This window comes from Oncorhynchus mykiss, chromosome 23 (assembly GCF_013265735.2).
Source record: "Oncorhynchus mykiss isolate Arlee chromosome 23, USDA_OmykA_1.1, whole genome shotgun sequence".
NCBI classification, from domain to species: Eukaryota; Metazoa; Chordata; class Actinopteri; order Salmoniformes; family Salmonidae; genus Oncorhynchus; species Oncorhynchus mykiss.
Window position 1 is genome coordinate 13,649,622 of NC_048587.1, and position 240,900 is coordinate 13,890,521.

General features: G+C 42.8%; 5 protein-coding genes and 1 long non-coding RNA gene across 16 annotated transcripts; 3 read left to right on the forward strand and 3 right to left on the reverse strand.

Annotated features, from left to right (window-relative positions):
• The first annotated feature begins 13,870 nt into the window (after positions 1-13,870).
• On the forward strand, positions 13,871-22,280 carry LOC110502300 (opsin-3). Its single transcript, XM_021580228.2, has 4 exons — positions 13,871-14,478; positions 18,022-18,341; positions 19,898-20,149; positions 21,378-22,280. The coding sequence occupies exons 1-4, from the start codon at positions 14,133-14,135 to the stop codon at positions 21,645-21,647; spliced, it is 1,188 nt and encodes a 395-aa protein (XP_021435903.1). The 5' UTR covers positions 13,871-14,132; the 3' UTR covers positions 21,648-22,280.
• Positions 22,281-24,841: 2,561 nt separating this feature from the next.
• On the reverse strand, positions 24,842-60,428 carry LOC110502303 (kynurenine 3-monooxygenase). 2 transcript variants are annotated; one of them, XM_021580232.2, is made up of 16 exons: positions 60,195-60,428; positions 59,551-59,620; positions 58,383-58,480; positions 55,620-55,709; positions 52,513-52,561; positions 49,465-49,552; positions 48,770-48,935; positions 48,079-48,150; positions 39,324-39,445; positions 38,578-38,725; positions 35,922-35,979; positions 35,602-35,684; positions 33,232-33,333; positions 33,015-33,074; positions 25,421-25,557; positions 24,842-25,386 (listed from the first exon to the last, which is right to left on the reverse strand). In XM_021580232.2, exons 1-16 carry the CDS (start codon positions 60,264-60,266, stop codon positions 25,374-25,376), a joined length of 1,428 nt encoding a protein of 475 aa, XP_021435907.2. In that variant the 5' UTR covers positions 60,267-60,428; the 3' UTR covers positions 24,842-25,373. The 2 variants fall into 2 exon arrangements, with proteins under 2 accessions (XP_021435907.2, XP_021435908.2); XM_021580233.2 differs by having other exon boundaries at positions 24,842-25,557; positions 60,195-60,372.
• On the reverse strand, positions 52,922-54,138 carry LOC118943841. The gene is made up of 2 exons (XR_005039136.1): positions 53,708-54,138; positions 52,922-53,571 (listed from the first exon to the last, which is right to left on the reverse strand). It is a non-coding gene; the product is annotated as an uncharacterized LOC118943841 (long non-coding RNA).
• A 37-nt stretch (positions 60,429-60,465) lies between the features above and the next one.
• On the forward strand, positions 60,466-107,577 carry LOC110502301 (insulin-degrading enzyme). Of its 4 annotated transcripts, XM_036959922.1 has the most exons (26): positions 60,466-60,606; positions 60,816-60,910; positions 68,422-68,606; positions 69,061-69,268; positions 70,434-70,603; positions 72,690-72,812; positions 80,654-80,766; positions 82,358-82,520; positions 82,707-82,799; positions 82,953-83,044; positions 84,652-84,732; positions 85,114-85,217; positions 86,941-87,043; positions 90,949-91,071; positions 91,563-91,645; positions 91,922-92,066; positions 96,311-96,421; positions 96,761-96,881; positions 97,574-97,665; positions 98,291-98,402; positions 99,421-99,588; positions 101,714-101,986; positions 102,734-102,795; positions 106,208-106,280; positions 106,410-106,477; positions 106,565-107,577. In XM_036959922.1, exons 2-26 carry the CDS (start codon positions 60,882-60,884, stop codon positions 106,664-106,666), a joined length of 2,997 nt encoding a protein of 998 aa, XP_036815817.1. In that variant the 5' UTR covers positions 60,466-60,606; positions 60,816-60,881; the 3' UTR covers positions 106,667-107,577. The 4 variants fall into 4 exon arrangements, with proteins under 4 accessions (XP_036815817.1, XP_021435904.2, XP_021435905.2 ...); XM_021580229.2 differs by lacking the exons at positions 60,466-60,606; positions 60,816-60,910 and adding an exon at positions 65,669-65,825; XM_021580230.2 differs by lacking the exons at positions 60,466-60,606; positions 60,816-60,910; positions 91,922-92,066 and adding exons at positions 65,669-65,825; positions 92,578-92,722.
• Positions 107,578-110,031: 2,454 nt separating this feature from the next.
• LOC110502305 (E3 ubiquitin-protein ligase MARCHF5) lies at positions 110,032-174,570 on the reverse strand. Of its 2 annotated transcripts, none has more exons than XM_021580240.2 (6): positions 174,142-174,570; positions 144,825-145,027; positions 122,105-122,235; positions 114,369-114,570; positions 113,598-113,764; positions 110,032-111,638 (listed from the first exon to the last, which is right to left on the reverse strand). In XM_021580240.2, the coding sequence occupies exons 1-6, from the start codon at positions 174,183-174,185 to the stop codon at positions 111,522-111,524; spliced, it is 864 nt and encodes a 287-aa protein (XP_021435915.1). In that variant the 5' UTR covers positions 174,186-174,570; the 3' UTR covers positions 110,032-111,521. The 2 variants fall into 2 exon arrangements, with proteins under 2 accessions (XP_021435915.1, XP_021435916.1); XM_021580241.2 differs by having other exon boundaries at positions 114,387-114,570; positions 174,142-174,559.
• Positions 174,571-174,621: 51 nt separating this feature from the next.
• Positions 174,622-239,783, forward strand: cpeb3 (cytoplasmic polyadenylation element binding protein 3). Of its 6 annotated transcripts, none has more exons than XM_036959923.1 (11): positions 174,622-174,732; positions 177,099-177,955; positions 201,394-201,547; positions 212,784-212,840; positions 215,802-215,825; positions 217,220-217,387; positions 218,307-218,396; positions 231,068-231,186; positions 231,417-231,531; positions 231,967-232,148; positions 234,247-239,783. In XM_036959923.1, the coding sequence occupies exons 1-11, from the start codon at positions 174,693-174,695 to the stop codon at positions 234,472-234,474; spliced, it is 2,034 nt and encodes a 677-aa protein (XP_036815818.1). In that variant the 5' UTR covers positions 174,622-174,692; the 3' UTR covers positions 234,475-239,783. The 6 variants fall into 6 exon arrangements, with proteins under 6 accessions (XP_036815818.1, XP_021435909.2, XP_036815819.1 ...); XM_021580234.2 differs by having other exon boundaries at positions 201,394-201,478; XM_036959925.1 differs by lacking the exon at positions 174,622-174,732 and adding an exon at positions 175,232-175,356.
• Positions 239,784-240,900: the final 1,117 nt, after the last annotated feature.

Below are 240,900 nucleotides of genomic sequence, written 5' to 3' on the forward strand. Positions count from 1 at the left end.
AGAGAGGTTGAATGGGCTAGTAATAGGGGTTGCAACAATTTTGGCAGATCATTTTAGAAAGAGGGTCCAGATTGTCTAGCCCAGCTGATTTGTAGGGATCCAGATTTAGCAGCTCTTTCAGAACATCAGCTATCTGGATTTGGGTTTAGGAGAAGCGTGGGGGGGGGGGGGGGGGGTGCAAGTTGCTGCAGGGGGTGCTGAGATGTTGGTCGAGGTAGGGGTAGCCAGGAGGAAAGCATGGCCAGCCGTAGACAAATGCTTATTGAAATGATTGATTATCATAGATTTATCGGTGGTGACAGTGTTTCCTATCCTCAGTGCAATGGGCAGCTGGGAGGAGGTGCTCTTATTCTCCATGGACTTTACATTGTCCAAAAACTTTTTGGAATTAGTGCTACAGGAAGCAAATTTCTGTTCAAGGTCAGTCAAGTCTGGGGTGATATATCTATATCTGTTCTTAGTTCTACTTATTTAAGATGGAGAGGAAAGCACTTTTGAAGAGCAACCAACCATCCTCTACTGACGGGATGAGGTCAATATCCTTCCAGGATACCCGGGCCAGGTCGATTAGAAGGGCCTGCCGGCTGAAGTGTTATTGGGGGCGTTTAAGAGAGATGAAGGATGGTCGTTTGACCGCGGACCAATTACGCACGCAGGCAATGAGGCAGTGATCGCTGAGATCCTGGTTGAAGACATTAGAGGTATATTTAGAGGGCAAGTTGGTGAGGATGATCTCTAAGAGGGTGCCCATGGTTACGGATTTAAAGTTGTACCTGGTAGGTTCCTTGATAATTTGTGTGAGATTGAGGGCATCTAGCTTACATTGTAGGACAGCCGGGGTGTTAAGCATGTCCAAGTTTAGGTTACCTAGAGGTACGAACTCTGAAGATAGATGGGGGGCGATCAATTCACAAATGATGTTCAGGGCACAGCTGGGGGCTGACGGGGTCTATAGCAAGCGGCAACTGTGAGAGACTTGTTTCTGGAAAGGTGGATTTTTAAAAGTAGAAGCTCGAATTGTTTGGGCACAGACCTGGATTGTATGACAGAACTCTGCAGGCTATCTATGCTGTAGATTGCAACTCCGCCCCCTTTGGCAGTTATATCTTGTCGGAAAGTGTTCTAGTTAGGTTTGGAAATTTCAGGATTTTTGGTGGCCTTCCTAAGCCAGGATTCAGACAAGGCTAAGACATCCGGGTTGGCGGAGTGAATAAAGCAGTGAATAAAACAAACTTAGGGAGGAGGCTTCTAATGTTAACATGCATGAAACCAATGCTTTTACGGTTACAGAAGTCAACAAATGAGAGCGCCTGGGGAATGTTCCAGAGGACAGAGGAGGAGTAGGATAAGAGTACGGCTAAAGGCTAAAAGAACTGGACGTCTAGTGCGTTCGGAACAGAGAGTAAAAGGAGCAGATTTCTGGGTGCGGAAGAATAGATTGAAGGCATAATGTACAGACAAGGGCATAGAGTGACGATGAGAGAGGTTTTGTCTCTATAGGCACCATTTAAGCCAGGTGAGGTCCCCACATGTGTGGGGGGTGGAACAAAAGGGCTAGCTAAGGCATATTGAGCAGGCCTGGAGGCTCTACAGGGAAATAGACAAAAATCACTAACCAAAACAGCAATAGACAAGGCATACTGACATTAGGGAGAGGCATGTGTAGCCGAGTGATCATAGGTTCCAGTGGGTAGCTAGGCGAGCTGGAGGCATGGCGATTCAGACAGCTAGCAGGCAAGGGCTAGCAGGCTAGCTGATGGGCCTCAGGGAGATGTCGCAACGGGAGAGCCTGTTGAAACCCCCTCGGACGGTTAGAGGTATTGAAGCCCAGGAATTGTCTGATGGATCTCTTCGGCTAGCCGGGAGATGGGCCTAGCTTGTGGCTAGCTCCATGCTAACTGGTGCTTGCTTCGGGACAGAAACCCCATCAGACGGTTACGTCGGCAGACCAGTCGTGATGGATCGGTGGGGCTCCATGTCGGCAGCAAAGGGTGCAGGGCAATTGGCAAAAGAGGTAATTGAGCCCAGGAATTGTGTGATGGATCTCTTCGGCTACCCGGGAGATGGACCTAGCTCGAGGTTAGCTCCAGGCTAACTGGTGCTTGCTTCGGGACAGAGATGTTAGCCAGGAATAGCCATTCGGATATCAGCTAGCTAGCTGTGATGATCCAGAGTAAGGTTCAGAGCTTGCGGTAGGAATCCAGAGATGTGGTAGATAAAAAGCAGTCCAACATGCTCTGGCTTGATATCGCACTGTGCAGACTGGCAGGAATTGATCTGGCTGAGGCTGGCAGATGTCTGAGTTAATGGTGATGACCGCTAGCAGTGGCTAACTGACTACTAGCTAGTAGCTAGTTAGCTGGCTAGCTTCTGAATGTGGTTCTGGTTCTACAGTATAAAAAATAGAAGATCCACACCACATTGGGTGAGGCGGGTTGCAGGAGAGTATGTTCAGTCCGTAGATGGAAATTGAGATTAAAAATATAAAAAATATATACAAAATGTGTACAAAGAAAAACGATATATACATGAGTGTACTGATACACCATCCAAAGTTTAATTTAAACTTCACCATGCACAAAGAGATATCGTTTTTTTGACCATACTGTCACGCCCTGGCCATAGAGAGGCTTTTATTCTCTATTTTGGTTAGGCCAGGGTGTGACTAGGGTGGGCATTCTAGTTTCTTTATTTCTATGTTTTCTATTTCTGTGTGTTTGGCCGGGTGTGGTTCTCAATCAGAGGCAGCTGTCTATCGTTGTCTCTGATTGAGAATCATACTTAGGCAGCTTTGTCCCACCTGTGTTTTGTGGGTAGTTGTTTTCTGTTTTGTGTTTGCACCAGACAGAACTGTTTTGTTCCACATTGTTATTTTGTTTCAGTGTTCAGTTTGAATAAATAATCATAAACATGTACCACGCTGCGCTTTGGTCCTCTTCTTCAGACAAGCGTTACACATACCAATAAGGTGCCCTTCTTTGTGAGGCATTGGAAAACCTCCCTGGTCTTTATTGTTGAATCTGTGTTAGTAATTCACTACGCGACTGAAAGACCATGCAGGTAATTGTATGTGTGACTAGGTTATCATTCAAATCATGTTAAACACTATTATTGCCCACAGAGTATGTCCATGCAGCTTATTATGTGACGTTTGGGACATTTTTACTCCAGAAATTATTTAGGCTTGCCATAACAAAGCAGCCGAATACCTACTGACTCAAGACATTTCAGCTTTTCATTTTTTATCAAAAAATATTATACTATATCATGTAAATTGGTGGAAAGGAGGGCTTGAGAGGAGGAGATGTGCAATTCTGCATCCTTCTTCTAACACTATGTAATGTATTCCATTGAAACCTTTCATAGGCATTCAAATGCCTGGCCTTCACTTCAGTCTCTTGAGAGGCCAGCATTGTTCACGCTTCTTTGGCCATGTGATTGCAAGTGAATTACAAATTACAGCAGGCCCCACAAACCCATTCAACACGGCGGTGACGGCGCTGTCCTGACATCCTGTGATGAAAAGTTGACACAGGCACATTCGTGTCTGAAAAGAATATGCTAGTACCTTTATCTCGCAACACACTTACACTCAGCAGGCCATGGTCTGTAATCAGCATCCCATACTTAGTGCCTTCAGAAAGTATTCACACCACTTTACTTTTTCCACATTTTGTTGTGTTACAGCCTGAATTTAAAATTGATTAAATTGAGATTTTGTGTCACTGGCCTACACACAAAACCCAATAATATCAGTGGAATTGTGTTTTTAGACATTTAGACAAATTAACCCTTCAGACCCCAATGGAATTTGAGAATGCTGCAATAGATTACTGATCATTTTCAAGATAAGCTAATTTTCTCACACATTTCAAACAGACATAGCTCAAAAACAAAGAACAACTGACAATGACAAGTTAACTTGGATTTAAAGAGCACAACCTCTTCTTTAACATGACGCCACATTCATGTCAATAGGAATAACACTTATTGTGTCTTCCATTGTCACGGATAGCCCGGTACTGATGCTCATTCTGTTCACCAGTTCCGGAGGTCTACGTCACAGGCTTTCTAGGCTTCACTGAACGGGATTCATTATCATCAACCCCGGACTGTCTTGTCTGAATACACACACCTGGTTCCCATTTCCTCTGATTAGTTTGTTATATTTGTGCCCTCTGTTCCGCCTGTCTGTCGGTTATGGTTCCCATGTCCGTTGGTCGTGTGAGTACCTACGCCTTGGCACAGCTGTTATGCTGCGTGCTATATATATATATTGTGTATTACGGGTATTGTCCCGTGTCGTTCAATGAGGTTAACCCTCACTCTTTTGTTTGGGTACAGCCCAGTGTTTTTGTATACGTGTTTGTTTTGGGCGTATTAAAAACCCCTATTGTGTATTCCTGCGCCTGTCTCCAAAATCCTTTGTACCAGCGTGATATCCATTGTGTAAAGATACTCACTATCAAAAAACAATTAACACTCATTAAAACTAGAGTATTTAGAATGTAGTAAATTTGACCAAATTACTCACTATATTATACTTAAATATTTAAACAATCATCCAAAATGCACGTAAGGATGGTGACAGGTGTGCGTAATAATGAGCAGCCTGGTGACCTCGAGCGTCGGAGAGGGAGTATACGTGACAGCATCCTGTTACCATCCTTGAGATGTTTCTACAACTTGATTGGAATCCACCTGCGGTAAATTGAATTGATTGGACATGATTTAGAAAGGCACACATCTGTTTAAATAAGGTCCCACAGTTGACAGTGCATGTCAGAACAAAAACCAAGCCATGACATTGAAGGAATTGTCCGTAGAGCTCTGAGACAGGATTGTGTCGAGGCACAGATCTGGGGAAGGGTACCAACATTTTTATGGTAGAATGGCCAGACAGAAGCCATTTCTCAGTAAGAGGCACATGACAGCCCACTTGGAGTTTGCCAAAAGGTACCTAAAAACTCTCAGACCACGAGAAACAAGATTCTCTGGTCTGATGAAACCAAGATTGAACTCTTTGGCCTGAATGGCAAGCATCTGGAGGAAACCTGGCACCATCCCTATGGTGAAACATGATGATTGCAGCCACATGCTCTGGGGATGTTTTTCAGCAGCAGGAACTGGGAGACTAGTCAGGATTGAGGCAGAGATGAACGGAGCAAAGTACAGAGAGATCCTTGATGAAAACCTGCTCCAGAGCGCTCAGAACTTTAACTCTACCTACATGTACATATTGCCTCAATTACCTCGACTAACCGGTGCCCTCACACTTTCACTCTGTAACGGTACCCCCGTATATAGCTTCACTGTTGTTATTTTACCGGTGCTCTTTAATTATTATAATTTTTATTTTTTTTACTTCACACTTCTTTTTCTTAAAACAGACTAAATTTGCTTTTCTTTCAAAAACAAGGACATTTCTAAGTGATCACAAACTTTTGAACTGTGGTGTATTTGGAAAGCTGACAGCTTGAGAGGATCTGCAGAGGAGAATGGGAGAAACACCCCAAACACAGGTGTGCCAAGCTTTTAGCGTCAAACCCAGGAAGAACTCGATGCTGTAATTGCTGCCAAAGGTGCGTCAACAAAGTACTGAGGGTCAGAATACTTATGTAAATGTATTATTTCAGTTCTTTATTTTTTATAAATTAGCAAAAATGTCTAAAACCTGTTTTTGCTTTGTCATTATGGGGTATTGTGTGTAGATTGATGAGGGGATTTATTTTTAAATCCATTTTAGAATAAGGCTGTAAACTAACAAAATGTGGAAAAAGTCAAGGGGTCTCAATACTTTCCAAAGGCACTGTATATCTATTGGCTGGTGGTTATGTTTAAATAACTCTTGTGGTAAACACGGAAAACACACTCAGTCTTTCAATAGATGAAATCCAAGAGCCCTGAATCCACCATGGACCACTGATTCTGTCCTTACATGAGGAGACTTCGACCTCCACAAAACATCCCCCCTTTATCCTCAAATCACTGGCTTGTGCATACACTGGCTGTGCCTGATATGGCAAAACAAGGGAATAACTGGGTTAAATCTAATGGTATAAACAATACCCAATGACAGAAATAAATTGTCTGGTATTTTACTCTTTGGTTATCAGTCATTGACCTTCATTGGAAATCTTAATATTAGATTTTGAGTACTAGGCTGTATCACAATAAATTGGAATGCATAAAGGAGTAGGAAGGAAAAATGTTATGCATCTATCAAGGCTCAAGGCGAGACCCAAATGCAGACACAGGAGGCTGATGATTGGAGTCTTACAATGTGTATTAATCCAAAGCAGTAGGCAAGAGAATGGTCGTGGATAGGCAATAAGGTCAAAACCAGATCAGAGTCCAGGAGGTACAGAGTGGCAGACAGGCTTGTGTTCAAGGCAGGCAGAATGGTCAGGCAGGCGGCTATAAAGTCCAGAAACGAGTTAATTTACAAAATGTATATGTTCCAAATTCTTGCTAGGTGGCTAGTGTCAGAACAGAAAGTCTTGTAATTTCTGTTCTATGTTCTAATACTGTTATTGCATCAAATGGATGTTTTATGCAACAATAGTTTTTTTTTAGAACACTCATCTGTGTGTGGACTGAAAGTGGACCTCTGGGAGATTTAACACTGACAGTGGATTTACGATGGAATGGTTATAATACAACATTCAATTCCATGATTAGTGTCTGTGTGTCTGTCTGTCGTTAACCGGGAGAACCAATCTCCAGTTTCTTTAAAGAAAGGATTTAGTATTCTAGGTTGCATTAGTATTTTTGTACAAACAAGCAGTAAACGAACTAGAGACAGATATATGGCGCCATTTATATCTTGAGATCTGTTGCATGAGAGCAAAATGTGTCTTTGTATAAATTCTCTCATCTGTGATTTGTCATGAATATTCAGGATGGATTTTGCTATAAAATGCTGTGGCTTAGTCCTGCTGGTTGGGAAGCTCCATTACTGCAGTAATTAAATAATAAAGTTTACTTATTTTGAAGAAATGTAAAAGTCTCTCCTTTTGATTACAATATTTCCAAGACACTAGGTGGCTGTTTGCTAGCTGGCTAACGTTAGCTAGCCTAGGGGTTAGGGGTTAAGGTTAGGGCAAATGTTAGCTAAAAGGGTTAAGGTTAGGCTTAGGGGAAGTGTTATCTAACATGCTAAATAGTTGCAAAGTAGCTCAAATGTAGTAAGTAGTTGAAAAGTTGCTAAAATGCTAAAGTTATCCGTGACGAGATTCGAACTCGCAATCTTTTAGGTTGCTAGACGTTCACGTTATACGTGAAGAGTGCACGACAAAACCTTTTCCCCCTCAGGAGACTGAAAAGATTTGGCATGGGGCCCCAGATCCTCAAACGGTTCTACAGCTACACCATTGAGAGCAACCTGACCGGTTGCATCACCGCCTGGTATGGCAACTGCTCGGCATCTGACCGTAAGGCGCTACAGAGGGTAGTGCAAACGGCCCAGTACATCAATGGGGCCAAGCTTCCTGCCATCCAGGACCTATATAATAGGCGGTGTCAGAGGAAAGCCCATAAAATTGTCAGACTCCAGTCACCCAAGTTATAGAGTGTTTTCTCTGCTATCGCACGGCAAGCTTTACCGGAGCGCCAAGTCTAGGACCAAAAGGCTCCTCAACAGCTTCTACCCCCAAGCCATTAGACTGCTGAACAATTCATAATATTGCAACCGGACAATTTACCCCCCCTTACATTTACTATGTTATGTCTAGTCTATGAGAACAGGCTGAGCAATCATCACCCATAAAAACATTCAAAGGTGTATAATTTTTTTATATGAATCTACAAGAACAAATAGGAATAGCTGATAGGCCTAGTGCATCATTGCATATGAAAGAACAGTGAAGACATTTTTTATTTTTACCTTTATTTAATTAGGCAAGTTAAGAACAAATTCATATTTACAAAGACAGCCTACCACGGCCAAACTCGGACGACGCTGTGTCAATTGTGCACCGCCCTATGGGACTCCCAATCACGGCTTGTTGTGATACAGCCTGGAATCAAACCAGGGTCTGTGCCTTAGACCACTGCGCCACTCGGGAGCCCCACAGCTAAAAAATCTTGTTTATGGACAATACAATTATCCTGCCTAGACTAGCCCACAACACCACAATGCAATGAATAATTGCATTAGAGTACAACATCATAGCCTATTCTAGACTGCATTGAAAATGACATTTGAATAATGGCGCAAAAGCCCTGTGATTTGAATGTTTCAATTGATTTGGATCAGTTGTGGGTCTACTCAACAGTATATAAGGTCTTGCTTCAGCATCATACTCTCATGCGTTGCACACACATGCGCCTGCTACGGAGGAGAGCGAGAGCAGCAAAGGAGCCTTGGCCTAGGCCACTGTTTATTGTGAAGATGTGGGCCTTTTCCATTGCAGTAAAACATACGTTAGAGGAACAAGAGTATGCCTATAGTGAAAAGCCTACAAGGGGAATTTAATATAAATTGTAATATTGTAGTGGACTAAGATGAGAAGAATGCAGGCTACTGTGCAACTCCCTATTTAAGCAGGATGACATTTTGGAACTAAAATATATTTATAATAATTTGTTTTATCAATAGTATTATCATTGTGTGTCTGTCATGCACGTGATTGAGGACCCAAAAGCGGTTTAACAAAAACAGAGTTCTTTAATGTCGAAACACAGGTAAGACATAGATCCTCTTCAAATGGATATGATGGCAAAATAAACAACCCGCAGAGAGGGTGACAAATGAAACAAAGTCCTTCTGAATATCACAGAAGAGTTCCCCTTCTAGCAGCAGAGGAGAATAGCTGGGTTAGAGTCCTCTTCTAGCAGCAGAGGGGATTAGCTGGGTTGTAGAGGACAGAGGTACCTGATCACACGTAGCCTCAGATGAACAGGCAGATTCCGACAGGACAGGACAAGGTTGAAGCAAACAAGACGATAGTTTGGTTCTGGCATGAGAAACTCAAACGAGAATCTGACAAAGACAGAAGCAGGAACAGAGAGAGAAATAGAGACCCAATCAGAGGGAAAAAGGGAACAGGTGGGAAAAGGGTGAACGAGGTAGTTAGAGAAGACAAGGAACAGCTGGGGGAAGGAGGGGAAGAGAAGGCAACCCAATACGACCAGCAGAGGGAGACAGGGTGAAGAGAAAGAACAGGAACAAGACACAACATGACAATACATGACAGTGTCATTGTTATTATTGTAATCAGGCATATTGTACATCTTACTGTAGAAATTATTGTTGAAAAAAAGTATAGGTTGGAACTGTTGTTAAAATACAATAAATCATTTTTATTCTGAACTGGAATAAACTGATTGATCACATCACACAGATGTAGACCAGAAAACACACACACACACACACAGTCCTAATGAGAGGTGTGTGACTGGTTGAAGTTTTCAACAAGCAGGGTTATTCTGGGCTCAGTTTGTGAAAGTGCAACCCTGAGGTCATGCTCAGCATTGAGTCTGTTTCTTTACTTGTTTCTTAAGAATGCTTTCGGAAAGTACTCAGACCCCTTGACTTTTTCCACATTTTGTTACGAAACAGACTCATTCTAAAATGAAATAAATAAATACAAATCCTCAGCAATCTACACACAATACCGCCCAATGACAAATCGGAAAAATATGTTTTTTAAGTTTTTGCCAATTTATAAAAAATAAAAAATAAAACTTATTTTCAATAAGTATTCAAACCCTTTGCTATGAGACTCAAAATTGAGCTCAGATGCATCCTGTTTCCATTGATCATCCTTCAGATAATTCTACAACTTAAATGGACTCTACCTGTGGTAAATTCAACTGATTGGACATGATTTGGAAAGGCCGTGGGAATTGTCCGTAGAGCTCAGAGACAGGATTGTGTCGAGGCACAAGGTACCAAAAGATGTCTGCAGCATTGAAGGTCCCCAAGAACATAATGGCCTCCATCATTCTTAAATGGAAGAAGTTTGGAACGACCAAGACTCTTCCTAGAGCTGGCCGCCTGGCCAAACGGGAGAGAAGGGCCTTGGTCAGGGAGGTAACCAAGAACCTTATGTTAATGCATGCTCTTCAACCGATCGCTGCCCGCACCTGCCCGCCCGTCAAGCATCGCTACTCTGGACGGTTCTGACTTAGAATATGTGGACAACTACAAATACCTAGGTGTCTGGTTAGACTGTAAATTCTCCTTCCAGACTCACATCAAACATCTCCAATCCAAAATTAAATCTAGAATTGGCTTCCTATTTTGCAACAAAGCATCCTTAACTCATGCTGCCAAACATACCCTCGTAAAACTGACCATCCTACCAATCCTCTACTTCGGCGATGTCATCTATAAAATAGCCTCCAACACTCTACTCAACAAATTGGATGCAGTCTATCACAGCGCCATCCGTTTTGTCACCAACGCCCCCTATACTGCCCACCACTGCGACCTGTACGCTCTCGTTGGTTGGCCCTCGCTTCATACTCGTCGCCAAACCCACTGGCTCTAGGTCATCTACAAGACGCTGCAAGGTAAAGGTCTGCCTTATCTCAGCTCGCTGGTCACCATAGCAGCACCCACCCGTAGCGCGTGCTCCAGCAGGTATATCTGGTCACCCCCAAAGCCAATTTCTCATTTGGCCGCCTCTCCTTCCAGTTCTCTGCTGCCAATGACTGGAATAAACTACAAAAATCACTGAAACTGGAGACACTTACCTCCCCCACTAGCTTTAAGCACCAGCTGTCAGAGCAGCTCACAGATCACTGCAGCTGTACAAAGCCCATCTGTAAATAGCCCAAACAACTGCCTCATCCCCTACTGTATTTATTTATTTATCTTGCTCCTTTGCACCCCAGTATTTCTAATTTGCTGGGGGACTGGGGGAAAAGCTAGCCTTCCAACAGGTCAACGACCCTAAGCACACAGCCAAGACAACACCAGAGTGGCTTTGGGACAAGTCTCTGAATGCCCTTGAGTGGCCAAGCCAGAACCCGATGTAACATCTTTGGAGATACCTGAAAATTGCTGTGCAGCAACACTCCCCATCCAACCTGACAGAGTTTGAGAGGATTTGCAAAGAAGAATGGTAGTACTCAGTAAGACTCCGAGGCTGTAATCACTGCCAAAGCTGCTTCAACAAAGTGCTGAGTAAAGGGTCTGAATACTTATGTAAATGTGATATTTATGTTTATATTTTTATAAATTAGCAACAAATTCTGAACCTGTTTTTTGCTTTGACATTATTGGTTATTGTGTGTAGATTGATGGGGGGAAAAGGCTGTAACCTATTTCATTTGTCAGTTTTGAGAGACTCATTACTAAGCAATTCCCTGCACAAAACACATTGCTGGCGCTCCTCGTTATTTCTCAACGTGTGTATTAAACCAAGACAGAAAAACTCGTCGCTGTATTTGCGTTTCATGACAATTGAGCTCAGTCAGAACTTGTTGCTAGTTTGAGTCCATTCGATGACAGCGGTGAGTGATGACGAATGGGAATGACAAACCAGTGGCTGACAGCGCATAATAGGTTGATGAACAACAGCACTGCAGCGTGTGGGTCGCGGAGTGATCTTAAAGAAAACTGCCGGAAAAAGATCCGATAATCTTCCACCCACTCGCGCAGCTGCCAAATTGAGCAGTCACCGACCAACCATTAAAATATACGCGCGACCCATACTTTGAAAGGCTGATATAGACTACTGCTCATTACGCACCAAAAAAAAAACATAACAGCCCATAGATGTAGCTATGTTAAAAAAATATTACGTGACCTCCGAAAGCGAGATGGAGATCTGTACTTTAGAAGTGCATTCAGTCCTTATATTACGGTAGCATATGCTGCAGCAAAAGTAGGGACCACAATGGAATTAACACCCCGATTTTATTGTGCAATCCCGGTCACTTTTACAATTATTTGTGTATACAAACTCAGCAAAAAAAAGAAACATCCCTTTCTTTCAAAGATAATTCGTAAAAATCCAAATAACTTAACAGATCTTCACTGTAAAGGGTTTAAACACTGTTTCCCATGCTTGTTCAATAAACCATGAACAATTAATGAACATGCACCTGTGGAACGGTGATTAAGACACTAACAGCTTACAGATGGTAGGCAATTAAGGTCACTGTTATGAAAACTTAAGACACTAAAGAGGCCTTTCTACTGACTGAAAAACATTAAAAGAAATATGCCCAGGGTCCCTGCTCACCTGGGTGAACGTGCCTTAGGCATGCTGCAAGGAGGCATGAGGACTACAGATGTGGCCAGGGCAATAAATTGCAATGTCTGTACTGTGAGACGTCTAAGACAGCGAGACAGGGAGACAGGATGGACAGCTGATCGTCCACGCAGTGGCAGACCATGGGTAACAACACCTGCACAGGATCGGTACATCCAAACATCACACCTGCGGGACAGGTACAGGATGGCAACAACAACTGCCTGAGTTACACCAGGAATGCACAATCCCTCCATCAGTGCTCAGACTGTCCGCAATAGGCTGAGAGAGGCTGGACTGAGGGTTTGTAGGCTTACGGCAGGTCCTCACCAGACATAACTTGCAACAACGTCGCCTATGGGTTTTGTGTCACCAGGGGTGATGGTCGGATTCACGTTTATCGTCGAAGGAATGAGCGTTACACTGGGGTCTGTACTCTAGAGCGGGATCGATTTGGAGGTGAAGGGTCCGTCATGGTCTGGGGCGATGTGTCACAGCATCATTGGACTGAGCTTGTTGTCATTGCAGGCAATCTCAATGATGTGCGTTACAGGGAAGACATCCTCTTCCCTCATGTGGTACCCTTTCTGCAGGCTCATCCTGACATGACGCTCCAGCATGACAATTCCACCAGCCATACTGCTCGTTCTGTGTGTGATTTCCTGCAAGACAGGAATGTCACTGTTCTGCCATGGCCAGCGAAGAGCCCGGATCTCCCATTGAGCACGTCTGGGTCCTATTGGATCGGAGGGTAAAGGCTAGGGCCATTCCCCCCAGAAATGTCCAGGAACTTGCAGGTGCCTTGGTGGAAGAGTGGGGTAACATCTCACAGCCAGAACTGGCAAATCTGGTGCAGTCCATGAGGAGGAGATGCACTGCAGTACTTAATGCAGCTGGTGGCCACAGCTGGTGACTGTTACTTTTGATTTTTAACAGATTTTCAATTGTTGTATTACTCTTTGTTGACTCTCATTCGGGGGATTTTAATTATGAAAAGCAGCTCTGTTGTTTGAAAAGGCTTTGTCTGGTATGATTATCAAATTCCATGGTTTTACACACTTTGTTCAGGGACACATTATTCCATTTCTGTTAGTCACTTCTTTGGAACTTGTTCAGTTTATGTCTCAGTTGTTGAATTTGCTGAAAATAAACGCAGTTGACAGTTAGAGGTGTTTTTTTTTCCTGAGCGTCTTTTTTTTACTGACAAATCAAATCTATCAATCAATCCAAACTGTGCAGGCAATTTGATGAATGGAAAGAGACATCTGTTACAAAACACCAAAAACATTTATTGACATTCAGAGATTGTCAAACAAAGCTTTCGATTTGGGGACGCTTACAAGGTAGGGAGGGGTGTGTTTTCTGTTTGTCGAGATTGACATAGTCTATTTATTGCAGAGTTAAAAACGCAAATCATGTCGGTCTGTTTTGTTTATTGGTTGTGTGGTGCATTGGCACAGAAACCTGTTGGTGGAAAATTGTATTTTCCCCTAGCTGATCATTGCCTGCTACCGGCTCTAATGATGAAGTAATTAAACAGGCAGGGACAGTGAGCTCCTCTGTGGTGGTCTGCGAATCCCGAATTTATTTTTTCTTCAGTTAATTCTACTGAAGGGGAGGGAGTTCAATTTATTTTAAAATACAAGGGGAGGGTCGTGTGAAAATGTAGATATGTCCCGAACACAACTTTACCCGTTTGGAGGTACAGTACAGTGGATGCCAACTAATTATAGTGACGGATGGAGACTGCTGGGGATGTAACTCCTCGAGAAATACTCTACATTTGATCCTTCCATCATCAGGAAAATTGCCCTGTTTTCTCAAAAGAGCTTTCGCACGTTTAACTGGTTTAGAGCAGCTTTAATAATCAAACTGCAGCGCAGAAGATCTTCCCTCCTAGCCACGCTAGACAGGTCATCGCGCACAATGTTTGGGAGCGAAGTTATTCAAGCAATAAATCCTGCGAATTTAGCTAGCACTGAAAAAAATACAGAAGAATATATATTTGCGGTTGGTACTTACAAACTCCTTGCTTTTGCCATCGGAACAATCGGAGTCTTCGGATTTTGCAACAATATTATTGTCATCGTGCTGTACTACAGATTCAAGAGACTCCGGACGCCCACAAATTTGTTAATAGTAAACATTAGTATAAGTGACGTGTTGGTGTCTGTCATTGGAATTAACTTTACGTTTGTTTCGTGCATCAAAGGCGGATGGGTCTGGAACTCGGCAACATGCATTTGGGACGGATTCAGCAACAGTTTATTTGGTTAGTAGTACTTCAGTCCTTTCTGGGTGTCGCGCCGAGATTCACACATATTAAAAGCGCAATCTGAAGATCAAACAATAACAAAGCTGATGATATATTCTACAATAATTAATGAGTAGCCTATATATAATTTAAATAAATTGATGTAGAAATTCTGCTGTTGGGACAGCTTTCTGAAAGCCCTAACAGTTTGTGGGCACCATAATAGTGCAATTAATGTATTGTTTAGTGTCGTGTTGTGTAGTGGCTTTGCTGGCATAGCACAACACAATGCCACAGATCTCTCCAGTTTTGAGGGAGTGTGCAGTTGGCATCCTGACTGCAGGAATGTCCACCAGAGCTGTTGCCAAATAATGTAATGTTAATTTCTCCACCGTAAGCCCCCTCTAATGTTGTTTTAGAGAATTTGACAGTGCGTCCAACCGGACTCAACTACAGGTCACCCGACAGCTGATGAAACTGGAGAGTATTTCTGTCTGTAATAAAGCCCTTTTGTGGGGAAAAACTCATTCTGATTGACTGGGCCTGGCTCTACAGTGGCTGGGGGTGCAGACACGGGTGTGCCTGGGAGGGCATAGGCCCACCCACTTGGGAGCTGGATCCACCCATGGCCAGTGTGGAAATCCATAGATTTGGTCCAACAACAACAACTTTAGCATATTAGCAACTTTGCAACTACTTACTACATTTTAGCTACTTTGCAACTACTTAGCATGTTAGCCAACTTTAACCCTAACCCCTAGCCTAGCTAACGTTATTCAGATACCTAACATTAGTTTTTGCCACCTAGCTAACGTTAGCAACAATAAATTGGATTTCATAACCTATCATGGGTTTTTCAAGTTTGTAACCTATTGTGATTTTGCAAATTCGTAACATATTGTACAAATTGCAATTCATAGCATATCATGTGAAATGGATGATGGACATCCACAAATTAATACATATCATACGAAACGTAACATATCATACTAAATTGAGTGTCCTGTATTGTTTTTTCTAAATTGCTTGTATTCTTTGTTGCCTTAAAGCGCTTTGAGATTTTTTTATGCAATGAATAGTGCTATACTAGTTGAATCAATTAATATTATTATTATTATTATTATTATTATTATTATTACTACTATGATCCAAATTTGCTTTTGAACAGATCAGTAAAATGTGAAGGATTTTTTTTTAAATGCACAAGAGTAGCCAAAACAGCCCAGAATATCATTCAATACCAGTGTGCCCTACAGAAGAACAGCCTGCACCAATGCAGAGACACTGATAAAGATGCTGTTTACAATTAATTATTATATATAACATATATATATATATATAAAACAATTCATTATAATTAGCCTACAGGCACTCTAAATCCCCTCAGAAAAATAGTTGAATGCTAGAGATTATTGATACCATATTCATTTACTACAGCATGTGAAACCACTCACACATTATTCAACTCTAAATTTAGATGACTATCTAAGGACATCCTGCATCGGTTACACCTATTGCACTCATGCAGCGTGGTCCTGTCAGTTTGACCTGTACTGACACCTTATGAATTAGTTGTGTTATAGTGTCCAGTAACACTGTGCTCAAACAGCTCCCTCTATAATGCAACGCAGCTGTGCTGCAACACTTCAAATCAAATCAAATGTATTTGTCACGTACACATAGTTTGCAGGTGTTAATGCGAGTGTAGTGAAATGCTTGTGCTTCTAGTTCCGACCATGCAGTAATATCTAACAAGTAATCTAACCTAACAATTCCACAACAACTCCCTTATACACACATGTGTAAAGGAATTAATATGAATATGTACATAAAAATATAGAAATGAGTGATGGCCGAACGGCATAGGCAAGATGCAGTAGATGGTAAGAGTACAGTATATACATATGAGATTAGTAATGTAGGGCATTATACATTATATAAAGTGGCATTGGTTAAAGTGGCTAGTGATACATTTAATTACATCAAGATGGCAAGATGCAGTAGATGGTATAGCGTACGGTATATACATATGGGATGAGTAATGTAGGGTATATAAAGTGACTAGTGATAAATTGATTACATACATTTTTCCATTATTAAAGTGGCTGGAGTTGAGTTAGTATGTTGGCAGTGATGTTAGTGATGGCTGTTTAACAGTCTGATAGCCTTGAGATAGAAGCTGTTTTTCAGTCTCTCGGTCCCCGCTTGATGCACCTGTACTGACCTCGCCTTCTGGATGATAGCGGGGTGAACAGGCAGTGGCTCGGGTGTTTGTTGTCCTTGATGATCTTTTTGGCCTTCCTGTGACATCCGGTGGTGTAGGATGTCCTGAAGGGCAGGTAGTTGATTGTTGATTGGACCAAATGTCTGGCAAAAGTAATTGCTGTACAGTGGAGAAACTGAATGTAATTAAAGGGGATACACAAGAAAAATAAGGTGTTCCTTTTTTTCTTCCAGACCTTATGGATGGACTTCTGATGATATTTAAGCATTGACATGGACTCCGACCATCCAGACCAGCGTTGTTTCTCTATGAATAATTGTAATATTAAGAGTAGAACACAGAATTAAAAAAATCCCAAAACAGGACAAATAAAACAGAGAAAACAGAATTCAGGAAAATACCAAATATTATTTTACGGGTCCCCGTTAGAGTTGTTTATTAACCATTAGCTGGGTATATTGACAGAAAACACATCTCTTGTACACCAAGGACCTGGGGAGGTGTTTTGGGGGTGGAGGAGAGAAGAAAGTACCTACTTTAATGGCTATCAAAAAAATTGTAGCTTGTGACAAGTTACATTTTCTATGCTAGAAAAGGTTGGAGACCCCTGCAATAGGATATATATGATATTGAATATCAAGTATATTGAGAAAATATTTGATTGAGGACTGAGTAATAACTGTAATAAAATCATCATCAGGTGGGTGCTTACATTGGTCCTACATCACACATAATCATGTGAATTGGAAATTAGTTTTTTGCATATCCAAATCTCCCTGAGACACCCTCTGAGGTTTCACTGTGACCCTGGAGCAATTCATGTTAAGTGTCATGCTCAAGGACACATCGGCAGATTTTTAGACAGCTTTTAGCCGACCTTTCGGTTACTGGCCCAACGCTCTTAACTGCTAAGCTACCTGCCGCCCCCCAAGATAAGGTATACTTTATTAGTCCAGACAGAAATGTATCTTCTTCTTTTACCCAACCCCTCCAATACACACACATACACATACACACAATCGGTTAGAGAGGCTAGAGCAGTGGGCAGCCGCAGTGCAGCGCCCAATGAGCAGTTTAGGGGGTTAAGTTAAGTTCAGATATTGATGCCAGCAACCCTCCCTGTTCCCGGCTCACTCCTGCCAGATTTCTTTCCTCTGTCGGCACTGGGATTCAAACAGGAAACCTTCCAGTTGCTGGCCCGCTTCTCTAACTTCGGGGCTACCGTGTAGAGAACAACAGTGTAATAACCAATAGACAGTAACAATCAGGGCCTACCTATATTATACTAGATTCGCTAGTCATTACTCAGCATCACCACCCATCTCCCTCCTTTCTAGGCATCGTGTCCATCATGAGTCTCTCTGCCCTGGCCTATGAGCGCTACATCCGGGTGGTCCATGCTAAGGTGGTGGACTTCCCCTGGGCCTGGAGGTGCATCACTTACATCTGGCTCTACTCCCTGGTCTGGACAGGGGCTCCTCTCCTGGGGTGGAACCGCTACACTCTGGAGATCCACCAGTTAGGCTGCTCTCTGGACTGGACTTCCAAGGACCCTAACGATTCCTCCTTCGTCCTCTTCTTTCTCCTGGCCTGCTTCTTCGTACCAGTGGGCATTATGATCTACTGCTACGGGAACATTCTTTACACAGTGCAAATGGTAAGAACAAGGACAAGGCAGTCTTGCTGTCACTTTCTCCCATTTTCTTCTATTGCTTCATGTTTTAATATGGTGACCCTTCGCTAAGCCAGTCCCCGCCCCCCTTGGTTACTGTTGCAACCTAGGACAACAATTTCCCGGGAAGCTTAGTTCTCCATTCAACCACTGGCAAAATCCCCTCACAATGATCTCACACTGTCTTTCTAATACACAATTAAATTAAACACGAACTACCCATTGCTAATCAGGAAACTTTTGGGTGTGATGTGGTGGACTGTCATTGTAGCATAATAGCTGAATATACAAAACAGATGACCTGGGACATGGACTTATCTCAGCAGAGGACCACTTTTCAGGGCTAAAAACATCTGTCAAACTTTGATTTTGGAATGTAATATCCCTTCAACATACTGCACTGATGAACTAAAACAGTCAAATAAACTCTCTGTAAACGTTCACAATAATGTAATTTTGTCACTTGTAGCACTTAATAAATAAAAGGCATACATCAAAGGTAGGCTAGTACTTACATTCATCAAGGATGCAAGACAAACAATGTGAACTCGACCAAACAATGTCAAAATGAGGTAGTAGCCTACAAATGAAATTCTAGTGCATGCGCTTGGGGATCTGAGGCCGATGCCAACATTAAGCACCACTGAATGGACAACGCCTCAGGTGTGGCTCCGCTACGCTGACAGGTATATCAGTAAATCCACTATCTCATGCAAACGGATACGTAGACTACATAATGATGTCATGGGACAATGTCATGGTCCTCTGTGGCCTCATCTTTTTAAGCAATAAGAAAGACTTATTTAAGCAATAAGAAAGACGGAGACTATCTTCTCTCCTACATTAACAACCACAGGATCAAGCATATCATCTTTCATTAAAGATCCTCTCTTTATCTTCTGTAAAGGTCCGACAGAAGTTAGCTGACATTCACATGCAGAGACAATCTTATTTTTTTGTAGGGAGTGCATAATGACATATAACCCACCCCTCAATTCCTCAGGGCATGGACACTACAAGGTGTTGAATGTTCCACAGTTATTGCTGGCCCATGTTGACACCGGTGCTTCCCACAGTTGTGTGAAATTGTCTGGATGTCCTTCGGGTGGTGGACCATTCTGATACACATGGGAAACTGTTGAGCGTGGATAAAACCAGCAGCATTACAGTTCTTGACACAAACCCATGTGCCTGGCACCTACTACCATACCCCGTTCAAAGGGACTTAAATATTTTGTCTTGCCTATTCACCCTCTGAGTGGCATACAAACACAATCCGTTGGCATACAAACACAATCCATTGTCTCAAGGCTTAAAAATCCTTCTTTTACCTGTCTCCTTCCCTTCATCTACACTGATTGAATCAATCAGGGATCATACTGTAGCTTTCACCTGGTCAGTCTATGTCATGGAAAGAGCAGGTGTTCTTAATGTTTTGTATACTCAGTGTATAACTGGAATGTTTTTTGTTGTTTTTTACATATTCTAATTAGACCATTTTAGTGAATGATGAGATTCTTTCCTATTGTCATTCCCAACAGCTCCACTCCATCCAGGACCTTCAGACAGTGCAGATTATTAAGATCCTGCGCTACGAGAAAAAGGTGGCCGTCATGTTCCTCTTGATGATCTCCTGTTTCCTGGTGTGCTGGACGCCCTACGCCGTGGTGTCCATGATGGAAGCCTTTGGCAGGAAGAGCATGGTCACCCCTGCCGTCGCCATCATCCCCTCCTTCTTCGCCAAGTCCAGCACGGCCTATAACCCTCTCATCTACATCTCCATGAGCAGAAAGGTGATGGGACCTCTCACCTGACACACTAATGCTGATAGCAGAAAGGCTTTGAAACAAGCCTTTTCCCAAATTTAAAGGGAAACACACTTCAAAATCAAAGTTTTCTGATGTTTTCAGACCTCAATGTAGCATAATAGCTGAATATATAAAACAGATGACATGGACTTATCTCAGCAAAATACCACTTTTGAGGGCTAAAAACATCTGACAAACTTTGGAGTGTAATGTCCCTTCAACATACTACACTGATTAACTTCAACAATAAAATAACATCTCTGTAAACGTTCACGATAATGTTGTCACTTAGTTTTGCAGTATGGCTTGAATATTAAATCAAATCCAATTTTATTGGTCGCATACACATATTTAGCAGGTGTTATTGCGGGTGTAGTGAGATGCTTGTGTTCCTAGCTCCAGCAGTACAGTAATATCTAACAATTCACAACAATACACACAGATCTAAAAGTAAAATAATGTAATTAAGAAATATATAAATATTAGGACGAGCAATGTCGGAGTCCGGAGTATAACTATATATACAGTACCAGTGAAAGGTTTGAACACACCTACTAATTTGTACTATTTTCTACATTGTAGAGTAATAGTGAAGACATCAACTATGAAATAACACATATGGAGTCATGCAGTAACCAAAAAAGTGTTAAACAAATCAATAAATATTTTATATTTGAGAATCTTCAAAGTAGCCACCCTTTGCCTTGATGACAGCTTTGCACACTCTTGGCATTCTCTCAACCAGCTTCATGAGGTAGTCACCTGGAATGCATTTCAATTAACAGGTGTGCCTTGTTAAAACTTCATTTGTGGAATTTCTTTCCTTCTTAATACGTTTGAGCCAATCAGTTTTGTTGTGACAAGGTAGGGGTGGGATACAGAAGATACTCTCAATGACAGAATGCTCTCAATGGTTCATCTGTAAAAGTTTGTGATCTTGTAGGATCTTAATTTGAGCCAGTTTGCTACAGCAGGAAAGTAATCCTACAGCAACAGGAAATTCACAGTAAACGCTGCATATGCCGTCTCAATCTGAAGCTACCTTAAAATGTCAATCGCCCAACAACGCTTTGAACGAATTGACTCGAACACTTAATGTTAAAGCATTACCATGGTGTCTCTTATTTTTGGAAAAGTGAACAAATACTTCCATTTGAGTAACACCACTCTTCCCTCTCTCTTTTTTCTCCTCTTCCTCCTGTTCCTCTGGCAGTTCCGGCGCTGCTTGCTGCAGCTGTTGTGCTCCCGGCTCTCGTGGATTCAGCACAGCGTCAAGGACCGCCCCCTGGCCCGGAGCATCGAGCGGCCCATCCGCCCAATCTTCATGTCCCACCGAGGGGATGGGGAACGACCAAAGAAGAGGGTGACCTTCAGCTCCTCCTCCATCATCTTCATCATCGCCAACAACGACATTCACCACCTGGACACCACCTCCAAGAGCGGCCGTATGTTGTCAGAGGTCATCCAGGTGCGGCCGCTGTGACAGAGCATTATTGGTACTGCAGTACGTCATGCTACACCCAGGCCACCATGGGAACTGACTAATCACCTCCATCTAACACTCTGTATACCTCAGGACTTCCTCTCATGATGCAGTAAACCTGGAGGTGTTTCCTCTCAAAAGCCAAAACACCTTTTTGACCCAAGACTACTGGAAGTGTTTAATGTCCTGTTCTCAGACTGTCTCGCCAGGAAACACTTTTTCTACCAACAGTTGTGGTAAACAAATTATGTAGCTGTGAATTTGTGACGCATCTCTCTCAACTTGTACCCTGTTATTTTCAACAGCGCCTATGTAATCGTGTCAGCCAGCCTTCGACATAGTCTCATCCTGAGTTTAGTTTTTTTGAACAGGACCTCCTGTGTGATGGCGGAGGCTAGCAGTGTTAATGGATCAGTGATTGGCTGAGGTTGTGATGTTGATAGTGATGTTGATAATTATTATTTCCCTGGTTGGCAGCAGTGCAGTGCAGCAGTGCTGAATGACTGATGGGAAAAGCCTTGCAAAATTGCAGCAGCACATTCTGCACAATACTCTCTCCGCCTTTATTGTATCTGGATGTGAGAAAGAGATCCTATTTTAAGAAAGCCACAGATGAGATGTATTTAAAAAAAATTAAAAACAAAAAAAATCTTCAGAATTTAATTGTCACCACACTCGCTAGCGTGATAAGTGCAATCACTGTGAAATGACATTTTGTGGAATTATTTACGTAGAATAATATGAATGTAATTAAAGAGGGAGGAGATTGTGGTCAAGATCAGACTGCTTCCACAGGCGGCAGTGATAAGAAACTCCAGCGGCTCCAGGTTGCAGACGGAGCTCCCTTCATAAGCCTCCCGAGTCATCCCCTATGAGTAGAGTTGATGAGGAGATGATCTTATTCAGCTCTATATAGGCACCATGTCATGTGGTGACCTGAGACTGTCGTAAGAGCAAGCCAATCATCAGCCTAGCTAGTAGCTACCACTTTGAGCTTGACATTTACAGTAGAATTATAGGCCTGGTTTATCCCACAGAAAACGTTTTTCATAAAAATGTGTGCGCCTTAGATGTTTGTCCTTTTTCACTCAAAACATGTTATGCTGTGTGAAGGACTCATTGATTAAGAAGTGAGCAAGTGTGAAAGAGCTCAAATTAATGAATTAATCAAACAGGTTTTGCAAGCCATAACTCTGCCACAAGCAACTGCAAATTCATTAATTCAATAACACTCACATCAAGGCAAATTGTATTAACAATGTTTATAACTTTAATGATAAATAATTATTTGTCAACACGGGTCATGCAGGCATGCCTACTACAGTTGTATTGTTGGGCAGTAACATTGTGATCATGGCACAGCATTAAGATGAGTGGCAGGGTAGCCTAGTGGTTCGAGCGTTGGTTGAGTAACCGGAAGGTTGCAAGTTCAAACCCCTGAGCTGACAAGGTCCAAATCTGTCGTTCTGCCCCTGAACAGGCAGTTAACCCACTGTTCCTAGGCCGTCATTGAAAATAAGAATTTGTTCTTAACTGACTTGCCTAGTTAAATAAAAAAGACCAGAGTAACTTATTTTTGCTCATATCCTTGATAACAAAAAAATACTGTGGTTTTAATGTACTGGCCTCGAACATTATTTACTGTATTTATGTTTGATTCAACACACCCACAAAAAAAGCCACTTACAGTGCCTTGCGAAAGTATTCGGCCCCCTTGAACTTTGCGACCTTTTGCCACATTTCAGGCTTCAAACATAAAGATATAAAACTGTATTTTTTGTGAAGAATCAACAACAAGTGGGACACAATCATGAAGTGGAACGACATTTATTGGATATTTCAAACTTTTTTAACAAATCAAAAACTGAAAAATTGGGCGTGCAAAATTATTCAGCCCCTTTACTTTCAGTGCAGCAAACTCTCTCCAGAAGTTCAGTGAGGATCTCTGAATGATCCAATGTTGACCTAAATGACTAATGATGATAAATACAATCCACCTGTGTGTAATCAAGTCTCCGTATAAATGCACCTGCACTGTGATAGTCCCAGAGGTCCGTTAAAAGCGCAGAGAGCATCATGAAGAACAAGGAACACACCAGGCAGGTCCGAGATACTGTTGTGAAGAAGTTTAAAGCCGGATTTGGATACAAAAAGATTTCCCAGGCTTTAAACATCCCAAGGAGCACTGTGCAAGCGATAATATTGAAATGGAAGGAGTATCAGACCACTGCAAATCTACCAAGACCTGGCCGTCCCTCTAAACTTTCAGCTCATACAAGGAGAAGACTGATCAGAGATGCAGCCAAGAGGCCCATGATCACTCTGGATGAACTGCAGAGATCTACAGCTGAGGTGGGAGACTCTGTCCATAGGACAACAATCATTCGTATATTGCACAAATCTGGCCTTTATGGAAGAGTGGCAAGAAGAAAGTGTCGTTTAAAGTTTGCCGCAAGCCACCTGGGAGACACACCAAACATGTGGAAGAAGGTGCTCTGGTCAGATTAAACCAAAATTGAACTTTTTGGCAACAATGCAAAACGTTATGTTTGGCGTAAAAGCAACACAGCTCATCACCCTGAACACACCATCCCCACTGTCAAACATGGTGGTGGCAGCATCATGGTTTGGGCCTGCTTTTCTTCAGCAGGGACAGGGAAGATGGTTAAAATTGATGGGAAGATGGATGGAGCCAAATACAGGACCATTCTGGAAGAAAACCCGATGGAGTCTGCAAAAGACCTGAGACTGGGACGGAGATTTGTCTTCCAACAAGACAATGATCCAAAACATAAAGCAAAATCTACAATGGAATGGTTCAAAAATAAACATATCCAGGTGTTAGAATGGTCAAAAAGTCCAGACCTGAATCCAATCGAGAATCTGTGGAAAGAACTGAAAACTGCTGTTCACAAATGCTCTCCATCCAACCTCACTGAGCTCGAGCTGTTTTGCAAGGAGGAATGGGAAAAAATGTCAGTCTCTCGATGTGCAAAACTGATAGAGACATACCCCAAGCGACTTACAGCTGTAATCGCAGCAAAAGGTGGCGCTACAAAGTATTAACTTAAGGGGGCTGAATAATTTTGCACGCCCAATTTTTCAGTTTTTGATTTGTTAAAAAAGTTTGAAATATCCAATAAATGTCGTTCCACTTCATGATTGTGTTCCACTTGTTGTTGATTCTTCACAAAAAAATACAGTTTTATATCTTTATGTTTGAAGCCTGAAATGTGGCAAAAGGTCGCAAAGTTCAAGGGGGCAGAATACTTTCGCAAGGCACTGTAAGTTATTTTCTGGCATGTTGACCTCACATGGACCTGGGACAATAATATGCCACAAATTATTTGGAATGTTTAATTACTGCAACATGACTGACACGAGTTGGATGTTGGTTAATAATGGTTAATAACACTTGAGTAAATGAGGGACACAAAGTATTTTTAAAGTAGGTGCTTCCACACAGGTGTGGTTACTGAGTTAATTAAGAAATTAACAGCCTATTAGGGTTATGTATAAAAATGCCCAGTTGCCCATTATTTTGGTTACCATGGCTAGAAGAAGAATTATCATTAACTTTGAAAGAGGGGTATCATTTTGGCAGTTACCTGTACATTAACACAAAATGTGCCACACAGGCCTTCAATTACAGTCAATAAAATGTACATTATGAAGAAATTACATCACAGAACACTGTATTTTTCCATCTTGTTTGTAGCTCCGTTTTCACCCCTTTATCTGGGACGAAGAGGTATTAGCCCACAAAACCTCAGAAGGGACTCTTGAGGGCCTGCAGCCTGGTCCACAGCTGCTCGATGGAGATGTTTGGCATGTTAGGGGGGTATCTGACAAGAAGGTAGGAGCCCCCCACAACAGATGCAGCCACACATAACAGGCCTTGGTTGATCACCTGAGGGGAACAAAATAATTCAGTTTCTTAAAAATTGGAAATCAAATGATCTTCCATCGTTAAGACTATTTAAATATTGAAAATGTGGGCTACAGAAAAACCAAATAGCACAATTTGAGTTTTAAAAGCACTAGAAATGAGCACAAGGTGAAAGGAAATTAAAAGTGAAAGGAAATGTTATGAGAATAAAACAAGAAAAGTGTTGAAGTAACAACAAAAAAAATCAGATGACTGAAACTTTAGTCTCAGATCGATTGTCTATAAGCCAAGTTAACCTCCCCTTTCATGTAAGAAAGTAATGACAATCATGCTTTTTTGGAAAGAGCATAATTTGGTACATATATTAAACTGTGAGATTGACCAATTCCAGTCCCCTTGCGTAGAAGGACTGAGAAACTCAATTTTGGTGACTTTTTAAGAAGACATTCTATTACAAAATGTATGAAAATCTAACTATACTGACACCATCTAAAATATAATTTCCACCTCCAAAAATGGGCCAAATAACATATTGGACCATGTACAGTTGAAGTCGGAAGTTTACATACACCTTAGCCAAATACATTTAAACTCAGTTTTTCACAATTCCTGACATTTAATCCTAGTAAAAAAATTACCTGTCTTAGGTCAGTTAGGATGACCACTTTATGATTAATTTCAGCTTTTATTTCTTTCATCACATTCCCAGTAGGTCAGACGTTTACATAGACTCAATTAGTATTTGGTAGCATTGCCTTTAAATTGTTTAACTTGGGACAAACGTTTCGGGTAGCCTTCCACAAGCATCCCACAATAAGTTGAGTGAATTTTGGCCCATTCCTCTTGACAGAGCTGGAGTAACTGAGTCAGGTTTGTAGGCCTCCTTGCTCGCACACGCTTTCTCAGTTCTGCCCACACATTTTCTATAGGATTGAGGTCAGGGCTTTGTGATGGCCACTCAAATACCTTGACTTTGTTGTCCTTAAGCCATTTTGCCACAACTTTGGAAGTATGCTTGGGGTCATTGTCCATTTGGAAGACCCATTTGTGACCAAGCTTTAACTTCCTGACTGATGTCTTGAGATGTTGCTTCAATATATCCATATAATTTTCCTACCTCATGATGCCATCTATTTTGTGAAGTGCACCAGCCCCTACTGCAGCAAAACACCCCCACAACATGTTGCTGCCACCCCTGTGCTTCATGGTTGGGATGGTGTCTTCAGCTTGCAAGCATCCCCCTTTTTCCTCCAAACGTAACGATGGTCATTATGGCCAAACAGTTATATTTTTGTTTCATCAGACCAGAGGACATTTCTCCAAAAAGTACGATCTTTGTCCCCATGTGCAGTTGCAAACTGTAGTCTCACTTTTTTATGGCGGTTTTGGAGTGGCTTCTTCCTTGCTGAGCAGCCTTTCGGGTTATGTGTATATAAGACTCGTTTTACTGTGGATATAGATACTTTGTACCTGTTTCCTCCAGCATCTTCACAAGGTCCTTTGCTGTTGTTCTGGGATTGATTTGCACTTTTCGCACCAAAGTACGTTCATCTCTAGGAGACAGAACACGTCTCCTTCCTGAGCAGTGTGACGGCTGCGTGGTCCCATGGCTCCCAAGGATGAACCAAACTTGTGGAGGTCTCCAATTATCAGAGGTCTTGGCTGATTTCTTTTGATTTTCCCATGATGTCAAGCAAAGAGGCACTGAGTTTAAGGTTGGCGTTGAAATACATCCACAGGTACACCTCCAATTGACTCAAATGATGTCAATTAGCCTATCAGAAGCTTCTAAAGCCATGACATAATTTTCTGGAATTTTCCAAGCTGTTTAAAGGCACAGTCAACTTAGCGTATGTAAACTTCTGAACCACTGGAATTGTGATACAGTGAAACAATCTGTGTAAACAATTGTTGGAAAAATTACTTGTGTCATGCACAAAGTAGATGTCCTAACCGACAAGAAATTTGTGGAGTGGTTGAAAACGAGTTTTAATGACTCCAACCTAAGTGTATGTAAACTTCGGACTTCAACTGTATATAGCCTATGCATGGTCTATATTATCAGATGTGCTATTAGCAATAAGCATTATCACCTGTTGCCCAACTGAGGCAGCATAGTGGTTATAAAATTTACAGGCTGAATCATGGGGTTTGTCCATCTGCATTTACCCTATTGGACACAACATCCTGGTTGTTATTATTAATAATCATTCTTTTCAATATGAATATATAAATTATTATGAATTATTATTCACTGGTGGGAAAAATGGGTTTCTATTACAAAGTAGGCTGTCATTGCCCTTTTAAGACGCCATTGCCCCTTTAAGAGCTCTGTTGCACAGCTGCAGGTTCATGCTTGAACTGCATTTGAAAAACAATGCCAGGCACGCAATTAAAAGGAGTAGAGAAATACATGTGGTAGCAATGGAAAACTGGGATCTGCCTCTCTTTTTAACTAAAGGTCAAAACTGCTTTCAAAATAAATGTTCCAAAACTGCTTTTGCATGAACTGTTTGGGCTGCAATCCTGTTAACGGGATGATATGACAACAGCCAGTGAAAGTGCAGGGCGCCAAATTCAAAACAGAAATCTCATAATTAAAATTTCTCAAACATACATCTTATACCGTTTTAAGGGTAGTCTTGTTAACCTCACCACAGTGTCCGATTTTAAATATGCTTTTCAGCGAAAGCACCACAAACGATTATGTTAGGTCACCACCAAACCACAATAAAAACAGCCATTTTCCCAGCCAAAGAGAGAAGTCACAAAAAGCACAAATAGAGATAAAATGAATCACTAACCTTTGATGATCTTCATCAGATGACACTCATAGGACTTCATGTTACACAATACATGTATGTTTTGTTTGATAAAGTTCATATTTATATAAGAAAATCAGAGTTTATATTGGCGTGTTACATTTACTAGTTCCAAAAACATACAGTGATTTTGCATAGCCACATCGATTCAGCAGAAATATGCATCATAAATGTAGATGATAATACAAGTTATACACATGGAATTATAGATATACCTGTCCTTAATGCAACCGCTGTGTCAGATTTCAAAAAAACTTTACGGAAAAAGCAAACCATGCAATAATCTGAGACGGCGCTGAGAACAATAGTCAAATTAGCCGCCATGTTGTAGTCAACATAAACCATAAATTACATGCTAAATATTCCCTTACCTTTGATGATCTTCATCAGAATGCACTCTCAGGAATCCCAGGTCCACAATAAATGCTTGATTTGTTCAATAATGTCCGTTATTTATGTCCAATTAGCTACTTTTGTTAGCGCGTTTGGTACACCTATCCAAACGCTGGTGCTGGTTGACCATTTTTGCGGTTATATTACAGGTCGAAGAAACATTTCAAACTAAGTACAGCATCAATCATTAAGATGTTTTTAACATATATCTTCAATAAAGTTCCAACCTGAGAATTCCTTTGTGTCTTTGGGAGGAACGGAACGCAGGCAGATAACATGTGCTATGCGCGTGACCTGGAACTGGATCTCTGCCAGTAGTCTGATGCATTCTGTTCTTATTCCGTCCCACAACACAGTAGAAGCCTCATTCACATTTCAATAGATGGTTGACATCTAGTGGAAGCTCTAGGAAGTGAATCTTCATTCATATCTAACAGGGATTTCAATAGGCAATGGTTTGAAAATATATCAACCTCAGATTTCTCACTTCCTGCTTGGATTTCTTCTCAGGTTCTTGCCTGCCATATGAGTTCTGTTATACTCACAGACATCATTCAAACAGTTTCAGAAACGTCAGAGTGTTTTCTATCCAATACTAATAATAGTATGCATATATTAGCAACTGAGACTGAGGAGCAGGCTGTTTACTCTGGGCACCTTTCATCCAAGCTACTCAATAGTGCCCCTGCAGCCATAAGAAGTTTTAAGAGTGTTTTCCTGCTATTGCATTAAGAATTGTTGTGCATTGACTGCTTGTCAGAATCAATGATTTATGTATACACTAGATGACTAGTAAGGGGCGCTGAGTCGAATCTACCTTGCCTCCATCTTGGCACTCCCCCACTGTTGTAAAATATATTTGGGAAGCTATAGAAATGTATTTATTAATGTCTACATTCATTTTTACAACATGTATTATATTGGACACACCTGAATGCATATGTTTCAATTATATTATGTGAGCTAAACATAAAAAATAAAAATAAAAAATACATATATATATATATATATATATACACAGTGCCTTGCGAAAGTATTCGGCCCCCTTGAACTTTGCGACCTTTTGCCACATTTCAGGCTTCAAACATAAAGATATAAAACTGTATTTTTTTGTGAAGAATCAACAACAAGTGGGACACAATCATGAAGTGGAATGACATTTATTGGATATTTCAAACTTTTTTAACAAATTAAAAACTGAAAAATTGGGCGTGCAAAATTATTCAGCCCCCTTAAGTTAATACTTTGTAGCGCCACCTTTTGCTGCGATTACAGCTGTAAGTCGCTTGGGGTATGTCTCTATCAGTTTTGCACATCGAGAGACTGAATTTTTTTCCCATTCCTCCTTGCAAAACAGCTCAAGCTCAGTGAGGTTGGATGGAGAGCATTTGTGAACAGCAGTTTTCAGTTCTTTCCACAGATTCTCGATTGGATTCAGGTCTGGACTTTGACTTGGCCATTCTAACACCTGGATATGTTTATTTTTGAACCATTCCATTGTAGATTTTGCTTTATGTTTTGGATCATTGTCTTGTTGGAAGACAAATCTCCATCCCAGTCTCAGGTCTTTTGCAGATTCCATCAGGTTTTCTTCCAGAATGGTCCTGTATTTGGCTCCATCCATCTTCCCATCAATTTTAACCATCTTCCCTGTCCCTGCTGAAGAAAAGCAGGCCCAAACCATGATACTGCCACCACCATGTTTGACAGTGGGGATGGTGTGTTCAGCTGTGTTGCTTTTACGCCAAACATAACGTTTTGCATTGTTGCCAAAAAGTTCAATTTTGGTTTCATCTGACCAGAGCACCTTCTTCCACATGTTTGGTGTGTCTCCCAGGTGGCTTGTGACAAACTTTAAACGACACTTTTTATGGATATCTTTCAGAAATGGCTTTCTTCTTGCCACTCTTCCATAAAGGCCAGATTTGTGCAATATACGACTGATTGTTGTCCTATGGACAGAGTCTCCCACCTCAGCTGTAGATCTCTGCAGTTCATCCAGAGTGATCATGGGCCTCTTGGCTGTCAGTCTTCTCCTTGTATGAGCTGAAAGTTTAGAGGGACGGCCAGGTCTTGGTAGATTTGCAGTGGTCTGATACTCCTTCCATTTCAATATTATCGCTTGCACAGTGCTCCTTGGGATGTTTAAAGCTTGGGAAATCTTTTTGTATCCAAATCCGCCTTTAAACTTCTTCACAACAGTATCTCGGACCTGCCTGGTGTGTTCCTTGTTCTTCATGATGCTCTCTGCGCTTTTAACGGACCTCTGAGACTATCACAGTGCAGGTGCATTTATACGGAGACTTGATTACACACAGGTGGATTGTATTTATCATCATTAGTCATTTAGGTCAACATTGGATCATTCAGAGATCCTAACTGAGCTTCTGGAGAGAGTTTGCTGCACTGAAAGTAAAGGGGCTGAATAATTTTGCACGCCCAATTTTTCAGTTTTTGATTTGTTAAAAAAGTTTGAAATATCCAATAAATGTCGTTCCACTTCATGATTGTGTCCCACTTGTTTTTGATTCTTCACAAAAAATACAGTTTTATATCTTTATGTTTGAAGCCTGAAATGTGGCAAAAGGTCGCAAAGTTCAAGGGGGCCGAATACTTTCGCAAGGCACTGCATATATTTTATATATATATATTTTTTTAAAATCCTTAAAGTATAATGAGATTACTAATGATACTGTCCCCACTACAAAAAAATATATAATACTTCAAACGTAATTTTGTCCTTTTAATTGAAATACTGTAGAAAGCTTCTCAATGGCCAATACATAGCATCAACAATCCATGGTTTATATACATTGAGTATGGCAAACATGAGGAACAACTTCCTAATAATGAGTTGTACCCCCGCTCTTTTGCCCTCAGAACAGCCTCAATTAGTCGGGGTATGGACTCTAAACGTGTCAAAAGTATTCCACAGGGATGCTGGCCCATGTTGAGTCTAATGCTTCTCAAGGTTGTGTCGATATCCTTTGGGTGGTGGACAATTCTTGATACACACAGGAAAGTGTTGAGCGTGAAAAACCCAGCAGCGTTGCAGTTCTTGACACAAACCGGTGCAATGTTCAAAGGCATACATCGTTTGTCTTGCCTATTCACCTTCTGAATGGCACAAATACACAATCCATGTCTCAATTGCTCAATTGACTCGAGGCTTAAAATTGATTCTTTAACCTGTCTATGCTTTATCTACACTGAATTGACGGGGATTTAACATTTGATAGGATCATAGCTTCACCTGGATTCACATGCTCAGTCTATGTCATGGAAAGAGAACGTGTTCTTAATGTTTTGTATGCTCAGTGTACGTCATTGGTCAGAATACATGCTTCCCTCAAATGGCCCTCCCAACTTCCTTGAGAAGCTACAGTAGGCTACACACCGCTGTTTGAGTTGAGCACTGTGGTGGTGCACATTATAGACTACTTCATTCCCTTCATCTGAACATCGGAGTGTCAGCAACAATCACGCATGTCAGTTCAGTGCACACAGCATAACAGACTAAATCAAATATTAGAGGATACATTTATTTGGGAATATATTTCGCAGAACATACATGCTTCTGTCTATATTAGGCTATGTCATTTCCAAACCATCTCCAAACCTTTTGTCTATGGCTATTGTCTAAAAGCCAACATGAAATAAAATCAAACAAAAAAAATCATTTCGATTTTCAAATAGATTTCAGTATTCATTGCAAAATCCCTCCATCCTTTTGCAAGTTACATTGATGTGCTGTGCATGATGTTCTCAAAGCCAACAATTTTCTCTTTCTTTGCATCTCTCCCTTCACTGACACATGCCTTTCAGTCTGTACTTCAGTAATGTTTTAACGAACCCCCCCCCCCCCCCCCCCCACATCCATTTGTTATTCTCTTTATTAAATAGATGACACGTCCTCAAAGACGCCAGGTCAGACAATTTGAGGCAGTGCCAGGGCCAACAGGCTCGACGAGTAACCTCAACCCCTGCAAATCATCATGGCCAACCACCATACCAACATCTCTTTGTCAGACAGGGAACTACATCTTCTTTTTGGTTGCAACTAGAAAAGTGCTGTGTCCCTCTGGTTAGAATCAATTCCCTTTTTCTGACCTTGCTTTTGAAAAGATTTTTGTAAAAGCAGTAGTACTGTAGGTTAATGGATTGCGCAGTTTCAAAATGTCAGAAAGGGCACACAAAGAACATTCCAAATGCATGCACTCAAAGACCCTTGTACAATGAAGAATGTACAATGTCATTTCTTACTTTGTCTTGCCAGTGCCAGCGTTTTACTGCCTCATGGTACCTTGTCCTAGTAAATGTAACCTGGGAACAGGGAATGGTGAAACACCGAGAGACATTAAGAGAAACAAATATAGAAACACACAGAAATAGACTTTTAGAATCCTTCACAGTAATGAAAACTTAAAATCGTATTAAATGTACTATCAATTGGAGTGAAATGTATTACGAAAAAACTTGCCATGGTATATAAGGGGATTACTGTCCTTGGCATAATCATGTGGAGGAAATTGTCTACGTATTTTCGGAACAGGAACCATTTGGAATTGACATGTGACCGCATCTAAAAAAAGATACAAAATACATCTGTCAGAAAATCGAGCCACCTGTGCTCTGGATGAATCCGATTCATTACATGTACCCATCATACTGAAAACCCCATTATTTCTCCTGTAATACATGTCATTTTCAAAATGACCATATACCCACCACTTTGACATGCATTACCTGCCCTTTTTAACATTTCACCTCCACAAACACCATGAACAAACAAGCTCATTAAAAAGGGCATTGGGTGCCAATTTTCTCAATTATATCTATAGAGTGAAGGCTACATTTAGCTCTGTAATCAGGTGTTGTTATGGTTCTAATGGAGTCTTGCCAAGGTGCTGCGGCTGTGTGTGTCACGTGCGATCTCGGGGAAGAATGGCTACACAGCTAATGTGGCAGTATACAAGGGGAGGGTAACACTTAAGACCAATTACCGTCTTTGTGCACAGAGGGATGAATTAAAGGATGGACATTTAGTGAGAGCCTGCTTCCTGTCAGCATGTGATGTCGCATTGGCAGCTCGCCTGCTGTCAATTACTCCGGACTCAATCAACTCAATCTCCCCAACCTCTGCCCAAGCAGAGGGAAATGTTTGTACACCCCTCTGCTGTGCCTGTGGACAGTCTCTCTGAACATCTTGGAAGACAGTAATCCTTGATGCTAATTAGATGGCAATAATTGTCATAACCAAGGCTGCAAATCACATGGGATTCAGAGAACCTTTGGTTTTGGTCTTAGTGTTATCTTGTCTTCTTGGTGCCACTAATTCATTCAGTGTGGCATCACTAAATGTTGGAGATTATACAGATTAATCCATCTATTAAATCACACACTGTATAAGCCGTCTTTGAGAAATGATGTTGAATCGATGAGAATGGCCGTTAAAGCTATTGATTGATGCAGACAGAGGCCAAGCTAAGTAGATAACCTATTACAGATATGATGTTCAGCTCACATTATCTCTTTCATTGATTAAAATGGTTGACGCCATGGCTACATTATCTAAACAGAGCTTTTTCATCATAGAGTTCTCCAGATCCAGTGTCGCTGAAATCAGGCGTGCGTGCTCAGAGGTGCGTGCTTAGTCCCCTCCTGTACTCCCTGTTCACCCACGACTGCTTGGCCAAGCACAACTCCAACACCATCATTAAGTTTGCTGACGAAACAACGGTGGTAGTCCTGATCACCGACAACGATGAGACAGCCTATAGGGAGGAAGTCAGAGAACTGGCAGTGTTGTGCCAGGAAATCAACCCCTCCCTCAACGTGAGCAAGACAAAGGAGATGATCGTGGACTACGAGAAAAGGAGGGCCGAACAAGCCCCCATTTACATCGACAGGGCTGTAGTGGAGCGTGTTGAGAGTTTTGGTGTCTACAACACCAACAAACTATCATGGTCCAAACACACCAAGAAAGTCGTGAACAGGTCGCGACAATGCCTTTTCCCCCTCAGGAGACTGAAAAGATTTGACATGGGTCCACAGATCCTCAATAAGTTCTACAGCTGCACCATCGAGAGCATCCTGACAGGTTGCATCACCACCTTGTATGCTACAGAGGGTAGTGCGTACGGTCCAATACATCACAGGGGCAAGTTTCCTGCCATCCAGGACCTATATACTAGGCGGTGTCAGAGGAAAACCCATCAAAATAGTCAAAGACTCCAGTCACCCAAGTCATAGACTGTTATCTCTGCTACCGCACAGCAAGCGGTACCAGAGCACCAAGTCTAGGTTCAAAAGGCTCTTTAACAGCTTCTACCCCAAGCCATAAGACTGCTGAACAATTCATCAAATGGCCACCCGGACTATTTGCATTGACAACCCCCCCTTTGTTTATACACTGATGCTACTCGCTGTTTACTATCTATGCATAGTCACTTTACTCTGACCTACATGTACAAATGACCTCGACTAACCTGCACCCCAACACATTGGCTCAGTACTGGTACCCCCTGTATATAGCCTCATTAAAACATCATTGTTGGTTAAGGGCTTGTAAGTAAGCATTTCACGGTAAGGTTGTATTTGGCGCATGTGGCAAATAACTTTTGATTTGTATAGTTTGATCACTGTAGTTGTACTGTGCCTGGCAAAACTGGGTTGTATTCATTAGGCACCAAACCGTTGAAAACATACTGAAACAGGGAGTAGCTACTTGGACTTGCCCAATAAGAAATGGTAATTTCCGTTTCTGTTGCAAAATGTTTGAAAACGTCTGCCCTGATGAATAAGACCCTGGTAATGGATCTTGTACTAAGCTAAATGGGTACTCAATTACTTCGACGTAGTTGTACATGGCCAGGTCTGCGATGGCATGGTCGTCTGGGACTCGGACTCGAGTGTACTCAGGCAGAACAGCACCTGAAAGAACCAGAATGAATATAATAAAGTATATTATATCTTTTCCCAACATCCACAGACACACACAGGTACATGAAATGAAACATGTATATTCAGCTCCACCAACAAAACAAACCCCTTTAGCTGGTTGTTGTAGAAGTACTTTGACGTCAGGGGAAATGAATTTGAATGCTATGGTCCTCTGGCTGCCAAAGTACATTTGCTGTGCCATCTGTAATGTGCAGTGTGTTCACTCACTGAAATCTTCGTTGAGCTGGTCCATGATTTCGTTGAAAACAAGGCAGTCTTCAAAGCCCTGGAAATAAGCTTAGTTAACTATTTGTTTCAAATGACGTTGAATCAACAATATTTTGGAAATGACATTAAATCAAGGTGTCATATTTTATAATAAGAATAATAATGTGTGTCCTGTCCAGGGGGTGTACTCGGGACAAAAAGTATCCATGACTTTTTCCACATTTCATTCGGTTACAGCCTGAATTCAAAATCGACTATTTTTCTCACCGATCTACACACAATACCCCATAATAACAAATAGAAAACATGTTTTTAGAAATTTTTGCAAAAGTATTGAAAATGTAAAAAAAAAAATCCTTTACATACAGTGCCTTGCGAAAGTATTCGGCCCCCTTGAACTTTGCGACCTTTTGCCACATTTCAGGCTTCAAACATAAAGATATAAAACTGTATTTTTTTGTGAAGAATCAACAACAATCATGAAGTGGAACGGCATTTATTGGATATTTCAAACTTTTTTAACAAATCAAAAACTGAAAAATTGGGCGTGCAAAATTATTCAGCCCCTTTACTTTCAGTGCAGCAAACTCTCTCCAGAAGTTCAGTGAGGATCTCTGAATGATCCAATGTTGACCTAAATGACTAATGATGATAAATACAATCCACCTGTGTGTAATCAAGTCTCCGTATAAATGCACCTGCACTGTGATAGTCTCAGAGGTCCGTTAAAAGCGCAGAGAGCATCATGAAGAACAAGGAACACACCAGGCAGGTCCGAGATACTGTTGTGAAGAAGTTTAAAGCCGGATTTGGATACAAAAAGATTTCCCAAGCTTTAAACATCCCAAGGAGCACTGTGCAAGCGATAATATTGAAATGGAAGAATTATCAGACCACTGCAAATCTACCAAGACCTGGCCGTCCCTCTAAACTTTCAGCTCATACAAGGAGAAGACTGATCAGAGATGCAGCCAAGAGGCCCATGATCACTCTGGATGAACTGCAGAGATCTACAGCTGAGGTGGGAGACTCTGTCCATAGGACAACAATCAGTCGTATATTGCACAAATCTGGCCTTTATGGAAGAGTGGCAAGAAGAAAGCCATTTCTGAAAGATATCCATAAAAAGTGTTGTTTAAAGTTTGCCAAAAGCCACCTGGGAGACACACCAAACATGTGGAAGAAGGTGCTCTGGTCAGATGAAACCAAAATTGAACTTTTTGGCAACAATGCAAAACGTTATGTTTGGCGTAAAAGCAACATAGCTGAACACACCATCCCCACTGTCAAACATGGTGGTGGCAGCATCATGGTTTGGGCCTGCTTTTCTTCAGCAGGGACAGGGAAGATGGTTAAAATTTATGGGAAGATGGATGGAGCCATATACAGGACCATTCTGGAAGAAAACCTGATGGAGTCTTCAAAAGACCTGAGACTGGGACGGAGATTTGTCTTCCAACAAGACAATGATCCAAAACATAAAGCAAAATCTACAATGAAATGGTTCAAAAATAAACATATCCAGGTGTTAGAATGGCCAAGTCAAAGTCCAGACCTGAATCCAATCGAGAATCTGTGGAAAGAACTGAAAACTGCTGTTCACAAATGCTCTCCATCCAACCTCACTGAGCTCGAGCTGTTTTGCAAGGAGGAATGGGAAAAAATTTCAGTCTCTCGATGTGCAAAACTGATAGAGACATACCCCAAGCAACTTACAGCTGTAATCGCAGCAAAAGGTGGCGCTACAAAGTATTAACTTAAGGGGGCTGAATAATTTTGCACGCCCAATTTTTCAGTTTTTGATTTGTTAAAAAAGTTTGAAATATCCAATAAATGTCGTTCCACTTCATGATTGTGTCCCACTTGTTGTTGATTCTTCACAAAAAAATACAGTTTTATATCTTTATGTTTGAAGCCTGAAATGTGGCAAAAGGTCGCAAAGTTCAAGGGGGCCGAATACTTTCGCAAGGCACTGTATATATCCCTGAGTGGTTTCCTTCCTCTCCGGCAACTGAGCTAGGAAGGACGCCTGTATCTTTATAGTGACTGGGTGTGACTAGGTTCCCTTCTTTGCAATTTATTGGAAAACCTTCCTAGTCTTTGTGGCTGAATATTGGTTTGAAATTCACTGCTCGGCTGAGGGACCTTACAGATAATTGCATGTGTGGGGTACAGAGATGAGGTAGTTATTAAAAAGTCATGTTAAACAATATTATTGCACACAGTGCAACTTATTATGTGACTTGTTAAGCAGATTTTTACTCCTGAACTTATAACAAAGGAGTTGAATACTTATTGACTCAAGACATTTCAGCTTTTAATTTTTTATAAATAAATAAAAACATACTTCCACTTTGACATTATGGGGTATTGTGTGTAAGCCAGTGACAAAAAATAAAGAATTGAATTCATTTTGAATTTAGGCTGTAACACAAACATTTTGAAAAAAGCAAAGGGGTGTGAACACTTTCTGTTTTTACTTCTTTAAGGCACTGTATGTGCTAAGAGACACAGTGAAACCATGACCTTGGCCCTATGACCTTGCTAGCGCCATGCTCGTAACTGAGCCACACAGGACCGCGCAGGTCTCATATCTTCCATCCTCCTCCCCCTCATGCTGTTCCCCTCTGTATATACTGCATATACTTCGACTTACTGCGTTCATCCCCTGTCCATAGAATGGCACCACAGCGTGGGCTGCATCCCCCATAAGGACACACTTATCACTAAGGTGATATGGAGAGCACTTCACGGACACCATGGCCTGGGCTGGTAGATGGAAATAATCCCTCTTAAGAGCATCCCTGTGAAAGAGGGTAGCAGAGAGACACACAATGACCGCTATGAAATTGATATGCATAGTGTATGGTACATGCTGATTTCTTATACAGCTACACTGCAGGACCTTATCCATGCGCTCTTTTCAACCATTGTATCTAATGAGAGAAGAATATGTTCATACTCTCCGGCCTTGCATTGGCAGAGGAGGGCAGCTAGGATTAAAAAACAAACACATCAGCTAGTTGTGTTATATTGTAGGTGTAACATTCTTTATTTCAAAAGAAATTACATAATTTAACTGTGGATTTAAACAGCGGGTGGGGGGGATCTAAAACCAAACAGCATTTAAGCTGTTTCTCCTGCTGCCTTTCAAGTCAAGTCAACCCTGAAAAGACCTATACAGAGTTACACACCTCAGCTGCAACATTCTGTTCAGCACAATAAAAAACTCAGCTCTCCAGGCTATGTAATGGTGGGTCAGTAACTTCACCCTCGAGATGATGGATGTGGTTTGACCTGCCCTGATGCAATAAAAAAATGTAAGTGGGCCGGAGGGATAAAGGGATAGAAAGGAGGATAGATGGAGGGATGGAGGGACACGGGGAGGGGAAAGTCACTTACGCTCCTATTAGTGGGATGGCGTCGGGAAAGTATTTCTGGAAGAACTCAATGACCTGGTCGCCCGTGGTGACATTTTCAAACTCGTCAAACGGCATGAAGAGTGTGCAGGTGAAAGTCTTGTCCTGAGAACAAACAGAATGGAGATTAATGCAGTAAGCCTAACAAATGGATGCTTCACACGAACTGATGGATGTGGCGCAGCGAGATGGTAATGGTGGGTGTGTTAGCAGGCCAGCCTATCCTAGAAGTCCTAGGAGTGTCGCTACCTTGGCGGCAATGCAATGCATTTTTGCAATGCAATGCATTTTTCACCATCCTCCCAATGCACCCTTGAGCTGTACTGAGTGACAGTGCGAATGTACCCTTGAGCTGTACTGAGTGACAGTGCTAATGTACCCTTGAATTAGGTGCATTAACCTGGCTACACTCAAACAGAACAGCTGTTCCTCTTTCGCTGAATAGGCCAGAACTTTAATAATGGTATTAATAGTAGCAGCGGTGGAGGCTGAGAGGTGGGATTACTGCCTATCTGCTATAAATGCTTTGCTGACATTTTGTGGGAGCGTTCACCTCTGTTAAAAAGTAGGGCTCGACCTGTGGGACCCAGAGTAATTGAGAAGTGAAGATGTTGGTGAAAAAGTTTAGTGGATAAAAGTTTATTTGAGATAAAGTGAATGTATAGATCTGGACCAGGAGAATGATTTTTTATTTATTTTTATTTCACCTTTATTTAACCAGGTAGGCTAGTTGAGAACAAGTTCTCATTTGCAACTGCGACCTGGCCAAGATAAAGCGTAGCAATTCGACACATACAACAACAGAGTTACACATGGAATAAACAAAACATACAGTCAATAATACAGTAGAACAAAAGAAAAGAAAAAGTTTGTATACAGTGAGTGCAAATGAGGTAAGTTAAGGAAATAAATAGGCCATGGTGGCAAATTTTTTTTATTTTACTAGGCAAGTCAGTTAAGAACAAATTCTTATTTTCAACGACGGCCTAGGAACAGTGGGTTAACTGCCTGTTCAGGGGCAGAACGACAGATTTTGTACCTTTTCAGTTCGGGGATTTGAACTTGCAACCTTTCGGTTACTAGTCCAATGCTCTAACCACTAGGCTACCCTGCCGCCCCTCTTAAGTAATTGCAATATAGCAATTAAACACTGGAATGGTAGATCGGCAGAAGATGAATGTGCAGGTAGAGATACTGGGGTACAAAGGAGCTAAATAAATAAATAAATACCAGTATGGGGATCAGGTAGGTAGATGGATGGGCTGTTTACAGATAGGCTAAGTACAGGTGCAGTGATCTGTAAATGGCTCTGACAGCTGGTGCTTAAAGCTAGTGAGGGAGATGTGAGTCTCCAGCTTCAGAGATTTTTGCAATTCGTTCCAGTCATGGGCAGCAGAGAACTGGAAGGAAAGACGACCAAAGGAGGCTTTGGCTTTGGGGTTTGGGGGTGACCAGTGAGATATACCTGCTGGAGCGCGTGGTACGAGTGGGTGCTGCTATGGTGACCAGTGAGCTGAGATAAGGCGTGGCTTTACCTAGCAGAGACTTGTAGATAACCTGTAGCCAGTGGGTTTGGCGACGAGTATGAAGCGAGGGCCAACCAACGAGAGCGTACAGGTTGCAATGGTGGGTAGTGTATGGGGCTTTGGTGACAAAACGGATGGCACTGTGATAGACTGCATCCAGTTTGTTGAGTAGAGTGTTGGAGGCTATTTTATAGATGACATCACCGAAGTCGAGGATCGGTAGGTTGGTCAGTTTTACGAGGGTATGTTTGGCAGCATGAGTGAAGGATGCTTTGTTGCGATATAGGAAGCCGATTCTAGATTTAATTTTGGATTGGAGATACTTAATGTGAGTCTGGAAGGAGAGTTTACAGTCTAACCAGACACCCAGGTATTTGTAGTTGTCCACATATTCTAAGTCAGAGCCGTCCAGAGTAGTGATGCTGGACGGGCGAGCAGGTACGGGCAGCGATCGATTGAAAAGCATGCATTTAGTTTTACTTGCGTTTAAGAGTAGTTGGAGGCCACGGAAGGAGAGTTGTATGGCATTGAAGCTCGTCTGGAGGTTAGTTAACACAGTGTCCAAGGATGGGCCAGAAGTATACAAAATGGTGTCGTCTGCGTAGAGGTGGATCAGAGAATCACCAGCAGCAAGAGCAACATCATTGATGTATACAGAAAAGAGAGTCGGCCCAAGAATTGAACCCTGTGGCACACCCATAGAGACTGTCAGAGGTCCAGACAACAGGCCCTCCGATTTGACACACTGAACTCTATCAGAGAAGTAGTTTGAGAAACCAAGGCTGTCGAGTCTGCCAATAAGAATGTTGTGATTGGCAGAGTCGAAAGCATTGGCCAGGTCGATGAAGACGGCTGCACAGTAATGTCTCTTATCGATGGCGGTTATGATGTCGTTTAGAACCTTGAACATGGCTGAGGTACACCCATGAACAGCTCTGAAACCAGATTGCATAGCGGAGAAGGTATGCTGGGATTCGAAATGGTCAGTAATCTGTTTGTTAACTTGTTTTTCGAAGACCTTAGAAAGACAGGGTAGGATAGATATTCGTCTGTAGCAGTTTGGGTCTAGAGTGTCACCCCCTTTGAAGAGGGGGATGACCGTGGCAGCTTTCCAATCTTTGGGAATCTCAGACGATACGAAAGAGAGTTTGAACAGGCTAGTAATAGGGGTTGCAACAATTTCGGTAGATAATTTTAGAAAGAGAAGGTCCAGATTGTCTAACCTGGCTGATTTGTAGGGGTCCAGATTTTGCAGCTTTTCAGAACATCGGCTATCTGGATTTTGGTAAAGGAGAAATGGTGGGGGCTTTGGCGGGTTGCTGTGGAGGGTGCCGGGCAGTTGACCGGGGTAGGGGTAGCCATGTGGAAAGCATGGCAGGCCGTAGAGAAATGCTTATTGAAATTCTCAATTATAGTGGATTTATCAGTGGTGACAATGTTTCCTAGCCTCAGAGCAGTGGGCAGCTGGGAGGAGGTGCTCTTATCCTCCTGGACTTTACAGTGTCCCAGAACTTTTTTGAGTTAGTATTACAGGATGCAAAATTCTGTTTGAAAAAGCTTGCCTTAGCTTTTCTAACTGCCTGTGTATATTTGTTCCTAACTTCCCTGAAAAGTTGCATATCACGGGGGCTATTCGATGCTAATGCAGAATGCCACAGGATGTTTTTGTGCTGGTCAAGGGCAGACAGGTCTGGTGTGAACCAAGGACTTTATCTATTCCTAGTTCTACATTTTTTGAGAGGGGCATGCTTATTTAAGATGGTGAGGAAGGCACTTTTAAAGAACAGCCAGGCATCATCTACTGACAGGATGAGGTCAATGTCATTCCAGGATACCCCAGCCAGGTCGATTAGAAAGGCCTGCTCGCAGAAGTGTTTCAGGGAGCGTTTGACAGTGATGAGGGGTGGTCGTTTGGTCGCAGACCCATTACGGATGCAGGCAATGAGGCAGTGATCGCTGAGATCTTGACTGAAAACAGCAGAGGTGTATTTGGAGGGCGAATTAGTTAGGATGACATCTATGAGGGTGCCCGTGTTTACTGATTTGTGGTTGTACCTGGTAGGTTCATTGATCATTTGTGTGAGATTGAGGGCATCAAGCTTAGTTTGTAGGATGGCCGGGGTGTTAAGCATGTCCCAGTTTAGGTCACCTAGTAGCACGAGCTCAGAAAATACATGGGGGGCAATCAGTTCACATATAGTATCGAGGGCACAGCTGGGGGCAGAGGGAGGTCTATAGCAAGCGGCAACAGTGAGAGACTTGTTTCTGGAAAGGTGAATTTTTAGAAGTAGAAGCTCAAATTGTTTGGGTACAGACTTAGAAAGTAATACAGAACTCGGCAGGCTATCTTTGCAGTAGATTGCAACACCGCCCCCTTTGGCAGTTCTATCTTGGCGGAAAACATTATAGTTAGCAATGGAGATTTCAGGGTTTTTGGTGGTTTTCCTAAGCCAGGATTCAGACACGGCTAAGACATCTGGGTTGGCAGAGTGTGCTAAAGCAGTGAGTAAAACAAACTTAGGGAGTACGCTTCTAATGTTAACATGGGCATGAAACCAAGGCTTTTACGTTTACAGAAGTCAACAAATGAGAGCACCTGGGGGGTGGGAGTGGAGCTAGGCACTGCAGGACCTGGATTAACCTCCACATCACCAGAGGAACAGAGGAGAAGTAGGATAAAGGTACGACTAAAGACTATACGAACTGGCCGTCTAGCATGTTCAGAACAGAGAGTAAAAGGAGCAGGTTTCTGGGCACGATAGCATAGATACAAGGCATAGTGTACAGACAAAGGTAAGGTAGGATGTGAGTACATTGGAGGTAAACCTAGGCATTGAGTAATGAAGAGAGAGATATAGTCTCTAGAGATGTTTAAACCAGGTGATGTCATCGCATATGTAGGAGGTGGAACAACATGGTTGGTTAAGGCATATTGAGCAGGGCTAGAGGCTCTACAGTGAAGTGAGACAGTAATCACTAACCGGGACAGTAATGGACAAGGCATATTGATATTAGAGAGAGGCATGCGTAGCCATGTGAACATATGGGTCCAGTGAGTGGTTGGGCTAGCTGGGGACACGGCGATTTCAGACAGTTAGCAGGCTAACAAGCTAACAGTTAGTAGGCCGGAGCTAAACAAGCCAGCAGCTAGTAGACCAGGGCAAGCTAGCAGTTAGCAGACCGGGTTAGCAAGCAAGCAGTTAGCAAGGGCTAGCAGTTAGCAGACCGGGCAGGCAAGCTAGCAGTTAGCAGACCGGGTTAGCAAGCAAGCAGTTAGCAAGGGCTAGCAGTTAGCAGACCGGGCAGGCAAGCTAGCAGTTAGCAGACCAGGGCCCGGCAGTTTAGCAGTTAGCAGACCGGGTTAGCAAGCAGATAGCAGGGGCTAGAAAGTTAGTCTTTGGGGGGGTGACGTCGCGATGGGGGTAAGTCTGTTTTTGCCTCTTCGTGCGGTGATGTCGATAGACCAGTCGTGGAATTAGTAGGGTTCCAAGTTGCTCTAGGTAGCTAGCAGGCCGATATTGTAGCCCAGGAGTATGCTTCGGTGGTAGCACAGGAGCCCTGGCCGGGCTAGCTTCAAGCTAAATTGGTGCTTGCTCTGGGATGGAAACGCTAGCCAGGAGTAGTCATCCGGGATTGCGGTTAGCTAGTTGTGAAGATCCAGATGAAAATGTTCAGTTTGCGGTAGGAATCCGGGGATAAAAATAACAGGTCCGTTATGCTCTGGTTAGAGTCACGTTGTTCGAACTGGCGAGAGCTTTCCGAGCTGAAGGTTAGCTGATGACCGCTGGCAATGGTTTGCTGACTGATATCTGGTAGTTAGCTGGCTAGCTTCAGTTGAGGGATTCCAGATCCGAAGTAAATCTAAATACTTTAGGAAAAAAAAGCAGATCCACGCCACATTGGGTGAGGCGGGTTGCAGGAGAGTATTTAGATGAGGTTTAACAAAATATTTTAAAGGATATGCGACGAAAAATATGTAAAACGATATATACAAGGGACACGACAGGACAAAGACGTCTGACTGCTACGCCATCTTGGATTAATGATTAATGATGTTCAGAGGTCAAGGGTCAAATATCCCTGTTTACACTGTGACCTCCTGCAGGTGATTAGCCAGTTTTGCAATGTGACATATACATTTGGTAAATAGTTTTGGTAAATGGAGCCACAATGCTAAGGCGTCATTGGCACCACTACACTCTTAAACTCTTGATGGTTGCTAGGCAGCGCCAGTTAACCATCCTCCTGCCAGTTCTAAACTTTGCGAGGCATGTCACTTCTCCCATCTCTTTGCATAGCCCACCACTAAGTATGCACTGTTTTCTTAACCACAACTGGATTGTAACGTTTGTCGTCGGAAGGAGACCAAGGTGCAGCGTGGTAGGCGTACATTCTTTTATTTAAATGTGCCACCAAGAAAAACAATACAACGACTGAAACCGCTTCACCGTGCAAACTACATGCACTCACACAGAGACAAGCTCCCACACTGAAGGAGGGGAAAAAGGGCTGCCTAAGTATGATCCCCAATCAGAGACAATGAAAGACAGCTGCCTCTGATTTGGAACCACACTCGGCCAAACACAAAGAAATAGAGAACATAGAATGCCCACCCAAATCACACCCTGACCTAACCAAACATAGAGAATAACAAGGATCTCTAAGGTCAGGGCGTGACAATGATTCAAATATTGGAATAGAGTAGGCTAATGCAATTGAAGGCTCAAATCAAATTGTAGCTTACTGAAACTGCCAAAGTCATTTGAAGCAATATCCTAACCGTATGTGGTCAATTAGATGAACATTTCAGCACTGTTTTGATTGGGACAGCACCATCGTGCTGCTTTGAAACAAGCGTGGGGACTTGTCTTGATAAATCAATGAAGGTCCGATTTCACTGAATCCCCATTTGGACATTGTTTAGGCTATGCTGGTTTGATTTGAATTAGGCTGTGGAAATGTTAGCTAAGTTGAGATGAGTGCTGCTCATGATCATCTTGTCAAGTTTTGCTCTTCACAACGCATCGTAGCCTAGGCCTACTCCTGTCCACACACAAAAAAAAGCCTGTGACTTCACTGACTTGTCTCAATCAATGTGATTTTGATTCACTGAACCTCAGTCTGCATAGGCTATTTGGTTAACTGGTTTCCCGCTGGTCAAATAAGTGGAGGTGGTATAGCTCATCTATTCATTTGCTCATCTATCACTTATCAGAAACATGTAGCATTCCATAATGTAGCCCAAAACAAGTGTAGGCCTCTTATTTTGCTTGATTGCATATAGGCAACTCCAAAAGCCTGCGGAGGTTGTGAAAAATGAACAAAAGTTCCACATGCTTTTGAAAATAGGATTGCTATTATTTTCTTTTGGAATCATGATGAAGACACTCTCAATGTAAGACCCTATGCCTGCTCCCTAACAAACAGGAGTGGGTTAGAAAGAGATGAGGCTTGGACTCGGCTCCACACATTTCCATGACACAGCGGTTCCACACATTTCCATAACACAAGTGGGGAAAAATATTATTTGTATTTTATTCTGATATATTTCATTATATTCTTACAACAAAATATATGTGTGTTGACTACGATTGGGTAGGTGTGTCTTGTCTGTTTAATGAACAAAATAGTGTTACATCCATTAATTTGGACGTAACATAATTAAACTAACAATATACAATTCTATTGTTCTGAAAATAAATGTTATTAGTCTTGTAATGTTTATTAGTACCTGCCAAAAAGCCGGGTGTACACAATGATTTTGGCCTCAATTTTGCTGTCCCAGACAAGCTTTTGAGATGGTAGAAAAAAATCCCTGTGTCGTTGCCTACTCGGGGTACCCGGCCGTCACCAACGTTCATTTAATGTGAGCGAGTCAGAGATGCAATCTGAGGGCTAGTGAGCTAATCTTTGAGCAGTCGCAGACATCCCGATATTTTCAAACATGTCTTCAATGCTCAAAATCTGCACAAAATCTGCAATGCTCTTGTAGTGTGAGATGTGCAACAACAAGTTTTGAGAATGGTTATCCAGCAATAGCCAATGAGAGCTTGCCAGGAAGAAGCCAGTGAGATGACGTTGTTTCACATCCCCCAGAATGTGTAGAATCTCGAGCAGGAGCCATACTTGCCTTTAACCAAAGCCAAAGACAACGTGTTCACAAGCAATGTTATTCAATTCAAAATGTTGGCTATATTTTAACTCTTGTACGGCAAGCGTGAATGTCTGACTGAAAACGTCTAAGAGGCTGCTTTGAGCCACAGCTCATTGTAGCTACGTTAAATCTAATCACATCATTACATCACTGTTTCCTCGAGACAGCGTGGTATTGAGAATCCTTATGTCCAAGTGAAGAATCTTGTAGTGTGTGACGCACTGTCTGTGCCACATTGTTAAGTGCGCGCACCACTACAATGGCAAGTAAAAAAAATATATAAAAAAATACAGGAAAGACGGTTGTTTAATGTGAGAGGCTCAGTGATGTTAGGACTTTGAAAGTCGTGTAACATACACCCGGCTTAAATTAAATAATGGATTTATATTCAATGTATTTATTAAAATATACGCTCACCCACATCTGCACACCAGTGTTACCATTTGTCTCCGGTATGCTGGCATGCTCACGGTATAATGCGCACGGCACATGCAGGCAAGAATGTTGTTAAAATGGGCCTGTTTGTAAGGGGGTTAAAGAAAAAGCAGTATGAGGCCTCCCGAGTGGCGCAGGGGTCTAAGGCAATGCATCACAGTGCTTGAGGCGTCGCTACAGATCCGGGTTCGATCCCGGTCTGTGTCGCAGCTGGCCACGACCGGGAGACCCATGAGGCGAAGTACAATTAGCCCAGCGTCGTCCGGGTTAGGGGAGAGTTTGGCCGGGGTGTCCTTGTCCCATCGCACTCTAGCGGCTGGATTCTGGGTTAAGCGAGCAGTGTGTCAAGAAGCAGGGTCGTGTTTTGGAAGACACATTGCTCTCGACCTTTGCCTCTCCCGAGTCCGTAGGGGAGTTGCAGCGATGGGGCAAGACTAATAAAAAGCACTATATCTCTTTAGTGACATTTTCTTATACTGTATTCACTTCACAAAAGCACCTCTCCAACATGTTTAAACTTACCTACCTTCTATTATCAAGTAGAGCACATGATAATGAAGCTGAGAGGATAGATAGAGTATGTCGAAGAGGGTAAACAAACACAGTGTTCTATTTATACTCACCAAGTTGGGCAGAGCAATCATCATGAATGTGTTGCGTGGCCATATGTGAAGATAATTAGGCTTCATGGCAAACTGGGAGCAAAGTAAAAGAAATTATGGCATTATAACAGCATAAAGAAGATAAACACATTATACACAACAGACACAGTAGCATTGCATTAACCAAAAGTTGATCAACAAACGAGATGACACCTGATACCCTATGAAATACTATGTTGATACAATGAACATTCTCTGATTAAGGTTGACTGACAGAAAGATAAGTTATTAAAATAAATGTGCATCTGACTGGTAGTGTGCAGAGACTTTTTCCTGTTGATACAATGAACTATAAAAACATATCCGTTCAGATTTAGGTTCAAATAGTATTTCATTTCAAATACTGGTGGGGCGGTTGGGTAGGGAATACACTTTTGGGACTATAGCATTGGTTCCATTGCACCACTAAAGCTCATTGAAGCGTAGCTTAAATATTTGAAAGAACATTTAAAACTATTTGAAACATGGGCTGTATTAAAAAAATTACTTAGAGTAGGAGTGCTGATCTAGGATCAGGTCACCTCTGTCCATATAATTTTATTCATTATTATCTAAAAGGCAAAACTGATCCTAGCACTGCTACTCCGAAACTGTTTTTGAATATGGCCCCTGATCTGATCCTGTGCCATGTTCTGAGCATCAGAGGGCCAACCTCTCCATTGATGGGGGGCATGGTGAGCTCCAGGTACCCATGGGGGATGTAGGTCTGACTGAAGTTGAAACGGCTCTGACGGAGGAACTGTTTCCGAATGGCAGAGAATGCTCCATCACACCCCACAATCAAGTCTGCCTGGATCTCCTCCTTTGCACCAGCAGCCCTAAGACACACCATACAGTACCACCAACATCATTGAATTAAATGTGATCATTTAAAAAATTCAATGTCAATAAAGTTGTCAGTTTATAATTCATTTTAAATAGGTAGAATGTTAGTGAATAAGCCCTAAATTAATAATTCACTGTGCGGCAGTGCTAATTCTCACAGCGGTAGGGAGGTTTTACTGCTTATTTGGTTGTAAATTGTATGACACAATTACCTCAAGGCTACCCAATTTCAGACCAATAAAAAAAGTTATGCATAGAGGCTTAAAAGCAACACGTATATTATGACCCTATGACACATATGGTGTTGGACACACACTAGGCACCATGCAATTAAATGCAGGAACAAAGTCCAACCAAAAACAATAAAACCAGAGCAAGGCAACTTTAGAGAGCACTTTAGAAAGAGAGGGAGATATATATATATATAGAGAGAATGTGTGTGTGTGTGTGTGTGTGTGTGTGTGTGTGTGTGTGTGTGTGTGTGCATGCGTGCGTGCGTGCGTGTGATTACTAACTATTTACCTGAGAAAGGTCATCGCTCCTGTTTCAGTGCTCCAGTTGAGTAGTTTGTGGGCGAAGTTCAGCTTTGTGGTTGAATACGTTTCTGCCGCTGCAGTTACAGATCAACACATTACAAAAACAGACTTACATGACACAGCAAACATTGGGCAAAACCTTACAAAAAAAGGGGGGGCAAGAATTGACTACATTTAAGCAATAAGGCACGAGGGGATGTGGTGTATGGCCAATATACTATGGCTAAGGGCTGTTCTTAGGGGGGTTGGGGGACCATTTTTTGTTAATTCCGTGCAATTCTACACATTTTGCAATGGGGCGGAGAGAAGATTTCACAATTTTATAGCAGATTTCATGCAATTTTACACATTTTGCAATAGTGTGGAGAGAAATGTTTGCAGTTTTTAATATGATATTTGAGTGAGACTGATCAAAAAAATCTACTGGGGCCGCCATCGACTACGATAACAAGTTTATATTGCTAAATTAGTTTAGTGACCAGCTATCTAAAACATGTAAGCCGACATGGGCTAATCGACTGACTATCAGTGACTGACATAACAAGAGAAAAACTGCTGATTCACAACCATATTTCTAAATTGCACTTTGTGTATTCTACTATTCTAACTGGCAACAAGTTCAGACCCAGACTGATCAGAGGGCCTTCAAAAGGAGGGACGCTGCCAGTTGCCCATCCCTGATATGGACTATTAGAAAACCCATAAGAGAAACCGCTATGTGTCTCATTAGTCAGACGAATCATGCTCTCACTAACCTATTATCTCTACCCCAAGGCTGTGGAGCTTCATTTAACATATTTTTAGGCCTCAAAAAATACCTTACATTTCAAGTTTATTTGTTGTACAGGATAAACATGGTATACACCGTCTAACACTGTGGATTGATCGCAGCATTCGCGCAAAACTGAAAGCGCGAACCACTGCTTCTAATCAGGGCAAGGTGACCGGAAACATGACCGAATGCAAACAGTGTAGCTATTCCCTCCACAAGGTAATCAAACAAGCTAAGCGTCAGTATAGAGACAAAGTAGAATCGCAATTCAATGGCTCAGACACGAGAGGTATGTGGCAGGATTTACAGTCAATCACGGACTACAAAAGGAAAACCAGCCCCGTCGCGGACCACGATGTCTTGCTCCCAGACAAACTAAACAACTTCTTTGCTCGCTTTGAGGACAACACAGTGCCACTGACACGGCCCGCTACCAAAACCTGCGGGCTCTCCTTCACTGCAGCCAATGTGAGTAAAACATTTAAACGTGTTAACCCTCGAAAGGCTGCCGGCCTAGATGACATCCCCAGCCGCGTCCTCAGAGCATGCACAGACCAGCTGGCTGGTGTGTTTATGGACACATTCAATCAATCCTTATCCCAGTCTGCTGTTCCCACATGCTTCAAGAGGGCCACCATTGTTCCTGTTTTCAAGAAAGTGAAGGTAACTGAGCTAAATGACTATCGCCCCGTAGCACTCACTTCCGTCATCATGAAGTGCTTTGAGAGACTAGTCAAGGCCCATATCACCTCCACCCAACCTGAAACCTTAGACCCACTCCAATTTGCTTTCCACCCCAATAGGTCCACAGACGACGCAATCGCAATCACACTGCCCTAACCCATCTGGACAAGAGGAATACCTATGTAAGAATGCTGTTCATCGACTACAGCTCAGCATTTAACACCATAGTACCCTCCAAACTCGTCATTAAGCTCGAGACACTGGGTCTCAACCCCACCCTGTGCAACTGGGTCGTGGACTTCCTGACGGGCCGCCCCCAGGTGGTGAGGGTAGGTAACAACATCTCCACCCCACTGATCCTTAACACTAGGGACCCACAAGGGTGCGTTCTCAGCCCTCTCCTGTACTCCCTGTTCACCCATGACTGCACGGCCATGCACGCCTCCAACTACATCATCAAGTTTGCAGACGACACTACAGTGGTAGGCTTGATTACCAACAACGACAAGACAGCCTAAAGGGATGAGGTGAGGGCCCTTGGAGTGTGATGTGAGGAAAAAATAAACTCACACTCAATGTCAACAAAACAAAGGAGATGATCGTGGACTTTAGGAAACAGCAGAGGGAGCAGCCCCCTATCCACATCGACGGGACAGTAGTGGAGAAGGTGGAAAGTTTTAAGTCCACTTCACGGACAAGCTGAAATGGTCCACCCACACAGACAGAGTGGTGAAGAAGGTGCAGTAGCGCCTCTTCAACCTCAGGAGGCTGAAGAAATTTGGCTATCACTCACAAACCTATACAGATGCACAATCGAGAGCATCCTGTCGGGCTATCATTCAGAAGGCGAGGTCAGTACAGGTGCATCAAAGCGGGGACCGAGAGACTGAAAACTATGGCAACGAATCCTTCAGCACTAACATGCTCCCGGGCAGGCTAACTTAGACCAATGAAATCAGATTCCTCCGTCTCGCAAAGATTGCGTCATCATCCCCTTCATTTGACGACGACGACTGATAAAATATTTTATTAATCAAATGTGTTGTTGTGTGTCAAAAAATGACAATGTTACATAATGCATTTGAAACTTCATGCACATAAAACTTGTAAATAACTTAATATCATTATTTTATCTATAGGAGTGGGAAAAAAGGTGCTTGTGCATTCATAAGCACACCAAAGACGGCGTTAACAATAAGTAATACAATAAAGACGCACTTCAACAAGCCTATTTAACACCATAGCCTGCTGAATTTGCAAGCTAACTTTTCTTTCATTTTGATTTCGGCACAAATTACAAATGTGGCACTGACTCGCCCATAGATAGATGTTTCAGCATTGCCTCAATGAAGAGTCTGGCGTTCGACTAGGTATGTGCGACATCCAGGCGCAGTTCCAAGCCTACTAGAGTTAGCGGCAGGCGGACAAGCAATAGCCACTGTTGTAGTATGGATGAAGCCTAAACTGGAATGTGAATCTAACTGAAGCTGGCAAGCTTTAGAAAACCCAGAGTAGATTTTTCTTCAATCGAAGTACACCCCTCAGGCATTATGGGAATAAGGATTTTCATTCTCCTACCTGACAACAGTTCTTTGTTGAGGTTGGCTCTGTCGACAGACAGGATGTACTGAAAAGAGAACAGGCATTACCTCTCAACTACACAGAATAATGTGACGCTGTAACACTGACACTACCACTTTTTTATACAAAAAAATACTTATGAAAATGTCAACAATGAATACATTTGAAATACATTTAGAAGCAATGCTCGGGAGTCTTAAAACATTCAGTGACTGAAATGTGAGTGGGATTCGGGGAGTCTGTCTATTGTCTAGTAAGAATTACTGAGTTGATAGCTAGAGTAAGCTTTGGTTCAAATCATCTTTTGAAGTGTTGAGTGGATGGGATAATTGATTTAGCGGAACATCCATTGGAAGTGCCCTTTTTTTATCTTGTCCTTTCTACTTGAACAATTTGGTAGAATAAAATCCCTCTCTTTCCCACGGAAGAAATAAATACTTCTCGATATTAGCTACCATGTCTTCTCCCTCCACCCCTCTATCCATCACCACTCTCTGCCTAGCCGACCTCACCTAATTATTTTCCAGAACTTTTTTACAGTATATGTCTGATCGTGTCTTCTCATTTGTTATTCACTTTTTCCTCATCTACATTTTTTCCCTAACATCCTGTCTTCCCACTTCTCTTAATGAAGGATTACTGAGTTTAGTGGGCTACTATGAAGATATTTGCCTAAATAAAGTTCCTCTTTAAAGACAGAATAGAACAGAGGTTAACCCCTTTCTAAAACACGACTCCCAACAGCTCTGTGTACACAATAGGGCTCCCCTCCATCATCATATTGCAGGGTACCTGTCCTGAGCTGAGCATCACCTTTAATATGGGGTGGAATTACAGCTCATGTCATCTATCATAGGTAGAACCAAACGGAAACATGTGACAATGTTGGGAAGTTTACACCACACAGGACAAGACATGTGTTCAAATATTATCATTTCAAAATTTTAGCTGTGCTTGATTTAGCTTGCTTGTTGAAATGGTACCAATAAAAAATTCAGAAATGCAAACATCACGCACCTGGCACTCCAGGCAGTCTGAGGCAAACGCTTAAAGCATCTGAAAAAGTGCAAATACTATTTGAAAAAATGTCTGCAATGGTCACGGTGGGCTGGTGTACATTTTACAGTATTGTCTGAAGTCAAAAGCTTTGTAATAGATGAAAGAGTTTCCTCTCAAACTAAATAACACTTACCTGTGGGGTGACAGGTACAATGTGCTTTGTTTCAGGTCTGTATTATGACCCTCCTTGACCTCAGCAGCCAACCAGTGCAGACATGAGTTCAAATACTAGTTGTACTCTTTCAAATACTTTTAAGCATTTGCTTTAGTCTGCATGGAGTGCCAAGTAGGCAGGGTTTGTACTTTGGCAATTTTTCTATTGGTTCCATTTCACAAAGCAAGCTCAATCAAGTAAAGCTAAAGTATTTAAAATTATAGTATTTGACCACAGGTCTGGTTCATCTCAAATGGTCTAGTCTAGTAAAGTCTAGTAAAGTCTAGTAAAGGCATAAATGTAGCTGATACTAGCCTCCTTCTGGCTTCAAAAGAAAAACAGGCCTTATTCCTAAAATAAAATCCCAATTTCAACTTCAATTTTTTTGTAAGTTATTGAATATGCAATTTAAAAGAGAGGCCGTCATCAATTAAAATTCCAAGATATTTATATGAGGTTACAACCTCAATCCCCTTGTCCTGACAGGTAGTAATAGGTGAAAGGTTCAGAGGTCTATTTCTTGCATAAGAAAACACCATTAGTTTAGTTTTGTCAGTATTGAAGATAAGCTTCAATTGACACAAGGTATGTTGAACAGTATAAAAAGCAGTTTGCAAGTTCTGGAAAGCTTTTGTAAGAGACGAGGCACAACAGTAAATTACAGTATCATCAGCATAACAATGAAGTTGTGCATTTTGGTGCTCAAACACATTAAGAAGGAAAGAAATTCCACAAATGAACTTTTAATAAGGCACACATGTTAATTGAAATGCATTCCAGGTGACTACCTCATGAAGCTGGTTGAGAGAATTCCAAGCGTGTGCAAAACTGTCATCAAGGCAAAGGGTGGCTACTTTGAAGAATCTCAAATATAAAATATATTTTGATTTGTTTAACACTTTTTAGGTTACTACATGATTCCATATGTGTTATTTCATAGTTGATGTCTTCACTATTATTCTACAATGTAGAAGTGTGTCAAAACTTTTGACTGGTACTGTAAAATAGGTGTTAATTTGAAATGAAATTAAATCAAGGATTCTGGGATTTAAATAAAAGCCTGCTTTGTTTAGGGGATTTTTGAGATGATGAATCACACAAACCTCTTTGCCTTTGCTCCTTGTTGCAAAGAAGTGTAATGATTAACAGAGTCCCTTTGGGGTGGAAGAGGTCCTGTTGATTCAGTAAATCTGAGGCCATTGACCATTGTTTGTGTCTCAATGCACTTTCTATGATGAAAGTCTACTAAAGTGGTGAAGTGACATTTGCATCTCTTGCCTTTGCAACCATGATTTTTATGGTTGCAAAGGCAAGGGATGCAAATGCCACTCCGATTCAAGAATGAAGGAGCGCAAGCTTCTTTCTTTTGCACGAGTGAAGTGAGTTCGGAAAAACTGAAAGTATGCATCTTAGAATTAGTTTTCACATACATACTTTATATGTCCGAACTCAGAATCAAATAGTTTTCACAAAAATAACATGGTCGCTGTGTTAGAACGTGTGTTTTGATTGCTGATTTTCTACATTTATCAAAGTCCCATCGGGTAATCTGATTACAGATGTGTCCATGTAAACAGGATTATTAGGGGAATCGTTCTTCTTGCAAAGCATGTAAACGTTTTAAATCAAACTATAGTTTGATTTAAAACGTTTACATGCTTTGCAAGAAGAACGATCTGACTATTCATAATAATCGTATCATTTTGTGCATGTAACTGTACTCAATGATGTATTTAAGAAACTGTAATTATACATAAATAATACAAAAGGCTGACAGACTACTGTGCTACAAGGTAATGGTCATACTTTGTCTTGCGTGCAGAATTAATTCTTAATCTATCGAATGGGAGTTACAGTGTGGTGTGTCTAGGCGTTGCCGAAGCAGAGTTACCTGTCCTTTCTTGCCATAAGGAATGGGGGACTGTGTCCCATTCAAGGAGTGGATCATTCTGGAATGCATGGGGATTCCTTTGGAGACAATCTAGAGAAGAAATCAAACTGGTCAGATCTGCTCATGGAATTACATTGTCAGTGTATAACATGTGTAATAACATGATGACATGATGAAGACAAGCATATTGAAAAAGGAATCCAGCACTAAATCAAATCAAACTTTGTCACATGCGCCAAAACCATCCCTTAACCAACAATGCAGTTCAAGAAAGAGTTAAGAAAATAATACTAAATAAACTAAAGTAAAAAATCATAAAAATAAACAATAAAATAACATTAACGAGGCTATATACACAGGGGGTACCGGTACCGAGTCAATTTGCATGGATACAGGTTAGTTGAAGTAATTTGTAGTTAGGGATAAAGTGACAGCATATTGTAGATAATAAACAGCGAGTGTGTGTGGGGGGGGTCAATGTAAATTGTCCAGGAGGCCATTTGATTAATTGTTCAGCAGTCTTATGGCTTGGGGGTAGAAGCTGTTAAGGAGCCTGTTGGTCCTAAACTTGGCGCTCTGTACCTCTTGCCATACGGTAGCAGAGGGAACTGTCTATGGGTGACTGGAGTCTTTGACAATTTTTGGGGGACTTTCCATTGACATAACCTAGTATTTAGGTCCTGGATGGCAGGAAGCTTGCCCCCAGTGTGGAGTGCGATTGAGACTGCGGATTTGTTGGGGCGGTATGCGAATTGGAGTGGGTCTAGGATATGCGGGATGATGCTGTTGATGTGAGCCATGACCAACCTTTCCTACCAACATGAGTGCTACAGGGTGGTAATAATTTAGGCAGGTTACCTTCGCTTCCTTGGGCACAGGGACTATGGTGGTCTGCTTGAAACATGTAGGTGTTACAGACTCGGTCAGGGAGAGGTTGAATAGGTCAGTGAAGACACTTGCCAGTTGGTTATCTCACAGTCGTCCGGAACAGCTGGTGCTCTCATGTATGCTTCAGTGTTGCTTGCCTCGAAGCGAGCATAAAAGGCATTTAGCTTGTCTGATAAGCTCACGTCACTAGGCAGCTCACGTCTGGGTTTCCCTTTGTAGTCCTTAATAGTTTTCAAGCCCTGCCACATCCGATGAGCGTCAGTGCCGGTGTAGTAGGATTCAGTCTTAATCCTGCATTGACGCTTTGCTTGTTTGATGATTCATCTGAGGGCATGGAGGGATTACTTATAAGCGTCCGGATTAGTGTCCCGCTCCTTGAATGCGTCAGCTCTAACCGTTAGCTCGATGCCGGTGTTGCCTGTAATCCATGGCTTCTGGTTGGGATATGCACATACGGTCACTGTGGGGACGACATCGTCGATGCACTTATTGATGAAGCCGATGACTGAGGTGGTATACTCCTCAATGCCATTGGATGAATCCCGGAACATATTCCAGTCTGTGCTAGCAAAACAGTCCTGTAGCGTAGCATCCGCGTCATCTGACCACTTCCGTATTGAGCGAGTCACTGGTACTTCCTGCTTTAGTTTTCGCTTGTAAGCAGGAATCAGGAGGATAGAATTATGTTCAGATTTGCCAAATGGTAGGCGAGGGAGAGCTTTGAATGCATCTCTGTATGTGGAGTAAAGGTGGTCTATGTTTTTTCCCCTCTGGTTGCACATGTGACATGCTGGTAGAAATTAGGTAAAATGGATTTAAGTATTAAAGTCCCCGGCAACTAGGAGCGCCGCTTCTGGATGAGCATTTTCTTGTTTGCTTATTGTCTTATACAGCTCGTTAAGTGCGGTCTAAGTGTCAGCATTGGTTTGTGATGATAGACGGCTACGAATAAATAGACGGCTACGAATAATATGGATGAGAACTCCCTTGGTAGATAGTGTGGTCTACATTGCGCACCAGTTGTTATTGACAAATAGACATGCACGCACCCACACCCCTCGTCTTACCAAACGTAGCTTCTCTGTCCCGCCGATGCATGGAAAATCGCGCCAGGTCTATATTATCCGTGTCGTCGTTCAGCCCCGACTCGGTGAAACATAAGATATTACAGTTTTTAATGACCCGTTGGTAGGATGGTCTTGATCGTATATCATTAATTTAGTTTTCCAAATATTGCACGTTGGCTAATAGAAAAGATGGTAGTGGAGGTTCATTCACTCGCCTACAAATTCTCAGAAGGCAGCCTAACCTCCACCCCATTTTTCTCCGTCTTTTCTTCATGCAAATGACGGGGATTTGGGCCTGTTCCCGATAAAGCAGTATATCCTTTACATCAGACTCATTAAAGAAAAAATCTTTGTCCTGTTTGAGGTGAGTAATTGCTGTTCTGATGTCCAGAAGTTATTTTTGGTCATAAGAGATGGTAGCAGCAACATTATGTACAAAATAAGTTGCAAAATAAGTTACAAACAACGCGAAAAACCAAACAAAATAGCACAGTTGGTTTGGAGCCCGTCAAACATCAGCCGTCTCCTCTGGCGCCATTATAGTTCTATAGCAACAACAATTGGCAAAACATTTAAAACACATTTAAAACACAAAACCGTTCGGCCATAGTTCAGGAAAGTGGATATTCTTGGCTCTAAATATGGGCTACCTAAGTTCATTCTGTCCTCATCATGACTGACCTTGAAGGTTTACTTGAAAAGCTGGCAAAGCCCAGGCTCTCTTCCCAGGGGGCATGGGCACTTTGAATATTTTAGGAATTCAATTTCCCACAGTGGTAGCCAAGAAGGACAAAACAGAACAACATACCGTGTCTTCCATTCCCACTTGTTTCAATGCCTGGCGACCCCTGTGAGATAGAGCTAGATTGATGCTTCTTCCCTTGACTATTTTGGCTTGGCGGATATCTGGTCAGGATCAGAGATGGAGAGATCAAACATTCAGGTATGAGGATCCTCAAGTCTAACATACACAAGCTACTAGTCAATTCAAATGTAATTTCACTGCATCTGATGAATGCTTGTGAAACCAGTGTTATATGCCAATCATAACTTATATTGAAATACATGTTTAGATTGCTGTTTGATTGCTATCAGGACAGAACAGTGGATCTGGGACGATTCTGGCTGAGCGTCGGGGCACTCGGCTGAGAGTCAGACTTGGCCGACGTCATGTGGCCCGAGAATGGGCCGCCTTCGGCAGTATTACTTATGGCTAGGATGTGGGGATTGAGTTCGGGCCGATTCCGGTGTGAGTTATCTGGCTGCATTATGTAATTAACATTTCATTATTTATTTTTCATTATTTTCTCATTGTTTCTGTGATCAAAAAATAAAATGATCGTTTAAATTAAATACTTTAAGAGTCCTGTGTAGTATTTTAGTATTTTGATACTCTGTGCAAGGCAATTGATAAGCATTAAAAACTTTGTGGATGGAGCCTCCTGAGTGGCTCAGCGGTCTAAGACCCTGCATCGCATTGCAAACTGCATTTATTACAGATGCTGGTACGAGAGCCGTACCAGCCACGTTCGGGAGACCCATGAGGCAGCGCACAATCGCGCTGTAGCGACTCCTGTGGCGGGCCAGGCGCATGCACGCTGACACGGTCACCAGGTGTATGGTGTTTCCTCCGACACAAAATGTTTTTTTTGTGGATGGGTATAATTTGTATGTATAACATTTAGAATAGTAATATTTCAAATTTCTAAAATCGACTAATTTTGTATACATTTATTTAAATTTGCATCGGGCCGCTTCTGGGGGGATTCTGGAAAGATACCGGCAAAGTCGGCCCGATGTACTTGGGCCGCTTCTGGGCCAATTGCTCATTGCTAGCGGTGATTGTGCTTTGTTGTTAGGAATATTGTAATGACTAATGACTGCATGCAGTGCATACTTCCAAAAATAGATGGACTACTGTGCAGCTGTTCAAAATAAGAGGAAGCACTTTATATGTTGTGTAATCAAGTGTTTACCTTCTCGAGATTCAAAGACCTCTACTTGAAAACCTCTTTTTGCAAAGTAGCAGGCATTCAAGGCGCCGACCTGAGAGAGGGTTGATTGCATTAGTTCATGGTGCAGGCAGCATCTATTTTCATTTTTATCACTTGTGATGAAAATGGAAATGGATTTTAAAAAATGTACATGGTTTCTGCACAGCAATATAAAAGGAAGAGATCAAAACAATCATATTAACCTTAAGGCACTTTGCTTTGTCAATGGTAGGCTACAACAAGGACCGAGTAATTTAAAGTGTCAATTACTGTTAGGCTTTACTCTTCCTTACATGATATTGCTTTAAGAGGCCTGTAAGGAAAGTATAAAAAAAATGATACTGTTTGTTTACAACCAAAATACTGTTAGCTCAGACCTGCCTTTTTCACCATCAACCCTATTGAGTCAATGGGGCCATCTGCAGTTTAGCAAATTGGCAACGCCAAAAATGGTCCTATAACCTCAAGAAAATAAGGCTCAGATTACACTTAAATAGATTACATTTATATTTCATTAATAGATTACACATAGATTAGATAACCTTGTCACAACATGAACAATTTTTCATTACAGCAAATATCAGCAGCCTGTTTACATTATTCACACTTCCATGTTCACTTCTTACCAAACCACCTCCCACCACAGCCACCACTTTATTCTTGCTGGTTGATTTGCTGTCATTGGTTGAATAATCCATTGTAGTTTATGTCGTTATACTGGGGGCTTGCAGTGTCCGTTTTGCCTTTCAGTGATCTTGGACACTGAAATAAATTACTGCCTGAGCCGATTAAATTAAAACGTTTTTACTGTGACACAGGGTTTTGAGGGAGGCGCGACCCGGATCTCATAAATGTCGTCCTCGTAGTGGTTGGTTCGCTTTTCCTCACAATGCAAACAAAACAGAGAGACAGTTCAGAGTTGAGGAATTTCCCATGAGCAGCTGAAGCGCACACACCGCGCAGAGAAACAGAAAGATTACAAGAGCCGCTGGATTTACACACCTTTTACTAGGAACTGCTATGTGAATGATCTGATAGGTGATTATGTTGTAGTAAAAAAAATAATCACTTCAATAAAAAAAATGTCTGTGGTCCAGAGTTAGTAGTTAATCGCTAATCAATCTTGTGAAAAAAAAGAGCATAGATCCCTAATGATGCCTATACAGAGTATAATTTACTCTGAAATTCAACCATTGGAAGCTGGTTTCATTTAAATTGCTCATGCTGTATTATGATGAACTTTTCAGAGACAAAAGAAAAAATATCCACAGAGACAAGGCCTGCGCATTCGCCCATCGCTGGGATCGATAAATATGAGTCTGTTGTTCCCTCTACTGGTCATGTAAGCATAAAGCACCCACACACATTTCAGGGATAGGAACAATTATTTTTCGATTCGTATGGGTTAAAACATTTCGCAAACTATTTGACATTGGAATTTTAAAAGGATACTGTTGCAATAGGCCAGTGATTATGAAACTTCTCCTCGTGGACCCCGGAGGTTTCACAATTTGGTTGTAGGCCTTAATTAGCTCACCTGATTTTTAAACGTTGCGAATGCACACAAAAAATCCCTAGAACATGCGTGCGCCAGTTTATGCAAATGTTGGCATTTATAAAAACTGAAATTGACGTGAGTGTGCTTATCCTCCTGCAAACTTCAGACCATGCGTATGCAGTTTCTAGTGGTTTAACTATTGCGTTGCAAGAAGGAAAAATTGGCCTAGTAGTAATCTTGTGCAAATGAGGAATGTACACTGAGTGTACAAAAAACGGACCCCTGTGATGTAAAATCCACGCCAATCAGTGTAGCTGATGGGGAGGAGACAGGTTAAAGAATGATTTTTAAGCCTTGATACAATTGCCAGAGGGTGTATGGGCAAGACAAAGGATTGAAGTGCTTTTGAACGGTGTAGTATGTGGTGACAGGCGCACCTGTTTGAGTGTGTCAAGAACTGTAATGCTAATGTGTTTTTCACGCTCAACAGTTCTGTGAGTATCAAGAATGGTCCACCACCCAAAGGACATCCAGCCAAATTGACACAACTGTGATAAGCATTGGCGTCAACATGGGTCAGCATCCCTGTAGAACGATTTCGATACCTTGTAGAATCATTTATTGCGCTGTACAAAATGATATGTACGTTGTGTCGCAGCAGTAAAACCGAACGAAGGAAACAGTGCCCCTCTGTCTCAGTATGTGTTGCCCATGTATCTGACGCTGTCTGGACCTAAATATTATAACATGTAGTAGCATTTGATTGATTGATGCCAGCAAGCGTTTAGCCTCCCTTGAAAGATAAATAAATAAAACAATTAGCCAATCAGCGTTGAGCTGAGATCAACTGTAGGTTGTCCTGCTGCATTAAAACGCTCCCCAAGGGAGGCCAGTTTGGATTTGGCTTCAGACCAATCAAATCACTTTCTTTGCGAACCCTCATTTTCAGAGAGTCTGTTTCTGGTCTGCTTAAATTGTTGTCCAACAGTAGCTAGCTTGTTAAATTGGCCCTTTCCTAAGCCATGGATGGAGATGGAGATTTGGGACTTGTGGTTTTGACTTTGTTCTCTGTACAGGACAATGATTATGATGGCGATTCTGATTGAATCATAGATTCATATGTTGTGTCACTGGCCTGAGATACTGAAGTTCGATATGTAGCCCAGACGTAGCCTAGTAGCGTAGCACCCGGATTATCAGCGTATTCAACAGCATTTAAGGAATATATTACCTTCAACAGTGTTAAGGAATATATTACCTTCAACAGTGTTATCTCGAGATCAAGCCATCAATGTTTTGTGATTATTGGTGTTGTAAAAATGTTAGCTAATGGGTTAGCAATTAGCATGTTTGACATTTCAGTGGAAATACTACTACTATCAGCTTTTTGTAAAGTAGTTAAGAAAAATAAATACATCCAGTATTATCGGCATACAGTCCCCAGTTATTGGCCACCTTACTATTTTGTTCAATTACAAGATATATTCATTTAATTTTGTTTAAAAAAAAGAGACCCCAACCTCATATCTGAAGTGTTTACTGAATATTTGACTAGTTGGGTAGTATTCTGGTTTAAAAAATTATATATTGCCTAAAATCCGTTAGCTATATTTGAGGTAAAAAGTTGGATATTAAATTATTTGTGGTCTGTCGGCAGTTGTATTTTACAATATACAGTGTGTCTCACTTTTTTTTTTAACTCTTAAAACCTAACTTAACTTACATAAATTGCAATGAAAATCGGTGGTCAGCTAGCTAGAAGGGTATCTTTAGTCGCAAAACTTACCGTTATTTTCCAGTCCACTTAAATATTGAGCTCAAGGTTATTTAATCCTCTAACCCCTAGAGTGTCCGAAGTTAGGGGGTGTCTGATGTTGGGGGAAAATTAGCTAGGCTCTCATTAACTGACTAGCTTGACTTAGCTGGTTCATTGTTGCCCATGCAAGAAAGTCATGCTAGCAAGCATTTTAGCTAGGTAGCCTCAACAAAAACTAAAAGTGTACTGTATAGACCATTTTGCCAACATGAAAGAGAGGAGGGCATTGGCGTTCAAGTAGTAGGGTGAGTCAACATTTTTTGTTTTACTTGTGCATGCAAGTGCATACACACAGAAATCAGTACCATGGACAGCCACATATTTAGCAATATTGATTGGACAACATTTTTTGTTGCCATCTTAAAGTTGTTTTCACTGTATTAAACTAAGCATATTTAGCCTTGTTTATTTGATGATGTTTAAGTTGAAATGGTGCTGGAATAGCAGTGCTCCTGTTGTCTTTGTGATGACTTGCGGTAACTCTGTGGTTCTAAATCAGTACTTGTTTAGTAAACTGTCAAAAACATTAACTTGCTTGACCATGCTGCAGGTGATAACTGTTTGTATGTAATATATGCTTTGTGGACTTCACCGATATTGTGATGAACCAAACGTATGTGTAGTTGCATTTATTCGACCACTGTGTGACTGTCTTTTTGTTGTCACGGCCTTATTGTATATCACAGTGGGGTATGAACCGCTAAGTTATGTAGCAAACAACGCAATTATGACAACATAGTTTGTAATAAGGCTTGTTTACTGGCTTTGCTTGGCTTCCACAGTGATTTTACCTATGCACCGCTACTACAGTTTACACTCAGAGGAGTGTAGCTGCTCATTTGGCGACCCTTATAGAGTGACTCATCAACTTATATCCAATAGTTTTTTTCATATTGCATATTGTACCATAGAAAATGATCTGTACATTGTGTCGCTGTAAAAGGGGGGTATTTTCTACTCAGGAGAACTTCAGCTTTCCAAATCCACAGAGTTTACACCGAGAGGAGTGTCGCTGCTCATCTGTTATTCTTGCTACACTAAATGACCAAACATATGTGGACACCTCCTCGTCGAACATCTCATTCCAAAATCATGGGCATTAATATGAAGTTGGTCCCCCTTTGCTGTAGAAATATTTTCATTTGAAGTTTGTTGTTTCTAATTGAGTTTTTTTTGCAGGATTATTATTGAAATAAGATCATACTTTTCTGCTACCTGCTGTGGTTCTGAACTGTTATACATTACTAAAAGTATGTGCTTATCAAACATCTCATTCCAAAATCATGGGCATTAATATGGAGCTGGTCCCCCCTTTGCTGCTGTAAATAGATGTTGGTCCATTGCTGCGGGGACTCCATTCAGCCACAAGAGCATTAGTGAGGTCGGGCACTGAGGCCTGGCTTGGAGCCGGCGTTCCAATATACCCCAAAGGTGTTCGATGAGCTTGGGTTCAGGGCTCTCTGTAGGCCAGTCAAGTTCTTCCACACCGATCGTGACAAACCATTTCTGTATGGACCTTGCTTTGTGCACGGGGTCATTGTCATGCTATAACAGAAAAAGGCCTTCCCCAAATGGTTGTCACAAAGTTGAATGCACAGGATTGTCTAGAATGTCATTTTATGCTGTAGCGTTAAGATTTTCCTTCACTGGAATTAAGGGACCTAGCCCGAACCATGAAATACAGCCCCAGGCCATTATTCCTCCTCCACCAAACTTTTCAGTTGGCACTATGCATTGGGGCAGGTATCGTTCTTCTGGCATCTGCCAAAACTTGGTTTTGTCCTTTGGACTGCCAGATGGTGACGCGTGATATCACTCCAGAGAATTAGTTTCCACTGCTCTAGAGTCCAATGGCAGCAAGCTTTACACCACTCCAGCCGAAGCTTGGCATTGCACATGGTGATCTTAGGCTTGTGTGTGGCTGTTTGGCCATAGAAACCCATTTCATGAAGATCCTGATGAACAGTTCTTGTGCTGAGGTTGCTTCTAGAGGGAGTTTGGAACTCAGTATGAATTGTTGCAATTGAGGACATGATTTTTACACACTTCGGCAATCTCGTTCTGTGAGCTTGTGTGGCGTACCACTTCACATCTAAGCCATTGTTGCTCTTAGATGTTTCCACTTCACAATAACAGCATTTTGTTGACCAGGAGAGACATTTGACTAACTGACTTGTGGAAAGGTTGCATCCTATGACAGTGCCACGTTGAACGTCACTGATGTCTTCCTGGCTGTGCGCTTGATTTTATACACCTGTGAGGCTGAAATGGCTGAATCCATTCATTTGAAGGGGGGTCCACATACTTTTGTATATTGTGTAGGTCTTGTTCTTGCTGGCAGAACGGAGGTGTTTTTATACTTGTGAAAAAGTATTTCTCTATAGGTCTATGCATAGTCCCCTTCAACCGGAACATTCAGTTGTTAGGGGGCTTGTTCGACAGTGCATGAGCCTGCCGACTGACTGATCTACAAAGAACCTTGCATTATAAATTAACTACTCATTATTATTTGTAGATCAGTCAGTCACAATTACCCATGATACATTACGGTTTTGAGCCTCTCGAACATGGCTGGGGACTCCGCAAGAGCTAGGAAAGGAGTGGCTTGATCCAAACAGGCTGATTAATCGACTTACTGATCTAAACATGACACATCAATCAAAACCATACTTGTCCACATGTTGTATATGTTGTTAGTTTAAAATAATAGTATTTTATTTTAGTAAATACCACTGACATCAAATAAATCACATAATTCATGATCTATTACGTGACTCTCTGGCGTCCATTGCATTTGTCTATTACAACATGGCGCCGTAAAGATCGAAGGTTTCTCTGACTGTTGTCTATCCGAATTATGCTGCAATGTTTTAGCCGACTGGCCCAGTTTACAAGACACCGTCTGATTGCGGGGAATAGTTTGTACTTTTATCAAAGTGTTAGGTGAGTGTTAAATGTCAGATACTATCCACTTCAAAAACTCGCATGTAATGAACAAATATTTACCAGCTAACGGTAGCTGAAACGTTACAGAATGACCCTAGTTAGCTAGCTGAAGGGCTGACTAATTAAGCATTAGCAGAAAAGCATTCACAGCTAGCTACGTATACAAGTAGCATATCAACTTTGATAGCTAGCTAGCTAACCAAGGACACGTATAGTTATGCACTTGATTTGAAACCAGCCAGCCTAGCTAGCTGCCGGATGCACCTGGCACCAACTACACGCTAAATATAGCTAATTTAGCTAAGTAGGACTCAGGGCAGACTAGCCAACGTTAAGGTTAGCCAGCTAATCTATGGCGGTTTCCGGCTATCACAGTGCGGCTTGTTAACTTGCAAATCTTAAACCAGCCTCGTAAAAATGCACTGTTGTGCTGTAAATACATTTTAAAGGGTATATTCGGATATATATTTTTTAGTTTGTTTTGTAGCTAGTTAGCTTAGCTAGTTGGAAACATGTAGCTATCAATGCAAAATATCGCCTAGCCCTAGACAGACTAGTATTACTGTTCCAGCTGTAGCCGGTAGCCGATAGTGGGCGCTAGATCTGCACTGTCTAGGTATGAGTGCCCAGCCGGTAATACACTCGTGTCCCCCGTGGGATATAGCATCCTACAATCGGTACGCCATTAAAATTAGGTAAGGAGGAAAATTATGCCTTTGCAGCCTGAATAGAGGATGTACGAGCTGGTCCACGGTAACGCTCCTCATCCAACCTGTATCACAACCGGCTGTGATTGGGAGTCCCACAGGGCGGTGCACAATTGGCCCAGCTTCGTCCGCGTTGTGCCGGTGTAGGCCGTTATTCTAAATAAGAATTTGTTCTTAACAGACTTGCCTAGTTAAATAAAGGTAAAATAGAAGTAAATACACTTCTGTTCAAAAGTTTGGTCACTTAGAAATCTCCTTGTGTTTGGAAGATTTTTTTCCATTTAAAATAACATCAAATTAATCAGAAATAGTGTAGACATTGTTAATGTTGTAAATGACTATTGTAGCTGGAAACTGCTTATTTTTTTAAATGGAATATCTACATAGGCGTACAGAGGCCCATTATCAGCAACCATGGCACGTTAGCTAATCGTGTTCCAATGGCACGTTAGCTAATCGAAGTCTATAAAAAGCCAATTGATAATTAGAAAACCTTTTTGCAATTATCTTAGCACAGTTGAAAACTGTTGTTCTGATTTAAAGAAGCAATAACACTGGCCTTCTTTAGACTATTTGAGTATCTGGAGCACCATCATGTGGGTTTGATTACAGGCTCAAAATGGCCAGAAACAAAGATGTTTCTTCTGAAACTCGTCAGTCTATTCTTGTTCTGAGAAATGAAGGCTATTCCATGCGAGAAATTGCCAAGAAACTGAAGAGCTCGTACAACACTGTACTACTCTCTTTACAGAACAGCGCAAACTGGCTCTAACCAGAATAGAAAGAGTGGGAGGCCCCAGTGCACAACTGAGCAAGAGGACAAGTACATTAGTGTCTAGTTTGAGAAACAGACGCCTCACAACTCCCCTACTGGCAGCTTCATTAAATAATACCCGCAGAACACCAGTCTCCACGTCAACAGTGAAGAGGCGACTCCGGGATGCTAGCCTTCTAGGCAGAGTTCCTCTGTCCACTGTCTGTTCTTTTGCCCATCTTAATCTTTTCTTTTTATTGGCCAATCTGAGATGCAGCTTTTTCTTTGCAGCTCTGCCTAGTAGGCCAGCATCCCGGAGTCTCCTCTTCACGGTTGATGTTGAGACTGGTATTTCCAGATACAATAGTCATTTACAACATTAACAATGTCCACTGCATTTATGATCAATTTGATGTTTAACTGGAAAAAATGTGCCTTTCTTTAAAAAATAAGGGCATTTCTAAGTGACCACACTTTTGAACGGTGGTGTATTTGGAAAGCTGACAGCTTGAGAGGATCTGCAAAGAAGAATGGGAGAAACTCCCAAAATACTGTTGTGCTAAGCTTGTAGCGTCATACCCAAGAAGACTTAATGCTGTAATCGCTGCCAAAGGTGCTTCAACAAAGTACTGAGTAAAGGATCTGAATACTTATGTGAATGTAATATTTCCAGTTTTTGTTTTTAAATATTTAATTAGCAAAACTTTCTTCACTTGTTTTTTTTTTTCTTCCATTATGGGGCATTGTGTGTAGATTGAGTTTAAAATTCTTATTTTTTTAACTCAATTTTATAATAAGGCAGTGGAAAAAGTCAAGGCGTCTGAATACTTTCCAAAGGCACTATGTGCCTGTTGAATGTATTTATTTGCAAAAATCACTTGCATATGCTTGTTAGCATGGTATTGGTCCGCTGTCATTCTGTTGACTGAATGCTGACGTCTGCTCGGGGTCTAAATATGGTACTTCAGTTTGAGTAGTTCGTCTACCTTGCGTCATTCAAAATTCTCTCCACTACATTCCCCCCTACATGTTAAAATCAGTCATTGTAATTACCATTAATCTGTAAATTGCTTGTCCAATCAATTGAGAATTTAGTGCATAAAATAACAACATTCTTTCCTGTGCTCTACAGGCTTGTGTTGTCTCTACCCCTCAGAATGACAGACCCGGCTGTGAAGAGGGTAGTCAGTGAGATCGTCCGCTCTCCAGAAGACAAGCGGGTCTACAGGGGCCTGGAGTTTAACAATGGCCTGAAGGCCGTGCTCATCAGTGATCCCACCACAGACAAGTCCTCAGCAGGGCTGGACGTCAACATAGGTACAGTATTCACCCACTCCACTTATCTAGGCCGGAGGCAGCCTCCATGACCCATTCTCAATACAGAGACCCCCCCCCCCGGTCTCCCCTCTCATTATTTTCCTACAGGTGTCTCCACCCATCTCCTCATCCTGTAGCTTCTTTATCTGTATCTTTTATTTCTTTGTTTCAAACCCCCATTCACATTCTCCGCTATTCCTGTAAATTATGCTGCCACTTCTCTTTTTCGCTCCCTAGTTTATCTCCCATGGGACTACATTGAAGAGGATCCTTTATCACACTCTTTCATCTGCTTCTGTTTTTTATCCCTTATTGTTTCAGGGTTTGAACCACCTCTCCAGTGTTATGGCTGGCAGCGTCTAAACATATTTCACTTTGTTTTCCTTTAAGTGCAGAAGTGTGCGAATGCGAAGCAACGTGTAGATTAACTGTGTTCGACTCTTATGTGTACCAGGTTCTTTGTCAGACCCAGGGAACATATCAGGCATTGCCCACTTCTGCGAACACATGCTGTTTTTGGGCACAGAGAAGTACCCCAAGGAGAATGAGTACAGCCAGTTTCTCAGTGAGCATGCTGGCAGCTCCAATGCTTTCACTAGCGGTGAGCACACCAACTACTACTTTGACGTATCCCACGAACACCTGGAGGGTGCATTGGACAGGTGAGTGAACCAACAGGGTCATGTTCAATAAGGCACATGGTGTAACTTTTTTGCAAAACAATCGTTTCTTATTGGACGAGTTCAGGTAGCCCCGCCCTTTTCAGTTTATTTTCTTCCGTTTGGTGCTTTTTGAATATGACCCCTATTATGTCGTGGTAGAAATTCTCCCATTTTACTTGACGGCTTTGGGTGTGCCACTGTGATTTGATTAGGCGTGTGAAAACCATCTGGACACCAATGCAGATCAATATTTTAAATATTGATAAGCTTTTCAAACACTCATGAACAAAAAAGTAATGTTCCACTGGAATCTGTGACCTGATTTTTGGAAGCTGTTTTTAAATCCATATCATCAACCTTCATACCGTTTTGGGGCTCCCGAGTGGCGCAGCGGTCTAAGGCACTGCATCTCAGTGCTAGAGGTGTCACTACAGACACCCTGGTTTGATTCCAGGCTGTTTCACAACCGGGCCGTGATTGGGGGTCCCTTAGGGCGGCGCACAATTGGCCCAGTGTCCGGGTATGGCCGTTATTGTAAATAATAATTTGTTCTTAACTGACTTGTCTAGTTAAATAGAGTTCCAATTGAAGGAGGGTGGTTGATAACGGGTGTATAGGGCTACCTGATTAGTAATTACAGGTGTATAGTCCAGGGCCACTTGAATATAGAGCTTGCTTATGACATGTCAGATTTCTGTATCTTCCAGCTATGTTGAGTCTGTAGCTGCCTAGCTGCAGAGGGCATTTACTTTGGCCAATTCACTTAATTGCGGTCGTTTTCTTTTGCATGGCAGTTGCTCGTCCTTAGGGCCATTCAAATAGCTTTGCATACAGGTCTGTGAAATGTCACTGCTGTCTATTGAGTCTGCTGACGAACAGCCTAAAGTTGAGAAAAGTACACCTCTGAATTCAGAACGTGGACTTTTCCACATGTTACTGCAATTATTAACCACTGGCCTGGAAAAATAAATAGCACACACCCCTAACCCACCATTTGCTTAATCTTCACTAATGTTCCTGTAGGCCTTCACCAGGACACTCAAGTTAATTTTAAAACAAATCATCCAACAGCCCTTTACAAAAAAAAAAATCTAGGTAGCCGAATCTGCAGTTTTTGCTTATATGTTAACTTGTTAAATGAATGTCTTGTCCTTTGTGTGTCTAGGTTTGCTCAGTTCTTCTTGTGCCCGTTGTTTGACGAGAGCTGTAAGGACCGTGAGGTGAATGCTGTGGACTCTGAGCACGAGAAGAACCTGATGAATGATGCCTGGAGGCTGTTCCAGCTGGAGAAGGCCACTGGCAACCCCAACCATCCATTCAGCAAATTTGGGACCGGTAAAAACCCCATGCCACCTCGCGTACTATATACGAATTCAACATAACCCAGCATGTCACAGTCATGTTCATTAGGAACCAAACAGAACGGGGCTCTACAGTGCGACTATTTTACTCGCATATGAGCTTAATATTTTGCTGTGCGACCTGGAATTTTAATCTGGGAGCACCAGTATGCCCAGAAAAATGCGTGATTCTAGCTTTATTACCAAAATATTTTTCATTGTGCTCCTAAATTTCTTTGTGTGCGCATACATTTTTTGACTTGGGCATGTACGTGCTCGTTGTAAACAAAAAAAAGAAAGGGCAGCGTAGAGCCCTGCGGAAGACAATGGACTGGAACTACCAGGACTTCAGTTTCCTTTTCTGTTGCAAAACATTTTGCTACAGTGTGCCGTTATGAACATTGCGTATAAAACCCCTAAATCCTTCTCAGCCTTTTGTTTTGGAATGTGCTGACTCATCCTCTCCTCCTTAATTGTGTTCTCTTACGATTGGACTCCCAGCCCAGGAGAGCCAGCTGGTGGCAGCGTTTAGTTATATAAGCTTTTTTTCCAGTCTAATAATAGAAACAGGATCAGCTCGGCCGGAACACTTATTAATGAACGAGTGTTGGAGACATCCTTGACAAAAACATAACATTCTTAGAAATGCTTCGAGGGACACTTAACCACACATTAATATTCAGATGTGGACATTATGGGGCTGGAGATAATTAATAATTAGCTTATAAAGTAAATAGTTCAAAGGGAAGTTCAACACATCTCTCCAGATGTTCTAAATGTGGTGTGTGTCTGTTATTTGTTTTAGAGGGAAATGCCCAGCAGCTAGCCTGCCACAGATAAAGGGCTAGGTTTAGGCTCTGGGTGTGTAACGTAAACTCTCTCACACTTGTAGATCGCCTTGGTCCGTACAATTTGCCTTATTTTAGCGCCCCAAAAAACGTAATACTTCCAGATCAACTGTAATGCCAATACCATTGTAAAGCACAATTTCTCCCCTTTCCAACAAAGTCCATGCCGAGACATCCACGCTGCCCATTTCTGTATGATTCAAGAAGGCAATGAGCTCCGTCGGGTCTTTTTAAAAATGGCGGGTGGGGAAGCGAAACCAATGCGTGATAGTGAGAAGGAGAGACGTCGTCGTGGGAAATCCAATTTATCACCTTATCGCCTCTAAAATGTAAATAAAACACTATAAAGAGTTTATATAATGTGTCATTACATACCTATTTGAAGGTTTGTGTCGAATTTGAATTGGGTTTTTAGGGTGGTGCTAAAGTGATCTTCAGACGTAAACGGTGGCTTTGAGAGTCATGATTGCTTGCAGTGATGACGCAGAAAATGACTAGGTATCCCCCTTATCCCCGTCACTGTCCATTTCTTGTTTTTAAACGATGAGAGAAGTGCAACACCTGGTGGAGAGAGATTGTAAGACTTGTGGAGAGAGATTGTAAGACTTGCAAACTGTTGCTTTATGCGTGATGTACGTTACGGCATGTCACGATGTAACGGAGGGTCAGTTTTTTTCAACTTGTCTCCAGTACTATAGAGCCGTTACCATGTCAGTCAACGGTTGAATAGAAACGTAGTTCACACCCCAGATTTTGAAGTCAACAGTTGCTACAGTCACATTAGTTTTATTTGCAGCCTCGTTTGAATGTCGCGGTTGCGCACATTTGTACGGAATGGGGTGAGTTTGAGTTAGGCTAATTAGCAAAGCGCTAGCCCATAGAGGACAAAAGTGGTCAGTCTGTCACTGGTGGCCTTACTCAGAATTGTAATCGCATCACTGTGCGGATTCATTTTGTTCACACATTGGTTTTCTTGGAACAAGCTTGTTGCCCTTTTTATAACTGGATATATTCTCCCTCCCACTGTGTACTGTTTCATGAAGTCTTTGATGGTGACTATTTTGGATCTGTGACAGGGAGTTGTTTTTCCTCCAACGCATCATATGATACAGATTATATTTGTTTGTCCAATAAGGTCAAGCACTCGCTGCACTGTATATTACGAGAACATTCCTTGCTGATGTACATTTAGTTGACTAGCTGGTTAAGTATTATATCTGGTTGATTTTTCAGGTAACAAGTTGACTCTGGAGACTAGGCCATCAAAGGATGGGATCGACATCCGCCAGGAGCTCCTGAAATTCCACTCCACCTACTACTCCTCCAACCTCATGGGACTGTGTGTGCTGGGGAGAGGTGAGTGAGTGTCGTACGTGCCAGCGTCCACATCTGTAAGAGAGCGTTGCTGCTTGGATCAGTGATCTTAAGACTGGTTAAGAGGCAGATGAAATAACCTGTCAGCTGTGCAGATCTAAGATCAAGTAGGAAGTGCTTTTTCTAAACACTTCTGGAACTGAGCCCACATAACACTCAAGCCAAGGCCTGCAGTCATCTCTTTGTGCAGCCCCCCCCTCCCCATCTCGTAGACTGGAATAGTCTTTTACGGTTGCAGTTATTTCCTAGGGATGTAACGATTCACGAGTACACACTGGTCTGTGGGACCCCAAACCGATCCAAATGTAGCATGCATCGGTCAGTAAATCGATTAAAACGTTAGGATTCGACAGTTAACTTTATTGTTGCTCAAATTACATTCTTTCTACCTCCTGAAATTACCTTTTTATATTATGTGACAACCGCGTCCTATCATTCAGTGTCCAACTAAGCATGTAATTATGTTGAAAGTCATTGATCTACAAGTTATTTTGTATGCCTAACAACCCCAGGCACGCTGACAAACGAGGGGTAGGCCCATTCCTGATCTGGCACATCTGCATTGTCACCTTCAGGATTCAAATGTTTGTTAATTGGCTTGCGCCATAGCTGCGGGAAGATGTTTAGGGGTGCTGGGAATTCTGGTCTGGGGGGGGGGCATTTCTAGTAGTAAAGGCCCAGTGCACTAATTTTGTGAGAATGTTTTTATTTTTTCCCCCCCAGAGTTGCTGCAGAAGGCTATTGGTCCGCTAAATCAGGCATGGCCGGCCCGCTCATTAGGCAGTATTAGGCGGTGGCAGTATTATGGTGGCAGATTGAAGAAAGAAGCTAATCTGACCAATATAGCACCCCCAACAACACATCAAACCTCACATAATTCTGCCCAAAAACAATAAAACAATTATCTCAACCAGTGGCATATGGGCTTTTTAGGTGACGCTGATGCCGCCCTGTGATAAGCAGTGCAGGGAAGCAAAATATTTTGCTGGTCCATTTCCAGCGCACCTCTGCAACGTTCCATCCAGAAAAATGATCTAACATAAATAATGTAGCAGATATAGTAGGCTATATGGTAGAAAGGGTATGTGACCATTTCTCTAGCCTACAGGTTGGATATAAAATGTATGACAATGTAATGAGACAGACACTTTTTACATCATGCAACTTTCTCCAATTAAATAGCCTAACTTAAATGGTGCCCAATCAAATAAAACTTATGCTGACATGTTAACACACATATCCTAAAAAGGAAGATGGATAATCAGGCTACTCACTACTGCTGTCCAGGAGTTTCACCTTGTGGGATAAATTGACATGATCAGTGGTTTCAAGTTTGTATCCATCAATTGTTGATGGGCTGATCATAGCAAAAAAGAAAAAAATGTATGCATTTTCCTCTGTTTAAACACATTGCGAATAGGCTCAGGGTAACTCCTGATAAAGTTTTATAGCTGATATTGCGCTTAGATAGCCAAATTGATTAGTCACATGAATCAGGACTAATAAAGCCAATGCCTGTTTTATAATTGATGGATGGGCCAAACAAATGGAAAAGTGTTAAACAAATCAAAATATATTTGAGATTCTTCAAAGTAGCCACCCTTTGCCTTTGACAGCTTTGCACACTTGGAATTATCTCAACCAGCTTTATCTGGAATGCTTTTCCAACAGACTTGGAAGGAGTTCCCACATAATGCTGAGCACTTGTTGGCTGTTTTTCCTTCACTTTGCAGCCAACTCATTCCAAACCATCTGCATTGGATGTATTTACCATATCATATGGAGACAAACTTAAAACTTTTACCTTATAAGTAGACATAATTGCAATAGATTAAATCCATCCAATAGAGTAAAACATTGTTTTAGTTATGAATTGAACTTTAATTAAATTAGTTGACTCTTCACATTGGATGATTTCACTGAACAACAAAAGAAAGGGAATTATTGAATGATCCATCGCATCTCCCAAAAATGTTTTCAGCATACATCTGGGAAAATTATAGTTTAGAAACTAAAGCTTTAGTTGTCTTCCTCTCAGGCTTCCATGTCTTCTCCCGGACCTCCTCAATGTCCACCTCTTGAACATCAGACTTTAAGGCCTCATCTTTACTGTCACTTTCCAACCTTGAGGATGGCTTATTGGCTCAAACATTTTTTTTTTGTTGCCTGGATGGCCACCAATTTTTCAATCCTTGTGTTGGTCAGCCTGTTGCGTGCTATATTTGTGTGTGTGTGTGTTCCCAAACAAGGACCAGCTGCGCTCTGAGGTGGGTGATGTTGGTGGGATTTGGGGGATGATGGGGGAAAGAGCCTCAGATCCACAAAGTCCTCCACTTCAGACCAAGCAGGCTTCATGTTCGAAGCATTGTCTGTCACCAGTGCAAATACCTTCTGTGGTCCAAGGTCATTGACTGCCTTCAGCTCATTTGCAATGTAGAGACCGGTGTGTCTGTTGTCCCATGTGTGTGTGCTCTTGTGCAATACTGGTTGAGGGGTGGAGAGGATGTAGTTAATTATTCCTTGTCCACAAACATTCAACCACCCATCAGAGAAGATTGCAATACAGTCTACTTTCTCTATGATTTGCTTGACCTTCACTTGAGCTCTGCATCCAGCCAATGAGTAGATAGAGCATGTCTGGTTGGAGAGGTGTATGCTGGGCAAAGAACATTCAGAAATATCTTCCAATACACATTGCCTGTGAGCATCAGAGGTGAACCAGGTGCATACATAGTTCGAGCAAGACATTCATCAGCATTTCTCATTGAGTCAAAAAAACGTATTTATAAAAAAGTTATTTTGTTGGCATTTACGTATGTCCCCATTACCAGTAAAATTTCACTCACTTACTTGCTGTGCTGTTCAGTTTTTTAATTCTCAACCAGGATTTCTATGGAATACCGTTTGGGTCTTTGCATGTCAAAAAAGATACTTCAAATAAACACTGACTCATCAAATAAACTTGTTGACCAATCAGGACCTGAATATGACTGCATGTCACAATAGTTGACCGTGTTTTTACATAGTGTAATCAATTTGCAATAACTATCACTCGTATTGCATGTCACAACGATTCATCTATGTATGCTATGATGCTGGTAAAGTTGTCTCGTGCAACTACAGTGCTGGTCATAAAAAAAATCTACTTAGCTCATGGATGCAAACTATGTTCTTCCCCAAAAACATAGCAAAACGACATCTAGGTGTCATCTAAAATAACCCTAATTTATAGGACAGTTCTTATTTGATTAATGGTGGTCAGACCTTCTATGTGAAGCTAGCCACAATAGTGGACTTTGCGGTTAGCCATTAAAAATATGGTATAATTCTACAATTTTATTCATTTGCATCACTGTCAATTACATTAGCTTTGGGCAACAGGGTTAAGTAGCTGGCTAGCTATTTATTTTCATGAACTGAAGTTCAATTTAAGTAGGCAAACAAGTGGCAACCTAACTAATAATTACTCACAAGGATTCCTAAATCATTGCTAAGAATAATGAAAATGACTGCAGTGTTTATTGATCATTGTTTTCAGGCTGCTTGTATTGGTGCTAGCTAGGTACCAAGCTAAAGCTAGCTACCCCAGAAGTTGCGGTTGAACAAATTATGCGTTATTACCAATGCGGTATTGTAAACGCATAATTTGTGGCCGGTGTTTGCTTTTTTGCAGACTTTTTTGTACAGCTTTGACATTGCTAAGGTATCTTTTTTGACACGCAAAGACCCAAACGGCATTCCATAGTATGAATGTGGTGAAGCTAATAGCAGTGACGCTATGACTATGTAACTCTGGTAGGGCAACATCTGAAAAATAGCACACTTGGTAGTGTGTACTGGTGCTTGTCCAGTCAGTGAAGGCCAACATCACCCACGACAAAGAACAGTTGATTGTCAAGGGCAGTGAATTCCATTATCTTCGCTTTTAATGGATTTCGCCTTTGAGTTGTCTCGCCAAAATGATCTTACTCTTTCAAATGACTGCTTGACTTGTGGGCTAGGTTAGGAATGCTGTGTTGCATGTGTAGCACAAACTTTTACGTGTTGGCATTGCGTTATATAGGTATGCACGGTAGCTTTGACATCGGTTTTTAACATTGGCGTTAAACTAGACAGCCGGCCGATACCGATGTTGGCATTTTTAGCTAATATCGGCCGATTTCCGATATGTTCACCGATATTTATTGTGCACCCGCAGACCATCACATTGCCTCCACCATGCTTGACAGTTGGCGTCAAGCACTCCTCCAGCATCTTATTTTTTTCTGGCTCACAAATTGTTTTTTTGTGATCCGGACAACTCAAACTTGGATTTGTCTGTCCATAACACTTTATTCCAATCTTCCTCTGTCCAGTGTGTGTGTGTGTGTGTGTGTGTGTGTGTGTGTGTGTGTGTGTGTGTGTGTTCTTTTGCCAATCTTAATATTTTCTTTTTAATGGCCAGTCTGAGATATGGCGCTTTCTTTGCAACTCTGCCTAGAAGGCCAGCATCCCGGAGTCGCCTCTTCAATGTTGACGTTGAGACTGGTGTTTTGCGGGTACTATTTAATGAAGCTGCCAGTTGAGGACTGTTTCTGTTTCTCAAACTAAACACTAATGTACTTGTCCTCTTGCTCAGTTGTGCACCGCGGTGTCCCACTCTTTCTATTCTGGTTAGACAGTTTGCGCTGGTCTGTGAAGGGAGAAGTACACAGCGTTTTATGAGATCTTCAGTTTCTTGGCAATTTCTTGCATGCAATAGCTGTAATTTCTCAGAACAAGAATAGACTGATGAGTTTCAGAAGAAAGTTCTTTGTTTCTGGCCATTTTGAGCCTGTAATCGAACCCACAAATGCTGATGCTCCAGATACTCAACTAGTCAAAAGAAGGATAGTTTTATTGCTTCTTTAATTAGAACAGTTTTCAGTTGTGCTAACATAATTGCAAAAGGGTTTTCTAATGATCAATTAGCCTTTTAAAATGATAAACTTGGATTAGCTAACACAACATGCCATTGGAACACAGGAGTGATGGTTGCTGATAATGGGCCTATGTAGATATTCCATTTAAAAATAATAAGCCGTTTCCAGCTACAATAGTCGTTTACAACATTAACAATGTCTACACTATTTCTGATCAATTTTATGTTATTTTAATGGTCCAAAAATGTTTCTTTCAAAAACAAGGGCATTTCTAAGTGACCCCAAACTTTTGAACGGTAGTGTATGTATTTTAGAATAAAAAGAAACAGAAAAGAGCTACTAAGCACAGGCAAAGTCCAAGAGGAAAGCCTCGTTGTCTGCTTTCTAACACACTGGGCGATGAATTCACCTTTCAGCAGGACAATAACCTATAACACGAGGCCAAATATACGCTGGAGTTGCTTGCCAAGACGACATGAATGATTTTGAGGTGCCTTGTTACAATTTTGACATAAATCGTCTTAAATCTATAGCCATTCTATATCTTGCCATCTAGCAATCAACCACCAACTAGACAGAGCTTGAATAATGTGCAAATATTGTACCATCCAAGTGTGCAAAGTATAGATTCGGGTGTGAATTCTTAAGTAAATTGTTATTTTCAATAAATTGGTAAAATGTTAACATGTTTTCACTTTGTCATTATGGGGTATTGTGTGTAGATGAGGAGAAAAAAGTAAATCAACATTTTCAGGCTGTAACAACAACATGTGGACTAAGTAAAGGTTTATGAATACTTTCTGAAGGGACTGTACACCATATACATCATTTAATCTCGCTCGGACAGATCCAGCTCCGAGAGGCCCAGCTCATGATCTCCATCAGCAGTAGATTTTAATTTAGAATGTAAAATTAATGTGTTTTTTTTTTTTTCTCCAGAAAGCTTAACGTGTAAATAGTTGTATGAACAAAAGATTCAACAACTGAGACATAAACGGAACAAGTTCCACATGAATTGAATATGTCCCTGAACAAAGGGGGGTGTGGTTCAAAATCAAAAGTAACATTCAGTATCTGGTGTGGCCACCAGCTGCATTAAGTACTGCAGTGCATCTCCTTCTCAAGTACTGCAGTGCATCTCCTTCTCATGGACTGCACCAGGTTTGCCAGTTCTTGCTGTGAGATGTTACCCCACTCTTCCACCAAGGGGGAAATGGGGGGGAAATGGCCCTAGCCCTTACCCTCCGATCCAACCGGTCCCAGACGTGCTCAATGGGATTGAGATCCATCCTCTTCGCTGGCAATGGCAGAATACTGATATTCCTGTCTTGCAGGAAATCACGCACAGAACGAGCAGTATGGCTGGTGGCATTGTCATGCTGGAGGGTCATGTCAGGATGAGCCTGCAGGAAGGTTACCACACGAGGGAGGAGGATGACTTCCCTGTAACGCACAGCATTGACATTGCCTGCAATGACAACAAGCTCAGTCCCCCCCAGACCATGACGGACCCTCCACCTCCAAATCGATCCTACTCCAGAGTACAGGCCTCGGTGTAATGCTCATTCCTTTGACGATAAACGCAAATCCGATCATCACCCCTGGTGAGACAACCGCGACTCGCCAGTGAAGAGCACTTTTTGCCAGTCCTGTCTGGTCCAGTGACGGTGGGTTTGTGCCCATAGGTGATGTTGTTGCCGGTGATGTCTGGTGAGGACCTGCCTTACAACAGGCCTACAAGCCCTCAGTCCAGCCTCTCTCAGCCTATTGTGGACAGTCTGAGCACTGATGGAGGGATTGTGCGTTCCTGGTGTAACTCGGGTAGTTGTTGTTGCCATCCTGTACCTGTCCCGCATGTGTGATGTTCGGGTATACCGATCCTGTGCAGGTGTTGTTACACGTATTCTGCCACTGCGAGGACGATCAGCTGTCTGTCCTGTCTCCCTGTCTTGCTGTCTTAGGCGTCTCACAGTACAGACATAGCAAATAATTGCCCTGGCCACATCTGCAGTCCTCGTGCCCCCTTGCAACATGCCTAAGGCACGTTCACACAGATGAGCAGGGACCCTGGGCATCTTTCTTTTGGTGTTTTTCAGAGTCCGTAGAAAGACCTCTTTAGTGTCCTAAGTTTTCATGACTGAGCTTAATTGCCTACCGTCTGTAAGCTGTTAGTGTCTTAACGACTGTTCCACAGGTGCATGTTCATTAATTGTTTATGGTTCATTGAATAAGCATGGGAAACAGTGTTTAAACCCTTACGAAGATCTGTGAAGTTATTTGGATTTTACGAATTATCTTTGAAAGAAAGGGTTGTGAAAAAGGGATGTTTATTTTTTTTGCTGAGTTTAAGTACGTATCGAATCGTCTTGAAAGGGAAAGATGCACATTTTCTATTTCCCCTCAAATACTCCCCACCTGCCCCAGTATATGATTCCTCAATAACCCTGGTGTTCAACTTTCCACAGATGAGCCATGATCCAATAAGCAACTGGGGATACAGTTGGCTGTGTCACTGCTGTGTTCATTACCAGTTTACATTTAGCATTTTCTGACACCCATGTCCTCTACAGTGAAATGAAATAAGCTGCAATTGGCAGCCAGGCTTATGATGGTATGACCTCATAATTAATGGCTTTCACAACAACAGACTGTCTGGTTTGTAGCGCATTTTGCTAAGCAATATTGACCTCCCCTGTTGCTGTACATTATTCAAAACTAATTTACAGGATGATAACAGTCCATCCTCATCTACATGTAATTACATGCTAAATTACAACTACAGTAAAGGAAGCGTATCAAGAATGTTATAGCAAACACGTTTGTGCTTTTAAGTGTTTTGAAATTTGAATGGTTTGAGTTTGAACCCAGGAAGATTGTGTATTTTAATAAATTAAACATCTGTCCCCTTTTTCTCGTTTATAGAGTCATTAGATGAGCTCACCACCATGGTGGTCAAGTTGTTTGGAGAGGTGGAGAACAAGAATGTACCTATCCCAGAGTTCCCTGAGCACCCCTTCCAGGAGGAGCACCTCAAGGTGAGCTCCTTAGTTTGTGCGCGCACACACACTCCAGAGTTTCCGTTAGCCGGCTTTTGACCATAAAATACATCAACTGTAAAGCCGGTAAATAAAACTGTTGCTGTCCACAATGACCTGGAGAATTTGTTTTATTAATTGATGGAAATACCAATCGATGTGTATACGTTTGACCATCATGCTTATCGGGCTATAGGTTCATTTGCATAAGTTTGTGGAATTAAATTGGCCTGTGTATTTGCGTTAGTCATTTATCTTTTTTTTCAACAGCTGTCACGTGTGTAGCGCCGATTTTGAGCGGGATTTCTCCAATTCCTCAATTGGTTGCTGCTGCAGTAAAACATGCTTTGATAAGCCCGTTCAGTGCGTAACAATCCTTAATGCAATCACAGGTTAACAGTTTCGGTTCATGATTAAAAATAGATTTTTATTTCTCAACTGGTAAAATTGAAGCACGTCACCCACCACTTTAGGAGCTTTTGATTCTAAACATTCCCAAAAAAATTTTTAAAGGAGCTAATCATTGATTCCTCTGGCTAATTCATGCTTTCTGGTGAATACTTTTGAATGATTTTATTTATGTGTAGACTGGAGTAATTATATAGTTTTGGCAAAGTTACTTCCCTATTGGAACCACCGTTATGGTTTTCATAACTTTCTTTTGTTGTCCAGAAGGCAAAGGGACAATCCTAGTCATATTAGCAACCAAATCCAATTTTTTGGGATCTTTAGATTTCCCCCTCTTTCAAACAGAGATTTTCATCTCTGTCGTATATGGAACTGCTTTCAGGTGCGCTGTTTAGAATGGTGTTTTCCAGCAAATTGCATTTTGGCAAATGTTAGAATATTTGGTTTTGTTGTCTGCTTCATTACATGAGTGGCATGTTCTGTTAGGCAGCATTACCATAATCTAAATGTGATTTCTGTCATTCTGAGCACGGTGGCTGGTCACCCCAAATGCATAAGGGTCTGGTAAATTTCTTAAGTGCCTGTAAATCTTCCCGGTCACGTTGTCCGGCACCTCATTGTCCTAACGGAAACCCTGACGCACACCCACACACACTTTAAACTACCTATGCTACTTTGCATACAGTGCATTCGGGAATGTGTTCAGACCCCTTGACTTTCTCCACATTTTGTTAAGCTAAAATCGATTTAAATGGTTTTTCCCCCACCAATCTACACACAACACCTCATAATGACGAAGTGAAAACGGGTTTGTAGAAATATTTGCAAATGTATTACAAATAAAAGTCAGATACCTTATTTACGTAAGTATTCAGACCCTTTGCTATGAGACTCGAAATTTAGCTCCGGTGCATCCTGTTTCCATTGATCATCCTTGAGATGTTTCTACAACTTGATTTTATTTATTTTGCAATCATTTCTAAACTTCTTTTGCTTTGTCATTATGGGTAATTGTGTGCAGGTTGATGGGGGGGGGGGGAGAAAACAATCCATTTTGAGAATAAGACTAATTTAATAAAGTGGAAAAATTCAAAGGCTCCGAATGCAACTGAGTTGTGCAACTGAGAATCCTATTCATAGTCTCAATTCAAATGTCTCCTTCCTAAACCCCCCCTCCCCACAGCAATTCTACAAAGTGGTGCCTATCAAGGACATTAGGAACTTGTATGTGACGTTCCCCATCCCAGACCTGCAGAAGTACTACAAGTCCAACCCAGGCCACTACCTGGGCCACCTGATAGGACACGAGGGCCCAGGAAGCCTGCTGTCTGAGCTGAAATCCAAAGGTAGGCCAGAGGGCTGTGATTGAATCTTGGTTTTAAGATTTAGGGCTTGATGGAATGGTAGAAATATTTGTAAAAAATTGTGAGTTTAATAAATTATGAGTTTATACTGACAATACATTCTGTGTATGTGTAGAATTGTTTATATTTGAATTGACAGCGGTGGCTATGCCCTTTATTCTTGTGCAGGCTGGGTGAACACACTGGTCGGCGGCCAGAAAGAGGGAGCGAAAGGCTTCATGTTCTTCATCATCAATGTGGACCTGACAGAGGAGGGACTCCGTAAGCATTTTAGGATCTCGGGGATTGTTTAGTTTTGTCTATTTTGTTCACGTGTGTGTATGTGCCCACACCCTCAAGTCAGAAAGGTGTTTATCTATGTGTGGTGGTTTCTGTTTCAACCCTGTGAGCTGAAGTGTCATTTTGTTCCTGTAGTGCACGTGGATGACATCATCTTCCACATGTTCCAGTACGTCCAGAAGCTGCGCACTGAGGGGCCTCAGGAATGGGTCTTCCAGGAGTGCAAGGTGAATACTGCACTGTAGTACCATTCACTTCTAATCTGCCTGAGCTCAGTCCACTCACTATACAGATTCATTCAGAAAGTATTCAGACCCCTTTTACTTTTTCCACATTTTGGTATGTTAGTCTTATTCTAAAATGTATGAATTTGAATTTTTTCCCCTTATCAATCTACACACTACAGCATAATGACAAAGCAAAAACAGATCTGGCTGGGCCACTCAAGGACATTCAGAGACCGAAGCCACTTCTGTGTTGTCTTAGCTGTGTGCTTAGGGTTGTTCTGTTGGAAGGTGAACCTTTGCCCCAGTCTGAGGTCCTGTGCGTTCTGGAGCAGGTTTTCATCAAGGATCTCTTTGTACTTTGCTCCTTTCATATTTCCCTCGATCCTGACTAGTCTCCCAGTCCCTGCCGCTGAAAAACATACCCACAGCATGATGCTGCCACCACCATGCTTCACCATAGGGGTGGTGCCAGGTTTTCTCCAGATGTGATGCTTGGCTTTAAGGCCAAAGAGTTCAATATAGGTTTTATCAGACTAGAGAATCTTGTTTCTCATGGTCTGAGAGTCATTTAGGTGCCTTTTGACAAACTCCAAGCGGGCTGTCTTTTACTGAGTGGCTTCTGTCTGGCCACTCTACCATAAAGGCCTGATTGTCGGAGTGCTGCAGAGATGGTTGTCCTTCTGGAAGTTTCTCTCATCTCCACAGAGGAATTTTGGAGCTCTGTCAGTGACCATTGGTTTCTTGTTGACCTCCCTAAGGCCCTTCTCCCCCGATTGTTCAGTTTGGCCAAGCAGCCAGCTTTTGGTCGTTCCAAACTTCTTCTAGTTAAGAATAATGGAGGCCACGGTGTTCTCGGGGACCTTCAATGTTGCAGAAATGTTTTGGTACCTTTCCTCAGATCTGTGCCTTGACACAACCCTGTCTCTGAGCTCTAAAGACAATTCCTTTGACCTCATGGCTTGGTTTTTGCTCTGACATGCATTGTCAACTGTGGGACCTTATATAGACCGGTGTGTGCCTTTCCAAATCATGTCCAATCAATTGAATTTACCACAGGTGGACTCCCAAGTTGTAGAAACATCTCAAGGATGTTCAATGGAAACCGGATGCACCTGAGCTCAGTTTAGTCTCATAGCAAAGGGTCTGAATACTTATGTAAATAAGGTATTTCGGTTTCTATTTTAATATGTTTGCAAACATTTCTAAACTGTTCTTGCTTTGTCATTATGGGGTTTTGTGTGTAGATTGACGAAATAATTTAATCCATTTTAGAATAAGGCTGTAACGTAAAATAGAATCTGGGAAAAATCAAGGGGTCTGAATACTTTCCAAATGCACTGAAGCTGTCTTAGAAGCCAGAGTATGTGTTGTCAGAAAACAATCCGTCATTAACATTTTATGTATAGCCCTTTTTACAAACAAAATAAAATCAGAACGACGACTGAGAAACTTACTCAAATAGGCCTTTTGTCACCCTCTTAGTTAAACTTCTGTTTTTAACAGTACACGTGGATGAATTATCTTGTGTTGCTCAATTCTCCATTGTATGTAATAGTACTGTATTTTTATGCGATTGACATGTGACTTGTCTCTCTTCTTCTCCACAGGACTTGAACACAGTGGCCTTCAGGTTCAAAGACAAGGAGCGGCCCCGTGGCTACACCTCCAAAGTGGCTGGATTACTTCACGTAGGTGGCGCTCTCTATTTTCTTAAGGTCGTCTCCACAATGATGCACTGCACTTCCGGGGCTCCGTTTGATGACTACGTTGTCTGCCAGTCTCTTTTTTTGTGTATAAAGACTTAATAGATTCAGCCCCAATCTAAATTAAACTGACATTCCTGTTATTATCAAAATATTATGGTATTAAGGCAGTCGGACCGGGGTAGGATGTCCAGTGTATTTTTGTCTGTTGGGATTCATTATTGTGTGCATCTTTTTTGTGTGAAATTAACACCAGTTCTGTATTCCTGTGCTCCAGTAAAGTGTTCCCCTGCATGTGTTTGTCAAAGGCCTCCCCATTGTTAGCGCCTAGACCTGTTTTTTTTTTTTTTGTCCTCTGTTTTGCAGTACTACCCTCTGGAGGAGATCCTAGCAGCAGAGTACCTGCTGGAAGACTTCAGGCCAGACCTGATAGAGATGGTCCTGGAAAAGCTGAGGCCAGAATACGTCAGGTCAGTTACAACAGGGTCACTAACCCTGTTTACTCTGCTCTCCTATACCATTTTCACACTATTATACCCATCCGGATGAACCATACTGCTAGCTTGGAGAGAGAGAGATATATTTTATTTATTTAAAAAAAAAAAAAAATTCCAGCATGGTTTCAGCAACTGTTGGATGCAAAATCAGACCCGCGCAGTAAAGATTGGCTCAGCTAGGTCAGTTTTGCTCAGTAGTGTGACATGGGTACATGATAATACACTTAAGACGCCTCTGTTTTGAAGAGCCTTTTATATGGTAACCCGGTGTTTGAGCAGATGTTGCAGTCCATGGTTACAAACATTCAGATAAGATGACACTGTTTAAAAAAATGTTATTTAACTAGGCAAGTCAGTTAAGAACATTCTTATTTACAATGACGGCCTACCAAAAGGCCTCCTGCGGGGACAGGGGCCTGGGGTTAAAAATAAATACAATCACAACAAGCGAGATAACACAACACTACATGAAGAGAGACCTAAGACGACAACATAGCAAGGAAACAACACATGACAGCACAACATGGTGACAACACAACATAGTAGCAGCACAAAACATGATACTAACATTATTGGGCACAGACGAGCACAAAGGGCAAGAAGAAAGAGACAACAATACATCACACAAAGCAGCCACAACTTTCAGTAAGAGTGTCCATGATTGAGTCTTTGAATGAAGAGATTGAGATAAAAACTGGTTAGTTTTATCGAGTGTTTGTTGCAGCTCGTTCCAGTCGCAAGCTGCAGCGAACTGAAAAGAGGAGTAACCCAGGGATGTGTATGCTTTGAGGCCCTTTAACAGAATGTGACTGGCAGTACGGGTGTTGTATGTGGAGGATGAGGGCTGCAGTAGATATCTCAGATGGGGGGGTGGTGTGTGAGGCCTAAGAGGGTTTTATAAATAAGCATCAACAAGTGGGTCTTGCTGATGCTGAACATCAACTGAGTAGACTTGAATAACAACCAACCAAGGTCATACATGTTGTTATACAATCATTAGGCTAGTAGTGGAGCCATTAAGTCATGTCATTAACCATAAAATCATGTAGGGTAAATCTAAATGCGATCTTACATTTCTCATTAGTCATTTTCATGGCGGATTTACCTCAACATTCACCTAAACTTTCCACTGCTGAATTAACTGCTAGAGAACTTTCAGGAACGGTTTTAACTTAAACACTGGGGGAGTTCAATAACACATTCTGCAGTTTTACTACCACCACAATCGCTGCTTCTCCACTTCAGTCACTGCTAATACTAAAGTCCCTACTTCTACTATGATTACTTCTTCTGATACTGCTAGAATCAATGCTACCATTTCTACAGTCACCACCACTACTGCTACTGCAGTAAAAACTACTACAACTTCTTCCGCTACCATTTCAAATGCTTTTATACAGTTGAAGCAACCACACATTTTCTTTGGGAAATGTAACTTTTCTAGTTATCACATTGGCTGGCTGTCTGCACCACTTATCTGTTTTAATCACATTGACCCTACAAATTGTAATTGACTGGAGCCTCCCGAATTTTCCTATACCCAGTGTTATTATACAGTTGAGTCGTAAGGGCAGCTTAAAATCTAGCGCCAGCTGCTCAGGGAAAATGGAGTGTGTTTAACTTCTAACCGGTCTGATGTGGGTTTGTAAATGCCGATAATAATGAAACCCGTCTCTGTTTGTCCTCCCATCTGCAGAGTCGCAGTCGTCTCAAAGTCGTTCGAAGGGCAGACGGACAAGACGGAGGAATGGTACGGGACTCACTACAAACAGGAGCCCATATCTGAAGAGATCCTCAAGGTTAGACTGACACACATTCAAACTCGGCAGCTTTTCCATATACTCATGGGTGGTGTGGGTGATGTTGATTTCACACGTCCTCTCCTCATCATGCTTTGTCGGAGATGTTCCTCCCTTCAGACCTTCTCCTTTGGTGCAGGAAAGGAAATGGGGGCACAATGAAATAGGCCAGATTTAAGATTTACCCTGACTGGGCATCTTTGTAAATCGCCCACTGGCAATGCTTGAAGGAATCTTCAATGCATCCACTTGCTGTCACACATTCCAACATTAATCTAAGGTTTATCATACCATGTGTAAGAAAACAAATGGCTTATGGGTAAGGTGCTGTTGATCCACAGTCAACATCCCAGTGGTGAATGATGTTTAAAGCCGCAGATGTTTGCTTAAGAGTTTGCTGACTTTTTTTTCCTATTCGGTGCAAAAGCAGCGTTAGGATGGAAATGTAAGATGTTTTGGAAAAATCCATTTGTAGGCAGGCTGACACTAGCACTGTGAATGTTCTCAATTCACCTTTCTGGAACAATTCCCAGGGCCACAAACTCCCCTGACCTTATGAGGTTCCAAAAGCAGAAAAAGCTTTTGTGGAAGGTTTTAATACTCCCAAAGCCAACGCTGTACATTTCATGACCTTTTAATGGTGTCTTTCTCCTAAAGGTTTCCACACAGCTATCTAACCACAGCCAACCCAACAGTCTATGGATGTTTTTTTCAAGAATCTGCCTGGTGTGTTTTAGGATTGAGCAGTATCCAGATTTTCACACCTTTTTATACTGTCCTTGTGCCATACCAGGGTATATGGCGTTAACGTCATAGGTCACAAGGTGGCGCTTTTTGTTTTCAAACTCAAAAAAATCCCAAATAATGTCTACCAGAATGCTAACAAAGTACTAGAGAATTCCCATAGCAGATGCTAGCTAAATCCTAATGACCAGAAGCGAACTACACTGAACAAAAATATAAACGTAACAAGTAGTGTTGGTCCCATGTATCATGAGCTGAAATAAAAGGTCCCAGAAATGTTCCATACGCACAAAAAGCTAATATCTCTCAATTTTGTGCACAAATTTTTTACATCCCTATTAGTGGGCATTTTTCCTTTGCCAAGAAAATCCATCCACCTGACAAGTGTGGCATATCATAGAGCTGATTGAACAGCATGATCATTACAAAGGTGTGCCTTGTGCTGGGAACAATAAGGCCCCTCTAAAATGTGCAGTTTTGTCACACAATGCCACAAGATGTCTCAAGTTTTGAGGGAGAGTGCAATTGGCATGCTGACTGCAGGAATGTCCACCAGAGCTGTGAGCTGTTGCCAGAGAATTTGATGTTCATGTCTCTACCATAAGCCGCCTCCAACATAATTTTAGAGAATTTGGCAGTTCTCCTAACCGGCCTCAACCTCACATTTAACCACGCAAGCCCAGGACCTCCACATCTGGCTTTTTCACCGGTGGGATCATCTGAGACCAGCCATCCAGACAGCTGATGAAACGGAGGAGTATTACTGTCTGTGGGGAAAAACTAATTCTGATTGACTTGGCCTGGCTCTACAGTGGCTGGGGGTGCAGCCATGGGGGTGCCTAGGAGGGCAGAGGCCCATTCACTTGGGAGCTAGACCCATGGCTGCGCCCCTGCCCAGTGGTGAAATTCATAGATTAGGGCCGAATTTATTTCAGTTGACTGATTTTATATTTATATCTATCTATAGTTAGTAAAACTGTTTCATTTATATTTTTTTCAGTGTTTACAAAGACAGACAATCCAGCTCAAAGTTGTACAATGCTATCGGAAAGTATTCAGACCCCTTAACTTTTTTCCACATTTTGTTAGGTTACAGCCTTATTCTAAAATGGATAAGAAAAAAAAATAAAGTCCTCAATCTACACACAAAGCGAAAACATGTTTTAAGACATGGCAGAATTATATAAAAAAAAATCTGAAATACATTATTTACATAAGCCTGGAGAGGCCTGAAAATAGCTGTGCAGCGACGCTCCCTATCCACTGACAGAGCTTGAGAGGATTTGCATAGAAGAATGGGATAAACTCCCCAAATACAGGTGTGCCAAGCTTGTAGCGTCATACCCAAGAAGACTTGAGGCTGTGAACTTTCTGAATGCACTGCGTTTCAAAAGTCTACTCCGTTTGCTGCACGCACAAAGCAAATATTAGACAGCAGGAATATTGATCCAGGACGGGGAGTTGTTTCTGCTGTTGAACCTTACAAGTTAGCCACTTTGCGAAATTGAACCACAGCTGGACAGTATTCAGTACAATTTAGACGCAGATTAACCTTAATATTTATTGTATCTATTTATCTATTGTAACTTGATCAACTTGTGCCGACTCATGAAGCTAGCTCTCTTTGTAAACAAAATACGTGACTGGTGAACGACGGTAAGCTTCGTAATGAAAAATGTGACTTGTAATTAAGAACGCGATCTGTTATCTCGTAACCTCTAGATAATTACTTAAAAAGAAGCTTGACGGTATTGAAAATTATACCATGTGTACTGTAAAACTTCAATTAATAGCTCTGGCATTAATTTGCTTAAGTCACTGAAAACAACAGGTGCTTATTAGAGACTATTCTATTTGAGTCAGGGATCTATTTCCTTAATGCCCACAGCTTTTGCTCATTTGCATAGTTAATTGTTTTATTCCATCATTCACTTCCAGCATTTTAATACATTTCTTAATTTCCTGCACTGTCATTTACACATTAGCTAGGTTTCCATCCAACAGATTTTCATGCAAATATTCAAAAATCTGCATAAACCACATTTTCCCACCAAAGATGTTTCCATCAAACTCACTTATTGCAGATAAAAGGCTGTGATGACGTAGTGCACTTAAATAACTTTTGTGGTTAAAATCCCATGTACCGAAATGGAAATATTTAAATGGGTTTCAATCGCTTTTTCAACTCTACTGATGGTTTTGTCACGAACTGTTGCGTTATAGCAAATGTGCCCACTCTAGCCTTGGCTACCTACCTATATATGTGCACAAGTGCCAAGGCTACCTATATTTTACAATTAATATCATTTTTGTTTGTCAAACGGGAGCCAAGCATCGATCATCATGTCACCAGAATAAGACCCTTGTTTTTTATTGGAAAAGAGCATCAAGCTCATCACCTTGCACATTCACCACCCTGTGAAGTTAATTTATTTATTTAATCTGTAGCCATTTCTCGCGTAATTATTTCACCGACACACAATGATCACATCGTCGAACAAACATTCTGTTGGTTATTATAAAATTGTACCGGCGTTTCCTGTTTCCATCAGCCCAGTAGTGACTTTTCATGTGTCAGATAATTCAGCCACATGAAAGGGTTGCCACTAGAGGGCAATCGGCCAATTTTCTGTGGGTCTGTACTACTGAAGTTTACTGTTAGTTTTTTTTTTTTGTGTGCTTGTTAGTTAGCAGTTCACAGCTGCTAGCAGTTTTCTTACTGACGCTAAACGGATTATTGCAATTTGTCATTACTGAATTATTTAATTTAACAAATCAAACCATGTAACCTCGTGAACAATTCATTTAAACACCTGGTGTTTATTTGCTGAAATGTGTGCTGTTGCCTGACTATTTAAAAGGAACAGGCAACTATTTGAGACTGCGTTTTAATTGACTATTTCAAATTACCTGCGTATACACGGTATACTGTCAAAGCCTCGTGTGTAATCCCTTTGGTCATCACTGGACATAGTTGGTCCTGTGTCATGTAGAATCTGTCATGGGCAGTTGGTCTGGAGAAGAACTACCCATTGCATCATCTATAGTTCATTGGCTGTAGTTGGATAGGTGTGCAGAAGCCTTTAGTCACCTATCAATAAACTCCATACCTAACCCTTGACTGAGCAAGGAGGACTCGCTAACTCGTCTGTGTGTTTCAGAAATGGGGAAACGCCGACTTCAATGGCAAGTTCAAGCTACCCATGAAGAACGAGTTCATTCCTACCAACTTTGATATCTACCCTCTGGAGAAAGACTCTCCCTCCGCCCCAACTCTAATCAAGGTAAGCCTCGCTCTGGATAAGAGTATCTGCTAAATTACTCAAATGTAAGATGGCGGGATGTTGCATTATCAAAGTGTTGTCACTTCATTCGCCAAGAAGCCGACTGACCTGAACACGTCGCTGCATGTTTCAAGTGTCTGACTCGGTTCATATGCTTTCATATGGTAATGTGGAAATGGTGACTGAAGTTAATGTTCGGAATTTAGTCAACAACTGTCGTTGTTACGGTGTTCAGATCGGAGGACGTGTGTGGTGGTAACTACTGCTGACCGATTTGGAGTCTCTTGTGGAACAACTCTTTTGAGCTAAGCTTCGGTATTTAATTTTGGGCTGCTGTTCACCCCAATAAAGTACAAAGGCAGTAGTAGAGGTTTGATCGATCTCTTTTCAAAGCAAGTATATGATATCAGACTGCCCAACTTTTTTCAAGCCTTTTCTTATCAATGGCACCTGCTGCTAATGCTCATCTTACCATGTTATTTTTTTTCTAGGACACTGCTATGAGCAAGGTGTGGTTCAAGCAGGATGACAAGTTTTTCCTACCAAAGGCATGCCTGAACTTTGAGTTCTTCAGGTTGGTAGACAAACCACAGCCGTTGAAGTGTATGAGATGTGATATGTAATGTGTTTAAACTTTTGTCTTGTTTTCCTCATACAACCTGTTATAGTACTCAAATACTGCAGTTTGAATTCATATTACGAGGAACCCCATGGAACCCCACTTGTCCTGCCGATCCCTAATTTTGAATGAAGGCAACACTAACTGTTTTTCAAGGAGAGAAAATTGGAGGGAGAGTTCTAACTGTGGCGTTGTAGCTACTGTCATTCACCAGTGCCATTTTCTCTACAGCCCGTTTGCGTATGTGGACCCCATACATTGTAACATGGCCTATTTGTACCTGGAGCTCCTCAAAGACTCCCTCAACGAGTATGCATATGCAGCCGAGCTTGCAGGCTTGAACTATGACCTCCAAAATACCATCTATGGGATGTATGTAAGTATTATAATTTCCCATCGCCCTCACGTCGCCGCGACCCCAAACCCACCCTTGTTCCTCCCTCAACCTGGGCCTTTGTGTCAGCCCTGGCTGCAACATCCTCTTAATCTTTTCTTTCCCCCTCCCTCTCTCAAAATCACCTCGTCGGAAACGCTAGAGTTGTCGGTTTCCCCGTTCGTACTGGCACTGTTTTGGATTTGAACGTAAATTGTCATTTGGTGAAGTAGTTCCCTGTCAGAAAGAGGAACAGTATTTTTCTATCAAAACTCTTATACAAAGGAATGGGAAATGGACACCTCAAGATGCGTCCACGCTAGAAGTAGTGGCCTTTAGCGACAAAGTACTCCTTCCCTCCTTGGTGGACAGAAAGGCCGGTCGCGAGGCTGCATATACATACTCTTCTTTATCAGTTTCCCCTGCTCTCTGTCCTTTTTTGACAACCTCATCCCACCTCCCCCACCCAACACTCATGTCTTCTTTTTGTTTGTCTTTTTATTTTTTTTGTTAGTCGCTACCTATACTCAGACCCCCTGCACTGCAACATGACCTACCTGTTTCTCAGGTTATTGAAGGATGATTTAAAAGAGTATACATATGCAGCCCGCCTTGCCGGGCTGGTCTATGGCATAGCCTCAGGGATGAATGCCATCCTCGTAAGTACAGCGTCCGTCTGTCTGCCCCCCTAATGGCTAGGGGGACGAGGGAGGGCGCCAGCTTGAAGCTTTGAGTGTGCAGGACTGGCTTTACCGTTCCCCTCTATCTACGTCCTCTTTTTGTGTGTGTTTCTATGTTAGTCTGTCTGTGTAGGAAGATGGGGATGTACTAGAGCCTCCCTTCCTATTAGTGGTGGGAAGTTCAACTCTTTTTACTGACTCTGGTCTTTTCAACTCATTCAGTGAAAAGAACAACTCTTTATAATTTGATTCATTTGATTCAGTAATGCCCAGAGCATGCAGTCCCCCCTACTTGTTCACCATAGGGGGCTTCTTGGAGCTTTCATTGGTGACTGAGACTTTTATACAAGTGTACTTCTAAGAATGTACATTTTGTTGATTACTAGGCATACAAATACAATTACTTATCTTTTTGAAAAGGTCTAGTCGTGACCGTAACCGGACTAGATTGTCAACCTCTCTTGGCGGAATGCAATTGCTTGACTACCAAGGGAGAGCAGCACAATATCGTTCACGAACTGCAGCCGCCCTCCGAAGGAGTTTGTTGAGCTGATGCAGACTGTGTATGTTTTGGTTCTACAAAGCTGTGTCCATTGATAAACTAACAACTAAAATGAACGAGTCTTGAGTCAGTAAAAAGTTGTTCAAAAATAAATAATATTTTGTCGACTGCACATCACTACTTCCTATGTCCTGTCTATGTGCCCACTTGTGGTTTCACTGCAAGGATAGCCACATCTAGTCCTCAAGGCATGCCGTTTAACTGATATGAAGTTGAATATTAACTTTCCATTCATCAAATACGTCTCTGGCAACATGGACTAAATTCAACTGATAGAGTTAATATTTGAATCCAGACCTTGTCAGCAGACTGCCTGTCTTGAAAGACACATGTTTGGCTTTGTTAATTTCACCGAATCACTCCCAAAACACACCACAACTAATACACCCAGATAGAACTTCATACATTCTTTCACATTTTGTTTAGTTTATTTTAATGCATTGTTAACAGCCAGTTTGAAACTAATTTGCTGTCAATATCAGCCAGATAGTAGAACGGTGTCTCCTTCACAAGTCATAAAGGAATTAAAGCCAAACATTGCTTATCCTCTGACAAATGTATAGGTACTGTGAAATTCTGCTGACTCATGATTCCAAAAGCAAGTTAGACTGGAGCTGGCATTGTACACATAGATAATAGCATTCGCAAGATTTTATTTGAAAATTTGCCCTCAACACTTTTCAGAGGTTAGTATTGGAATGAGGTTTTGGTATGCGTCTGTGAAATTGCGAATCAAGATGCCCAATGTGCTTGTCTTTTCACTGCTCATCTGTAGCTTTGGTTTGTGGTGCTTTTGGTTTCCCTCTTTTAACTTAAGCAACTGACTAATTTCACGACTGACGTTTGCCTAACATCCAAACTAGGCCCACATCTGTGAAATAATAGCTTGTGTGCAGAATAAAGCGGTCCTACTCACTACTGCTATGTGATGTCAAGGTCATAAATAAGACTACTTAAGAATAGGGTTATATAGGCTAATCACTCATGGGTTGATGCTACATACTTAGGAAATAATGCTTTCTACATTCCAGCCAATCACACATGCCTTGCTAACTGTATGGATGTGGTGTTTTTCCTCCTATATATTAGCTCTTCCAAGCTCCGGGAGTAATAGAGTTGAGTCAGCACAAACTGGCTGGGGGCTCGTCAAGGGTAATGATGTTGGAAGAGATTAGAGTTAACTGGTGTCAGTATGTGTGTGTCAGGGAGAACGAGAAAGGGAGGGAGAAGGTGATTTTTTTTTCCGAGAGCAAAACGCTGCAGCCTGAGGCTATTGCGGGTTCATGAAGGGGCCAGAAGGTTTGGAGGATGCACAGCCGAGTTTCATGTAACCTTGACCGGGCTCTGATCACGCACAGTTTGACACACTACAGTCGCATGCACACACACAGCCACTCACTTGCATCGGTTATTGGTAGCTTGTCACTGAGCTAGATTAATAAAGGGAAATGCATTTGCAGTAGATTGTAATGCACAATGCTTGCCGTGTAGACCTTGAGGGACGAGTTGAGTAGTTCACTACAGACCCATAAGGATGTGGCGGTCACTACATTTTGTCGGCCGGCGATTGTCATGCAAATATCTGACGGACTTGCGGTAATTGACTGTTAGTTAACATAAACATGTTTCGCATCTCCGGGTTACACACACAAGCCACTGATGTGGCTTGTCTAATAAATCTATTTAATATAGCTTACACGTCACAATAAAACCATTTTATTTATTTCAGGCAGGTCTAAAGAAACACGATATGAAGAAAATGTAGCCTATTTGAGAAGAACAGAATAGATATAGTACTACATTAAGGAGTCGTCCTTAATGTAGGCCCTGCTATGGCTGTGGGCTACACTAGTTCATTTAGCAGCCCAAGATCTGCTCAGAATTCCCGTGGGATTATTTTATAGCAAGGACAATACAATTGAACGTAGTTGAATAAAATGGAAAGGATATTTTTTTCCCAAACAATGTGGCTGTTCTGTGTTGAGCGATTAACCAAAAGGACAAACAGGTCCTCCTATATGCCCAATTTGAGTTATTTGAGCAACTTTAGTTCTGATACAAACGTTAGGCCATATGTTTTGATTTCTAATACATTCTAAGGCTATCGCAGTTGGAAGATGTTTGTGCTGCCTGCGCTACAGACGTCTATATCGGTCCGCTACAACAGGACTCGTAAAGGCCCAGTGCACTTCTTTTGAGAGATTTTTTTTACTGTTATGATTTTTTGGGGGTTGGGTTCAGGGGGTGCTTCATCACCTGTACTTCCCGCGCTATGTCTAAGGCTGCATGATGCGACTCTAATGATGACTGTGAAAAAAGTTGCATGAAAGGCAAGCCCGCTGCTGTTTCTTGCGCAGCCTGCACATAACTCTCGTTCACAAATTTGACAAGCAAATATGCTTGATAATATTCTCACCCATCAGACTATTCTCAATTGAATCTGGTCTTTACATATAGTCGTCTAATATACAGTGCATTCCGGAAAGTATTCATACTTTTTCCACATTTTGTTACGTTACAGCCTTTTTCTAAAATGGATTAAATGCATTTTTTCCTCGTCAATCTACACACAATAGCCCATAATGAAAAAGCACACTTTTTTTTTGTGCTAATTTATTAAATATGAAATATCTGAAATGCCTTATTTACATAAGTATTCAGACCTGTTGCTATGAGACTTGAAATTGAGCTCAGGTACATCCTAGACAAGCAGGTGAGGGTAGGTAGTTCCTTACTAATTAGTGACCTTGATTAATCAAGTACAAGGGAGGAGCGAAAACCCGCAGACAACTCGGCCCTCTGTGGAATGAGGTTGACGTGTCTTAGACAGAGGATGGGCCAGGGCAGGACTGGAGGTTTGGGAGGGTGGTCTGAAACATTGTTGTCTTTTAGTTTTACTTTAGCTTACTCATCCACACATTTCACGGTTTCCTACAGGTGCTTTGACACTCACATTATGCATACCTTTTCACTCTAGCCCTTTTCCTTTCGTCTCCTTCCCACAGCTCTCAGTGAAGGGCTACAATGACAAGCAGCACATCCTGCTGAAGAAGATCATTGAGAAGATGGCCAACTTTGAGATTGATGAGAAACGCTTTGACATCATCAAGGAAGCGGTAAGCTAAGCATCCCCACCCACACACACCCACACACACACATGTACTCAGGCTATGATATTACCCATTATATCAGATCAAAAGTTTATTTTTATTTTGTGATATTGTGTTTGACCCCATGGCACACCAGAGCTACCTTCATATGGGCGGCAGTTAGCCTAGCAGTCTCAGGGAGAGTGGGATATGCAACAAAAACTATTCACACATGCCTAATAATACAGACTTGTACGTGTGTGAAATGGGACAAATATAAGCACTTACCAAATTTATAATAATATTGTGTTTGACTCTTCATATGACTGAATTTCGACCCCTGGTTGCCCTTGACCCTTCCTCCAGTATATGAGGTCACTGAACAACTTCCGGGCAGAGCAACCCCATCAGCATGCCATGTACTACCTGCGTCTGCTGATGACAGAGGTGGCCTGGACCAAAGATGAGCTCAAGGAGGCCCTGGACGGTGAGCCATTCTCACACAAACACACACAAGCGTGCGCACACACACTCCCTTCCTATCTCTCTGCCCCTCATTTGAACGCTGAGCCAGTTTTTGAGCTCCTCCCTGAGCTGCAGTCATTTCTCCGCAGTGAAAGTCTCACCGGAGGAAGGGGAGCAGATGTACTGTACTGTTCAGTATATTATGTTTTCTCGATGGAGCCTCGACAGATGTCCTGTGTGTCACTTGAGGCTCAGTTCACTTTCTGTCTGGGTACAGTGCAATGCAACCTGTTCTCATTTATTACCTCAAATAAACTTGTCCCTATTTCACCTACCCTAGTGCCTATGTGTTGATTTAGTGCCCCTGTTCCCCTTCTCTGGGTCTCCATCCTCAGTACCCTGTGCCTGGTTTTTAGACAGGCTACTGCTCTATCCTCCCTTTCCTTTCCCAGTTACCCTGGCTGCTCATCCATCACCTCTCATCACTAACTGAATGAATCTGGGTCAGAAGATGTGTGAATTCAGATGGACCAACCTACGCAGAGAGGAAGTGTGTTTTCTGCAGGTCTCCAAGCTCGTATGAATGTGTGTGTGTGTGTGTACATTTCTGCCCTATGTGGTGGCAGGCAGAGTCCACATGACTACAATGCTTTTGATTCTGTTCTAGCCTGATTATGATAACTCTGATTGCTTCCATCTGAATGTGTCTTCTAGATGTCACTCTCCCCCGCCTCAAGGCCTTTATACCTCAACTATTGTCACGGTTACACATCGAGACCCTTCTCCATGGCAACATCACCAAGGAGGTTTGTTTGATGTTGCTACCTTCGTGTGGACAGACTGTTGTATTATTTTGTTCGTTATAGGCAGACAAAGATAGATGCGCGTGCACACACACAGATATTATATGTGTAGAATGTGGATTATAACTGCTTATAAAGTCAGCCTCTCCACTCCTTTATAGGTTTTAAGTGGAATCCTTATGTCACAGAACCGTCACACACCGTCAAACCCTGATAAGATCCTCAGATCAAATCACAGACTTTATATAAGATCCCAGCTGTCCATGAACAGTCACCCTTATCTCTGATAATGATGCCCAGTGGAGAGGTGTCACAGTCTAGTGGAGAGGGAATTGGATGCACCAGCGGGGGCAATGGTCCACTTCATCACTATAAAGACTCACCGTGCTCTGCAGGGCTCCTATTACCTTAGATGGAGCTTGAACTGCGTGGACAGAATATTGTAGCAGTGTTGTTTACGGTTCAGTGGCAGGCCCTATAGATGGGCATCTGCTATTTACCCTAGAATATTTGGGAAACGAGTGATGCGGATGATAAGAGGAATCTTAACACATTTTAAAGGTGGATTAATACACTGATTTATATCATTTGCACTCCTCTCACGTTTATCTTTTCTCCCTTTCGCCAGTCTGCTCTAGGCATGATGCAGATGGTTGAGGACACGCTTATGAATCAAGCCCACACCAAGCCCCTCTTACCAAGCCAGTTGATTCGCTACAGGGAGGTGCAGGTGCCAGATGGTAGGTCAAGTGCCCTGTCCATCACTCCCTTCACCCTCCTGTACCTGCCAGTCATGCCCGTCCCCATGGTGACCCTGCTGAAGGTTTCTTACCCAACAGTCTGGCCTACATCAGGACCTGTGCTTGTGTAACACCTCGGTGTCAATGACCCTCCAATGTCCTAGGGGGAAAGGCTCACTTAACAAGGGGAAATGGACATCACTGGGAAATACAATACACCCACTTTTTTTCCCCCCTCCCTTAACCTTTTACACACCCTACACAAGACACCGCACAAAAACACACCTGTGCCACACTTTTCCTGATGACATTAGGTAACTTGAGCATGGGGAAGAAGAAAGCAGGGCTGTCTGGGCCACCTGGAAACATCCTGTGTCCTGCTGAGGGATTTGTTTCGGGCATGGATCCTTCCGGACGCCAGTCGGGGACAGAAACACAATTTATATCTTCCCAACAGAAATGTTTTGAACAAGTTTAGAACTTTCAGACACAGACTTCTACTGCTTCCACTCATCTTATGGGATTGCCAGTGAAAAGCTTTTGGCTCAGTCTCTCCTGTCTGGAGACTGGCGTGTCATCAATGTCCTTTAGATGAACTCTATATATAACTTTCCTGTTCCTTTTAAATCTCTCTCTGTCCAAATATGTTCTTTAGTAATTGCATATTTACAGTTAAGCGGGTGATTCATCAACCGGCGAGGTAGTTGCTTATTCCTAAATGCATTTTTTTTTTTAAGCCTCAATGGTTGCCAAGTCATGCATGTAACGTTTTACACTTTGCATTAGGGTTAGCTGTTTGAGGCCCATGACTTCTGTATTGCATGTTTGGTGAATGCGTTTTGAAGATTGTGATGCTGCAACTACATGTGTAAGCCCTGGGTCATGTATTTATTAAGCACCAAAGTGACAAACTGGGAGCGACAACCTGGACAACTTGTCCAATAACAAACACTTGTTTTCCGTTGCAAAACATTTTCCATTGTGCCTTAATGAATAAGATGCTGTCTGTGCCTTCCAGGTGGTTGGTATGTGTACCAGCAGAGGAACGAGGTGCACAACAACTGTGGCATAGAGATCTACTACCAGACAGACATGCAGTCAACCCACGACAACATGCTGCTGGAGCTCTTCTGTCAGATCATCTCTGAGCCTTGCTTCAACACACTGCGCACCAAGGAACAGTTGGGTACGACCACACATGCTCTCTCGCTCTCGCTCACACCAGTGGAGACCGGTCCAGGAAGGCAGTGGGGAATGGACCTCCCTTGGAAATGTCCATCGTAAAGTACCTAAACACACAAACTCAAAACCTTGCTGTGAAAAAGGAACAGTATACAGTGCATTCGGAAAGTATTCAGACCCCTTGAATTTTTCCACATTTTATGTTACAGCCTTATTAAAAGCATACCTTATTTACATAAGTATTCAAATCCTTTGCTATGAGACTCAAAATTGAGGTGCATCTTGTTTCCATTACTCATCCTTGATGTTTCTACAACTTGGAAGTCCAACTGTGGTAAATTCAATTGATTGAACATGTATAGACAGGTGTGTGCCTTTCCAAATCAAGGTCCCACAGTTGACAGTGCATGTTAGAGCAAAAACCAAGCCATGAGGTTGAAGGAATTGTCTATAGCGCTCCGAGACAGGATTGTGTCGAGGCACAGATCTGGCGAAGGGTACCAAAAAATGGCTGCCGCATTGAAGGTTCCCAAGAACACAGTGGCCTCCATTCTTAAATGGAAGACGTTTGGCGTCACCAAGACTCTTCCGAGAGCTGGCCGGCCTGCCAAACTGGGCAATCGGGGGAGAAGGTTCTTGGTCAGGGAGGTGACAAGAACCTGATGGTCACTCTGACAGAGCTCCAGAGTTCCTTTGCGGAGATGGGAGAACCTTCCAGGACAACTGTCTCTGCAGCACTCCACCAATCAGGCCTTTATGGTAGAGTGGCCAGAAGGAAGCCTCTCCTCAGTAAAAGGCACATGACAGCCCGCTTGAAGTTTGCCAAAAGGACTCTCCGATGATGAGAAACAAGATTCTCTGGTCTGGTGAAACCAAGATTGAACTCTTTGGCCTGAAAGCCAAGCGTCGATCTCATCACCTGGCCAATACCATCCCTATGGTGGTGGTGGTGGCAGCATCATTCTGTGGGAATGTTTTTCAGTGGCAGGGACTCTGAGACTTCAGGATTGAGGGAAAGATGAACAGAGCAAAGTACAGAGATCCTTGATGAAAACCTGCACCAGGGCGTTCAGGACCTCAGACTGGGCCGAAGGTTCACCTTCCAACAGGATAACGACCCTAAGCACACAGCCAAGACAAATCAGAAGTGGCTTCGGGACAAGTCTCTGAGTGGCCCAGCCAGAGCCAAGACTTGAACCAGATCGAGACCTGAAAATAGCTGTGCAGCGACGCTCCACATCCAACCTGACAGAGCTTGAGAAGATCTGCAGAGAAGAATGGGAGAAATTCCCCAAATACAGTTGTGCCAAGCTTGTAGCGTAATATCCAAGAATACTCTAAACTGTAATTGCTGCCAAAAGTTCTTTAACAAAGTACTGAGTGAAGGGTCTGAATACTAATCTAAATGTGATATTTCAGTTTTGTATAAAAAATTTGCAAAAATGTCTAAACATGTTTTTGCTTTGTCATTATGCGGTATTCTGTGTAGATTGATGAGGCAAAAATCAATTTAATCAATTTTAGAATAAGGCTGTAATGTAACAAAAGGTCAAAGGGTCTGAATACTTTCCGAATGCACTGTACATATAGGTAACTGCCAAAATAAAGGAAACACCAAGGCACAACAAAGTGTCTTAATAGAGCATTGGGCCACCACGATCCACCACAACATATTCAATGCGCCCTGGCATAGATTCTACACGGTTCTGGAACACCGTTCTTCCGCAAGAAATGTATTAATGGTGGTAGAAAATGCGCTGAGGCGCTGCTCCAGAATATTGTTCAATTGGATTGAGAACTGGTGACTCTCTCTCTCTCACACACACACACACACACACACACACACACACACACACACCCTTTTAATCCCTTTTGCTCATTTGAGATCCCTCTTTCAGAGTCACTAAGATCTCTTCTAGCCATGGAAGCCAAAATAATGGGAAACTTGGATGTTAATTGCTAAATTAACTCAGGAACCACACCTGTGTGGAAGCACCCACTTTCAATATACTTTGTATCCCTCGTATACTCGTGTTTCCTTTACCTGTACATGCAGTTAAACACCTATAAAGACATGTTCCAGAATTCACAGTGCATTTTTCCTGACTTTTACTTTGCACACTCCTCAGGGTACATAGTGTTTAGCGGTCCACGGCGCGCTAACGGGGTCCAGGGCCTGCGCTTCATCATCCAGTCGGAGAAGGCTCCCCACTACCTAGAGAGCCGGGTCGAGGCTTTCTTAAAAGCCACAGAGAAGTCTGTGGAGGAAATGAACGATGAGGCCTTCCAGAAGCACATCCAGGCCCTGGCCATCCGCCGCCTGGACAAACCCAAGAAGCTGGCCGCCGAGTGCGCCAAGTACTGGGGGGAGATCATCTCCCAGCAGTACAACTTCGACAGAGGTGAGCATGCGTAGACGCTCATTGAGCAACACTGCATACCGTTACCTGAGCTGGAGGCCTAAGATGTTTTTTTCCCAAGTGAAAGCTGTGGGGAGTTTGAGTTACTGTCAACTAAATGGATATTCCTCCTGACACTGCTAGGAGGCCTTGTTATCTGAAAAGGTGTTTTGAGTGAGATGAAGTTATCAGACTATTGACATTCTGGAGGATCTTCGAGTTGAATGTTGTTGCCACCTCAGAGCTACCTGCTGCACCAATTAGCATTGATTAGGCCCCAGAATAATCAGCACCCCGAGCACACCTGAGTGCTGATTTGCTGGAAATTTGCCGTAAACCCCTGTGCGTTCCAAGTAGAGGGTGATGATAACCATGTTTTCATTGTTGGAGGGATCGGAGACTGAGCCGCAACAGTCTGCACACCAAGAAATTGATAGGAAGTGGAGCCTAGTCAATAGTGGAACATTGTACAGCCAGATCAGTGTGGCTGGTGATGCTGTAGAGCTATTGTGTTGCACCTTACGGAAGCTTTTTATATAGATATAAGAAGGTAAGAGGAATTCTTATTTAAGAGTTAAACTATTATTTATTACATGTTATTCTTCTGGTGATGAATATGCAGGAACTTTGCCTCTAGTTCTGTTCTACGTTCATGCACGCATACAAAACAGTCCCCCCCCTGTTTAGGTCTAATCTGTAGTGATATCTCAAATCATCCACTGTTAGTCCTAAGTGTTTTCTGTTTTCTAGATAACATTGAGGTGTCCTACCTGAAGACGTTGACTAAAGAAAACATCATGCAGTTCTACCGGGTGAGTAGCGCTCTCTCCCTTTGCATTGCATACCACTTAAATTTCAGGTAAAGTCATACTTTCTCACACAAGCGGTTGCCATGGAGATGCATATGAGTTGCGTGCTGTTTTCTTACACCAATTGAGTCCTATGGTAAAAAGTATGTGTGCACATGTGCGTGCAACTGAAAGATGGCACCCTGTTTTATTTATTCCCCTCCACCACTCTTCAATCAATCAAATGTATTTGTAAAGCCCTTCTTACATCAGTTGTCAAAGTGCTGTACAGAAACCCAGCCTAAAACCCCAAACAGCAAGCAATGCAAGTGTAGAAGCACGGTGGCTAGGAAAAACTCACTAGAAAGGCCAGAACCTAGAGAGGAACCAGGCTGAGGGGTGGCCAGTCCTCTTCTGGCTGTGCTGGGTGGATATTATAACAGAACATGGCCAAAATGTTCATAGATGACCAGCAGGGTCAAATAATAATAATAATAATAATAATAATAATAATAATAATACAAATTGTGGTTGTCGAGGGTGCAACAGGTCAGCACCTCAAGAGTAAATGTCAGTTGGCTTTGAGTGAGTGAGGTGAGTGAGTGCCAACCAAACAAACTTGCAGGATATAACCCCACCCACTTTGCCAAAGCACAGCCCCCACACCACTAGAGGGATATCTTCAACCACCAACTTACCATCCTGAGACAAGGCCGAGTATAGCCCACAAAGATCTCCGCCACGGCACAACCCAAGGGGGGGGGGGGCGCCAACCCGGACAGGAAGATCACGTCAGTGACGCACCCCGCCTAGGGACCGCATGGAAGAGTGCCAGTGACGCAGCCCCTGTAATAGGGTTAGCGGCAGAGAATCCCAGTGGAGACAGGGGAACCGGCCAGGCAGAGACAGCAAGGGCGGTTCGTTGCTCCAGTGCCTTTCCGTTCACCTTCACACTCCTGGACCAGACTACACTCAATCATAGGACCTACTGAAGAGATGAATCTTCAATAAAGACTTAAAGGTTGAGATCGAGTCTGCGTCTCACATGGGTAGGCAGACCATTCCATAAAAATGGAGCTCGATAGGAGAAAGCCCTGCCTCCAGCTGTTTGCTTAGAAATTCTAGGGACAGTAAGGAGGCCTGTATCTTGTGACCGTAGTGTACGTTTAGGTATGTACGGCAGGACCAACTCGGAAAGATGGGTAGGAGCAAGCCCATGTAATGCTTTGTAGGTTAGCAGTAAAACCTTGAAATCAGCCCTAGCCTTAACAGGAAGCCAGTGTGGAGAGGCTAGCACTGGAGTAATATGCTCAAATTTAATATGCTCAAAGTCAACATTCTGGCAGCCGTGTTTAGCACTAACTGAAGTTTATTTAGTGCTTTAGCCGGAAAGTAGAGCATTGCTGTAATCTAACCTGAAGTGACAAAAGTATGGATACATTTTTCTGCATCATTTTTGGACAAAGTTTCAGATTTTTGCAATGTTACGTAGATGGAAAAATCTGTCCTTGAAACAGTCTTGATATGTTCGTCAAAAGAGAGGTCAGGGTCCAGAGTAACGCCGAGGTCCTTCAGTTTTATTTGAGACGACTGTACAACCATCGAGATTGTCAGATTCAACGGAAGATCTCTTTGTTTCTTGGGACCTAGAACAAACATCTCTGTTTTGTCCGAGTTTAAAAGTAGAACATTTGCAGCCATCCACTTCCTTATGTCTGAAACACAGGCTTCCAGCGAGGGCAATTTTGGGGCTTCACCATGTTTCATTGAAATGTACAGCTGTGTGTCATCTGCATAGCAGTGAAAGTTAATATTATGTTTCCGAATGACATCACCAAGAGGTAAAATATGTAGTGAAAACAATAGTGGTCCTAAAACGGAGCCTTGAGGAACACTGACATTTACAGTTGATTTGTCAGAGGACAAACCATCCACAGAGAAACTGATATCTTTCCGACAGATAAGATCTAAACCAGGCCAGAACTTGTCCGTGTAGACCAATTTGGGTTTCCAATCTCTCCAAAAGAATGTGGTGATCGATGGTATCAAAAACAGCACTAAGGTCTAGGAGCACGAGGACAGATGCAGAGCCTCGGGTAGACGCCATTTAAAGGTCATTTACCACCTTCACAAGTGCAGTCTCAGTGCTATGACGGGGTCTAAAACCAGACTGAAGCGTTTCGTATACATTGTCTTCAGGAAGGCAGTGAGTTGCTGTGCAACAGCTTTAAACATTTTTATAAAGGAATGGGAGATTTGATATAGGCCAATTTTATTTTTTTTAAATGTATTTTTATGTATATTTTTTATTATTATTATTATTATTATTATTATTATTATTATTTAAAAAAATATTTTCTGGGTCAAGGTTTGGCTTTTTCAAGAGAGGCTTTATTACTGCCACTTTTAGTGAGTTTGGTACACATCAGGTGGATAGAGAGCCGTTTATTATGTTCGACATAGGAGGGCCAAGCACAGGAAGCAGCTCTTTCAGTAGTTTAGTTGGAATAGGGTCAATTATGCAGCTTGAAGGTTTAGAGGCCATGATTATTTTCATCAATGTGTCAAGAGATATAGTACTAAAAAACTTGATTGTCTCCCTTGATCTTACGTACTGGTTCTATTCAAAGCTGTGGCGGTGACACTGACACGGTGCGCTGTGTTCGCGGAATAATAACAGTCATAATGAGGGGTTGCGTCACTGCCAGGGTGTTGTGTGTTTCAAGAGGATAAGGGTGCCAAGGATACAGAGGCAATGAAAGACTTCCCATATTTCTACGTCAGCAAAAGCAGCACAGGCCCCATGCAGAATATTTTCATTGTGTAATACATTTCTAATTGGGGGTTCTGAGTGTGTAACTGAAAAATATAACTGATGCACTGTAGGGAGATGAGTCACAATCGCTCGTGGCTCTCATTCATGCCACTGCTCACTCTGTATGCTACAAATTCTGATCTTAAAGAGATATTGTGAGATTTAGGAAATTAACCTTTTTCTACTTTTTTCTCATAGATACCATTTTTATGTCTGCGTATCGTTTGAAGGAAGTTATCACAATGAGCATGCTAGCTGTTACCATAGACCTCATGGCGCTAACGCTAGTTAGCAATTAGCAACTTCAAACTACACACAGCTATAACATTGGTATTCATGAGTTCATCTGACTCTGGGTATGAAAAGTGCTTACTTGCCAAAAGATCGCACTATCCCTTAGTGTTTCTCGGCAGAAATATTTGTTATAAATAACCATTAGTTATTTAAAAATATATATTTTTGGGAGGGGCAGGAACTATTTAGCAGCAGTGGGGTGCCGCTGCTGAATTAATATAGGGGAAACACTGTAATTAATTTTTCTAGGACAGTGAACTAAATAAAGGCTACTATTAAATGGTCTGTCTCTTTTCTCTGTGTCTATCAAAATCCTGTCCTTTGCAGGATCTGTTGGCGGTGGACGCACCAAAGAGGCACAAGATGTCTGTGCACGTCCTGTCTAGGGAGATGGACTCCTGTGAGTATTGTACTAGTGATGGCGAGTTTTTGGGTTGGAGGATATACATTTAAATTGGTTTGTTAGTGTGAATATTTAGATTTTGACTGTTTTTAACAGTTATGTTGAATTGTCTGTCTTTTTGTTTAGGCCCCGTCGTGGGAGAGTTCCCTGCCCAGAATGATGTCAATCTGGCCCCTGCCCCATCCCTGCCACAGGTAATGTGTATTCACCTTTCTTTGTGTTCCATTAGCACAGCAGTGTTGGTGTGTAACATACTGACCTGTCCATCTCTCTCTCTGCAGCCTACGTTGGTGCAGGACATGACAGAGTTCAAGAGGAGCCTGCCCCTCTTTCCCCTGGCCAAGCCATTCACTCACATCAACTTCATGGCTGCCAAACTGTGAGGACCAAGCAGCATGGGAGGTTGCTGGGGGACCCTGCTCTGTCCCTCTCTGCCCCCTGTGGTAACTGGAGTCTGGAACACACTCATCTGACGTGTGTGTAAACTGGAGAGGCCACTAGAGGTGCTTGGAAGTGCGTGTGATTCATACAACTTAGCTGTGGTTCTCATCATAGCTCAGTGTGATAGTAGAGGTCACACACAAACTCATTTTTGTTTTAGTCTCATCGAAAACCCCACCAACACACATTCCCGACATTGTATAGAATGTTTGTAGAGGAATAGAACTGACTTAAAGAACCTCAAGGCCAGAACCCTGTAAACCAGTACAAGTACCCCTTGATACTTCATGATGGAAGTGTTTTTATTCAGCTTAGCCACAAGGACATGCTGCTGTGGTGAGAATAAACAGTTAGTTAATGATTATGGTGTTGTGAAGCTGTTGAAGTAGGTGGTTAGCTCTGCAAGGGTGCACATTTAATTTCAAACACGCTGGACACATACATTTCTCTTATGTACTCGTGCGATGCGTCGGCACGGTGACAACTGGCCGAATTGTTATCACGAAGACACTTTGTGTTTAAATAATGACTGTGCAACACACAATTTTAGACAATTTCTGTTTTATGGCAAAAACAATGATATCAGCCTTATGGAAATGTTTCTGTTTTAATCCATAATGTACACCTTTTGAGATCTGACTTCTTTTTTATTTAAACTAGTAAAATGTCGGGGCCCTTTTGAGGAGTTGTTTTAAAACTGCTTATTTGGTGGAAAGGCGTGTTCATGAAGCTTTTTTTTAACTAGTGTTTTCCACAGGGTTGTATTATCTGAGCATCATCTCAGGGTACCTCAATCTTTTGCTTTCTGCTTTTATTTGAGATTGAAGAAAAATAAACATTTTAAATGTCTGTATTTAATTGTTTCGGGTCAAATTTGTTTTATAGCTTATATTATTAACATTGTTATTTTAATCAAGTGTTTGACTACTGATTTCTTGCATAGCCCCCCCCCATCTTTCTCCATTTTGAGACTTAGCTTGTGACTTTGAAAGGGGGGTGGCGATTGGTCATTCTCTGGCAGTGAAAGTTTTACAAAGCTGGAGCAATAGAGATTTAACTCTATAGCTGGTGCATTCAGCTGGATGCACAGCACAGCAGTGTGTGTGTGGAGTTTGACAGTCAGCCAACTGCACTTTGTCTCTGTGGGTCAGACTTGGAACATGATTGTGGCGGCACGCTTAAAGACCCACTGGGCACACTGGTTGGATCAGCTTTGTTTCCATGTCATTTCAATGAAAATTACATTGAACCAACATCTGTGCTCAGTGGGGATGCTGTCCTTCAGAAAAATGTTAAATAGGACTGTTTTAGAATGTCTGGTGGGGTAAACTGATTTTCAGTCTAGTATTTTCTCAGAAAACCGGTTTTTAAATAATCATGTTTTGGCTGTAGGGGTTCAAAAGAGGCCCATGTATGGAGGGTGAAGTTGTAGTTAGGCCTGTTTCTCAATATGCACTTCTCACTAAGCAATAAACTCTTCTGAATTGGAGAGCAGTGTGGATTTAAACATAAATGGTCTCGGTACTGTTATGTAGAGGGGACACACACTGCACTGCGTTCTCGGGTCCTTGCTCTCATCCAGCCTAAAAACGGACACATTGATATTGAAAAGCGTAACTGGCTGTTTTCTGTGTGGATTTGAGTCATGTCATTGCCATGTCTGTGTAAAGCATAGCCTGGACTCAGGTGTTAACAAGCTTCTCTAAGTCAAGCTGGCGCCAACCAATATAATACAGCAAATATCAGGTTTATGTGCTCTCCCATACGTTCTCATGTTAACTTAATGCTGCATTGTTTTAAAGGAGGGATGATGATAAGTTATCAGTACAGACTCGAATAAGGGAATAACTAGATGTGGGTTCACTTTGAGAAACTGGGTACTATTCATTTGACTGAAATTACTGAAACCAGAAGGGACTACCTGAACTTGTCAGATAAGAAATGCTTGTTTTCAAATGGTGTGCCCTAATGAATACCAGCCTGATCATTTGAAACTGTCCTAATGGAAGGAGTTTCTGGGAGACTCAGTTGTAGGTAAGCGGTTACCTGTGACATAAAATTTGATTTGAAACTGCTGTCAATTGGCTGATTGGTTGGTGCAGACATGTTCATGGCTCAGTAATGCTGAAACGTTTAGTTTTTATTTCCTCCTGTGTGATTAATAAATGACTATACTGGAACAAATAGTTAAAAGATAGACACCAGTCAATGCAGGATATGTATCCCAAATATGACTGCCTCAGAAGAACACACTATGCTAAAGTAGTATAGACTCATCTTTCACCCATATACTATGAAATAGTGATTAATTCAAGCTGTTTTTGAGCCATATTAGCCCCTTGTTCATGTTTCTGAAATTTGGATTGAATCAGTCCTACAATATATATAAAAATGTTATATTTATACTTGAACTTAGTCGTAAGATAACTTCCGACGGTGTGCTTACGTTTGATTCATAAAAGATACTGAGCATAAAAAACTTTCTTTAGTAGGTTGTAAGATCTATAAATCTCAAATTCATTTACAATCAGTGATTTCCCCTTATAGAATGCTAGCACAAATGAGGGTTTAGTCAGGAATGGACTAAAAGAGAAAAGCAAACTTTTTGGAAGATGAGATCACTTGTGGCAGGATGCGGCTGAATGATGGCTGTGATATCCACGAACTGTCACTCATTTCCTCCTGGAATGTCCCAGTAGCGAGGAATCGCAGAGTGGACAGATACGGGTATAGCATGATGACAGAGTATCTTCCTTTCCAGATTAGGGGCTAAATCTGCGCACAAATCTAACAGAACATTTATTGGGAGACGATAACGATTTATAAGCCATGGATCATCATGCGCAAAAAAGTAATTCCGGTCTCTGAAAACTCTCCCTTCTAAAGCATGGTTTTCAATGTTTTCCAATAACGCAAGAACAGGCATGTTTACTTTTTTTTCTAATTTGACACTATTTATAGAACATCGCATCCCGTTTTTAATTCAAAACACCTTGCATCTGGCAATTAATTCCTCACTTTTAATTGATCATTCCTAACAAATTGTTCATAAAGCTAGTGCAATGTTCACCACAGGCTTGGATGCTTATGGGTCCCAAACAGCAACACCCCTACATAACCAGCAGGTAAATTACCTATGTCAAGTCTAGACTTTAAGTAGAGAAGACCATTTCCACATCAAAGTACAGTTTTCTAAATAACTTAAATCTGATTTATGCAGAAAACCATGTGTAAGATCAAAATTTATCTTAAATCCGTTCTATAAACGAGGCCCCCGGATTTTAGCATGAACACATCCACTTCAAGGTTTGAAAAAATACATTTATTCACAATCCACCACGAAACTATAAATTGAGAAACAATGTCTGTACAATACAATTAATAACTTCAATGTCACTTTTGGCATAATATATTTTCTTTAGAGTTAATGTAAAAGCTGAGTTGACCACAGCAGATTATTGGAGCATGTCTGTCTACCAGGCACAGCTAAAAGAGATGTGCACAATAATATTAAATATTCAAATGATTGGTTTATGGCCTTTTTCACACACGTAATGTACAGTATACTGGTTATACCGCACTTTTAGAAGAAAGAGTAGTTACAGAATGGGTTATTACGTGACTGCCTTGAGCATATATATAATATATATAATATATATATACACACACTAAAAAACAAAGCAAGTGGTGGCGTCAGCAAGGAAATATGTGGCGGAATATGCGATTTGGGTTAAAAGAAGAGACACAAATCTCACCTTTATTCAGTGGACATGTAATTTTATGCTCTCATTTAGAAGGTAATGCGGCACGTGTCAGGTCTATATCATCCACCCACCTCCACATTGCAGGCTTGCACATCACATTCTCTGTCATCTCATGAGTAGAAGACAATTACACAAAATCAACTACAAACAGAACTAATGACAACACTTCTAGGCATTTGACAACAAAAAAATACCCTTGAATGTTTTAGCTGATACATATTGTGCAATGAATGTATGTACAGACAATCACACTTATGTTTGTACTGTGCTTCTAAATAATTGAGAGTATGTATATTGGATATTTACCAATGGAAACGTGGCAACAGGAGCAGGTAAAAAGTTATTTCCCATTCAAATAATCATCCTTTAGTGATAAAAAAATCTAATTTCTCTTAAAACGCATTCAATACAGGGAAACAATATTCCTCATTGGCAAATTTCAAAACTGCAAAATTAACAGTAAGACAATTATTTATAAAACTTTCCTGTCTAATAATTACATGTGCCCCAGATGTATCTTTTTAAAGTACAACCAGCACTGGTTACTTGATTAAAACAAACAAATATTGCTACAGCAAAATAGCAGTTACAAGTCACATTCCACAACAAAAAAAAAGAGCTCCTGTGTGGAATATACATGAGCACTCTCTCTCTGTGTGTGTGTGTGTGTGTGTGTGTGTGTGTGTGTGTGTGTGTGTGTGTGTGTGTGTGTGTGTGTGTGTGTTTGCACGCACGCATGTCTGTATCAGTGTTCTTGTCTCGTCTCTTCTCCTTTGAATGTTTTAAAAACAAAATAGAACATGGTGATAATCATACAGCACGAATGTCAGCCGCATACGACGATGACTCCCTAAAGAGCAGAAACAGAACGAGGTGAGGCGAGGCTACTTAGAGAGGTGTAAGAGTTTGGGGGGCGCCAATGATCCCTAAGTCCGTCAATCTGTCTGTCCGACAATGTTCCTGCTCAGAGTTCACCGTCATGCTCCGTCCACTCCCCCTGTGTATCAATATGTCTGTCTGTCCATGCCCCTTCTCAGGCCTCCTCTGCCTCGGTAAAGTTGAGGATCTTGCGGTGGGCTTGCCTCTGGTACTGCTGCTGTTTGAAGTACACCTTGAACGCTCCCTTGACAGCCACAAACGCAATCCCACCCTGCAGACAGGACAAAAATAACTAAGGGTAAAGCAGAGTGCCAAAGAGGGGTCACCAACACTCGGCTCATGCGTCAAATCATTTATCTTGCTGCTCTGTCTGGTTTTTCTATTTGCTACACAAGATACACTGATTGTACAAAACATTAGGAACAGCTGCTCTTTCCATGACAGACGGACCAGGTGAAAGCTATGATCCCTTATTGGCGTCACTTGTTAAATCCACCTCAAATCAGTGTAGATGAAAAGGGAGGAGACAGGTTAACGAAGGATTTGTAAGCCTTGAGACATGGATTGTATGTGTGCCATTCAGAGGGTAAATGGGCAAGGCAAAACATTTGAAGTGCCTTTGGTAGTAGGTTCTAGGCGCACCGGTTTGAATGTGTCAAGAACTGCAACCCCTCTGTGTTTTTACACGCTCAACAGTTTCCCATGTGTATAAAGAATGATCCACCACCCAAAGGACATCCAGCCAACTTGACACAACTAAGTCTACTTTGTAGAGTCCATGGCCCAATAAATTGATGTTCTTAATGTTTTGTACTCTGTGTAGTTCTCTAATACTGTAGTAGCCAGGGAATAAACAGTATATCCTTAAAACGGTTCACTATAACCTGCCCTAGGACAATACATGTACCCCTCTGCATGTCAGTGCCAACAAAGCCTCCATTGAGTAATTTACTAATAGAACCATGAGATCAGGTGGTTTTGTTGCTCTAATGCTAAGTGAGTTTAAAGGGAACTTGAGTGTGAGTGTTTGCGTGGGGCAGGGGGGTTGCAATGTCCAGAGGGGGCAGCGCGGGTCATATGACAGACGAGCTCTGCTACTCTGGTTACCTGGCTGTCAGCGCCCTCTCAGGTGTGTGTGTGGGGCCCACAGGGGTGGCGGATCACAAGGAGACATAAAGCCCTGGTTTTATTTATTTTATTTCACCTTTATTTAACCAGGTAGGCCAGCCGAGAACAAGTTCTCATTTACAACTGTGACCTGGCCAAGATAAAGCAAAGCAGTGCGACAAAAACAACAGTTACACATAAACAAATGTACAGTCAATTGTACAAATGTACAGTCAACACAATAGAAACATCTATGTACAGTGTGTGCAAATGTAGAAGAGTAGAGAGGTAAGGCAATAAATAGGCCATAGAGGCAAAATAATTACAATTTAGCATCAACACTGGAGTGACAGATGTGCAGATGGCGACGTGCAAGTAGAGATACTGGGGTGCAAAAGAACAAGAGGATAAATAACAATATGAGGATGAGGTAGTTGGGTGGGCTATTTACAGATGGGCTGTGTACAGGTACAGTGATCGGTAAGCTGCTCTGACAGCTGATGCTTAAAGTTAGAGGGAGATATAAGACTCAAGCGATTTTTGAAATTCGTTCCAGTCATTGGCAGCAGAGAACTGGAAGGAAAGGCAGCCAAAGGAAGTGCTGGCTTTGGGGGTGACCAGTGAAATATACCTGCTGGAGCGCGTGCTACGGGTGGGTGTTGCTATGGTGACCAGTGAGCTGAGATAAGGCAGGGCTTTACCCAGCAAAGACTTATAGATGACCTGGAGCCAGTGGGTTTGGCGACAAATATGTAGTGAGGGCCAGCCAACAAGAGCATGCAGGTCGGTGTGGTGGGTATTATATGGGGCTATGGTGACAAAACGGATGGCACTGTGATAGACTACATCCAGTTGTCAAGTTGACTACAGCCTGCCTTGCAGGGTACATTCCTACATCCTAAATTCATGAGGAATAACTACTAATTAACTTACAGCCAACTGCCAGCTAACGCACAGTTACATCAAAATGGGCCAGTAGCGGGTAGGAGCTAGTACAGGTATTGCCATTGCAAAAAAAACCTGCAATCACTAATATAGGAAGAATATGTTGTCAAAATAACTACAATGGCCAAGACCCCACGCCTACTGTCTGTGTGTATGCCTGACAGTTTGGGTTACTCACCAGAATGGTCCTCTGCAGGTTGGAGTTGACACTGCTGAACATGAGTTTGCCCACGATGGTGGCGATGGTAGGGAATACCAGGGCACCACACAGGATCCTTGTGGCTGACACGTGGTCTGCCAGGGGGCTGGCCTCCGCCGGGATACGAGGCACCGGACACCCAATCCCTGAGAGAGACAGAGAAGAGAGGGCAAGGTCAGGATGGGTGAGGTGCATTGTGGGTGTTGTTTTGCTAGTACATCTTTACACAGCTGGCTATGTTACACAAGACACACATTCATCAAGTGATGAGAGAAAAAAGGTGTGCCAGCCACTGAGTAATATCTGCACCAGTATCTTTATTTCGGGCAGCCGAGTGGGGGGTAAAGATGTACGCCTGCTCTTGCCCAGCAAGCTGAGACTGCAGGGAGAAAAGGTTGAAGGTTCCAGCTGAACCCTGGGGTCCGGTTTCTCCCCACATCAATCACTGTCCCTGATGATGAGTTCAGTGGAAAAACCCACTGCTACTGGACCTCCACATCACCACCACAAGCCCCAATGGACAGGACCACCTCTCAGCGTTCTCATATCCCCACACACACACACTGCTCACGCCACAATCATCACACAACATTACAACAACCTTTAACACTGTTAGCATCCTCCATCAAGTACATAATTACATCTTCATCACCCACACTTCATTATACACACACACACACACAACGAATTCACGGAATTCCACCCCATTGTAGTAGAAGACCGTTGCTGCAGAACGGTTTGCATCCCTACCAATGTGTCCGTTCTGACCTGGGAAGATGCTGTTGAGGATCTGCAGCTTGTTGGAGTACTTCCTCCAGAGGCGCAGCACGTAGTCTTCCCAGCGGATCATCTTCCCCAGGATCAGCATGACGGGGATGGTGGGCAGGCCGATGAGCAGGAACAAGGGGTCTGCCCGCTCCATCACATCCAGGCCCTCCTTATGGCCCACCACCTGGGCAACCGGGACAGAGCGGACACCGTGGTGAATATGGATAGCTTGACGATAAGGTGCGTCTGAAATGGCACCCTGTTACCTATGTAGTGCACTGCCATTTCAAAATGCAGCCATAGTCTAAATCGATCAACACGGCCACACTAGGAAGACGACGAAAGCCGTCAGAAGACAATAACGTTAAGGATAAATATTGTGGATTTAACCCTCAGTGTGTGTGTGTGGGTTTCCGTCAGCCAGGTAACTGACAGCTTTTCGCCGATATGCAAAATTGTTGCCGGCCAAATTGACTGGAAGAAAAATCCTACCGTTATTTTTTATTCATAGATGGAAAAATCAGTCGATGTAAATACATTTGACATTTATGCTTATCGGTCTATAGCAGGGTTCCCCAACTGGTGGCGTGGGACAAATTTGGCCCATGGGTGGCTTTATTAGCCTCCCCCAGGTTTTCTGAGCAAATTTGTATTTATTTTACAATTGTTGGATATAAAATACTGTAAAAACACCAGGAAATCAGCTCCAAATGATTTACATTTTTGAAATCTGTTCCCAACTATTCCCACGCATAATAAAAAGACGCTTACATTTGTATATGATCACAAGGTCATCGTGCATCTTATTTATCACACGCGCACAGCGTACAGAGCCTATTTTGAGCGGAATATCACTTGTCAGACAGCACTAGAACTGCTGTTGCAGCTCCTCAGCTTGTTTGCTGCTGGAGTGAAACGTGTTTTTAGAAGTCCAGTCATTGCGCAAGAATTTTAAATGCAATCACGTGTTTAACAGTTGTTTTATTTCTCAACTGGTAATTGAAGCGTGCCTCTCAACTGGAGGCAGTATGCATTTTGAAAACATATACTTAAATAGCGACTGCTCCTAAAATGCAACTTGTCATTTACAAATTGGCCTATGTGGCATTGATATGAGCCAGAAGGATTTATTCTAGTGTCAACATTTTCAAAAAAGTGTAAATAGTTTGGTCATGAAGTCAGTCTCGTCCAAAACAGATATATTTGCGAGATAGGAAGAAATTGGAATGAAGGGTATCGTAACAGTTTTCCATGGGTTGGGTTTAATGCTGCCCACAGCTGGAAGCACCCAAGTAATCATCAATTCAGGGCGCAGCTGCATTCGACCCATCAATGTGGTTTGACATTCTATATCCCCATGGGGCTTGATGTCCCTAACAGGGATTAATATTTTCCAGAAAATCTACCAAGTTTCAATACCGAGAATAATAAAAATGTATCCCTAGAGTCACAGGAAGTACTGCAAAAATCAGATGTCCCCATTTGTTTAGCTTTGTTTAGTTGGATCCCCATTCACTTTTGCAGAAGCATCAGCTACTCTTCCTGGGATCCACAAAACAAAAAGGCAAGTAACAAAACACTGACACTGTCACACAAATTTAAAATACAAAGATACAACAAAAACTATGCAAACAATTCAATAAAAATAGCGAGGAGTGTGTGTGCGTTTGTGTGTGTCCCCTCACAGTCATCGGCGTTCCATAAGATGTTGTTTAATCCGTTTTTTTTTTAAGTAATTTTGCTGTTGCTAGAGTAATTGGAGATGGAAGGGGGTTCCATGCGATCATGCCTCTGTATAATATGGTGCGAGTCCGTGCATTTGTTTTGGACTTGGTGACTGTGAAGAGACCCCTGGTGGTGGGGTATGTACGGGTGTCTGCGCTGAATGTTATTTGATTATGCAGACAATCTGGAATTTTATTCAGTTATATTTCTCATAAAAACTAGAAGAGAAGCAGTTAATCTCTCGTCAACCCACAACCAGGAAAGATTGGTGTGCATGTTGTTGATGTTAGTTCTGTATGTGCAGTTAAGGGCAAGGGCGTGCTGCTCTGTTCTGAACCAGCTGCAGCTTTGCTAGGGCTTTCTTCGCTGCACTTGACCATATTACCAGACAGTAATCGAGATGGGACAAGATCTACAATGTTTGTTCTAATCTACAATGTTTCTTTGGTTACGGTAATTTCTGTTAATGCATTCAATATATTATTATTTCATTCGTTTAATGTTCTCATTGTCAGAGTGGACACTTTTGCAGATCTCACAACATATGCTACACTTGTGAGAAACAAGTTTTGGTTTATTTAAATAAAATTTACGGGTTTTGGCAATTTATTCATTGTCTTTTGTTTGGAGCACTCCTGTCAATGTTGAGTAAGGACACGCACAGTTTGAGATGTCATAGTATTTGACTAGTATTGTGAAACTTCTCAAAGTATTTTTTATTCACCTCAAAACAGCAAGTAAACAAAGCCTGTTAAGAATCCATTGAGAATGACAATAGTTCCTCAATGTATTTGAAAAATATTCACAACTCTCTCCCTTTTGATAACCACTCGGCATGGAAGGGAAAAATGTAATGCTCTGATCCAGTGGAAACGTCATAAAATACCGGATTATTTATTATCCCTTGAACAAATAGCCTTCAGCTGTGTCTGTCCCGAGCTCACTGGCGTGGGAAACTCTAATGGCCCAGAATATTTTATACAATGTCGCAAGTTTGTTTGCGTGAGCTTCGGGCCGACAGTTGATACGTGTCCAGCAATGGGATTTATAGGATATTTATTTTTTTCAGGATATTTTCTACCTGCAGGGTGCAATGTTTTTATTTGTTGGCTTTATGTAGGCTACTTTTACATAGTTGGCAATGGCAACAGAAGTTACTTTAAGATTTTATAATTTTCATTTAGATAGAATGTAGATTAACCACAGACAATGACTTTGAGATAGACTATTATAAATTAAACTGTTCCACAAAAATTAGCATCTGAAAATCACAACAGGCATGCAGATCAATCGAAATGGTAAGATAAATTGACACTCCAAATGGAAAAGGGCGCCAACCCCTGGTGTAGCCTATTCCTGGCAACTTCAGGTGTGTAACGGCAGAATCTGCGAAGGCCAACGGGCAGCGGGAGGAGGAGGGCTGGGAACAGGCTTTTTTCTTCTGGTTAGGCCATCTCGATCTCTGGCTCCCTCTTGAGTCATTGTGGGTTTTATTAAAACACATAGGGTGTCTCTGTATATGGAAAAATACATGTCTTGGTCGACCAATATTTTGTTTTAGTCAGGGACAGCTACTACAGTTGATTTGTGTGTAAAAAACACAGAACATATTCTTATAAACAGGGGTATGTCCATTTTATTTATTTAACCTTTACCTGGTAAAATAAATACATATTTTTATAAACAGACATACACCTCCCCATCTTCACAACAACTTTGCCAATATGACTTGACCATGATAATTGAACATCCAATGGTATGCCTATGAATGTAGCTTCCTCAACTTGATCAATGGTCTCAAACTTTATGGAAAACTCCACTTGAGGTTTTAGGTCTTCAAGAATGTTTTGAACCAAATACAATTATTTTAGTTTTATTTAAGACCCGTTTATTATTAATCTCCCATTCTGACACTGACTGTAACTGCTTATTTAGAATTTCAGTGAGCTCACTGACTTTGGGTGCTGACATATAGTGTGGAATAATCCGCATAGTCATTAATTCTAGCTTTGTGTAAGACCAGTGGCAAATCATTTGTAAAAACAGAGAAGAGTAACTGCCCAAGGCAACTGCCCTGCGGGACACTGTACTTTACATACAGTGGGGAGAACAAGTATCTGATACGCTGCCAATTTTGCAGGTTTTCCTACTTACAAAGCATGTAGAGGTCTGTAACAAACATTCAGAAAATCACATTGTATGATTTTTAAGTAATTAATTAGCATTTTATTGCATGACATAAGTATTTGATCACCTTTATTAACTGCACCTGTTTGAACTCGTTACCTGTATAAAAGACACCTGTCCACACACTCAATCAAACAGACTCCAACCTCTCCACAATGGCCAAGACCAGAGAGCTGTGTAAGGACATCAGGAATAAAATTGTAGACCTGCACAAGGCTGGGATGGACAACAGGACAATAGGCAAGCAGCTTGGTGAGAAGGCAACAACTGTTGGCGCAATTATTAGAAAATGGAAGAAGTTCAAGATGACGGTCAATCACCCTCGGTCTGGGGCTCCATGCAAGATCTCACCTCGTGGGGCATCAATGATCATGAGGAAGGTGAGGGATCAGCCCAGAACTACACAGCAGGACCTGGTCAATGACCTGAAGAGAGCTGGGACCACAGTCTCAAAGAAAACCATTAGTAACACACTACGCCGTCATGGATTAAAATCCTGCAGCACACGCAAGGTCCCCCTGCTCAAGCCAGCGCATGTCCAGGCCCGTCAGAAGTGTTCCAATGACCATCTGGATGATCCAGAGGAGGAATGGGAGAAGGTCATGTGGTCTGAAGAAACAAAAATAGAGCTTTTTGGTCTAAACTCCACTCGCCGTGTTTGGAGGAAGAAGGATGAGTACAACCCCAAGAACACCATCCCAACCATGAAGCAATGAGGTGGAAACATCATTCTTTGGGGATGCTTTTCTGCAAAGGGGACAGGACGACTGCACCGTATTGAGGGGAGGATGGATGGGGCCATGTATCGCAAGATCTTGGCCAACAACCTCCTTCCCTCAGTAAGAGCATTGAAGATGGGTCTTCCAGCACGACAACGACCCGAAACACACAGCCAGGGCAACTAAGGAGTTTTAATGCAAAAATATGATGGTTCACTGTGCAATGTCAATTCACTTCTGAGCTTTTCCACTTCACTTGTGAAATAGTCATGGAAATGATTGGCAATATTGAAAGGTTTTGTTATAAATGACCCATGAACTTAATTAAACGATGGAGATGAACTGGGTTTTCTGCCCATTTAAGGGAGTAGCTTAAATAATATAATTTAAGGTGTGCGTAAAACCAAGATATGGTCATATGCCATGATTCTGAGATAAGAGGGGTTTGGAGCTGATTTCCTGGTGTTTTTACAGTTTTTTATGTCCAACAAATTAGTTTTGCTCAGAGAACTTGGGGGCCCAAATAAAACCAGTTGGGGAACACTGGCCTAGGCTCTAGGACAGGAGATTTCCCTCCTGCCTCTGAATTGTTACAGAATTCATGTCTGTGACAGAGATACCTATGTAGTGAATTGTACATAGGCCTATCAAATGTGATTATCTTAAGAGTCACATTGACTGCTCAAGGAAGCAAGCAAAATGTTATAGGCTATACAGTAGGGGTTTACTAACTGCATTTGGGTCGCGTGTGCAGTCCGGCAGTGTCAATAACACATGTGTTTTGAATTTATGGCGACCTTGTACGAAGAAAATACGCTAGGCTAAATGCTTCAACCTGTTTGCATAATGTGCTATACATTTTTGGGGTAATTTGCTGCTGTGCATGCAATTCCACAAAATACATTACGTTAGTTCGACTTTGGGGAAAATGTTGTAATTTCCCAGGTCTTGTCATTTTATTTTTTGGGGAAATGTGACAGGATCCTGGATTACCCATGTTAATCCCTGGTCCCTAACTATCCCTAGAGATAGTTTGACTTTGGATAGCCTAACTTTGCCACAGTCGCACACCACCCGGCTGAAGCTAACTGGCAAAATAATTTGGCTTACCCTTCCCACAGACATCCACATCAAACCACACCACGAAACAAACTCACATTTGAATTCAGTCATGGCCGGTAGCGTTTCTTAATTAACCAAATCTAAAACGAGGCTAAATCAGGAAGTGCAGACACCCTTTAATTGTTTGAAACCTAAACGTATTACTTCATATTATGAGCCTTGCTTCAAAGTAGCCTAGGTAAAAATCTGATCATAGAAAAGTAGAGGCAATTCCTTTCATAAAGACTTCCTCATATGCCATTGAAACCAGTATTTCTCTCCGTTTCTATTGGTTTTCATATCAACTTTCTTTTGTTGCCCAGAAGCCAAAGGCACAAGCCTTGTTAAACTCAGCAAAAAAAATAATGTCCTTTTTTCAGGACCCTGTCTTTCAAAGATAATTCGTAAAAATCCAAATTACTTCACAGATTTTCATTGTAAAGGGTTTAAACACTGTTTCCCATGCTTCTTCAATGAACCATAAACAATTAATGAATAAGCACCTGTGGAATGGTCGTTAAGACACTAACAGTTTACAGACGGTAGACAGGACAGATGGCTGATCGTCCTTGCAGTGGCAGACCATGTGTAACAACGCCTGCACAGGACTGGTACATTCGAACATCACACCTGCGGGACAGGTACAGGATGGCAACAACAACTGCCCGAGTTACACCAGGAACGCACAATCCCTCCATCAGTGCTCAGACTGTCCGCAACAGGCTGAGAGAGGCTGGACTGAGGGCTTGTGGGCCTGTTGTAAGGCAGGTCCTCACCAGACATCACCAGCAACAATGTCGCCTACTGGCACAAACCCACCGTTGCTGGACCAGACAGGACTGGCAAAAAGTGCTCTTCACTGACGAGTCGCGGTTGTGTCTCACCAGGGGTGATGGTCGGATTCGCGTATATCGTCAAAGGAATGAGCGTTACACTGAGGCCTGTACTCTGGAGCGGGATTGATTTGGAGGTGGAGGGTCCGTCATGGTTTGGGGCGGTGTGTCACAGCATCATTGGACTGAGCTTGTTGTCATTGCAGGCAATCTCAACACTGTGCGTTACAGGGAAGACATACTCCTCCCTCATGTGGTACCCTTCCTGCAGACTCATCCTGACATGACCCTCCAGCATGACAATGCCACCAGCCATACTGCTCGTTCTGTGTGTGATTTCCTGCAAGACAGGAATGTTAGTGTTCTGCCATGACCAGCGAAGAGCCCAGATCTCATCCCATTGAGTACGTGTGGGACCTGTTAGATCGGAGGGTGAGGGCTAGGGCCATTTCCCCCAGAAATGTCTGGGAACTTGCAGGTGCCTTGGTGGAAGAGTGGGGTAACATCTCACAGCAAGAACTGGCAAACCTGGTGCAGTCCATGAGGAGATGCACTGCAGTACTTAATGCAGCTGGTGACCACACCAGATACTGACTGTCACTTTTGATTTTGACCCCCCATTTGTTCAGAGACACATTGTTCCATTTCTGTTAGTCACATGTCTGCGGACCTTGTTCAGTTTATGTTTCAGTTGTTGAATATAGTTAAGTTCAAACAAATATTTACACATGTTAAGTTCGCTGAAAATAAACGCAGTTGAGTGGAGAAGATGTTTCTTTTTTTGTTGAGTTTATTAGCAACCCATTCTAGTTGTTGCATCTTTAGATCCCCCCCGCTTTCTAAGTTTCTAATATGGAACTGCTCGCATCAGATGCACTTCGGCAAATGTTTGAAAATGATATTTTATTGGCTGCTTCATAACAGGAGTTGCCTGTTCTGTTAAGATGAGTTACCATAATCTTTAAATGTGATTTCTGTCATTTTGAGTACCATTGGTGGACGCCCTTACGGGTTACGCATCCAATGCATATGTGTCCCGGTAAACTTCTCAAATGGCCGGTAAATTAAAATCTTCCCGGTCACGATGTTTCCTTACGGAAACCCTAGTGTGTGTGTGTGTGTGTGTGTGTGTGTGTGTGTGAGATGGTCTCACCTGCATGACAGTGACAGCCCCGTACGTGACGGCGGTCCAGTAGATGGAGCCCACCATGATGCCGGCGGCGGCAAAGGGACAGGCCTTGGAGATGAGCCGGTCAAACAGGTCTAGTACATACACCACTGGCCCTGGAGGGAGACAGGGACATAAGAGTTGAACATAGACTGCACACACCACTTTGTGTGTGGAAAAAGGCAATACAGCATTTGTTCCAAATTGTAAAACAAGGTCGTACAGGCTGTTCCCCCCCCCCCTCTATGGCCTGGGTCATATTCTTTAGGGTAGATCGCGAGCTTCCAGCAGCTCTCAGCCCACTTATGAGTAGCTGGTCAATCAAAACTGCAAACTGTCATTAACAAAGCTCCCGGCTACGATCCAATCAAAGCAACATTGACGTTCTCACCCCTGGTTAGCCACTATTGGCTTAAAAAGCCAAACGTAACACAATATCTGCCAATAAAATGTCCAGCAATATTGTTCCCGTCTGTCTGTTTGATGCGCGTGTTTGTCTATCACTCTGTATGTAGCCAGTTAGCGATGCTAATGATAACCATCTTATGGGTAGACAGGTTTTCCCCCCAAAACCTTCTCAATTAAATGTTAGCTGCAAAGGCGGCTTACCTGACAGTACAATATCTACTACTTCTAGATTATTTCATCAAATTGGGCGGCGGATTGTTTTGCAAACTCTGCCACGATGTGTGCTGCAGAAGTAACAGCAGAAAAGTCACTAGACCGACACATTCCTCTCTTGCTAGATGTGTAATTGAAAAAGGGTAATTACACTTTGTGTTTCAACCAAAAGTGGTCTTCTGATGTGACTTAAGCGTTGCCATGGATTCAGAACATCCATTTTTGTTGTTTCTCTCTGAATAATTGTAATATTGAGAAGAAAAATTGGGGGGAAAATATCCCAAATCAGGAAAAATTAAATAGAGAAAACAGAATTCATGAAAACGCTAAATATAATTTAATGGGACCCCCTTAGTTTTTTTTACCAGGTATATTGACAGAAAACGCATCTCTTGTATACCAAGGACCTGGGAAAAAGTTGCAGGGAAGAGGTGAAGAGAAGAATGTGCCTATTTGAACGCTATAAAAACTGAGTAGCTTGCAACATTTCATTTTCTCGTGCTAGAAAAAGGTCGGAGACCCCTGCATTAGAGGCACACCGTAGAAAACAGTTTTGCTACAGAAAACCCTGTTTTAATGTTGTTTTCAATCTCAGGCCTTTTCGTGTCAACTCATTTCATTTGAGCATTTTTCCCCACTTATTTTAAATACTAGAATGCTACAAATAGCTCATGCGGAGGCGGAGTAGAGCACCAGTAAAAAAACTGAGTACTAAACAGACAACACCTCTGCAGTTTGGGAACGTCTCGCTCTCCAGCAGGGGTCATAAGATGGTTGCTGCTGTCCTGGTGGTAAAATGCTCAGTGTACGTACATTGTACACCATCCACCCTTCTCTATCTGACCCTACCCCGTGTAATTTACCTCCAATGAAAGTAGCCCTACTTGAAGTGCAATGAGGAAAAACATACACACAGTGAAAACACATGGCAGACACATATGCCTACATACACATTCGTGAGATATTCAACGAGAAAGGCAACTTCAGCAGTAAAGAAAAGCACACTGAATAAACAAAGAACAACAAATACGCACACACCCCCCCGAGACATTCTTAAAGTACAATGAGCAAGGTGACTGAAGTTCAGCCATGAGGAAATGATGAAAAGAATGAGCTTCCTTTAGCATTCCTGTTGTACTCAGAGCAAAAGCATGCGAGGTATTGGGTTTGACTGGGAAACATTGACACTGGAATGTGTAGCGACAGAGGCTCAGGCAGAGAGGAGAGGAATGGATTCTCAATATGTCCTGAAGGACCAAAACTAGTTTTTAGATGAACGCTACCAATCTTACTATGGCTGTGGAACACCTTCACAACGCGAGAGAGAGATAAGTAATCGCTCTACCCTAATAACAAACCTGTGTCAAAGACCAGATCAGGCAGCCACCCTCTGTTATATATAGGCTAGTAACCCATATTTATATATCTTGTATTTTATCCAAATGTTTAAAAAAACAACAGAAAAACAATACTTAGTAACAACTATGTCAACTGTCTAATAATATTAATAATACGACTAAAACTTCGATTAACAGCATAAAACTACTAAATAATAACTACAACTACCTATACAAATGAACAAATATCGTCACATATGTCCCCTTGTCAGACACACAGTCAAGTTACAGCCATGACCTCCATCTTCCCTTATTTTTCTTCCTCATTCCACTCTCGCATTCCAGAGCACTCAGGGGAAACCATGCAATATTTACGGGGACGGGAGACAACCTCCTCTCACCACACAGGCCCATCCAGATACTATTAATACCAGCAGCAGGAGACCAGTGGAGAACACTAAAGGGAGAGAGGGGACATCAGTTCTCTGATGCGATGTAAAGGATTGTCCTTATCAGGGGCTAAAGCTGAGCTCTCGGTTGAAAAAGAACCTAAGCTATACCTCGAAGGCTTTCTTGGACAACATTAATGCTGCGTAATTTTTTTTTGAGCAGGGCTGTGTTCATTTCTTTTGCAACTTAATTCAGGGTCATGTCATGAATTGAAAACCTCAAGTAGAGGTTTAAAATTATTATTTTCTTCTATATTGGGTCGACCGAGGCAACAGCATCAGTTTGACATTGAATGTGGAATGTTTTCGTGATCCTCAACTAGGCCAATGAGCTGATTACGTGGCACTGGTCATCGTGGCACTACAGTCCACTGTTAACACCCTCCGCCCCCATTAACAATGTTCCAGTGCCTTTGCCCTACATCTGGGATTTCAGACAGAGACCAACTCAGTACATTGACCACTCCTCTTGTTACTACGAAGGGAGTCGAGAGACTTTCTGGTATGACAGAATTAAATCCCAGCAAAGCGTCAAGCAAAAATCAGCCAACTAATTTCAATTTTGGGGAGGCAGGTAGCCTAGTGGTTCGAGCGTTGGGCCAGTAACCGAAAGGTTGCTGGATCGAATCCCTGAGCTGACAAGGTAAAAATCTGTCGTTCTGCCCATGAACAAGGCAGTTAACCCACTGTTCCCCGGTAGGCCGTCATTGTAAATAAGAATTTGTTCTTAACTGACTTGCCTAAAAAATAATATATATAATTAAACCCGTTGGTCACATTTGATCAGGTCAATGATTGCGGTGGCAATGTAGCCTAGTGGTTAGAGTGTTGGACTAGTAACTGAAAGGTTGCAAGTTCAAATCCCCGAGCTGACAAGGTACAAATCTGTCATTCTGCCCCTGAACAGGCAGTTAACCCATTGTTCCTAGGCCGTCATTGAAAATAAGAATTTGTTCTTAACTGACTTGCCTAGTTAAATAATGGTACAAAAATAAAAACCACCTGTCCTGGAATTACCCTAACCACCACTGACAATGTAACCAGTGCTGACGTATGTCTTTTATATTGTAAGGAGGTGCCCCCTTCCACTGTGCCAATGAACTGCTCCTAGGTCAAAGTGAGTAATGCCAACCAGTCAGTGTCATGCTGGCACATGTCCCTTGTGAATCAGGATCTCTAATTGGCTATGTTTAACTGTGTATTTACTGTTGGCTTCCATGACTGTATGGTGACAGTCTTTCTCCCTCCCTCTGTGATATAGGAGCAGGGTCACATATAGGAAGCCGAAGTCCGGCTCCTTCATGACCAGTATCTGTGACGAGGGGGGCCTGGAGCCGATCTACGCCGCCATGCCCAGCAGGCGTTGGCAAACACCTCAGAAGGGTGATTACCAATAAGACAGCGCATGACAAGTATTTAGTAATATCACCCCTTCAATACCTATGTCACGCATCAACTCCTCCTCGATTTTCTACAGATGGACAGAACAGATGCTTTGAAATGGAGTCCTCTGACTGAAATACAGGTTGACACTGATGTCCGAATTGGGAGAGACCTTGCACTTCTTAGCATTAAAATTAAACAAGACACGTATAACTTTTTATATGTATTTTGCTATTATTTAATTGAATGGTACTATCAGTAAGGGGGTTACCCAGTGTATTCCTACAATATTTTAGGGAACTCCTGTCTTATACAGGACACCATACAGGAAGGTGTATTTGTTATATTACATTGTTATATTAGCAGAACACAGCTTCTACAGTATTATGTGAAGTATGGTTTATTCTACATGGAACTGTTACACTTTGTTTAGAATAGCCACATACAGTTGAAGTCAGAAGTTTACATACACCTTAGCCAAATACATTTAAACTCAGTTTTTCAAAATTCCTGACATTTAATCCTCGTAAAAATTCCCTGTTTTAGGTCAGTGAGGATCACCACTTTATTTTAAGAATGTCAAATGTCAGAATAATAGTAGAGAGAATGATTTATTTCAGCTTTTATTTCTTTCATCGCCTTCCCAGTGGGTCAGAAGTTTACATATACTGCCTTTAAATTGTTTAACTTGGGTGAAACGTTTCGGGTAGCCTTCCACAAGCTCCCCAAAAAAGTTGGGTGAATTTTGGCAGATTCCTCCTGACAGAGCTGGTGTAACGGAGTCAGGTTTGTAGGCCTCCTTGCTCACACATGCATTTTCAGTTCTACCCACAAATTCTCTATAGGATTGAGGTCAGGGCTTTGTGATGACCACTCCAATACTTGACTTTGTTGTCCTTAAGCCATTTTGCCACAACTTTGGAAGTATGCTTGGGGTTATTGTCCATTTGGAAGACCCATTTGCGACCAAGCTTTAACTTCTCGACTGATGTCTTGAGATGTTGCTTCAATATATCCACATAATTTTCCTACCTCAGGATGCCATCTATTTTGTGAAGTGCACAGTCCCTCCTGCAGCAAAACACCCCCACAACATGATGCTGCCACCCCGTGCTTCACGGTTGGGATGGGGTTCTTCGGCTTGCAAGCATCCAGCATGCACTTTTCCCACCAAAGTACGTTCATCTCTAGGAGACAGAATGCGTCTCCTTCCTGAGTGGTATGATGGCTGCGTGTTCCCATGGTGTTTATACTTGCATACTATTGTTTGTACAGATGAACGTGGTACCTTCAGGTGTTTGGAAATTGCTCCCAAGAATGAACCAGACTTGTGGAGGTCTAGAATTTTTTTCTGAGGTCTTGGCTGATTTATTTTGATTTTCCCATGATGTCAAACAAAGAGGCACTGAGTTTGAAGGCAGGCCTTGAAATGCATCCACAGGTACACCTCCAATTGACTCAAATGATGTCAATTAGCCCAACAGAAGCTTCTAAAGCCATTACATAATTTTCCTGTGCTGTTTAAAGGCACAGTCAACATAGTGTAAGTAAACTTCTGACCCACTGGAATTGTGATACAGTGAATTACAAGATAAATAAACTGTCTGTAAACAATTGTTGGAAAAATAACTTGTGTCATGCACAAAGTAACCTAAAGTAACCTAACCAACTTGCCAAAACTATAGTTTGTTAACATGAAATGTGTGGAGTGGTTGAAAAGTGAGTTTTAATGACTCCAACCTAAGTGTTTGCAAACTTCCGACTTCAACTGTATGTTCAGCAATTGCACTCTTCTCATATTACTCTGTAGGCTACTGACCAATGCAAAGCTTGGAGGAAGCTTTGAATTGGACAGTTGTCTACAGTGGTATGAGAAGAGTGCCATCCTCCTGCATCTCACATCTGCCTGTAGTTATTGAACTCTGCCTGTTGGACACATGGGTTGAGTGCACTCCACCCCTCCTGCTACCTGACTGCACCTGTCCATAACCCGTAAGGGAGGTGGTGAGGGCCATGGCGGAGTGGTGTCAGGCATATATAACCTCTCCTTCTATGTCAAGGTGCCACCCCAAATTGATGGGGACGCAGTTGGAGAGGGTGAAAAGCTTCAAGTTCCTCTGCGCTCACATTACTGACAACCTGAAATGGTCTGTCCACACAAACAGTCTGTTGAAAAAGGTGCAAAAGCACCTCTTCAACCTCAGAAGGCTGAAGAAATGTGGCTTGGCACCCAAGACTCACAAACTTCTACAGATGCACCATTGAGAGCACCCTGCCGGGCTGTATCACCGCCTGGTACAGCAACTGCAAGAAGATCATCAAGAACCTCAGCCAAGACAGCCCAGGTGCGTCAAAGCTGGGACCAAGAGACTGAAAATACAGCTTCTATTTTCAGTCCTTCCGACTGTTAAATAGTTACCACTAGCTGGCATCCACCCAGCGCCCTGCCCTGAACTTTAGTCACTGTTATTAGCCGGCTACCACCCGGTACTCAACCCTGCACCTTAGACTGCTGCCCTATGTACATAGTCATTGAACACTGGTCCCTTTAATAATGTTTACATACTGTTTTACCCACGTCATATGTATATACTGTATTCTAGTCAAGGCTTCTGGGAAGGCTTTCCACTAGATGTTGGAACATTGCTGCGGGGACTTACTTCCATTCAGCCATAAGAGCATTCGAGGTCGGGCCCTGATGTTGGGTGATGGGCCCTGGCTCGCAGTTGGCGTTCCAATTCATCCCAAAGGTGTTTGATGGGGTTGAGGTCAGGGCTCTGTCTAGGCAAGTCAAGTTCTTCCACACCGATCTAGACAAACTATTTCTGTATGGACCTCGCTTTGTGTATGGGGGCTTTGTAATGATGAAAAAGGAAAGGCCATTCCCCAAACTGTTGCCACAAGTTGGAAGCACAGAATCGTATAGAATGTCATTGTGTCCTGCAGTGTTAAGATCTCTCTTCACTGGAACAAAGGGACCTAGCCCGAACCATAAAAAACAGCCCCAGACCATTATTCCTCATACACCAGAGTCCAATGTTGGAGCGCTGTACACCACTCCAGCCGACGCTTGCCATTGTTCATGGTGATCTTAGGCTTGTGGGCGACTGCTTGGTCATGGAAACTCATTTCATGAAGCTCCCAACAAAGTTATTGTGTTGCTTCCAGAGGCAGTTTGGAAGTTGATGTTGCAACTGAGGACAGACCATTTTTACATGCTACACGCTTCAGCACTACTGGTCCCGTTCTGTGAGTTTGTGTGTCCTACCACTTCGCGGCTGAGCCGTTTTTGCTCCGGGACATTTCCACTTCACACAACAGCACTTACAGTTGACCGGGGCAGCTCTAGCAGGGTAGAAATTTGACCAACTGACTTGTTGGAAAGGTGGTACCCTATGACGCTGATACGTTGAAAGTCACTGAGCTCTTCAGTAAGACCATTCTACTGCCAATTTTTGACTATGGTGATTGCATGGCTGTGTGCTCGATTTTTATACACCTGTCAGCAATGGGTGTGGCTAAAATAGACAAAGCCACTCATTTGAAGGGGTGTCCACATACTTTTGTATATATAGTTCATTTACAGTGCCTTGCGAAAGTATTCGGCCCCCTTGAACTTTGCGACCTTTTGCCACATTTCAGGCTTCAAACATAAAGATATAAAACTGTATTTTTTTGTGAAGACTCAACAACAAGTGGGACACAATCATGAAGTGGAACGACATTTATTGGATATTTCAAACTTTTTTAACAAATCAAAAACTGAAAAATTGGGCGTGCAAAATTATTCAGCCCCCTTAAGTTAATACTTTGTAGCGCCACCTTTTGCTGCGATTACAGCTGTAAGTCGCTTGGGGTATGTCTCTATCAGTTTTGCACATCGAGAGACTGACATTTTTTCCCATTCCTCCTTGCAAAACAGCTCGAGCTCAGTGAGGTTGGATGGAGAGCATTTGTGAACAGCAGTTTTCAGTTCTTTCCACAGATTCTCGATTGGATTCAGGTCTGGACTTTGACTTGGCTATTCTAACACCTGGATATGTTTATTTTTGAACCATTCCATTGTAGATTTTGCTTTATGTTTTGGATCATTGTCTTGTTGGAAGACAAATCTCTGTCCCAGTCTCAGGTCTTTTGCAGACTCCATCAGGTTTTCTTCCAGAATGGTCCTGTATTTGGTTCCATCCATCTTCCCATCAATTTTAACCATCTTCCCTGTCCCTGCTGAAGAAAAGCAGGCCCAAACCATGATGCTGCCACCACCATGTTTGACAGTGGGTATGGTGTGTTCAGGGTGATGAGCTGTGTTGCTTTTACGCCAAACATAACGTTTTGCATTGTTGCCAAAAAGTTCAATTTTGGTTTCATCTGACCAGAGCACCTTCTTCCACATGTTTGGTGTGTCTCCCAGGTGGCTTGTGGCAAACTTTAAACGACACTTTTTATGGATATCTTTAAGAAATGGCTTTCTTCTTGCCACTCTTCCATAAAGGCCAGATTTGTGCAATATACGACTGATTGTTGTCCTATGGACAGAGTCTCCCACCTCAGCTGTAGATCTCTGCAGTTCATCCAGAGTGATCATGGGCCTCTTGGCTGCATCTCTGATCAGTCTTCTCCTTGTATGAGCTGAAAGTTTAGAGGGACGGCCAGGTCTTGGTAGATTTGCAGTGGTCTGATACTCCTTCCATTTCAATATTATCGCTTGCACAGTGCTCCTTGGGATGTTTAAAGCTTGGGAAATCTTTTTGTATCCAAATCCGGCTTTAAACTTCTTCACAACAGTATCTCGGACCTGCCTGGTGTGTTCCTTGTTCTTCATGATGCTCTCTGCGCTTTTAACGGACCTCTGAGACTATCACAGTGCAGGTGCATTTATACGGAGACTTGATTACACACATGTGGATTGTATTTATCATCATTAGTCATTTAGGTCAACATTGGATCATTCAGAGATCCTCACTGAACTTCTGGAGAGAGTTTGCTGCACTGAAAGTAAAGGGGCTGAATAATTTTGCACGCCCAATTTTTCAGTTTTTGATTTGTTAAAAAAGTTTGAAATATCCAATAAATGTCGTTCCACTTCATGATTGTGTCCCACTTGTTGTTGATTCTTCACAAAAAAATACAGTTTTATATCTTTATGTTTGAAGCCTGAAATGTGGCAAAAGGTCGCAAAGTTCAAGGGGGCCGAATACTTTCGCAAGGCACTGTATATTCCAGACTCTGATAATTCTCCTACTCATATTTATATTTCTTAATTTATATTTCTTTGCAATGTCCACATGTACATTAGCCGATATTAGTAGTTCTGGGATTTGTCCCGAGGGAAAGATGTAACAACAGACATAAGGAGAGATGACGCGAGACATAACTAGCCAGTAAGAATAGAATATTGTGTTGAAGGACAGCTGAGCTGACTCATGACCGGGCATTCAACTCGCAGTCGATACCGTTTCCACGGTAACATGCATTTACATGATGTGATGAAACGTCGAAACTAAGTTGCAAGCTACTGTTGTAGCAGGGTGTTGAAGAACGAGTGTCCTATGAAACACATTCCAGACCCTGGCTTTAGCCATCATCAATTTTACAGAGCTAGATAGGATAGCCCGCTGTATAAGCACAAGGTCAGCGCAGGCTTTAGCCGAACTGAATTAGCTGACCATCTTGATGGCGAGACAGGAAGGGAGAAGTCCAACTTGAAAATCCATTCTCTCCATAGTAAAAGCTATCTTAACTGACCTCCCTGTACTCACTACTGCACTTGTTTGTTGTGATTGCATGGCAAAGACGCACCCACATCAAACCACACCCCCAAGATAACTCACATTTTCCTTCTATCATGGCCGCAAACATTTCTTAATGAGCATTTACGAAAAACAGGAAGTGCAGTCGCCCTTTAATACACGATTGCATTTAGAATTGTTGCACAGTGACTGGGCTTATTAAAGCACGTTTCACTCCAGCAGTAATGAGCTGAGGAGCTGCAGCAGAAATCCTGCTCAAAATAGGCTCTGTATGCTGTGCAGGTGTGATAGCTATGCTGGATAAATAAGATAGGCTATACGACGACTAACGAAAATACACACACGCCAATTTTATTTCCACTAAATTATGCAAATGTACCCAATAGACCGATACACACAAATATATTTCCATCGACTGGTATTTCCATCAATGATTTTCACTGAATGCCTGTATTGATGGTGCTAATGCTATTTTTGGAGAAAGGCATGACATTAGGTCTCAAATGTAAGAACACTGGTGTTTCAGTCCAAGATGGCGGCTTTCTCCCTCTCAGTCATAGGACTGCAGTGGACTTTTCAGCTGGCTACAGAGACCCGAACGAACAATGGAAGGGTGACATTTGTCACCTCAAAGCTACCAAAGGCTAAACGAGGAACAAAAACTTTTAATTTCCTAAAGTAGTTTCCTGCCTCCTGAAAGTTCTGCCACTTTCCAGGATTGTGCCTTAGTGCACATATGTTTGCTAACCAGATTGATCCCGCTTGAGCACATTAATCTGGGCATATTTTGATGACTGCGTCGGAATCCCTTACGCTTTCTCCATGCCTAAACATTACGCCAACCCCGGCTAGAGGGAACTGGGTCACACTTAATGTCTATTGGCAAAACGGAAAGCTGAGCAATTCATTTCAGCGCTTGGCAGCAGATTCCATAATTAAGATTATTAAAAGAGGGGAGATGGGAGAGAGAGAGAACTGCATCCCACTTCTTAATTGCCGGGCAGGCAGGTTGGCACACTGTTCCAACCCACTTGTTTAACCTCTCCCAGAAGGACCAGCAAGGACACACCATCATTCATTTTACACCACCGGCCAAAACCGCATGATAGGATGGATCGAAATTATCAGTTGCTGATGTAAAAATAGCTATCTTAGCATACCAGTGCTACAGCTAACTGCACTCTCCTCTCCTACTAGAAATCACAGAGCTTACAGCTCACAACTAGCAGAGGAAAAACATGACATGAGTGGTAAACTACATCCAAACACATACATCATGGTGTAAATCCACTATTGTGATGCTGCACCAACCAGAGGCCCGGCCCTGAGAGTAGGAACATGAGTAGGCCTGATGCCCGTCAGGCTAACAAATGAGCTGGGTTCAGCCTGTCAGCCCTCGGGAGGGCTCGCGAATGGCACAGCGGAATAAGGCACTGGTTTGATTCCAGGCTGTATCACAACCGGCTGTGATTGGGAGTCTCATAGGGCAGACCACAATTGGCCCAGCGTCGTCCGGGTTAGGTTTAGGCTGGGGTAGGCCGGCATTGTAAATAATAATTTGTTCTTAACTAACTTGCCTAGTTAAATAAAGGTTAAATAAAATAATTGTAAAAATTAATTAACACCACCCAGCGCCCATACTCTAGCTCTGCCTTTATTACACACATTTAAAGCTGTCCTCCATGTTTGTGTGCAGTTTCCAGGGCTGATTAAAGACAATTAAACATCGTAAAGCCATTGCCAACTGTGGGAAAGTAGACAACTTTAATTTTCTTCCTAAGTTTACTTCTTAGCAGCCCAGTCAGATCAGAAATCTAGACACAGAATCTGTTTATTTTTTATTTATTTTACCTTTATTTAACTAGGCAAGTCAGTTAAGAACAAATTCTTATTTTCAATGACGGCCTAGGAACAGTGGGTTAACTGCCTGTTCAGGGGCAGAACGACAGATTTGGACCTTGTCAGCTCAGGGGTTTGAACTTGCAACCTTCCCGGTTACTAGTCCAACAACCACTAGGCTACCCTGCCGCCCCATTTAGTCTCGTGTCTGTCTGTAGGCCACAGTGATCAAGTGGCTACACCAGGCTAACGTCTCCGTCCCGAAGCAAGCACCAGTTAGCCATGAGCTAGCCTCGAGCTAGGCCCATCTCCTGGCTAGCCGAAGAAGTCCACCAACTAATTATTGGACTACAATACCTATTTGCCAATTTGCCTGGACCCTTTCTTGCCGATAAGGAGCCCCGCCGATCCATCACGACTGGTCTGCCGACGTAATCGTCCGAGGTGGTTTCAACAGGCTTTTCCATTGCGACGTCGCCAAAAATCCATCTGCTGGCCACGGCCCGCTAGCTTTCTGAACGCCTTGTCTCCAGCTCGCCTAGCGTAGTAGCGACTACCGAACAGCCCCGACTCACCTTTTGCTGCTCATTGGACCCTATGATCACTCGACTACTCATGCCTCTCCCTAATGTCAATATGCCTTGTCTACTGCTGTTAAGGTTAGTTATTATTATTATATTATTATATTATTTCACTATGGAGCCCCCAGCCCCGCCCTAAATACCTTAGATAGCTCTTTTGTCGCACCCTCCACACATGCAGAGACCTCACCTGGTTTAAATGGTGCCTCCAGAGACGCAACCGCTCTCATTGTCACTCAATGCCTAGGTTTACCTCCACTCCAAATGTCCATCCCCAACTTCAACATTTTCTGACAAGATAGAACTGCCAAAGGGGGCGGGGTTGCAATCTACTGCAGAGATAGCCTGCAGGGTTCTGTCATAGCTACTGTTTACAGGCCTCCTGGGCCATATACAGCCTTCCTCACTGAGTTCCCTGAATTCCTATCAGACTTTGTAGTCATAGCAGATAATATTCTAATATTTGGTGATTTTAATATTCACATGGAAAGGTCCACAGACCCACTCCAAAAGGCTTTCGGAGCCATCATCGACTCAGTGGGTTTTGTCCAACATGTCTCTGGACCTACTCACTGTCACAGTCATACTCTGGACCTAGTTTTGTCCCATGGAATAAATGTTGTGGATCTTAATGTTTTTCCTCATAATCCTGGAGTATCGAACCACCATTTTATTAAGTTTGCAATTACAACAAATAATCTGCTCAGACCCCAACCAGAGCCGGAGCATCAAAAGTCGTGCTATAAATTCTCAGACAAAGATTCCTTGACGCCCTTCAGACTCCCTCTGCCTACCCAAGGACGTCAGAAGACAAAAATCAGTTAATTTCTTGGTGATGGGGCAGTATCTTCACTTCTGGATGAAATGCATGCCCAAATTCAACTGCCTGCTACTCATCCCCAGAAGATAAGATATGCATAGTATTAGATAGAAATCACTCTGAAGTTTCTAAAACTGTTTGAATCATGTCTGTGAGTATAACAGAACTTATTTAGCAGGCGAAACCCCAAACCATTCAGGTTTTTTTTTTTAGGTCACTCTTTCAATGGGTTTTCATTGGGAATCTAAGGGACCTTCTTGCAGTTCCTATCGCTTCCACTGGATGTCAACAGTCTTTAGAAATTGGTTGAGGTTATTCCTTTGTGTAATGAAGAAGTACTGCCATCTTGAAGAGGGTCACTTGAAGTGTACTGTTAGATAGAGGCGCGTGACCAGAAAGCATGCTTCAGTTTGTTTTCTTCCTGTATTGAACACAGATCATCTCGTCTTCAATTTTATTGAATATTTACGTAAAAAAAATACCTAAAGTTGTTTTACACAAAAGTAGTTTGAAATGTTTTGGCAAAGTTTACAGGTAACTTTTGAGATATTTTGTAGTCACGTTGAGTAAGTTGGAACCGGTGTTATTCTGGATCAAATGCGCCAAATAAATGGACATTTTTGATATATATCGACGGAATTAATCGAACAAAGGGACCATTTGTGATGTTTATGGGACATATTGGAGTGCCAACAAAAGAAGCTCATCAAAGGTAAGGCATGAATTATATTTTTCTTTCTGCGTTTTGTGTCGCGCCTGCAGGGTTGAAATATGGTTTCTCTCTTTGTTTACGGAGGTGCTATCCTCAGATAATAGCATTGTTTGCTTTCGCCGAAAAGCCTTTTTGAAATCTGACATGTTGGCTGGATTCACAACAAGTGTAGCTTTAATTTGCTATCTTGCATGTGTGATTTAATGAAAGTTAGATTTTTCTAGTAATTTATTTGAATTTGAAGCTATTTTTCCTGGCTTTTGGCCAGGTGGGACGCTAGCTTCCCACATATCCCAGAGAGGTTAACCACCTAACTGAGGAACTCAATTTAACCTTGCGCAATACCCTAGATGCAGTTGCACCCCTAAAAACTATACATATTTGTCATAAGAAACTAGCTCCCTGGTATATAGAAAATACCCGAGCTCTGAAGCAAGCTTCCAGAAAATTGGAACGGAAATGGCGCCACACCCAACTGTAAGTCTTCCGACTAGCTTGGAAAGACAGTACCGTGCAGTATAGAAGAGCCCTCACTGCTGCTCGATCATCCTATTTTTCCAACTTAATTGAGGAAAATAAGAACAATATTGATATTTTTGAAACTGTCACAAAGCTAACTAAAAAGCAGCATTCCCCAAGAGAGGATGGCTTTCACTTCAGCAGTAATAAAATCATGAACATCTTTGAGGAAAAGATCATTAGAAAGCAAATTACGGACTCCTCTTAAAATCTGAGTATTCCTCAAAAGCTCAGTTGTCCTGAGTCTGCACAACTCTGCCAGGACATAGGATCAAGAGAGACACTCAAGTACTATATCTCTTGACACAATGATGAAAATAATCATGGCCTCTAAAACCTTCAAGCTGCATACTGGACCCTATTCCAACTAAACTGCTGAAAGAGCTGCTTCCTGTGCTTGGCCCTCCTATGTCAAATAATAAACGTCTCTCTATCCACTGGATGTGTACCAAACTCACTAAAAGTGGCAGTAATAAAGACTCTCTTGAAAAAGACAAACCTTGACCCAGAGAAAAAAAAAAAGAAAAAAGAAAAAAAAATCTGCCTATATCGAATCTCCCATTCCTTTCAAAATGTTTAGAAAAGTCTGTTGTAAAGCAACTCACTGCCTTCCTGAAGACAAACAATGTATACAAAATGCTTCGGTCTGGTTTTAGACCCAATCATTGCACTGAGACTGCACTTGTGAAGGTGGTAAATGACATTTTAATGGTGTCACACCGAGGCTCTGCATCTGTCCTTGTGCTCCCTGACCTGTGCTGCGTTTGATACCATCGATCACCACATTCTTTTGGAGAGATTGGAAACCCAAATTGGTCTACACGGACAAGTTCTGGCCTGGTTTAGATCTTATCTGTCGGAAAGATATCCGTTTCTCTGTGGATGGTTTGTCCTCTGACAAATCAACTGTAAATTTCGGTGTTCCTCAAGGTTCCGTTTTAGAACCACTATTGTTTCAACATATATATTTGACCTCTTGGATGTCATTCGAAAACATGTTAACTTTCACTGCCATGCGGACGACACAGCTGTACATTTCAATGAAACATGGTGAAGCCCCAAAATTGCCCTTCCTGGAAGCCTGTATTTCAGACATAAGGAAGGCTGCAAATGTTCTACTTTTAAACTTGGACAAAACAGAGATGCTTCTTCTAGGTGCCAAGAAACAAAGATATCTTCTGTTGAATCTGACAATTAATCTTGATGGTTGTAAAACTGTGAAGGACCTTGGCGTTACTCTGGACCCTGATCTCTCTTTTGACGAACATATCAAGACGTTTCAAGGACAACTTTTTTCCATCTACGTAACATTGCAAAAATCTGAAACTTTCTGTCCATAAATTATGCAGAAAAATTAACCCACGCTTTTGTTACTTCTAGGTTAGACTACTGCAATGCTCTACTTTCCGGCTACCTGGATAAAGCACTAAATAAACTTCAGTTAGTGCTAAATACGGATGCTAAAACCAAAAGATTTGATCATATTACTCCAGTGCTAGCCTCCCTACACTGGCTTCCTATTAAGGCAAGGGCTGATTTCAAGGTTTTACTGCTAACCTACAAAGCATTACATGGGCTTGATCCTACCTATCTTTCCGATTTGGTCCTGCCGTACATACCTACACGTTCGCTACGGTCACAAGACGCAGACCTCCTAATTGTCCCTAGAATTTCTAAGCAAACAGCTGGAGGCAGGGCTTTCTCCTATAGAGCTGCATTTTTATGGAATGGTCTGCCTACCCATGTGAGAGACGCTTAAGTTTAAAGTTAAAGACGTTTAAGTCTTTACTGAAGACTCATCTCTTCAGTAGGTCATTTGATTGAGTGTAGTCTGGCCCGGGGGTGTGAAGGTGAACGGAAAGGCTCTGGAGCAACAAACCGCCCTTGCCGTCTCTGCCTGGCCAGATTCCCTCTCTCCACTGGGATTCTATGCCTCTAACCATATCACAGTGGCTGAGTCACTGGCTTACTGGTGCTCTTCCATGCCGTCCCTAAGAGGTGTGCGTCACTTGAGTGGGTTGAGTCACTGACATTATCTTCCTGTCTGGGTTGGCACCCCTCCTTGGGTTGTGCTGTGGCAGAGATCTTTGTGGGCTATACTCGGCCTCGTCTCAGGATGCGACCTGTCCCAGACCTGCTGTTTTCAACTCTCTAGAGACAGCAGGAGGGGTAGAGATACTCTTAATGGTCGGCTATGAAAAGCCAACTGACATTTACTCTTGAGGTGCTGACCTGTTGCACCCTCGACAACTACTGTGATTATTATTATTTGACCATGATGGTAATTTATGAACATTTGAACATCTTGGCCATGTTCTGTTATAATCTCCACCCGGCACAGCCAGAAGAGGACTGGCCACCCCTCATAGCCTGGTTCCTCTCTAGGTTTCTTCCTAGGTTTTGGCCTTTCTAGGGAGTTTTTCCTAGCCACCGTGCTTCTACACCTGCATTGCTTGCTGTTTGGGGTTTTAGGCTGGGTTTATGTACAGCACTTTGAGATATCAGCTGATGTAAGGGCTGACCAACTTGCCCTCTAAATACACCTCTGCTGTCTTCAACCAGGATCTCAGCGATCACTGCCTCATTGCATGCATCTGTAATGGGTCCGCGGTCAAACGACCACCCCTCATCACTGTCAAACACTCCCTAAAACACTTTAGCGAGCAGACCTTTCTAATCGACCTGGCCCGGGTATCCTGGAAGGATATTGACCTCATTCAGTCAGTAGAGGATGCCTGGTCGCTCTTTAAAAGTGCTTTCCTCACCATCTTAAATAAGCAAGCCCCATTCAAAAATGCAGAACTAAGAGTAGATATAGCCCTTGGTTCACTCCAGACTTGACTGCCCTTGACAAGCACAAAAACATCCTGTGGTGTACTGCATTAGTATTGAACAGCCCCCTCGATATGCAACTTTTCAGGGAAGTCCGGAACCAATATACACAGTTAGTTAGGAAAGCTAAGGCTAGCTTTTTCAAACAGAAATGTGCATCCTGTAGTACTAATTCCAAAAGGTTTTGGAACACTGTAAAGTCCATAGAGAATAAGAGCACCTCCTCCCAGCTGCACTGAGGCTAGGAAACACCGACACCACTGATAATATCATTAAGCATTTTTCTACGGCTGGCCATGTTTTCCACCTGGCTACCCCTACCCCGGTCAACAGCTCTGCACCCCCCGCAGAAACTTGCCCAAACCCCCCCTAGTTCTCCTTCATCCAAATCCAGACAGCTGATGTTCTGAAAGAGCTGCAACATCTGGAACCTTACTAATCAGCTGGGCTAGACAATCTGGACCCTCTCTTTCTAAAATTATCCGACAACATTGTTGCAACCCCTAATACTAGCCTATTCAACCTGTTTTTCGTATCGTCTGAGATCCCAAGATTGGAAAGCTGCCGCAGTCATCCCCCTCTTCAAAAGGGGGAGACACTCTAGACCCAAACTCTTATAGACCTATATCCATCCTGCCCTGCCTTTCTAAAGTCTTTGAAAGCCAAGTTAACAAATAGATCACCGACCATTTCGAATCCCCGCGTACCTTCTCAACTGCGAACTGGTTTCCGAGCTGGTCATGGGTGCACCTCAGCCACGTTCAAGGTCTTAAACGATATCATAACCGCCATCGATAAAAGACAGTACTGTGCAGCCGTCTTCATCGACCTGGCCAAGGCTTTCGTCAATCACCACACTCTTATTGGCAGACTAAACAGCTTTGGTTTCTCTAATGACTGCCACACCTGGTTCACCAACTACTTTTCAGAATTCAGTGTGTCAAATCGGAGGGCCTGTTGTCCGGACCTCTGGCAGTATCTGTGGGGGTGCCACAGGGTTCAATTCTCGGGTTGACTCTTTTCTCTGTATACATCAATGATGTCACTCTTGCTGATGGTGATTCTCTGATCCACCTCTACGCAGACGACACCATTCTGTATACATCAACACTCCATCCGTGACCTCCAACTGCTTTTAAATGCAAGTAAAACTAAATGCATGCTCTTCAACCGATTGCTGCACCCACCCGCCTGCCCGACTAGCATCACTACTCTGGATGGTTCTGACTTATAATATGTCGACAACTACAAATACCTAGGTGTCTGGTTAGACTGTAAACTTTCCATCCAGACTCACATTAAGCATCTCCAATCCAAAATTAAATCTAGAATCAGCTTCCGATTTCGCAACAAAGCCTCCTTCACTCATGCTGCCAAACATACTAGAGGTCGACCGATTATGATTTTTCAATGCCGATACCGATTATTGGCTGACCAAAAAAGCCGATACCGATTAATCGGTAGAATTTTTTATATTTGTAATAATTACAATTACAACAATACTGAATGAACACTTATTTTAACTTAATATAATACATCAATGAAATCAATTTAGCCTCAAGTGAATAATGAAACATGTTCAATTTGGTTTAAATAATGCAAAAACAAAGTGTTGGAGAAGAAAGTAAAAGTGCAATATGTGCTATGTAAGAAAGCTAACGTTTCAGTTCCTTGCTCAGAACATGAGAACATATGAAAGCTGGTGGTTCCTTTTAACATGAGTCTTCAATATTCCCAGGTAAGAAGTTTTAGGTTGTAGTTATTATAGGAATTATAGGACTATTTCCCTCTATACCATTTGTATTTCATTAACCTTTGACTATTGGATGTTCTCATAGGCACTTTAGTATTGCCAGTGTAACAGTACAGCTCTAGTTAGCGCGCGCTAACTAGCTAGCCATTTTACTTCGGTTACACCAGCCTCATCTCGGGAGTTGATAGGCTTGAAGTCATAAACAGCGCAATGCTTGACACACAATAAAGAGCTGCTGGCAAAACGCACGAAAGTGCTGTTTGAATGAATGTTTACGCACCTGCTTCTTTCTACCACCGCTAAGTCAGATGCTTGTATGCTCAGTCAGATTATATGCAATGCAGGACACGCTAGATAATATCTAGTAATATCATCAACCATGTGTAGTTAACTAGTGATTATGAGTGATTGTTTTTTATAAGATAAGTTTAATGCTAGCTTACCTTGGCTTACTGCATTCGCGTAACAGGTAGTCTCTTTGTGGAGTGCAACGAGAGAGAGGCAGGTCGTTATTGCGTTGGACTCATTAACTGTAAGGTTGCAAGATTGGATCCCCGAGCTGACAAGGTGAACATCTGTCGTTCTGCCCCTGAACAAGGCAGTTAACCCACCTTAACTGACTTGCCTATTTAAATAAAGGTATAAAAATATATATATGTTTTTTTTAAATCGGCGCCCAAATATACCGATTTCCGATTGTTATGAAAACGGCCCTAATTAATCGGCCATTCCGATTAATCGGTCGACCTCTAAAACATACCCTAGTAAAACTTGACTATCCTACCGATCCTGGACTTTGGCGATGTCATTTACAAAATAGCCTCCAACACTCTACTCAGCAAATTGGATGTAGTCTATCTGTTTTGTCACCAAAGCCCCATACACTACCCACCACTGTGACCTGTATGCTCTCGTTGGCTGGCCCTCTCTTCATATTTGTCGCCAAACCAACTGGCTCCTAGGAAAGCACTTGTTTGTTGTGATTGAATGGCTGACACACTCAAGAAACACCCACATCAAACCACGCCCCCAAGACAAATCTAATTTGCCTTCAGTCATGGCTGCTAGCATGAGCTCTTGATGAAAGTGCAGTCACCCTTTAAAACACTACTGACAACCCCTGAGAGACCCACTGATGCAATACTACCACCGCACTATCCTTTGGTCATTCAGTCTGCCTGGCTGCCTGAGCAGAATAATGTGTTGAGTTCAGCTAGAAAAATCACACGTCAGACACAGCGTGACACATCACAACCTCTGGAATCTAAGGACGTCATAATTTGGCTGCAGAAGTATAATGATGGTGCAGTGAAATTAGATAAATGTCATAGGGAAGCGTTAGTTCAGTCCGTTTCCAGTCCCCAGCGCAGGCAGGGTATTAGAGGAGAACGGGGAGTCACCGGGAAGATTGCTGATCCAGTTGGAAGGCTGGCAGCGTCAGTGTGCTGCTGATTTGTCGGGTGCTCTGGTGCTGTCCGAGCAGTCAGCTATTTTTGGGGCCTGGGTTTTTAAGTGATATATTAGCAGCAGTGGCAGGCAGCCCCGGTCTCCTCTCTGCCGCTGGTTGATGAGCTGCTCTCGTCATGCCGTGGCCTAATTTCCTCTCTCCCTCCCTTCATCCCTCGCAATCACTATACACCTCTGTCTGTACATAGGGGGAGGCAAAGAAAGCTTGCTCGGAGGAGCAGAGAGACTAGTGCACTTCAATGTCTGCCACATCACAGAGCCTTCTCTCTCCATCCCTCTCATCCTTACCCATCTCCCAACCATCCCTCCCTTACCGCATCTTTTACCCTGTGATGTCTACATCAGTCTTCCCCTCCCCCATCCCTCTCTCCTCCTAACACCTGGGTGACGACCAGTAGATTGGTTTGGGCCTTAGGAGATAGCGTAAATAAGAATGCCCATCTGTGTGCCTCCTACAGGACGTTATCATTAGTATGGGTACACAGGACTTCCCACGCGTCCGCTCCCACTCTCTCTGTGTGTCGGAAAAGTCTCAGAAGGCTTCCAGAGGTTTTTCATTCACTGTTAAATCAAAGGTAACATAAGCCCCTGTGTGCTGGTGTCCACGACTCAAACAATGAGCGATCGAGGACTAAGCCTACTACACGATTTGCCAAGGGACGTTAGCTTTCAATAGATTAGGGCACATTTAGAGGACCCCTCCAAATAAAACACTGCCTCATGATCTCATCTATCACTTTGTTACTGCCAGACCAAACCACCAGGGTACTCAAAAGAAAAAGGAACACAAACAAACTTGTGGAGGATGTGTGTGTAGGGGAACTGATGAACATGATAATAAACATTGAGGCCACATTTCATGGGTGGCTCATCTGGTGAAGACGCCGGCCAAAAACAACAGACCCTGATTTTTATTTTTATTATCTACCTGCCACAGTGGCTGGTGGACCAAAATGTTCATTTCCCACCCTGTTTGTCATGTGCCATGACTTTATCAACGACATCACTAGTGGTATACCGTACTTGCCATATACGACTAGGACCTGTATCCCAGTGTTCCCAATTACCTGAATGCTCCAGAGACGAGGTAGAATGAAATGCCCTTGTCTCCATGCTCCAGTCCAGCTGGTTTAGCTGAGCCTGCTGCTTATAGTCACACAGAGGTGACTGACAGCACTGCCAGGCCTGCATCTAAAAATACAACGTGGCCTTGCTTACCAGCAGAGCTTGCCCACCCGCCCGCATACATTGTATTATGTCCAGGCCTTACTTCTCAGTTTGCACCTAGTCTCAATGTGGTCACTATTTAGTCAACATTTTAATGGTTAATGACCCACTTGTTCTGGTAGCCACAGTAGCTCAAAGTGCCAACTCCATACTAATTAGACGTCTAGGCAGAGTGATTTAATAGCTTCCCCATATGCTTGAAAATATACAACAAGTGTTATTCCCCAAAGCAGTTTCCAGGGTTTCTGCTTACATAAAAGTTTCCTCCCTCACGGTGACTGACGGGAGCTGAAAGTTCTGTCATCGCTGAATGAACGAATGCTGAGCTGAGGAACAACCGCTTAAGGAAAGTGACAGTTGCAACGCAACACTTTTTGAAGAGGGTTGGCCGTGTTAACTTGATGACTAAGTGCCAGTGTTTGGGAATAATCAGTGCCTCGTCACTCTGACGTGCTTAGGTTAATTAGTGGGAACCGCTCCTCTCTTCACCCCCTCTCCAAATTGCCAGTGAGGCTGAAACTGGCCGGTAATGAGCCGATAGCAGACCTGGGTTCAAATATGATTTGAAATGCATTTGAAATGATTTTCCTGGGCTTGACTGAGCTTTGCCTGGTGCAATGAAACCAATAGAATTAACACAATAGTAACAAGTCCAAAGCCCACACATTTGGCACACCAGGCAGGCTAAAGCAAACTATTAGAAATATGTCTCATACCATTCGAACCCAGGTCTGGTAATGAGCATCTGGCGGGTGTCCTGCCCGCTCCTATTCCTTGTGTAACTTCTCCCTCAAACTGTATATTTACCAGACTCGCCACACATAACCTACCCTGGCTTTGGGAGTAAATAAACATGCAGTGAGTTGAGACAGGCGGAGTGCTTTTTAGAGCTCTCAGGTCCCCCTCCTAATTCACAGCACTGACTCACTGCCCCTGTGCTGCATCCGTTATTAAGTAAAGTGAAAGACTACTGTACTTCAGATTCGGCCATGATTCAGCTGTTATTACTTGACTGTGCTGACACACGCAGCAAAGCTGTCTCAATATAGAAGGTAAGCTGGAACAGAATTACAAAACACTCAAATGACATGGGCCTGAATCATAACTGACTGAAATCATAACACATCACATAAGCAGTTCATTCATGTTAATCTCTCTACTCCTTACTCCTGATGTGTGATAAGCATACAGGTGGAAATCAGGGAAGACATTAGCTTGGACAGTGTGGCGACAATTCGATGATGTAGCCTAGAAACAGCGTGACATCATAAATTCAGGAACAACATCCAGCGCTGTAGCGCTAACTATCTCCTAGCTAATATTCCAGGAAAACTCCCATCTCTTTAACTATCTCCAAGAAACTCCAGTCCGGCCCATATCCACCAGGCCCCCACCTTAGCCCTGTCATATCATACCCAGCTTGGGGAAGACGATGAGGTACTCGGCGTTGCACTGCGGACAGGACACGCGGGCCGTGCTGTTGCCCCTCTGCTTCTCGTCCACCCAGCGCTGCAGACATGCCTGGTGCACCCACTTGGTGGAGCCTCGGCAGCGACACGGACGCACCCACTCCGCCGTGCGGTCATCCTCATCCGTGGCGAAGCATACCCAGCAGCTCCTGAAACAAACAAACAAACACAGGAGAGAGGTTGTTACACAGGCACATAAAGTATATACAGGCAGAGGTCTCTCTCACACACACACACACACACGTGGCTGAAACACTGGGGCTGTTAGTTTTTGTATCAATCTGTATACCAGTAAATTAAGTATTCTCAGTGCATTTGACAAATGGTTGTGTGTCAGGGGCAGGGTTTGCATTCATTTAGATCATGTGACCTTCCACCCTGTAAACCTCAGAGCTACCCAACACACTGGCTGATTAACAGCACGTTTAAGGGCAAAGCAAACTTGACCAGAGCCAAGGCAGTTCTTCAAATGTAGGCCTTCCATGGCAATAAACACCCTCACCTCTGGTACGAGGAAACACAACTGAAGCCCTGCCCCCTGGGCACTGATTGACAGGTAGGGAGAGAGAGAGTGCTCCTCTGGAACAGGAAGACAGAACAAACAGGTACCCAAGACAAGACAGACTACATGAGACCTTGCATTCACCATGGAATGCAGGCTTAAAAAGAAATAAGGTAAAAGCCTACAAAATCCCAAACTATTGAGTCATATAATAATTCTGTGAAGGTCATAGAAGTGAGTGTGTGTGTGTGTGTGTGTGTGTGTGTGTACACTGTTACACACCCTGCAGCTGAAGAAGTCTGATCTGGATCAAACTGAAATCACCCTACATCTGAGGGAGTGCGCTGTCCAAAGCACCGGGCCAAGAGAAGAACGCTTGAAATGCAATCTCAACCCGTGGCCTCAGGGGAACAGCACTCCGAAAGTGGGCAGTCAGCAGAACAGTCACCTCTAATACACTGGAGTCCAAAGGCTTGGCACAGGCTTTTATACTTGGGGTTACATTTTGGATAAAGGTGGTTGGAGGACATTTTCTTAGGTCAGGCCTTGCCCTTAGAACCGACAACGGTGTTGTGTAGTGATCAAAGAATCCTCTGACAGTTGACTGAATAGATGTGTCCTGGAATACAGTGACGGTGCACAACTCAATCAAGATCAATAACGCAAAGAATCTGCTCAGTGAGGAAAATGAACTGAAAAGCGGTGTATGCCAGCAGCGTCAAAGCGTAGGCAGCCTACTAAATTAATAGGGCCTACATTTTCCTGCCATGTGGACACAGCACCTTATACCACTGCGACCTGTATGGTCTAGTCGGCTGGCCCTCGCTACATATTCGTCGCCAGACCCCCTGGCTCCAGGTCATCTACAAGTCCATGCGAGGTAAAGCTCCACCTTATCTCAGTTCACTGGTCACGGTGGCAACACCCACCCGTAGCACGCGCTCCAGCAGGTGTATCTCACTGATCATCCTTAAAGCCAAAACCTCATTTGGCCGCCTTTCCTTCCAGTTCTCTGCTGCCTGTGACTGGAACGAATTGCAAAAATCGCTGAAGCTGGAGACTTTTATCTCCCTCATCAACTTTAAACATCTGCTATCTGAGCAGCTAACTGATCGCTGCAGCTGTATATAGTCCATCGGTAAATAGCCCACCCAATTTACCTACCTCATCCCCATACTGTTTTTATTTATTTACTCTTCTGCACACCCGTATCTCTACCTGCACATGACCATCTGATAATTTATCACTCCAGTGTTAATCTGCTAAATTGTAATTATTTGCCTACCTCCTCATGCCTTTTGCACACAATGTATATAGACTATTTTCTTTTTTTCTCTACTGTGTTATTGACTTGTTTATTGTTTGCTCCATGTGTAACTCTGTGTTGTCTGTTCACACTGCTATGCTTTATCTTGGCCAAGTCGCAGTTGTAAATGAGAACTTGTTCTCAACTAGCCTACCTGGTTAAATAAAGGTGAAATAAAAAAATAAAAAATGTCTAGGACCATATGCACAGGCAAGAGAGTCAACCTGAAAGTCCTTCTCAAACATGCCACAGGCAAATACTAACGGAAAACAATGGCCATAATGATGATTTTGATCAATGCAGGAATGATAAATATGATGAATAGTAGCACTGAGATAAGCCTGGTTGATGTTTATAGAGAATGGATAACAAACTGGTCTGTCTTCTGTAGCCTACTAGTTTATCTCCATGCTTGATACAGTGTGTGCTCCTTGGTAAGACATTCCACATATATGCCAGAGGCCTTCTGACTTAGTATGTAGTAGATCAGGTATTCACAAACTGGGGTACGCCAAATAAAAATGTGATTCACATTTAATAAATAAATACACATATATATATATATATATATATATATATACACATACACATATATATATATATATATATATATATATATATATATATATATATATATATATATAAATCCAAATTTTCAAAGAGTCCATTTATATTTTCCAACAGGGCTATACATTTGGGTGAGGTTGATTTCCTCGCCTGAGTAGCCTAGTTTCACTGCCAAAAATAAAATGAAACCATCTACTATTCAGCTAAATAAAACAATGTCAAATACAGGTAGCCTAGTCAAATAATTAACATCCAAATCACATTAACCATTACTCTCTCACGGGATTTCCACTAACGGTCCGTATGTAGCCAAACGTAGCTGCTGCTCATTCTGTTTGCTCGAAAATTGATAAATGGTTAAAAAAAAAGTAAGTCCACAGAGACACATACCAGCTCTACTGGTAGTACTGCTACTACAAGCAGTACTACACCTGCACCTGTCGACGACACAAGTTGTTCTGCTTCAACAAGTACATCCAATGCTAGCATCAGTAATTCTACACTTGTTAGCCCAGCTAGAAAACTAAACAGGCACAGACTGTGTGTGGAAAATGATTTAAGACTGAGACTCTCTCCAATACAACCCAACATTGCAGAGTTATGTGCATCCTTTCAAGCACACCCTTCTCATGAACCTGTGGTGAGTTATTCACAATTTTCGATGAACAAATAAGGTTTTATATTTAAGATGGTTAAATAAAAGAGGAAAATGATTGATTGTTATATTATTATTTGTGCCCTGGTCCTATAAAAGCTTTTTGTCACTTCCCAGGAGCCGGGTTGTGACAAAAACTCACACTCATTGTTATGTTTAATAAATGTATAGTATAGTGTGTGTGTGTGGCAGGCTTACAATGATGGCAAAAAAACAACATTTGAGAGTGCACTGACCCTGGTGCTAGAGGGGGTATGTAGCTGGAGGTTGAATGTTTGAAGGGGTACGGGACTAAAACAAGTTTGGGAACCACTCTAGTTGAGCAATACTCTAAACAACTGTGTTCTTATCAGCGGAGCAGAGAGGGTGACTGAGCATCATCATCTCCCTCCATCTCCGTGACATTCAGACAGATGTGGTGTTCTGATCCGGAGCAAAGCCATAATTGAATAGAATTACTCCTTGCTCTCAGCCCAGCCAGGTATTAGGCCATAACAGGCCATTGATCAACCTGTGAGCCTCTTCCAAAACTCATTTATCCCATCCTCCCTTCTTCCTCTTCTGTCCTCCCACACAAAGACCCTCCTCATGACACTCCCTTTGCATAGGGAGTAAATGGTCCAATCCTACACTTACCAGGGGACTCAAAAAATACTAACTTGAGCCTCTATTCCCTTTGAATGAAGCCATTCAGGTAAACACTTGACCTGCAAGCATTTTACACTGAATAAACTCAAGTTAATCATGCTTCCTGCATGGGCGATGCACTTTACCGCATGAATAATTGGTTTGGTTTGCAGCAATGAGCGTAGACGAGGAATAATTAAAGTAACATCAGTCTCAGTGAAACATCTGGGGAGAGATTAGATATCAAAACACCTTGACCTTGTCGGCATAAGTCAAGAAACAGCTCATCATCTTGCCTTTACATCATTAAAATCAGTTGCGTAGGAGAGATGTGTTTCATTACTGCATGTATTAATGTGTGTGGTGTAGTTTGGTCTGAATAATGCAGACCAATCCAAAACCATGCTATTATTCCCACTGATGCTCAGCCATCTACAAGCTTGCACTTGCTAGCTAATTTGTCCTATTTAGCTAGCTTGCTGTTGCTAGCTAACTTGTCCTGGGATATAAACATTGAGTTGTTATTTTACCTGAAATGCACAAGGTCCTCTACTCCGACAATTAATCCACACATACAACGGTCAACCGAATCGTTTCTAGTCATCTCTCCTCCTTCTAGGCTTTTTCTTCTCGACTTTATATTGCGATTGGCAACTTTCATAAATTAGGTGCATTACCGCCATTGACCTCGTTCGTCTTTCAGTTACCCACGTGGGTATAACCAATGAGGAGATGGCGCGTGGGCATATGCTTCTAAAAGTCAATGAGGAGATGGGAGAGGCAGGACTTGCAGTGCGATCTGCGTCACAAATAGAACGGACTTCTATTTTAGCCCTTGGCAACGCAGACGCTCGTTGGCGCTCGCGAGCAGTGTGGGTGCAATAATTTAATAATATAGATTTCTACATGTATTCTGTAACGCGAGCGGTGTAGTCAGCCTGTTAGTTGACAATAGAAGTTATAGGCCTACTGCTGCATTGGCCTATAGGCTATGAGTTCCATGCGCTCATTTCTTTAGCCGCCGGTATATTAAGGTGTCCATATGGTAGAGGCTGGTGCTCATGCATTTCATGTTTGACATTTGTACCATTTTAATTCAGATTTTTATGATCAACCATGTGACAATGATTTTGATAAACAAAAATGTTATTCTTGAAATGGAACTGTTCCACAAAAATGTGCATATGAAAATCATAACTGGCATGCAGATTGGTAGAAATGGTACGATAAATTGTAAGATTCCCCAAACTTGAAACTCACGCACAACATATTTAGTCTTTATAAAATAATTGCCTTTCATTGTCGGATTTGCCTATAGGCAACTTTGAAGCAAGGTAAGACAAGCCTCATAATATAAAGGAAAACATTCAGGTTTCAAACAATTAAATAGGCCTGTTATTAAAATGCATACTGCCTCCAACTCACATTGTAAAGTGGTGGTGACACACTAATAGCCTGTTACCTGCACTTGTATTACCAGTTGATAAATACAAATAAGCCTAGCTCTTTTTAACCATGCACCAAACCTGTTTAACACACTTTTGCATTTATAATTGTTGTGCAATGAATGGGCCTATAAAAGCATGGTTTACTCCAGCAGCAACCAGCATGAAGAGCTCCATGACAAATCCCGCTCAAAATAAGCTCTAGATGCTGTGTTGGATAATTTGTATTTATTTTTTAATAAAAAAAAAAAGATGACTGACGAAAATACATTATGCAAATGAACCCACAGACCGATAAGCATGACGGTCAAATGTGTTTCCATTGACTGGTATTTCCATCAATTAATAAAAAGCCTTATTTGGCAATGGGACGTTTTTTCTCCCGGTCGTTTTTGCTGGCAACAGTTTTGTTTGTGGGCTTTTCATTTATACATTTTTGGCCAAAAGCCGGCAACTGCCGGTTAACGGAAACCCGAAGCCAAAGGTACTGAATGTCAGCTAAATTTTTTTTAAAGTACACCTAATTCAGGCCAATTTTTGCCAAACAATGAAGCTAATGGAAAAACAGCAGGAGACCTATGACTAAAACCAAGTCACTAACTACAGTTCCATTGATGGTTAGTTCTTGTTCATGTTCAATCACCATGTCCCTGTTGCTAGGTGATTTGATAGTAAGAGGAGTGTTGAGGCCTTTTTCCAATCCGTCCATATGACATTTACATGCTTGTTTCCATAATTACACAGAACCTTCAAGAGTTGGCATTTCAATGGGTGAATAAAATAATGATTCATCTCCACCCCTCATAAAATAATGACATAAATCCAGTAAGAAGAGACAGTTGATGCCTGGAGATGTTTTTTTCTCTGGTGATACACTGCTGAGTTTTGGATATAGTTATCAGGCCAGTCTATAATGTTAATACGGCATACCTTTACCCAATCCTAATATGGCATACCTATACCCAATCCCTATAAGCCAACATACAGTATAACAATGATGTAATCACATTATCATAAAAGAAAGGAGCCTAATATCTTTAGTCTTCTCTTTATGGTTATATTTTATGGTGAAATCAACGTACATCGACACTGTTCCAAAGACTAGCCTATCCTGCATTCCTGGCCTGTCAAAAAACTATCCTACAGTTTGACACTGAGTCATGTCAAACACGAGCCAAGTCTGAGGACATACTAGACCCCGTCTAAGAATAGGAAAAATCCTCTCATTGCTTATTTGACCAAAAAAAGGCTGATCTAGTCTACTTCCTGTCCTTAAGAAAACAACAACAGGTACGCTGAGAATGGGCTCCGAGGCTCTTTTGCTTTCCCTTGGAAGCAGGAAATGGCCCAGATCACATCCAGCATTTATGATGAAGCAGAATTATCTTTTCAATGAATAAAGGACATGATCTGCAGAGATTTTCATGGTCAGTTGTCCAGTACTAAAGAATGTCTAGGATATGACTAGTGTCCACTTAAGATGAACTAGTTCTCCAGCTCCCCGCTGTCCTTGACAGAAAAAGAGAGCCGTTATGCCAACTCCATACACAGCACAAAAAATGCCTAGGACTACTTCAAGGTAAGAATCAATAGCTAGTCACTTTGTTTTGATTTCTTAGTATGCTTGTGCTTCCTCAGCCTGCTCCACCCACGTTAAGCTGCGGTTTCATCATCCCGAGCCCCAGCCGGCTGTGTGTGGGGGTGGGATGGGTCCAACGTGGCTGCACCGAATCCCATAATACCACCATGTATAATTAAACCTGCCTGCTCCCAGGCCTGAATAATGGATGACAAATCTCTGGCCATCTCGGGTCATCTGCCTCCAGCCCAGGGTGTGCTCTGTTGCCCGGGCCGCAGGTGGGCGGGATAGGGGCCCTCCCTGAAGGGCCACCGTCAGGGCCCCTGGCTCAGCCGTGCTCAGGAAGCTAAGTATACCTGGTTGACGTTCCATCCTCCAGGTGTGAATAAAACATGAGGCTGTGGGAGAGCTCACTGGAGCCTAGGGGTCGGGGTGCTCAGGTAACGTGGGCCTGTGGACAACCAGGGGCAATGTGGCAAAACCGAGTCTGTGATAGAAACATTAACTCTCCTTCCTCCACTCTCCTCATATTAACCTCCTCCATCCTTCCACTGTGACTCTGTCCTCTTGTCTCCTCAATGTGAACCTACACCCTGCTGGGATGTCCACAACCTGCTACACAATACGGTACATCCTCTTGCATTACCTGTGGCTACGGTTACACCACAGTTAGCTACGGTGGACATGATGGGTCAAATGCTCATTTGGCTTTGAGCCAAGAAGGCTACCTAGCTTCCTACTCCAAAATTAGGGGAGGTTGGAAAATAGTCCACACCAGAGAGGATATTTCCTTGTCCAGATCCACAGAGCATGCAGTCACAGAGCAGCCATTTGTAGTGTACAAAACATGGAAAGAGTGGTTGTTCCTAATGAGAGACTGACCATGTGAATCCAGGTGAAAGTTATTAACCTTATTGATGTCACCTGTTAAATCCACATTAAGTCAGTGTAGACGAAAGGGGGGAGACAAAATTAAGAATTTTTAAGCATTGACACAATTGAGACATGGATTGTGTATGTGTGCTATTCAGAGGGTGAATGGGCAAGACAAAAGATGTGTCTTTGAACGGCACACTGGTTTGTGACAAGAACTGCAACACTGCTAGGTTTTTCACACTCAACAGTTCCTCGTGTGTATCAAGAACGGTCCACCACCCAAAAGGACATCCAGCCAACTTGACACAACTGTGGGAAGCATTGGAGTCAACATGGGCATCCGTGTGGAACTCTTTCACCGCCTTGTAGAGTCCATGCCCTGATGAATTGAGGCTGTTCTGAGGGCAAAATCTCAATATCAGGAAGTTGTTCCTAATGTTTTGTACACTCAGTGTATATCTACTGTTCCAGTCAAAGGTTTGGAGACACCTACTCATTCAAGGGTTTTTCTTACTTTTTTATGCATTGTAGAATAATAGTGAAGACATCAAAACTATGAACAACACACATGGAATCATGTAGTAACAAAAAAAAGTGTTAAACATATCAAAATATATTTAATATTCTTCAAAGTAGCCACCCTTTGCCTTGATGACAGCTTTGCGCACTCTGCATTCCCTCAACCAGCTTCACCTGGAATGCTTTTACAACAGTCTTGAAGGAGTTCCCACTTAGGCTGAGCACTTGTTGGCTGCTTTTCTTTCACATTGCGGTCCAAATCATTCCAAACCATCTCAATTGGGTTGAGGTCAGGTGATTGTGGAGGCGAGGTCATCTGATGCAGCACGCCATCACTCTCCTTCTTGGTCAAATAGCCCTTACACAGCCTGGGGGTGTGTTGGGTCATTGTCCTGTTGAAAAACAAAATGATAGTCCCACTAAGCGCAAACCAGATGGGATGACGTATAGCTGCAGAATGCTGTGGTAGCCATGCTCGTTAAGTTCACCTTGAATTCTAAATAAATCACTGACAGTGTCACCAGCAAACCACCTACACTCCTCATCCCATGCATTATGGTGGGAACCACACATGGAGATCATCTATTCACCTACCTACAGAGTTCCATCGGTCTAATGCCCTTTGCTTGTGTTTCTTGGCCCAAGCAAGTATCTTCTTATTATTGGTGTCCTTTAGTAGTGGTTGCTTTGCAGCAATTCAAACATGAAGGCCTGATTCACGCAGCCTCCTCTGAACAGTCGATGTTGAGATGTGTCCGTTACTTGCACTCTGGCAAGCATTTATTTGGGCTGCAATTTCTGACCTTCATGTCTTAAAGTAATGATGGACTGTCATTTCTCTTTGCTTATTTGAGCTGTTCTTGCCATAATATTTTACGAAATAGGGCTATCTTCTCTATACCAACCCTACCTTGTCAAAACACAACTGATTGGCTCAAACGCATTAAGAAATTCCACAAATAAACAAGGCACACCTGTTAATTGAAATGCATTCCAGGTGAAGCTGGTTGAGAGAATGCCAATAGTGTGCAAAGCTGTCATCAAAGCAAAGGGTGGCTACTTTGAAGAATATTTTAATATGAAATATATTTTGATATGTTTAACTTTTTTTGGTTACTACATGATTCCAATTCCATATGTGTTATTTCATAGTTTTGATGTCTTCATTATTATTCTACAATGTAGAAAATAGTAAAAAATAAAGAAAAACCCTCGAATGAGTCAGTGTCTCCAAACTTTTGACTGGTGCTGTAGCTTCTGACTATATGAGCATATCATTGTGACTGTGAGCCCGGTCGAGGTTAACAAAGGCCCAGAAGAAAAAGATCAGTAAAACCGGAGCTGAGAGGCAGCAGAGCGAGCGAGAGGGATGAAACAGAAGGACGGTACGCTGATTGGAACGGTGGACAGACATCTCCACAGGAGCACGGCCGAGGGAACAATGGCGAATGTGGGCGCTCTCCCAGATTCATCGGCTCCTGTACCCGTAACCTTGCCCCTCCATATGACAGGCTGCAATACAACTTGCGAAACGCTATCCTCTCCAAGAAACCCTAACCCCTGGCTCACAAAAAGCTTGAGTCTAGTCTGCCAACCAATAAAGGCTTGAAACAGACAGGTTTGAATTAGACCACACTTGTCAAAAATGTAGCTTAAACATGGCATCAGTCTTGGAAAGACAGACATGCATAATTATGGAAATAGTTCCCCAGAATCAGATGAACTCATGAATACCATTTTTATGTTTCTAACATTAGCGCAATTGCTAACTAGCATTAGCACAATGCCTATAAGTCTATGGTAACAGCATGCTGGTTGTTATCATAGACGCCGGGTCATTGTGCCAATGCTTTTCAGCACTGGCTCGCAAAATTAGCTCTAACTTCCTACATACTGGATGCAGAGATATAAAAATGGTGTCCAGGTGTTTGACTCCGGGGAAGTAGATACATTTCCAAAATAAGTCAATTGACAAAGGAATTAGGCCCTAATCTATGGATTTCACATGACTGGGAATACAGATATGCATCTGTTGGTCACAGACACCTTCCAAAAAAAGGTAGGGGAGTGGATCACAAAATCTGTCAATATCTAGTGTGACCACTATTCTCTTTCACATACAGTTTATCAGGCTGTTGATTGTGGCCTGTGGAACGTTGCCCCACGCCTCTTCAATGGCTGTGCGAAGTTGCTGGATATTGGCGGGAACTGCAACACGCTGTCGTACACGCCAATCCAGAGCATCCCAAACATGCTCAATGGGTGACATGTCTAGTGAGTATGCAGGCCATGGAAGAACTGGGACATTTTCAGCTTCCAGGAATTCTGTTCAAATCTTTGCAACAAGGGGCCATGCATTATCATCCTGAAACATAAAGTGATGGCGGGCGGATGAATTGCATGACAATGGGCCTCTGTGCATTAAAATTGTCATTGATATAATGCAATAGTGTTCGTTGTCCGTAGCTTATGCCTGCCCATACCATAACTCCACCGGCAACATGGGGCACTCTATTCACAATGTTGATATACGCAAACCGTTCACCCACACAACCTCAAACACACTGTCTGCCATCTGCCCGGTACAGTTGAAACCAGTATTCATCCATGAAGAGCACACTTCTCCATCATGCCAGTGGCCATCGAAGGTGAGCATTTGTCCACTGAAGTAAGTTATGACGCCGAAGTGCAGTCAGGTCAAAACCCTGGTGAGGACAACGAGCATGTAGCTTCTCTGAGATGGTTTCTGACAGTTACACTTGTTCTTTATTTGTAAGGCCAGTTGGACGGACTGCCGAGCAACAGCTTGGGTGGACATTCCTGAAGTCAGCATGCCAATTGCACGCTCCCTCAACTTGAGATATCTGTGGCATTGTGTCGTGTGACAAAACTGCACATTTTAGAGTGGCCTTTTATTGTCCCCAGCACAAGGTGCACCCGTATAATGATCATGCTGTTTAATCAGCTTCTTGATATGCCACACCTGTCAGGTGGATGGATTATCATGGCAAAGGAGAAATGCTCACTAACAGGGGAAAAGTGCACAAAATGAGATTAATAAGCTTCTTGTGCGTATGGAACATTTCTGGGGTCTTTAATTTCAGCTCATGAAACAGGGGACCAACACTTTACATGTTGCATTTATATTTTTGTCCAGTATACTGTACTCAGAGGTCAACTGATATTGTGCATTTTAAACAGGACCTCTTAAAAGGACAATTCTGCCACTTTTTTTAACAGTTGTGAACAACTAAGATTTGATACACATTTCAATGTTTTATCGTTTTTTTCAGTCATACTGTACGTTAAGCTTCAAAGATGTCTGCAGAAAGAATGGGGCTCTACTGTAGTGAATACTAATTTTCTTTACTATACCTTCACTCTACTGTGCTGTCCAAACTTGTGAAACAGATGTCTATGATCACTTCAGATTTGGTCTGGCCAGGGTGGACTGACCAAATAGCTGTGCTCAGTGGGTGAGGATGCTTGTTACAGTAAATGGAAAGAGGGTAGGTGACATGGTAGGTGTCAGTAAGAGCCAGGAGAGGTGACATTAACTAGAGAGAAGCGGGAGGCAAAGTGTGAGTGCGAGGTTGTCCAGACTGTTTTTCACAGTCTTGCTTTGACCACTAGACGACAGAAAAAAAGAAAAAAAAGTTTTTACTTGAACATAACAGTATGCCAGTGGAAGGGAGGACAGTAGCAGATGACCCAACTGTGATTTGTGACTACCATGATTTTCCATTGTAGCCAATGCAATTGAAGATTTCTGTTACTGATTTGGTAACAGAATAAGGAGTTTTAAATCAATTCATCAAACTTGAGAAGTAAAAACACTAACTAAATTGGTAGGTCTACCTTTACTTGTTATTTCTGTGAACTTTCATTAGGCCTATTCTCCCTTATGAGGGAGAGAAAATCAAAATGTCTTAAAGATATGTGGGTTTTTGGTAACGAAATTGCAAGGCACAAGGCAATGTTTCTTAAACTAACAGAAGGCAAATAAATCATTCAAACCTAAATATAAAAGTATTGACATTAGTTGGGAGGAGTCTACTTCAACATTGCGCTTTGACATATTTCTAATACCTTTTAAGACTTATTCTTGTAGAAGTTGTCTAACACCCCTTTTCCATCTGTTTGACCAGAAATCAAAGTCTTGCTTATTCCTCATTTTTTTAGATGGAAAATGGTTGAAAAATGTACATTACCAGTCAAAAGTTTGGACACTAAATTATTCAAGGTTTTTTATTTATTTTTACTATCTTCTACATTGTAGAATAATAGTGTAGACATCAACACTATGAAATAACACATATGGAATCATGTAGTAACCAAAAAAAAGAGTTAAGCAAATCCTAATATATTTTATTTGAGATTCTTCAAAGTAGCCACCCTTTGCCTTGATGACAGTTTTGCCCACTCTTGGTATTCTCTCAACCAGCTACACCTGGAATGTGTTTACAACAGTCTTGAAGGAGTTCCCACAAATGCTGAGCACTTGTTGGCTGCATTTCCTTCACTCTGCGGACCAACTCATACCAAACCATCTCAATTGGATTGAGATCGGGTGATTGTGGAGGCCAGGTCATCTGATGCAGCACTCCACCCCTCTCCTTCTTGGTCAGGTAACCACATAGGCGGAGATCATCTGCTCACCTACTCTGCGTCTCACAAAGACACAGCGGTTGGAACCAGAGATTTCAAATTTGGACTCACTAGTCTAATGTCCATTGCTTGTGTTTCTTGGCCAAAGCAAGTCTCTTCTTATTGGTGTCCTTTAGTAGTGGTTGCTTTGCAGCAATTCGAACATGAGGGCCAGATATTGCGACTACACTTGAAGAAAGTTACCTTCATGTCTTAAAGTAATGATGGACGGTCATTTCTCTTTGCTTATTTGAGCTGTTCTTGCCATAATATGGACTTGGTCTTTTACCAAATAGAGCCATCTTCTATATACCAACCCTACCTTGTAACAACAGAACTGATTGGCTCAAACGCATTAAGAAGGAAAGAAATACCCAAAATGTACTTTTAACAAGGCACACGTTATTTTAAATGCATTCCAGGTGACTACCTCATGAAGCTGGTTAAGAGAATGCCAAGAGTGTGCAAAGCTGTCATCAAGGCAAAGGGTGCCTACTATTTAACGCTTTTTGGTTACTACATGATTCCATGTGTAACTTCATAGTTTTGATGTCTTTACTATTATTCTACAATGTATAAAATAGTAAAAATAAAATAAAAAAACCTTGAATGAGTAAGTTTCCAAACTTTTGACTGTTACGGTATATATATACACTGCTCAAAAAAATAAAGGGAACACTAAAATAACACATCCTAGATCTGAATGAATGAAATATTCTTATTAAATACTTTTTTCTTTACATAGTTGAATGTGCTGACAACAAAATCACACAAATGATCAATGGAAATCAAATTTATCAACCCTGGATTTGGAGTCACACTCAAAATTAAAGTGGGAAACCACACTACAGGCTGATCCAACTTTGATGTAATGTCCTTAAAACAAGTCAAAATGAGGCTCAGTAGTGTGTGTGGCCTCCACGTGCCTGTATGACCTCCCTCCAATGCCTGGGCATGCTCCTGATGAGGTGGCGGATGGTCTCCTGAAGGATCTCCTCCCAGACCTGGACTAAAGCATCCGCCAACTCCTGGACAGTCTGTGGTGCAACGTGGTGGATGGAGCGAGACATGATGTCCCAGATGTGCTCAATTGGATTCAGGTCTGGGGAACGGGCGGGCTAGTCCATAGCATCAATGCCTTCCTCTTCCAGGAACTACTGACACACTCATGCTACCACTAGAGTGAAAGCACCGCCAGCATTCAAAAGTGACCAAAACATCAGCCAGGAAGCATAGGAACTGAGAAGTGGTCTGTGGTCACCACCTGCAGAACCACTCCTTTATTGGGGGTGTCTTGCTAAATGCCTATAATTTCCACCTGTTGTCTATTCCATTTGCACAACAGCATGTGACATGTATTGTCAATCAGTGTTGCTTACTAAGTGGACAGTTTGATTTCACAGAAGTGTGATCGACTTGGAGTTACTTTGCTTTGTTTAAGTGTTCCCTTTATTTTTTTGAGCAGTGTATATATATATACATTCCTTAATTTCTCAGTAATATAGATGCTTAGCTTTCATTTGACACCCAATTTAACATGCTCATATGAACCTCACGCTGGTGCTCATGGATCCTTTTACATGGAAAGGGCAGGCAGGACATTTATTCATCATCCTTTTTGATGTGCAATAATAAACCTTAGCAGGTTGATTTTGAACGCTCTCCAAGCCCAACACTCCTTGCCAGGGCTGAAAGAATGTTGCTACTGTGGCACAGCAACCTAAGCACTATTGGACAATTGTGTTTGTATACAAGTCCAACCAGCAGGAAGAATACCTGGTTCAGGAAAAGAGCAAGAATGCAGCAACAACTCCTATGATTTAAGTTAACCTACAACTATTTTTCCGCATCATTTCTGGAAATAGGGTAAAAAGGGCACACTTGATTGTGCACGACGGAAGGATTCACTGTCTGGTACAAAGATTGAGGGCGACGTTACAGCTAGTTTTCCTCGTCGTCTCAAAGTCTAGCGTTGTTTTTTAAGAAAGGCCTGAGCCACTTCACAAAGGCTCCTTTCACTCAGCGGCAATCACGTGACTTTGGGAAAACTGGAGGTTCCGCAGCGCTAAGGCAGGCGATCGGATGTTGCCCCACAAAGGTTTTCAATTCAGATTAAGTCCTGGGGGATTCCGCACGGCAGCCTTAGTGCCTCCACTCCATAACAGATTGTACAGGCAGACTGTCTACACAACAAACAATCCTGGGCTGCATCTACTCCACAATAAAACAAGTGATATCTAGCCTAGGCCTACCTCAACTGCCAACAAATCCTTAGTTGGGCCTTTTATTTGTATTTATTTAACTTGGTAAGTAAGTTAAGAACAAATTCTTATTTACAATGACGGCCTACAACAGCCAAACCGGGACGATGGGTCCTATGGGACTCACAATCACGGCCGGTCGTGAAACAACCTGGGTTTGAACCAGGGTGTCTGTAGTGACGCCTCAAGCACTGAGACACAGTGCCTTAGTAGGCCTCCCAAGTGGCGCAGCCGTCTAACACAACACGTCTTCTACTACTAGCCTACACCATAACATTGTGGAACCTACCTCTACTCAATCAGGCTCATACTCTATGGCCCTCGTGTATTGTTACTAGGGCTGTGCCCGACTAAAATCTTAAGTCGACCGAGAGTAGTCTGTTCTTCGGACCAATTGATTGGTCAACATTTTTAAACATGTATAGTTGAAGTCCGACGTTTACATACACTTAGGTTGGAGTCATTAAAACTCGTTTATCCACCACTCCACAAATGTCTTGTTAACAAACTATAGTTTTGGCAAGTCGGTTAGGACATCTACTTTGTGCATGACAAGTCATTTGTCATGCAAAAAACAATCCAAGATGGCGTAGCAGTCGGACATATTTGTCCTTCGTCTTGTCGTGTCCCATGTAGATATATTTTTCTTTGCATGTCTTTTTATATTTTTCTAAACCCTTACTTCAAAATATTCTCCTGCAACCCGCCTCACCCAATGTGGTGTGGACCTGCTTTTTCTCTAACATATTTTTCTTTGCCTCTATTACTGGAATCTCTCCAACATAAACTAGCCAGCTAACGGTCATCAGCTAACCTCAAGCTCGGAAAGCTCTCGCCAGTTTGTACAACACAATTGAACCAGAGCATACCAGACCTATTTTTATCTCCATATCCCCGGATTCCTATCGCAACGTTTGACCTCTGTCATTGCCAACAAAGGGTATATAACAAAGTATTGAGATAAACTTTTGTTATTAACCAAGTATTTATTTTCCACCATAATTTGCAAATAAATTCATTAAAAATCCTACAGTGTGATTTTCTGGATTTTTTTCTCATTTTGTCTGTCATAGTTGAAGTGTACCTATGATGAAAATTACAGGCCTCTCTCATCTTTTTAAGTAGGAGAACATGCACAATTGGTGGCTGACTAAATACTTTTTGCCCCACTGTATATAAATAGGCACCTGATGCTGTGATTAAAAATAAAGACAAATTACTAAAGAGGGACGCAGAGATCTATACAGCCTAACCAGAAAAATAAAAAAATATGTTGCCAACCCTCCTCCTCTCGCTGGTCTTTGCAGATTCTGCCATTACGCTCCTAAAGTTGCCGGTAATAGGCTACACCAGGGGTCTGCAACTTTTTCCATTTGGAGTACCAAGTTATCGTACCATTTCTACTAATCTGCGTGCCAGTTATGATTTTCATATGCACATTTTCTTGGAACATTTTGATCTTATTTATAATCAAGTCATTATATAAAAAATATAAAAAATCTTTGGCATGTGGTTAATCAAAATTATATCTAAATGAAAATGATACAAATCTAAAAGTAACCTCTATTGCTTTACCAAAATGTAAAAATAGCCTTCATACAGTGCATTCGGAAAGTTTTCAGACCCATTCACTTTGTCCACATTTTGTTACGTTACAGCCTTATTCTAAAATGGATGAAATAGTTCCCTCCCCCCATCAATCTACATACAATACTCCATAATGACAAAGCCAAAACATTTTATTTTTTTTTGTAAAAAAACAAATCACATTTAAATAAGTATTCAGACCATTTACTCAGTACTTTGTTGAAGCACCTTTGGCAGAGATTACAGCCTCAAGTCTTCTTGGTTATGAAGCTACAAGCTTGGCACACCTGTATATGGGGAGTTTCTCCCATTCTTCTCTGCAGATCCTCTCAAGCTCTGTCTGGTTAGATGGGCAGTGTCACTCTCTCCAGAGATGTTCGATCAGGTTCAAGTCCGGGCTCTGGCTGGAGCACTCAAGGACATTAAGAGATTTGTCCCAAAGCCTCTCCTGCGCTGTCCTGGCTGTGTGCTGAGGGACATTGTCCTGGTGGAAGATGAACCTTTGCACCAGTCTGATGTCCTGAGCACTCTGGAGCAGGTTTTCAAGGATCCCTCTTTACTTTGCTCCGCTCATTATCCCCACGATCCTGACTAGTGTCCCAGTCTCTGCCGCTGAAAAACATCCCCACAGCATGATGCTGCCACAACGCTTCACTTTAGGGATGGTACCAGATTTCATCTAGATGTGATGCTTGGCATTCAGGCCAAAGAGTTCAATCGTAGTTTCATCAGACCAAACCCTCCAAGTTTCCCGCCCCAGCAAGCTCCGGACAGACAGACACAGCTGTAGAGTATTTGCGCAAGGGAAGAAGTAATCAGGTAGGCCTACTTTATGATGTTTCCACAGGATCAGAACTTGGAAAGATTTTTTTAAATAGGCTATGTCCACTCCTACAATGACAATAATAATATATTGAATGCATTAACAGAAATTACTGTAACCAAATAAACATTGTAGATTAGAAATTATGGGAATTAACTTATTTGGGACTGGGGGGCAGTATTGAGTAGCTTGGATGAATAAGGTGCCCAGAGTAAACTGCCTGCTACTCAGGCCCAGTTGCTAATATATGCATATTATTATTATTATTATTGGATAGAAAACACTCTGAAGTTTCTAAAACTGTTTGAATGATGTCTGTGAGTATACCAGAACTCATATGGAAGGCAAAAACCTGAGAAAAAATCCAACCATGAAGTGGGAAATCTGAGGTTTGTAGTTTTTCAACTCATTGCCTATCATTTCCACAGTGTCTATGGTGTCATATTGCACTTCATAATGCCCACAGTCTTTAGAACCTTGTTTGAGGCTTCTACTGTGAGGTGGGGTGAATGAGAGGGGATTGAGTCAGAGGTCTGGCAGACTGCCATGAGCTGAACACGCGAGTTCACGTGAGAGTTAGCTTGTGTTCCATTGCAATTCTACAGACAAAGGAATTCTCCGGTTGGAACATTATTGAAGATTTATGATAAAAACATCCTAAAGATTGATTCTATACTTCGTTTGACATGTTTCTACGAACTGTAATATAACGTTTCATCTGAACTTTCGCATGGACTTGCCTGCGTGTACTAAACACGCAAACAAAAAGGAGGTATTTGGACTTGAGGTCAACCGATTATGATTTTTCAACGCCGATACCGATACCGATTATTGGAGGACCAAAAAAGCCGATACCGATTAAATCGGCCAATTTTTTTATTTTATTATTTGTAATAATGACAATTACAACAATACTGAATTAACACTTATTTTAACTTAATACAAAACATCAATAAAATCTATTTGGCCTCAAATAAATAATGAAACATGTTCAATTTGGTTTAAATAATGCAAAAACAAAGTGTTGGAGAAGAAAGTAATATGTGCCATGTAAAATATGTACCATGTAAAAAAGCTAACGTTTAAGTTCCTTGCTCAGAACATGAGAACATATGAAAGTTGGTGGTTCCTTTTAACATGAGACTTCAATATTCCAAGGTAAGAGCTTTTAGGTTGTAGTTAATATAGTATTTATAGGACTATTTCTCTCTATACCATTTGTATTTCATATACCTTTGACTATTGGATGTTCTTATAGGCACTATAGTATTGCCAGTGTAACAGTATAGCTTCCATCCCCCTCCTCGCCCCTACCTGGGCTCGACCCAGGAACACATCGACAACAGCCACACTCAAAGCATCGTTACCCATCACTCCACAAAAGCCGCGGCCCTTGCAGCGCAAGGGGAATAACTACTCCCAATCTAAAAGTGAGTGACGTTTGAAACAATTTTAGCGCACACCCAGCTAACTAGCTAGCCATTTCACATTGGTTACACCAGCCATTAGGCTGATAGGCTTGAAGTCATAAACAGCGCTGTGCTTGCGAAGAGCTTCTGGCAAAAGGCACGAAAGTGCTGTTTGAATGAATGATTACGGGCCTGCTGCTGCTCAGTCAGACTGCTCTATCAAATCAGACGTAATTATAACATAATAACACACAGAAATACGAGCCTTTGTTCTTTAATATGATCGAATCCGGAAACTATCATTTCGAAAACAAAACGTTTATTATTTCAGTGAAATACAGAACCGTTCGTTCGGTATTTTATCTTTTTTTTGTATTTTATTTTACCTTTATTTAACCAGGCAAGTCAGTTAAGAACAAATTCTTATTTTCAATGACGGCCTGGGAACAGTGGGTTAACTGCCTGTTCAGGGGCAGAACGACAGATTTGTACCTTGTCAGCTCGGGGGTTTGAACTCACAACCTTCCGGTTACTAGTCCAACGCTCTAACCACTAGGCTACCCTGCCGCCCCTCATCTAACGGGTGGCATCCCTAAGTCTAAATATTCTTGTTACATTGCACAACCTTCAATGTATGTCTTTGGCTGGAAAAATGTCTGTTTTTTGTGACTAGGCGCTTACCTAACATAATCGTTTGGTGTGCTTCCGCCGTAAAGCCTTTTTGAAATCAGACACTGTGGCTGGATTAACGAGAAGTTCATCTTTAAAATGGTGTAAAATACTTGTATGCTTGAGGAATTGTAATTATGAGATTTCTGTTGTTTTGAATTTGGAGCCCTGCACTTTCCCTGGCTGTTGTTGAGGTGGGACGCTACCATCCCGAATATCCCAGAGAGGTTAACGGTAAAGTACTACTGGTGATACTGGTGTGCCATTCCTGCGGCCTCTGCAATGGATTAGTCCACTGAGACAGGAGTGAATCAGACAGGTGTCTCATGTGCAATAGATTAGTAATATATATATGCCACTACTCGACTAAAAAAAATCTTGGTCGAACAACAGCCTATCGACCGACCAGTCGACTAAATGGGGTCAGCCTTAATTGTTGCCACCTGTATCGAACAGCAGGAAAAAAAGTCAGGCTGGGAGTGAAGTCACACTGGCCCAATTACACTGAGCTGCCGGAGTCTATATTTGACTGTCTGGCTCGGGAGCCAGAGCCAGTTAACCCAAACCTATCCCTTCAACTCTCTCCCCCAGGGAAAGTTACAAGACTTGCCGCGGCTCATATTTCACGTGAATGTGCAAATGTAACTTCCCCCTAGACCCATCGCACCCACCTCAAACACAAGTCACGGCAACCAACAGCACCGACTTTAGAATATCAAAACACTTTCCGGGGTGTCTACAAGATAGGAAGAGTACGACATAATGAGAAAAAAAGGGATACAAGATATTAAATTGGCTAATGTATGACTAATGCCCAACCAAAGTAAAAGAGTAGAGTGTGTGTGTGTGTGAGCCAGCCAAAGGTCAGGCAGGATTAAAGTATTTCTCCCTCCTCCATTCGTGAGACACTGCATTGCAGTGGGAACCAGCTGCTTGTGGCAGGCCCAGATAAGAGCCTGTGGAGTTGTGTGTTTGTCGCTGATAGAGCCGGGTACACAACCGCCTAAAGGAGGGGAACATGACATACATCCTTCTGCTATCGGTTTCTTCAAACAGACTCATGTTTCGTGCCTTTGCACTGAGCCCGGTTGCTGCATGGCAGCGGGAATGCAGAGCTGTTGCACATTGAGCAATCGCACAGGTTTCCTTCCACCCTTTTCACTGCACAACAGTTAGGCTTATCATCTAAAATAAATATGTTTTCACAGTCCAGAGATCCAATTATGAAAAGTGCAGCATCACACACTTTAGTACAGGCCTACATATGGGCACTGTGGCCTGAACAAGCCAGTTGTCTGTCATGCCAATGTATTTTTTTCCAAGAAAAAAAAGTTAGCGTACCACTTCTACTAATCTGCGTGCCAGTTATGATTTTCATATGCACATTTTCGTGGAACATTTTGATCTCATTTATATTCAAGTCATCATATCTAAAATACATTTTAAAAAATTAAATCAATGTCATGTGGTTAATCAAAATTCTAAATTAAAATGATACAAATCTAAAAGTAACTTCTATTGCTTTGCCAATATGTAAATATTGCCTTCATACACTACATTCAGAAAGTATTCAGACCCATTCACTTTGTCCACATTTTGCTACGTTACAGCCTTATTCTAAAATGGATGAAATAGTCGTTCCCCCCCCCCCCCACATCAAGTTTACTTGTTGTGCCCAAAACAGTCCTCATTTGTATTATGGCACTAAGATGCGAGCTGCGACATTCTGGCAAATACGGCCCACAGTGGAAAATAAAACACTGGCAAGATCAGGAACGACAACAGGCCTGCTCTCAACAGGAGCAAATCGATAACTCACTGCTGGATCACCACCACAATCCACAGTCACGGCATTCATCACAGATCTCTCAATTTTACACGAGATTGCAAGGTTTAGCCTAAAAACTATGAAAAATGATCTAAGTCATTTTTTTTTTTCCAACTGAAGGAACTTTGATCCAATATCAAAAACAACAACAAAGTATTGATTGGCATGTAGGCCTAAAGTCATTCAACAACCTTGGCACTAAGTTTGTTTTCCAGTAAAGGTGAAAACATTGATTACACAAGGACAGGATATAGGCTAAGGCTCAAAAGGGTATATAAGGGACTTGCCTAAAATAAACAGCGGTAGCACTAAATTGTAGATCTGAGGATTATCAGAACATTTCTTGTCTTTGAAGACATGAATGAATGAAATAACCTAAATAACAATTTGGGTATAGTTTGCTTGAGATGCACAAAGGGGAGAGGAAAGCAACATATTTAGGAATGAAGAGCAGCTGGCTGCTACTGATTGGTCTATGTATTTCAACCTTCATATTTCACCATGAACACCAACTAACCCAGACTGAATGCCAGATTCTCGCTGAAGGTCAAGCATGCTTGTGACCATGGAAAGCATTGACAAACAAAAACGACTTACTTGACCTAAGCCTACATAGACCTATTAGAATAAAAGTATGAGTGACATACAAGATCAAAAATGTTTGGAAGGTTGTGTTAAAATGTGTGTTAAAATTATAGTGTAAAGTATCACTCAGTCTCAATTTCAGAAATATATTCCACGTCCATGCCCTCTTTAGGATTTTCGATTATGACCTAAAATTGTCTCTCTTTAGTCGTGTGTTGAGGCCAGCATTGCTAGCTCACAACCTCAATATCCAGTTGTTGGCAAACCTCAGATTATTAACTGGTTTACCTCGGCGGTAGGTAGGCTATTTCCCAGGTTGTGTTTGATTGTGAGAGCTGGGGAGAGTAACATTTCCAATGTATACATACCACATGGGAAATAAACATGAATCTTGTTATCAGAATCAGGACAGGAGCATACCCAGGTCAGGGCTAGGGTGACCCTGGCAATCCCTGACTAGTGTGAAGGGCAAAGTAAACATCCCTGTTTCAGGACCCTGTCTTTCAAAGATAATTTATAAAAATCCAAATAACTTCACAGATCTTCATTGTAAAAGGTTTAAAAAATGTTTCCTGTGCTTGTTCAATGAACCATAAACAACTAATGAACATGCACCTGTGGAACGGTTGTTAAGACACTAACAGCTTACAGAGGGTCGGCAATTAAGGTCAGAGTTATGAAAACTTAGGACACTAAATAGGCCTTTCCACTGACTCCGAAAAACACCAGAAGAAAGATGCCCAGGGTCCCTGCTCATCTGCATGAACATGCCTTGGGCATGCTGCAAGGACGCATGAGGACTGCAGATGTTGCCAGGGCAATAAATTGCAAAGTCCATATAATAAAGCGCTACAGGGAGATAGGACGGACAGCTGATCGTCCTTGCAGTGGCAGACCACGTGTAACAACACCTGCACAGGATCGGTATATCCGAACATCACACCTGCGGGACAGGTACAGGATGGCAACAACAACTGCCCGATTATCACCAGGAATGCACACTCCCTCCATCAGACCGCAGACTGTCCGCAATAGGCTGAGAGAGGCTGGACTGAGGGCTTGTAGGCCTGTTGTAAGGCAGGTCCTCATCAGACATCACCAGCTACAACGTTGCCTATGGGCACAAACCGTCGCTGGACCAGACAGGACTGGCAAAAAGTGCTCTTGACTGACGAGTCGCGGTTGTGTCTCACCAGGGGTGATGGTCGGATTCACATTTATCGTCGAAGGAATGAGCGTTACACCGAGGCCTGTACTCTGGAGCGGGATCGTCTTGGAGGTGGAGGGTCCGTCATGGTCTGGGATGGTGTGTCACAGCATCATCGGACTGAGCTTGTTGTCATTGCAGGCAATCTCAACGCTGTGCGTTACAGGAAAGACATTCACCTCCCTCATGTGGTACCCTTCCTGCAGGCTCATCCTGACATGACCCTCCAACATGACAATGCCAACAGCCATACTGCTCATTCAGTGCATAATTTCCTGTAAGACAGGAATGTCAGTGTTCTGCCATGGCCAGCGAAGAGCCAGGATCTCAATCCCATTGAGCACATCTGAGACCTGTTGGATCAGAGGGTAAGTTCCCAGAAATGTCTGGGAACTTGCAGGTGCCTTGGTGGAAGAGTAGGGTAACATCTCACAGCAAAAACTGGCAGATCTGGTGCAGTCCACGAGGAGGAGATGCACTGCAGTACTTAATGCAGCTGGTGGCCACACCAGATACGGACTGTTAATTTTGATTTTGACCCCCCCACCCCTTTTGTTCAGGGACACATTATTCCATTTATTTTAGTGGGCACTCAGATCCTCAAAACGTTCTACAGCTAAACCATAGAGAGCATCTTGACTGGCTGCATCACTGCTTGGTATGGCAAGGCATCAAGCTCCCTGCCATTCAAGACCTCTATATCAGACGGTGTCAGAGGAAGACCACCCAACTCAGACCGTTCCAGCTGCTACCGCACGGCAAGCGGTACTGATGCACCAAGACTGGAACAAAACTGGACCCTGAACAGCTCCTACCCCCAAGCCATAAGACTGCTGAATAGTTAATTATCCAATAGCTACCCGGACATTCTGCATTGACTCTATTTGCAATGAACTCTTGACTCAACACATACGCTGCTGCTACTGTTTATTATTCATCCTGCTACTAAGTCATTATTTTATCCCTACCTATTTGTAAATACACTACATGACCAAAAGTATGTGGACACTTCTTCGAACATCTCATTCCAAAATAATGGACATTAATATGGAGTTGGTCCACCTTCGCTGCTATAACAGCCACCACTCTTCTGGTAAAGCCTTCCACTAATGTTGGACCATTACGGTGGGAACTTGCTTTCATTCAACCACAAGAGCATTCGTGAGGTTTGGCACAACCTTGTCTGCCACGTCCGTAGCCATGAAGTGCTTTGAAAAGCTGGTAATGGCTCACATCAACACCATTATCCCAGAAACCCTAGACCCACTGCAATTTGCATACCGCCCAAACAGATCCACAGATAATGCAATCTCTATTGCACTCTACACTGCCCTTTCCCACATGGACAAAAGGAACACCTATGTGAGAATGCTATTCATTGACTACAGCTCAGTGTTCAACACCATGGTACCCTCAAAGCTCATCGCTAAGCTAAGGATCATGGGACTAACCTCCCTCTGCACCTGGATCCTGGACTTCCTGACGAGCCGCCCTCAGGTGGTGAGGGTAGGTATTAGAGGTCGACCGATTAGGATTTTTTAACGCCGATACCAATTATTGGAGAACCCAAAAAAGCTGATGCCGATTAATCGGCCGATTTTTATTTATTTACAGTGCCTTGCAAAAGTATTCGGCCCCCTTGAACTTTGCGACCTTTTGCCACATTTCAGGCTTCAAACATAAAGATATAAAACTGTATTTTTTTGTGAAGAATCAACAACAAGTGGTGCACAATCATGAAGTGGAACGACATTTATTGGATATTTCAAACTTTTTTAACAAATCAAAAACTGAAAAATTGGGCGTGCAAAATTATTCAGCCCCTTTACCTTCAGTGCAGCAAACTCTCTCCAGAAGTTCAGTGAGGATCTCTGAATGATCCAATGTTGACCTAAATGACTAATGATGATAAATACAATCCACCTGTGTGTAATCAAGTCTCCGTATAAATGCACCTGCACTGTGATAGTCTCAGAGGTCCGTTAAAAGCGCAGAGAGCATCATGAAGAACAAGGAACACACCAGGCAGGTCCGAGATACTGTTGTGAAGAAGTTTAAAGCCAGATTTGGATACAAAATGATTTCCCAAGCTTTAAACATCCCAAGGAGCACTGTGCAAGCGATAATATTGAAATGGAAGGAGGATCAGACCACTGCAAATCTACCAAGACCTGGCCGTCCCTCTAAACTTTCAGCTCATACAAGGAGAAGACTGATCAGAGATGCAGCCAAGAGGCCGATGATCACTCTGGATGAACTGCAGAGATCTACAGCTGAGGTGGGAGACTCTGTCCATAGGACAACAATCAGTCGTATATTGCACAAATCTGGCCTTTATGGAAGAGTGGCAAGAAGAAAGCCATTTCTTAAAGATATCCTTAAAAAGTGTCGTTTAAAGTTTGCCACAAGCCACCTGGGAGACACACCAAACATGTGGAAGAAGGTGCTCTGGTCAGATGAAACCAAAATTGAACTTTTTGGCAACAATGCAAGACGTTATGTTTGGCGTAAAAGCAACACAGCTCATCAACTTGAACACACCATCCCCACTGTCAAACATGGTGGTGGCAGCATCATGGTTTGGGCCTGCTTTTCTTCAGCAGGGACAGGGAAGATGGTTAAAATTGATGGGAAGATAGATGGAGCCAAATACAGGACCATTCTGGAAGAACCTGATGGAGTCTGCAAAAGACCTGAGACTGGGACGGAGATTTGTCTTCCAACAAGACAATGATCCAAAACATAAAGCAAAATCTACAATGGAATGGTTCAAAAATAAACATATCCAGGTGTTAGAATGGCCAAGTCAAAGTCCAGACCTGAATCCAATCGAGAATCTGTGGAAAGAACTGAAAACTGCTGTTCACAAATGCTCTCCATCCAACCTCACCGAGCTCGAGCTGTTTTGCAAGGAGGAATGGGGAAAAAATGTCAGTCTCTCGATGTGCAAAACTGATAGAGACATACCCCAAGCGACTTACAGCTGTAATCGCAGCAAAAGGTGGCGCTACAAAGTATTAACTTAAGGGGGCTGAATAATTTTGCACGCCCAATTTTTCAGTTTTTGATTTGTTAAAAAAGTTTGAAATATCCAATAAATGTCGTTCCACTTCATGATTGTGTCCCACTTGTTGTTGATTCTTCACAAAAAAATACAGTTTTATATCTTTATGTTTGAAGCCTGAAATGTGGCAAAAGGTCGCAAAGTTCAAGGGGGCCGAATACTTTCGCAAGGCACTGTATTTATAATAAGGACAATTACAACAATACTGAATGAATACTTATTTTAACTTAATATAATAGATCAATAAAAATCTGTTTAGCCTCAAATAAATAACGAAACATGTTCAATTTGGTTAAAATAATGCAAAAACAAAGTGTTGGAGAAGTAAAAGTGTAATATGTGCCATGTAAAAAAGCTAACGTTTGAGTTCCTTGCTCAGAACATGAGAACATATGAAAGTTGATGGTTCCTTTTAACCTGAGACTTCAATATTCCAAGGTAAGAGGTTTTAGGTTGTAGTTAGTATAGTATTTATAGGACTATTTCTCTCTATACCATTTGTATTTCATATACCTTTGACTATTGGATGTTCTTATAGGCACTATAATATTGCCAGTGTAACAGTATAGCTTCCGTCCCTCTCCTCGCTCCTCCCTGGGCTCGAACCAGGAACACATCGACAACAGCCACCCTCGAAGCAGCTTTACCAATGCAGAGCAAGGGGAACAACTACTCCAAGTCTCAGAGCGAGTGACGTTTGAAACGTTATTAGCGCGCACCCCGCTAACTAGCTAGCCATTTCACATCGGTAACTCCAGCCATTAGGCTGATAGGCTTGAAGTCATAAACAGCGATGTACTTGTGAAGAGCTGCTGGCAAAACGCATGAAAGTGCTGTTTGAATGAATGCTTATGAGCCTGCTGCTGCCTACCATCGCTCAGTCAGGCTGCTCTATCAAATCATAGACTTAATTATAACATAACACAGACAAATACAAGCCTTTAGTCATTAATATGGTCGGATCCAGAAACTATAATTTCAAAAACAAAACGTTTATTATATCAGTGAAATACGGAACCGTTCTGTATTTTATCTAACGGGTGGCATCCATAAGTCCAAATATTCTTGTTACATTACCTTCAATGTTATGTCATAATTACGTACAATTCTGGCAAATTAGTTTGCAATGAGCCAGGCTGCCCAAACTGTTACATATACCCTGACTCAGCATGCAAGAGAAGTTACACAATTTCACCTGGTTAATATTGCCTGCTAACCTAGATTTCTTTTAGCTAAATATGCAGGTTTAAAAATATATACTTCTGTGTATTGATTTTAAGAAAGGCAATGGTGTTTATGGCTAGGTACACGTTGGAGCAACGACAGTCCTTTTTCGTGAATGCGCACTGCATAGATTATATGCAACGCAGGACACAGTAGATAAACTAGTAATATCATCAACCATGTGTAGTTAGTTATAACTAGTGATTATGATTGATTGATTTTTACAAGATAAGTTTAATGCTAGCTAGCAACTTACCTTAGCTTGCTGCATTCGCGTAACAGGCAGTCTCCTCGTGGAGTGCAACGAGAGGCAGGTGGTTATAGCGTTGGACTAGTTAACTGTACGGTTGCAAGATTGGATCCCCCGAGCTGACAATGTGAAAATCTGTCATTCTGCCCTTGAACAAGGCAGTTGACCCGTCATTGAAACTAAGAATGTGTTCTTAATTAACTGACTTGCCTAGTTAAATAATAGGTAAAAAAATATCAAAATATATATTTTTTTTAAATCGGCAAAATCAGTGCCCAAAAATACCGATTTCCGATTGTTATGAAAACTTGAAATCGGCCCTAATTAATTGGCCATTCCGATTAATCAGTCGACCTCTAGTAGGTATCAACACATCTGCCACGCTGATCCTCAACACTGGAGCCCCTCAGGGGTGCGTGCTCAGTCCCCTCCTGTACTCCCTGTTCACCCATGACTGCATGGCCAGGCACAACTCCAACACCATCATTAAGTTTGCAGACGACACAACAGTGGGAGGCGGTCAGAGACCTGGCCGGGTGGTGCAAGAATAACAACCTATCCCTCAACATAACCAAGACTAAGGAGATGATTGTGGACTACAGGAAAAGGAGGACCGAGCACGCCCCCATTCTCATCGACGGGGCTGTAGTGGAGCAGGTTGAGAGCTTCAAGTTCCTTGGTGTCCACATCACCAACAAACTAGAATGGTCCAAACATACCAAGACAGCCGTGAAGAGGGCACAACAAAGCCTATTCCCCCTCAGAAAAACTACAAATAACTGGCATGGGTCCTTAGATTCTCAAAAGGTTATATAGCTGCAACATCGAGAGCATCCTGACAGGTTGCATCACTGCCTGGTATGGCAATTGCTCGGCCTCCAACCGCAAGGCACTACAGAGGGTAGTGCGTACGGTCCAGTACATCACTGGGGCTAAGCTGCCTCTACACCAGGCGGTGTCAGAGGAAGGCCACAAAAATTGTCAAAGACCCCAGCCACAGACTGTTCTCTCTATTACCGCATGGCAAGCGGTACCAAGTCTAGGACAAAAAGGCTTCAACAGTTTTTCCCCCCAAGCCCTCTTTAACGCTGCTGCTACTCTCTGTTTATCATACATGTATAGTCACTTTAACTATATCTACATGTACATACTACCTCAATCATCCCGACTAACCGATGCCTGTATATAGCCTCGCTACTGTTATTTTTCACTGTCTTTTTACTGTTGTTTTTATTTATTTACTTAGCTATTGGTCACCTAATACATTTTTTGCACTGTTGGTGAGAGCCTGTAAGTAAGCATTTCACTATAAGGTCTACCTACACTTGTTGTATTCGGCGCACATGACAAATACATTTTGATTTGAGCCAGGTCGGAAGTGCATCGCGTGACACACCCCCATAAGTTAACATATCTTGGTCCCACTGATCCTGCCCCATGGTAACGACAATGTCGCATGAACTTTGTATAGTTTGAATGCTGCATATATGACTAGCAACATTATAACTCACAAGGTAAGAATTAGTATAGTTATTAACCATGGCGCCCTTGCAGTAACCTGGACCCCCCCAGTTGTGTAGCGTTAGCAAGCTAGCTTCGCTAGTAGGTTAACCTAACGTTAAACTCAACTCACCTGTCCAAATTCTGTTGCATTACCAATGCGATATCTTCCGACATATAGCCAATAAATGTAAAACAACACTTCAAAACGTTTTGAGTGTTTAACGATGCAGGTTAGTTGGCTAGCTTGGCCTTGTTGAAAGCGACGAGGCCTTCGAATAGTTTAGCTGGCTGGCTAGCTTGTTGGTTAGCCGAAATAAAGTAACTTCAACTATAAGCCAATTCCTTTGCGGTCATTCTAAATAATGCATTACTACTCGACGCTTCGCCTGCGGTTTCACGTTAATATTTTGCTAAAAAACAAGTAATACTTTGTTTATCATTAATGCATCGCTGTGACAACTTGACTCCATTGACTGCCTGTCTCTGAGGTGTTGCGGTCTTCGTCACCAACAATAACAAGCCCGTCAGAGGCTGCGAAATCATACGTTTACAAGATGCCTGGGATATGTAGTCCGACCACATTTTTTTTCTCCTTCCTGTGGCCAAAGAATTATCAAATTAATGCTCTAACTTGTATAACGGACCTAAGAGGCACTACGGCTACTTGGGCAGACTAGCATCATGAAGATACACATATGGCTACAGAATACTTCATATTGCGGTAGGCTGCATATATTATACCTAGCTGTCAGTAGCGTTTCAGGCCATACGAAGCGTATGAGTGCATGCCACTGAGTGCATCGCATTTATTGGCTAAATTGTATCTCTATTGGCGACATTTTCTCTGTTAAAATGTTGCAACAAGGGCTTTGCAGTCATGGAAGATATTGGGCAAGTGTCGTCTGGGTACAATTTTTCATAATTACATGGGTCTGTGGTTTGGTGAGGAAAAGCAGCCTCGTCTAATGATGATCCAATCAGACTATATTGTTGCAGAAAAATTGACATTTTGAAACCCCATCATTAATTGTCATTAAATAGATGTCCTCGTTAAATACTAGACTACTTTTATGCAACAAAAAAATGCATAGGTCTACATTTAAAATAAAAGATTACCAAAATGATTGTTTTATTTTCGACCAAACTTTGCATTCTGGAGGAGTACACTAAAACTATGAAACTACATTTCCCTGAAGCCTCTGCATCATCCATGCGCTTCAGTCAATCAGCTGTTGAAGCAACTACTGACTACCTCCGCGCAAGGGTAGCTCATTTGTCATATCTAAACCCAGACGAGGCAAACAGAAATAGCCATATTTACAGTCCCAAAAGGTGAACGATTAAGGTAAATTTAATGTCATGTGAAACAAAAACCGACAAGGGTGTGCATGCGGTTGTTGTCGTGTTTGTTTGGTGGTATCTGTACAGTTGTAGATTAGGGGCTGGTGGATATGAATGTATTAATAGCCCGCTTGTGAATGTATTGACTATCTTGTATAACCAACGCGTAGGAAAAATACGACTTTTAGATAGTCAGATTTGGTGTATTGCTTTTCTTTTAGGCTGGTAAACTGCACCTATATTGATTAGGCTACTTGATGACCTTGAATTGGCAACGTTTATGCGTCGAGGAGAAAACAAGGACTAAATGGGTGTCCAGAATGCTGTGCAATATTTTGCATATATTTTGCTGCGATAAGTCTACCTCACACCTCTTAGAAATATTCAGGAAGTCTGAGAATTAAAATAATGTGCTCAACCTAAATTTGACAGCCTACTGCGTGTGTGAGTCGTTTTAGCCTATTCCCGAATACCTTCTAAATTCCACCATATGTGGCTTTATTATAGGCCACAGTTGTTATCTCTAATGATTCATACTTAAAATGGACAAAACCATGCAATCTCATAGCTCTCATTCAAGTGTGACTGTACACGGCAGTCAGAATGGTTTTGATATGAGTAAATTTATACTGTTCTCAATTGATCAGCGAAAGACCTAATTATGTTTATAATGATGCAAACGGGACGCCCAGAGTAAACGTATAGTGTATGATAGACCATACACTATTAGGAAAACCAAATGCAATATAGCAGGCTATACATTATAAATATTTTTGTTTTATCAATGCCGACGGAACATAAACGCAGACATGCATGAAAGAAGAGGCGAAATACATAGCCAAGGGTATTCTCTCGAAACCTGAAGAGAATCTGTCATAGTATGAAAAGGGTCTTAGGCTTTTCCAAACGTAGATATGCAGATAGGCGTGGCCTCTGTTTTAGCACCCATTTGCTCAGAAAAGGAGCAAATAAAAAGGAGACAGGCAAATTGACCAAGTAATAATGCAATAATTTAATCTGCCGCTAATCGTAATCTTTATAACGTTCATGCTTTTAGGGTGAAGCTATTAGCCTCCCTATGTAGCAAGCCGTTCTGTCAAGTCACCTAAAATGTAGAACATGTCCAGCCTACTAGGCTGATGTCATACAAAAATAGTCGCCTATAAGTGCGTCATATCTATAGCTACTGCAGCAATCATTGACGCAGAAACTTAAGGAGAAGTGTCTTGCTCGTTCCATACGAAATAGCTATCTCTATTCAGTTTTCTATGAAGTGGGTTGGTCAAGGTGGCGTGTCTCTTTAACCTTTTTTGAAGGACGCAGCAGCTGTATTTATTGACGTATGCAAATTAATTCAGGGGTGGTTCTCGTGAGAAAAAAAACAGGAACAAGAATCAGTTTCACATTGTAGTTCGGAGTTGCTGGGTGAAGGAAAGGAAAACGATACGTGGCGAATATTGGTGAATGTCGGTATCCTCCACGTGTATTTCCCGCACAGCCTACATCTGAGTGGAGCGCTGGCGTCCGAAAGGGTGAAACTATTGAATCTCTTGCTTTAGTGCACTTTATTGTGTCACATCGGTAGTCTTCGATTTTGTTTGCTGAATGGGTGATCACGAATTCGCATTGCAATTGGCTTGCAGCAGAAGAAATACACTCTTGAGTTCTGTAAAATATCATAACAACCCTGCGAGCCTAGTCTATGACATTCTCAATAATAACTCGTCTCTGTTTTCCCCGTTTCAGCTCAGCAAACCATGCAGGATGATTTACTGATGGACAAAAACAAAGCCCAACCTCATCAGCAGCAAGATCCAACTGTAGAACCTCCCTCCACCCCGACCCCCTCGGAACCCACTACATCAGAGGAGAGCCCATCGAGTGTGAGCAACCAAGCAGCTTCAGCTCTCAACAAAGAGAAAGTGCTGATGGAGTCTCCGATCCTGCCGGGTTTAAATTTTCATCAGCCGCAGGAAACCGGTGACACCCTGTCCCCCTCATTTGGTAGCACTTGGTCCACTGGAACCACAAACACCGTGGATGACAATTTTTTTCAAGGAATACCCTCGGTGAACGGAACAATGCTTTTCCAGAACTTCCCCCATCACGTCAATCCGGTATTTGGAGGCAATTTCTCACCTCAGCTTGGCTTGGCACAGTCTCAGCAGCAAGCCCAGCAACAGCAGCAGCAGCAGCAGCCACCGCCGCAGCAACGGAGATCCCCTGTTAGCCCCAACCAAGGTCCTTTTCCACAGAGGAACGCATACAGTCACCAGTCTGTCATGAATAGCAAGGCTTCTTCACCTGCCTCATCTTCGGGTTGGAATAATCACCAGAATACCGCTTGGAGCACAGCCTCCAATCCTTGGAGCGGTCTCCAGGCAGGCAGGGACCCGCGGAGAGCTGTAGGAGTCGGGGTTGGCGTGGGGGTCGGTGTAGGGGTGCCGTCTTCCATGAACCCCATCTCCCCGATGAAAAAGCCATATTCCAGCAATGTTATAGCACCCCCAAAATTCCCGAGAGCTGGTCCCCTCACCCCGAAATCTTGGATGGAGGACAACGCCTTTAGGACGGACAACAGCAACAATATGATGCCTTTTCAGGTATGTTTGGATGTATAATAAGTAGCCTAACCTTTTAATACAATTTGAAAGATTTTCATTTTCAATTAAACGCAAGTGTGTTAGAAGATGATTATGGTAATGTCTTCATGTCCACATCATGAGAGCGAGAGAGAGCATCTTACACTGCAGAAGTATGTATACTCCCAGAGTGAGCTGGCAAAATATGCAAGAAATGTAACCATTTGTTGCAATAACCATAGCTATAGACTAACAGTTCTCCATCTCTGTCAACAAACTAGGTCTATAGCCTACGGTTTCAAGCATTCTACCAAATAATATCGCAGTTGCAAATGAGAACTGGTTCTCAACTAGCCTACCTGGTTAAATAAAGGTGAACTAATAAAATAAAAATGTACGGGCTGTGTTGAACATTAAGCTATGTTGAATATTCTTCATGTAAATGGTTCAAGAAAAAGAGGAAATACATATATTTTAGTCTCCTGCAACCCATACGGGCACCTGTTCAGATCATTAAAACATTGTAACTCTTAATTATGACCATGTTTAATTTTAAGAAGTGTCACAATGGATTGTTGAGTAGTGATTAATGAATTATGAAGTCATAATATTGATTATGCTATTATGACCTAATAATAAGGTTGTTATGCAGGCTATGCATCATGTCTTATTCTCCATTGGTGGACTGACTACATTGAAAAACGGCTCTGGAGGTCACATCCTACACTATCCTTGTGAAAATCATTGCAATTATTGAGGAAAATGAATGTATGTATTTTGTAATGGCGCTTAAAGGGCAAACTGCTCGTATGTGATTGGCTATTTTTAGTCTAGTGTGTGGTGGGTCTTCGACACACTGCTGAGCTGCGTGCTGCTGTCATATGATGATGGAGTACTTTGTAACCAAATTATTATGAAAGTATCTGCTTCGCTATAAGTTATTAGTCATAATTATGTTGTAACAAAGTGACATTTGAAACATTGTTGCAACTCTCCTATATCAGTTCACCCTCCCCTGTTTTACTAGTTTGTAAATGAATTATGTTCTGACTGCGTAAACTCTTTACTTTGATGTCACTATAGCCTAATGTGCCGTGACAGTATCACATGACTTCAATTATAATATTTGGACAAGTAGTTAATTATTTTCAGTCCTAGTTATTTTTGAAAGCCTGTAGACAGAAATGAAAGAATTGCAATAGGCTTCAGCCGCTTGACAACCAAGTAATGAACCGTGTCTGGTCAGTAAATTGTGACTCTATAGAATATTTAATTGTAGGCAACCTATGTCAAAAAAAATAGTAATTGTAGGGTATTTTAGCTAGGCCAAAGCTGAAAAGGGTAAGGTGCCTTTTTGAGGCATTAACTGAATTATTTCAAGCAAGTATTTTACTATAGAATGTAAGATTCACATTTTCCATGCCTAGTTTGCTAGCACTGCAGTGGAGATAACCTAGGAGTCATGTGTGCTGTTAGTCAGTGATCGGTGCTGTCTCAGCGCAGCCTTATCAGATGTCTACGGCTTCCTCAGACACAAACCAATTAAATGCTATTCCATCTTCCCATTCTTTTTAGGCTATCACTTGGGCCCGATATATCTCCTTGTTCAAAAGCAGAGACAAAGGCATTGTTTAATGGAGATATATATATATATATATAGGCCTTGTAGTACTTTACACCGATACCTATACCATTTTTGTTCCTGCTTATTGTGACTGATGGTTTGTGAGTGGGGACTTATGTTAGTTAGCACAAGACTTACCACAAAACCTACAAGCAACGCAGCATTGCTGTCACTGCTAACAATGCAGACTTCATTTCTTTTAAACTCATTGCAGCACAGTTTTCCCATATAGTACTTTGTGTTCTGTGAAGCCCCTTTGTCTCCAACACCCTGAACAGATAGTGAGTGACTCAAGCATTGCAACTACCCAATGTCCAAAATAGGACTCACAGACAACCAGTTATTGGAAAGTATTTTTCAGTGAAAACATTTGAAGTTGTGACAGCCTAGGGCCTAGGCGCTCTCATTTACAGATTCCGTGTCAGAAGAATATTCACAATTACTAGCAGATGCGATCACACAATGGAGTCATCTCTCATTACTAGTTTGTTCTCCAATATTGTGTCGGATATAGTAAATGTGTATTGTACAGTCTGCTTTGAACATGCTCCAACCTCAGAAATAGGTGAATCTACTCACCGAGTTAATCTACTCACTAAATAGTTAACCAAATAGCTACCCCGGACTATCTGCATTGACCCTCTTTGCACTCATCTGATACGCTGCTTCTACTGTTTTATTATCTATTGTGTCGCCTAGTCGCTTTATCCCGACATGGACAGTTGAAGTGGGAAGTTTACATGCACTTAGGATGGAGTCATGAAAACTCGTTTTTCCACCACTCCACAAATTACTTGTTAACAAGCTATCGTTTTGGTAAGGCGGTTAGGACATCTACTTTGTGCATGACACAAGTCATTTTTCCAACAATTGTTTACAGGCAGATTATTTCACTTACTGTATCACAATTCCAGTGGGTCAGAAGTTTACATACACTAAGATGACTGTGCCTTTAAACAGCTTGGAAAATTCCAGAAAATAATGTCATAGCTTTAGAAGCTTCTGATTGGCTAATTGACATCATTTGAGTCAATTGGAGGTGAACCTGTGCATGTATTTCAAGGCCTACCTTCAAACTCGGTGTCTCTTTGCTTGACATCATAGGAAAATCAAAATAATCAGCCAAGACCTCAGGGAAAAAAGATTGTAGACCTCCACAAGTCTGGTTCATCCTTTGGAGCAATTTCCCAACGCCTGAAGGTATCACGTTTATCTGTACAAAACAATAGTACTCAAGTATAAACACCATGGGACCATGATGTTTTCGCATCAATGTACTTTGGTGCGAAAAGTGCAAATCAATACCAGAACAACAGCAAAGGGCCTTGTGAAGATGCTGGAGGACACCGGTACAAAAGCATCTATATCCACAGTAAAACTTGTCCTATATCGACATAACTTGGAAGGCCGCTCAGCAAGGAAGAAGCCACTGCTCCAAAACAGCCGTAAAAAAAGCCAGACTACGGTTTGCAACTGCACATGGGGACAAAGATCGTACTTTTTGGAGAAATGTCCTCTGGTCTGATGAAACAGAAATAGAACTGTTTGGCCATAATGACCATCGTTGTGTTTGGGGGGAAAAAGGGGGATGCTTGCAAGATGAAGAACCCCATCCCAACCGTGAAGCATAGCATCATGTTGTGTGGGTGCTTTGCTGCAGGAGGGTCTGGTGCACTTCACAAAATAGATGAGGAAAGAAAATTATGTGGATATATTGAATCAACATCTCAAGACATCAGTCAGGAAGTTAAAGCTTGGTCGCAAATGCGTCTTCCAAATGGACAATGACCCCAAGAATACTTCCAAAGTTGTGGGACAACAAAGTCAAGGTATTAGAGTGGCCATCACAAAGCCCTGACCTCAATCTATAGAAAATTTGTGGGCAGAACTGAAAAGGCATGTGCGAGCAAGGAGGCCTACAAACCTGACTCAGTTACACCAGCTCTGTCAGGAGGAATGGGCCAAAATTCACCCAAATTACTGTGGAAGGCTACCCAAAACGTTTGACAAAAGTTAAACAATTTTAAGGCAATGCTACCAAATACTAATTGAGTGTATGTAAACGTCTGACCCACTGGGAAGGTGATGAAAGAAATAAAAGCTGAAATTAATCATTCTCTCTACTATTATTCTGACATTCCACATTCTTAAAATAATGTGGTGAATCTAACTGACATAAAACAGTGAATTTTTGCTAGGATTAAATGTCAGGAATTGTGAAAAGCTGAGTTTAAATGTATTTGGCTAAGACGTAAGGAAACTTCTGACTTCAACTGTACATATTTACCTCAATTATCTCAAACCCCTGCACATCGACTCATTACCGGTATCCCGTGTATATAGCCAAGTTATTGTTACTCGTTGTGTATTTATTACTCATTTTATTTTTTATATGTTTTTCTCTGCGTTGTTGGGAAGGGCCCGTAAGCAAGCGTTTCACTGTTAGTACACACCTGTTGTTTACAAAGCATGTGATTAATATTTAGTATTTTATTTGATGCTGTGTGCCAGATCAAGTCTACCTGCCATTCTTAATCTCTTTCCCATATACAGTATGTGACATGAATGCAGGGTGAGTCCTGGTTGTGCTGGCATGTGCTCATACCCAACTGTTGTTAGCTGCTGGATAAAAGGTCAGGAATGTGTGGAATTCAACTTAACATGTCCATGAGCATCTCAGAAGACACCTTCATTTGAAATGAGTCAACTTGACATTGGGTTGTAAGTTAACATATGGAATTGTTTTAAGATTGTCATACCATGGATCATTTATCCATTTTGAATTTTAGGACCCCTTAGGTATAAAAACAAAAGGTTGTTAAATATAGAATTTGGCCTTTAATACTATAGCCCATAGAAACGCATTGAATAACACATACATAAATTGGAAAAAAAGGACAGTCGTGAAAATAGTGGCGTCATATTAGTTTGTAGCTTAAACGGTTTGGACGCAGACAAGTTGACATATCAGCGTTATCGACTTCAGACGAGTCCCGTGACACTTTTGGGGATCGCAGAGAAAAAACGGAGAACAACATCGTGTTCATGAGTCTACCCTTTCCGGAAAGTGGTCATAGGTTGTAGGCCAAACCGTTCAGACGTTTTCGTGAGAAGAAAGATTTTTGAGATGTCTCATGGTCTGACACACCACTGTAGCTCAGCCAGCTTCCACCATAGATGCGGAAGGCTGACATAGGCAGATGCGGTGGATTACGCCGATATCTCTAGCTTAAACTGAAGGATTTTGATTGGGATTTTTGTATTAAGTTACATAGATTGACGCAGGGGTGCTTCAATTGACTCTTAGATCTCTCTAAGACTCTTAGATCTCTCTGTGCACTGTATGGACAAACCATATCCTTTTTGGACAGTGTTTCAAAGGCAGAGCCTCTCCCTCAGTTGATTGCAAAAATCTATGTCTGTCTCACAAACCTGTTAAAGGCCCAATGATGCTGTTTTATATCAATATAAAATAGCGTCTCGGCATAAATTTAAGTACCCAACTGTAGATTTGCCGCAACTCCCGCTCATGCAAACCTGCTGATTAGAAGGTCCTGTGTAGATTGACTTTTCAACCAGCAACTATCAGGAAATCACACTATTTACATTTTTGCTGCAGACATTTATCTACCAAGAGTTCTCATCCTTAATCATCACGGCTGAACCCCCCCCCCCCCCCCGGCTGTATACAGTGCTGTATATTCATGCACCCCTCTGCCCTCAGAACAGCCTTAATTCGCCGGGCATGGACTTTACAAAGTGCTGGCCCATGTAGACACCAATGCTTCCAATAGTCGTCAGGTTGGCTGGATGTCCTTTGGGTGGTGGATTATTCTTGATACAGATGGGAAACTGTTGAGCGTGACAAACCCAGCAGTGTTGCAGTTTGACACAAACCGGTGCGCCTTCAAAGGCACTTTAAATCTTTTGTCTTGGCCATGAATGGCACACACACACAATCCATGTCTCAATAGTCTCAAGGCTTAAAAATCCTGTAACATGTCTCCTCGCCTTCACCTACACTGATTGAAGTGGATTTAACAAGTGACATCAATAAGGGCACGGCCGGCCGTCTCATTAGACAGGATTAGGCCATCAACCATCTGTTGACCAGGAGTTACACCCCATTGGCATGATCAGTAGTTTGTATCTGTTAAAAAATTTGGACATAGTGAAAAATAAAATGCTTCTGCATTTGTCGCTGTGTAAACATGCTGCAAATGGGCTCGCGACAACTCCTGATAAAGTTGAGTCATCTTTAATTGGTCCTGTCCGGATGTTGTTTTTTGGTGTTTTACGAACAGTAGACTTACCACATAGATGGGCATTCATAAAATAAGATTTCCAGCAACACTGTAGGCTACACCTCAGTAAGTACAGACTGACGCTGACGCCTTTTGGACGTCTTTTTTTGGTGCAGTTCCAGACCGGCCTTGATTTCGACATCCACGGACATGAGTTTTTGGTCCCGCCCAAATCTGAACCAATCATTGACGTCAGATTTGGTCCAGACTTCTAGAAATATACTCATTTTCAACTTTCATTCAGAAGCAAAAATTTGCCTGATTTCAACATCTGGAAAATACATAATAAATAAAATAAATTATTTTTGATGTAACCTTTTATATAACTAGGCAAGTCAGTTAAGAACACATTTTTATTTACAATGATGGCCTAACCCGGCCAAACCGGACGACACTGGGCCAATTGTGCGCCGTCCTATGGGACAATCACGGCCGGATGTGATACAGTCTGGAATCGAAACAGGGACTGTAGTGACGTCTCTTGCACTGAGATGCGGTGCCTTTGACCCTGCGCCACTCGGGAGCCCAACATTCTGAAAATACATCATAACTTTCATTCAAAATTGGAAATTAGCCTTTTTTTTACGTACAGAAAATATGCTTTTTCAACGTTCTGGGAAATGTATATTTTAAATGTATGGATAATACCTTTTCACATTCAATTCAGAACCTACATTTAACCTACATTTAACCTAACTTCAAGCTTTTTGTTTACTGGGACTATTCTAGTTTTGCGGGGGGGGGGGGCATTTGTTGGTCTCTCGTATGGAGGTAGAACCGCAAGGACTGGCCCTGAATAACGGATCATAGACTAATCAGGTGAAAGCTATCATGGAACAAGCAGGTGTTCTTAATCTTTTATATGCAGTGTAAATCAGGCAGAGTCGGAGGAAAGCCCCAAAAAATTGTCAGACTCCAGCCATCCATAGTCTGCTACCTTCTGGCAAACGGTACCGAATTTCTCGGTCTAACAGGCTCCGAAACAGCTTCTACACCCAAGCCATAAGACTGATAAATAGCCGTATGACTGCTGTTATCCAGGCTATCTGTACTGACCCAATCTTACATAGACTATGCACACTCAAAAGATTATATATAGGGTTCCTTATGTTATAAAATGCATTTTAACAAGACAAATAGGATTATTCATGTTCTGAATCGTTCAGTGGGGTCTTTCTCTAACATATCAAATTATATTTTAAAAAGTTTTATTTTGTAACCTAATACATCTGATAATAAGCACAAAGCACTTTTGAGGATTTTACATTTCGTGGTCGTCTTCCAAATTGTTATCGTGGGTCGCGAATATCCCCCAAAATTCTGACACGAGAGGAATTAAATGTAAAAGGCTTTGAAAAAGAACAGGAACTTTGCATTTAATATGAACAGTATATGCTAAAATGTCTTACAATTGATATCTCTCATTTCTATATTGTTTTATGTCTTCCGGATTTAGGAAGAAAGATGAGTTCAATGGTAAGCCTGTCAGGTAGCCTTAATTCTCGCGCAGCGATTTTCAAGTTTTTTATTAAAAAAATGTAAGCACTTTTTTAGTCTGGATAATTTTGATAGAGATTTGAGGTTTGGACTATTTGGTTTTCTAAGAGGATTATCAACACAATTTACACATTTTCCCCATTAGTCAAAATGTGTTTTTGATTGGATATCCTACTATCCAAATATATATACAGTGCCTTGCGAAAGTATTCGGCCCCCTTGAACTTTGCGACCTTTTGCCACATTTCAGGCTTCAAACATAAAGATATACAACTGTATTTTTTTGTGAAGAATCAACAAGTGGGACACAATCATGAAGTGGAACGACATTTATTGGATATTTATTTTTTAACAAATCAAAAACTGAAAAATTGGGCGTGCAAAATTATTCAGCCCCTTTACTTTCAGTGCAGCAAACTCTCTCCAGAAGTTCAGTGAGGATCTCTGAATGATCCAATGTTGACCTAAATGACTAATGATGATAAATACAATCCACCTGTGTGTAATCAAGTCTCCGTATAAATGCACCTGCACTGTGATAGTCTCAGAGGTCCGTTAAAAGCGCCGAGAGCATCATGAAGAACAAGGAACACACCAGGCAGGTCCGAGATACTGCTGTGAAGAAGTTTAAAGCCGGATTTGGATACAAAAAGATTTCCCAAGCTTTAAACATCCCAAGGAGCACTGTGCAAGCGATAATATTGAAATGGAAGGAGTATCAGACCACTGCAAATCTACCAAGACCTGGCCGTCCCTCTAAACTTTCAGCTCATACAAGGAGAAGACTGATCAGAGATGCAGCCAAGAGGCCCATGATCACTCTGGATGAACTGCAGAGATCTACAGCTGAGGTGGGAGACTCTGTCCATAGGACAACAATCAGTCGTATATTGCACAAATCTGGCCTTTATGGAAGAGTGGCAAGAAGAAAGCCATTTCTTAAAGATATCCATAAAAAGTGTTGTTTAAAGTTTGCCACAAGCCACCTGGGAGACACACCAAACGTGGAAGAAGGTGCTCTGGTCAGATGAAACCAAAATTGAACTTTTTGGCAACAATGCAAAATGTTATGTTTGGCGTAAAAGCAACACAGCTCATCACCCTGAACACACCATCCCCACTGTCAAACATGGTGGTGGCAGCATCATGGTTTGGGCCTGCTTTTCTTCAGCAGGGACAGGGAAGATGGTTAAAATTGATGGGAAGATGGATGGAGCCAAATACAGGACCATTCTGGAAGAAAACCTGATGGAGTCTGCAAAAGACCTGAGACTGGGGCGGAGATTTGTCTTCCAACAAGACAATGATCCAAAACATAAAGCAAAATCTACAATGGAATGGTTCAAAAATAAACATATTCAGGTGTTAGAATGGCCAAGTCAAAGTCCAGACCTGAATCCAATCGAGAATCTGTGGAAAGAACTGAAAACTGCTGTTCACAAATGCTCTCCATCCAACCTCACTGAGCTCGAGCTGTTTTGCAAGGAGGAATGGAAAAAAAATTCAGTCTCTCGATGTGCAAAACTGATAGAGACATACCCCAAGCGACTTACAGCTGTAATTGCAGCAAAAGGTGGCGCTACAAAGTATTAACTTAAGGGGGCTGAATAATTTTGCACGCCCAATTTTTCAGTTTTTGATTTGTTTAAAAAGTTTGAAATATCCAATAAATGTCGTTCCACTTCATGATTGTGTCCCACTTGTTGTTGATTCTTCACAAAAAAATACAGTTTTATATCTTTATGTTTGAAGCCTGAAATGTGGCAAAAGGTCGCAAAGTTCAAGGGGGCCGAATACTTTCGCAAGACACTCTGTGTGTGTGTGTGTGTGTGTGTATATATATATATATATATATATATATATATTTATAACCCAACCCTGATCTGTACTTCTCCACAACTTTGTCCCAGACCTGTTTGGGGAGCTCCTTGGTCTTCATGGTGTAGCTTGCTTGGTGGTGCCCCTTGGTTAGTGGTGTTGCAGACTGGAGCCTTTCAGAACAAGTGTGTGTATATATACTGAGATCATGTGACACACAGATTGCACACGGGTGGACTTTATTGAACTAATCATCTGACTTCTGAAGGTAATTTGTTGCACCATATCTTATTTAGGGGCTTCATAGCGAAGGGGGTGAATACATACACATGCACCACTTTTCCGTTTTTTTATTTTTTTTTAAGCCATGCTTCATGTTTTGATCACGCTGACTGGAATATGTTCTGGTCAGCCTCAGAGAACAACATCGACTTATACGCTGACTCGGTGAGTGCGTTTTTATAAAGAAGTGCATTGGAGATGTTGTACCCACTGCGACTATTAAAACCTACCCTAACCAGAAACCGTGGATGGATGGCGGCATTTGCAAAAAACAGAGCGCGATCCACCGCATTTAACCATGGGTAGAGGTCTGGGAATATGACAATATAAACAGTGTAGTTATTCCCTCCAAGGCAATCAAACAAGTGAAATGCCAGTACAGGGACCAGGTGGAGTCAGTTCAACGGCTCAGACACAAGACATATGTGGCAGGGTCTACAGGAAATCACAGACTACAAAAAGAAAACCAGCCACGTCACGGACACCGACGTCACGCTTCCAGCCAAACTAAACACCTTCTTTTCCTGCTTTGAAGATAATACAGTCCCACAGTCGCGGCCCGCTAACAAGGACTGCGCAACCCCCCCCCCCCTTCTCTCCTTTTCCGTGGCTGACGTGAGTAAAACATTTAAACGTGTTAACCCTCACAAGGCTGCTGGCCCAGATGGCATCCCTAGCCGTGTACTCAGAGCATGCACAGACCAGCTGGCTGGTGTGTTTACGGACATATTAAATCGTTCCCTATCCCAGTCTGTTGTCCCCACATGCTTCAAGATGGCTACTGTTGTTCCTGTACCCAAGAAGGCAAAGATAACTGAAGTAAATGACTACGGCCCCGTAGCACTCACTTCTGTCATCATGAAGTGCTTTTGAGAGACTAGTCAAGGATCATATCACCTCCACCTTACTGGACACCCTAGACCCACCCTAGAAGCAATCACCATCACACTGCACACTGCCCTATCATGTCTGGACCATAGGAATACATACCTATGTAAGAATGGTGTTCATTGACTACAGCTCAGCATTCAACACCATAGTACCCTCCAAGCTCATCATCAAGCTGGAGGCCCTAGGACTCAACCCCTCCCTGTGCAATTGGGTCCTGGACTTTCTGACAGGCCGCCCCCAGGTGATGAAGGTAGGAAACAACATCTCCACTTCGCTGTCCCTCAACACTGTGGCCCCATAAGGGTGCGTGCTAAGCCCCCTCCTATACTCCCCGTTTACCCATGACTGCGTGACCATGCACGCCTCCAACTCAATTAACACAGTAGTGGGCTTGGTTACCAACAATGACGAGACAGCCTACAGGGAGGAGGTGAGGACGCTCGGACTGTTGTGTCAGGAAAACAACCTCTCACTCAACATCAACAAAACAAAACAAAGGAGCTGATCGTGGACTTCAGGAAACAAGCAGAGGTAGTACACCCCCCCCCCCCCCATCCACATCAACGGGACAGCAGTGGAGAAGGTGGAAAGCGTCAAGATCTTCTGCGTACACATCACAGACAAACTGAAATGGTCTACCCACACAGACTGTGTGTGAAGAAGGCGCAACAGCCCCTCTTCAACCTCAAGAGGCTGAAGAACTTTTTCTTGTCACCCAAAACCCTGACAAGGTTGTACAGATGCACAATTTAGAGCATCCTGTCGGGCTGTATCACCGTCTGGTACGGCAACTGCATCGCCCATAACCGCAGGGTGTTGCGGTCTGCACAATACATCACTGAGGGCAACTACCTGCCCTCCATCAGCACTCGATGTCACAGAAAGGCCAAAAAGGATCATAAATAACATCAACCACCCGAGCCACTGCCTGTTCACCCCGCTACCATCCAGAAGGTCGATGTCAGTACAGGTGCAACAAAGCTGGGACGGAGAGCGGCTGCTGCCTACATTGAGACCCAATTACTGGCCACTTTAATTAATGGATCACTCGTCACTTTATACAATATCACTTTAAATAATGCCCCTTAGTAATGTTTACATATCTTACACTATATAAACGTGATATGAATAATGTATCTATACTATCATTGCACCTTGCCTATGTTGCTCGGCCATCGCCCCTCCATATACTTGCATGTACATATTCTCATTCACCCCTTTAGATTTGTGTGTATTAGGTAGTTGTTGGGGAACTGTTAGTGCAGTAATATCTAACAAGTAATCTATCGGAACTAGAAGCACAACCATTTCGCTACATTCACATTAACATCTGCTAATCACGTGTATGTGACACATAAAATTTGATTTGTACTTTTATAACCAACCTATAAAGAAATATGTTGTAATGATTAAAAGCCGTGTCCTCCTTTCTTTCCTTCGACATTTTGAAAGTCTTATTGGTAGCCTTTACAAATGCAAAGACTACACTTAAAATGATTGTAAAATACATGTAATTATTTATTAAGAATTCAAAGGCTAATAGGCATATTCGGTGTACTATTTATTGTTGTTGGCTACAGTGTAGTTAGTGTATGTTACTCCCCCTCACTCTGCAAAATTCTGTTGATGTTGCTGCTCAAGGAACCTAATTTCTCAATTGTAATTTATTTTTCTCAAGCTCCACATTTTAAATTTTTCCTCTCAGTTTCTCAGTCTCCGTCTCTCTCTATTGCCTTCTCTATGAACGCCAACTGCATCTCATTTCGCTGGTCTTGTCCCGATGCACCCTGCTCTGGCTCTGCGTTGTGGCTGTAAACGATGTGTCCAGGCAGCTCGAGTCCGTGTCTAAAAGACATAACAAACATTGAAATTATAACAAGTAGCCTTAATAGGAGAGTGGGCAGCTTGTTGCATGCAGACCGTGGTCACAAGAAATAGAAGGACCTAACAAGGGCAAAGACAACATTGGCGCCTTGAAATATCCCGCACATATAGCCTACACTTGGCAGTTAGATAATGATAAATGAATGGTTTTAGTTTGTACTGTTGCTATTAAACGCCACTACTAGGCTGCTGTTAGTGGATGTGGTTCTTGAGCTTTTTTATCATCTTTGTCATTCTGCTGGGTGAATGCGCAGGGTGATGCCGTGCTGTCCACACCATCCATTCCCATGAAAGGCAGGGGAATCTGTGCCAAATATACAGTGGGGCAAAAAAGTATTTAGTCAGCCACCAATTGTGCAAGTTCTCCCACTTAAAAAGATGAGAGAGGCCTGTAATTTTCATCATAGGTACACTTCAACTATGACAGACAAAATGAGAGAAAAAAAATCCAGAAAATCACATTGTAGGATTAATGAATTTATTTGCAAATTATGGTGGAAAATAAGTATTTGGTCAATAACAAAAGTTTCTCAATACTTTGTTATATACCCTTTGTTGGCAATGACAGAGGTCAAACGTTTTCTGTAAGTTTTCACACACTGTTGCTGGTATTTTGGCCCATTCCTCCATGCAGATCACCTCTAGAGCAGTGATGTTTTGGGGCTGTTGCTGGGCAACACGGACTTTCAACTCCCTCCAAAGATTTTCTATGGGGTTGAGATCTGGAGACTGGCTAGGTCACTCCAGGACCTTGAAATGCTTCTTACGAAGCCGCCACTCCGTTGCCCGGGCAGTGTGTTTGGGATCATTGTCATGCTGAAAGACCCAGCCACGTTTCATCTTCAATGCCCTTGCTGATGGAAGGAGGTTTTCACTCAAAATCTCACGAAACATGGCCCCATTCAGTCTTTCCTTTACACGGATCAGTCGTCCAGGTCCCTTTGCAGAAAAACAGCCCCAAAGCATGATGTTTCCACCCCCATGCTTCACATTAGGTATGGTGTTCTTTGGATGCAACTCAGCATCCTTTGTCCTCCAAACACGACGAGTTGAGTTTTTACCAAAAAGTTATATTTTGGTTTCATCTGACCATGTGACATTCTCCCAATCTTCTTCTGGATCATCCAAATGCTCTCTAGCAAACTTCAGACGGGCCTGGACATGTACTGGCTTAAGCAGGGGGACACGTCTGGCACTGCAGGATTTGAGTCCCTGGTGGCATAGTGTGTTACTGATGGTAGGCTTTGTTACTTTGGTCCCAGCTCTCTGCAGGTCATTCACTAGGTCCCCCCTAGTGTGGTTCTGGGATTTTTGCTCACCGTTCTTGTGATCATTTTGACCCCATAGGGTGAGATCTTGCGTGGAGCCCCAGATCGAGGGAGATTATCAGTGGTTTTCCATTTCCTAATAATTGCTCCCACAGTTGATTTCTTCAAACCAAGCTGCTTACCCATTGCAGATTCAGTCTTCCCAGCCTGGTGCAGGTCTACAATTTTGTTTCTGGTGTCCTTTGACAGTGTGACTGTTTGAGGTTGTGGACAGGTGTCTTTTATACTGATAACAAGTTCAAACAGGTGCCATTAATACAGGTAACGAGTGGAGGACAGAGGAGCCTCTTAAAGAATAAGTTACAGGTCTGTGAGAGCCAGAAATCTTGCTTGTTTGTAGGTGACCAAATACTTATTTTCCACCATAATTTGCAAATAAATTCATTAAAAATCCTACAATGTGCTTTTCTGGATTTTTCTCATTTTGTCTGTCATAGTTGAAGTGTACCTATGATGAAAATTACAGGCCTCTCATCTTTTTAAGTTGGAGAACTTGCACAATTGGTGGCTGACTAAATACTTTTTTGCCCCACTGTATAAGCTATGTTGCTGTAAGGCAATATTTTAGAAGCAGGACCTCCTAGGTGGGTTTTTCAGGGCACCACATCTTTTCATGCTCGTCATGAGCTCTTTTCCTTTCTTTCGCACGTAATCCACTGATCTGCAGCCAAACTCCCCATTCTCATCATTTACTTTATTGTACTGAACAAAAATATAACCGCAACATGTAAAGTGTAGGTCCCATGTTTCGTTCCTTCCAAGATCGCATAGCAGTTCAGACGTCTTTTGTCCTCGTCTTGTCGTGTCCTGTATATATATATATTTACAACTTTTTTCACATACATTTTATTTTTATTTTCTATCAACTCATCTTCTAAACACTCTCCTGCAACCAGCCTCACCAATTTATATTTATAAAAAAGTATTATTTACCTCAGATCTGCAATCCTTCAGGAAGCTAGCCAGAAACTCCAGGAGGCTGGCCAGAAACTAGCCAGAAGCTAGCCAGGAGCTAGCCCAGAAGCTAATCAGAAGCTAACCACGGTTTGTGGTCATCGGCTGTCCTTTAGTTCGAAAATCTATCGAAAATCTATCGCCAGTTTTGTACGGCGCAGCGCGGCTCGGAACGGAACATACCGGACCAATTTTTCTCTCCATGTCCCTGGATTTCAACTGCTCTCTGGACATTCATACCCGGATCTCACAGCTAGCTAGCTGCTATCCGTGTGACAGTCGGCTTTCGTCGATTCCGGAGCAAACATCGATTGTTCCGGTGCTAGCCAGCTCCGTCAATCACGCCTGAGTCCCATCATTCACTCCTGGGCTGCAGTCACCTATCCGGACCCGTTTCACTGCCTACGCGGAGCCCCACCGGGCCTTCACAACCGGACTGCCGACGTTATCTACCTGAAGGAGATCCGGCTGGCTCCTCTGTCGCGACGTTACCGGAACGCCCATCTGCGGCCCGCTAACCGTTAGCTGTCTTTCCGGCTGCTATCTGAATAGACAATCGGACAATTTATTTATTTGAATTATTATGTTTTCTTCTCGGGCCTCTATAACTATATCTATTGTTCTTATTTTTGTTGTTGTGTGATTTGGATTAATCCCCTCTACCACACGGAACCCCACTAATCTACTGACCGAACGCAAGAGGTGGCTAACAACAGACTCCATCCTATGCTAGCTTGCTACCGGTTGGCTTGGCTAGCTGTCTAAATCGCCGTGACCCTAAACCAACCTCTCCACTCACTGGACCCTTTTGATCACTCGACTAAGCATGCCTCTCCTTAATGTCAATATGTCTTGTCCATTGCTGTTCTGGTTAGTGTTTATTGGCTTATTTCACTGTAGAGCCTCTAGTCCTGCTCACTATACCTTATCCAACCTATTAGTTCCACCACCCACACATGCAATGACATCTCCTGGTTTCAATGATGTTTCTAGAGACAATATCTCTCTCTTCATCACTCAATACCTAGGTTTACCTCCACTGTATTCACATCCTACCTTACCTTTGTCTGTACATTATACCTTGATGCTATTTTATCGCCCCCAGAAACCTCCTTTTACTCTCTGTTCCAGACGTTCTAGACGACCAATTCTTATTGCTTTTAGTCGCACCCTTATCCTACTCCTCCTATGTTCCTCTGGCGATGTAGAGGTGAATCCAGGCCCTGCAGTGCCTAGCTCCACTCCTATTCCCCAGGCGCTCTCTTTTGACGACTTCTGTAACCGTAATAGCCTTGGTTTCATGCATGTTAACATTAGAAGCCTCCTCCCTAAGTTTGTTCTATTCACTGCTTTAGCACACTCTGCCAACCCTGATGTTCTAGCTGTGTCTGAATCCTGGCTTAGGAAGACCACCAAAAACTCAGACATTTTAATTCCAAACTACAACATTTTCAGACAAGATAGAACTGCCAAAGGGGGCGGTGTTGCAATTTACTGCAAAGATAGCCTGCAGAGTTCTGTCCTACTATCCAGGTCTGTACCCAAACAATTTGAACTTCTACTTTTAAAAATCCACCTTTCTAAAAACAAGTCTCTCACCGTTGCCGCCTGCTATAGACCACCCTCTGCCCCCAGCTGTGCTCTGGACACCATATGTGAACTGATTGCCCCCCATCTATCTTCAGAGCTCGTGCTGCTAGGCGACCTAAACTGGAACATGCTTAACACCCCAGCCATCCTACAATCTAAACTTGATGCCCTCAATCTCACACAAATTATCAATGAACCTACCAGGTACCTCCCCAAAGCCTTAAACACGGGCACCCTCATAGATATCATCCTAACCAACTTCCCCTCTAAATACACCTCTGCTGTCTTCAACCAAGATCTCAGCGATCACTGCCTCATTGCCTGCATCCGTAATGGGTCAGCGGTCAAACGACCTCCTCTCATCACTGTAAAACGCTCCCTGAAACACTTCAGCGAGCAGGCCTTTCTAATCGACCTGGCCGGGGTATCCTGGAAGGATATTGACCTCATCCCGTCAGTAGAGGATGCCTGGATATTTTTTAAAAATGCCTTCCTAACCATCTTAAATAAACATGCCCCATTCAAGAAATTTAGAACCAGGAACAGATATAGCCCTTGGTTCTCCCCAGACCTGACTGCCCTTAATCAACACAAAAACGTCCTATGGCGTTCTGCATTAGCATCGAACAGCCCCCGTGATATGCAGCTGTTCAGGGAAGCTAGAAACCATTATACACAGGCAGTTAGAAAAGCCAAGGCTAGCTTTTTCAAGCAGAAATTTGCTTCTTGCAACACTAACTCAAAAAAGTTCTGGGACACTGTAAAGTCCATGGAGAATAAGAACACCTCCTCCCAGCTGCCCACTGCACTGAAGATAGGAAACACTGTCACCACTGATAAATCCACCATAATTGAAAATTTCAATAAGCATTTTTCTACTGCTGGCCATGCTTTCCACCTGGCTACTCCTACCCCTGTCAACAGCACTGCACCCCCAACAGCAACTCGCCCAAGCCTTCCCCATTTCTCCTTCTCCCAAATCCATTCAGCTGATGTTCTGAAAGAGCTGCAAAATCTGGACCCCTACAAATCAGCCGGGCTAGACAATCTGGACCCTTTCTTTCTAAAATTATCTGCCGAAATTGTTGCCACCCCTATTACTAGCCTGTTCAACCTCTCTTTCGTGTCGTCTGAGATTCCCAAAGATTGGAAAGCAGCTGCGGTCATCCCCCTCTTCAAAGGGGGGGACACTCTTGACCCAAACTGCTACAGACCTATATCTATCCTACCATGCCTTTCTAAGGTCTTCGAAAGCCAAGTCAACAAACAGATTACCGACCATTTTGAATCTCACCATACCTTCTCTGCTATGCAATCTGGTTTCAGAGCTGGTCATGGGTGCACCTCAGCCACGCTCAAGGTCCTAAACGATATCTTAACCGCCATCGATAAGAAACATTACTGTGCAGCCGTATTCATTGATCTGGCCAAGGCTTTCGACTCTGTCAATCACCACATCCTCATCGGCAGACTCAACAGCCTTGGTTTCTCAAATGATTGCCTCGCCTGGTTCACCAACTACTTCTCTGATAGAGTTCAGTGTGTCAAATCTGAGGGTCTGTTGTCCGGACCTCTGGCAGTCTCTATGGGGGTGCCACAGGGTTCAATTCTTGGACCGACTCTCTTCTCTGTATACATCAATGAGGTCGCTCTTGCTGCTGGTGAGTCTCTGATCCACCTCTACGCAGACGACACCATTCTGTATACTTCCGGCCCTTCTTTGGACACTGTGTTAACAACCCTCCAGGCAAGCTTCAATGCCATACAACTCTCCTTCCGTGGCCTCCAACTGCTCTTAAATACAAGTAAAACTAAATGCATGCTCTTCAACCGATCACTACCTGCACCTACCCGCCTGTCCAACATCACTACTCTGGACGGCTCTGACTTAGAATACGTGGACAACTACAAATACTTAGGTGTCTGGTTAGACTGTAAACTCTCCTTCCAGACCCATATCAAACATCTCCAATCCAAAGTTAAATCTAGAATTGGCTTCCTATTTCGCAACAAAGCATCCTTCACTCATGCTGCCAAACATACCCTTGTAAAACTGACCATCCTACCAATCCTCGACTTTGGCGATGTAATTTACAAAATAGCCTCCAATACCCTACTCAACAAACTGGATGCAGTCTATCACAGTGCAATCCGTTTTGTCACCAAAGCCCCATACACTACCCACCATTGCGACCTGTACGCTCTCGTTGGCTGGCCCTCGCTTCATACTCGTCGCCAAACCCACTGGCTCCATGTCATCTACAAGACCCTGCTAGGTAAAGTCCCCCCTTATCTCAGCTCGCTGGTCACCATAGCATCTCCCACCTGTAGCACACGCTCCAGCAGGTATATCTCTCTAGTCACCCCCAAAACCAATTCTTTCTTTGGCCGCCTCTCTTTCCAGTTCTCTGCTGCCAATGACTGGAACGAACTACAAAAATCTCTGAAACTGGAAACACTTATCTCCCTCACTAGCTTTAAGCACCAACTGTCAGAGCAGCTCACAGATTACTGCACCTGTACATAGCCCACATATAATTTAGCCCTATCAACTACCTCTTTCCCATCTGTATTTAATTTATTTATTTATTTTGCTCCTTTGCACCCCATTATTTTTATTTCTACTTTGCACATTCTTCCATTGCAAAACTACCATTCCAGTGTTTTACTTGCTATATTGTATTTACCTTGCCACCAAGGCCTTCCTTTTTTTGCCTTTACCTCCCTTCTCACCTCATTTGCTCACATTGTATATAGACTTGTTTATACTTTATTATTGACTGTATGTTTGTTTTACTCCATGTGTAACTCTGTGTTGTTGTATCTGTCGAACTGCTTTGCTTTATCTTGGCCAGGTCGCAATTGTAAATGAGAACTTGTTCTCAACTTGCCTACCTGGTTAAATAAAGGTAAAAAAATAAGCTGAAATTAAAGATCCCAGACATTTTCCATATGCACAAAAAACCTTTCTCTCAAATTTGTGCAGAAATTTGATTACATTCCTGTTAGTGAGCATTTCTCCTTTGCCAAGATAATCCATCCACCTGACAGGTGTGGTATATCTCGAAGCTGATTAAACGGCATGATCATTACACAGGTGCACCTTGTGCTGGGGACAAATAAAGGCCAATCTAAAATGTGCAGTTTTGTCACACAACACAATGCCACAGATGTCTCAAGTTTTGAGGGAGCGTGCAATTGGCATGCTGACTTAAGGAATGTCCACCAGAACTGTTGCCAGAGATTGAATGTTCATTCCTGTACCATAAGCCACCTCCAACATCATTTTAGAGAATTTGGTAACTGGCCTCGCAACCGCACACCACGTGTAATCACTCCAGCCCAGGACCTCCACATCCAGCTTCTTCACCTGCGGGATGGTGTGAGACCAGCCACCAAGACAGCTGATAAAACTGGGTTTGCACAACAGAAGAATACCTGAACAAACTGACAGAAACGTCTCAGAGAAGCTCCTCTGCGTGCTCGTCGTCCTCATCAGGGTCTTGACTGCAGTTCTGCGTTGTAACCGACTTCAGTGGACAAATGCTCACCTTCGATGGCCACTGGCACGATGAAGAAGTGTGCTCTTCACAGATGAATCCCGGGCAGATGGCAAACAGTGTGTAGGGTGTCGTGTGGGCGAGCGGTTCGCTGACGTGAACGAAGTTCCCCATGGTGGCGTTGGGGTTATGGTATAGGCAGGCATAAGCTACGGACAAGGAGCACTATTGCATTTTTATCGATGTCAATTTGTGTGCAGATACCGTGACGAGATGGCCCATTGCTGTGCCATTCATCCGCCACCATCACCTCATGTTTCAGCGTGATAATGCACAGCCCCATGTCACAAGGATCTGTACACAATTCCTGGACGCTGAAAATGACCTAGTTCCTCCGTGGCCTGCACACTCACCAGACATGTCGCCCATTGATTATGTTTGGGATGCTCTGGATCGACGTGTACGACAGAGTGTTCCAGTTCCTGCCAATATCCAGCAACTTCGCACAGCTGTTGAAGAGAAGCAGGACAACAATCCACAGGCCACAATCAAAAGCCTGATCAACTCTATTCGAAGGAGTCACGATGCATGAGGCAAATGGTGGTCACCAGATAGTGACTGGTTTTCTGATCCATGGCCCTACCTTTTTTTTAAGGTATCTGATGCATATCTGTATTCCAGTCATGTGAAATCTATATATTACGGACTAATTTAATTTATTTCAATCGATTTTGATTTCCTTTAGATGAACTGAAATTGTTGCGTTTATAATTTGGTTCAATGTCGTTAAAGCTTCCAGATTGTATTTTTTGTCTTCTGTTTGTTGCAGTGCTATTGGACTTAACTGTCAGAATCTCTCGACGTTTGCTATACAGCTCTATGGTTTTCCTTATTTCTGAAAATGTGACATATGCTAGCTATCTCGTTATTTACTTTTGGAAACGGATTGTAATGAGAAACGAGCACTGCCTAGCAGCCGTCACTTACGCCGGGCTTAGCTACGACTTGTGTTAGTTTCGGTTGGTGCAACAGGACGTAGCCAGGCCCAAACTAGCATTTAAGACCACTTATTTATTTATTTTACGTCCAACTGGTGCAACCGGCCCCAGATGTGGAGACAATTTTAAGAATAGGGAGCAATGTTAACATGGTCTGTATCCCACATGCTGGTGTATTACCACAATCAAAGCAGTGGTGGAGTGGTCTGATAGATGCAGTATATAATGGGTATCTCCTCAGAGTCCTATTCGTTAGGGCAGAACTTTGCAAAAGGTTTTGCGATGGATAACGAAAACAAGCGTTGCTTATAGGACAAGTTCAGGTCGTCCCTCCCTGTTACCTTCCATTTCGTGTCTAATGAACACAACCCAGGTATTTTAGCCACTGACTGTGAATGATGCCCTTCACTCTCTTTGTTCAGGATCAGGAGAGTGCATGGTGATGGAAAAAGAGGGGAGGTGAATGAAAAACTCAGCATTTTAAATGTTTACCGTTTGTACCAAGTGGGCAGATTTTTATCTGCCGCTGCAGTGCTGTGGATCCAGAGAGACGGGGGAATAACGCTTTTGAATGCACGACAATAGCACTGGTGGCAAACAATGTGGCCCCGAGGCTAGGGCAGTGGACTCACAGGACACATCTGTCAAGGGCTAGGCCTAACTCGAATTCACCAGGCACACGCTGTCACTTGCCTACGCCCTCTTAAACTCATTCACTTACTCGCTGACTTACTCGCCTACAATAAAAAATATATTTTATGATACGATCTACTATAATGTGTCTCCTTCTCAGGTCACAAGTATCAACACATATTGGATCAGTCTCTCCCTCAATGAACCAGGAAGTGGGCCAAAATAATCTCACTGAATCAACTCTGTAGTCTGGGCCCAAATATATATCAAATGGCCCTAAACTTTATAGGCTGAACTTCATGCAGAACGATTTGCCTAATGCCCTACCCTCCTCCCTCTCGCTGTGAACGTTGAGGATTCAGATCAGATGAATGTAGGCTATTGAGTAGAATATGATTTGATTCCACTGCCCAATTGGTATTATATTTAGAAATGAGTCCCAGGCAGCCCAGCAGTTGAATGTGTTCAAAAGGTGGGTTCAGCGGGTGGCGACGTAGCAGGTCAAGCTGGCCAGAAGGACTGACGCACACACAGAGGGAGTGCTTAATCTTTGGCTGAAGGTCAGGCAGGTTTGGTGACAAGCTTCAATGTATTTCTGGCGCGTTCTTCCCTACCATATTCTTATTTGTCAGTTTATTAGGTATGAGGCCATGGATGAGGCCATGGACATATGCTTTTACGCCAAATCCTGACTGCCATTAGCATGACGCAACAGGAACTTGGATTCGTTAGACCAGGCAATGTTTTTCCACTCCTTGATTGTCCAGTATTTGTGATCTGGTGCCAACTGCAGCCGCGTCTTCTTTTTAGCTTCTATGAGTGGACCCAGTGTGGTCGTCAGCTGCAATAACCCATCTGTGACAAGGACTGATGAGTTGTGCTTTCCAAGATGCCGTTCTGCACACCACTGTTGTAGTGTGCTGTTATTTGCCTGTTTGTGGCCCGCCCGTTAGCGTGCACGATTCTTGCCGTTCCCCCACGACCTCCCATCAATGAGCTGTTTTTACCCACAAGACTGCTGATGACTGTATGTTTTTTGTTTGTCACACCACTCTCTGTAAACCCTAGACTCTGTCGTATGTGAAAAGCCCAGGAGGCTGGACATTTCTGTGGTACTGGAACCAGCGCACTTGGCACCGATGATCATACCACGCACAAAGTCACTTAAGTCACACTTTTTGCCAATTCTAACATTCGTTTGATAAGTAACTGAATGCCTTGATGCCTGTCTGCCTGCTTTATATGATGTGACTCACTGACTCACTGTTGGTGTACCTAATAAACTGGCTAGAGTATGCCACAGGTGATATGTTCAGAAATGTTAATTTGATGATTTTGGAGGAATGGCTATTATGTGACACTAGCCCAAGGATGGTCGTACACACCATATGGAAACATCTTGAGTGTTTGAGGAAAGAGCACACTCTCAAATCACGCCATACTTGGCACTATCTCTCCTTGATTGGAATGTGTGTCCCTACTCTTGAAATCCTTTGCTTTTTACTTGCCAAGTGACATATAGTTGTAAAGATGAAATGATAAATGTATGTGCAGTGCGCGCACACCTTTTCCGATCAGACCAAGCGAAATGTGCACTGTGCAGTCCCAGCTGCTAAAGTCATACTCCCTCTCTCTCAGTTTCTGTTGGCTAATGTATGATCTTGACTGTGATATTTGCTGCGATTACAAGATCAGCTGGTCTTGGCCTGCTTTGACGCTCCAACAATACCAAGGTGGTGTGTCGCTACATGAAAACATCTGGCTTCGACTCTGCCCTTAAGCAAAGGGAACCAACCAGAATTTGAACAGCGATGCAAATTGCGAACACATGCACGTTTCCCGTGGTTTCTGCTGTGTGATTATAGGCAGTATGGTCTGTGATTTGGGCACGAGAGTTGTACGAGACCCTCATTCAGTTGAAACCCTTGCTCTCCCCTTATCAGGGGTCACTGCTCAACTTTCAACAAATGGATGTGTTTGTATATTTTGTGCGTCTGTGTGGATGACGGGCTTTCCTTATTCTCTCACAAGTCATCGAGCTATTATCTCAAGCTAGTCTTAGGCAAGTTGGTGTCGAGTAGTGGTGGTGTTGTGTTCTACTTTGATAACCAGCTGAGATAAGATGACTAACCTCTGACCCCTCTCTTCTCTTGCAGGACCGGAATCGGCCCTTTGATGCATTTAGCTTGCACTCTTTGGAGAATTCCTTAATGGATATGATAAGGACTGACCATGACAAAGGTAAACCACACCCAGCTGGTGGCCCACCAATGACTATCGCTGATATTATATGGAGGAATCATTTTGCAGGTTAGGAGTGTCCATACATCCACGCTTTTTTTTCTTTGTTGTTGGCTTCATGGCTTCATATTTGCACTATTTGCCATCTCTACCACCAATACAATCTAGTTGAGTTGATTTTGCAATCAATGAACCATTGGCCTTACCTGCAAAATCTTACACACTGTTCTTGTAGTCTGTGTGTAGTGAATGCTTTAAAAAAAAAAAAATCGCCCCTCGAGCTGCTTCTCAGCGTTGTCTTCTGACTTTAATCAAGTACTCGTGATGACATTTCTGCTTCTATTTCCTGGGTAAATATTGCTGTCACATGTAAATGTGAATGTTGACAAGATGGCACTTGTGTCATCATGGTGTGCTGTCGCGTTTTGTGGTTTGAGTGACGGCGTGCGATCCGATTGCTCTCATGTATGTGTGCGTGACCCTTTCGTGTGCCTCCTCGTAGACGTGTGCTCTTATTGCAACCATATTCTTTGACAGACTTTAATGGCACAGGGAAGGTTATTGTGGTCCGATTTCTGTGCCTCTTTTTTTTTGTGAGTGGGGGGAAAGGATACAAGAGAATGTGAAATTGGTATGAAACCAATCTAAAGTTACCCCTTTATAGGTTACGCCCCTGCTGCGGGATGACAAAAACATTGATTCAAAACTCGATGGGTCCATACTTACAAACTCTTGATTAAACCTAAACTTATTCTTGAAATAAATGCTACATTTCAGCATTTCACCATAGGCTCTGAAAAAGCACCTGCCGAGTACCAGTCTCGTCAAGTGCCTGCTGGTAAGCTTTTTTGACTTAGGATGCCACCTGGCAATGATTACAAATGACGGTACATTACTGCTATTCAACAAGACCATGAGCCTCTCTGATTTAAAAAAATAAATAAATTAATGAGTGGGCCAGCATCCTCGTAGAACACTTTCGACACTTTGTAGTCCATGCCCCAGCAAATTAAGGCGGTTCTGAGAGGAAAAACGGTTGGAACTCGATATTAGGACAGAGTTTTGTACGCAGTGTAAACAGGTTTATTCAACATATCTCTTTTTTTTTAACGTTATTCTAAAATGGATTAAATGTTTTTTTCCCCCTCATCAATCTACACACAATACCCCATAATGACAAAACAAAAACAAGATTTATTGGGGTGTTTTGTTGCACATTTATATATATAAAAAAAAGTGGGGAATTATCACATTTACATAAATATTCAGACCATTTACTCAGTACTTTGTTGAAGCATATTTGGCAGCGATTACAGCCTCGACTCTTCCTGGGTATGACGCTACAAGCTTGGCACACCTGTATTTGGGGAGTTTCTCCCATTCTTTTCTGCAGATCCTCTCAAGCTCTGTCAGGTTAGATGGGGAGTGTCGCTGCCTAGCTATTTTCAGGTCTCTCCAGAGATGTTAGATCAGGTTCACGTCCGGGCTCTGGCTGGGCCACTCAAGGACATTCAGACTTGTCCCAAAGCCACTCCTGCATTGTCTTTGCTGTGTGCTCAGGGTTGTTGTCCTGTTGTAAGGTAAAGGTCATGAGCGCTCTGGAGCAGGTTTTCATCAAGGATCTCTCTGTACTTTGCTCCGTTCATTTGTCCCTCGATCCTGACTAGTCACCCAGTCTCTCTTGCTAAAAAACATCCCCACAGTATGATGCTGCCACCACCACGCTTCACCGTATGGATGGTGCCATGTTTCCTCCAGACGTGACGCTTGGCATTCAGGCCAAAGAGTTCAATCTTCAGTTCATCAGACTAGAGGATTTTGTTTCTCATGGTCTGAGAGTATTTAGGTGCCTTTTGGAAAACTCATGTGCCTTTTACTGAGGAGTGGCTTGCGTCTGGCCAGGCTTTTGTCCTTTTGGAAGGTTCTCCCATCTCCACAGAGGAACTTCCAGAGCTCTGTCAGAGTGACCATCGGGATCTTGGTAACCTCCCTGACCAAGGCCCCCTCCCTCGTTTGGTCGGGCGGCCAGCTCTCAGAAGAGAATGGCTGGTTCCAAACTTCTTCCATACAAAAATGATGGAGGCCACTGTGTTCTTGGACCTTCAATGCTGCAGAAATGTTTTTGTACCCTTCCCCAGATCTGTGCCTCGACACAATTCTGTCTCGGAGCTCTACAGACAATTCTTTCGACCTCATGGTTTGGCTTTTGCTCTGACATGCACTGTCAACTGTGGAACCTTTTATATAGACAGGTGTGTGCCTTTTCCAAATCATGTCCAAACAATTGAAATTACCACAGGTGGACTCCAATCAAGTTGTAGAAACATCTCAAGGATGAACAATGGAAACAGGATACACCTGAGCTCAATATCGAGTCTCATAGCAAAGGTTCTGAATTAGTACGGAAATTATAGGTATTGTGTGTAGATTGAGGGGATAAAAACGTTTTAATCAATTTTAGAATGAGGCTGTAACGTAACGAAATGTTGAAAAAGTCCAGGGTTCTCAATACTTTCCGAATGGATTGAATATCGTTTCATCCCTGGTATAACCAGTGCACAGGCCTGAGTAGGCTTTGCTAGTTTGCTGTCACATGACAGCAGCAGGCATGCATGCAGCTTTACAACGAAGAAAACGTCTCTTCTCTAACTCAAACGGTTAAAAGAAAATATGACCCATACAACCAGAGTTACCTTTTTTTTCATGTTGCGGGCCATTTTTAAACTAAACCCGGGACGATCCTTTTTGGTTTGATAACAAACAACTTTGTTCAGCCGTGTTACCTAGCTCACTAACAACCTGGTGACGTGACCGTGGGTCTAGGCTAATTTGATTGGCACTGGAAGAAAGGAAAAATGTCTGCTAATCATGAGATGTGCTTCAAAGGTAGGATTCATATAGGCTTAATGTAAGCCTAAACGAATTATGTGTGTGTGTGTGTATGTATGTATGTATGTATGTGTATATATATAATATATAATGAACACCATATTATATATATTTAACGAACACCATATTATATATCGTGTTTGGTGCCTAACATTTTTTTATGTTGAGCAGCAGCAATGCTAATTACTTGGCCTGGTATGGTATCATTAGTAAAATGTTGGTATTGTGGAGATAAGTACAATGTTGGTAACACTAGATGGTCATGCACCGGTCATGGTACTACAGGGCTAAGTGTGCCGGGTTATCTCATGGGAAAAGCTCATATGTAGCATTTTAGAGAAAATGTTTTAGGTTTGAGGAAGAGTAAGTATGGACCCCATCGCATCAAACAAATGGGTGCAAATGTGTCTTGTTGGATTGCTGGGAACGGAACATGAGCGAAAAATGCCACTCCAAAGGCTGGCATGGTGATTATTTAATACAAAGAAACAGAAAATCAAAGCAATGGTTCAAATGCCTTATTTCAGGGAAATATGAAGGTAGACCAAGTCTTGGTCTAAGGAGAAAAGAGAGTTTACTGTCAAAAGCAACATGTTGTTTTGGAATGGATCTCCCCAAATTCTTTCAACACCACACGTATGTCCTTGAGATCATTTTGTCAGAGTAGGTCACATTCCTATTATGAAAACTGACTCATGTTCAGTGTTGTTTTCTTAGCCTGCCTGACAGTGGAAGTGTTCGGGGGGTGTATTATGAGTTGCTGCCTGCTGCGCTCTCATGCGTAGATTCTGTTTTTTCAATGTTGTGTCGAGAGAGCATTGTTTCATCGCTACAAAGGTCGTCTCGTTCCCGGCCCGAATTCACTGGAACGAGAGAAGGGGACGGAGAGACCAGAATCTCCTGCAAATATTCCCTTGTTGTTGTAAATCAGCTCGGGCACACAGGGAGACTGGAGAGAGTGGGGGAGACTGGAGAGAGTGCGGGGGGGGGGGGGGGGGGGGGTGACTGGGGCGGGGGGGGTGACTGGAGCGAGGGGGGGCGAGACTGAGCGAGAGCGAGGGGGGGACTGGAGCGAAGGGGGGGACTGGAGCGAGAGAGAGCGAAGGGGGGGACTAGAGCGAGGGGGGGACTGGAGCGAGAGAGAGCGAGGGGGGGGACTGGAGCGAGAGAGAGCGAGGGGGGGAACTGGAGCGAGAGAGAGCGAGGGGGGGAACTGGAGCGAGGGGGGGACTGGAGCGAGAGAGAGCGAGGGGGTGACATTTCCAGAGGGAGGGAGGGAGACTGGAGGGAGGGAGACACGAGGGAGGGAGACTGGAGAGAGGGAGACTGGAGAGAGGGAGACTGGAGAGAGGGAGACTGGAGAGAGGGAGACTGGAGAGAGGGAGACTGGAGAGAGGGAGACTGGAGAGAGGGAGACTGGAGAGACTGGAGAGACTGGGTGAGACTGGAGAGACTGGAGAGACTGGGTGAGACTGGAGAGACTGGGTGAGACTGGAGAGACTGGGTGAGACTGGAGAGACTGGGTGAGACTGGAGAGACTGGGTGAGACTGGGTGAGACTGGGTGAGACTGGAGAGACTGGGTGAGACTGGGAGAGACTGGGTGAGACTGGGAGAGACTGGGGGAGACTGGGTGAGACTGGGGGAGACTGGGTGAGACTGGGGGAGACTGGGTGAGACTGGGGGAGACTGGGTGAGACTGGGTGAGACTGGAGAGGGGGAGACTGGGTGAGACTGGAGAGGGGGAGACTGGGTGAGACTGGAGAGGGGGAGACTGGAGAGGGAGAGAGAGTGAGTGGAAGGCTGAGTCCCAGCCAGATGGTTCAACATTCATGCCCCATCACTGTTTACTCCCAGTCCTCGTGTCAACAGCGTGGGCCTGCCTTCAGAGAGGCGTGCTGCAGCTAGCCCTGTCACAGCAGGTCTTCCCTGTTGGTGTCCCCCTCCTTTGACTCCATTGGCTGAGGCTGCCCATAGCGCTAGTCTAATACAGCAAGGCACAGGACAGCTAGCTTGGTCCCAGATCTTTTTGTGCTGTCTTGCCAACGGTCATTGACACTGATCAGAGAAGTTAGCAAGATGGCACAAACTGATCTGGGACCAGGCTAAAGGACAGCCACCGAGGTCTGTCACTTGCATGTATCCTTTCCCTTTGTTATTATTTCAAAGTGAGGAAGAATTGTGCTGTTCTTGATGATAATGTAATCAAACTCACCCCCCCCCCCCCCCCCCCAAATCTAAACTATCATACCGACAATAATAGTGTTCTTTCAAATACTTTTCTCTCATATCTAGCATTTTGTACCCCGAACCTTGAGTGTTGGGATTCCAATCATGTGTGAGAATGAGAGGGGAGGCTGGGTGATTATGAGAATGGAGGGGGGGGGGGGGGGGGGGGGGGAGTTGCACAGAGGGTGTGAATGTAAACCCCTCTCTTCCTGACTATGATGGTGAGAAGGGCGAGACTCTAGCGTTGACTCTGAGAGGAGTCAGTCCAGAGAGAGGGAATTGGGGGGGGGGGGGGGGGAACGACGACTACTGACTGCCACTCTGTTCTTGTGATCCTCTTTAACTCCTCAATGCTGATTAATCAGATCGGAATGGCATGCATGGGGAATTTGCTTTCAAAGGGAGGGGTGCCGGGCTGGGATATCGTGATCAAACGGGTCCTTTTTTTCTTTTATTTTTGCTCCACACTGGAGCGCATGAAGTGAGTCCCGAAATTGGGTCAGCTTAGCTCACGTGTGGAGAGTCAGTAGTTAGGCTTTCCCCTGCTCCACAGTTCCTCCCCTCGGCCTGGAAAAACACCAGCAGTCTGAGCCTGACAACAGACACCACTGCAAGCCACCAGGCTGTGGCTATGGCGCACACAGTCCTTCTCACACACAACCACATATTCTGATCACTCTGACACGGGATGAACTGCTCCGTAGACGTGTGTGTGTACTGCCACATGCAAATCAGGCACTATTCAAAGCACTCATGTCAGTACGCTGAACACAGACACACACACACACATACACACACACACACAGACACACACACACACACACACACACACACACACACACACACACACACACACACACAGACACACACAGACACACACACACACACACACACACACACACACACACACACACACACACACACACACACACACACACACACACACACACACACACACACACACACACAGCTCAGCTCAGCTGAGCTGGTCTGCCTCACATGATCTTATGCCTCAGCTACAAACAAATTCCATTGTCGCTTTGTTTTTGCACTTGAGCTTTTAGAAATGGGCTGTTGTGCGTTTGAGCATTTTTATTTAGGGATGTTTTGAATTAACGTGAATTTCGTCCGTGTGGAGAAACATGTAGCAGCCTCTGCTTCTATGCAAATGTTGTTGATCAGTCGGCTAATATAAGTCTGCAAACGGTTTGTTTGTCATCCGTGGACTCCACGGGTTTAGCCAAAACGAGCTAAAAAATAATCAATACATGCCCACACTCCTATTGAATATACATTCACCTGTAATTGTGAATAGGCCTAAGCCATCTTCATTTTCCCAGTTCATCAAGAGATTTACCATTCAAATAAAGTATTACCATTATGTTAGATTGGTAAAAACAAAGTCACATTTTTTTTTATTTTGTCTCTAGGAAATGTTCTCATCCAAATGGTCAAATGTATTGATGTTGAGCGTTGGCCTAAAATATCGTCCATCCGCCTCCTTGACCCCCAAAAATCGGTATTGGCATCGGCCCTAAACAAATATCAATGTTGGTCGTTCTCTACCTTCCAACGCTACCGCTGTCTGGACAACAGCCAGAGTGTGGTCAAGACATCTGCTGCAACTTCATATTTAGTGTGTCAGGTCTGCTGCACCTGGGAGCTGAAGGTATGGCAACACACTCCCAACAGCCATGTATGCTTAAACATACACTACACGACCAAAAGTAGGTGGACACCTGCTCGTCCAACATCTCATTTCAAAATCAAGGGCATTAATGGAGTTGGTCCCCCCCTTTACTGCTTTAACAGCCTCCACTCCTCTGGGAAGGTGGTCTTCTAACTGTAAATACTCATCTCAACTAGTTTAAAGGCCCAGTGCCGTCAAAAATTTGATTTTCCTGTGTTTTTATATTTCTTATATATGTGTATATATATATTTCTAAACTATGAGGTTGGAATGATACATAGAAATTATGATAATGCCGTTTTGGTATATATATCAGCCTGTTTTTGTTGGATTGAGTTTTGGCCTGCCTGGTGACATCACCAAACCAATAACAGAGAGGTTGAGTACAGACCCACTGAGCAATGGTGTTTTGTTGATTTTATAAGTCAATATATGATAAAACCTTACTATTGACTCCCATTTTATCAGGAGGGAAGCTACAACTTCAGAGTTAACAGATGGGGTAAGATGATGAAAGGGCAGTGAAGGCTGGTTCGTTTGGGTCAGAGAGGTGTCACAGCAGCTTGACCTTGAGGTAAAAGGATGTTGAAAGGTCACCCAGACAATCAGGCCCTTTTGGCCAGGCTGACCGATTTTAAACTGAGCTTGACCTAGACCAGAAAAATGACGGCTAACTCAAATGTGCACCTTCAATCATTTGAAGGTGCCGTCATTGTAAGTAAGAATTTGTTCTGAACTGACTTTCCTAGTTAAATGAAATAAAACATTTGCTCAATCGCCGACACCAAGAAGATTCTGCACTTTAAACAGTCATTGTCGGGAGGTGAGGTAAGAGTACTTTCTAAGCTTCGTTGGCGGTGGTAAAGGTTAGACACACACACACACACACACACACACACACACACACACACCAACTAGCTCCATTAGCTTAGTTAAGCCTTTGTCCATCCAGCCTCTACCAGCAGAAGTTGATGAGATGAGCTTTGATGAAAAACAGTCTTGTAGTCTTATTCTATTGGCCTTTCTTTTGAGTGTATTCTTGATTGTTTTTTTGGAGAGAAAGATGTCTCATTTCCGCAACATCTCGGGTAAATAAAGCTGACATTTGTCCTTTGCGGTTTTCAGACAGTAGGGGAGTTGCTCTTCATTGCCTGTAGCCCGAGTGTGAGACCTCATTCTCTAGTCTCAAGGTGTTTTTGTCGGCTGGGTTAACATTTCCACACCTCCCCGTTGACTTGCCAGTCCTCCCCATAACTGCTGCTCTGGCTTTTTCCAAAGGCAGTTATTGGGGAGCTTTAATATGTTCTTTAATGTGGAACAGAGGTTGAAAAACGTGGCTGAGGCAGAGTCTGAGAGAATTCCAGGTGTGAAGCAATGGCTGATGAGCACCTCATGGAATCTAGAGGAAGGTTAACCCTTTAGGAGCATAATATGCTGTACAATGCTTCTCTAAATGCAGCCCATTGAAAACCAGTCCATTTAGGCTAAACCAAACACACCTAGCCTTTCCTAAGACCTAGTCTGGGGAGGTTTCTGCATAAACATCAGAGATGGTTTGGAGAGATAATAGACTAGCGTCTTCACTCTGTCCAGTTCACCAGTAGTGTACAGCAGCTACATTTCTCCAGTCCAGTGCTCCAACACAGTGTTTCTTAATCCGGATCTTGGGGACACCAAGGGTTGCACATTTTAGTCGTTGCCTTAGTGCTAAACCTGATTCAAATCGTCCAAGCTTGATGATTAGTCGATCATTTTGAATTAGCTGTGTAGTGCCATGGCAAACACTAAACATGCACTGCCTTTGGTTCCCCAGGACCAGGACCCCCCCCCCCCCCCCCCCCCCCCCCCCCCCCCCCCCCCCCCCCCCCCTGCCCAAGCCCTCGGTGAGGAAATGTCACCAGCCTAGCACCCTGAGGCCATGCCACTGAACTGGGGAAGCAGATGGCACTGGCCCAGAGCTATTTTAGGGCTTTTGGGAGCAACTGTCCATTTTGTCACCACTAGAATGCCTGGGAGGTATTAATTAAGCACCAAACGGAAGATAACAGACAAACGGGGATGGAGTACCTGAACGTGTCCACTAGAAACTGTCATTTTCTCCTACCGTCACAAAACATTTTGCTACAGTGTTCCCTAATGAATACAACCCTGGTTTAGGTAGGACCACCATGGACCCCAGCTATTTAAGAGGCAAAATGGAGGCATCACATCGCTCTCCTCCCAGTGCACCTAGAGCTAGGGGGCTGGATATATTCCGTGTTGGCTGTGACCTAACACTCCAGTAATGCTGTGAACATTTGTACGTTTTACTGTACATTGTAAAAAGGTTTGCAAATCCATAATGTTGTACCTGAAGACACAGCACGTTGTGGTTCCTATTGAGTGTCTCGCCACAGTTCAAACCAAACCACACATTTTAAATCTAGAGTACGAGTCAGGGATGTTATTATACCAAGTCGCTATCTTCCATCTCACATTGTTTACCGTTTCGGAGAAACAATGTTGCTATGTCCTCTGGCCTACTGAGTCTGACTATATCGATTAGAATATTATTTTGACACCCTTTTTGACAAGTAGCACAACATGCTCACTCAGGCGTGTCACAATACGGTGATGCTGGCACACGCAATAAGATTTCTTCACTCAAGATAGCCAAACCATGCCCTCATTCAGTTAGAAATAGCAGTATGGGGGGGGGGGGGGAGAGGGTGAAAATTGACTTGGTGGGTGTGTGCGTGCGTGCACACACGCTCTTTTTTTTTTTACGGGATTGACTATGCAAAGGATTGCCATATAAGCCCCTCTGTTCTCATGCTGGATTATGACTCGTTGAGAACTGTGAGGAAATGCACATCTGCTCTCATCTGTTGATCTGTTGGATGGTGGTGGCTGTGCTGGTTCCTCCCCTCTCTCTGGTTTTCACCCAGAGAGCACTACAAGTTTCACTGTGGTTTCCAGCCTAGGAGGAGGGGACTGGGCCATATTCATTAAGCCCCGAACGGAAGACTACGGACTGAAAACGAAAGGGACCGTACTCCGTTTCTAAGCATTTGGCTCTTGTCTGCACCTAATGTGGTCCAAACTGTTGAAAATCTTTTATCTGTCTGCTGCGGCTTAGTTTTGAAACGTTTTTGACACGTTTGCGCCGTTCCAGCTTGCGACGGCGGCTGCCACAGTCTCTCTCAGGTTTCTCTCCTATATATAGACACCCACTCGGTAAACCAAGATGTCTGCCCCTGCCATTACCCTTGCTTTGTGGAGATACTGTCGAGACTAAGTGCAGATGTTTAGCACTGCGTTGAAACATGTTGCCCTGTTGGAGCCAACGCGTTAGTTGCACGTTTTCTGTTGGGTAATGGATGTAGAAATATCTGCCATTTAGAGGCAAGGTTGCCTTGCCGGACCATTTCTTTCATTATATGAACCCTGTTTCTCTGCTGTCCATGACGGCATTTTGCTGCTCATGTGTTTGCAAGCCAGCCAGTAGTTTAGTGTTGTTGAAAGGAAGGACTGTGAAATCGAAAGTGTCACTTTAAAATATGGATGCTCATTTGTCTTTGGCTACAGTGACTCATAATCATAACGCAACTGTTCGCGATGAAACAGCCTACACTGTGTGTGTGTGTGATTTTATTGTGGCCTTGACAGGTGCCATTTTGTTCCTTCTCTTGTTTCGTGGAAATGAACAATGGAAACGTATTCAGAAGTAGCGTCGTCGTGACGCACCTAGGGCGCATCAGCACCTAGGGCGCATCAGCACCTAGGGCGCATCAGTGGTCGACTTGAGGATCGAGTGTAGGCTTTGACAGCCAGGCTACCACAAACACCAATAATAATCAGTGCAGAGTATCGAGAGTGACATGTTTTATGTTTCCTTCAGTCCTTCCCTATTTGCTGCTTGAGATGAGCTTGGCCGTGTGTGTTGTGTGTTGTGTGTGTGTGTGTGTGTGTGAGAGAGAGAGAGACCGAGCCAGAAGGAGGGGAGATGTACTACAGTTTGTACCAGGAAGTCCTTTCCCTGGTTGGTGTGGAGGATGTCTGGGCATGTCCACACCACACTCTTGTCACCAGAGCAGAATGCATGCTCTGTCACATTCTTTGCGTTGGAATGTGTGTGTGTGAGAGATGTGACACAGGAGAGCGAGATAATTGAATGACTGTTTTCCATAGCCCAGCCTAAATCTTTATTTTGTGTATTACACACGTTTGCCCTGGTTTGGTTTCTCAATGGTTCTAGCTTCATGTTCCGCGGGCGCCTTTTTACCAGGTTATGTAGAACAATATAACGCGTGCTTAGCATGCAACGTTGTACGCTACACGTGTTGTCCCCTCAGAACATTCACATAAGTTCTAGGTTTCGTGTTAGCGTTTCCATGTTTTGTGCTGGTATGGAACACGGTGAGTGTTTTTTTTGTTTTGTTGTTGTTGTTGCGTATGAGACACTGTTATGTAGGCCGACACGCGCGGGTTATAACCTTTAACATCTTGTTTCTCTACAGGACGCATGGGTCTGAACTTTCACCACCCCGGAGCAGATCACATCATGCCATTGAACAGTGAGTAGCATTTCAAAGCGTATACAATCCTTATCACTCTATGTTACCATGTTATTATGGGCGTGTGTGTGTTTGCTTTAATCGTGGCCACTTTTAAGGGGTTGCCATTGTGTTGCTTCTCTATTTTATGGAAACGAGCGGCAGAAACCGATTCAGAAGTCGTGTCGTCTTAACGCATCTACGCAGGATGACTCGGGGATATGCCCTAGCTTCTAGGGTTGGGGCGGGGATCACCACAGGGCCCATGCCCATACCCATGCTAATCCCACCTCGCACCCCTTGCCAAGTGTTACCCCCTGACACCATAAACCCAGCGTGGACCCCTCTCTCAGCGCAGAGCAGGGAGGAACCGCTGTCAAATACCGTCTGTAAGCCTGGACCCCCCCCCCAACCCCCGTTCCCCCTAGCAGATGGCAAACAGCCCACACCTCTCTGGGTCGTACCATGTGGAAGAGGTCACAGGGTTTGGTCCACACAGGCTCTAGTTGAGGCCGGCAGCAAGAGTTTTTCAATTTTCCGTCTCTAAGAGAGAAAAAATCCTCATATTTCAGAAATGTCAGAAAATCAATTTTTCTCCCTCTGTCCAGGTTTTAGACAGTGAGTTGTCAAAAGGCTCTTTCTTTCAGCCTTGCCAATTTAATTGACAGGGGAGAGGATTGGGGTGTCCATGGTGACTGGTGGAGCTCAGCTCAAGACATCTGGGAGTGTCAGTCGAGTCCTGGGTCATGTTCATTAGGCACCAATCGAGAGAAAACAGACTGAAACAGGGAGGGACTACCTCTAACCCAGTGTGATTTGAATCAGGTGTAGGGCTAAGGCAAGAACTAAACGTTGATTTTTGTTTTCCATTTCAAAACATTTTCGGGTGTTATGGCCTTATGAACACAACCCTGGCTCTCCTTACTTGCCTGTTTGGGGATGCCAGCAGGGAAGCAGTAAGAAAATAGTGGAGAAGAGGATGAATGGAAAGGGAGAAGATATCCAACAAGGCTTATAGTAACTCATTTTACTGCTGTCACAGCTTGACAACACTGTGCCGTCTGTTTTCTCTTCAACTTGTTCTTTTCATCGTCAGTCCTTTGGGGAACGCGTTTGAAATCGGATGTTAAACTGCTCTTCTGGAGCGTTTAACTTAGTCTCCGATCTGCACGGAGCTCCGGCATCTGTCAGAATTGGCGCTCACTGCTGTAGTAGTCTGCCATGTTTTAGACGGCAAGGCTTTGGATGTGAAGAAAGCGGGTTAACGTTAATCTCCTCTTCATTTCTCACCATTGTTTTGCCCAGACTATAGAGACTGGGTCTCCTAACGATTTCTACATCTACCCACTGCTTCTCTTTCTTAGATGAAGGATGAGCCAGTGAGACACCCAGCATGGATTTATGGATAAAGAAGGGCAGGTCTGTGGATAGTTCAAGGAGCTAGCAGGCGTTTTTCCAGTACCGCTCCTCCCCAGGAGATATCCCCCCGTCTTTCCTTCTAAGTCTCCTCTCTGACACTCCTTATTTTTGAGTCTGTGCCAACTCCTGCCATTCCCTCCCTCTCATCCGCCTCCTCGTCTTATTCTCCCTCACCAGGGTGACGGACACACAGTTCCCCCAACACCACTTACTAGTCCACACTAGATCAGTGGGTTCCACTCTTCCACCTTCTTCCCCTTGTTGCTAGGTGCCTTTGTCTCTCCCAAGGCCCATACGGTGGAAGAAGAATGCGGAGAACACCGGTCGGAACAACTCTGCTCTGTGGTGAGAAGAGACCGAGTTTTAATGAAAACCCAGTGAGAGAAGAGGTCTGGATGCAGTGTTTCTGTCAAGAGCGAGGGAGGGGGGGGGGGGGGGGGGTCACACAATGGCACCATCACAATGGACACCCCCATATTGGTTTCTAGGAGAAGACTTTGTTCTCCGTGACATTTTGACTGTGTGAAGGTCTGTTTAGGGATGCATTACTCACCCCCCACCCACCCACCCACACACTGTCTACTGGCATTAATGTTATAGACTCTTAATACCTCAGTCTGCCTTCTGTCTGCTTTTTTTCTCAGGCACAACCAGGCTCCTATTCAGGCATGTTGGGTGCATTTTTAAAGAAGGTTACGAAATGTCACATGTGAACACACACACACACCAAACAACACATTAGTTTAGTTTTTTTCAAGTTAGTGCTTTGCTACCGTATTTCCTGAGCTCGAGCTGATACTCCAAAGTTTTTTTTTTGTGAGAGCTCACGCACACGCTAACTAATGAAATGGAGAGAAAGGTCACGACGTCTTATCGCTCGCTGCCTGCTGTACCTTTGTGCCTGTTCACTAGATTGCGATCTCCCAGCCAACCCTATCACATGGTAGGGCAGTCCTCCTCTCTCTCTTTTCCTGTCTGGACTCTGAGACTCAGGCTGTCACCTCCATGGCTCCATCCAGGGCAGCTGTGGGTGGAAATTTCCCCACGGGATAAAGACTAATCTTCCACTAGTTCGTGGTAATGGCTAACGACAACCTGTCTAACGTCTCTGCGTGCCGCTTTATCGGTCACATTCATGAATATTCACGCTGCGGAGAAATTAGAGCAAAACGTGAGTTAGGTAGTAGTCCGTGTTTCTTGCCTGAGATTATAACCTGGGTTATAGGGTCTTGTTATTGCAGGTGACTATTTCAGAGTAGTTAGGCCTATTATAACCTCGCCCATTATCCTCTAGTCTAGTCTAGTCTAGCCCGGCTCAGGTACAGTAGGCGCAGCAGGCTTCCTGTGGGATACTGCCAGCCAACCCATAATGACTCCTTGTCTACCTCCATCGCTGATGATTAGGTGTGGCTGTCTGCGTCTGTGGTGTCACTGTTGCCTTGGTGATGTTCTGCCTGGTTGTCTTTCCACGAAACCCATGTCTCTGTCTCTCTCCCTCTCCTTTCCATACCCCTCTGTCTCTCTCTCCCCCCCACCCCTCCCTCTTCCGCTGTTCACAAGCAGCCAGGAGCTATGGCCGCAGAAGAGGTAACGTGTGGAGTTCTACTCTTTCTGCTTGCTAAAATGAACGGGAGGCACGAGCGCAATTGCTTGGCTCTCTCTCCGTACTGGCGTCTCTCTCTCTCTCTCCAAGGCTACCGGGTTCTAGTGGAATGTCACATAATCTGCCTCCATCTGTGCCGTGATTGGATGAAATCCTATTCATTTGTACACGTCTTTTTGTTTTAACGTCATTACATTTCTTTAAACGTCGAGAGGCGGATCATTTTAGTATCTTGAACTTTTTTTTCTCCTCCATTTTTCTTAATGCAACTTTGTTTTCTCTTTTAATATTCTGAGTCATTGTGCTGCTCCTGTATATCGCTATAGGCAACTGCATTGGCTGCTGCTTGTGGATTATTCATGAATTCTCAAGTATAGACCCTCCATATATTATGGACAGTTCCGGAGGAAGTCCATTTGGATTTGGGCCAAAATGTTTAAGTCTAGACCATAAAAACATTGAGGAAAGTACAGTGACTCAAACTGTTTATGTCCTGAATGGCTGAAATGGGTGCTGCGGACATACTCTTCTCTGACTTTTGGAGTGTTCAACTAATTCATACCTTTACTCAGTGAGGAACCCCGGTAACATATGCAACGTTTGTTGCAATGCTTGTATTGTGTGTGTGTGTAAGAATTGTAGTACTTTTTTAAGTCTGGCTGTTGGCAGCACATTCGTCCACATGTCGACGGAGCTTATGACTCAGCGATCAGCAAATCGTGCAGTTGTCATCTTCAAGTCAGTACAGCTAATAAAGGGGGAGGCCTCCATCGCCATTTACCACTGTTGTGCACTTACATAGAAAGAGACTATCGCCTTGTACCTGCTGGCATGGTAAATACAACTCTATTTAAAGTAGCCTACGCGTATCTGAGGCTGTAGACGTTGCCTGCAGCACCACTCAGTCAGTGCCATGGAATTAGAACAGAAACGCATAGCAAAATGATATGATCTCTATGGTCAGTACACAGTCCTCTATGTGCTCACATTTGTAATAGGTAATCAACTGCTGTGGCAAATGCCCTCCATCCCTTTGTTCCTATGGCCCGCGGAAACAAGGGTCCATCTGGTGTAAGAAGGCTATGAAGACCCTGTGTTGGTTTGTAATTGGACCAAACTGGATGGACTCGAGGGTGGAGGAGGGCGGGCCCACAAGGTTTTGAAGAAATATAACTCATGAAGAAGCATGATGGTGCTTTGACCTTCCCCTCTAAGGAGGCTATTGTCACCTGTTTTAATAACATGTTTCTCTTCCTTTCTCTTCATGTCCTCCCTGTCTTCTCCTCTTCCGTTCTGTGCCCTTCTATTTTCCCATCTTCTGCCTGTTACTCTTGCTGGTCCCCTCTCTCTATTTCCCCTCCCACCTCTCTCTTTCCAGGTCGCTCTTCACTCTTTCCGTTCGAGGACGGTTTCCTGGACGACGGGCACGGTGACCCCTCTCTGACCCCGGGGTTGAACTCGCCCACGCGCTGTCAAAACGGCGAGAGGATGGAGCGCTACTCCAGGAAGGTGTTCGTCGGAGGCCTTCCCCCTGACATAGATGAAGGTACGGACGGGTGGCAGTGGCACTAGCCTGTGTCCCAGATCTGTTTGGGTTGTCTTGCCAGCCCTTGTGGTCAGTGTTTGTCATGTCAGTGACCATGGAAGTTGGCAAGACCGCACAAACAGATCTTCACTTTACTGTACAATCACTATGTATCCTCACAGAACGTCCATCAACTGCATGGCACGTTAATCAGATGAGTACATGTAGGGTTTAGGATAGTGCCAGATGTGGGTCTACAGATGCTGGTAGCCCTTCTGGCTCAGTGGGCTAAAGGGCTGGTTCTGTGTCTGTATGATGCCGCTGTCTGTCATGAAGCTGGTTCTCTGGGACTGTGGACTGACTGGTTATGTTCTGTGGGTTTGAGGCAGTGAGCTGGCAGTCAGTCTGGCAGCAGATGTGATAGTGTGTTATCCCACAAAGTGTGAAGAGGGCCTGACTGCGTGGTAGGACTATGAGCAGTGTCACCATTCCAGATTCCCAATGTGGCTTTCATGAGACACGCACACACACACACACACTTAAACACACACAGAACACAACACTTGCACAAAACACACACATACATACACATACTAGTACACACATAGAGAACACAACACACACAAAGAGTTTGTGAACAATGCGTGCCCATGACCTCTTGGAATATTTCTGAGTTTCCACAGTACAATGACCCTAGTGAGAACAGAAGCTGTCTGGCCTGGAGTGTGAAGACGTGTTTAATGCAGTAGACTAGTGGACAGCATTTTGGAAAACAAGCAACAATACATTATTTTCCTGGGTTTTGTTGATAGCACACAGTGAGGGGTAGACAGACACATTTTTGTTGTTGTCGGCAGCCTGCTTGTAGACAAATGGTTTCCGTGGGAGAGTGCGCTATGACTGCGTTGACGTGTTGTCTTCATTCATCTTTTTCCTGTAGATGAGATCACCAACAGCTTCCGTCGCTATGGACACCTGGTGGTGGATTGGCCCCACAAAGCCGAGAGCAAGTCCTACTTTCCACCTAAAGGTAAGAAGAGTTTCGCCTTCGCCACACCAGTCTGTAAAATAACAGACCTCAGTCCACAGTAAAAGGTGTTATTGTTCAGTCACTGTCTCAGGGAGATCATGCTGCGCTGCTAAGGCAAAGGTTGTTTGCGAAGGGTTACGTTACCCAGAATTCCAGGGTCAGGGCGTCTCGGGGCATCTGTTTATTAATATGGCGCCCTACTGCTATCTCAGGGATAGAAACACACACACACACACACACACACAGAGCCCAACTCTGGTCTTGAACCACAGGCTACTGAAGGGCCCAGAGCGCAGTGTTTTTCTGTTTAATACCTGGAGAGTGCAAAGGCTTTCTCCTGGCCCCCCTTCCCTCTTCAGTTTCATTTGGATAGGTGACCATAGCGGAGAAGGCCCTTCCTTTCAGGCCCTGTGCCTGTATCACATCACTCCGCGGCCCATCACACACACAGACACTTCTCTGTGTCATATTAGAGAAACTATTAAAGCAGAAATAGCTGACATTCCTTAGGCCGATGGTAATATGCTGCAGCTGTGAAAACTGCCAGTTTCTTCCCTCTCGCATTTTCAATTTCCCATTTTTTGGGGGGGGATGATCGGCTTTTATTTTCAATAGTCCTCGGCTCTCTATTCCAAAGCTCAGGAGGGGGAAAATGCAGCATCCTTTTAGGGGAATGAGTTACGCTTGAGGCCCGTAGGATTCCTTGTAAGGGAGGGAGGGAAGACTTGGTTAGCCACAAGGAAACCACCACCTCGTGTTGTACTCGCCCATGTGTATTGATGTTGTAATGTAGCATTGGGCCACGTACGTATCTCCCTTTTGAAAACACAGATGCCATGTGAGAATGGCTGAAATCCCTTGTTTACACCATCTTCCTAATTATGCGGTTTGAACTCTGCACGTTGTAGTGGTTGAAAGAGTTAGTGGCGAAGTTCTTAGCAGGAGATGTGTGAGGTTCTGCACGTGTGCTTCTTTGTGTGTGTGTGTGCACGTGTGTGTATCCTATCCTTTCATGCGCTGTAACGGGTGCTTCGCAGATGTGCTATTCCCATCAAGTGGTCATCAATCTCTCCCCGTATTAAAAGTGGTTCCAAGCTGACCTAATGGAAGATGGTAGTCATTTTGTTCCGTCTTATGCCACATTAAAAAGAGCAGTTATGTGTCTCTGTACAATTATGAAACTCTTCTTTTTGGTTTGGAAGATGAGGATAACTCATGTTGTGGCTCCCAGGCCACGCGAAGGGCAGGGCACTGTCTATCTACGGGCTGAACTGGGATCAGTTGCAAGCCCGGGGCCAGATAGGTAGTTAACCCTGATGGACAGGCCTGAGGTCCATTCACGGGCCACTGCACTGTTCCTATACTTCCTAGTACATGTGTCCCATGTCGGGCTTAGTCCCATTCTCTCAGCCTGCCTGTGTCTGTCTGTCGGCCGGATGATGTCACTGACCGGTGAGGTTGCCATGGCGGTGGTGCTGCTCACAACTGCTCATTGAGCCCTGCAGTCCCAGGCGTCACCAACGGTGACGAGCTCCAAACACCACTGAAGTTATTTCTGTCTGCTCCGCACGGCAGTAGCGATGAGCCTGGAAGGGGAGGGGGCTCCTTTGGGGTTTAGAGTGGCTGCTTTTAGGATAATGTGTCTGTGTCAGAGCCTGGATGCTGGGAGCTTATCCATGTTACAGGGGGGTGAGGTGCACATAGGCGGGCTTAGGAGGCAGGGGTCTGACACACAGGCCACTCTAATGATGCCACCGGAGCCCCATTGGCAGTGCCCTCGCCCCTAAGGTTGGTTTAACTCTCTTTACTCATGGTACAGAGAAGGTGTGTGGGGGATGCATCGAGTGATTCTTCACAAATTGAGATGATTAGTGAAGCTTTGTTTCACCTCCTCTGGTCTCAGCTGCCTGTGCTCTCGTCACGCTCCCCTGCCTATTTGTTTTAGGAAAGCAGATATTTGTCTCTCTCTCTCCCCCTCCCTAATTTCTTTCCTCCCTCACTCCCTCCCTCCTTCCTCTCATCATGTAAGCTCCTGTCAGCAGTGCATTTTATTTACTTTCAGTGACAGAGTTCGAGCTCTTAGTGGTTGGTCTGGTTTCTCTCTCTTCACCCATTTTCTCTTCCATATCTCTTCCCCTCCCTCTTTCTATCATTGGTCTGACCAATAGGAACCCACGCTTCAAGATTATTTTGATCACGCGGACTGGGATATGTTCATAGTAGCTTCAGAAAATAACACATATACCGTAATGGTGAATGAGTTTATCAGGAAGTGCATAGGAGATGTTGTACCCACTGTGACTATTAAAACCTACTCCAACCAGAAACAGTGGATAGATGGGAGCATTGGCGCAAAACTGAAAGTGCGAACCACCGCATTTAACCAGGGAAAACAACCTCTCACTCAACGTAAAAAAAACCAAGGATATGTTTTTGGACACCAGGAAACAGCAGAGGGAGCACCCCCCTATCCACATTGATGGGACCGCAGTGGAAAGCTTCAAGTTCCTCGGTGTACACATCGCTGGCAAACTGAAATGGTGCACCCACACAGACAGTGTGGTGAAAAAGGCGCAACAGCGCCTCTTCAACCTCAGGAGGCTAAAGAAATTTGGCTTGTCACCTAAAACCCTCAACTTTTACAGACGCACAATTGAGAGCATCCTGTCGGGCTGTATCATCGCCTGTTACGGCATCGCCTGCCACAGGCAGTGGCTCGGGTGGTTGATGTCCTTGATGATAGTTTTGGCCTTCCTGTGACATTGGATGCTGTAGGTGTCCAGGAGGGCGGGAAGTTTGCCCCGGTAATGCGTTGGGGAGACTGCACCACCCTCTGGAGAGCGTTGCGCTATCATCCAGAAGGTGAGGTCAGTACAGGTGCATCAAAGCTGGGACAGAGAGACTGGAAAACGGCTTCTGTCTCAAGGCCATCAGACTGTTAAACAGCCAACATGTGCTCATCAGAGGCAGCTACCTATAGACATAGATTAGGAATCACTGACTACTCTAAGGAAATTAAACACTAGCCACTTGAATAAACTGTGCTCTATATTCTTCTACGGTATCTTAGTCACTTTAATTGTGTGTAAATATCGTATCACCCATCTCATATGTATATACTGTATTCTATACCATGCCACCTTATCTTAGTCCAATGCCGCTCTGACATATGTATTCTTAATCCATTCCTTACTTAGATGTACGGGTATTTTGGTTATATGTTGTGAAGCTGTTAGATATTACTGCCCTGTCGAAGCTAGAGGCTCAAGCATTTCGCTACACCCACATATGCTAAACTCGTGTATGTGACCAATATATTTGATTTGATTAGGATATAGACTCGGTGGCCAGTTTATTAGGTACAGCCCGCCACCAGCCTGTACTGTTGACACCAGGCAGGATGGGGCCGTGGACTCATGCTGCTTACACCAAATCCTGACGCAACAGGAACCGGGATTCGTCGGACCAGGCAATGTTTTTTTTCACTCCTCAGTTGTCCAGTGATGGTGATCACGTGCCCTTCTTATTTTTAGCTGATTGGTGTGGAACCCGGTGTGGTCTGTTGCAATAGCCTATCCGTGACAAGGACTGGCGAGTTGTGTGTTCCCGAGATGCCGTTCTGAACACCACTGTTGTACTGCGTCGTTATTTGCCTGGTTGTGGCCTGCCTGTTAGCTTGCTCAATTCTTGCTATTCTCCTTCGACCTCTCATCAACGAGCTGTTTTCGCCCACAGGACTGCCACTGACTGTATGTTTTTTGTTTGTCGCACCATTCTCTGTAAACCCTAGACACTGTCGTGCGTGAAAAGCCCAGGAGGCCGGCCTTTCTGAGATATTCGAACCGGGGTGCCTGGCACCGACGATCATACCACACTCAGTCGCTTAGGTCATTAGTTTTACCCATTCTAACATTCAATCGAACAGTAACTGAATGCCTCGATGTCTGCCTGCTTTATGGAGCGAGCCACGGCCACATGACTCACTGTCTGTAGGAGCAAACCATTTTCGTAAATGGGGGGGTGGCATATCTTTACATTTTGCTGCCTTACAAATGTTATCTAAAAATGGATTAGGGTAAGTGTACTTATTAAGCCAACCCCCAAATCTAAGTTTAGACATTTCTATATTTGATAGACATTTAAATATTTGATAAAAAGTAAAAAGTCCGGACCTTAAGCCCATAGGTGTTCCAAATACCCCCCCCCCCCCCACCCCTGTTAAACAATACATTTTTATTCATTTCCAAATATTCAAAACTTACAAACTGACATTTCTTATGTAAAATTGTATTATATGAATCACCCCTGAAGTTAAACTGATCATTACTATTCATCATGAAATAACATAAGATCTATGTGGAGATCTATTTGGATATCTATGTGGACTTAGGCTTCTGTTCGTTGACAACCAGTACACGCCTGGCTCAACTAATCGTAGACTTTAATCAAGACCTTAATCAGGTGTGTTACTGCTTGGTTAGAACAAAACCCTGCACCAACACCAGCCCTCTGTGGAAAAGAAGCTATGCACACAGACTGTAACACACACTGGCCCTCTGGATAAGAAGCTATGCACACAGACTGTAACACACACTGGCCCTCTGGATAAGAAGCTATGCACACAGACTGTAACACACACTGGCCCTCTGGATAAGAAGCTATGCACACAGACTGTAACACACACTGGCCCTCTGGATAAGAAATCATGCACACAGACTGTAACACACACTGGCCCTCTGGATAAGAAATCATGCACACAGACTGTAACACACACTGGCCCTCTGGATAAGAAGCCATGCACACAGACTGTAACACACACTGGCCCTCTGGATAAGAAGCCATGCACACAAACTGTAACACACACTGGCCCTCTGGATAAGAAGCCATGCACACAGACTGTAACACACACTGGCCCTCTGGATAAGAAGCCATGCACACAGACTGTAACACACACTGGCCCTCTGGATAAGAAGCCATGCACACAGACTGTAACACACACTGGCCCTCTGGATAAGAAGCCATGCACACAGACTGTAACACACACTGGCCCTTTGGATAAGAAGCCATGCACACAGACTGTAACACACACAACTTTCAATTCATTATCTGAAAGGTGATTCACATTTGCTGTACTGCTATTCTTGTTAATTATTTATACTCGTCTTCCTAAAGCCTATCTGAAGACCATTTCAAATCTCCCTCTCTACTGTCTTACAAAGGTACAAGTGGTGGACAAAAAAACTGATGAACAAGGACAACCCCCCCACCCCCCACCCAAAAGTGCATGAGAAGTCGCCCAATAGTTATCCCCTTGCCCCTCGTTTGTTGCCATTTTTGTCCACCAATTGTATGAGAAATATTATTTCTTGCCTATATAAAAGTAAAGTTCCAAAGATATACAAAACCGTATCACAAGTGTGGTGCATTTGCGTTTCGACAGAGCGTCGGGAATAAACAAGAACCTCTGGATTGGAGTTCACACGGAGCCAGCTGCGGTCTGTACGATCATCACCCTGACATCCCTCCCCTCTGATGTTATTCTTCTGTCTCTGCATCAACGACTACCTTGTCCACTCAAAGGGACTTGAGGTTTCTAATTGTTCCTAATAGTTTCCAGTCTTGGTACAGGCACAATGGCTAGATGCATAATGTGCACAACTGTAGTTTTGTGTGTGTTTTTTTTATTCATCAACTTAAATCTGAACAAGAGACATTTATGCTCATGCTCATTGAATATTGGGATATCAACACACTGTCCCCGTGTGTTTCATTGCAAACTCTGCTTAATAAGAGTATACTGGGCTTAATTGGAACAACAGTGATTTATTGTATTAAAAAAAAGACAGAATAGGAAAGCCTACTCATAAAATATTTGGAAACCAATGGTTTGGGGTATAAATACACAGTCTACAAAACATTATGAACACCTGCTCATTCCATGAGATAGACTGACCAGGTGATTTCAGGTGAAAGCTGTTGATGAAGGGGAGGAGACAGGTTTAAAGAAGGATTTTTAAGCCTTAAGACAATTGAGACATGGATTGTGTATGTGTGCCATTCAGAGGGTGAATGGGCAAGACAAAAGATTGAAGTGCCTTTGAACAGGGTATGGTAGAAGGTGCCAGGCACACTGGTTTGTGTCTGTAATGCTGCTGGGTTTTTCACGCTCAACAGTTTCCTGTGTGTTATCAAGAATGGTCCGCCAACCAAAGGACATCCAGCCAACATGACACAACTGTGGGAAGCATTGGAATCAACATGGGCCAGCATCCCTGTGGAACGCTTTCAACACCTTGTATAGTCCATGCCCTGATGAATTGAGGCTGTTCTGATGGAAAAGGGGGGAGTGCAACTCAATATTAGGAAGGTGTTCTTAATGTTTTGTACACTGTATAGACTACAGTATTATGCAAAGTTAGTTTTCATCATATTGAATAATATTGATTTATTGCCATATTCTGTATAGATGGTGCTTTTTGTGCTACTGTACCCTTTAACCCTTGTACCTGTATACAAGTTGAAAATGGCCGATTTGGGCACTGATAAACATCTAAATTGGAACACAGTGGCTTGACAGTAACATGCTAAACATGACGTCAGAACTCTGGCTCTGCGCTTCACAGCGCTGTATGGGTTTTGACTGACAACTGTTCTGAACTTGAGCACCTCAAGAAGTTGCCCCCCATCCTTCCTTCAGAATTGTTTAAGCTCAGTTAAATCGGTTGTTGATCATTGCTAGACAACTATTTTCAGGTCTTGCCATAGATTTTCAAGTAGATTTAAGTCAAAACTGTAACTCTGCAACTCAGGAACATTCACTTTCTTCTTGGTAAGCAACTCCAGTGTAGATTTGGCCTTGTGTTTTAGGTTATTGTCCTGCTGAAAGGTGAATTAATCTCCAAGTACCTGATGGAAAGCAGACTAAACCAGGTTTTCCTCCAGGATTTTGCCTGTACTTAGCTCCATTCTGTTTTTTTTTTTTTTTTATCCTGGAAGAACTCCCCAGTCCTTAACAATTACACGCATACCCATAACATGATGCAGCCACCACTGTGCTTGAAAATATGGCAAGTGGTACTCATTAATATGTGGTATTGGATTTGCCCCAAACTTAACCTTTTGTAGTCAGGACAAAAAAGTGAATTGCTTGCCCAATTTTTTGGCAGTATTACTTTAGTCCCTTGTTGCAAACAGGATGCATGTTTTGGAATATTGTTTTATTCTGTACGGGCTTCCTTTTCACTCAGTCAATTAGGTTTGTATAGTGGAGTAGCTACAATGTTGTTGATCCATACTCTGTTTTCTCCTGTCACAGCCATGTTCAATGTCTGCTTTTTTATTTTTACCCATTGACCAATAGTTGCCCTTCTTTGCAAGGTATTGGAAAACCTCCCTGGTGGTTGAATCTGTGTTTAAAATTCACTGCTTGACTGCGGGACCTTGGGGTACAGAGATGAGTGGGGTCATAAGAAAATGTTAAACAACTTATTATGTGACTTGTTAAGCAAATGTTCACTCCTGAACGTATTTAGGCTTGCCATAACAAAGGGGTGAATACATATTAACTCAAGACATTTCAGCTTTTCATTTTTAATGAATTAGTCTTTTTTTTTTTTCTAAAAACATAATTCCACTTTGACATTATGGAATATTGTGTGTAGGCAAGCGACAATTTTTTGGGGGGCAATTTAATCAATTTTAAGTTCAGACTGTAACACAACAACAAAAAATGGAAAAAAAGGGGTGTGAATACTTTCTAAAGGCACTGTATCAGCACATTAATATCTTGTTTGCATCAAATATGATCACTTATCTGAGAAGGTACACTTTTTTTTGTTTGTTATTCAAAATGTTTTTCAAGAAGACACTTTCACTTTCAAAATGTGGAATAGGTTGTGTAGATTGGTAGGAGAAAATCTTAATTTAGTCCCTTTTTTTTAGGTAGAATTTAAGGAAACTGAAGATTGTAAGGGTTGTGTAGACTTTCACTAGGCAGTGCTAGGGCAGCTTGGCTTCTGTTTCTCTTCTCTTCCATGTCCTTCCCCCTTCTTTCTGTTTTTAGGATATGCTGTACGTATCAGACATGGTCAGTTGAGACAATTGAGACCGCTTTCTATGTGAGGATTTTGATGATGAGCTGTGAGGGAGCTTTGCCAGAGTCTGCTCTCCACCCTTCACAGATGGGACTCGCTGGCCCATATCCATAAAGGTTCTCAGTCGGTCCAGCTCTAGGATCCGTTTTGCCTTTCAGAGCGTACTAAATAAGACAGTGGGGACCTGCTCCTAGATCAGAACTCTTACTCTGAGATGCTTTATAAATACGGGCCAGACCAGTCTGCAGAGTCGAAGTCCGCACCCCTCTCTTGGCGCTGTAAATCTGGAAAAAAACAAGTTTCCGAATCAGGAAACATTAGCCTTGATAAATTGTCACCCTATTAAATCAACAGACGCATAAACGTTAACCATACTTTGAAATGAGTCTCACCGCTTGAAACGTTATCGTTTAAACTTTTTTCGGAAACTGAAATGTTGGTGGCTATTGATTTGTGAGGGAAGTTTTAGGCTGAAGTTCAGTTGGAGAGCCATAGTGGATGCGCTGTGCAAGTCACTGTTTGTTGGGTAAATTGGTCATCGTTTGTAGTCTTGGAAGTTTTTGAGTCGAGGTGTGAAATTGGAGTGGCTCGTTTGTGAGGTCATGTGTGCCCTGTTTGACACCGTGTTGGCCGTCGGCGAGGGAAAGAGTTTGTTCGTGTCTGAGGTCATTTTGTTGGCCGTAGGACCATGAGGTACCTGTCGTTTTATCTGTAAACAGAATTCTTTACAGTCCAAAACACTGCCTGGCCGTGTGTTTTCTTTTACTCCCTTGGCGCAGTCGGGAGCTCCGCAGTAAAGCTTTTATAAATCTCAGGCACGAGCCACTGCAGATCTGTGCTCCCCTCTCCTCCTCCTCTGGTTTACTAAGCCCCTGCACTGCGGAAGGCTTGCCTGCCTGTCTGGCCCGATTCTCCTTCTCAACTGTGCACTTGCATACTTTCTCACATGGATTTATTAACAATGGTGGAACTTCCCTCCCACCTAATGTTTACACCAATCCTATGCTTTTAAATCCACCACGGGTGTGTGACCGTGCGAGTGCACACGATGGCACCCTTCCTAATGGCGAAGTGTGTGTGTGCCTATTCCGCCTGTTGAATGTGATCCTTACAGTTGCTAAAAGGTGACCGAAGTTAATCCTATACGGTGCTTTGACTCTAACAAGGAAGTGAACACTGTGTACTCACTGTGAAAGCCAAGAACTGCCTCCTTCGTTTAGCGGCTCGGCTAGGCTAGCCCCTTCCCTCAACTGTGTAACCCCTAACGCTACCAGTCAACCGTCCAACCCACTATTTTCCTTCCCCAACGTCTCTTCCTCTATTTTTCTCCTCCATACACACACCATTCTCTTTCTCTCTGTCGCTTGCGCGCTCTCTCTCCCTTTGTGTCGCTCTCTCTCTGTCGCTCCCTTTGTGTCGCTCTTTGTCTGTCGCTCTTTCTCGCGCTCTTTCTCTCTCTCTATTTTACACACTCTTGCTCCGGGACAGAACACGCTGTTCCTTTCCCTGACTGTGGCCTCTGGCTGTCGCGGTCGTTTCTGAAGACTGCTGCATGCAGTCTCTCTCTCTCTCAGTGCTTAAACCACATGATTCCCGACCCGATGACACCCTCTTTATTTAATGTGTTTTTCTATTCTGAGGTTATGACGAAGCACATTGGGCACACACCAGCCTGTTTCCATTATCCTGATTGTCTTAGGTTTTCCCCATGTTGGGCCCAGGAGGTGTCAGTAGCAGAGACACACAGATGGACTAGTCATTTAGTGGTTGTGTTATGGTTGTGGCCTGGGAAATGTGGTTCATTGGTCAGGATGATTTACTACATGAGTGTTAAGTGTGCAACCAGGCTGCACTACTGCCAGTCTGCAAATTAACAATTCCACCTGGTGGTGTGTGTACTTTGAAATGTCCACTTAATGGAGAATCATAGGCCTTGTGTCTTGTTTGCAATCCTTTTCCTTAGATGTCTGTCTTCAAATCATTTTTCCCGCAACTTATTGATACGTCTTGTGATGGCTGAAGTTCCACCTCCTGTGTTTTTGTCCCCTGCGATGAAATCGGTCAGATCGGTTTCCGTCCGTTCATACGTTAGTCACGCGATATCTCAGACAGCACCGGCACGATTTTGACAAAACTGGGGTGAATGATGCCATAAAGATCCGGCATTTACAAAATGACACTGATTGGCCCAAGGCGGGAGCTGTAGTAATTAACAGAAATGTGTGAGTCACACTAGGGAGGAAGAGGCAAAGCGAGAGTGATAACTGGGCACAAAATCTGTAGGTGGCGTTTTTCTGAATGTCAATGAGAGTCGAATTTGGTTTGGTTAATTTGGTTAACAAATCATGTAATGGCTTATTTAATCTAATATAAGTTTTGTAGTGCTTAGTTTGTTACTAGTGTACTAGACGTGACATCGCGGCAACTCTGAGAGAGAAAAAAACACTTTATATCAGAGTTGTGCCTGTTGGTCACACTCGTATCTGCCTTCTTATTGGCTAGAATGGTCTCGCCTCCTTCCGACTGCCTTCTAGTCTGAGTATCAGTCTCTTCAGCTAACATTCCACTCCTTGCCACTTCCAAATAGTCTTTTGGCACATGACATGGAGTACAGGAAGTGGATTAGTTAGAGATTGGTACCCAGGCCAACTGCCTTCCATTTTGTAAGACATGTATTTTTAATTGTTAGTGGCCACTTGAGTATCTGGTCAATTTAATGGGTCACACACGATAACAGAAACGTATTAGTCACACGGGATATCTCAATTGGCCCAAGCGGGGGCGCTGCATCACTCGTGGGGGACGACATGTTTACTGTTGCCTTGTTTTTAGTCCTCCTGATGTACTGAAAATGGCCTTGTGCTGACATATAGCAGCATTGACTTCTGGGGCCTCCTGTTTTTGCTCATGGCGAGTGTGATGCACACGGACTCATCTGTTGTGACGCAGGCAGACGGGGGCCAGAGAAGGGGGTACTAACCTGGGAGGAACATGCTGTCACTGACGCGTGTGAGACATCAGAGACACTAAGTCCCCTTTTGAAGGGCCTGGTTGTGCTGGAGAGGTGGACAGCGAGTGCTGGTTGTGACCTCACTGAAGGACCCTAGACACACACGCTCCACTCAGGTGTGTGTGTGTGTGTGTGTGATGATGATGACTAAGCACTGCCGGGGCTCAGTGAGAAAGGCGAAAGGACTGGGGAGTGGAAATACTTGATGCAGCCCTCGTGGTGACATGCATGGACTTGAACATATATATACTGTCATTCGTGTATACGTTCTTTCTCACACACACACACACACACACACACACACACACACACACACACACACACACACCTTCATTTGCACAGACTCTCTCACACACAGACACACACACACACCTTCATTTGCACACACACACACACATACATACTTTCACGATGTACTGAGTCAGTGTATGTTTCTTTCATCTTTCCTCCTCTTCACCTGCTGCAGCAGTTCCTTTGAGGAATGTCTGAGAGTAAACCGTGACAGTTGCACATTTCTCTGTTCCCCTAATTGCCACTCCGTTCCCGGCCAGGCGCTCTGCGTCCCGCAAATACGCCTGAAAAGCAGTAGCCCCGTCACAGTCAGCTGACACAAGAAAGCACACGCAGCGGCAGGCGGCGCCTCTGCCAGCCTTCTGCACCATAAATGTACGTTCTGTCTGCGTGTGGGCCCGGCTTCCCTCCCTCCACCCCGCCACTCTGCTGCCCGCTCTGCTTTGTGGCTCAGGTTCCCACATCATGTCCCTGGTGGCTCCACAGTTTTGCTCACATGATCACGGCCCTCTAGTTAAGGATATGTCAAATCCTGTGCATCAGAGGTGGAGATGCATGCTACTTGTATGGCTCTGGTCGGTGCTGGCCTATTAGTTGCTGCAAATGTACTCTATTCCACTGAATAGAATACTCCTGTGACACTTTGTCTACCGTTAAATGTGTCATCATTTTCTTGTTCCGTTGTGTTTTCTCATGACCTTTTGTTCACTCTGTTCACACAATTGATACTGTGTTGTTTCCATATCAAATGCTAATACCAGAAGAATAGTGTGATATTAGGGCCATTGGACACCGCTATGCGACTGCTCCTCGAGTGAAACTAGCTGACTCCCATACTCTCAATTACGGAATAGGCATGACCCTAGTTAACTTCCCAACTCTCCCTAACTGACAGAATGGCCTTGACCCGAGGCCAACTCTCGCCTCTCCAACCTGTTCAATAATCGATGATTTAACAATGCACACTGACAAGCCCTCTCCTCCCTTTCTCTCTGTATCTCTCTCTGCTGCAAAGCCAGACCTCATCATCCCACAGGAGGAAATCGTTGCGCACCGTAACTTTCCAAAATGATTTGGAGAGTATTAGGTTGATACATTTTGCACGGGGTACTTTTTTTTTTCGTACTGAAACTGAACAGACTTGATTTGAGCTTTTTTAGGCTGGAAGGTACTGTCTTCCGTGGTTCAGGTTTTAGACAGTACACAGTGTACTTACTGTGAACAGGATATATATTTTTTTTTCTTTAGTCTAAAAACTCTTCTGTCTCTTCTTCCAGGCTATGCCTTCTTGCTGTTCCAAGAGGAGGCCTCTGTCCAGGCCCTGATTGACGCCTGCATCGAGGAGGACGGGAAGCTTTACCTTTGTGTCTCCAGCCCCACTATCAAAGACAAACCAGTCAGTGAATACCGCAGTACTGTACTGTAATACCGTTTTCACACTACTAAGCTGAGCTAAACCGAGACAAGCCGACCTGTACTGTGCCAGTCTGGTTCTACATTCACCATAGTTGCTCTAACTGGGCTTGGAAGGAAAATAACCAAGGCAGTTCGGTTCCGGTTGGGTATAAGGGTGTGGATTTCACGTCAGACACATTACTTCATTAATGATGCATTTCTTTTTTCCAGGTCCAAATCCGCCCCTGGAACCTGAGTGACAGTGACTTTGTGATGGATGGCTCCCAACCGCTGGACCCCCGCAAGACTATATTTGTGGGGGGGGTGCCCCGGCCTCTACGCGCAGGTAGGGGATTGGTCAAAACGGATGTAGATCAGTGGATAGGTTGGTGGATTTTCTGTGTAAGATCGACTGGCGTAGACCGTAGTCTCTACAGGCTGTAATCAACAATACAGTTTTGCCAGTGAGAAAGAAATCCACTTTGTTTCCAGGCGGTTCGCTAACTGCCAGTCATGTCAAAAGTTCATGCAAGGCTCTTTAGGTGGTTCAGCATTTCTGTGCTTGGGACCAACATCACTGACTGGCTGTCTGCTATGTGGCCTACCCTAGTTAAATCAACAGTCAAAGACGACTACTGTAATGCACACTTTCAGGACAATGTTATTGGCAAAGAATGTTATTCAAGTCGCATCATTCTGCTTGTCTCGTAAAAAAATATGCAAACATTTTTAATTCGACAAATTACGGCATGCGGTCATAACATTCTCTCTCGTCCTCTAGTGGAACTAGCTATGATAATGGACAGGCTGTATGGGGGTGTCTGCTACGCCGGCATTGACACTGACCCGGAGCTCAAGTACCCCAAGGGGGCGGGCCGTGTGGCCTTCTCCAATCAGCAGAGCTACATCGCCGCCATCAGCGCCCGATTTGTTCAGTTGCAGCACAACGACATTGACAAACGGGTGAGTGAGACCAAACACTGTGTTCATAATGTCTGTCTCCGTAGCAATAGCGCTTCAGAAGTGGCCCTAAAAGTTGGATAACAGGGAGATATCTTTAGCAGATGAATGACTGACTGACTGGGTTGTGTTCGATAGGGCACGGAAAAGAAACGGTTTTGCAACAGGGAACAAAAAGGAGTGTTTCTCATTGGACAAGTCCAGGTAGTACCTCCCTGTTTGTTAGTTTTCTTCCGTTTGGTGCCGAATGAACACGACCCTAGTGTAACCTCCCAGTAGGCCCTAGTGTAGGCTTTCTTATTTTATTTTATTTTATTTCTTTTATTTAACTAGGCAAGTCAGTTGAGAACCAATTCTTATTTACAATGACGGCCTACCCCGGCCAAACCCGGACGACACCGGTCCAATTGTGTGCCGCCCTGTGGGACTCCCAATCACGGCCGGATGTGATGCAGCCTGGATTCAAACCAGGGACGGCAGTGACGCCTCTTGCACTGAGATGCGGTGCCTTAGACCACTGCGCCATTCAGGAGCCCAATGGTGTGCTGCTGTGGATCTGAACTCTTTAACTCTCATTAAGACCCTATACATAAGAGCTGTCATTATATGCTGGTATCCAACCGACAGTTTGGCGCAGCCTACAATACAGGGAGCCCCGGTTAGGTCTGTGGGATAGAGTTGGCTGTGTAATCACCCTGGCCTTCGGCTGCTGGAGGGCTGACCGATATTTGAAGTCCCAGACGTGGGGAAGGTTTAATTATAGGACTTCCTTATACATGAATATTCACTTTAGCCGTGGCCGGGTTGTTTTGAGCGAGCTAGCCCTATAGAGCATGGCCTATCGTGACCAACCAAGACTGGTCGTCTGCCAGCCCAGAGAGGCTAGTCTCAGTGGGGGCTGCTCATTCCACACTCCCTCTGTGCTGCCATAATCCAATAACCAACCCCAGTGGCTGGTTGAGCAGGCAGTGTCTTTATTCAGACTACTTCCCTGGGTTGGCTCTACTGTCTGACCCAGGGCTATATTCAGTGTCCAACAGTAGGAGTGTGGGGGGGGGGGGGGCTTTACCCAGAGAAGCCTCTCTGCCTGCCTTCGCGTCAACCACCACCGCGTCACACCCAAGTTCTCTCAGGGTTAGTTAATGTTCGTTCTTGTGGTTCACTGGTGTCCATCCACAACACTTTTGTTTGCACGTTGTAATTCTGTTCCGTCTGGCAACACAATCATTCCGTTAACTGTAAATGGCATCTTAGTATTGTCTTAATGATATGTCAGAATGGTTCAATTACTGTACCTCAAGAACAGCTTCATTGTTGTACTCACCGAGGTGATACTGGTATTTATTGGCCGTATTCATCAGGGCACACCATAGCAAAACATTTTGCAACGGAAAACAAAAATGAGCCGTTGGACATGCTCAGGTACCCTTTTTCAGTCCGTTTCCTACCGTTTGGTGCCAAATGAAAATGAGCCTGGTTGCCAGTCTGTTTCTGGCTTTGGCCATTGCAAGTCATAGTCTTACCAGGGCTGGGGGTTTAAAGAGAACCCTTCATTACACTGTCAGGCTGTAGTGGAGGGATCACTGTATGTAACCAGGGCCTGCTCACACACTGTGTGTCATCTCCATGGAGACACAGATTGGATAGTCTGTCCCTCAGCAACGGTCAACGGACTCCAAATTTTCATGTGTGTGTAAGTATACCTGCTTCCGTGCATAAAGAGTACCAGGCAGAAGAATGTTGTGCAACACTTGGACACATGAGTCATTTTGGCTCTTGAAATATTCACCACATCTGCTTTTACAGTGCCTTCCTTACCCATAGAGAGGAGAATAGGAACAGCTAGAGACAGAAACGTATTTGAGAAGTTGATATTTTTAGCCTCTAGGATGTCACAGTTGACATTAAACAGGCAAATAATACATGTAACAGAAATATACATTTCAGAACTCGGCAATGTCTTGCACTTGGTCAAACATTTAGCATAAAGCATGTGGACTCTGTTTACATTCCGACAATAGAGATTCAAGTTTGAGTTCAATCTACACCTCACGCCAAGAAGATAATAAGCCAGTGTCTCCTTTCTCTGACCTTCCTTCAGGTGGAGGTGAAGCCGTACGTCCTGGACGATCAGATGTGTGACGAGTGCCAGGGGGCGCGCTGTGGGGGGAAGTTTGCCCCTTTCTTCTGTGCCAACGTCACCTGCCTGCAGTACTACTGTGAGTACTGCTGGGCCAGTATCCACTCCCGGGCAGGCCGAGAGTTCCACAAGCCACTGGTGAAGGAGGGGGGCGACCGCCCTCGACATGTGTCCTTCCGCTGGAGCTGAGGGGGTCGAGGATAAGCCCTGCCCCACGGCCCCACCCCCAACAGCCCCTCAACCCCCTTAACCGGGACAGCGCTACACCCCACCCACCCCCCCCTGCTCTGCACCCCCTCCCCACCACCTCAACATCAGTGAAGAGGATAACTACAAATACATGGGTCTTTCATTTTCAAACTACACTGCTTGATTACGAACTCATTGTCCAGTGTACCCTTATGATGACAATAGGGTGGGGGAAAAAAATGAATCGCAAAAGTCTATCTGCTTAGAATTTGCACTTTGGCTCAAAACTCACTAAACACATATGGGATGTAAGCAAAAAACATATTGTGTTCAAGTCCCCTGTTCCATGACTTGGTGGGTCAGGGTCTCCTGATTATACAGTTACAGTACATATATATTTAAAAAGTATATATATATTTTTGTTTTAAATATATCTATCTAACATATAAAGATAATTAAATTCTATGGGAAAGGAGCATGCACTTATTTAAAAAATGTTTTAGGATATCGCCCCTTATATTACCAAAGGCAAAAATGAAATCCATGCATTCAGAAAACCTAAATAGGTGGCATAAGATGTAGGAAGACTATACATTTATCCAGTAGTCTGGGCCATAGAAGACCAGATTTAAAAAATAAAATAAAAAAATGGCTATATTTGCTCTCCATTTTGACTCTGAAAATAGTAAAATTAATACCTCATAAGACGCAATCAGATTTAGTTTTGCTTTTGATTTGTAGTTCTTTATTTTTGTTAGGACTTTATTTTCTAGTGTTATGTTGATGTAATGCTGCTGAATAGTACTTTATTCAGGCTAGGGCGTTATAACAACTATGATGTCACCTGGTGTTAAGGATGATGACAGGCTATCATAGGGAGAGGGGCGTCCCTTACGATGCCTAGTATGATGTGGGGTGGGGTGGGGGGGAGGGGGAGTCGCCCCTAACTGCATGTTCTTTTGAATCAGGTTGCTGCATGCAATAGAATTTCAGTCTCATGTCTACTATTCAATTCTGCCCATGTTTGCACAGCACCCATATAGATGTACGTACAACTAGCATGAAACTGGACTCAACAAGGAAGACAGACTGGTAAAAGAATCCAACACCCCCAGTGAGAAGTTAACAGCCACAGGGGCAGTATGAGCAGGCTGCTTCTGCACAAGGTGGCTAACATAACCAGATGACGAAACCTTAATATTAAACCTGAATCCAAGTAGATGTAGGATATATCATTTAAAACTGTCTACGATGTGGGTGAAGTACTTTTTTTTTTCTCTTTTTTTTTGTTGCAGTGATTGTTAATATAATTGTGCGATTCCTGTTAGTTTTATACCGTACATAGTTGGGTCTGAGTATGCCTATAGAACTGTGATTTCGCTTTAAGTGTTGTTAACGTCCGACATAGAAGTCCTGTGAAACTTCATGAACTAGTGTATGCACACGTGTGTATATATACGTTCTCTCATACACACACACACACACACACACACTCACATTACACCGATGGTTCTCTTTCTCTTAAACATACATACATGTACATATACAGACCTAGTACGCACACAAAGTTTGACCCAAATACACAGAACATATGACGCGCAGACTAAAGTGAGCTTGAATCTGAGAAACACAGAACTGCTGTCTGTACTGTTGACAGGGTCATGTCCCCCCCCCCAAAAAAAACCAAAGAGCTCACATATGTTCAACTTAAACGAACCAACACATACGGAGACCACAGATGATACTGTGCGAAGCATCAAGCGCTATGCCTGTGGGTTTAAAGGTGCAAGTTAGAAACATTTGTACTGTTGTGGTGACAAGGCATACGAGACAGTGATGAGAAGACAGACAGAACATTGAAGCTACTGGAGACTTGTGGTTTAGTAAACTGAGCTCCTTCTCAGCCTGCACATAAAGTTCTCTGGCTACGGGGTTGTGATAGCATTGCCAGAACATTGTGTGCTAGCTGGGATTTACCATATTTATCCAGATTTTCCTGCAAAGCTTGAAGTAGAATAATGACCTGCTAAAATGGTGGACATTTTTTTTTATTTATCAAAAGGCTATGGAATGGGGTGCAGTTGAATAGGATGGGTGGGGTGGGAGGTATTGGGTAGTTATAAATGCAGGACAAATAAACAAAGTATTGGCTGCTGGGGTTGGTTTGGGTTTGAGCGGTGGAGTTTGGGGCTGTTACACTGGTTTTTAGCAGTTTTGTGGACAATCCAGTCTGGATCCTGCAACATTGCGAGTTGATGTGTCGTCTCCTTTTCTGTGTGTTGCGATTGTCCCATGCTGGCACCCCCGCCGTCCTCTCTCTCGGTTTTAGTCGCAAAACGGTTTGCTTTAGGACAAACCATTTAGTTTGTTTTTTGTAAAAGTAAACTAATCTAAACCGAAGATACTTTTTTATTGATAGAAAAGTCTACAACAACAAAAAAAAGAGGCTAACCATGAGTAATAATAAGTCTCCCTATTTAAGTGAATTCTGGGTGTTTTTGTGAGATGTCTTTCCCCGCCCAGAAGGGTTTTCTATGTTTGTTCCTTCTCTATAATAGACGTGTTATGCACTACTCTTTGTATCTGGACAGTTTAACAGTCAGCAATTGTTTTTGTTGGGAGAAAAACAAAAAGTGTGCTTTCTGACTGACATGATCTTTTGCAATACCTCAATTTTGAAATATATTAGGAGAGAAATTGATATTTTCTAAGTTTATTCAAATAAAAAAAATATATATATATTAATTTAATTCTGCCAGAGATGATTTAACAGGTGGTTGATTTTATTTTTGTCATGCTTATTTGCTTTTTATTTTAAATTTTATTTTTTGAAAAAACAACTGAAGGAGCTAGAGCTTTCTAACTTTAATATAATGACGTAGTTAGCTGAAGTACAGAGTCTACCTTATTACAGAGGAGGTTAGAGTGAGTTTCCCACTGGTCTTATACCCGTGGAAGCACGGTGTCACCAAGACAAACATAACATGAGCGGTAGTGTTCCAAGGAAAATATTAGTCCTAAAAATTGTTGTTCTATATAAATAAAAGTCTATCGGGTGAACTGAAGATACTTCCCTTATTTTGTATATTTATAATCAGTCATTTACTATGCTGACCAGAATTGTGAAAGAGATCTTCTGTTCATGTTATTTTTTTAAGAACTTTTTTATGTTTCCTAAAAGTATGCGTTTCATTTTGTTTTGTAAAAGCAACACCCTAATTTTGTTAGCCTGAGATTGTTTAAAAAAAAGACTTTAAGCAGATGACGTGGAGAGAAAGGAATGTTTAAAAAATATATATATATTATTAAGAGATACAAGTGTTTCAACTGTAACTTCTTCGAAAGCCCCCAAGGTGCATCAATTGACTGGTAGCCTTCTATTCACGCAAGACTTGAATTAGTCCCATTTTTTTTTTAAGGCTAAGAACCTTGATTCTTTGTTGTAATGTGCAATACTGTTTGTACTGTTTGTAAAAAAAAAAAAAAAAAAAATATATGAAAAAAGAAAGAGGCAAATCTTTATTGCAGATTTATTTTCATTGCAAGCATTGTGATTCACTAAAATCATTTTCTACTGTGTATTTACCTACTCTACATGCTAGTACCTTCCAGTAGTAATGTAGCCTTTGTACTGAGAAATTTTTCATTATTTTTTAGAGATTTTTGCTAAAAAAGAAAATAATTTAAACATTTACGTATTTTTATTTCATATTTTCTTTACAGACTTATTTCTCAACCATTAATAGTTATTTCTGGGGGAGACTTTCATATCTGGTCAATGTCATTTAATATTATTTTATATTTTTACTTGGAATAAATTCATTTTATGATGCTAATTCTTAAAAAAAAAGTTTTCATTTGTTCACTTTATTTTATTTTTGGAAGCTGAAAAACCTTTAATATTGTTACTTAAGTGTGTAGATTTTTTAAACGCAAAGCTTAATGTGTTAACTCGCTGATGTTGCTTACATTAGTGTGACGATGATTTAAGGAGGGGGGAAATGGAAGAACTATTACGGTTGGTATTGTTAAGTGATTGGCAATGTAAAACAAATGAACGGGCAATAAAATGAAAAGGCAGAATGTGGTATGTTGTGATGTTGTGGAAGCTGGACAATGCTTACTTACCACTCCTACTGCTTCTGCTACTGTGGTATAACCCCACCTTGTAATAGTCAATAACATTGTATGGCCAAGATGTCACAACACTTCCACTGATGTGAAACATCACATTAATACCTTTTTTAAAATGTTAATCGTGTTACATGACCCTCCCTTTAGTTTCAGATGGTGGGTAAACCCCTGTAGGAACCTGAAAAGTGGCTATGTGCACCAGTGAGATTGTATTTAAGAATGAATGTAAATGTTAAGATGAACTGTATAATTAAGTGGAGGGTGTGACTTGTTGGAATTTATTCCTGATAACAGGAGTCATACATCTAAATCTTTGACATGTTTTCTTTCTGTCCCCAAACCACTTAGATTTCTTTAGTCACAGTTTAGTGTGTACGAACTGGCCTTAGATTTAAATTTGAGCCAAGATACACTAACATTATGTGGTGCGTTCTTCGGGGATGGCATTAACCTGATTTTTGCCCTCATATCCATAGACTATTGGTCCATATGAAGTGTTGTGACATCACCACTTCCTGTACTATAGTATTGTCATCAATAAGCAGAAAAAAACACCAATGCAAATGCTGGTCTGAGAACGTTATTTCTAGCTTGCCTTTTCTACCAGTTTGTACAGGTAGTGTTCTACTAATTAACTTTAATCTCGTACTCACCCAGTGCTTTTTCCCAAGGGTCAGTATTAGTTATACCACCAAGTATTTATTACATTTTATTTATTTGTTAAGCAAACACTATACCCTGGCAATATTAAACTATGTGCAACTGAAAGGGACAGTTTGGATAAAATGGAAATCATGTGTGGTGGAGGAAATTTCATAACGCTTCATGAATGTTCTCAGTAGGCCCTTCATTTTGTGATCTAAAAAAAAAAGATTTAACTTGCTCAATAGTTTTTTTTTTTCTCAGACAAAATCACTACTTTTTAAAAGTTGTGTTCATTAATTTTTCAAAGTAATACTTATTTGTTTGATTACTGGTTCTATCTTGACAAGGCTTTGAAATTGTTGACTTGGACCTATGCTTGTCTGAATTTGCAGTATAACTAATAAAAGAAACACGGAGCTCTATGCTGCTAATGCTTACTACTACTGCTTCAAGGTTGTAGTTCCCACCTTTTCCCTTTTTCTGTACTAATAAGCAAGTCTTATTAAATATAGTTGTATGACGCTGTGAAATATTGTCGTCTTTTGCATGGCCTCCTTTTCCACCTCTTTCTCTCATCCCTTGATGTTCCACCTGGAGTAAGGTGCTTGACTGGAATGGAAAAATGAAGTGTTCAAATAAATCTCAAAAGAACTGAAATACATTTAAGACCTCTGTTACATTAGGGGTTACTGAAGCAATCAATGTAGGTTTATCAGTTACTTGGAGGGATGATGTTTAAATCATAGGGGTTTAGTTGTACTTCAGAACGCTCATTAATTACCGACTGCCTCAGACCACTCGCAGAACAGTGTTCAATGCTTTTTTTTTGCTCTTCCGCATCTCTATACATAGTCAATATGATTCTCTAGTCTTGTTTATACCTGGCACTAAGGGAACGTTTGGAATTTGAGTCCACATTTTCAGAAATACATCTATTTTAATCATCACCTATCAAAAAAAAGTGGGCACAATTTGAATGTGTACAAGACCAGGACAAAGGAGGCATGTTAGAACCAGCACAAGGTGTAATGATCAGGCAGTTTAATCTTCTTGATATGCCACTAGTCAGGTGGATGGATTATTTTGGCAAAGGAGAAACGCTCACAGGAGTGTGCACAAAATTAGTGAGAAAAGACATGTGCCTATGGATTTTTTGGGGAAACATGGGATCAACACTTCACATGTTGCATTTATAGTTGTGTTCTTCATACCAGAGGGCTGGCTCTAGCCTTTTGTGAGCAATTTTTTTTAGTGGCAGAAAGAAAAAGTGATTACAAAACCAACGGGTGCACCCTGGCGGTCGGGCACGTGCCCAGCATGCCCGGTTGACATTCGACCAGGATTACTACACATTTAGATAATTGGTATATTAGTCTAGCCAGTTGACAAGAAACTGCTGGTGCATAGACTAGAATACACAAACTGTTAAAAATAAATTGAGCGCCAGCCCTGGGTAGACTATGAAAGAAGTGAGATCTACTCAGGGTTTTCAAGAGCTAGGCAGCTTCAGTTAGCTTCATATTCCAGCTCAGGCTTCATCCGTTTCATGACCATGGCTCTTGCGCATCTGCCTGTTTGGAACTGCACGTGGCTAACCCAATGCCAAACTCATTGAAACAATGCGGAAACGTCAATACATGGGGCGAG

What these genes read in the sequence shown, in the direction of transcription:
- LOC110502300 (XM_021580228.2), top strand. Translation starts at nt 14,133, where the DNA reads ATGTTTGGGAGCGAAGTTATTCAAGCAATAAATCCTGCGAATTTAGCT. An exon ending in TTCTTTACACAGTGCAAATG is followed by an intron (nt 18,342 to 19,897) that starts GTAAGAACAAGG and finishes CATTCCCAACAG; the next exon opens with CTCCACTCCATCCAGGACCT. An exon ending in ACATCTCCATGAGCAGAAAG is followed by an intron (nt 20,150 to 21,377) that starts GTGATGGGACCT and finishes TTCCTCTGGCAG; the next exon opens with TTCCGGCGCTGCTTGCTGCA.
- LOC110502303 (XM_021580232.2), bottom strand. Translation starts at nt 60,266, where the DNA reads ATGGATTATTCAACCAATGACAGCAAATCAACCAGCAAGAATAAAGTG. An exon ending in GGTCTTTGAATCTCGAGAAG is followed by an intron (nt 58,481 to 59,550) that starts GTAAACACTTGA and finishes GATCCTGACCAG; the next exon opens with ATATCCGCCAAGCCAAAATA. An exon ending in TGCCCCCCATCAATGGAGAG is followed by an intron (nt 48,151 to 48,769) that starts GTTGGCCCTCTG and finishes CTTTGCTCCCAG; the next exon opens with TTTGCCATGAAGCCTAATTA.
- cpeb3 (XM_036959923.1), top strand. Translation starts at nt 174,693, where the DNA reads ATGAAGATACACATATGGCTACAGAATACTTCATATTGCG. An exon ending in TCACATCATGCCATTGAACA is followed by an intron (nt 212,841 to 215,801) that starts GTGAGTAGCATT and finishes GTTCACAAGCAG; the next exon opens with CCAGGAGCTATGGCCGCAGA. An exon ending in CCACTATCAAAGACAAACCA is followed by an intron (nt 231,187 to 231,416) that starts GTCAGTGAATAC and finishes TCTTTTTTCCAG; the next exon opens with GTCCAAATCCGCCCCTGGAA.
- LOC110502301 (XM_021580229.2), top strand. Translation starts at nt 65,740, where the DNA reads ATGCTGCAATGTTTTAGCCGACTGGCCCAGTTTACAAGACACCGTCTG. An exon ending in AAGTGGCTGGATTACTTCAC is followed by an intron (nt 84,733 to 85,113) that starts GTAGGTGGCGCT and finishes TCTGTTTTGCAG; the next exon opens with TACTACCCTCTGGAGGAGAT. An exon ending in TTGACATCATCAAGGAAGCG is followed by an intron (nt 96,422 to 96,760) that starts GTAAGCTAAGCA and finishes CCCTTCCTCCAG; the next exon opens with TATATGAGGTCACTGAACAA.
- LOC110502305 (XM_021580240.2), bottom strand. Translation starts at nt 174,185, where the DNA reads ATGTCGGAAGATATCGCATTGGTAATGCAACAGAATTTGGACAG. An exon ending in ATGCAACAGAATTTGGACAG is followed by an intron (nt 145,028 to 174,141) that starts GTGAGTTGAGTT and finishes TGTTTGTTTCAG; the next exon opens with GAGCTGCTGGGTATGCTTCG. An exon ending in ACCTGCAGAGGACCATTCTG is followed by an intron (nt 111,639 to 113,597) that starts GTGAGTAACCCA and finishes TCCTGTCTGCAG; the next exon opens with GGTGGGATTGCGTTTGTGGC.